The sequence below is a fragment of the Mirounga leonina genome, unplaced genomic scaffold (assembly GCF_011800145.1).
Source record: "Mirounga leonina isolate KUSES-001 unplaced genomic scaffold, KU_Mleo_1.0 Mir_125, whole genome shotgun sequence".
In the NCBI taxonomy this organism is placed as follows: Eukaryota; Metazoa; Chordata; class Mammalia; order Carnivora; family Phocidae; genus Mirounga; species Mirounga leonina.
Genome location: NW_023270305.1, coordinates 22,545,573 through 22,749,248, shown reverse-complemented (window position 1 = coordinate 22,749,248; position 203,676 = coordinate 22,545,573). Strand labels below are relative to the sequence as shown.

Here is a 203,676-nt window from a genome sequence, read left to right as displayed (position 1 = left end):
GCCCGCTTCTCCCTCTCCCACTCCCCCTGCCCGCTTCTCCCTCTCCCACTCCCCCTGCCCGCTTTCTCCCTCTCCCACTCCCCCTGCTTGCGTTCCCTCTCTCGCTGTGTCTCTCTCTGTCAAATAAATAAATAGAATCTTTAAAAACAAACAAAAAAATATTTTCTCTTTATCACAATTCTTAAGCAATTTGATTATGATGTGCCTTGGTGGAATTTTATGTTCTCATGCTTGGGGTTCACAGAGTTTCTTGGATCAGTGGGCTTTAAGTTTTCGTTAAATTTGGAAAATATTTAGCTATTACTTCTTCAAGTACTTTTATCTGCCCTCCTCCATTGGAGCCCCACTTATACACATATTAAGTTGTTTCAGGTTTTCCCACAGTTCACCAGGGCTCTGATATTTTTTTCTGGTTTTTTTCCCTTTGTCTATTTCACTTGTATCTATAGTTTCTATTTCTATGTCTGCAAGTTCACTAATTTTTTTATGGTACCTAATCTGTTATTGATTCCATCCAGTTACTTTTCATCCCAGACATTGTTGTTTTCCTTCTCTAGAGGTTTAATTTAGATTTTCTTTACACCCATCCTTAATATGTTCAACCTTTCCTTTACCTTCTTGAACATATGGAATATATTTATGACAACTGTTTCTAATATCCTTATCTGCTAATTTATCATCTGTGTCATTTCTATTGATCGATTTTTTTCCCCTTCATTATGGCTGTATATTGCCACTTCTTTGCATGCCTGGTAATTTTTTATTAGATATCAGATGTTGTGAATTTTACTTTTTTGGGTGCTGGCCATATTTGTTTTCCTTTAAAGATTTTTAATCTTTGAAACACAGTTGATGTGAAAATAGTTTGATCCTTTGGAGGCTTGCTTTTAATTTTGTTAGGCTGAAGCAGAGCAATTTATATTCCAGGTATAATTTGACCCCTAGCTGAAGCAATACTCTCTGGGCATTTACTTTGCCCCTTGCCTTTTTTTTTTTTTTAAGATTTTTATTTATTTATTTGACACAGAGAGAGAGAGAGAGAGAGAGAGAGCGCACAAGCAGGAGAAGCGGCAGGCAGAGGGAGAGGGAGAAGCAGACTCTCCGCCGAGCAGGGAGCCTGACATGGGGCTTGATCCCAGGACCGTGGGATCATGACCTGAGCCGAAGGCAGACGCTTAACCGACCGCACCACCCAGGCGCCCCTGCCCCTTGCCTCTTGTATGTTGAGATTTTTCCACTTTTTTTTTCCTTTTTCCTTTTTTTTTTTTTTAGATTTTATTTATTTATTTGAGAGAGAGAGACAGAGAGAGTGAGCACAGAGGGAGAATGAGAGGGAGAAGAAGGCCCCGCGCTGAGAATGGAGCCCAATGTGGGACTCTATCCCAGGATCCTGGGATCATGACCTGAGCCGAAGGCTGACACTTAACCGACTGAGCCACTCCGGTGCCCCTCCACTTTGACTAGTAGAAACACAAAAGATACCTGACCCTATCTGTGCCTGGAGCTTGTTATGCCTGCTCCTTTTTGTTAGCTCTTTCCTCCACCTTGGTGAATTTCCTCACCTGCACATGTTGATCCATACTCAGATGAAGACTTATGGAGAAACCTTAAATGATCTCTCTCTCCTCCACTCTGTCCTGCAAATTCTAGCCACCTTCCCATGTTCTCAACTCTGTTCTTTCATCTCACAGAGACCACCTGCCTCTGTTGGGATTCCTCCTATCCACACTGCATCCTGGAAACTCCTCAAGATGGCAAATGGGGAAAGCATCTAGCTCATGTCACTTACTTCCCTTCTGCCATCCATCTTTTGTGATACTTGTTTCCCAATATTTGAACATTGTTGTTTGATTTTTTTTTCAAGATGGGATGATAAATCTAGTCTCTGTTACTCCATCTTGACTAGAAGCAGAAGTTGAGAGTATGAATCTTTTTATATTCTGCATGACAAAATAGGAGTTACATGGGTGCCTGGGTGGCTCAGTGGGTTGGGCAGATGGGCGTCTGCCTTGAGCTCAGGTCACGATCCCAGGGTCCTGGGATAGAGTCCCACATCGGGCTCCCTGCTCAGGGGGGGAGTCTGCTTCTCCCTCTCCCTCTCTCCTCCCCCCTGCTCTGCTCGTGTGCTCTCTCTCTCACTCTTGCTCTCTCTCAAATAAATAAATAAAGTCTTTTTAAAAAATGGGAAGTACAAATAAAGTACTCATCCTGCATACTGAAGGACAACTGTCTCACGGAGAAGTACTCGTACTACTGTTTGAGATGTGTAGTGAACTATCTTCTTTTTTCCTAAGATTCTACTTTTACTGATAGAATAATAAGTGACTGATCACATATGATTATTCAGAGTTGGCTATTTGGCAGACATTTGTTAAAAAATAAAGTGTGCCTATGCCTTCAAGGAAACTAACTGGCAGTATTTATCACCAATGATAAAACTAGATCTTTCAGGTAAAAACTGGAATTTTGAAAAACTGGTATAAGCTACTACAAGCCTGACAGTTTCCTTACATGTAACAACTTTTCTGACAAAGTCAGTTATTTTAACAAATGTAATTTTTTAATAACATATAATAAAATGTTCAACATTTAGAGTATCTGTGTAACTCAAAGAACCAATATTTTCCACATGCTCAGTGCCCAAATCACAGAGAAAAGATCCATTCAAAGTGTGAGAGAGACCAATGGATTTTAATATAATGAAGTAAAAAATTTTATTCATATGGTCTTAGATTCTGCATTGTAGCTAACTTTTATGACATTACCATCTATCATGCTTTGATTGAATAACAAAGAAGATTTTCCACAATTATCTGAAGAGGCTATTAAAATACTTCTTTCTTTTCCTACTACATGTCAGCGTGAGTCCAAATTTTCTTCATATACTTCAACCAAATTAACATATCTCAGCAGACTGATTGTATAAACAAATCCAGTTATTTTCTAATAAGTCAGACCTTAAAGAAAATTTTCAAATATTCAAAAATGTCAGTCTTTTCACAAAATTATTTTTGTTTTTAGAAACACAGAAATTTTCCATAAAAATGTGTCATTTAACATGCAATGCTTCTGTTATTTTTAAATTAGTCATGATTAAACATTTATAAAATGCCCATTTTAATTTTCAATACAGGCGACATTGATAGACATAATTCACACGAACAAAAACTATTTGTGTTCCTCAATAATTGTTAGTGAAATAAAGGAGTTCTGAGACCAAAGCATTTGAGAACCGCTGTGTTAACATTATTTTACCTGGGAAAGATAATACATTAAGCCAATGGTTTTAACTTTACATAGTGAAATCATGTAGAAAGCCCTTTTTTTTTTTTTAAATAATGATGCCTGAGTGCCACCCCTGCAGGTTTTGATATGATTAGTCCGGTGTGTGGCCTGGACATCCAATGTCTTTAAAACTTGCCAGGTGATTCTAGCAGGGCTAAGAACCATTGCATTAATCCCACACTCTGAGAAACACATGAGTAAAAACCATATAATCAGATTAATGATAACATTAATAATCATTTTGTGAAAGCCCTGAGGACAATGGTAAAAAAAAAAAAAAAAAAAAAAAAGATTGGTAAAGTGGGCCTGTCCCAGACAAATTATGAAGTAGACAAGATTAGATCCAAAACTCTCTGCTTTCCCCCTCACTTTTTTTTTTAAAGGAAATTTGCATTTTATTTATTTATTTATTTATTTTTAGGATTTTATTTACTTATTTGACAGAGAGACAGCAAGAGAGGGAACACAAGCAGGCGGAGCGGGAAAGGGAGAAGCAGGCTTCCCGCCAAGCAGGGAGCCCGATCCAGGGCTCGATCCCAGGACCGTGGGATCATGACCTGAGCCGAAGGCAGACGCCCAACTGACTGAGCCACCCAGGCGCCCCTCCCCTCACTTTTTTGTCAGTGTACAAGCCTCATGCCAAAACACCTTGCCCTTTGTACCTTGAGTAGCCACAGAGACTATAAAGACGCCCACTTTATATCCCAGCCCAAATCTGTCCACTGCAGCTTTCAATAATGGAATGAAAAACTAAAATGTTTGCTTCCGCTGTACAGAGTCAGACCTTTGCTGTTCCTCAGAAATCTCAGGAATCCAGATTTCCTGTAAATCTTCCCAGCTCCTTTCACCTTATCAGAGGTCAAGTAAAGGTGGCAATAAAAGTTAGGGGAAAAAAAATCTCCTTTCCTCTGGTTTTGTGGCCCTCTCCCTTCCCAGCCCTTTAGAATAACAGTTCACTCTCCTCTCAAAGAAAAGGAGGGCAACATTCCCCAAAAACCCTGATTCCTTTCACTGACACTCATCTTGCCTCCAAACAAAATTCCTCTTACTCCTTCACTAATTTTATCCTGCTTTTGAATCAATTTTTCTCTGCAGGCTCTAAAAACCAAAAGCTTTCAAGATCCAAAAAAATACACATATACACTTAAAAAGGAATTTTAATCTACTCAAGGAGATGAGGGTAGAGAGAATCAAAAGATGAAGAACCCCCTCCCAAAAAGTTCATCTCTTTACTGCTCACAGAATAGATAGCTCTGATCTGTATGATACCAAAATTGACTATATAGTTTCAATAAACCAATTGTTATGAAGAATATGTATCCATAATAGTGTATGTTTGTGTATTTGTAGATTCATTTTGATTTTTTACTTAAAAGATTCTGTCTCCTTTTTTTTTTTTTTTTTTTTTTTGCATTTTAAGGATTAAGTAGGTGACAAGGCACCAATTTCTGGAAAATGTCAATGATAATATGTGAAAGACAAAAAGCTATTAGCGTAAGAACTTGTTTCCATTCAAAGTTACTAACTAAATATTTTGATCAAGGTAAAAATATGATCAAAGATAGTAGGTATGTCAATGATATGTTTCTTAAGATCCTCTGATTCTATATATTAGTATGATGAAAGATATTACTATTATCCTCATTGTTTGTTAGTGATAAGAAAATAAAAGCACAGGGAGGTCGAGTAACCTGCCTGGACACACACAAAGCCGACTCAACAGCAGGCAGTGTATGTTCACTGTAACCTACAGGCTTTGCCAGTTTCCAAGGAGAAAATTTAAGTAGTTATAAAATTTTTAATATATTAAGGTAGGCTTTTCCTGAAGGTAAAACCAGACACCTTTGAAATTATTTTATTTACAAGTGTTAAGCAGAATACTCATTTTGTGTTGCTGTCTCTCTTCATCAGATGTCTAACACCATACCTATTAGAAGGGGAAACGTGACTCTTTTTTCAAAAAAAATGAAATACCACAACATAAACTAATACAATCCGAAGTCAAGGCTAAGGCACTTGGTTGTCTTTTGCTTTGGGGTCGCTTACAGATTTTCTAAGGTATTCTATTCTATTTATCTTTGTTCTAATGGTATGAAATTGTGAGGATTTTCTACTGATCACGCTACACAGTCTGTAATCAGAGTTAACTGTAAAAGCACCCTTTCTCTCAGTTTTGTGATCCTAAAGCAGTATTAACTGTGGTTGTTAATTAGGCCCTTTCTGACTTTTCATGAAAGGACAATAATTCCAAGAGTCATTTTCAAGTCATAAACAAAGAAACAAACAAACAAAAACTTGTTTTAAGATTCAGGTTAGGCCCAGGAGTCTCAAATGAAAGAAGAAGGAAGGCTCTAAAATCTCTTGCCGCAGGATTCCAAAATAAAATGTTAAGAAAGCAAATAAATATGACACAAATATACAGAAAATAGCAACACTCATTTAAAAAAAAAACAACACATTGACTATGCCACCATAGCTATTAATAATAATGATAGAAAGCTGCAACATGATACCATAACCTAAATTCTGCCTTAAACCACATATGCTCCTATATATATCTTTAGTTTTGCTTAAATTTAGGTTTAAAGTTAGGATGAATTTATGATGTTTGTTTTATTTATATATCTGAAAACATTAGCAAAGTATTTCAAGTGTTTCAGTAATTCTAAAACAGCCCAGATTGAGGTCACAAAAAATCCTTTCCAACCCTACGGTTTATATATACAACGTTGTTCAGACCGTAATAAATTAGATGAGCTAATCCACCTTCAATTTTAATGTTTGAAAAAGCATTTCAACAGAGTTGTCATTAACACCAGGCCGAGAATATACCTGAATTTCCCTTTAAAAGAAGCTTAAATTACCCAGCATACAATTTTAGTAAGACTAATCCCCTTCTGTCCCTGGCCAAACCTTGATTTTTTTCTGATTCTCACTGCGTTAGGTCACATGCCTATTATGGGCAACACTAAAGTTTGAATTTAGAGATCCATAAGAAAGTGAAAGAGATCGAATAATTGTCTTTCATGATGTTTATCTAGTCTTCCAAGAAAATCTTTCCAACAGTCTAGGGTTAAACCTGTATTACAAATTAGGAAGAAACAAAGTTGCAATTTTAGGAAGCAGACGGGGAGGAAATTTTGCAAGCAAAGGAAGTGACCAAAGAAGAATTGTGCATCTTCATTGCAGTCTGAGGCAAGTGGTCCCCTTTCTTTCAACTCTACTCTTAGATTAGAGAAAATAAACACCGATCAGAAAACAAGCTAATGGCTCAGACAGGAAATACGTGACATTCAGGACCATGCCCTATACATAGGATACAGGAAAAATTATTATTCAGGGTTTTTAGAGACTGAAAATATGAAGGAAACTTGGTATGCTGGCTACCTAATACCCTTCTTACACACATCTCTGTGTGCTAGTATTTCACATGTTTATTATATTCTGCAGCTAGTTACATAGTACTATTATTTTATAGTACACACGCATCTTTAGCATATACTTTACATGTGCAAAACGTTTGGATAATATAATCCTTACAAGAGCAGGGACCTGGAAGCATACGAAATTCTCAATAAAATATTGAATGTCTGAAAACAAATATCTTATGATTATTCAGAGTAGGACCTGCCAAAAATACGAGGAAATACTTGACTTGTCATAGTGCATATAATAGCACAGCCTCCCAATAACAACAGGCAGACAATGATCTTGCTTTGGCACGCTACCTTCTTTAATTATTGCCCTTCTTCCCTCAGCTTCTATTTTTTTTTTTTAAAGATCTTATTTATTTATTTGACACAGAGAGAGAGACAGTGAGAGCAGGAACACAAGCAGGGGGAGTGGGAGGGGGTGAAGCAGCCTTCCCGCTGAGCAGGGAGCCCCACGCGGGGCTCGATCCCAGGACCCTGAGATCATGACCTGAGCCGAAGGCAGATGCCCAACGACTGAGCCACCCAGGCGCCCCTCAGCTTCTATTTTTAACGTAATTAACACCATTAGTTCCCAAATGCTAGTTCCCTATTAACACTTGTCCATGACTATCCTTATTTAGTCTGTGACAAAATGAGAAAATTAAGAAAAATCTGTTTTGTCAACAAGGCAATTGCATTTAATATTTATTTTTATATTCCTCCTTCATGTTTGATGTTACATATTTTTTAATTAATGTACTAGCTGGTGTAAGTTTCTGAGTTAGTGTTGCCCTATTGTTGTTGTGTTTTTTAGTTGTGGGAAAATCTACGGAACATAAAATTCGCCATCTTAGCCAATTTTAAGCGTACAGTTCAGTGACATTAACTACATTCACGCTGTTGTGCAACCATCCCCACCATCTCTCTCCAGCACTCTTGTCATCTGGCAGAACTGAAACTCTGAATCTGTTAAATAATAACTCTCCATTCCCTCCTCCTTCCAACCCTTGACAACCACCATTCTACTTTCTGTCTCTATGAAATTTGACTACTCTGAAGACCTCACATAAGTGGAATCACTAGTATTTGTATTTTTGTGACTGGCTTATTTCACTGAGCATGATGTCCTCAAGGTTCATCCATGTGGTAGCCTGTGTTAGACTTCCCTTTTTTTCAAGAGTAAGACCTCAATAAATGTAATTTCCACTCCTGGTCTTCCTGCAGGTAATTTCATCCCTTCACATAGTTTCATTCTCCGCCCTAGGCAATGACTCCCAAATCTCAGTGGAGCACTAAGACTGGGTAAAGCACTCTGCAAAGAAGATAGGGATGAGTTATATATGGCCCCTGCTTTTCAGGAGCTTTCAGTTTAGGAAGAGAGAGAGTTGTGTGATAAAGCGTCACAGGTGCTAAGAAAGCAACCTGTCTCGAGCACAAGCAAAGGTGTGGTTATTCCCAGTCTGCCTGAAGGAGACAGGAAAGGCCTCCTAGAGAGAGCCTGGACTGATGGAGTCTTGGTCACCAGGTGGAAAAGGGGGAGAAAGGTGTCATATCAGCAAAAATACAGTGGGAAACTGTCAGCAGTTCCCCACTGCTTGAGGTGTTAGGTATGTGAGGAATTGGAGATAACAATAGAAGAAGGCAGGAGGGGGCACATTGTGCACCACGCTAAAAAGTTTGCACAGTGAGGGCATCGGTTAGCTACTGAAGGATTTCAGCCACAAGGAATCATATTCTGCATTTTAGAACTATCACTCTGGTGGCAGGGTAGAGAATGAACCAAAGAGAAGATTCAATCAAGCAGGGAAATGTCTTAGAAATCTCTTAGATGGTCATTTCAGTAGATCAGGTAAGAGCTAACAGAGGCCTGACCTAAGACAGTCATAGGGAAAAAGAAGAAGAGGCATACAACGCAAGAACTAGGATGGTATGAAATTGATGGGACTTGGTCACTAATTGGATTTGAGAATGAGGGAAAAGGAGTGTAGGCTGACCAAGAGTTTCTGTCTTAGATGACTAGACTGATGGTAACACTACACACTAAGATTGGAAATATAGGAAGAAGAAAAGGTTTCAAGGCAAAGATGAGTTCAGTTAGGGACACTTTGAATTTGTGATCTTTCTGTGGAACATTCAAGTGGTTATAGAAAGGTATCAAAGCTGGGGCGCGTGTGGGTGGCTCAGTCGTTAAGCGTCTGCCTTAGGCTCAGGTCATGATCCCAGGGTCCTCAGGATCGAGCCCCGCATCGGGCTCCATGCTCGGCGGGAAGCCTGCTTCTCCCTCTCCCACTCCCTTTGCTTGTGTTCCCTCTCTCACTGTGTCTCTCTCTGTCAAATAAATAAATAAAATCTTTAAAAAAAAAAAAAAAAGAAAGGGATCAAAGCTAGAGGTAGAGATTTGTTAAGTCGGTGGTTAAAGCCACGTGTAGCAAATACAGCATGTGTCCTGCCAGTAGCCCCTCCACACTCACCATTCCCCCCACGTGCCCACCCAAGGCCTTCCAACTGCAAGTAACTGGAACTCCATTGGGAGCCCTCTTGGTGGGCTGGCCACCTCTGGGGGTCACAGGGAGTGACTGCTTATGGATACGGAGTTTCTTCTGGGGGCAATGAAAATATTCTGAAATTAGACAGTGGTAATGTTGCATAATTTGTGAATATACTCAAAACCAGTAAACTGTGCACTTTAAAAAGGTGAATTTTATGGTTTGTGAATTACATCTCAATTGTTAAAAATTGTGTGAGGGAAAAAAACCTATGGCTCAGCCTAACTGAACTATTTGGTCCCCATGTTTTTATACATATGTGCTTCTTCTCACTGTTGTTTCCACCTGGACTTTTCCTTTATTCCCCATTCCCCTCTCCCATATTTCCAACTCCTACTCGTTCTTAAAAGCCTAACTAAAATCCTCTTTGTCCATGTATTCAGCGTTCTCCAGGTTAAGGGTATGTCTTGTACTTCTTTGCCATCTTCTATCCTTTTATTTTGCTTCCTACTTACTTTTTTACTCTTTTCTCCATGTGACAGATCTTAACATACCTTATTTAATAAACAGTAGTCCCCAAGAACAGCAATTGTCTCACCTATAGATCCTATCAAATAAATGCCTTGACATAGTAGCCTCTCAAAAATGTTTATGGAATCAGTACACCAAGGACTGTAAAGTCTTAAGGGGAATCTAGGAAAAAAGGCAAGCCAGCCAAATTCACCTCAGCTTCCAGCTGCACACTCCATCATCATTTAAAGACAGTTTAAAGTCTAGGGTTAGTCAGAATTCTTTCTGGAGATACTTGAGATTTGGACATTTGAGATGTATGATCAGAGTACCAATTACAGTAAAATGTTCAGCTCAGTATAGTCTGGTTAACTTTACTAAAAACAACACCAACAAACATAAAACCACTTAGTGATTTCATCCTGCGTGGGAACACCTGAAGCTATCAGCATAGAAAGTGGCACAGTGATGGCTTCTGGTCATCCAGGTACCTGTGCAGTAGGATCTTCCTTTGACGAAGTAAAAAAGAATTCACTCTATGGCCATAGGGATTTCTGTGTCATTTAAACTCTTCGCTATTATCTTAAATTTCCCTTCACAGACTCAAGCTTATTAACTTTTCTTTCTCTGTGCTGTCAGGAGATGTGGCACCCTGCCGGGAGATGTGGCACCCTAAAAAGCTCTAACCCTTTAGCGTGAATAATAGCTAACATTTACTGAGCATTCACTTGTGCATTTTTCAAAGTGTCTTCCACGCGTTATGTCATTTAGTTCTTGCACAGCTCTCGGGATCAGGAGTGCTATCATCCAAGGATGATGCCGGTTACCTTGGATGTAACTGATGCTGAGGTGGAAGCTGACTGAGGTTGCTGTGCGCGTGGCCACACGGCTGTTCAGTGGCAGAACCACGATGTGTACCTGGGTGGACTATCTTCAATGCCCACTGCATGTGTGGTGCACTCGAGGCATCTCTTCCTTCTCACGACAACCCTGTGGGGTACGTAATCATCTTTCCTCGTTTCACAGGTAAGAACATCAATTCTTAGTTGAGATTGAGCAGCGTGCCCCTGCGACATGGCAGAGACTAGGTTGGATTCTGTCTTCCGAGTCCCATTCCAACCCTTTCCTTCTAACTGGCTCCTCCAGGCTGCTGCAGTTTCCGGACTGCGAGGGAGAGAGCCCGCTTGCCTAACTCCTTTGCTCTGGCCAGTGTTGGCATGAGAACTAATTTTAATACTGGCTCCCTATCCAGGTCCATAGCACCTTTGTTCTCCTTCTCAGTTGGCTTTTAAAATACATTATAACCAGTCTACAGTATTTCAAAAGAGAGGTTTTTGGGGTGCCTAAGTGTCTCAGTTGGTTAAGCATCTGACTCTTAATTTCGGCTCAGGTCATGATCTCAGGGTCGTGAGATCGAGCCTCCAAGTTGAGCCCCAGGACAGGCTCAGTGCCGCTGAGCATGTAGCCTCCTGAAGATTCTCTTTCTCCCTCTTCCTCTGCCCCTCCCCCATGCACACGAGTGCTCACTCTCTCTCAAAAAAAATAAGTTTTTAATTAATATTAAATTAAAATGAAATCCAAAAGCACATTTATGCATTATTTTGTCCTTCCTGGAGAAACATATTTTGCAACCATAAAGGTAAACAGGAATTACTGGGGATGAGCAAAGCAATCGTTTTTTTATTACAGATTACCCGAATATTAAATTTTAAGGAAACTGTATGAAACCTGAGGTATAGTTTATACAGTAGCCTCTCCCTTTAATTACCAGATTTTTAAACTCCTTTTAGTTGAGCCCTCCTTACCACAATTGATTATATACTATGTTATATTGGTAGCTATAAACGTGAATATCTACAAATATATTTTTAACATCAAATGGTAAGTTACATAAAGCTAAATATAAGTGCATATAAAGAAAAGGGAGAGGTTATGTGTAATAAACAGAGAAAGCTATATAAAAATAGATGAATGTGTCTGGTTCAGAGCTGATGTTCAATAAATGATAAATACTACTAGCTTTTATATCCAAGCAGAAGACCATGCTCTTCTACAAGTTCAGTAGGGGGAACTTGTAGAGAGAATCCAGGTGGATCTGATGTACACTCAGTCCATAATAAAACCTGATAAATGACATGAGAATGATCTACCAAGGGCTGTAAGAACACATAACAATTACCGAGAGCCTGCAAATCGGAGAAGACAGTTCCAAGGATGTAACAGTTTGAGCTAGTCTAGGAGACTGAAGTCTCTTGCAGTAATCCAGATGTGTGAGTTGTTGGGGGGGAGGGGTTCTGGGTTAGGGTAGTGGCAGTGGAAACTGAGGAAGGTCATTTTGAAGGCTATATAAAGTGTGTCTCTGCTGATTAAAAAAATAGATACTAATGCATTTTCTCCCACAACTATTTTACTCTGTAGTGACACCCAAATGCTTTCTGCATTTTTCACCTATGTTTCAACATCATGAAAAAAAAACAAAAAAACAAAATAATTTTTTCAGTAATCACATTCCATAAATTAAACCCAGCTGAAGTTTTAAAATAATGAGCATTTCCTCTAGTAGGGGCCTTAGCAAATCATCTTTTTCTCCTTTTAGGATTCTGAATTAGGTAACTCTGCTCTCTTAAGTCACAAGTGTTGACCCTCTTCGCTTGTATCAGGTACACATCTGAATGATTGTGTCACATGGCATTGAGTACAAGGGAGGCCAGTGAATGTGGGACCAGACTTGCAACTGTAGTCCCAGAAGAGGAAGATTGTAAGCTTCCAATTTTCATAGGCCACCACCAAGAAATAAAATCTTTTCCATCATGGTCACTCTCTCAAGGCTAAAAAAATCTCACATGGGAATACATTTACTTATTAAACCAAATCTTAATCACTGCAATGCTTTTGGAATAGGAATAAAACACCTTGACAAAATTATAGTTCATGTCAAGCAAAAAAGTACAGGTACAAAGATAATCTTATGCTAAAATATATTGTTGAAAGATTCATCTGAAGTGGAGGAGAGAATTTTATTTTTAAAATGAGAAGCAGAACAGTGGATATATACATATTTTTTTCTCTCACACAAATCCTTAAATCTCTATATAATGAGCTTGATTCGCTTAGAAAAGTTACTTCTAGGAAGAGTAACTTCTGTCTCTTTAAGGACCACGAGAGAAAATGGAAGTCACTAGTGAGATGGGACTGGCTGTAAACTGCTCCAATGAGGTCCTGGGAATCTTGCTGAGAAGAGAATATTTGGGGCTGGACTAAAACGTCTGTTGGGAAGTGGAAGGAAGAAAAAGGCAAAGTTAAGTAAGAGCGTTCCTTAAAAAGAATGTAAACTTGAGTGGATTTACTTTCAATTTTAAAATAAAACAATAGCAGAATAAGACTAAATATAAAATATTAGATCAAATTAGATGCATACTACGGGATATGGGACATTTTGCAGCTTCCAATTCCTGAGAATATTCCAGAAATGTCTTTTCTAAACAATAGCTTCAGAGTAGATCAGTTATACACAATTTTACTTGCCCCATCTTTAATATAAATTATTTAAAAATTCCCATTTAAGTTTAAATATAAGAACATCCGTCAAATTGATGACTTAGTATAAAACAGAGGGACCCACTTAACTTTCTTTTCTTTCTGTTCTCAAAAGCTGCCTTAGACCACTGCGTGGGGATGGATGGATTGTTGACAGCAGCTCATCCAGCTTGTTTCAATATATTTCACTTAAGTATTTTTGAGATAAAATATTGACAGAAGGAGAACGAGGTCCTTTCTGGGACAATAACTGTCAGCTGGTCAGGTTTTCCTCTTACATAAACGTTATAATTTACCACATAGTGTATTTTCCCTCCAGATCCTCCATCCTGACACCCACCCCTTCCCCTTCCCCGGGCATTGTTACGCTCGTTTCCCTGGACGTGGAAGCGTAGGTTCGTGATTCTTGACTGCACTTCACTTTGATGGTAGGCGACACCCGCGAGTTGAATGATAGACAAATAGGAAACACAAAACACACTGAAAGTAACCACTTCAGTTTACTCTGCTTAGATGAAGGGCTCTGGATGTCTCTGCCTCGGGTGCAGAATGCCCGGGGCTGCGGCGCCAGGCGGCCACCTGGCGGGCAGGCCCGAGGGAGGAAAACGTGGCGAGCAGGGAGAAGGGCGCTCAGGGTGGAAACTGCTCTCTGCTGTGGACCCCTTCCAAGTCCCCCGTTCAAGTTGTCACCTCTTGGTTCCTTGCCACCGTGGCGTCTGTGAGAGCGGACGATAAAAGAGAAAAAGGCAATGATGGGGCTCAAGTACCATGTGTAACTGGTTTAAATGCACGGCCGCTCCCCGCTCCCCCGCGCCCACGGAGACACAGGGACGTCCGAGGGCGCAGAGCTCCCGCTGCCCCTGCACGGTGCAAAGGCACAGTGACATCCCCGCGCGGCTACCACCCGCTCGGGCCCGCCCGGAAACTACAGCTCCCGGCAGGCCCCGCGCCGGCCGCGCGCCCCCGCCCCGCACGCCCCGGCCTCCCCTCCCCCGGGCCTCAGGACGGGACGGGGAGGAGGGAGGGAGGAAGGGGCGCCGGCGGCGGGCGGGATCCTGCGAGGCGCGTGAAGCCTCGCTGGCGCCTCGTCTGGGACCCAGACGCTGGCGGCTGCGGAGTTTCTCACGACCGGCGGAGCTCGCCTCTGTAAGTAGTCGCCTCAGGGAGCGCGGATCAGACACCGAAAAAGTTAGCGCCGCCGCGGCCGCTGCTTTGTTCTCGCGGCCCGTCGGGTGAGGCGGCGGCGGCCCTTCCCCCACCCTCCCGCACGCGGCGGCGGCGGCGGCGGCGGGACTCGGGACTCGGGCCCCGCGCGGGGCTGGGCGGCGACCGCCGGGGCTGGGCGGGAAGTTGGCGGAGCGCGCGGCTGGAGGAGCTGGCGGGGGGCGCCGCGGCGAGCGGGGGCGCCCGCGCGGCCGCCTGACGGGGCCAAGTTCCGGCGTGGGCGCGGAGGCCAACTTGGGTCCGCGCTCCGCGGGCGACCACCGCCCGCGACCGCCTCGGGAGCCGGCTCTTTCGGGGTGCCTCCCGCTGGCTCCCGACGCCAGACCGGCCACAGTGAAGCTGCCGGATCCGGGATGAGCCTTTTTTTCTTTTCATTTCACCACTTCGCCTTGTAGCCGTCTCAAAGGAGTGAGTAAATGGTGCTTAGAAAACGTGGGAGCCCCCACCCCAGTTTCCTGACTGTGCTTAGAGTTTTGCAAGTTGCAGCCTTGCTCTGAGTTGTTCTTACCCCCGGGAGGTTTTTCTTGAGATGAAACGCTGAGGAGTGCGACTGTTCCTTTGAGCGGTAACAATAACCGCATACTACTCGATTGCCAGTTGGGTATTTTATTTGAAGTCATCGCAGCATAGGCCTTGCCGACTGCAGGCACGAGTATAAATCAAGCGACAAGCGTGTGTGAGACCTGCAGACTTTTCCATACACAGATTGATGGCTTGGGCATAACTGTCTCTTCAACCACACCCATCCCCACAGGAAGTAAGATATCGGTGTCATCTTTGATAAGGAAGGATAAATTACACCCTGAACTACTAGTTTGTACTACACAGCTTTAATGAGCTGTAGCCGCAAATGAAACAAAAACTTTTTAGATGCCTTAATCTGTACCCTAGAAAATGCTGTCTTGTATTACTCTGACACAGCTTCTGCTTTGTACTTAATGTTGCAGTTCTTTCCTACATTTTTAGCGACGGTGATTTCGCTTAGATCAAGTTTACTTACCAACTTATAATGCGTCGAGGTCGGGGAATACCTCTGGATCTGCTGCTGAGGACATCCATCAAGTTCCCTGACCTAGCTCTGGACTTCTGAGTTTTATTTTATCAAAGAACTTTTTCTTCCTCCCCTGTTAGGATCTGAATTGAGAGTAAGCATGAAAATTCAGCCAGAAAGAAGTTCCAAGTTTTAGGAAAAGTATTTTAAACATGTCACAGAAGCCTTCATGTTAGGTTTTGCTTCAGCGGGTAATATAGATGTGGTAGACCTGATCAGATACGCTTGGAGTATTTGACAAGCCAGTTTCCATACTAAGTTCTATAATTTGGTGGATAGCATTTCACTTTTTAGGATGACTCACATTCAAGATGTTGACTGTTTCATAGCTTGAGACTAATGTTTTTAAGCATCTCAGATAGTAGTGAGTCTTTTAGATACCCAAATTTTATAAGTTTTCAGTTTCAACAGATGACCTCTTTAAAATCGAAATTTCTCTCAGTGGGTTGATTTTAACACTGGCATATGCAAAAAAGGCTTTAATAAATCAAGCTTTTGGACATTAAAAATTTAAAATTACATTAGAATTGAAAAAAACCTCATTTAAATGCACTTTTAAGGGACATTTTCTCGTCTTTTAAAAAGACTTTCTAAAACTGATGAAAATATTACCATATTGAAATTAATTGCTCGTTTTTAAAAGAAACTGCTTTTACAGAACTGGCTGTATGGGGAAATTATTTGCTAGTACAGATTTTTATTTGGTTTAGTAATAATCTTATGGTTCACAGCCTTCTGTGCTGGTACTACTTTTGAGTCTCCGATTATGTAATTTAAATTGAACTTGTATGTGTGCCTCTTTGGAGCAGTGGAAAAATTTGAGATGATATACTTAGGAGATGTTTTAATTTTAATTTTAGTGCAGAAAAAAGGTTTTCTCCACTTGTGTGGTTAGTTTACAGTGACATTGTGTGAGAAATTGCTCATTGGCTGTTAGCCAGTCAGATTTCTCAGATACCACTGGGGCAAAGAGAGGCGATGAAGGTCCATCAAGCCCAGCATAGATTGATACAGCATTGGCCAGGTTGGCAGACTGTAATCTTATTATGGGATAAACTTTTCAGTGCCTGAGCAGAGAGCAGACATGGTGTGCTCTCTGTACTCTCTCTGAGAGTGGAAGGACCGAGGTTCAAATATCACTGGTCCAGATGAGCAGAATTTTAGCAACAAACAATTTAGTTGAATGCTGAGCTCTTAGGAAAAGTATTATATTAACCTAAGGTATTTTTGAAAATATATAAATAGATGTCGGGATTGCTACAGACTACGATTTAAAAAAACCAACAAAGTTATTTGAATTGTTAATACAGTATACAATATAAAAACAACACTAGGATTATTAAGCCAGGTCAAGCCTGTATCAAGGCAAAACATAGACATTGACTACAGGACAGTAATCAGGATTGCACTGAAAAAGGCCACATGTTTTTTTATGTGCTAAAGGAATACGTGTACATATCAACAGGAGGGAAAAAAAAAAAAAAGACCCTCCATTCATTAGCATTCCTAGCACACAAAACTCAGTTGAACCAGGACAACCCATTACTGGTAGGAAGTCATGGTAAATATTATGCTATTCGGGATAGGAAAAGCATTTTACCTCTTTAGGCTTTACTGATTACGGAAAGGACACTGGCTATACTAAATAATGAGCTTCCTTTTGAAGTATTTAAGAACTGGATTTGTTTTGTCTTCCTGGAATCCTCTTCCCTCCTCTCTCTCCTTCCCTGACTCCTACTTATCCTTTAGGTCTTAGCTTAAGCACCACTTCCTTAAGGTCACCTTGCGTGAGACCCCAGTTTAAATTAGGTCCTTTAAGTATACTTTGTCATATCGCTTTTTTTATTTTGTAGTTAACTTGCTATTTATGTGAATGGTATTTGTTTAATATGTGTGTCCCACATCACACTGCATATCTAGAGAGAGCAGTAGCCATGTCTGTTTTGGTTACTGCCATATAACCACAGTGTCTCTAGTAACAGTCTGGCAGATAATAGGCACTCAGTAAATGTTGAATGAAATGCTGCTATTTGAGCTTCTAATTCGAGGCTTTGCTAAATTATGAGATATGTACATGCAGGGGGGAGGTAAGGGAGTGAGAGAGAAAGGTAGATCAACTTGTGTTGTTACCATAAATTAATGGACCTGTTTTACCTTGTCTGTAGTAATAGAGCAGGGTGGGCTCAAGATTCCTTTAATATTTCATCTTTTGATTCCATTCAACAGTGGTGATGGATATATAAGCTCATTTGAGTTGGATATGTGACACATAACTCCCCAAAAGAATATTTTAAATGTTCCAAATAAACATACTAGAAATGCTTGCCGACTCATGGCTGCTAGAAACAAACATATCTAATTGATATACAGTTTATAAATTAGTAATTGTCTTGTCTCAGTTTTCCTAATTGAAACATAAAGGCAAATTAAATTATAGTTATTAGATTTTTTGATATTAATCTTAATATTTTTCATCCTACATCTTGTTGCATCTTACAGAGCAAATCAGGGTTCCATAAAATAAAAGGAGAGAGAAGACAGATGGGATGAGTGGGCAGAAGGTAATATGACAGCTCATTTAGTTTCTTCTATTTGTTTTCATGCTGAAACTTTAAAAAATACTTTTTATACAAAGTGTAACATAGTTTATTAATAGTTATCAATAGTTCTGACAGATTGGCTGATTGTATTATTAGTTACTGTTATTTGGCTAACATTAACAGGTATAATAAAATGAAAATTTAGTGGGAAGACATCCATTGAAAATAAATTATTACTGAACACAGCAGCATCTTGTATTTTGAAGTATTTAACCTGAATACAGTATTATTCATAGATATTTTATTACCTTTTTTATGATAGTTGTTCAGCTTTTGAAACTACGCGAGTTGTATATGTTAAGTAGCTCATCTCAGGAGGAAACCTGTTCTGTTGTTAGGCTGTTGGAGGTGGAATGAAATAGTAGAAAGAACGTGGGCTTTGGAGTCAGGGAAACTTTTGTTTGAATCCGAGTTCCATCTCATATTAGATGTGAACAAGCAACTTCTCTGAAACTCTGGTTCCTTTTCTGTAAAACAGAGTCAAACAAATCCCCTCGGGTTGTTGTAAGGGTGTAATGATGTATCATATCTCAGTTGCAGCGTTTAGCATAAATTATTTTAATTATTAATTCTTTCATGTAATTACTATGAAAATTGTTGGAAGTTACTGAGCTCTATTGCAATAGCTCTATCCTCATAACGTCCTGTGAGGTAAACAAGTACTGCTGTTATCTTCATTTTACTTCTCTGTGGTGATACTGAGTAAAGCTGATTATTCTCTTAACACCTTTTCAAATATTTGAAGACCATTATTCTATTTAGCTTTGTTAAGCATATATTTGTCACACGACATTGTCTTAACCCTTATCTGGATACATGCTTTTATTATTTTTAATCAGTATAGCTCTTAAAAATGTGGAGTGTAGAAATGAATGCAATGGTAATGTAGGCTGACTAGCAACAGAGTTTACAGATTGACGTTGATATGTTCTCAGGGTCCGAGGGAGTTAGATTTGCACTGGTTCTTTTAGTCACTGATTAGCAGCCCTTGTTAAACTCTTAGGTGGCTAACTCCACTTACGAAGAGCTTCTAAGTGAGCACTTCATTTCTTCTCCATTGCACATTTTACTTTTGAAACTAAATGTAAAGCTTTACACTCACCCTTGTTACATCTCACTTTAATTTTAGTTTGTTTCTCCTGGATTGTACACTCTGGGGATTTTATAAGCATGTCTTCTGTGTCTTTATCTTATAAATAATCAAAATCAATGTAGGGCCAAGGACAGAGGTCCAGGGCACATCCCCTAAAGACTTTTTCATCTAGGTTGATATAGACCAGTAAACTTACCCAGCTACACTAATACCCAACTCACACTCAACTTATTTGCAAAAACAGCGTAAAAAACCATCTTGAATACTGTTTTGGCCAGAATACACTTTTTTCCCCTGGCTTTGCTAATTGTGTGATCTTGGGCAAGTACTTTAATTTCTAAGACTGTTTTTTCAACTATAAAATAGGTTGTTGCAGAGGATTAGATGAAGTAACACATATGAGGCGTTTCGAACAGTGTCTGACACATAGTTGGAGCTCAGTGACCACAAGTTATTATTCTTCTTTCCTGCATCTAAGAAGTGTAGTAATCAGTCTCTTTCAAGATGTAAATGTATTGGATTTGGCATTATTTGTTTGAATTCATGCTGTCATCTAGTGATTATTATATTCTTTTTTAAGTATTCAGGAACCACTTGTTTTCACAATCTATTCTCAGATTTGACTAAAGGTTAATATTAAGTTTATATGTCTGTGCTTTCTGGAATCCACTTCCCCACTCCTCCAGCTCATAAAATTTGAAGCACCTCTGACCCATCTCCAGGCCCTGATTGGTTCTTTCTGAGCTCTTTCTCCAAGGTTATAGGAGTCAGCTTTGTGATTATACTTGCTAATTGCTTTAGCAGCATAGAATGAAGTGCATCTGGAACCAAAGACTTGCACTCATATAAAGTTGTTTTAGTCTCTCATTCACCAGGCTTGGGTTTCGGTTCTCATTGCTCTTCTACAACTAGTTTAAAAACTGAGAGAAGATAAGCAAAATAAAAGTTGAGCAATTCTGCCTTCTCTGCGTGCTCTCTCAACCTTAACAACATCCTCTCTGAGCAGTGATTCTCTCAGTTCCTTGTTCTCTTTGACAATGTGTTATTGTGGAGACAGCACTTGGTAAGAAGGTATAGAGACTTAGGTACTAATTCCCACTCTGCCTCTTTTTTTTTTTTTTTTTTTTAAGATTTTATTTATTTTTGCTAGAGAGAGAGAGACCAGTGGAGGGAAGGGGCAGAGTGAGAAGCAGGCTCCCCGCTGAGCAGGGAGCCTGATATGGGACTCAATCCCAGGACCTGGGATCATGCCCTGAGCTGAAGGCAGACGCTTAACCAACTGAGCCACCCAGGTGCCCCTCCCCCCCTACCACTCCTCTTAATACCCATGTGATGCTGGGCACATTGCTTTATCTGCTTGTGCTTCTGTTTTTTCATCTGCAGAAATCATATTTGTCTCCAAAGAGATATGCATGAGGTAAAGTATGTAAAACATTTATAAGATGTTAAGTGCTGTACCATATAAGGTGGAATAATATTTTTTTGAATATAGTTATAAAAGTTTTTGTTATCTTTAAGCAATTTTTTCTAAGCCTTAGTTTTTCCTGAGCTTTCAAATTCCTGTTACCATATCTGTATGTTTTTGCTCTTCTGTTATGTTCACCTAATTTATCTAGCCCCATTAACTACTGTCCAGAGAGTCATTCTGCAGCCACATTGGATGCTTCACTCTTTTTCATCATTGGAATTATTTACAGGTATATATGTAAAATTTAGAAAGATCCCTTGTGAGCCATTTCACTTAGGCCATCAGGGTCATACCTTTTGTTTTTGAACTGTCTATTATAAACTGTGATACATTTGTAACTGAGCCTAGTACTCTATCTTTTTTTACTTTTAGAAACCCTTTATAATAAGATCACTTTCTCCTGTGATCCTGTCATCAATACATCGTTCACAATATAACTGTGCATAGTATGTTCCCTTCTGCTTCCTTAGCTTTCTGAAAGAAGTCTGTCAACAAAGCAAGTCAACAATCATATTTTGGCAGAATTAGATTTTTTGATATAAAAAAAGAATACTTTTGACGTGTCTTTATTAGGACAGTATTATACATCTTTTGTATGGCTGAGTGGTTTGTACTTTAGTTCTATGACAGTGTCCATTTTAACCTTCTTTTAGTCCCTTCTATATTTCGTTGTTTCTCTCCTAACTCAGTTGTATATTTGTGGAATAAAAGTGTTTGATCTTCAGGTTTCAGGTATTAGTGAGGAGTGCCAGGGACTTGGTGGTGGTGGTGGTGGTGAGCAGGAGGCTCTCCCTAAAATTATACCTCTAAGAAAATAATGTCTCTGTTAACTAGACCCCCCCCGCAAAATGGCTACCCATTAGGATTCTTGGTGAATTACAAACATACAACCAAAACTTATCATTTAAAAAAAATACAGGGATTATTGGTTTTTTAAAATAATGTCAAATGAGTATAAAATATTAAGAGTGTTTTTAAAATTCCTTCCAGGCTGACTGCATTTCAGAAAGCATCAACTTTTCTCAGTGGACCCATTCATCAAGTGAAATATGCCTGTACTGTTTTAAAAAGTTTTGTGCTTCATCATGGAAAAATTTGCCCCCCCAAAAATGAAAGTAAAGACATTTGAAAAGGTGATTTAAGGTATGGACATTTGAAAAAGTGTCCCATCAAATCAGTAAACCTCAAGATAAGGGTTAAATAGATTAATCCTAAACACTTATTTTTTAAACCAGGAGGATTTCATCTTAATAGAAAAACAACTTTTATTCACTATGTATTCTCTGAAATTAAAAGAGAGAGACAAGAGTAGACTTAAAAGAAAATAAATGAAGATGGTTAGTAAAGAAGCAATGTCAACTCTTTTCTGATGAGGAAAATACAGTGATGTTAAATCCTTTCCAAATCTCTGGTTGTGGTCCTAAAGACAAGACTCCTTTTTGATGGGACTGATACTAAGGGAAGTAGGACCTTTTGTGTATTCAACTCACAGTTGTAGAAGTTGCAATCATTGGCATGAGTGGCTTAAAAGAGGAAATAAAGAAGTTTTCAATTAAATCCAAAAGTACAGTCATTTTTTTACTGCTGTGATTTTAAAAGCCTCTTCATAACCACTGAAAAAAAATTGACAACTATTTTAAAATATTAAAGAAAGGCAGATGTCTGCAAACAATTCCCCTCCATCAGCCCAGAAGTCTGTATTACCTGCAACTCTTCCTGCTGTGCTTCCAGCTCCTTCTCCGTGTTCAAGTCCTAAAACAGGACTCTCTGCCCGACTCTCTAATGGAAGTTTCAGTGCGCCATCACTCACCAACTCCAGAGGCTCAGAGCATACAATTTCATTTCTGCTGCAAATTGGCCTTACACGGGAGAGCGTTACCATCGAAGCCCAGGAACTATCTTTATCTGCTGTCAAGGATCTTGTGTGCTCCATTGTTTATCAAAAGGTACCGTGCATGCTATTTATGTCAATAGTTTTTCTAATTAATATTGTATCTAACGCCTTCCTATAAGTTATACATGCAACAGTGAGTTAACATATATGGATCAATTGTTTATATCCTAATTTGGATCATTTTGGTAGAGTGCTAATAGATTAGAAGCCTAAAGTCTGAAATTTCAGATTTCAACAACTGGAGCCTTTATCCTAACTTTAAAATACTGCCTATTTATTTTTTCTTTTAAGAGCAGGAAAATCCATATAAAATCAAGAGGACTTGAGAAATCTCATTTGTTTTTAGAGAAAACAGGAGGCAGAGAATACAAGGCATCCAGGTGGCTTACCAAAAGGATGGGACACAGCTGTGGCTGAGTCCCAGGTCCACACCTGTTTTTCCTAGGTGCCTCATATTCTGCACTCTTTTTTGTACCTTCTTCCCTTTAGGTCTTGATTTCGCCTATACTGCCATTTAATATGAGAATACCATTCTCTCTTGCTTAACAATATTGGTAAATGAGTTTTGCATATATGACAATATAGAAAAAATTTGAAATTGAGGGTGGTTTTATTTTGTTTCCCTTTGCCTACCTCATGCCCTATACTATACCATTTTTTAAGGAACCTTAACTAAATGTCTTTAATAATCTTGATTTGATGGGTAAGTAGGTATGTTCTCTATTTTGTCATAGACCTATATGTTTAAGTAGTAAGAATTGGTTACATTTTATTTTTAATGGACTGAGCATATGTTTCAGATATGTTTCAAACAAATTAGTGTATTTTTTATTGGAAAAATCGTATCAGGTGAGAATAATATATTTGTATTTAGGCTCCTCATTTTACTGTTTTTGTTTTAATTTCTTATGCTTTATATGATTTGTTACTATCTTCTGATGTAGAAGTAATTAACAGTCTTAAAAAAATGTTATGCGGTTTGTAGAAATAGCCTATGCCTCCTGTGTAGTAACAGTAACTTGTCTATTGAAATGTAGCCTAAAGATTCACTTTCCTTTTGTAGATCTGTAGAATCATCTGCGTGTCTTTTAAGTATTTTTGCTTTTATTTTCCCTTTCATTAAATGTTATAGGAGTTTTTCACAAATATCTTGGCAACTAGGTTTTTAATTTAAAGATAAGAATTTATCTAAATAACTACAATTTGTAACTTGAATGTTTCCTTTTTATTTGAGCCTATAGAAATTTATAACTAATATTTTGGTAGAATCTGTATTATTGTTTTCAATCTTAACAAATTTCATTTCATTCTTATATTCATACAGAGGCATACTGATTTTCTACAGGATTATTTTAGAATTCATGTTACTTCATCTTTAATACAGATGTGAGATGTGGGTCAGATGGGTTAACTCTTAGGAAACTAGATTAAACATCATAATCCATGAAAAAATACAGTGATGCCAAGGAAATAGGATAGAGCTGGAAAAATAACTCAGGGTAAACTTTATATAGATATAAAATAGAATTATTGATTATAGAGATAGCATAAAATGAATATCATAGTAAACTGAATTTGAATCAATATTATAGTGAAATGGGGATGTATTTGGCAAAAATATATAGTATATATAGGCATAAGCATATTACACATTCCTTTTGACATTTGCTGGGATCCTAACTGTTGTTTAAGTGTAGTGTAAGAGTTTTGAGCTTGAAACTAGGTCAGCTGTATTTATTTACTGTATAACTTTGCACAAGTGATTTGACTTCTCTGGATTATAGTTTCCAAATCTATCAAATGATTGAGTTGGGATGATTTCTGGTGTGTAATTCCAGCAGTGAGATTCTGAATCATTTAATCTAAATTTGGGTCTTCACTGCTAGAGACAGATAAGAGAGAAAGGAGTTTCAAGGGATGACCTGTTTCAGGCTAAATCAGAGAAAAATCTTAAGGGAACCAGCTCAGATCCTAAGATTTTCTAGAGATGTTTCATGGATCCCTAACTCATCTGGAGGATGGAAAAACCTGTCAGAAGTTCTTTCTCGTTTTTACCTTTCCTCTTGTCTTGGGCACTTGCTCATCAGTCATCCATTTTACACATGTACAGCTCCAGGTTTACTGCCAGGACTGTCATGGACACACCTGCTTTTCTTTTATCTATTCTTAGTAACTGCATCTACCTGAACCTTCTAAAAGATAGGGTACTGGTTAAATTTTAGGAAATAGATTAATCAGATGTCCCTTCCCTCAAAAAGCTTAAAGTCTACTGAAGGAAACCTATTCACCAGAGTAAAACATAAAAAGTAGAAAGTGAAGTTACAGAGTGCCCTTCTCACTTTGATAAAGGATGTAGAAGACTTGGAACAGAAAGTAACATTTCATTTGATACTTAATGAGCAAGATTTCAATAATATAGGAGGTGAGGAATACATTCCAGGCAAAAGAATCAGGAGGAGCAAAGATACAGAAAAGGAAAAGAGGAAGATTATAATAGGCAACATTTATTGAGTGCCTACTCTATGTCAGGAGCTTTACATGCACTTTCTAACTAATCTCACAAGTTTGTGGTGCATCTCAAACTGTAATGTGTATGCCAATCATCTAGTGATTGTATTAAGATACAGATTTTGAATGAGTAGGTTTGGGGTGGCTCTGCATTTGTAATATACTCTTAGGTGGTATTGATGTTCCTTCTCCAAGGACCTCACTGAGTGGAATGGGTATAGGTGATATAATTGCTGCTGAATAAAGGAAGAAACTAAATTTCAGAGACATTTAATTACTTGCTGAAAGTCAGACTTCAAACACAGATCTTTTTTTTTTTTTTTTTGAGATTTTATTTATTAGACAGCAAGAGAGAGTGAACAGAGGTCGCACGTGAGTGGAGGGGAGGAGCAGAGGAGGAGGGAGAAGCAGGCTCCCTGCAGGGAACCACACGTGGGGCTGGATCCTAGGACCCCAGGACCATGACCTGGGCCAAAGGCAGACGCTTAATTGACTGAGCCACCCAGGTGCCCCCAAACACAAGTCTTTTTTAACTTATAAATCTGTATCCTCTTTTCACTGCCCCACACTACCTGCCTCATGCCAAAAAAAGTTTCACACTTGATTCCTGTAAGAGTGTAGATTTAACAAAGGTCTATGTGCAGCAACCCAACATGATCAGATTTGTGTTTTGGAAAGCTTAAATGTGTAACCAAGTATGACATAAAGTAAGGAGATCAGCTAAGAAGCCATTGTAATGAAGATCTGAACTGAGATGGTTGGAAAGTGATGATGATATATTTGAAAGGTATTGGGAAAGTAGTGTTGGTAAAATTTAATAGCCTGTTGGACATAGAGGAAGAGCAAAGGATGGAAGGGCAGCGTGGGTGACTAGATGGGTGGTGATGCTGGTAACCAAGATAGAAAATTCAGGAAGAAAAGTAGCGTTTTTCTGGGGGAGATAATGGGACTGATTTTTATCAAACTTTAATAAGACAGAGTTCCTGTGTTCCAGAAATTTTTGAAGATTATGGCCCTAGTGTTCTGCTATGACTCTTGAAATGGAATCATTATCCTCCAGAAGAACCTTCCCATCTCTCTTTTTTTTTTTTAAGATTTTATTTATTTATTTGACGGAGAGAGAGAGACAGCGAGAGAAGGAACACAAGCAGGGGAAGTGGGAGAGGGAGAAGCAGGCTCCCCGCTGAGCAGGGAGCCCGATGCGGGGCTTGATCCCACGACCCTGGGATCATGACCTGAGCCGAAGGCAGACGCTTAACGACTGAGCCATCCAGGCGCCTCCCCATCTCTCTTTTTATAGAGAAACTAACAAGGCTGAAAAGTGATGAAAAGAGCTTAGTTTAGGGGACCAGAAGAAAGGTCTCTAAAAGTTAGTGAAATAAACCCAGAGGGCAACCCAAGTTTTAAATTAAGCGAGGAGGGTTACCTGACTTACAATTTCATTTTAATAATATTTTAGATATTTTAAAATCTATTTTTAATCTAGTCATAATACCAAAGGTATATTCCGTCTGTTTTACATTTTTTGCCATCCAAAGCTAACAGTGTATTAGTAATAATTGACCACAGACATAAGGAATGGGAATTTGACCCCAGATTCAAGAATAGAGTTTACAAATTTACAGATTTGTAAGGCTTTTTAAAGTACCACTGTAGTGATCCAAGGTGTAGTTTGTGGGATTCTTTAAAAGTTTTTGCAGCTATTAAAAAAGGAAACATTTTGTGTGTACATGGATGGGGGAGAGGGAGATCTGCAAGATATATAGGATATATAGATAACGTACGTGCAGAACAGGGCATACTATGCTATCATTTTGTATTACACACACTTAAACATACATATATACGCAGACATTTAATTTCTTGATTGCTTTTATTTTTTTATTTTATTTATTTATTTTAAAGATTTTATTTATCTATTTGACAGAAACACAGTGCGGGGCTCGATCCTAGGACCCTAGGATCATAACCTGAGCCGAAGGCAGATGCTTAACGACTGAGCCACACAGGCGCCCCTCTTGATTGTTTCTAGATGACTTTGGAAGGAGAGATAGGTTTCTTCCAGGAAGGGAACTAGTGACTGGGGAATAAGAGTGAAAGGGAGATTTACATTTCATTGTATACCCTTGTGTGCCTTTTGAATTTTGTGCCTTATGCATGTATTCCATATTCAGAAATAATATTTAAATATTTTTTAGAAAATGCAATGATCTAAAAAGAATATTACATTTTTAAATTATTTTACTGGGTAAGATTGGATTTTATAGTTTTTCTAGCACCTTTCAGACATTAAATAGAAATGTGCCATATAATATATGCAGTTATTTTTTTTCCTTAAGAGCTATTTTTATTAGGCGTTTGTTTTTAAAAAATCGGATAAGATATAATTTATCTATAATAAAATCCATCCCTGTTGAGATCATAAGTTTGATGAGTTTTAGCAATTTTATGTGGTTGTGCAACTATCACCCATTCAAGATCTAGAGCATTTCCATCAGCCCATAAGTTCCCTCTTGTACTTTTGCAGTCCTCTTTCCTCATCCTGGTCCTGCGCCACCACTGCTCTGCATTCTGTTACTATGGTTACACTTTTTTTAGATTTTCATATTAACGAAGTCATAGTATGTAGTCTTTTGTCCTGCCATCTTTCACATACCTCAGTGTTTTGTGTTTTTGTTTTTAATTCATCCATGCTGTTAGGTATGTCAGTAGTTCCTTTTTGTTGCTGAGTACTGTTCCATTGTATGGATACACTATACTTTGTTTATTCAGTAATCAGTTGATTGATATTAGAGTTTTTTCTAATTTGGGGGCATTATGAATAGAGTTGCTATGAACATTCTCATTCACATCTTGATTGTAGATACATGTTTTCATTCCCTTGGGATAAATATTTAGGAGGAAGATGGCCATATCCTTGCCAACACTTGGTATTTCTAATCTTTTTAATTTAACTGTTCTGGTTGGTGTGTAGTAATATCTCCTTGTGGTTTTAATTTGCATTTTCCTAATGACTAATGAGATTGGTTATCTGTCCATGGGCTTAATTGCTATTCACATATTTTCTTTAAGTTCTGTACAGATTGAGGTATAAAAGTTCTTAAACATCTTAGATACAAGTTCTTATCAAATATAAAATGCAGATATTTTCTTCCAGTCTGTGGTTTCTTTTCATCCTCTCTCTTTTTAATCTAAATAATAGTCTAAATAATCGTCATTTTAAAGGCTACTGCATTCAGTCATCTTGAAGCATAAAGTTTACAACCAGTTTATTTTGGTCTTTTATGTTGCTTCTAATTTTTTTCCAGTTTTATGGAGATATAATTGATATATAAATTTGTATTAGTTTAAGGTATACAAAATAATGATTTGATATGTGTATATTTAGCAGAATAATTACAATAAATGTAGTTAACATAATATCACCTCCCACAGTTAATTTTTTTCTTGTGATGAGAACTTCCAAGGTCTACTCTCTTAGCAGCTTTCAAATATACAGTAAAGAATTGTTAACTATACACACCATGCTGTACATTACATTGCCAGAACTTATTTATCTTATAACTGGAAGTTTGTACCCTTTGACTACCTTCACTCATTTTCCCCATTCCTGCCCTCTGCCTCTGGTAACCATCAATCTGTTCTCTGTCTCTGTGAGTTAAAGTTATATGAGATTCCACATGCAAGTGAGATCATACAGTAGTTGTATTGCTGTGCTTGACTTACTTCACTTAATAGTGCTTTCAAGGTCCATCCATGCTGTCGCAAATGGTAGGATTTCCTTCTCTTTGTGGCTGAATAATATTCTATATGTGGTATATATACCACAATATCTTTATTCATTCATCCTTGGATGGACATTTGGTTGTTTCCGTGTCTTGGCTATTGTAAATAATGATGCATTGACATGGAGTACAGGTATCTATTAGAGGTAGTGATTTCATTTTCTTCAGATATATACCCAGAAATGGCATTGCTTGATCATATGGTAGTTCTCTTTTTAATTTTTTGAGGAACGTCCATACTCTTTTCTTTCTTTCTTTTTTTTTCTTCATCCGTACTGTTTTCTATAGTGGCTGCACAAATTTAGATTCCCACCAGTGCACAAGGGTTCCCTTTCTTCCACATTCTCACCAACACTTCTTATCTCTTGTCCTATTGATGTTAGCCATTCTGACAGCCAGGAGGTGATACCTCCTTGTGGTTTTAATTTGCATTTTCCTGATGATTAGTGATATTGAGGACCTTTTCATGTGCCTGTTGGCTACTTGTATGTCTTCTTTGGGGGAATGTCTATTCAGTTCTTCTGCCCATTTTTAAATTGGATTGTTGGGGCACCTGGGTGGCTCAGTCGTTGGGCGACTGCCTTCGGCTCAGGTCATGATCCCAGGGTCCTGGGATTGAGCCCTGCGTTGGGCTCCCTCCTCAGCAGGAGGCCTGCTTCTCCCTCTCCCACTTCCCCTGCTTGTGTTCCTACTCTCGCTGTGTCTCTGTCAAATAAATAAAATCTTTAAAAATAAATAAATAGGATTGTTTGTTGTTATTTTTGTTGTTTTTGCCACTGAGTTATAGTTCTTTATATATTTTGGGTATTAAACCCTTATCAGATACATGATTGGCAAATACGTTTTCCACCTTCTGTGGTTGTGTTTTGATTTTTGTCAGTGGTTTCCTTGGCTGAGAAGAAGCTTTATAGTTTGATGTAGTCCCCCTTGCTTATTTTTGCTTTTGTTGCCTTTCCTTTTAGTGTCAAATCCAAAGAATCATTGCCAAGAATGATATCAAGGAATTTATCCCTTATGTTTTCTTCTAAGAATTTTGTGGTTGCAGGTCCTACATTCAAGTCTTAAGTGCATTTTGAGTTGATTTTTGTGTATGGTGTAAAAGAGGGGTCCACTTTCATTCTTTTGCATTTGGCTGTCCCAGTTCTCCCAGCACCATTTATAGAAAAGACTATCCTTTCCATTGTATATTCTTGATTTCTTTGTCATAAGTTCATTGGCCATATATGCATAGGTTTATTTCTAGGCTCTCTGTTCTGTTCCATTGATTTATATGTCCATTCTTGTGCCAATACCATACTGTTTTGATTACTATAGCTTTGAAGTATAGTTTGAAATCAAGAAATGTAAATGCCTCCAGCTTTGTTCTTCTTTCTCAAGATTGCTTTGGCTATTCAGGTTCTTTTGTGGTTTTGTATAAATTTTAAGATTGTTTTTTCTATTTCTGTGAAAAATGCCATTGGAAAATAGGGATTGCATTGAATCTGTAGATTATTTTGGGTAGTAGGGACATTTTAATAATATTCTTCCAGTCCATGAACATAATATTTTTCCATTTATTTGGGTCTTCAGTTTCTTTCATTAATGTCTTATAGATATAATTTTTAGTGTGTAGATCTTTCACCTTATTTTATAGGTTTTTTTATCTGATGATGATTAGTGATGTTGAGGACATCACTAATTTATTTATAGGTATTTTATTTTTGATGCAATTATACATGAGATTGTTTTCTTAATTTCTCTTTCTGATAGTAACTTATTAGTGTATAGAAAGGCAACTGATTATTGTATATGATTTTTGTATCTGGCAACTTCACTGAATTTGTTGATTAATTCTAACAAAATTTTTTGTTGGAGTGTTTCATGTCACCTACAAACATAGACAGTTTTACTTTTTCCTTTCTGATTTAGATGTCTTTTATTTCTTTTTCTTGCCTAATTGTTCTGGCTAGGACTTCCAGTACTATGTTGAATAAAAGTGGCAAGAATGGACATCCTTGTCTTATTCCTGATCTTAGGTTTTCCACTGAGTATGATGTTAGCTGTGGGCTTGTCATATACAGCCCCTGTTATGTTGAGGTATGTTTTCTCTATACCTCACTTGGTTTAGAGTTTTTGTCATGAATTGATGTTGAATTTTATCAAATGCTTTTTCTGCATCTATTGAGATGACTTATTATCCTTTATTATGTTAATATGGTATATCACACTTATTGATTCCCAGATGTTGAATTATTCTTGCATCCCTGGAATAAATCCCACTTGATCATGGTGTATGATCCTTTTAATGTGGTGTTGAATTCAGTTTGCTTATATTTGTTGAGAATATTTGCATCTGTGTTGATCAAGAAAGTTGAGCTATAATTTTTTTTTTCCTTGTAGTGTCATTGTCTGTCTTTAGTATCAGGGTAATGCTGGCCTCATGAGCTTGGAAAAATGTTCCTTCCTCTTATATGGTTTGGAAGAGTTTGAGAACAACTGGTATTAATTCTTTAAATGTTTGGTAGAATTTATCAGTAAAGTAATCTAGCTTTTTTTTGTTTGTTTTGTGAGGATTTTGATTACCAGTTCAATCTTTTTACTATAGAATTGGTCTGTTAATATTTTCTACTCGTTCATGATTCAGGCTTGGTAGGTTGTTCTAGGAATTTATCCATTTTTTCCAAGTGTCCAATTTGTTGGTGTATAATTATTTACAGTAGTCTTTTATGTTCCTTTGTATTTAAGTGGTATCAGTGTCACCTCTTTCATTTGTAATTTTATTTGAGTCCTCTCTTTTCTTTAAGCTAAAGGTTTGTTTTGCTTATCTTTTCAAAAAAACTAGCTCTTAGTTTCATTGATCTTTTCTGTTGTCTTTTTAGTCTCTATTTGATTTAATTTCACTATGATCTTTGTTACTTCTTTCCTTCTGCTAACTTTGGGCTTAGTTTGTTACTTTTCTAGTTCCTTGAGGTGTAAAGTTAGGTTGTTTATTTGAGATCTTTTTCTTCATGTACGTGTTTACTGCTATGAACTTTGCTCTCGGAACTTATGCATCCCGTAAGTTTTGGTATATGTATTTTTCATTTGTCTCAAGGTATTTTTTTATTCTCTTTTGATCTCACCTTGACTAGTTGTACAATTCATGTTATTTAATGTCCACATAGTTGTGAATTTTCCAGGGTTTTTTTTTTTTTTTGTAATTGATTTCTAGTTTCATACCATTGTCATAGGAAAAGATGTTTTATATGATTTCAGTCTTCTTAAATTTATTAAGATTTGTTTTGTGGCCTAACGTGATCTGTCCTGGAGGATGTTCCATGTTTGCTTGAGAAGAATATGTATTCTGCTGCTTTTGGATGGAATGTTACCGTAAATGTTAAGTGTCTGGTCTAATGTATAGTTTAACTCCAGTGTTCCTTTTTTGATTTTCTGTCTGGGTGATCTATCCATTGTTGAAAGTGCAGTACTAAAATCCCTTTATTATTGTGTAGTTGTCTATTTCTTCTTTCAAGTCCGTTAATATTGGCTTTATATACTTTATATATTTAGGTGCCCCTATGTTGGGTGCATAAATATTTGCAAAGATTATATCCTCTTGTTGGATTGACTCCTTTATCACTATATAATGACCTTCTTTGTCTCTTATTACAGTCTTTGGCTTAAAGTCTATTTTGTCTGGGGGTGCCTGGGTGGCTCAGTCGGTTAAGCGGCTGCCTTCAGCTCAGGTCATGATCCCGGGGTCCTGGGATTGAGCCCCGCATCGGGCTCCCTGCTCAGTGGAGAGTCTGCTTCTCCCTCTCCCTCTGCCTGCCTCTCTGCCTACTTGTGCTCTCTGTTTGTCAAATAAATAAATAAAATCTTTAAAAAAAAAAAGTCTGTTTTGTCTGATCTAAGTTAGTTTATGTACTTTTCATTATAATATGCTATATTCTTTGTTCTCTTAACAGTATCATTTGGAGAGCCAAAATTTCTAATTTTAATGAAATACAATTAATTTTTTTCTTTATGGATAGTGCTTTTGTTTCATATCTAAAAAATATTTGCCTGAATGAAGATAAGAAAGATTTTGTCCCCTGTTTTCTCCTGGAAGTTTCATAATTTCAGCTTTTATCTTTATAATCCATATGCTAGTTCTGTGGGACTACCACAGCTGCATGGCTTAAGCAATAGAAATTTTTCTGACAGTTTTTGAGGCTAGCTGTCTGTAACTGAGATATCAGTAGAGTTTGTTCCTTCTGTGAGGGCTGTGAGTGAGAATCTGTTTCATGCCTCTCTCCCAGCTTCTAATGGCCTCAGGCATTCCTTAGCTTATAGATGGTATTCTTCCTATGTTTTCATATTGACTTCTCTCTATAAATGTCTGTCTGTGTTGACAAATTTCCTCTTTTTATAAGGTCACAGCCCTATTGGGTTAGGGCCCTCCTTAATGACTTCATTCTAACTGGATCATCTATCTACAGAAACCCTATTTCCAAAGGTCACATTCACAGGTTCTGGGGGTTAGGATTTTAACATCTTTTGGAGGAACACAACTCAACTCGTAACAATCCATTTCAAAAATATTTTGGGGGGTGCCGGGGTGGCTCAGTGGTTAAGCGTCTGCCTTCGGCTCAGGTCATGATGGGATCAAGCCCCACATTGGGCTCCCTGCTCCATGGGAAGCCTGCTTCTCCCTCTCCCACTCCCCCTGCTTGTGTTCCCTCTCTCGCTGTCTCTCTCTCTCTGTCAAATAAATAAATAAAATCTTAAAAAAAAAAACAAAACTGTAAACCGCTTCCAACCCATTCATCTGAATTTATTTAAAAAAATAATAATTTTTGTATATGGTGTGAGATAAAGGTTGAACTTCATTTCTTTGCATTGGACATCAAATTTTTTCAGGATCATTTGTTGAAAAGACTATTCTTCCCTCACTGAATTACTTTAGGACCTTTATTGTAAATCAGTTAACCATACATTTTGATCTATTTCTGAACATTGTTTTGCTTTATTGGCCTATATCTGTGTACCCCTAAACTGATTTCACATTGTCTTGAATTCTTTAATTTTATAAAGACATGAGGTCAGGTGCATTAAGTCCTCCAACTTTGTTCTTTTTTCCAAAATTGTTTTGACCAGTCTGTGTCCTTTGCATTTCCATTAAAATCAACTTGACAATTTCTACAAAAAGAAAACCCTATAGAAATTGTGTACATCATTTTGCTGATGGTTTTGGTGCTATTATAAATGGGGTTTTGGTGCTATTATAAATGGGACTTTAAAAAAAATCTCAGTCTGATTTTTCATTTTATTATATAGAAATATTGTGATTTTTGTACATTGACATTGTGTCCTGCAACCTTGCTAAACTCATTTATTACTTCTAGTAACTTTAAAAAATTCTTTAAGATTCTCTATATAGATGATCTTGTCTTTTGTAAATAAAGATAGTTTTATGTTTTGCCTTCCAAAATTTCATTTCATTTTCTTGTTTTGTACTGGAGGCTAAACCTCCAGGACTATATTGCATAGAAGTGGTAAGAGTGGACATCTGTGCCTTGTTACCACTCTTAAAAGGAACAGCATTTGGTCTTCCACCATTAAGTTGCTTGTAAATTTTTTTAGATGTTCTTCATCAAGTTAAGGCAATTCCTGTCTATTCCTAGTTGGCTTAGACTTTTTATCTTGAATGACTGTAAATTTGTTAAATACTTTTTCTGTATCTGTGTATTTTTATCCTTTAGTCTGTTAATATTGATGAGGTATGTTGGCTTACCTTTGAATGTTAAGCCAACCTTGCATTCCTGCAACAAACCCTCCTGGTCATCATATATTATCATTTTTATACTTTCCTATATTTTCTTAATATTTTTCTGTCTAAGATAATGTATTGGCCTGTAACTTTTTTTTCTTCTATTATCTCTGTGTGGTTTTGGTATCAGGGTAAAGTTGGCTTCACAAAATGAGTTTGGATGTATTTCCCTCCTGTTTCCTGAATAAATGTGTACAAAACTGTAATTATTTCTTCCTGACATATTTGGTAGAATTCACCAATGAAGCCATCTGTGCCTAGAATTTTTTTTTATGAGAAGGTTTTTAACTCAATTTCTATTTCTTTAATGGGCATAGAACTATTCAGATTATCTATTTCTTTTGTGAGTGCACTTTGATAATTTGTGTCTTTAAAGGAAGATTTTCATTTCATCTGAGTTGGCAAATCCATTGGTGAAAGTTGTGTTTTATGTTCATTACCCTTTAAAGTGATTTCTCTATTATTGTCTGTTTTCAATTTTTTAATTTTCTTTTTTCTACCTTCTTTGAGTTTAACTTTATTTTTTCAGTTTCTTAAGGTGGAAGCTTGGGTCATTGATTTGAGTCTTGTCTTTTTTATATGTGTCTAGTGCTATAAGTTTCCCTCTAATCACTACTTTAATTGCATGCCACAAACTTTGATATGTTGTATTTTCATTTACATTTTGTTTAAATTAATTCCTAATTTCTCTTGTGATTTCATCTGCAATCCATGGATTGTTTAATTTGGAAGCATTTGAAAAATTTTCAGATGTTTTTATGTTATAATGATTTCTAGTTTTAATTTTGGCCCAAGAATATACTTTAATTTCAATGTGTATAATTTGAGGGGTTTTATTTTTAATAGTGTAGGATTCTATCTTACACTACATTCTGAATGTTACATATGCAATTCTTTTAAATGTATATTCTCCTCTTGTTGAGTGAAGTTTTCTATGAAGGTCAGGAAGAGTTGGTTGATAGTGTTTTCTTTCTGGATTTCTTTTTACTCGTTTACCATTTATTGAGAAAGGAGTATTGAAATCTGAATATAATTTTAGATTTGTCTATTAGTTCTCTCAGTTTTAATTAATAGAGCTTAAAAACATGAAGCAAAAATTATTTGCAGGCACATTTAGGATTTTTACAACCTTTGATATATTGATTTCTTTTTCAGTGTAAGTTTTTTTCCTTATCTCTGGTAATGTACCTTGTTCTGAAGTCACATTTGTGTGGTATTGATATAACCAGTCTTATTTTTTTCCCCAAAAGATTAGTGTTTGCATTGTGGTATATTTTTATATGTTTTTGCTTATATACTTTCTGTCTTCATATGTGAAGTGGGGTTTTTTGTAGATTACATATGCTTGGGTTATGCTTTTTAAATTCAGTCTGACAACTTCTGTTTTTTAAGTGCTTAAACCATTTATATTTAATACAGTGTTTAATATAGATGCATTTAAATGTATTGTTTTTTGTTTGTCTCTTCTGGTCTTGGGTCATTTTCTCTTCTTTTGAATTGAGTATATTCTGTAAGTCCATTTTATCTCCATTGTTGATTTATTCTCTTTTAAAAAATTTTTTCAGCAATTTCTCTAGTGCCAGGGTCAGTAGACTACATCTATGGGCCAAATCTCACCCACCATCTCTTTTTGTGAATAGAGTTTTATTGGGACATAGCATGCTCATTCAGTAATATCTTGCCTGTGACTGCTTTTATGCTACAACAGCAGAGTTAAGTAGCTGTGACAGGGACCATATGGTACACCAAGCCTAAAATACTAGTATCTGGTCTTTTATAAAAAATTTTTCATCCTTTAGTTTATATAATATACATCTTTATTTCATCAGAGATGTCTTCAAACAGTATCATACTATTCTAAGTATGATGTAATGTATACCTTAGAATAGTATATTTCTATTTTCTTTTGTCACTTGTACTATTGTACATTTTATTTCTGTAAACAGTTGATTCTCATAATTTGTGATAGTTATATTCTGTAAAGTGACCTCAAACATTAGTGAATTAGTGAATATTGAAGAGTTGCTCCTAGGGGAAATACAGGGTTGGGTTCCTGTGAGCATCTGGTCACAACATTTTTGTCAACCAGTAAATACATAACGTTTTTTTTTTTCTTTTTTTAAAGATTTTATTTATTTATTTGAGAGAGCATGAGTGGGGAGGGTCAGAGGGAGAAGCAGACTCCCCGCTGAGCAGGGAGCCCGATGCGGGACTCGATCCCGGGACTCCAGGATCATGACCTGAGCCGAAGGCAGTCGCTCAACCAACTGAGCCACCCAAGCGCCCTACATAATGTTGTTTTATATGTGTTTCTGTTTAAAGATGCCTTATTTAGTATATACAGGTGATTCATTAACATTGATCTCACAGCCAACAGCACTGTAACTTATGCCTGAATGAAGCTTCTCTAACACACATATTCTCTCCATAAGGCATATTATAGACTACTTGATCTTAGGAACACTTGACAGCACTTCAGTATGATGCTTGGGGGGTCATTTTAAACAGAAAAATCACCATCAAAAAAGCCCCCAAATTCAGAACACATGACAATAAATAGACCGTGAAAAGGACATGTGTTTTTACACTGTGAGAATTTAAACAAGAGCATCACCTTGTTTGACTTCAGATGGGAACATGCACAAGAGTGACTCAAATTTTTTGTCTTCTTTGCATGTCTGTGAATGACTGTAAAAGCACAGAAAGTATTGATTTTTGGTTACAAATAAATTTTGGGGAGTAGGCATGTTCACAGATCTAGAATCTGTGAATGATGAGGATCAGCTGTTGCTACAAATCCCACAACACATTGTTTTTCTTCTTGCTTTTAACAGTAAATTATGTTTTAAAGAAATTAAAAGTGAGAAAAATTACCTTTTATATTTACTTCCATATTTAACATTTTCATTACTTTTCATTACTTTGTGTTGGATCCAAACTGTATGCAATATGTTCTTTTCTCTGGCTTCATTTACAATTTTTGTCTTCTTGGTTTTCAGCAGTTTAAATATGATTGCTTTATTGTGGTTTTTTTTTTTCTGTTTTTGTTGCTGGGGTTTGTTGAACTTGGTCTTGAGGTTATAGTTTCCTCGACTTGGGAGACTTTTTGTATTCATTAAAGCTTCCTTTAGTCTTTTCCTGTGTGCCATTTTTACTGCCCTTACAAAATTTTCCTGCACATGTTTGTTTGCTTTCCTCCTCGTCTTTCTATCTAATATTTAGGCTTTCACTTGAAATATATAATGTAATGGAAAGCTGTATTTGAATTGCCCCCAGGTTGTGCCATGACCACATCTGAGTGAATGCATTATTGTAAAATATTTTTCAGTCCCAGCCTACTGTTGGAAATAGGTTGAAGGAGTGTGGACCAAGCTCCTTATTAAAGTTTTCCATGATTCAGTAATTTTTGATAAGATAGTAAATTGATTACAATCAAATGAACAATCTCTAATATATATACTTTGACAAATACACTTCAGTGTTTGTGTCTATTTGTTTTCCTTATAAAATCTTATCCAACTACTTTTAAACACCCCACAAAATTTTTTGGTAACTATGTCAGTGGCATTTCCTAAAGACCAGCTTTTTTTTTTTTAATTAGGAGCAGAATCTTCAAATTTTGGTTTGTCATATTTATGCAAAAGTAGCTCAATTTTCAAAAATCTTTATCATAGGCCACAGGTTGTGAAGGATCAAGATTTTTAAACGTTTACAGATTCCACGTATGTGGTTTCATGGTTACATGCAACTTAGTTTGTAACAATGATTTTCAACCCTGGCTGTCCCTTAGAACAATCAGGAAGCTTAACAGACCTTTCCCCAGACCAGTTAAGTCAGGCTTTCTGGGAGTAGAGAGTCTGTTTAAGAGCTCTACCTATGGTTCTAAGGAGTAGCCAGAATTGAGAACCTAAATGTAATGGAAATCAATAAGCTTAAGAGACCACATAAGTAATAAACTGAAGATATTTTTTCCAAATATTTAAATTGCATATTTTGTTGTATGAGCTTGCCATCATATAAAATATAATTATATGTATATTTTAAATCTTGTATACAAATACATAAATTCAGTGAGGTCTGCATCTGATTATAGGTTACTATGATAGTTGAAAATTTTAGAAAAATAAGAGCTAGTGATTTCATTTCTTTTACTTGGCAGTTTGCAGAGAGCTAAATAGTGTGGTACAATGAGCCTTTACCAGGGGCCATTATCTGTATGGCTTCATGCAATTGAACAAATATTTGTGGTGCACTTATTCTGTTCAGTCACCAGGCTAGATACTGTAGAGTTACCAAGATGAAAGATAAATTTTCTGCCCCAATGATTTATGCTCTGGCAAAAGAAGATGAGTGAATGTAAAATTACCGTGATATAAGGTAGATCATGGTAAGACCAGAAATAAAGGTACAAAATGGTAAATGACTAAAGGAATAACTACCATCTCATTCAGGAGGTAATGAAAGCTTGCTTTAAACCCAACTTTTTGCTTTTATTGTCACCAACTATGGCCCTTCACCTGGGGAAATAAACCTTAGTGGCTAGTAAAGTGCCCTGCTACTACTTTGATAGCTTGTAGCATGGATAAAGCAAGATGCCTTTAACATCCTCAATAATCAGAAACCTGTGTATTTATGCACATATGGACATTTCCCCCCATGGGTAAGTGAATAAAGCTGTATGATTCTGCTTCCTAGTAGTGTTCTAAATTTTATGTGAGCTAGAAATTTGTGGGGATTTCTGTTCTGTTCATGGTAATTTCATTTACCATCTCCACCATCATTTTTCTTCCAGTACATTAAACCATAGTTGCCTTTTATGGAGATTGTGAGAATAGTAAAACATAACATTTTATATATATCCATTTAATTACCATGTGCTATGCTCTTCATTCCTGGACAACTTGTGTTTAAACTTTCATTATATTGATTGTTCTTTTACTTGAGTATAGCCACCATAAAACTGTAAGCTCTGTGAGGTCAGACATGTCCACAGTAGGTGTTCAACAAATATTTTTTGGTTGAATAAATTCTAAAAATTCATATGAAACAGTATAGTATGGTTATTAAAAACATTTGGGGTCAAATCTGGGCTTATCTCTACCACTTACTAGTTGTGTAACCTTGGTTTCTTATCTAAAAAATGAGGTTAAAATAGTGCTCATTTCATGGTTGTGTGTGTATATGTATATTATTTGTGTGTGTGTGTGTGTGTGTGTGTGTATAGGAAATTTGTTTTGCTTAGCCCAGTACCTAGCATATAGCAGTCTCACAGTATTAGTTTCTTAATAATAATATTAATCTGACCTTAGTGGTTTCTAAACTGAAAAAACAAAACTTAAGTCGCACATACTTTGGGAACCTTTTTCTGTTGGGAGTTTATTGGAAATTAGTGGTGATCCAGAAGTGAGTGAAAGCTACTACCAGTTAAGCTTATGTTTCGCTTTTGTGCTTTATAGAATATACACGTGTCATAATCTATTTTCTGCTGTGTAGAAGACAACCCAGTTGTTCCTTAATCTGTATAGGTAAATTATTCACGTTTTCTATTAGCTTCTACAAATGTTCTCTTTATTGGTGCAGAAAATTGGAGGTTAATGGTATATCAGTTCTGTGGCTTATCTAATTGTTCTTGGGCCGTATGTGTCTATTTCATGTGCATTCTTTAGCTCCTGAAAACCTGTGATTTTTGTCTTGGTATATTATTTTATAATATAATAGTATATTATATTCCTCAGGGGATGAGGTAGTTATATGAGTCTTTAGATTAATGGTGATTACAGATGTAACTTCAGAATCACAATTTTGAGCTCAGCTGATTTAATTAGTTACTATTATTGAGCAGTGAGTAAGCATGCTTTTCTGTATTCCTGCACTGTATGCACATTCCCAAGGACTAAATGGCCAGAAGGAGCCTATAGAGCAACTACAAAGGCCTAGGGATAGTTAACTGAAACTATATAAGATCTTTTGATAGCAAAAGAAGGACATGAAAACTAATCAAGAGTACATTAATATTTCCATTAGGAAAAGAATGAGTAAAGTATTTTTTGATAACTGTCTTAAGAAATGGATGAATCAGATATAAATAAAATTTTAAATTTTTATGAAGTATTTAAAAGACTTTGTGAAATGTATTATATTCTGAAAAAAAAAGACTAACAGTGTATAATTTTTACTTCCCAAATTAAATTATGTTTTCCATTCAAGGTTTTATTGGGATTCTTTTTACCCTAACAATATTTTTCTAAAGTTTAAAAAAGTAGCCAAAAGCATTAAGTTAAAAGTCTGAAAAATAAGAAAAAGGGGGGGAGAAAAACAGCTACAATAATGGAAACTGTATATGACTTGAACAGTAATAGATCATTCGTACATTTTAGGTATATGGCTAAGGAGGCATGAGAAATAAAAGAGAATCATTTTTCGGAAATGGAGTTTAGAAAACAAGTTAGGCAATGAGAGGAGCATTAACAAAGACCTCCACTTAATATCTGACACCAGGATAAATTTCAGAGGAATTAAAGTAAAGGTTAAATATTGAGAATTTGGATCAAAGGAAAAAGAGAATAAATGGAATTGAATATTTATCAAACTTACAGAGAGGGGGATATCTCACTTTGATATCAGGAAAAGGAAGCACAAGGGTAAAGAACAGTTTACAGATTTGAGTATTGAAAATTAAAATATTTACATATATAAAAATAAAAACAAAGATAAGATTGGGGAAATACTACACAGGTATTAAATATCTAACATCTTTATTCTGTAAAGAGCTCATGTATTGGTAAGAAAAACATTGATCTCTAAATATTTAGTCAAATGATATAAAAATACATTTCACGAAAAAATTAGTAAACAGGCATGTGGGGAAATGTTGAAAATAGTAGTAATAAATACAGATTAGGCATGGTGTTCAATTAGGGGGAAAATGAAATTGGTATTTCCAGTATAGATGAGGATATATAAAACTTCATAGAAATAGAAAGATTTCAGGCTTATATTTAGTTAAAATTGGGATTGAATTCTAATACAGATAATACAAAACATATACATTGAGATTTTTGTTTGTTTGTTTCCAGGAAAATATCTAACAGATCATTTGTAGTTGAGCTTTGCTTAAAACTTGGATATGACCAAAAGTGGTCACTCTTTGAATTCAGTCCAATTTCATGACACGTCCCGAGGGCGGATTGGGTGGAGTTTCTTTTGTTGTTGTTGTCTTTAACTTAAGCCAAAAATTTAGCTTCCTTTTCTTGAAGATTTGAAATGCTTCAACATTTATGTTACACTGAAATTGGTTCTGTCTTACTCATCTTTCTGTCCCCCCAAATGCCTTAGTTTCAGTAGACATTTGTTAAAGGATATGTTCTACCTGCTTTTACTGCTGAAAATAATACTGCAAATAATCTGTGGTGATAGTTAACCTCTGTTGATTAAATGATTTATAGAAAGAAATAAGCAGATAAGCACCAGTATTCTTTTCCATTCTGTTTCATGTATTGGTACCTTAGTTGTACCAAACCTGCTCCGACTAGTTTATATTTTTCAGATATTTAATTCAAAGAACTCTTTCTTCCTAGGATTGTGCAAAAGGCCAGCTTCTTGAAATACTTGAAATTCTCAAAGTTATTCACTCTGAGAACACCAGTAAACTTTTTCCTTATTCCTTGTAAGAATGTAGATTAGCACTACTTAATTGGCAAATATTATAGCTCCAATATCTCATTTTAATGTATAAGATTAAATTAAACCAGTGGTTCTCAACCAGAGTGATTTTGATCCCTGGCAACATTTAGCAGTATCTGGAGTTTTTTTGTTTGGTTGTCACTACTGGGGAGAGAGGGCGTGCTATTGGCATCTAGTGGGTAGAGAGCAGGGATGTTACTGCAATGCTCGGGGGAGCTCCCCACAACAAAGAATTATCTGGCCCAAAATGCCAGTTGTGAATCTTCTAGATGTAAAAGGGTATGTATTTTGTATGGGTATGTATTAACTCAAAATTGTAGTTTGAGAGCTTTCAAATAGGATTGCTAGTTTGGCTTGGATGTGTTTGTTTTAAGTATATAGTACACTGTTTCTGTTGTGAGTATGGATATAGTTAATGTAAATTTTAATTTTTATTTAAGTATAGTTGACATACAGTGTATATTAGTTTCAGGAATGAATATATTTTTAGATGTCTACAGTAGATTCCTTTATCAACATATTGGCTTATAAAGCAGACTTAGCAACAAACGGTATCTCTGCCTTCTAGGAGTTTATATGCTGAAGAGAACGCTTAAACTGATGAAACTCAAAGAACTAGTGAGACTGGCTATCAGGAGAACTGAGAAGGCAGACAGATCTGAGCAGCAGGTAGAATTGAGATTGAGCCAAACGGAAACAAGATCTCTGCTGGGAGGCCACCGCCAAAGAATCAAATTACAGTGAGCAAATCAAAACCCAGGGAACAGGCCAAAAGCTTTGCCCAATCTTAGAGTGAGTGATTGTGCATGGATTCCCAATGTCAAAATTACATTAGTGTTTAAACCTGTACTATTATTTTTTGTTATTGGCGTATGTTTAAAAAAAAAGAGTCCAAGAAAGAGATAGCAGTGTTCTAAAGCCAAAGAGACAGACTCAGGGTGGAGATTTTGATTCTTAAACTTTGTTTTGAAATTAGAGACCCTTTTCAGGTCACTTACTTCAGATCTTCATCTGGAAAGCTGGGATCATGATTCCTACCTTCATTAAAAAATTATGGTGATAAAATGTAAAGCTCTTAATGCAGTGTCTGCCACATAATTAGTGCCCTCAAAATAGTAATATTCATAGTTTTAAAATCTCTCTTATCTGGAAAGATCATTGATCCTGTAGTGTTCTTAAAATTTTAGTAAATACCAAAACATGTATAGAATTTTTTCTGTACAGTGACATTGCTTTACTCGTGTCTTGATTTTAGTATTTAGCATATGAGAAACTATAAAAAATTGAGATCAAGTGTTTATTAGAGGACTGGGATTATTTGTTTTAGGAGTTTTGAGAAAATTAAATGAGATAGCAATGCCAAGTGCTTTACATGGTGCCTGGTGCATAGTAACTATTCTCAGGGAATGTTAGTTCCTCGTGTTCTTGATTTCAAATTGCCAAGAAGCTTAGAAAATAGCACTATGATGCTACTGCTGTATTGTGTTAATTTGTTGAATGAACATAGTAAATGTAATTGGAGTAATAAGAAAGGAAATTGGCCAACAGCAATTCATTTTAAGCTGTAATGGTATTTACTGAAATTGAACCTAACTAAAGCAAAACTCTCTGCTTTCAGCTGATTTAAAACATTTGTTTTTCGTTTTGACCATTTACATGACACTAGACATGAAAAATCTTTGTCTGTGTATCCTAGTTAGGAGTGATTTTGATGTACTCGTCAAGTGAATACATTGTTTCTGCAGACATGGATTGGGTATAATTTTCAGGTCCTGCTGAAGTAGAGCAAAAACCCCAGCTGTGTCTTTTGTTTTCTGGAAACCAGTTGTCATTCTGTGTTCGTTTTTTTTTTTTTCTCCCCTATTTCTACTACAGCTGTGTTGCAGTGGCTAGGTGACATCTTACTCTTTACCTACATTTTTTGTCTTGGCAAAATAATGCCAGGCAACCATTACTAATCTGGAGGCTCAAACCGGAAGAAAGTTGTTTTTTGTTTTTTGTTTTTTGTTTTTTGTTTTTTTTTCCCAATTCTGCTAGATATTCAGGTAAATGTGTTGGCTAGGATAGAAAGTTCCAGAAAGTTTGAATTAAAGATAAACAGAACTAATAGCAAAACAAGTAAAAAGGAAATGAAAAAAGATTACTCTGGTTTGTGTCAAAGAGAAATGGTGTTAAATGAGGCAGCTCCTCTAATGTATCATATCCAGAAAATCCTAGGTTGAAGATTAATGATGAAAGTTCAGAATAAATTCAGAGTCCCCACTGAATAATTTTCTCATTGACTCATCTAGACTGTAGTGCCATCTATCTGTATATAGAAATGGTCATTGAAATTCTTCTCTTCAACTACATACTTTCCTGAAAAATTATGTTAAATAGGATATTTGTTTCTGGGAATTTTATTAGTGTTAAATTAGTTACCTTTGCTCTCTAGTCAACAGCTTTTTTCAGTAAATTAAATACTAAGTTCTAGGTACTGTACATTCAGTAGGGAGTAGGAAAAGAGAATGCCCTTCCCCTTGTGGAGCTTATTTACTATGATCTGGTTTATTATTAGACTTACTATGATTTACTTGACATCAAATTTAAAATTACTTTAGTATTCAGCTTCTCAAATTAAGTGAATGTAAAGAAACCTGTGGTGCTGAGAATGTTCTGTATCTTGATCTGGGAGGTAGTTACATGGGTGTGTATGCATGTGCATGTATGTGGTGATCTATTCTAATTCAGATTATTGCATTTTACTCATATTTCAGTGTAAACTTTAAAAAAAGATGTGCATTGAAACTCTGCAGTGGTTCCCATTGCACCTAGAAAAAACCATACTCCTTTAAAAAAGTGTACAGTAATAAATTTTTGTTCAAATAGTGTTAAATTCTGAAGTTGTGTTAATGTATAAAAATTGTATTTGACCAAGGAGAATTAAAAACTTGAAAACTTCTGGGCGCCTGGGTGGCTCAGTTGGTTAAGCGACTGCCTTCGGCCCAGGTCATGATCCTGGAGTCCCAGGATCGAGTCCCGCATCGGGCTCCCTGCTCGGCAGGGAGTCTGCTTCTCCCTCTGACCCTCCTGCCTCTCATGTTCTCTGTCTCTCATTCTCTCTCTCAAATAAATAAATAAAATCTTTAAAAAAAAAAAAAACTTGAAAACTTCTACCTCATCTAGCATTTTACTGATAGGAATTTTATGATATGAATTTAAAGTGTTCACATCAAATAGCTCTCAAAATATAGTATTGCTTGAAGGAATTTTATTTGCAAGTATTGGAACCTTTTAATTACAAACAAGTGTCAACACCATCAAAAGTTATTTCCGTAAGATGGTTCTAGAAAGATAAGATGCTCTGTTTTTTATTATTGAAGCCATCTTTACTGCAAAAGTAAAGACATATGGAATGTTAAGTGGGCAAAGAGAGCAGTGCATAAGGGGTGAGCATTTGATAACTTAGAATGAAATTCCATTCCTCTCCCATATGGACTGGGAAAAGACTTCATTTTGCACAGTCAAGAGGAGTCATTTGCACAGTCTATAGAAAGCAAGTGCAGAAAAGCCTGGGGGGAATTTGGAATGAGGCCAAATTAAAGGCCTATTTTACTTCTACCCTGCTAGTTCTTTTGCTGTCTCTTTCATTTCCTATTTTCTTCTTTTAATCAAGGCTTAGGTAGGCTAGGGAAGGAAATATGGGCATGTGTAATTTTCAGAACTTGGTCAACTTCCTTCCACATTTTCCAGTCTCTCTATATTCTTGACCCCTTTATTCCCCAGAGCAGTGTTTCTCAGCTTCAGCACTGTCAACATTTTGGGCTGGATAATTGTTTTGTGCAGTGTCCTATGCATCATAGGATGTTTAGCAGCATCCCTGGCCTCTATCCACTAGACACCAGTACCTCACATTGTAACAACCCCAAAGTGTCTCAAGACATTACCTTCTATGGGACAAAATTGCCCTGATTGAGAATTCTAGTTTAGGAATATACTAAATAAATGGCCAGTGACAATTACTGACAGTTACTAAACATGTTACCACCTCTGCTGCTCTTCTAATCTTGTTCCCAATCACAAATTGCTTTTTTCCCCATGGAAGTAGAATGCTTAGAAAGCATTATACCATTTTATTAGCTAAGACTTGCATTCTGAATGGTAAAGAGAAAGGAGTCCAATGAAAATAGTGGATTTATAAATGTAATCAAGAATTGATTATCATTAGTTTGCTAGAATATTTCTTTCTCTTAAAATTATACAATTTTGAAAGGGAAAAAGGTTCTCTTTTGTTCTTTTCTACTGGAGTCTGGTGTAGGTAAACAGCTATTATTTTGGTAAAGCTCTCTTTTCCTGTATAGGATGTTTTATTGGCATCAGATCATTTTGAGAAATTCAACATATATGCTATTAAATATACAGGTTTTTTTTTTTAATATTTTATTTATTTATTTGACAGAGATACAGCGAGAGAGGGAACACAAGCAGGGGGAGTGGGAGAGGGAGAAGCAAGCTTCCCACCGAGCAGGGAGCCCAATGTGGGGCTCGATCCCAGGACCCTGGGATCATGACCTGAGCCGAAGGCAGCCGCTTAACTGACTGAGCCACCCAGGCGCCCCAATATACAGGGTTTTTGTTTGTGTTTTTTGATAGGTTGTCCAGGACTTATTAAGCGTTTCCTGTATAATGAGAAACATTTTGAGGAATGTTTGGATTTGGAGTTTTAAAGATCTGTTAATCCATTAAAAATGGTCAAAGAATATGAATAACTAGTGTATACAGAGGAAATACAGTTGTCCCTTAAGCATGTAAAAGATGTTCAACTTCTTATGATTAAAACTATACTGAAATAACCATTTTTTACCTAACATTAACAAATTTGCTAGGACTAAATTGTGTCTCTCCTCCCCACCCCTCACATTCATATGTTGAAGCCTTAATCCTCACTCAGTGTGACTTTGGAGATAGGGCTTTTAGGAAGTAATTAAGGTTAAATGAAGTCATAGGGTTCTAATCCGATAGGATTGGTAGCTTTATATAAGAAGAGGAAGAAAGAGATCTGTCTCTCTCCTGCCATGTGCATTTTTGGAGGAGAGGTCATTTGAGCACTCAGTGAGAAGGTTGCTGTCTGCAAGTGAGGAAGAGGCCTCTCAAGAACTCGACCATGCTAGTACCCTGATATCAGGAGTCTAGCCTCCAGAAATCTGAGAAACTAAATTTGTGTTGTTTAAGCTACTCCATCTGTGATATTTTGTTAATGCAGCCTAAGCTGACTAATAAAACACTGTAAAATAGAATGTGGAAAAAATAAGCACTCAATATATTACTTATGGAAACATGAATTGGCATGGTCTCTATAAAGAACATTTTGGCAATATCTAAAAGTGTCAAGAGATGCCTGGGTGGCTCAGTCAGTTAAGTGTCTGACTCGTGATTTTGGCTCAGGTCATGATCTCAGAGTCATGAGATCAAGCCTCTAGTTGGACTCCATGCTGGGTGTGGAGCCTGCTTAAAATTCTTCTTCTCCCTCTCCCTCTTTTCTGCCCCCCTCACTCTCCACCCCCATGCAATTGCTCCCTCTAAAAAAAAAATAAAATAAATTAAAATGTCAAAATATTCTTTGACCTAGCAAATCTACTTCTAGGAAGTAATCCTATTCATATACTCAAAAAGTGGAAAAAGATGTGTGTATAAGATGATACATCAGGTGTTTGTAATGACAAAAGATTTGAAACAGTAGCTAAGATTTATATAGTGCCCAAAATGGATCAGTTCTAAGCTTTTTATGTGTACTCATTTATTTAATTCTCATGATCACCTTATGAAGTAGGAGATAGAGAAACTGAGGTTAAGTAAGTTAGCCACAGTTACACAGTAAGTGAAATGGATCAGGATTTGAACTCAAAGCAGTTTGGCATTACTTTTATTCCTCGACTCCTATCCCATCAGTAGGGAACTAGTAAACTAAAACTATACAATTGTGTAAAACAACAACAACAACAACAACAACAACATTTTAGGTACAAAATATCTTCAGAAGGATACTAAGAAAAACTGGCAACAGTGTTGACTGTGGCAGGGATAACTGGGCAACTCCAGCATAGATTTTGCACTATGCTCTTTTGTACTTTAAAAATTTTGAGCCATGGGAATAAATTACCTATTCAAAAATAAATTATATTCTTAAAGAGTATATATTATATCCCAAAGTATTAATAAATATCTGTGAGTATACATGTGTATATAAATGATTGGATGAATAAATAAATGGGGAAAGTAGATAAATCTCACATGCAGAAAAATTCCAAGTAATTTATATACATACTCTGCCTTCAAGGAGAAGGAACACAACTCACCATTCCTTAAGAGTGGGCTGCATGGGGGTGCCTGGGTGGCTCAGTTGGTTGAGCATACGACTCTTGGTTTTGGCTAGGGTCATGATCTTGGGATTATGGGGTCAGGCTCTGTGCTCAGCATGGAGTCTGCTTGAGATTCTCTCCCTCCCTCTGCCCTGCTCTCTTCTCCCCAACCCCCTGCTCATGTGCACACATGTGTTCTCTCTCTCTCTCAAATAAATAAAATCTTAAAAAAAAAAAAAAAGAGTGGGCTGTACATAGTGACTGACTTCCAAAGGGTACGGGTATTAGGGGTTCAGAGGGAATAGCTTTGCAGTGAAGAAACCTGACAAATTCTACCTTAGCCAGATAATCAAGGTCTACATCAATAGCAGTAAATCATGTTGGTAGTAGGTACGCTTGATATGATGTGATGACAATGACACTTGACCTCTATGATCTTCCCCAAAACCTGTAACTCCAGTCTAATCATGAGAAAAACATCAGATTAATTTTAATGGTGGGACCTCCTATACAATACCTGATGTTTAGTCAAGGTCCTCAGAACCCAGCAATGTCTTGAGAAAACACTGTCATGCCAAAAGAGGCCTAAGGAGACATGATAGCTGAAGGTAATGTGGTATCCTCTATGGGATCCTGGGATGGAAAAAGGAAATTGAATAAAAGCTAAGGAAATCTGAATGAAGGAAGTATGGACTTCAGTTAATGTATCAGTATTAGTTCATTAATTGTAATGTACCATATTAATGTAAGATGTTCATGATAGGGGAAACTAGGTGTGGGTAACATGGGATCTCTGTGTACTATTGTCTCAATTTTTCTGTAACTTTAAAATTGTTCTTAAAAATACGGTTTTTTAAAGTCTGTTTTTTTAAGAGTATATATATAAGTATATTAAATAATATAAAAGTAAACTTGAAATTCAGGTGTCCATATCTTATTCCACAGACCTTAACCATAAACCTGGGAGGAGAGCCTTAGCATCTTTTAAGGTCCACAGGTGATTCTAGTGTATGGTCAAAGTTGAGACATGGCTTAACAATTTACTCCTGCTTGAAAATCTTATTCCTGAATTTTTTTTTTTTTAAAGATTTTATTCATTTGAGAGCGAGAACACGAGAGGTGGGGGGAGTGGGGAAGGGGCAGAGGAAGAAGACTCCCCAATGAGCAGGGAGCCTGACACAGGACTCGATCCCAGGACCCTGAGATCATGACCTGAGTTGAAGGTAGATGCTTAACTGAGCCACCCAGGTGCCTCTCTGAATTTTTAAAAATTATGAAGTGTCAATACCTGTATATTCAAATCATTATCAACAAGGTTTTGCTTTTTTCTTGTTTTTTGTGGGGGGAGGGTTTCCTAGTATAATTGTTCAGATCTTTCAAAGTGTGTACTCATGGTTTATTTCCTTGTTTCTTCTTTTTAGATGTTTATCTTTAATATGCCCATGTCTCAAGACTTCATAATGTTTTTATTTTTTTTATTTTATTTTTTTAAAGATTTTATTTATTTATTTGAGAAGAGAGAATGAGAGACAGCATGAGAGGGAGGAGGGTCAGAGGGAGAAGCAGACTCCCTGCTGAGCAGGTAGCCCGATGCGGGACTCGATCCCGGGACTCCAGGATCATGACCTGAGCCGAAGGCAGTCGCTTAACCAACTGAGCCACCCAGGCGCCCAAGACTTCATAATGTTTTTAAAACTTGGCTACAGTTTGGGGCGCCTGGGTGGCTCTGTTTCTCCCTCTGACCCTCCCCCATCTCATGCTCTCTATCTCATTCTCTCTCTCAAATAAATAAAATCTTTAAAAAAAAAAAAAAAAACTTGGCTACAGTTTTTCTCTGATGTTCAGTGGCAATGTTTAATATTCTCTTGCTTTTTTTTCAGGCCCTATTTTCTGTAACTTCATTTTGTGCGGACTTTTCAGATGATTCCTAAATATCCTACCAAGTCACAATTACAAATCATAATTGTGAATAGCAGAGATCTATTTTTTACAAGCTATTTAATACATTTTTCCCCTTTTGGAACTCTGTAATTTCTCAACCATATAGATGAATATAGTTTATGTAAACATTTGCTAGACTGGAAAATTACTTCATTCTTTATCATCACTGAAGGCTTTCCATCCTGGTACACAAATACTTATTTTAAGTAAATATTCTTAATACATTCCCTGTCATTCTTTTTATTTGCTCTTCAGTTTCTTAATAATGCCAATGTGAATTCTGGGTCATGTGTTTATCAAGATTATTTTATACGTATTTTTTTCTAAGCTACACATTTTTGGATGTTTTTCTTCTTTCATTAATGTGTTTATTTAGCTCTTTAGTTTTTGGGACTTCTGATTTGGTCAAAACAATACTAATGATCCATGTAATTTACCAAAGATAGATTTGAGAGAGAAGTGTTCCTTCTTGTTTTGCTTTCCATCTTCTCACTGAATAATCCAGACCCTGCTACCTCTTTCCTGACCAGTAGCTTCAGCCTTCTTCAGGAGCTTGCTCTGGTCTCTTCCTGTTCCAGTCCCTACTACATGTCAGCATTATCTTTTTAAGATAATAGATTTGATCATGTCACAGCCTTGCTCTGGGATTCTTTCTCTCTCCCCCCTTAGATATAAGATAATAAGAACCATTAGTATTTACTGATCATGGTACTACTTTATAGCATCAACTAAATAAATTTTGACCAGAACCCTATAAAGCCAGTATTCCTGTTATTCCAAATTTATAGACAAGAAACAGCATAGAGAGGTTAAACAGCTTATCTAAGGTGCTATAGTTAGTAGTTGGCAAAGCCTGAACCCCAATCTGTTGACTCCCAAGTTTCTTTCTTAAGTATAGTCCCCATGGGGCTCCTGTGTGCATTTTTGCCCTCTTTCTACCCAGCTCTCCCTTCATTCTTCAGTCATAGGGGTCCACTCAACTTTCTCCCATTTATGTGTTTTCTCAGCTACGACCTTTATACTTTCACTTTCACTTTCTGCCCATGGAAACCTTGCTTCTCTTTTTTATCATTGTTAAGGTGACATTCCACATTCCTGGTTAAAGTTTTTTCCCCCTCTTCTAGAATTTTGTTTATTTTTCATTTTTGGCATTTCCCTTACTATGTTATACATTTGTTTTATTTCCATCTTCCTACTAGATTGTAAACTCCTGGGAGGGGATGTCTGCCTTACCTTTACAAACCATGGGACCAATGCCTTGAACTTAGAAGATATGCAAAAAATGTGGAACTTTTAAAATGAGTTTTATTCATATAAAATTTTGTTGTTGTTTTTTTAAAGATTTTATTTATTTGAGAGAGAGTGCAAACAGGAGCAGGGAGAGGGACAGAGGCAGAGGGTTGATCCCAGGACTCTGGGATCATGACCTGAGCTGAAGGCAGATGCTAAACAGACTGTGCCACCCAGGTGCCCCTTGTTAGTCATTTTTATAAAAGGATGGAGTGTGGAATTTTTTTTTTTTTTTAAAGATTTTAATTCATTCGACAGGGGGGTTGAGGGGAAGAACAAGCAAGGGGAGAGGCAAGCAGAGAGAGAGGGAGAAGCAGGCTCCCGCCAAGCCTTATGTGGGGCTCCATCCCAGGGCCCATGGGCTCCAACCCATGACCTGGGCTGAAGGCAGCCACTTGACCGACTGAGCCACCCAGGCGCCCTGGAATTTTTTTTTATTAATAGTTAAGAACTGTTGCAACTAATTTATGGAGATGTTTTACTCCTATTAGATGTTTTCTAATTTGAAATACTTAATAAAATTTTACAACATTTTAATTTCAAGCTTTAAAATGTAATAAAAATGTTTGATTCTGTATTTTTACTCCCTATCTTTTCAGTTGAAAATTGTTATACTGTTAGATGTATGTTTAAAGCATATTATAAAGTTTTGTCGGTAACTCAGTTGAAAGTAGACTATTATAAAAAATCTAAATATTTCTGTACTTTTTCATTATTTACTCAGGTATAAAAAAATCAAATCAACTCAAATTTCTAATTAAGTCATTGTTTTCAATTTTTTTAATTTAATATTTTTCCAATAAATTTTAGACCTTTTTAGACATATATATATATATATATATATATATATATGGATTTTTAATGGGAAAATTAAGTTCAGAAGATAAGAAGACGTCTCCACCTAAAACACACGCTGTAATATCCTAGATTCATGTTGGAAGTGGGCCACAAATTTAGCTTTACTTTTTCCAGTGAGTGAAGTAAACAGAGAACATGATTAGTTGGATGATCAAATTGTTCATATTACAAAACCATCCAGAGAAATTTCTTTTATGAGCCTCAAAAAGAAGGGCTACCATATGAAGTAGGTGAACCATATCATCAGCAGCATCCCTGCAATAAATGCGGTTACAGTTTATTGTGACATATGTATCAAGCCATTCAGTGCAGGCCAGTGACATACTGTATAGTACATTAAAGGGTATTCTCTGAGGAGCCAAAATAAGCCCAAAATATCTCAATTCTGAGATAAACTAAAGAAAATTGAAATACCTAGAGCAGCATTTCCCAAGCCACTGGTATTTTAGATGATCTTGGTTTTGATTTAGAAATTAAAGTTATTTTGTAAGGCAAGTACTTAAAATTTTCTCTTAAATAACATTATTAACTACAAAAACTTCTAGAGCTCATACCTTCATATTTTAGTCCTTGGTATGCCAATCCCCAAAGTGTCAGCTCTGTAGTCACAAAGTGTAGAAGCCTTGGAATAATATACATAGGGCATGTGAACAGATCTGTAAGTCTCCTGCTCTGGTCAAAGGTTTTTTAAAAAGCAAGTTACCAGGGTGCCTGGGTGGCGCAGTCAGTTAAGTGTCCAACTCTTGATTTCGGCTCAGGTCATGATTTCAGGGTACTGGGATCAAGCTCTGGGTAGGGCTCCATGCTCAGTGATTTTCTCTCCCTCTCCGTCTGCCCCTCCCGCTTGTGCGCATTCTCTCTCTCTCCCTTCTCCCTCCCTCCCTCTCTCTCAAATAAATATTAAAAAAAAAAACAAAAAAACAGTAAAAAGAAAGTTACCATAAAGAATCATGTGTTTGTAATAACAGTGAGTAAAGAAAGTATTAGATGCTAGAGACCATAGGTGCATTTGTCAAAAATGTTGGAATTGATACTCTTGTGTTGGTAGTTTGGGAATTATTAATCTTATACTAGCACCATTCAGTAGAGTTTACCATGGTGATAAAAGTGTTCTATATCTGCACAGTCCAAAATGATAGGCAAGCCAGTAGCTAGGGTGGTGATTAAATGCATGAAATGTGGCTAGAGTGACTGAGGAGCTGAACTTTTTATTTTATTTTATTTTAATTTAAATTTAACTGCATTTAACATGGCTAGTAGCTATAGAGGAAGCTCAGTTCTAGAGGACAGGAAAGACTGCTTATCTCAGGCAATGTAAGATAGAGTAGCAGTTAAATTCAAGATTATATTCTCCATCAATAACTGAATAAGGAGAATCCTATGTTTCTAAGAGACATGTGCTTTAAGATAATCAATAATTATATTTAAGCTTACTGTTCTATTTTTGAACTTGAACCAAGGATGCTTGAGTACATGGTTGATCTTTTAGATATTAATAGAATTGTTAGCAAACAGTGTTAAGCTAAAAACTACATGTAAAGTTCTTTCAGAAGATTGAGACATTTACTCATAAAAATAGAAACCTGTGGGTATACTGATATAGGACTGTTTTCATGTAGTTTCCAGAGTGTGGATTCTTTGGCATGTATGACAAAATTCTTCTCTTTCGCCATGACATGAACTCAGAAAATATTTTGCAGCTGATTACCTCAGCAGATGAAATACATGATGGAGACCTAGTAGAAGTTGTTCTTTCAGGTAAGTAAATAGCTCCTTTTATTTTGTTGTCTTTTTCCTCAACGAGCCTTATTTTTTGTACTAAATGCTATGTTCAGTTATACTTAGTCTTCGTGGTACAGTTGCTTAACTTCTTTCATCTATAATAATGGTGACCATGTGAATTTTACTTTCAGGAAGGTTGTATCACAGATGAGAAAGTAGGAAAATAAGCCCTGAATTGTTTATGTGAATGTTACTAAGCTAAGGGAATTATCATTGGAACTGGAAGAGGAATATACTCTTTGAGTCAACGAAAGAAAACAATTATACTGAAGTTCAATTTCTTTTTCCCCATTTCTGTGAAGAGCATAGAAGAGGAGAATTGGGGTTCAAAAAGAAAGGAGAAAAGGAGGAATAATGAAGATGTGGAAGAGGAAAGTGCAATACTGAATGTCCCCCATGATTTCAGTATTGCTCCTTCCCTGTGTGTTCTCAGTGGGCATTTTCTTACCTCCCTCGTTTCCCCCTCACCCACTCTTGCTATTTGTTGTTCCTTAGCTCCTTTTATTTCTGATCTCATCCAGCAGCAGATGGGCAGGATTGCTAGCGAGGAATGTAAAGGAACAAAGAGTGCACTTAGGCCTACAGAACTTCTTGTTTGACGGGAAAGGAGGGAGGGAGAGAGGAAGAGAGAAAAGAGAGAGAAAGGGAAGGAAAGCCAGCCAAGAGTCTAGACTCCTGCCACCATTTTTTCCACTCTCAAACTCATCTCTGCAGCCTGTTCTTGAGATCCTCTCTATCAACACCTTTCCTTATTAGTCCTTGATCTTTCCATTCATCTAGCCCCTACATTAGTCATGCATCTGCACCACCACCCCATCATGTGTACATTTCCCAGTCCTTCTCTTCCTCTCCACTCCAAAAGGGCTTCACTTCTTGTCCTCCCTGGAGGTTGTACTCCTATCCATTCCTTCTTTGCGCTAGACCCTTCATCAGGCCACAGGGATATCCACTAATGATATCAACCAACTTAAACACTTCAGCAAACTGTGGACTGTTTGGGATATCCACTAATGACTTGAAGGTGGAGGTGAGAGGCTAGCTACTGGTGGATGTGTCTACTAGTGTTCAGTTGCGCACAGAGGAGAGGAGTCTCTTTTTCTTAACTACTAGGACTACCAAGAAGACAGCTTATGCTGAGATCATAAGTTAGAACTCAAAGTGTTTACAATTGAGGTTAAGTTCCACAGTTTCTGCAAGTTTCACATTTTGTGGGGTTTTTTGCCTTTTTTTTACTTTACTGTTCTATTTCCCAGTGCGTTATAAGTTAAACAGTTTTTCATTATAAAAATAGACGTACCAACTATTTGTGATCTTATCACTATGTAAATATGTTTTTGGAGGTTGAAATACCTACCTACAAACCTACTTTTGGAGCTCAAATTATTTGGAGTTGATGAACTTCCTAAAATAGTTTGAAAACCACAATATTAAATGCTGAAAATAATTTATTTTTTATGATAAATGAAACTTTCAGAGAAAAAAGATTCCATGTACTTTGACATAAGTGAATATGGTCAATGTTCTTAATCTCATTGCCATTACAGATATAGGGTTTATTTTGCTACTTTTCTTTTTAAAAAGCTTTGGCCACAGTAGAAGACTTCCAGATTCGTCCACATACTCTCTACGTACATTCTTATAAAGCTCCCACTTTTTGTGATTATTGTGGTGAGATGCTCTGGGGATTGGTACGTCAAGGACTGAAATGTGAAGGTATGTGTTCTAAGTTTTTGTAACATTTGAAATAGGATTTTGTATTTGCATTTTCTAATAATTAATGAAAGAATAAGATCCAGGGGCGCCTGGGTGGCTCAGTTAGTTAAGCGTCTGCTTTTGGCTCAGGTCATGATCTCAGGGTCCTGGGATCGAGCCCTGCATCGAGCTCCCTGTTTGACAGGGAGTCTGCTTCTCCCTCTCCCTCTGCCCCTCTCCCCGCTTGTGTGTGCACTCTCTCTCTCTCTCTCTCAGATAAATAAAATCTTAAAAAAAAAAAAAAAAGAATAAGATCATTGGTTGGTGACTAGGTGGTAACCAGGGTTTAGAATTGGACAGATCTGTTTTTCTGAACTAGAATTGCCAGGGGGCAGGAGTCAGGTGCACATTTCTGAGTCCTCTAAGTCCTTAAGGTGGAGAAGGTGGAGAATCAATAAAGTTTTTCTGTAAAGGGCCAGAAACGAAATATTTTAAGTTTTGTTGGCTAATAGTCTCTGCCACAACTACTTAACTCTGCTCCTGTACCATGAAAGCTGTAAACAAGATGTAAAGAAATTAAGAGCATGCTGTGTTTCAATAAAATGAATTATGAACACTGAAATTTGGATTTCATGTAACTTTCACATGTCATGGGAGGGGTTTAGTATACAGTCCACAGTTTGCTGAAGTGTTTAAGTTGATTGTTCTCAAACTTCGCCATGTATCAGAATCACCTCAAGGACTTGTTAAAACATACTTTGCTGGAACCCATCCCCAGAATTCCTGAATCAGTCAGTCTGGGGTGGAGGCCAGTAATTTTACACTGAATTTTTTGGCTTCCACTTAGCTTGTTATCCAGGTTCTTAATTAGGATAACTATTGCTGCCAGAGAAAATAAATAAAGAAGCATGTATTTTTTATGTAACATACTTTATATATTAGTTTCTTTATTTTTTTAATTTATTTGTCAGAGAGAGAGAGGGAACACAAGCAGGGGGAGTGGGAGAAGGAGAAGCATGTTCCCCACTGAGCAAGGAGCCTGATGGTGGACTCAATCCCATGACCCTGGGATCATAACCTGAGCTGAAAGCAGATGCTTAATGGACTGAGCCATCCAGGTGCCCCTAAAGTTTCTTTAATCTACTATTTTTTTTACCTTTTAAAATATATTTAGGCTGTGGATTAAATTATCATAAACGATGTGCCTTCAAGATTCCAAATAATTGTAGTGGAGTAAGAAAGAGACGTCTATCAAATGTATCTCTGCCAGGACCTGGCCTCTCAGTTCCAAGACTCCTACAGACTGAATATGTGGCCCTTCCCACAGAAGAGGTGTGTATTTTAAGGCAATAAAAGGGCATTTTACTACTTATTCCTTATGTTTCTAGAGGATATATGACATCATCCTAGAACATAAATATGTACTAAAGACTACTCACATTCCTACGCTTCAAAAACTTAAAATGTATTACTGGAGACAGAGTTTACTAGTAGTAATGAATTGCATTTTATCTACTTTGGGACCACATTATCACTTGGACCACTGCATTAACCTAACCAGTATCCAGCTTCTGGTTACCATACTTCACTTCATCTTACATACTAGAGCCAGATCATTACATTTCACTACAGCTTAATACACAACTCTGATTATATCACTCCCTACTAGGAATTCTTTATATATTCTATGTTTCCAATAATCTGGTTTTTTTCCCCCCAACAATCTGTTCTATTCAACATTCCCTGAACACACCATCATTCCCTCTACCTTTGCTCTTATTGGTGTCCCTCCTACATGCTTTTTCCAGATCTAGCTCAACAGCTACTTTTCCTGGATTCTTCCGTTACCTAGAAGTTACTTTATTTGCTGAATGCCAGACCACTTTTCAAACCTCTCTAATGGTGTGTATAGCATTCTAACTTAATATCATAGTGTCCTCAAGGAATTTATGATCTGTTTAGAGAAGACAGTGCTCGTGTCTTTGTGTGCCCTACCATGTCCAGCACAATACCTTGTAATTAGTAGGTATTCAGTGATGAATGAATGAACCCATTGATCCTCACAGTATTCCAGTGAGATGTCTTAGTAGATCTGTACATAATGAGACAGTTCAGACTCATAATGGTCAAGTAGTAACTTGACTCAAGTCACAGAGCAAATTGGTAAGCAACATTAGAATTAAACCCAGATCTGATTATTTTTAGGCTAGTGATTTTTTCCTAATATATTGTACCTCTGAAGAATGAAACAGTAGATCAAGGAAGAAAGAAAAGAACTTGCTTGTTCATTTGCTAGTATTTAAAATGACCTCCATCTGTAGATTGCAATCTTATCATTTAGTTGTTTCTGGAAAGCAGCTGTGCTCACCACTATAGCACCAACGCTATTTAGTTGTTTCTGTAACCCCCTTGGTCTTCCATAAATTAATGGCAAAATCAAGCCTTTGGGCTATTGTCCTGATATCCTAGTCACAAGATTTTGCTGTACTGAGGCATCAGAATAAAAGCTTCTGAAGTTCTTTCACAAAAATCCCATGTTTCCATGTTGTTTAGCCCTAATGAGAAATGTTTAACTTAGAAAAAAAGAGTGCTATGGTATAAGGAACTGAGAGCAAAGAATTATTATAAAAACATATGCAAGAACTCGGGAAAAGACTGGTAATTGAAAAGTTAGTGCATTTTATAGATGAATTGCACAGGAAACTTAGTTAGGAATGGGGTCTGTAGGATAGAGAGATATTTTTTTAAGAGTCCCACAAATGATGCTGAGATGCCATCTACCCCAGATAAGTAATACTAGATTAGGAAATGGCAGGACAGAGCAGATGAATAAGGTGTTAAGTTTTAATTCATTATTTTATATTTTATCCTGAAGATGAAAATTCCTTAGGGAAGGGGAAGAAAATAAGAGTGATATGTTTGTATTGGTTAGATTGTGGAGAGTATTTCAGAACAAGTAGAAATCATAGAGTGGAATGTGTCTCAAAAAGGTTGTTTTTATCAGTCCAAGCATTCAGTCTCAAAAAGGAAAAAGGTACAGTAAGAGAAGAGCTCACAGAGGAAAATTAGAGAAGGGAGAGTGGGAAACGAGGACACTCTAAGGAATAGAGGAGATAGCAATGAGGAAATGAGTGCAACCCTGAATCTGAACCAATGTTGGAGAAGAACTAACTCCAAATAGCTGCAAGGTGAGAGCCTCCTGAGTTCTGTGTGGCAGGCTTCATGCTGGATGCTTTACTTGTCTTTTGTCATGTAATTTTCACCACAGTCCTGGAAGGTAGGCAGCTCTTATCCTTATTTAGTAGATAAGGAATGAGGAAGGAAAGTTTCTGAGTGGTCAAGATAGTAACCTTCAGTGACTACTGAGATAAGCTTGAAAAAGGCCAGTTGGGAATAGAAACTTCTGAATCTGACTCTGAGGTGTCATTGTTTACATGTAAGAAGGCAGTTTCTGTTACAGCGTCTGAAGTCAGTCTAAAGGGAAGCAAGTAAGGAGAGGGAGGAGCACAAGAAGATAGGCTTTTCACTGAATTTGGTTACAACAGGACCACTAAGGTTGGAGAGACCAGAATTGAATGATGGCTCTTTGGAGATGAGAGAAAGAGGAATATTCCTAGCAGTACATTGGGGCAAATGCCCAAGGGGCCAGGACAGGACAGAATCAAGGTAGAAGGAAAATGATGGGGCTTAGTGTGTGCATAAAAGTGGAGGTTTTTTTTTTCACTGAATAATATTCCAAAGTGAAATATATATAATTAGGGAATTGCCCCCTTTAAATGCTTTTATTGCCTTTATTATTGCATCTAATTGAGAGTTGGCAACATTGTTATAAAGTTTTTGTGAGCATATGTTCACTTAAGCAAATATTAGTTGAAACTCACACTGTGGAAATAATTGGATTGCTTTTAGAGAATTTCTGGCTACACATTAATAAGAAATAAGAATTTAAGTAGTAGTTTGTAAAGAGGGGCCATTAGAGCAAGGCAAGAGAAGAACTTTCACTCAACTCTATTTAGTCTCAGTGGTCCTATTTTCACCAAATGCTCCAGGTAATTTTACCAGTGTCCTCCTTCCTCCAAATTCTGGTTCCATCTTCCATACCTTTCCTGCCTTCCTCACTCCACAGAGTGGTAAACCACAGTCATTAGTGAGACTGTAGCATATGCCCAGGTATGTTGAGATGGGGAAAAGAATAAGAATCACTGGACTTCTGTGTAGAAGACCTAGGGCTAGGTCTTGATTTTGATACTGGCAATTAGTAATATTAATCCATTTGAGCCTGTTTTTTCATATTTAAAATAAATTACTGCTTGTACTAGGCATGAAAAATCAGGTGGCTGCTACCAGCACAGTCCCCTGTGTAGTTCTTTGCTCACATGCTGTGTACCATGTCCCCAGTACCCAATCCCAGGAGGATCTGACAAAAGGCAGGCAGTCACCAGCTGGCTGTTGGCATATGAAGGGGTCTGTTAGGAAGTTCTTCCTTACCGGGGTATCCTATATATTTGATGATGACTGGCCAAAATCAGTCTTATTCCATCTTGCATGTTTGAAACTTGAGACAAACCAAAAGTGGTAGAAGCAGGAGCAAGAGAAGCAGAGTGTTGAGAATAGGGAGCCAGGGATGAACAAATGAACAAAAGCCTACAACATCTGTTTCTGGTTCTTGCTGGCTTCTTTATTAGCTTTGCAATATCACTGTGGCACTGCTTTTGCTGAGGGTGCTCTGTACCTGGCTGCCTGGCGGAAGGGTAAGCCAGACCAGAGCAGGAGACCTTGGGGAGCTGAAGCAAGCAAGCAAGTTTGGCTTGGGTTTTAACCTTCTTTTTGTACTTTTCTTAAATTAAACTGCTTCATAATTTGCTTTAGAACATTTGTGGCAAGACATTAGTGAAACCATCAGAGATTATATTTGTGTTTTTTAATGTTCTCCTCCATTTGTATGTCCTTTTCTTTTTCTTCTTTTCTGTTGTCCTGCTTTCTTCCAAAAAGCCCTTTTTTTTTTTTTTTTTTAAACTCCTCCCTTCACTTCTTTCATACACTTCTGTCTCTTGGTTCCTTCTGGTTTCTTCTGCTTTTATTGGTTGAACATTTCAATGCAGAATGATTCGACTTCTCTGGGCTACCAACATTACTAGTTACGGAAGGCATATGAAAGATCTCAGGACCTCAGTTCTAGCAGTGAAGGTGCAAGCAGAAAAAAAAAAAAAGGTGCAAGCAGCTACAGCAAAATGTATAATACATCTAAATGGTCATTAGGTATTTTGTGCTTGAGAGAATGGACTGTACTTCATTCATTTTTGCTTCTGTGATACAAAGTGTAGGGGCCTGGCCTATAATATAATAATCAATGAAGGTTGAATGAATGGGATAGGCCGTATTGAACTGGCCTGTAATTTCATTTTATTATTTCCTTTGTATATATAGAAAGGACCATAGCTACAAATATCTAGTTATCCCTCAGGTTACACAAAAATTTTTAATCAACACCTTTAATTTTCCTTTTTGCTCATCTAGGGGAAAAGGCCCAAATACTTAAATATCAAGGAACCTCCTAAAGCATAAGTACTGGGGCTAAAGGTGTTTAATTTGTATCTGCCAGTTTTTGTATCATCATCATTAATTAGACTTAAGTTTTTAACAAACATATTTTAGTATTTATTAAATAATTTGAAAAACCAAGACTTGTTTCAAAATATTTTCAGACATCATGTTCAGTAATTCAACATGAGTAATAATAACACTTTCTGAATTTAATTTTCCTATGATTAATTTCTTGGTAACATTTTTCAAGGGATTTAAATATGTCATAAATTCATTTTAAGGCTTTTGTTTTTGTAAAATGTATGTGCCTGGCAAATAATAGTTCACAGGGAATATACATATGTGAAGATGAAAAAAAAAAATTTTTTTTAGCATAAATAATAACAAAAACATTTGCACTGTTCACATTCAAGTATTGATAAGTTAAGCTTCCAGAGGAAACTGCTGAGATGTACATTTTTAGATTCTTGGCTTTAATGTTCAAAATAAATGACTTTTGTGGTCAACTCCTGTTCTTAATACTTTGTTTTTAATATTGACTTATACTTATGAAAATTACTTATGTTTTAGTCACATGTTCACCAAGAACCAAGTAAGAGAATTCCTTCTTGGAGTGGTCGCCCAATCTGGATGGAAAAGATGGTAATGTGCAGAGTAAAAGTTCCACACACATTTGCTGTTCACTCTTACACCCGTCCCACAATATGTCAGTACTGCAAGCGGTTACTGAAAGGCCTCTTTCGCCAAGGAATGCAGTGTAAAGGTAGGATTGGTTGTTATTCTTAAGTACAATTCAAATGTTTTCATTAGCAGATTTGATTCACAATATTTATTTCAGAAGCGTTAGGCAAAGAAATTGGTTTCCTAGTTGTTAATTTAAAAATTAAGGCAATACATGCATACACACACGTACATTATTTATTTATTAACAACTGCTCTCTGCCGTATATGTACTATGTACCAGGAATTATGCTGCAGAAAAGTTAGAATCTAAACAAAAAAAGTAGAATTTGGTTCTATAAGGTATGGTTGCTTAACACGAGCCAATATGGGACAGTTAGTAAGCAGGTAAGCAGATATTTGAGTTTAAAAAAAGTCTTTCTGATTTCAGAGTCAGACACTACCCAAAATAAAAAATAATGCTTTCCTCTTTCCTTTAAATATTCATACTCACAAACAAACATATTACAAGAGTTTTATTGTTTTTGTTTTTAATTATGTAGCTAGGAGAGCTGTATCAAAACTGTTATTCCAGATTATAATCACACTGAAATAGGAAGAATATAGCAGAAGCCCCTGGAATTGTGATAGGGATTATCCATATTTGGATACAAAGCCAGAACACTATCAAAATATTCTAGAAACATCTCTTAATGAACCAGGTTTTTAATAGAATACTGGAATATTTTTTCCTATAGTTGTGGAATGTTTTTATGCTTTTTAAAGATGATTTTATCTTTTTGTCTCATAACTTCTTCACAACAATGCTGTACAATATAGTGAAAACCAAAATAGAGTTTAAAATGTCTTATTAATTATTGAGCCAATTTGCAGTATAAGTAGCCTGTCTATAATCCTATGTACTTATTTTTTATGTGATTATTTTAACAGTTCTTGGTATCATACCTTTTATATAATAGATGTAGTTGTGGAATTGAATTATCTAGTTTTATCTAAATAAAACATTAGAGTTGAGGTCTTTGCAGTAATAAACCTATTTATAATACAGAATCAAGTTAGTTATACATAAATTTAACTTAAGTATATAAGAAAACTTGTCTTGGCAACATAGGAGAACATCAAATAGAGAACAGGTTGTGCCTTTGTTGCCAGGTATTTAATTACTAGCAGACAAGCATAATTAAATGTTGAAATTCTATTTCAACAACTTACTTTTGAATATGAGTTAATATATAAATTAATACTTTAAAATATCAACACTAAAGTGTATTGGCAAGCAGCCACTAAGGAATGTTTTGGGAAAGAACATTAATAACAGATGTGCAAATTCTAGCCAACAAATAATCTTAGTAAAGGTTGTAAATAGTGCTGCTCTGTTGAACAGAACAGAAACATCCTAAAACCATATGCAGAGCAGTACGATATTTTATAGAGGACCTAAAATAAATATGTAGATTAATGAATTTTGAAATAAAACCAGTTAACTCTGCCACTGGGTTATTGGTTTAATTTCTTAAAACTCTAAAAGAATAATGTTTTGTGTTTATATTGGTTCAGAAATATATATATTTTTATACAGCTATTTTAATTATCAGTCAAAAACAATCACTTATTTCAGTGATTTCTATATTTTTGTGATATGAATTAAGATACTTAAAAAGTAGGGGCACCTCAGTGGCTCAGTTGGCTAAGTGTCTGCCTTTGTCTCAGGTCAGGGTCCCTGCTCAGCTGGGAGTCTCCCTCTCCCTCTGCCCCTCCCTACCTCTCGTGTGCTCTCTCTCAAATAAATAAATAAAATCTTAAAAAAAAAAAAAGTAAAAGAGTCATTTTCATTCACCTTGTCAAGCTAAGAAAGAAAAAAATAATTAAAACAGTTACTCTGAATAATTTGAGAAAACATACAGTTCCAAGAGCAGTATTCATTCATTCATTCATTCACCTGTTTATTTTCTACTTTGTTATATTAAAACTTCAAGGCAGCTTGAAAGCATATATAAAATATAAGAAAACATAAGTTAATAAAAACATGAGTAGGCAGGAGGGCACTTGATGTAAGGAGCACTGGGTGTTACATGCAACTGATGAATCACTAAATTCTACCCCTGAAATTGATAATACACTATATGTTAACTAACTTGAATTTAAATAAAATCTAAAAAAAAATCCAAAACCATGAGTAGGAGTACAGAGAAATAAAAATGCCTGCCATTCGAAGGTACATACTTGCTCAGGCAGGCCACAAATTTGGCTCTACATTTTCAAAGTGAAAATGGAAATCTTGTTATTGTCACAATTTGTAAAACCTCATGAGATAAAATGCACATCAATTATTTAAGATAAATGGAATATATTAATATCATATATCAATTTTTCTAGGGCATTTCATTTAAAAAGACCGTGTTATTTAATACAAATTTTGTCACCCACCAAATTATTAATCATGGGACTTTTTCTTATAATGACCTTTACCTAATGCCATTGGTATGATACCCAGAATTTTCTTGAATCACAAGGATTACAAAATCATTCTGAGTCAGGACTTGAAGTTATTTTTATCCAGAATTTGCTGGTAGGTGTATTTCCAAGGTAGAAGGTGGTAGTAGACAGTAGTTATAGCAGTGGGTCTCAATTTTGGTGTCACCTTAAAAATACTTATTAAAACACATTTCTCAGCCCCACTCCCAGAGCTCCTAATGTAATGGGTTTGGGGTGGGGTACAAGAATTTGCATTTCTAACAAGTTCTTACTCATGTGGATGCTGCTGGTCTGGGAACCAGTTTGAGAACTTACTGAGTTACACGGTAGTATTGAACAGCTTATACCTGACACTCATCTGCAGTACTATCAACTCTGATGTCCTTGCAGGCTAAAGAGAACCATACATAAAGGTGGGAGATCTTGTACATGAGAAGCTCAGTCCTTCCATGTAAGGCTGTATGGGAAAGCCCTTACTAATTCCTAACAAAAGCTTGTAGAATCTCAGTCTCTCTTTTGCATATGCACCAGGCCCCAATAATTAGGAACTCAAAGTAAGTGCTTGACATATATTGGAAAAGTAGTCAGCCTGAGAAACTTTCCTTTCTCAGGAAAGACGAATGTTAGGTAACGGAAGGAGACATGGAGCTGCCAGTAACATTTTGGCAATGTGTCATACGAATAGTATTAGCTTCATTAAAGAGATAAACTGAGCCCTGGTAGAAGTGGGGAAGATGACGGCAGAGTAGGAAGAACCTAGGTTCACCTGTCCCATGAATATAACTAGATGATAACTATCAAAGCATCCTAAATACACCAGAAATCTACCTGAAGACTGTAGAACAAACTCCACAACTAAATGTAGAGAAGAGGCCACAATGAAGAAGGTAGGAAGTGCAGGACACAGTTTAGAGGAGAAATGGATCCTGGTTGCTGCAGAAGAGAGGGGAGCCACAGAGAAGGGCAAGAGAAGAGCACTCAGGGGAATGCACAATGAGAATGCTTCCCCATCCATTGGCTTGGAAAGCAAGAGGGGTTAAATTTCGTGGGTTCTTGCAGCCAGAGGGGCTTCAAGCCTGAAGTTGTGTCAGTGGACTGGACTCCGAGAGAATCCAGAGGCATCAGGGAATCTAGAGGCATCGGGGCTGCTCTTGGCGAAGCAGGCACACAACCCCAGGGACACACAGTGTGGAAACAGCGATCTGAAGAGTGCCTGGAGCACACAGTGAGGGGATTATTGGCTCTTCTCAGAGCCTGCCCCTGAGAAGCAGCATTTATGAGAGACCTCTCTGGGAACATGGGAGCTGGCTGGCGCCATTTCTCTCCCCTGCCAATCAATGGTGATAGATCAGTGGAACAGAATAGAAAATGCTGAAATGAACCCACAACTCTATGGTCAGTTAATCTTCAACAATACAGGAAAGAATATCCAATGGGAAAAAGACAGTCTCTTTAACAAATGGTGTTGGAAAATTGGACCATTCTCTTTCACCATATACAAAAATAAACTCAAAATGGATTAAAGACCTAAATGTGAGACCTGAAACCATAAAAATCCTTGAAGAAAGCACAGGCAGTAATGTCTCTGACATCAGCCATAGGAGCTTTTTTTTAGATGTGTCTCCTGAGGCAAAGGAAACAAAAGCAAAAATAAACTATAGGATTATACCAAAATAAAAAGCTCTGCACAGCAAAGAAAACAATAAAACTAAAAATCAGCAACCTGTGGAATGGGAGAAGATATTTACAAATGACATATCCCATAAGGGGTTAGTACCCAAAGTATATAAAGAATTTATACAGTTCAACACCTCAAAAATGAATAATCCAATTAAAAATGGGCAGAAGACATGAATAGACATTTCTCCAAAGAAGACATACAGATGGCTAACAGACACATGAGAAGATGCTCAACGTCACTTATCAGAGACACGTAAATCAAAAGAGATACCACCTCACACCTGTCAGAATAGCTAAAATCAACAACACAAGAAACAAAAGGTATTGAGAATGTAGTGAAAGGGGAACCCTCTTGTACCGTGGGGGGTGGGAATGCAAACTGATACAGCCACTCTGGAAAACTGTATGGAGGTTCCTCAAAAAGTTTAAGAGTTAAAAGTTAACAATATGATCCAGCAATCCCACTACTAGGTATTTATCCAAAGAATATAAAACTACTAATTCAAAGGGATACATGCACCTTATAGCAGCATTATTTACAATAGCCAAATTATGGAAACAGCCCGTGTCCATCAGTTGGTGAATGGATAAAGAAGATGTAGTGTATGTATGCATGTTACACACACACACAGTGGAATATTAATCAGCCATAAAAAAGTGAAATCTTGCCGCTTGCTAGATGGAGCTAGAGAGAATTATGCTAAGTGAAATACAGTCAGAAAAAGACAAATACCGTATGATTTCACTCATGTGGAATTTAAGAAATAAAAACGAGCAGAGGGAAAAAAAAGACAAACCAAGAAACAGACTCTTAACTATAGAGAACTAACTGATGGTTACCAGGGAGGAGGTGAGCGGTCGGGGGCGCGGGGTGGGGGCTGGTGAACTAGGTGATGGGGATTAAGGAGGGCACTTGTGATGAGCACCAGACATTGTATGGAAGTGTTGAATCACTATATTGCACACTTGAAACTCATATTACACAATGTTAACTAGCTGGAATTTAAATTAAAACAACAACAAAAAAAACAGTCCTGAGGAGTTAAATACCTATTAAGAGGTGTCATAAGAATTTGAAACCAGACCTTTATTCCCAGACTTGAGTTCTTAGTAAAGGAAAACTTTAAAAGTCTCTAACCATATCTGATACTGCCTGACTTATTACATAAATTAATAAACCAAATACTTGATTTCAGATTGTAAATTCAATTGCCATAAACGCTGTGCATCAAAAGTACCAAGAGACTGCCTTGGAGAGGTTACTTTCAATGGAGGTAAAATTCTTTTTCTTAATTTCCATAAAAGATCAGAGAAGGTCACAATTCTTTTGTGTATTATCTTTGCATAAGATTATATTTGCATATTTTATTTTACTTTGTTTCTTAACTTTGACTTTTTTTATTTAATAAACAAAAAGCAGACATCAGCTATGGTACACTTTTATTAGTCATTATGCCTTCCCATTTTTCCTTTAACCCACCTACCACTTTGTAGTCTCATATTGCCAGTGGTGCTGCATATTCTCTTCCATCTTAGACAAAAAAGACTTTTAACACCCTGCTGTTATCGCAGAGGTTTTCATAGTTCTAGTACTTACTGACTGCCAGGCACTGTTCCACACTCTTTACGTATATTGACATTTAACCTAAGAACAGTCCTTTGAAAAGGTTAAGTACTTACAGATGAGTAAACTTGGGCACAAAGACATTAAGTAACTTGCCCAAGAAATGTAGCCAGAAACTTACAGCATTGGGATTTGAGCCCACGTGTTCTGGTCCCTGAATCTACAGTCATTAGAACTCCCTGTCTCTTTCTCCATCAGTCATTCCCTAGACATTTTCCCTTGCGTGCTGTTGTGTTGTTGTTTTTTTTTTCTCATTTCAAGATTGTATTAATTGAAGTGATTACCTTTTTGGAAGGAAGAAGTAATGATTCTAAGCATAATTTTTCTTTAACATTTACATGACTGGTAAAAATTGAATGTAAGTAGTTCTATAGGAGGAAAAGCATAAGGAACGGAAATTAAATTTCTTAAGACTTTAATGTTTTCTTTAATGGCATGTTTTTTATAGTTGCTGTTTAACACCGTTGATAGCGTGATTGGTTTTCTCATTTGGGTTACTCTGAATAAATGTAGTTTTTCTATAGACCAAAGTCTTCTCTAGATTTATGGTTCATGTCTTTTTGCACTTTTCTACTGTTGGATAAATGGGTATCAAATACTATTTATATTGATTTTACGGTACATTTGTATACTAATGAATTTGAACATCTTTCATATGTTGACTGGTTACTTACAGTTTTTTCCCCTGTAAATTACCTGTTCACATGTTTTGTCCATTTTTCTGTTTGTTACTGATTTGCAGGGAGTTGTTGATAATTCTACCTAATAATTCTTTATCAGTTATACTGGACACAAATACCTTCTGTGTTGTGGCTTATCATTTTTTAAAGTAGCTTTATTCAGATAGTTTTTGTACTTTACACATTTAGTTTATTCACAAAGTTAGGCAGCCATCATTACAGTCCAATGGTGGGACATTTTCATCACCCTGGTCACTCCCCACTCTTCCTCACCAGCCCCTGGCAGCTGCCGTCAACTTTCTATCTCTGTGGGTCTGTCTATTCTAGACATTTCATATAAATGAAATCGTATAATGTGTAGTCTTTTGGGACTAGTGTCTCACATAGCTTAATGTTTTCAGGGTTCATCCATGTTGTAACATGTATCAATACTACCTTCTGCTTTGTCGAGAATAACATTCCTCTGCATGAATATACCACATTTTATTTATCAGTTGATGGACATTTGAGTTGTATCCACTTTGGGGCTATGATGAATACTGCTATGAACATTTGAGTACAGTTTCTGTGGACATACGTTTTCATTTCGCTTGGGCAGATATCTAGTTGTGGAATTGTTGAGTTATATGATAACTCCCATGTTTAACATTTGGAGGAGGACTGCCAGGCTGTTTTCCGGAGCATCTATACATTTTACATTCTCACCAGCAGTGTGTGAGGATTCTGATTGCTCCACATGCTCGCCACCACTTGTTATTGTCCGTCATTTTGGCTCTTGCCATCCTAGTGAGTGTGAAGTGATAGCTCATTGTGGGTTTTGTTTTGTTTTGTTTTATTTTTTATCAAAAAAGGAAACATCAAATTTAATTTAAAGGAAAAAAAATCAGAAATTGAGGAAACAACAGAACAAATCAATTCCTGAAAAAAAGAGTTCTGCATCTTGATGATCACATTTATTGAAAGGATTGGAAAAAAATTAAAATGCCCTTTAGCTCAAGACTTTTTTAGTTATCCACAAATCACCTCATTTCAGGAGTGGAAGAATCCTTGGTCATTTCTTAATATCAAAATTTACGCAGGTTTCTCTTTTGAATGTCTTCTACATTTAAAGAGGCAATCATACGAAAGCTCCTATATTCCATACATGATAAATTCTTTGTTTCAGCCAACTCTTAATGGAGGGGCAACTAGTACAACACCATCTCCCCGGACAAAAAGCATTGGAATATCCCGTTTTGTTGATTTATATATCTCTTTGTATTTTTCCTCATCAATTTCTATAGTAGTCACAGTTTCTTCCATATCTCCCAATATCATATTTAAATCCTGATCGTAAGCATGTAATCTGCCTTGAAGCTCTCTGTCATTTCTCATTTTCACATAAATTCGCTCATCCAGGCTGAGCCTGATAAGATCCAGGGTCTCTTCTACAGTGTTGGTAGTTTGTTGCTGATCCACTTCGTCCGCCATGTTTCAAACCCTGCTCATTGTGGTTTTGATTTGCATTTTGCTGATGGCTAATTGATACGCACATCTTTTCACCTATCTGTTGGCCATTTTTACATCTGCTTTGGGGAATATCTGTTATTCCTGTCCTTTCCCTATTTAACTGGTTATTTATTTATTGAGTTGTAAGAGTTCTTTAAATATTTGGGATACAGGTCTCTTATTTGATATATGTAAATATTTTTCCCCTTCTTTGGGCTGTCTTTTTACTTTCTTGAGTTATCATTTGCAGCACAAAATCAAGTCTAATTTTTTCTTTTGTCACTTAGGTTTTTGGTGTTCTATCTAGAAGGCTTTGCATAACCCACGGTCACAAAGATTCACTACTATGTTTTCTTTTAAGAATTTTATAGAGTTAGCTCTTACCTTTAGACCTGTGATCCACTTTAAGCTTTCTATTTGGTTTAAAAAAGAGGTCCAGTTTCATCTTTGTGCATGTAGATATCCAGTTGTACTAGCACCAGTTTTTGAACAGACTATTTATTCTTTCCCCAACAAATTGCCTTGGACCCTTGTGGAAAACCACTTAACTCAACAAACAATAGTGGTGGCTAATCTTTTACTTTGTTTTAATATCTTCTGTCATATAGAGATTTAAATTCTAATTAATCAAATTAATTTTCTGCCTTGTGGTGTGTGAATTTTATATCTTCCTGAAATACTACTTTATCTTGAATCATAAAGATACTTTCCTAGATTTTCATTAAGAGTTTTAAAGCTTTTTTCCCCACATTTCATATACTCTTTCTATTTAGATGGATTGATCTCCCATTAATATAAAACTCTGAATTCATTTTAAACTTTGCCAGAACCTTCCAGTCTGGGAGCGGATACAGATATACCAATGGATATTGATAACAGTGACATGAACAGTGATGGTAGCCGGGGCTTGGATGACATAGAAGAACCATCTCCTCCAGAAGATAAAATGTTCTTCTTGGATCCATCCGATCTTGATGTGGAAAGAGATGAGGAGGCTGTGAAAACAATCAGGTAGCACATGTCCACGGATACAGGGTCAGTCCAGGCACTCCCTTGAGAAAGAATCTCTTTAAATGGAACCTAAAATATAATTTAAAATCTAATTAAATTGTTGCTAATTCTTTTACATGCACCACAGGATTTCTGAAATAAATTATTATCACTTACGCCATCCACTCAACATGGGAAGGTGTGAGAATCCTTGTTTTCTTGAAGAGAAAAACACTTTATTTAAATATAGTCAGGATGTGTTATCTCCCTGTGGAGCAGCCACCACAAGGTGTCAGAATTGAACTATCAGTTAAAGCAGCCAGTTGCTTCATACCAGCAGATTATTGGACGTTAGAAACACCAGTACGAATGTATACCTACAAATGTTGCACAAAGATGATGGTGATGAATTTGTGAGCGGTTAATTAGACTATTAGCACTTTGTAAAAATGCTATTGGATTATAAAACTTCTAAATATCCCCTTATGTTTATAGAAATTCAGTTTTTCTATATATACAGCTTTATAGGATGTACTACTTTGTAATAAAATGTTAATATTTTGGCAGGTTTTGTTTTTCATTGGCAACCAGGAGGAATTTAGAGAAAATGGATCATTTATCAATCTCACATGGCTGAGTGGTCATTCATTCATTTTGGCTTATCATTAAATTACAGCTATTACTATCATTCTCATTCTGAACTAAAATTTAATGTTTACCCAGTTTGGAGACTATCAAGAGAACTTAGCTGGCTTCCTAATCATTAATACATCATAATTTAAGAGAATATATTTAACTGAGACTGAAATTGAAAAACCATGTGTTTTTCACACATACCCCCAAATTGTTCTTTTCCTCTAGCTACGCTGTTCCTGACCCATATTTCCGTATTACCTGATTTGACTCGGTGCATTATTTATTATTTTTATTTTCTTAATTGTTATCTGTAAATCATTTTCCTTTCAGTGTCTTCTACTAGGAAGACTTTTTGCTAACAACGTGAATAATAGAATCTGACATTTGAACCATTTAAAATTGGGTATAGGTATACTTACTTTTTACCTTGTTATGAATTTATTAATTAACCATGCTGCCTAGGGCAAGCATGTAGATATCCCAGCAGTCCCAAATGAGACCCTCCCCCAGGCTTCATATCTTCCAGTTAGGGAGGATTCTTTCTGCTCTGTGCATTGTTTTGTGTTATGACCCGTCAAAAAATATTGATGACAAATAATGAGGACTTGCAGTATTATCTTAGTCTTTTATAAATCAACTGTGTATCATCATAATGGGATTTTTTCTTAAGCTATTTCTCTAAGATATTTTGAAAAATTTTAGCTCAATTATCTTAAGGGCTAATGAGTTTACAGTATTTATATGATTTTTTAAAAATTGAAATTATCAATATTTTATCATAAATTCTAAATGTTTTTTAGTCCATCAACAAGCAGTAATATTCCGCTAATGAGGGTTGTACAGTCCATCAAGCACACAAAGAGGAAGAGCAGCACGATGGTCAAGGAAGGGTGGATGGTCCATTACAGCAGCAGGGACACCCTGGTCAGTAACCACAGACATTGTAATATGGTAGTGAAACTTTGTTATATGCTTTACTTTATGCATTTTTAAAATCAAAATAATGAGATATATATTAAGACATTTTAGTAAACTGGAACTGTAGTTACGCTTGTAAAGAGTTTTCAAAAGGCAAAACTGAAATATTTTTACAAATTAGTAGAGCAGTAGAGATTCAGACAGTATTTGGGGATACAACACCAAATACAGAATCCGTTAAAGAAATAATTGGTAAGATGGACTTCATTACAGTTAAATCTTCTGCTCTGCAAAAGACAGTGTCAAGAGAATAAGACAAACACAGACTAGGAGAAAATATTTGTAAAAGAGCCATCTGATGAAAGACTGTTCTCCAAAATATACAAAGAACTCTTAAAACTCAACAGTAAGAAAACAAACAACCCAATTAAAAAATGAGTCAAAGACCTTAACACATACCTCACCAAAGAAGATACACAGATGGCAGATAAGCATATGAAAAGATGTTCCATATCATATGTCATCAGGGAAATGCAAATTAAAATAGCAGTGGAATACCACTACACACTGATTGGAATGGCCAAAACCTGGAACACGGACACCACCAAAGGCTGGCAAGGATGTAGAGCAACACATACTTTCATTGCTGGCGGGAATGCAAAATGGTATAGACACTTTGGAAGACAGTTTGACGGCTTCTTACAAAACCAAACATACTCTCACCATATGATCCAGCAGTTGCACTCCTTGGTTTTTACCCAAAGGATATGAAAACTTATGTCCACACAAAAACCTGAATATGTATGATTTCAATAGCTTTATTCATAATTGCCAAAACTTGGAAGCGACAGGATGTCCTTCAGTAAGTGAATTGACAAATAAACCATAGTACATCCATCCAGACAATGGAATATTATTCAGTACTAAACAGCAATGAGCTATGAAAAGACAGGAAGGGATCTTAAATGCATATTACTAAGTAAAAGAAGCCAGTGTAAAAACTACATACATACTGTATGATTCCAACTATATGATATCTGGAAAAAGCAAAACTATGGAGACAGTAAAAAAGATCAGGGGTCGAGGGTAGGGGACAGGTAGGCATGAATACACAGAAAGAACACAGAATTTTTAAGGCAAGGGAAACACTCTATAAAATACTCTGTAAAATATAATGATGGAAACCTGTCATCACACATTTGTCCAAACCCATAGAACGTACAACACCAGAGTGAACCATAACGTAAACTCTGGACTTTGTGATTATGATGTGTCAGTGTAGGTAACAAGTGTAACAGTTGTAACAAGTGTACCACTCTGAATGAGGATGTAGATAATGGGCAGGCTATGTATGTGCGGGGGGCAGGGAGTATATGAGAAATCTCTGTACCTTCCCTTTAATTACGCTGCGACCGAAAATGGCTAAAGTCTTCATTTTAAAAAATAAAGAGATATGTAAAAAAAAACAAAACATCAGAAAACAAAAGCAAAGACACATGACACACTGGAAAAAGTATTCTGAAGTCATAATTTAGACAAGGATTAATTTCATTATATGTAAAGGATGACAACAAATTCATCAGAAAAAGACCACAACACAAAGAATGGGCAAAGAATATCAGCAGAGTTCACAGTCAGGGAAATACAAATACTCTTAAACACAAGAGCTTGATCTCGTTTTTAAAAAAAAAAGTACAATTTAAAATTTCACTGAATTACCAGGTTTTATTTATCAGTGTAGCCAAGATCAAAAAGTTTAGTAACATAACTACCTTAGTGAGAGTAAATAGGTACTCGTGTTGCTGATGAAACTATAAATTGGGTCAAGTCTTATGAAGGGTGATTGACACTGGCAAGCAAAATTACATGTGTATATATCTTTTGAGCCAGAGAGCCAGATTAGAAATGTAGCCTATAGGTAAATTACGTATCTGCACATGTGTACCATGTATGTATTTGAGTGTGCATGCATAAAATTCTCTAAAAGGATTCCCCGAAACCTACTACCATTGCTTACCTGGAGCAGGGTGGGAGTAGGATGTGAGTGGTGGTGGGAGTATACTTGTCACTCTATATATCCTTCTTATATTTGCAGAATTTTGACCCTCATGAATTTTAAGCCTACTCAGAAATACAAACTTATGAATAGAAATGAAAGGGAAAGGAAAGGTACAGGTACTTTGGAGGAATCATTATTTTTATACCTCAGAGTTTTATGCCCTTTATTTTATAGAGAAAGAGGCATTACTGGAGACTGGACAGCAAGTGTCTAACATTGTTTCAAAACGAATCTGGATCAAAGTATTATAAGGTAAAGATTCCACATTTTGAAAAATATGTACATTGAAATATTGTATATTTTCCAAATATTCAAATAATATTAATTATGTTGGCATATATCTATTATGACTCTGCCTAATATCATGTATAGAAATCATGGTTAAGTTCCTTGTTGAAATAATTGTCCCACACCCCTCCATTTCACCCCTCACAATAGCCCTGCTACCCAAGGTTGTTTTTTGTTGTGAGTTCCTTTGGTTTCGGCCTACTTGTCAGGTTGGTACTGATTGCCTTTTGGACACTATGATTTAGATTGGGCAGTTCAGTAAGTCCCATGATCATTGCCTGTCCAGAAGATGCCAGTATGGTATTTGGTGTTCCCCACTGATCCATTTTATCTTAGGCCCTGATTCCAAAAGCTTCTTCTTCACCTTCGTATAGTCTTCTTTGCTTGGCTTGCTCCACACTTTGCTGTGTCCCAGACGGACACCAAACAAAATTGTAGACTGTAGCAATTATATCCTTAAGAAAGAGAATAGAAACTAATGACTTGCTTTGATCTGGTTGGGTTAAGTACTTTTTTGTGTGTGTGTTAGGAAGTGAAGTACAAGTAAATACTTGTTACATTTATGGGCAGAACCAGACGGAATGCTTGAACAACCTATACTAACATTCTACTTTGGCTCTTATGTTTTCCTTTGTTCTCCTCTGAGGGCTGTATCTTGCAGACAGCTGCTGGTAGAGAAGTAATTGCTGAGTTGATTTAATGACAATTAGAAAGTGACAAGTGTTGGATATAGTGGCAGTTACCCTCCACGATCCTCTCTTTCCTTGCAGTCTAATGACCTGCTGAAGGCCTGAAGCACTGGCTTAGTTATTATATTCATGCTCAGCCTTCAGCATTGTTGGGCATGCAAATCATTCAAGGCAGATATTATCCTAAGACTTGACTATGTGTTCCATGTACCACATACTTGTGTTCATCTTAATGCATTCATTAGAAATGCATATCTCTGTTTAGTGTATTTGAAAATAAAAACAAAGATGTATTCATATCTTTTAATGCTTAATTTTTTACTTCAGGAAATTCCACTTTCAGAAATTCTCCGCATATCTTCGCCACAAGATTTCACAAACATTTCACAAGGCAGCAACCCACACTGTTTTGAAATCATCACTGATACTATGGTATACTTTGTTGGGGAGAACAATGGGGACAGCTCCCACAATCCTGTTCTTGCTGCCACTGGAGTTGGAGTTGATGTAGCACAGAGCTGGGAAAAAGCAATTCGCCAAGCTCTCATGCCTGTTACCCCTCAAGCAAGTGTTTGCACTTCTCCAGGGCAAGGGAAAGATCACAGTAAGCAATAAGCTTGTTGATGGCTTTTTTCCCCCTCTGGTTCTTAAGCATTTTGTGGGTGTGGTTGTGTTTCTGCATGTATTTCTTTTTTTCTTTTTTTTAAGTTTTTATTTATTTGAGAGAGAGAGAGAGAGAGAGCATGAGCAGGGTGGAGGGGCAGAGGGAGGAGCAGACTCCCTGCTCGATCTCAATCCCAATCCCGATCCCAGAACTCCGGGATCATAACCTCAGCCAAACGCAGACGCTTAACCGACTGAGCCACCAAGGCGCCCCTCTGTATGTATTTCTAATGCTCACTTTAAGCTTCATCTGTACTAACCAATATTGTTAGTTAATTCCTTTATATAGTTATGTTAGTTATAATGTATCCATACAATCCCCAGAGCTAGGTTCCAGAGTCAGTCTCCCTACATTCAAATCCTGGTTCTGCCAACCTGTTATATGATCTTAGGCAAAACCTTACCTCTCTGTAATAGTACCTACTTTATAGGCTTGTCAGCATTAAAGAAAGAGAACCAGTAAGGGATAGAACAGTGTTTGGTATCCATGAACTCTCATTGGATTAAGCAAACTTCTAGTATTTTGCTTCATGGTGGGATATAAACAGGTGATAAAGTATTATGGTTCACATCATACTTGTGAAATCTATGAAGTCAGAAATGCTGTTTTTCTTTTAACTGAATTAAAACATTCAGAAATACTAAAAAATTACTGAAACATGTTCTTTGCACCAACAAAATTTATAAAATAAAACCTAAATTTGATAAAGGATCAATTGAAAGCCATGATGTGACTTTTATGCCATTGGTGTTGTTATTTATAGGGAAACATCATTCATTAGACAAATATATTTAAATCAAAATAAGTATCAACCAGTTCCTAAATGTACTTTATATCAGTTCAGCTGTATTATTTCATGCACCTATTCTTGGCATAACGCTAGGCTCTGAGCTAAAAACACAGAAATTAAGGGAGATAGGACATACAAACGTTAAGTGTTAAGTGGTAGCATAAGGCAGTAGAATGCAGAAATGAGTAATGCATTACTTGGGGGATGCAGATACGGATAGGAGGAGTAAGCAGAGACTTCATGATAGAAAAAATCTGACTTGAACCTTGACCTTGGATCTCAAGTAGGTTAGGATAGGAAAAATTAAAAGGGAAGGGTGGAGGGGGGGGTAGTGTTACTCTAGTTAAGGAGACGGCTGTGATCAAAGGGATGAAGGTAATGACTGTGAACATGTTTGGTGTTTAATATTGATTCTTAGAGGATGAATTAGATGGATATTTACAGTGCTTCTTAAGTTTTGGGGGATTTTAGACAGAACTCTGATATCCTAATTAAAGCCATAGACCTTTTCCCCCAGAAAATAATACAGGGACATAAAGACAAATTTTATGTATTACTGGACATAGGAACCTTCTCCATTCTCCAGCCCATCCATGGACCTCCTCCCTCTAAATATTAAGAGTCTCTAAAAGCAGAATTGCGGAAGGGTTAAGAGTGAGGATGCTAGACAATGAAAGCATAGTCGCCGCTTACTGGCTGTGTGATCTTGGTCTCTGCGGTCACTAATCTAAAGTGGGAATAATAATAAACGCATATAATGCACTTAGCCCAGTTCCTGACACGTGAGTAATACTATGACTGGGTTGTTGGCTGCTTGCTGCTGCTTCTGGAGTAGAGTTCTGGGAAGCAATAGAGAATAAAACTAGGTGGAGCTAGACAGTGGAGGCCTTTGAAACACAATCAGTATTGACTTACACAGGAAAATGGAACGACTGAAAAACAAAACTTTAGACACCTTAATGTCATCGATGCTGGGCCTTTTTTGTTCATTAATATTTAATATTTGAGTTATTTAAAATATTTTAAGATTGATTTAATATTTTTAAATGCAGTCTTTGACGGTCATGTTACTTATTTTTGACGTATAGTATGCTTATATTTTCTTGTTCTAAATTTTTATATTTGGGATCATAAAGGAAATATCACATCTTGTTTCTTTGAGTTCTCTCCGAGATTCTAGATGTTTGAGACCTAGTCTCTTATTTTCCATGTGGCCCTTTTCTCTTTTTTGTCAGTTACTTCCTTTGCTTACCAAAGTAATATAGACATTTTACAGTAATACGGAATATAAAATGAGAACGTCCTTCCTGTACACTTGTAACACACCCCCTTATTCCTGCTCCTATATCACCCCCCTCAGAAAACCATTATTAACAGTTTGCTGTATATTTCTTGGTTTGGAGAGAAGGGAAGCTGATATTATCTATACTGTATTGTTATATTTTTATTTTTACAAAAAATGTGGTCATACTCTGTTCTTTTTGCAACTTGCTTTTAGCCACTATTTAATTAATGTGTATCAGATGTATTTCAATCTCAGTATATAGATTATCTAATTTATCTGATTTTTTACTATTAAAGTAATGCATGCTTTTTATGTTTTAGAAAATGCAGGCAGTATAGAAGTATATAAAAACTAAAGTCTTTGTTCCCCAACCCTTACTCTCATTCACGAGAAGTATCATATTTTCTTTGTTTTTAATTCAAATGCTGCTGCCTTACAACTTGCCTTTCTAACTTAATATGCCATGGATAGCTTTCTAACACAGTATGGATAGCTCTACACCATTAAATGTTTAGATAGTATTTCTTTGTATGGATGTATCATATTTTATTTGACCAGTTTGTTGTTGATGGGTTGGTATTATGTGTGTGGATAAATTTTTTTAAAGAACATAATTATATTAACTGTATGTTAGCCAGTTTTTTAAATTTAATATACTGTGGGCATTCACATGTCAGCAAATGTTAATATGAAGTCATATAACAATTTTGTTCTTTTCTCATACATCATCCTTCTGTTTTACAGAAGATTTGTCTACTAGTATCTCTGTATCTAATTGTCAGATCCAGGAAAATGTGGTAAGTAAAAATTACAGCTAAAATATGCAAATTGGGTAATTAAAATAGGTAAAATAAGATGTGAAAATCTTATTAGAGAAATAAGTTCAAGAGACAAAAAACAAACTTTTAGAATTAGAGAACAAACTGGTGGTTGACAGAGGGGAGTTGGGTGGGGGGATGGGTGAAATAGATAAAGGGAATTAAGAATACATTTATCTTGATAAGCACTAAGAAACATTTAGAATTGTAAATGACTATATTGTACACCTGAAATTAATATCACACTGTATGTTAATTAATATTTGAATTAAAAAAAAAGTTCATAGGCCAAAATATTGAGTACTTGGCCTAAAGAAGCTAGATTTTGTGGCTGATAACTACTCTAAGGGGTTCTGCTTTATGAAGGAAACTAAGGCAGATTTTTTAAATTGTGAAAATAAAGATAACTTTTTCACAAGTGATAGTAGAATATTACATAGTGATAGACTAGTTCAAAGAGAAGGGAGAGATTACTTCTTGCTGGGTCAGCAGGGAAAACTTCCTCAAGGAAGTGAATGAAACCCAGAGCTGTGCCGCTAAGGTTGGGAAGGAATTTCAGTTGAAGTGCAGAGGATGAGGGCAGGGAACAATAGTTCATGCAAGTACAGGGACTGGGATGGGCAAATAGAGGGAAGCAAGACATACAAGACTTTTAAGGCATAGTGAATAGAAGAAGTTTGGCTGCTATATGTACGCACGTATTGGGGATTATGACAGGGATTAGCATACTTTATAAAGGAATAGATAATAGATATTTTAGGCTTTGGGGACCATACCCAGTAATTTCACTCTGCCATGGTAGTGAGAAAGCATCTATAGGCAGTACATAAAGGAATGAGCATGACTGTGTCCCAGTATAACTGTATTTATGGACACTTGAATTGAATTTTATATCATTTTCACATGTCAAAAAATACTACTATTATTTCCCCTTTTTTAACCATTTAAATGTAAAGTCTATTCTTAGATCAGGAGCCTGTACAAAAAGAGCCAACAGGCTAGATTTGCCAACCCTGGATTAGAAAGAAAAAAGGCTAGAAAAAGAAGTCTTAAAATAGTTCATTGGCTATATATAAATTTCTCTGATAAAAATCTCACCGTCGGGTGCCTGGGTGGCTCAGTTGGTTAAGCGACTGCCTTCGGCTCAGGTCATGATCCTGGAGTCCCGGGATCGAGTCCCGCATCGGCCTCCCTGCTCGGCAGGGAGTCTGCTTCTCCCTCTGGCCCTCTCTCTGTGCTCTCTCTCATTCTCTCTCTCAAATAAATAAATAAAATCTTTATAAAAAAAAAAAAATCTCACCGTCTTCCACTTGGGGCATCCGGCTGTAATAGCTGTAGTATATAGATGTTGGCTTTTCTAAGACTGCAGTGAAGACTGGATATCCAGTAATGTTCCAGGGAATAGAGGGTTTTGAGGAGATGTAATCTGTGTATCTCTTGTCGTAGTGGTAGGTAGATTCTTGGGGAGGGAAAGAGGGATTACACAAACATGAGATCACTAACTTTGAAGGATCCCCTGAGCACTTGAGGGACATGCCTATTCATAGCTGAGAAGGGAAAAGGTTCAGAACTGGTCTTTGTGAAGACCTTTTCTAGCAGTTACTATTTGACTAATGGATGTTCCCTCATCTAATTTGATTAGAACAAAAATTTCATTGGTTAAACAAAAAGTTGATTAAAGTTGGGAAGCATATAAAAATGACTCTTATAAACCTTAAAATTTTCATTATACCTTAAAACATGCATATATGCACATTGATTGATTTGCTTTTGTCACAGGGCTGAGACGACTTACTTTAAGTATGGGTCTGCTAAGTAGAGTTGCACTATGTCTTTCTTGCATCAACCACATCTGTAATGTAGTAATGCAATTCTGATGCTAATCACCCTGATTTCGTGCAGACTCCACAGGTTAAGGGCACAGTTCCTAACAAGGCTGCCCTCACTTGAGACACCAGCCACAAATGCAGGAGTCCCCAGTTCACCCATACTTCTGACCAACTGGCTACAGAGTCAGAGGATTCCCACAAATCCACACTGAGGTTCAGTAATTCACTAGAATGTCTCAGAACCCAGGAAAATGCTGGACTTATGATTACAGCTTTATTGTAACAGATAAAAATCAGGACCAGCCAACCAAAGACACATAGGGTGCAGTCCGGGAGAGTTCTGAATGTAGAGCTTCTGCATTCTCTCCCTGAAATCAGGACATGCAAGCCTACAGCACATTGATCTGTAACCAGCCTGAAAGTTACCTGGGCTTTAGTGTCCAAAGTTTTTGTTGGAGTTTCATTAAGTAGGCATGATTGACTGAATCATTGGCCACATGATTGAACTCAATCTCCTACCCCCCTTGTCCCCCCTGAGTTTGGACTGGTTCAAAGCCTCAACACTCTAATCATGTGGTTGGTCTTTCTGGTGACCCTCCCCCATCCTGAATCATCTTGTTAGCATAATTCAGGTGTGATCCAAGGGGCTCATGAATAACATAACCTAAGATACTCCTATGACTTGGGAAATTCCAAGGATTTAGAGTCTCTCTCTTAGGAACCAGGGACAAAGGCCACTCAAATTCTTATTATACAACAACACCCATAATGCATTCTCTATAATTTCCACTTTTTGTTTCTTTAAAGTAGAACCAGGGATACTTGTGAAATATTCTGGGAACAGATCCTCACTCCCACAGTCTGGTATTTGTTTTGCTCACAAATAAATTGACAGCAGTTGTTTTGGTGTCTCATCTTTATGGAGTTTTCTTTTCTTTTCTTTTCTTTTTTTGAGATTTACTTTAGAGAGCACAAGCAGGAGAGGGAGAGGGAGAGAGAATCTCAAGCAGACCCCACACTGAGCACAGAGCCCAGTGCGGGGCTCGATCTTGATCTCACCACCCTGAGATCACAACCTGAGCTGAAACCAAGAGTCAGACGCTTAACTGACTGCACCACCCAGGCACCCCCTTAATGGAGTTTTGTTGTTTGTTTGGTTTTTTTTTAAGATTTTATTTATTTATATGTCAGAGAGAGAGAGCACAAGCAGGGTGAGCGGCAGGCAGAGGGAGAAGGAGACTCCCGGCTGAGCAGGGAGCCCGATGCAGGACTCGATCCTGGGACCCTAGGATCATGACCTGAGCCGAAGGCAGATGTTTAACCGATTGAGCCACCCAGGCGTCCCTTTTATGGAGTTTCTAAAACTACTTCGTTTTCATAGAAATCTCTCATGTTTCATTGACTTATATAGTATACATATTTAATTTTTTGTAATTAAATTATATGATCTATAACAAGCACATTTGGCATAATGGGTTTGGGAACAAATTCAGTTTTAAGAGTTACTCATTGGGATACCACATCCATTTTATGAGGTTACTGCAGACATCAGTCAATATATTCTTTTCAGAGGGAATGGAAAGTACAGGTTATTCTGGTGAGTTAGTAAAGAAAAGGTGTTAGGAGAGCCTCTTTAAATAGGTAGTACTTACATGACCCTGATATGTCCTGAATTATTTATCTTCTTAAAAGATTTTTATGTTTCCCTAATACATCATAAACCTCTTAACTAGGTCTGTTTTACAAATTAGCTACCTTGTACAGAGTCCTCTATACAGTTAGGGCTCAATAAATGTTGATGACAGTCATAAAGTCATGGGCATTTTTTAAATTAGGAGGGACCTAGAGATGTAGACCGATACTTTTTTCCAGATGAGAAAGCCAAGTCCCAGGGAAGTCAGCAATTTAAGATTACCTAATTTAAATGATTTTTATATGCCAGGCCCTGGACTTGACACTTGGTATATATCTTCATTTAATTTACTTAAAAATCCAGTGAAATAGATGTTATTATATCCCCTTTACCAGTGAGAAATTGAGGTGTGTGCAATTCCATTTACTTAATTGAGTTACCACCATGAGACAGGCGCTGGCGGGGAGTGTGACACCGACGGAGATGGAGTTGACTCCTGTAGACTCCTGCAGACTGTGGCACATACCCAGACAAGGGGGCCCCTGACTGAAGCGCTAGGGGGGCCTGGAGAGTGCCCCCAGAATATTCCCACAGCAACAGCCAGCACCAAGAATGAGGGGAGGGAGGGAAGAAAAATGGGGAGGGATCCGAGTTACAGACTTTCTCACACATACACTTTTTATCAGGCTTTCAAAATGAGCCTAATCTCAATAATATGAACCTTCTGAGTTTTTCTCTCAAATCAAGATAGCAAATCTCTTTAATAGTGAAATAGGTAAAATTATGTTAATTTTTTATGTTATTTACTTTATATAGATCATTACTTACTAAATACAAGATTTTCTTTTATTCAGAGCGTTTTTCCCCCCAAAGGCCTTGTTACAGAATACATTATACTTGTATATTAAGAGTCATAGTATTAAAATTGGGCTTTTCTAGGAAATGAAAAGTCTGTGTTCAGAAAATATTTGTTAGGAAACTTAGCTGCCTCTCTCATAAAAACAAAAATGTGTTCAGTATTAGAATGAAAAGAGTCAGAGGTGTTGACAGTGTTGAATAGAGGGAAATAATGCTGCTTCCTCTTTCCTAAATAGGACATTAGCACAGTTTACCAGATCTTTGCCGATGAGGTGCTTGGTTCAGGCCAGTTTGGTATCGTCTATGGAGGTAAGCAACTGCAGCCTGGTGCATATTGTACATACTCCAGAAATTTGTGAAATTTAAAGATCTCTGCTAGCTCTTGTGTCTTGTCACAATTTTGTCGAGTGGCTTTTTTCTGAAGGGTTGATTTGCATTCTTTTAGCTCCACCCTTTTCACTCTGAGTATTCATTCCTTAATTCCAACTGCACACTTTACAAAGTAACAGAATCAGGAAATCAGTTTCACAGTAGTCTTACTTTATCTCTTCTTGTAGCTCACTTATAAAGATGTTTGTGAGGGAAACATAAATGGCTTGAAGCTTTTGTTGGGCTGTGTGGGCTCGTTTATCCAAGGATATGCCCTCCTGGATTTCCAACACAAATGGCCCCATTCGTCTACTGTTGGCATGAATGTTGTGTCAGGTGTGAAGACCTGAAATCTCACTGTGACTCATGGTATTGGCAGAGTCATTTAAGCTCACTGTGCATTAGTATCTTCCTCTGTTTAATGGAGCTAACAAAATTTGACCTGCATAGCTCACAGGGTTGTTAATTAAGCCTAATATACATAAAAGTACTTTTTTTATAAGCTATGATCCAAAGTATAAAAGAAATGTTAAATCCTATTCCTCCCTCACTGACGCTCTTTAAGTAGCCTCCTAGTTGGCCTTTCTGCTTCAAGGCTTGCTCTGATATGTGGTTAAATAACTGTGCTGACTCAGTGAACCTAGAATAAAACTAATTCATTGATAAAATGTTTCTATCTTGACAGTGTTTGAAGACTAAGAGTAGTTAACTATCATTTATTTAATAAGGTGGATTATTTTTCAGCAAACAAGTTCATTCAAATTTCCTTCCATTTCAAGTAATGAAACCACCTTTAATAGGGGCAACCATTATTAAGGGAAAATATAATTTACTTCTTAAAAATAAAGATGAGTGAAGGAGAAAGAAAAAATCAGCCAAAGAAAAGAAATCTAAGAGGAAATACATATCTGTTTCAGTCTTTGTTCAACTTCCTGATAAAGCTTTTATATTTTATATGAGCTGTCAATTTGCTTTTCCTTTCTTTTCTATACTTTTTTTTTTGAATAGGAAAACATAGAAAGACTGGAAGGGATGTGGCTATTAAAGTAATTGATAAGATGAGATTCCCCACAAAACAGGAAAGTCAACTCCGTAATGAAGTGGCTATTTTACAGGTAAGAAACCCAAGTTGCTTTTTATTGGTTTTAATTTTTGATTTGTGAGTTTTTAAATGCAAGTCTGTTTAGCGTGCTGGTAAGAATAAGGCTTATTTTTTCTTCTGTTTTCATCTTATGGCCTTTGGGCTCAGTGAGAGACTGGTGGGCATCTATGTTAAATTCTTAAGTCTTTTTTTTAAAAAAGGAAAAATTAAGTTATAGTAATCTAGGAGTTACAAGAACTGCCATTATGATAGTAGTTTAAAACATATTTTCATAAGTGAAATCTTAACAACAACAACAAAAGTAAAAATTTATTCTTAAGTCAGCACTCCAGAAGCTCAGAATACTTGGATACTTGTGTCCCCACATTTGACTAGGAGGTCAGCACTGTACCCATGCAGTGCTCACAGATGATGTGTTTGGTTATTATAGCAATTGCTATAAAAATAAGGTCTGCTTAAAAATTGTGTACCTTTTCATTTGTTATTTTATTCATTTAAAACTCTGAAGATTTAATTTTATAATGTTTTAGTCCATTAAGGTATATTTTTAAAGATATGTTGGCAATGACTTAACTCCCATTAAATAAATTACTGTTCTTATTTTCATCTAACATTTTTTACCTCTTTTGGGGGTCATCTGGAAGACTAAAATTTAGCTTTATCTTTATTTTTATGAATATCATATAAATTATAATATGCAAATGTCTATTCACTGTGTAGCTTTTGCATAGTATTTAAGAAATCATGGTGATATAATAGTTAATGCTGTCAGAACCCCATTTGCTTGTGAGTGAAGTTCAAGAAGACACAGCCTACTGAACTTAGGCTTCCTTGAAGAAGCAGGTAAGAAACTTTTATAAACACGGGATTCATTTTACATGTATTACGTTATTGGTTACCAGCAGTGACATTTGCCTCCCGTGTTTTTCAGAGGAGTGATAATTGAAAGATTGTGGTCTGCAAGCTACCTGTGGTCCCTTCAGGGTCACTTCCTCCTATACAACTACCTTCATATAGAAAATTAATAGCATTCAGACTGTATTAGGATATGAAAATTGTTAGCGATCTTTTTTCATATCTAATTCTGGAATCTTGCTCATTGTCCAACTAATACACAAAAAATAATTTTTTTTTTTTAAATTTTATTTATTTATTTGACAGAGAGAGACACAGCGAGAGAGGGAACACAAGCAGGGGGAGTGGGAGAGGGAGTGGGAGAAGCAGGCTTCCCGCGGAGCAGGGAGCCCGATGCGGGGCTCGATCCCAGGACCCTGGGATCATGACCTGAGCCGAAGGCAGACGCGTAACGACTGAGCCACCCAGGCGCCCCACAAAAAATAAATATTAAGGATATGTTCTTAAGGCTTGATTCATCCTTGTCACTCTGATGACAGACACATCTCTAAACTAAACACTGAATAAATTTAGGGATTTCTGGGTAATGCACAATGCAACAATGGTAGTACAGCCTTCTGGTTATTTTCATTGATACTGCTCTACAGGGAATACAGATGAGTGATTGTAGTATCTCTCCAAATATACTATTTTCATCTTAAATTTAATACCATACTTTTTGTTGTAGATTCTTTTCAAATTTTTATATCCAAATCTATATTTAGTGAATGGCTTACTTTGTGCCAGAAACTACACTTAATAAGTACTTTTTCTTAACATCACCCAACAGGAAGAGGACAGGTTTAGAGTTTGAATCTAAGAGCAAACCACATGCTCTTTCTGCTCTACCACATTGGACCTGTTCTGTGTGTCTCTGTGTGCGTGTGTGTGCACACTTGTAAAATTCTGACTTCATTTCCTTTGCAATGTAGAAATTCAACAAATTCTTCTATATATAAATGTCAACTTTAGCCTACTTTGTATTTGAATTACAATTCTCTTGGAACAATCTGAATGTGGTAAAAACCTTTTTTAAAGGAAACTTTTTTCAAATACTACCTCATTTGCTGAAATTCATTACACAAGATTTAATCATATGAGCATTTGACATGGGTTGAAAGGAACGTCCTGCACTCCTCTACTCACTCACTCCACCCTTTGGTTCTGCACGTCCCTTCCCTGCTGTGTCATTCTTACTTTCCAGTCTTTGGCCCTGGTTCTTGTACATAGTCCTCATTAAACAACCTAAAAGGCTGGCTGAACCCCGCCTGGTAGTTGATTCTGGTACTGTCGGTTTCCTGCAGCTCCACTGACATCCCTGGTTTTTCTTCCCCAGGTCCTCACCTTTATAAAGAAAGGTTAGGGGGTAAAGACTAAGCATCTGACTGAGACTATAGTTTTGGCCTTTCCAATGGCAGGGAGGAGGAATTCTAGAATCATTGATTAAGGAGTGACCTTATAGTTTACCCAGAACATCCAGCCTCTCTCTTGTGTGCTTGGTGATAATCTCTGTATTTCTATCAGTTTAATAGAAAGGAAGACATGACATTTTCAGACATTTGCAAATATTCTGTTAGGCTGAGCCAAAATCTGTTGAAAAAGGTTCCACTATAGACACTACACTCAACAAATTGAGTCTCTTTTCCGAAGGATGGCCACACTGACTGTCTTGCTGTTCCTAAAATATGCCAAATATGGTCCTGTCTCAAGGACTGTGCTCTAGCTATTCCCTCTGCCTTGAATGCTGTCACCCCCAATATCTGCATGGCATATTCCCTTATCTCCTTCAAGACTTTGCCCAAATGTCATTTCCTCATGAGGCCCTTGCATTCTGTTCAACATTATGTACCCATCCACCCTCACCCTCTTCTCTCCATGGCATTTACCACCTTCATACTGGGTAATTTACTAATTTGTTACCTCTTGTTTATACCCCCCACCTTGCTAGAATTAATAAGCTCCATGAGGTGAGAGATATTTGTCAGTTTTGTTTGCTCATGAATCCAGGCTACCTACATAGGACCAGGTGCACAGCAAATACTCACTTAATATTTATTGAATAAATACGTTTATATGGGGGATTACCTGTAACATATTAAATTTTTCAAATGGAAACGTGAAATGATTCCATTTGTATAGTTTCTTAAGTATACTTTGCACATGTGTACATACAGTTATGTAAAGAAAAGGATCCATTCCTACATAAACTGCTAATAACATGACTACATCTGCTGGGGACTGTGTTGTGGGGCAGGAAAGAAATGGAGGCTTTTTACTTTTGTTTCATAGGGATGTGGTAATATAAAATGTCTTTGCTCTTACCTGAAGTGGGTAGGTTAGAGAGTAGTAATGGGAGAAAATATGTGGCGCTCTCATGGCTACCCTATGTAAATGGGAAAATGTCATCAGAAACTTAAGAGAAATTTCTGGTTCTAGTATTAATTCACCATTTTCCCCTTCTCTTTTTGGAAGTCACCTAAAAGCTACAAGAAAAATGATAAACAGAAATTTAAAAAAAAACTAATAAAAACAGAAGAAAGTTCAGACCTATAAAATAGATAGAGGAGTTTTTAACACTGGAGATGGAGCCAGGGTGCATGTAAGAAGAGGCACCACAATAAGGGCTGTTTTTGCTGGCTCTTTCTGAGATCTACAATTGTGATATCCTCTCTAGGTGCTTCCTCAAATAGAAGAAAGCCAGCGGGGTCATGATCTGATATTTAAGTGAGAATACAGTAAGTGAAGGGAAGAAGGGCACTTTAATAGTGGAAGAGTGCAGATCACACCAAATAACAGTAGCGGCCTTTATAAAGGAAAATTAGAGAGGAGACGGGGAGAAACTGACAGGCACGTCAGTAGTCCTTGCAGATGAAGTAGCCCAAACTAACAACATGGTAGGTCTAAACAGTGTAAGGTAATGTAATCACTTTATACTGAAGTCTGTACCCTAAAAACAAAGAACAAAGAATACCTCATTCATTCAAAACACAGTAATTAGTACTTTGATCCTAATGCAATAAAACTAGAAATAAATTATAAAATCAAAAAACAAAAAGCTCCCACAATCCTGAAAATTTTTTTAAATATCGTAATTCTTAAAGAGCAAAATCAAGATTTCAAAGTATTTAGAAAATAATCGCGAGGGGCACCTGGGTGGCTCAGATGGTTAATCGTCTGCCTTCAGCTCAGGTCATGATCCCGCAGTCCTGGGATCGAGCCCCACATCAGGCTCCTGGCTCAGGAGGGAGCCTGCTTCTCCCTCTCCCTCTGCCTTTCCCCCTGCTCATGTTCTCTCTCTCTCTCCGTATCTCTGTGCCTCAAATGAATAAATAAAATCTTAAAAAAAATAATAATCATGAAAATACTGTATCAGCTATTAGACTATTGCTCAGAAAATTATAACTCAGATATTTACACAAGAATGAAAATAAGTGAATTAAGAATGCAGCTCAAGAGGTTAAAGAATAACAATAAAGGAAAGCAAAAATAAGAGAAATAAGAACATCTTGGGGAGATGACCACAAATACTGAAAAAAATTTAAAGGCATTTTAAGATGCTGCTTTGTCCAATTCTATCAAATAAATTTGAAAACCTAGAGAAAACGATTCTCTATGAAAGTATAATTTATCAAAAGACTCCAGAGGAAATAGGACATTTAAACAAACAGGAAGTTAAGAGACAATAATGTTATAGCATACTTCTATTTTTGTGTGTGTGTACCCTTTACAGGGCGCGGGGGCGGGGGGCGGCATGGAGAAACTTACAAAACAACTACAGCATGGGGACAGCCAACCACACTTCGAGCTCTAAGCTGATCAGAGTTGTGATATTCTGAATCTTCCCCTGCTCACTACTATTATCACACCCATGTCACTTGTGTTTACTATATAAAATTGTCATTTTTTTATTTTGCTGCTTGGAATACCATCTCATTGTTTTAAATTGATTAATAAACAATATTTTGCACTTGCTGATCATTTTTTAAAACACCATGATTCAGACATTGAGCTAAAATGACTAAGACAGTCTCTGCTGTCTGGGAACTTACTAGGTCCCAGAGCAAGATGCATAAACATACACAGTACCGTGGGATAGGTATTGCTGCATGTATATACAGTGTTAGGTGAAAACTACTGCAGTTGTCCCCAAAAGAGGTAATGGGAGCTGAAAGTAAAGCCACTACAGTGGGAGTTGAGAGATGGGGGCAGATTCAAAACACATTTTAGAGATGGTGCTCAACCTCACATAAGCCAAAAAGAAGTTTGTCCTCTTAGCATCATTAGGTACCTATAATAAGGATAAAAGCATATAAGAAACATATATTTCTAATAAAAAGTTTAATCACCTGGGCCAATAGAGCATATTTAAAATTGAAGAGGGAGAATGAAGCCATATTAGTGAAGGTATGAAAGTCCAAGCAGAGGAATAGATTTATGTCCAGGAATAAAAAGCCATTGAATATTTCTGAGCGTGGCTGACTTAGGATAATTTGCTTTTGAGGAAGGTTTTTTTGTTTTTTTTAACCAGTAAGATAGATTTTTTTTTTATTAGCATAAACGGTATCACATTCAACTTTGTATTTCTCCAACCCTGGTAATGTAGTGGTGCTCAAGAAACATGAGATGAAGGAGGTAGAGATCTTGAGCCGGAAAGAGGGAAAACCAAATGGAGGTATGATTGAGAATCCAGACTTAAAGAAACAGAACCATCTCTTGAGCACAGACCTCCACTGATACGCCCCAAAGAGTCAAAGTTCTGTGTAATTGGCTAAAGTGTGATCGGCAAGTGGTGCCTGTTTGTGGACAGCATAAAAGTAGCATAGTGTCCGAAGACTAAAAAATGAGAAAGAAAAATGTAGTAGAAATGGACAAGGGCGCTTATATAATCAGTTGGGAAGACATCCTTTCCCCTAGGTGCATCCACTGTACTACAGATCTTGGAAAATCCGAATCCATGACCCCATGTGTTTGCTTTTACTGCTTATTGTTCTGTTTTTCTTTCTATGCCATGTAGTCCAGACAATCGCAGTACATTGTTAGATATTTGCATAGTAAAAATATTTCTCAAATTGGTCATATAAATATCCTGCAACTCTTCAGAATTTGCACCATCCTGGGATTGTAAACCTGGAATGTATGTTTGAAACGCCAGAACGCGTTTTTGTAGTAATGGAAAAGCTGCATGGAGATATGTTGGAAATGATTCTATCCAGTGAGAAAAGTCGACTTCCAGAACGAATTACTAAATTCATGGTCACACAGGTATTTTAACTTTTATTTTTTGAAATGAGAATACTTGAAAACAAAAAATTAAATAGCAGTGCTTTTACATATTGGATATTGCGGGAATTTTTAACCTTGAAGAATAGAGTAACGCTTCAGTTAAAACTTGATGAACTGTAGTGGACTTTTCAAATTATCATACCATTCAAGAGCTCAGGTGGGGGGTTTAGCTGTGATTTTTTTCCAGGCACTGAAAAAATTCTGTTTTCTTCAATAACAGATCCTTGTTGCCTTGAGAAATCTACATTTTAAGAATATTGTGCACTGTGATTTAAAGCCAGAAAATGTGCTGCTCGCATCCGCAGAGCCATTTCCTCAGGTGAAATACTCTCTAGAACCATCTGACAATATTACAGAGCACCCATGTAATGAAAGGGAGTGCTTTAGGTTTAGATATATAACCACCTTAACAGAAGTAATTAGCCTGTACCTGCCAGTGAGGATTAATACTTGAAATAATTTGAACTCAGATCTTATTATATTGTTTATTTTCATTAAGACTTTTTAGACTTAACCAGACCTCAAGGAATAACTTTTTGCACGTAGACTGCAGTTCACTTTCCCTGTGGTTTGGGAATGATGCAAGGAGAATCAATCTTGGCTGGTGCCTGGTGCTCAGGACAAATTCCCCATAAAATAAAATGGGTAAACCTTGAGTGGGGGACACTAGATTTTTTTTGTGGGGGGACACACTAGACTTTGAGCCTGGCAGCCAACTCCTCTTCCTCTTTAGAGTACTTTATTTCAAACATTTTCACCAAAACCTATGTAAGAATTACATTTCCCATTACTGCCATCACTCACACATGTATATCCCCTGTGTGTGTGTGTATGTGTCCATGTCCTGTGTGGACTGCACTGATTTTTTTACTTGGTTAAATTCATTTCATAAAGGGTATTGATCTTGATCCAAAATTATTTCATAACCTAAAAAAACGCCTCATAAACCCAAAGTTTGAAACAGTCTTCCTGAGGAATATATGTTGGCAGTACCCATAAATATCTTTCATGCTTGTCATTGGTGAATTCTCCAATCAGCTAGAATATCTGTGGACGAACTATTATTTATATACATTTGAAAACTGCACAATTAGATGGCTAGACTAAGGACAGTTATTTCACTTGAGTTAAATACAACTCAAATTGTCTTTCAAAGAAAAAGATTATTTTTAAAAGTTATTCAACTCTTATAAGGAAGTAATCCTGTTCTTTTATAATGTCTGTGTAGTTAAAAGGGATTCTCTAACAATGTGAGGTCAAAAGGGTTCCCTAACAGTTGGTTTAAATAAAGTGTTTCCATATATTATCATCTCATTTGATCTTCAGAATAGTCTGGGCAATGGATGCACACCCCACAGTGAGGCTGAAACTCCCATCCTTCTGACTTCTGTTATGAACAAGGGGAAAATAACATCATTTACTTGACATTCCTTGTTGCTCAGGTGCTAGCCATGGCCATACGTCCTTATTCAGTTGCCAAACTGCCACGGCATCTTTTCTTTATCAAGATGTTACCGGAAATGTGGCATTAAACAACAAAAAAAAAGACAGTTCACAGGTCTTCATGGTCAATAATCCTGTTGTTCCAGGACTCAATCAGAGGGAGCCACATTCAATAATGACACAGAATAATTATCATAAAAACATGCACCAGGGTCCATGTCCTAGTAATGGCAAGCAGCATTTGAATACACCTTCATCTCTGCTTTCCAGGCACTGTTTACACCATTGGTTGTAGAGGCCAAATCCCTTTTTTCTCAGTTTATCATAATGCTTTTTGTGAAGACATTTTGTGGGTCAGGGCATTTCCTCTGGAAAGTACTTGGCATTTGCTTGTTCAGCATGGATGTGTCATTACTTCCCAAAAGGATATTGTAGTGACTGTGGTTACCTTCAGATAGAACTTTTTTCAGATCCAAAATCTGACTAGCCATCATGTTTCAGTCCTAGAAAACACTTTTGCTCTTGTTCTTTCAAGCAATCTCTAGCATTGCTCTTTTATGAGCTACATTAATAATTCTCTTTACTACACCTCAGGTTATTTGCCAACTGATAGTAATACTTGGGAATACAGATTCTAGGATTAAGCAAAATAAAGGGTCAGTTTTTAAATACCAACTTACTTTTCATTCAGCATTTATTGAGTACCTTTATGTGTCCAGGCACTACAAGGTCACTGAGGATTCAAAAATGAGACACATAATTTCTGCTCACAGATGATAGAAAAGTAGCTCCTTAAAAGCCAAATGCTAAAAAATCAGCACCCTCCCATTTCATCAAAAAAAACTTTGACCACTTACACACCAGTCTGGTTTTTGGCATTCTGGAAGCTAGAACTTAAAAAGTGGTTTTTGAAATAAGCACTAGGAAAAACCTCTTCATACTATGTCAGTAATACATCACAGTAAAATGTCTCTCTCTTTTGGGAAAAGGGTATTTTACAATTTCCCTCTCTGCATTCATTTGACATTCATAATCAGTACAGTTGGCAGGTGTGTTGAAATGATTCAGTATCGTACTTAGGGACAGGTGTGTATAGATTGATTGATGGATGAAAATGCAAAATTAACATCACCTTTTTATTTCCAGGTGAAGCTGTGTGACTTTGGTTTTGCACGCATCATTGGTGAAAAGTCATTCAGGAGATCTGTGGTAGGAACTCCAGCATACTTAGCCCCTGAAGTTCTCAGGAGCAAAGGTTACAACCGTTCTCTAGATATGTGGTCAGTGGGAGTTATCGTCTATGTGAGCCTCAGTGGTACATTTCCTTTCAATGAAGATGAAGATATAAATGACCAAATCCAAAATGCTGCATTTATGTATCCACCAAATCCCTGGAGAGAAATTTCTGGTGAAGGTAAAAAAAAAAAAAGTTTCAGCTCTATGCCTTTTAGTCTAAAAATCTTTGTGATTCCCAAATCTCTTCTGGCTCATCTTTTTAATTTCTTATATTCATCTTTCAAATTCAACCAGTTTTTGAGCACTCTTCCTTCTGCATTGTCTCTTCTTTAATTTCCTCATAGTGCCCAGGCATAGCACTAATCCAGGCCCCAGTTTCCTCCTTTTGAAACTACTAAAATATCTCACCAGTCCTATCCATTAGACTCTTTCCCAGTCACCACTGTGGCCATATCGGTCTTTAGGAAACACTACTTTCGTCTGAATCTTCCCCAAACACCTTGGCCTCCCTTTAACCACGTTGCAGCTGTAGGTTGCAGCTGTGGGTCTCCCTGAGACAGCCCTTGTCTACCCTCCCATGCTCCCCTCCATAAAATCTAGTTGTTTATTCTTCCCAGCTACTTTCTGCATTTTGCTTAGGCCTTTCCCCTGCCTACAGTCCCTCTTCCTTGCTACTGAAATCCTTCCAGTCCTTCAAGACTTGTGGCTCGTCTGTGAAGTCTTCCCTGAGCCCCTCCTCTGAACTTGGTAAGATCAACTTAGGCTACTAGGAGGAGATATTTTTCCTTAAGTATTCTTTCTTTTCATAATTACTTATTTTCAGACTAGATTATAAGCTGCTTGAATGGAGACCTGTCTTTCAAGTTCTTTATACCTAGAGTGAACTTTATAGACATTCTCCAGTTTATTTGCAGCCATCCGGTGGACCAAGCCTAGGAAGCAGGATCCATCTGTTTTCCCCGCCCAGTAGAAGTTTTTGAGCCTGAGTTCTGTACCCATCAAGAGTGCCTTGGCTGTCCCTCTTTAGTTTAATTTTGATACTGCCGGGAAGGGCACACAACTTACTTAATAGTCGCATATTGAATAGAAGCCTACGAGGGAAATACCCCCATCTGGATTTAGCCAACCTTTAGAACAGAGCTCTTTTCTGTTTTCCAAAAGTACCAGACCTAATCATAGGGATTAACAGCCCATTAAACTGGGAGAGCTTGAGGAGCAACATGTAAAGACAGTGGCAGGCTTACTTGGTAATGAACCGCTAACCGAAGTATGTATGAGGGTTTCTCTTAGAGTTCCTGGGCCAGTGTGGTCTGCAGACCTCTTATATTGGAATAATCAGTCGGTGAGTGACTGATAAAACGAAAACCCCTGGCTCTTCACCAGTTGGCACGACACCAGGAATGCATTTTAATAAATACCCCAAATGATTCTGATGCACTGGTGGACAACCACTTAAGGAACAGCGGGTAAAAGTTTGAAGTATTTGGAACCAGAGATGTTCATAATTAAAATACCTGTGGTATGAAGAAGAGAAACAGAACAGGTACAATGTAAACCTTTCGTTTGGCTCATCCCTGGGTCCAGGCCTTTGTATCAATATTTCAAATGTACTGTCACATCGCTTGTAGTCAGTATGCACTGTGGGGGTTTTGGTTTTGCAACTGCTCCATTCCTTCAAATAACTGGATGAAATAAGTATGCCAGCATCTCACCATATACACCAAACACCATGAACGTATTTGTGTAAAACCTGTTGAGTATGAACTTGTGGTAATAAGTTATCACGTCAGTCTAGCCCCATGTGTAGAGGCAAGGCGGTGGCTTTGGCTCCTTCGCAGACCAAGCCAGGGACTAGGGAATCGTGTCATTGGAGGGACACAGCAAGTCTGTCTGTAGTCAATTTTTTTTAACTCATTTTGAAATAATAATAGCTAATACGAAGCACTTACATGCTAAGCATGATTCTAAGCCCTTTACATGTATTATTTCATCTTTGCAACCACCTCATTTACAGATGAGGAGAAACGGCTGCGGGTACTAACTGACCCTCTCCCACACTGAACGTGTACTCTGCACTGCCTCCTTAACCAAACAGGCACACCCCCTAAGATAGGTACTCTAAGTTCAGTAAACATTTATGGATCACTAACAGGTTAGCTGGCCTCAGGTGGCCTTGAGAAGCGAAAACCCTCAACCCTGTATTTCTGTGGACTGAACTGCCTTCTTAGCAGACTCACAGGTTTGGTTTGCCCCATATGCCCAAATCCACGTGTCTGATTTCGTCTTTTCTCTTAGCAATTGATTTGATAAACAACCTACTTCAAGTGAAGATGAGAAAACGTTACAGTGTGGACAAATCGCTCAGTCATCCCTGGCTGCAGGTAAAAAAAAACAAAAAAACAAAAAAAACCTTTCTCTCTGGTGCTACTCATTTGAGCAGTTCGTTGTAATTTGTCTTACCTAATGAAACCACTCTAAGATCAACAGATTCTCCCTGTCTTAGACTACTGTGTCTACAGTGATTAGTTTGTCCTGTGGCTGCATCTCTGGAGGTTTTGCAGTAAACCACTGAAGTGCAGAACTGATAGGCAGTTAAACTCCCGTGAACTGAAAGCAGTGATTTAGCCTTTTTATAGGACCTTATGTTTCATTTCACCTTTTTGTAAGATAAGCATCTTATTTTGTCAAATATATTTTACTTTAAAAACATCCACTAAAAGATTCATATTTGTATTGATGAGATCAGAAATGCCATTTAAAATGTTTGGCCGAATTCCCCCAAAAGCTATTGCGTAGATTTGTCAAAAGATACCCCCAAACTTCAGAGTAAAGAGAAGCTTTAGAACTATTTTAAAGGGAGTTAGGGGGTAGCATTAACTTCAAAACAAATGCAATCATAGTTAGTCTCCATGATTATTAAACTATCCTGGTAGTAGATTCTAAGTACTTTCCCCTATTTTGAGGAGTAAGGTGTGGGTATAAGGTCAGAGTATAGAACACAATGTTTTAGTGATTATTATTAGCTATCTCAGAAGCCTCAGGTAATTTTTTCTTTTTAGTTGTAGAAACTAGTTACTTCACTAGAGATTCTAAATTTGAAAAAGTATTTAACATCACGAATTTAAATGTTACAAATGGAACTGACTGTGTAGCAAGTACTTAGAGGAGTTTGGGTTGTCAATTTTGTGACTGGGATGCTAAGAAAAAAAAAGTTCACAGTATTTTGTTTCTTTTATACTTTATAATCACTTCATGTTTTTCCTAGGACTATCAGACTTGGCTTGACCTTAGAGAATTTGAAACTCGCATCGGTGAACGTTACATTACACATGAAAGTGATGACGCCCGCTGGGAAATACATGCATACACCCACAATCTTGTGTACCCAAAGCACTTCATTATGGCTCCCAATCCAGATGATATGGAAGAAGATCCTTAATTATCAATGAGCTAACTTCAATAAGGAAGGATTTCATTTTATGGACTGCTATTTTGCTGCACAACTGTTGTTTGTAGGTTGTCATCTGCAAGGGTGCAAAGATATGGGGAATATGATAAGGAATCCGTGACATCAGTACTGTAGTTCATAATGAGTAGGTACAAGAGGGGAAACTGAGTAATAAAAATAGACAGTGGAACCAAGATGAAGCTTTTCATAGCATAGCAATGACTGGTTTTTGTATTTTTTCCTAATCCTTCACTTTAGTACTATAGTGGCATTTAATTTATCTTCCCTTTCCTGTTCCATTATTTTTTAAAAAGGAGAAAAAGGAAAGCTTAGAGTGCAGCCATTGCAAAGCTTGATTAAATCCTATAAGAGCTCTAACCAGGTGTGCATTTAAGAGATTACTGAGGAGGGGCCACCAGCATGAGGCTTCCTGTGAGGACTCTAAACATTTGTTTAACCACAGACGCACGAGGGGTTTTTCCAAGGAGCCTAGAAATGTTTCCTAGGTGCTAGGCTGGTTTACCTTTTTTTTTTTTTAGGTCAGTCAAGAGTCCAAAGCCATGATCCCTAACCTTTGGAGCTACATTCTTAATACGCTCTCTACAACATAAAAATTAAGTTAGTCCCCCTTTGTGAGTATGTTGGAACGGCCTCTAAGATAATTTGGGACAACTGGTGCCACAGAACCGGGAGGAGGGCCTGCTGGTCTGTCCGCCCCTCGCTCAGCTCCCCTGCGGTGTACACACGGTGCCACCGTGATGCCCCAGCCGGTTTCCAGCACTCAGTGAGTACAGATCTGAACTTGCATCACACAACTTCTCATTACACAGAGTTAATTTGAGGAAGAAAATTATTAAAAGTAAGGCCAGTACAGATCAATTAATGCTACAAAGAAGAACAGCAAAGACTGTATCCTTTTTTTCTTCCCTTAGGTTAGTGGAAGGCTTTACAGATATCTGGAATGTTTTTAAATCAATTATTTTAAGCAGTTTGGGGATGGGTGGGGTGGAGCATGAAACATTTATTTTATTCTTTCATTTGCTCTGCTGATACCATAGCCCTACCCTTATAATTTTTTTTTTTTTTTAACATTTCAGCACCAGCAGCCCGCTAAAGAAGTGTTTCTCTACTCAGATATAATGTTTAAGAGGTTAGACTTTTTCATAGCTTTTAAAAAGTTACTAATGGTTTTCTCCCCCCAAAAAGTTTAAGCTCTGGGACCACCCACTTATTTAAAAAAACTAGTGGCTTTTTGGTTTCTTCATTCCACAGTAATCACTGTAAGCTTTTTTTTTCCCCAAAAAAAGAGCAAAAGATTTGGAGTCAGAAAATCCAGTCTTAAGTCTTGGCTCCAATCTGTCTGAGCCTCAAGATCCTCAGTCTATGAAATGAAGACCATAATTTTTGCCTCTACCTTCCTCACAACGCTGTTGTGAAGATGGGCTATGTATGAAGATACTCATACTCCCTAAAGTGTGAACTATCATTGCCCCACTGAGTCTGAGGTAGCAAAAGAAAAGAATGTCCCTGGATACAAACAGTCGGAGCCAGAGAGGGCTTGAGAGAGCCCTGAAGCTACTCCATTATTCAGGACTAAAAGTACTGTTGAGAAAGGAGCCATCATGCAGTCTCCTCTGTTCTGAGCTCTTTTACTTACTTACTTACCCTCACAACAGCCACAGAGTGAGTTCATTATGGACTCCATCTCACAGATCAGGAAGATTAAGTAGCCAGCTGCAGAAGGTCACAGTATGTGGAGGTGAACCCCGGTGACACCCTGCCCCCCCCAACCACTGTGCTGCATTCCTACCCGTACACATCGCCAGGAAACACTCACAGTGTCTCTCAGTAGGTCATTCTCCTGTGGGAATTTTTAAAATTTCATCAAATTTTGCAGAACCTTTTAGGGATGACTTCCCCACATTTGTCCAAAGTAAGTCTGTTTATACCAGTGTGCTAAAATGGAGTAATTCTGAGTCCTGAGGCACCCTATTGTGGTTTTACTGCATAAGGTGAAAATTAACTGGAATGATGTTTGCTATACTTACATAATCAAACTTTACAAGCCATGAAATTAATTGCACTCTTTTTGTTTGTGTTGTTGAATGCCTAAGAAGTTTTCTAAAAAAATTTGTAAAGGCACTGTCAGATAATTTGGAGTTGACTCATTTACTCCAGATACTGTATAACCTGCATAACCTTTTTTTTGGTCTTGAAGTCATTTTTGTATAAGAAATAATTGTTAGAAACATTTGATAATGTACAAAGTAGTCTATAATGACACTGTTCCGTACATTTTTATATTTTTTGTTAATCCCACTTTTTGTAAATATCCTCAAAAAAGCTTGATAATAAAATGTATTTCCATATCACCATACTTTTCCATGTGAAAACCTGAGCCTATCTCTAATAGAGGTATCCAAAGAAAATTTTATTTGGTTGTGTTATTTTTCCAGGCGTAAAAGAATTATTTTGGAAACAGTATTTGTAAATGGAACTAATGCTATATTTAAAACACTGATTTTTTTTTTTAACTACCTAAAATAAAAAACAACTCATTATTTCAATTTTATATGAAATCTGAGGTAATTATCTGGAGGTCATTTCTTGGCATGAAAGTTTAGAATAATTGTAACTATAAATTATTCAACTATTTTAACTGCTATAAGACTTAAATAAGCCAAATGCCATTCAAAGTAAATTTTCTAGGTTTTAAGATACAAGGCATTGCCTGATTCCTCCCGTTAATTATAAAAACTATTAAATAATTGAGAGGGGTCAGTGTTGGGCATTTTCACCTTCCAAAAACTCTCCAAGTCTTTGAAAAAATAAAATATGGAAAAAAATAAGGGTGACTACTAATGGCCCAAGGCAGGGCAGCATATGAAAAATAAGCCCTCTATCTTCCTACTTACTTACAGAATGCTAGTCCTGTTCTGAGTTAAGCCAAACAAGCAATAGAAAACGGAGAGTTGATCACTCTGCCAGTGAACTTCCAATATCGTTAAGCTATAAGTTCAAAACATACGTCTAATACTCTTTTCCTTTAATCTCACTGTAAATTTTTGTTGCCAATGTAACAGTTCCTCAGAAAGTATGTATCTGGTATTAATATAAATGTTCTGTGAACCAAAAAATGAGAACTTACAGAACGAAAACTTGACATTTATCTGAAAATGAGGGAGAATTAGCTCAAATCAGAAAACATTCCTGCTACGTAGTCTACGTTTACTCTCATATTTCAGGTACATGTTAGGTTTTTACTAGTTTTACTGGGACTTAAATTTTTTTTTAAGATTTTATTTATTTTGAGAGAGGGAGAGGGAGAATCCCAAGCAAACTCCACGCTGAGTATGGAGCCTGACGTGGGACTCGAGATCCCACAACCCCCAAGACCATGACCTGAGTTGAAAGCAAGAGTCAGACACTCCTCAGACTGAGCCACTGGGGCACCCCTAATTTTTTTTAATTATAAAATTCACAGAAGCAAAGGGTAAAATATTTACCACAAAGGAGAACGATTTCCACCCTTTAAGCCCACTTCCACATTGGGATATTTAATAGTGATTACTGGGCATCCTTTCCTTAACTTTTTGTAAACAAGTAACTATCACAGAAAACAACCAGTCTGCACTAATATATTAATTTCTATGAAATTAGTTACAAGCATTTCTTTAAATGCAGCTTTTCCCCCAAGAAAAATGGAATCATAACTATAAAACATTCTCTCCACTATACTTTTTTCACTTACCACATTCTTAGAGATGGGTCAGAAATATTGCTCTACCTCATTTTTTTAAAATAATATGTGGATAGTTCTATTTAATCCATTCCCTGTGAAAGGCCAGTTACGTTTCTGGTTTTTGCTAAACCAATCAGTGTTCATGTTTACTTTTTAAAATAAAAATACAGCAACTAGCCTTATTAAAGGACACTCAGTTTCTCAGTAACTTGTTTCATTAAGCTGAAAGCACACAATTGTGCCAAAAGCCAGACACAACCTTAAAAGATCAATATTTAGTTGTACTGTATGTAAGATGGGCTATTTTTATTGGCTATAAAGACAAAATATTGTAATACTTATTTTACCTGTGATATATGAAATGTGTTCCCTTTATTTTGCTTGCTTAGGCAGACGTAGGGGTAAAACGTCCACACTGAGATCACCGCCAGGCAAGTTCACCAAACCCAGCTACAGGTGACACAGAGGGTTTTGACTGACATGCATTCATCGGATGGCTTCTACCATGAAGTCTCTGATGAGGTAGCAAGGCAAAAAAGTTAAATCTTTCTCCCATCTTCTTAGGATTCATCAACATATCATATCCCTGAAGTAACTGCTGCCTGGCTGGCTCATCTGATTTGTCTAAAAGAACCTGAAAAGGAAAGTAAAAATAACCAGAAGGATTCCTAGTTACATGCAGCAATGCTAATGACCATTGGCTACTGAGCAAAGCAGGGCTTCAGATGGGATTTCTCATCACCTGCCTCAGAATCATGGGGCGCTTATTAAAAACATAGGTTGTTAAGACCCAAACCTGTGGATCTGTATGTTTAACAAACATTCCCAGGTGGTTTGATGTACACTGAAGGGTTAAGAGGTTTTCAGGACACTTCTAAAACTCATCCCCATAAACATGGTCAAGTTTTCTTACTGGACATGAACACTATTCGAAAGTCTTCATTCTGGCTTGTGTGGAGATGCAGGGGCGTGCACGGCGGCCCCACCTCGGGCAGCACGGCTGCACCAGGCCCTATGCTACCAGAAAGACTACAATACCCAGGGCCTGCTGACCGAGAAGAGCACGGGGCGGGGGATGTATTATTTGAAACATTTTTGTGAAATACTACAAAATTAAAATATTTAATGATCATGAAATAAATCATTACCTTCAGCCGGACATCAATGCCCATATTTTTTAAAAATGTCTGTTGTTTTATTGGCCCCAGAGAAGCTACTTCTCCCTCTGCCATTCTGCGCAGATAACTGAAGTCCACATCGGCTGTGAGGTCCGCTGTTCCTGGGGCAGTCAGGACGTCATGGAGCTTGTGGCCACAAAACCCCTTGAACATAATTTGTAATTTTAAAAATGGTGAGTTTTTGTCCCTTTGTGGTTATCATTATCAAGATTAAAGAAATGCTATCATTTTAGTACATTTTACATAACTCCTAGAAAGAAAAACATAGCCTAAGTCAGTGGTTTACAAACTCTCTATATAGTAGCACCCTTTCCTCAAATGAGATGCTACGTGGAAAATCCAATATAAAGGGCGACACTGGAGTGCCTGCAAATGGCTGCCTTTCACATTTCATTACTGCTCGTGGTGATGGAGATCTCATCGGAGATCCCATCAGTTCTCCACGTAAGTTAACTTGTTTCTTCACTAGAATCAAGCTAAACTTTCACCAGATTCTAGGTGGTGTTTGACAAGGTGTATCCATCAACTACATGCATCAGAATCACCTGAGACCATGTTACTGCGCTCTGCCCAGACCTACTGAATCAGAATGCTGGAGGTAAGGCTAGGGAATCAGATTTTAAAAAAAACTCCAGGGTTTTTTTCTTTAGTTACAATAAAATCAGAAATTGAGAACCACAGATCTAGAAAATGACTAATAGTAGTATCCAGTTAAATGTATTTCAATTAAAGTACATTGAACACAATTGATAAAGAACATAAAGGATGTGGGGTGCCTGGGTGGCTCAGTCGTTAAGTGTCTGCCTTCGGCTCAGGTCATGATCCCAGGGTCCTGGGATCGAGCCTCGCATCGGGCTCCCTGCTCCGCGGGAAGCCTGCTTCTCCCTCTCCCACTCCCCCTACTTGTGTTCCTGCTCTCGCTATCTCTCTCTGTCAAATAAATAAAATCTTTTAAAAAATTTTTAAAAAAACATAAAGGATGCTTAGGAAGAATTAAAGAATACTTCTAGAAAGGAAAAAAGATTGAAAATATGATAGGAAAAGTCTGATCATAGTAGCTAGATCAAATCTACAAATCTTCCCGTATGTATTACTCGGATGCTAAGTAGGATCTATGCAGACCCAGGTTCTGCAGCTGAAGAATGTAGATGATTCAGACCCTGCTCCAAGGCCAGTCTGGACAGTGAGATCCTATGGTTAAGGGCAATTATAATAATATGAATTAATACTCTTTACGAATAATGTAAAATTACAAGGCCAGGCATTGTAGAAACCAAAGGTAAAGATCTTCAATGAGCTTCAAACTTAACAACTTAGTAGATGATACCGGTGAACTTATGGTAAGTCATGTTACTGAGTCATACATACTCTGAAGGTATCGGTCTTCGTTCCGTCATGACCATAATCGGCAATCAGTGCAGCCCCTCCGGTTAGCGCAATGCGCTGAGAAAGCTCCTGAATGATAATGCCAGCCTCAGGACACACTTCCACGTGGTCCCTCATTTCATCACGCTAATAAGGGAACAGATGAATCAAAATGCAGCACTGGAAAGAACAGTTTCCTTAGGGTTTTTCTACAATGAGCATTTCTTAGTTACAATAAAAGTAAGTTCCTTCTCAATGTGTATTATGTTGTCTACATTCAACCTTTCACAGGATATCCTTTTTATTATACAGAACTCCCTAGTGCTTTGATGCCGTTTACTAAGTTTACAGACATTTTAATTTTAATCCTTTTTATAAAAAGGCATATGCTCTCCCAAACTCCTAGATAACCAACATTATCATTTTATTTATAGTGATATTACTCTCATAATTCATATAAATATATTTCCCTGGGTTAAATGCGTGGGAAAGGAATTTTTGTCTGCCTAGAACAGTGCCTGGCAAATAACACTCAAAAATTTGTGCTGGAAGAGCAAATGATAGAAAACCCGATATAACAGACCCTAGCAAGCAAGTATATTATGATGCCTTCTGCTAGGGCAAAAGGTATTCCAGTGATACACCCTCTATTTAGAAACCTCAGCTTATAAACTTGCAATGTACCTGAGGCCCTAATTTCCCAAGATGTTCAACTATTTACTAAAGGGTCCTCAATAAGTGCCTATTAATCTAAAAAGTGAAATGACAGTATTGTAACTTGTCAATTGACCAGTACATAGGAAATTTCCTAATCCCTGAGAAAATGGGAAAAAACTTTTTTCTTCATTATGAAAATATACAGTAAAACTTTTCTTCATTATGAAAATATACAGTACCTTTTGCTCCTTCCTAGCACCCTATTAAAAATGACGTACTGGGTGCCTGGGTGGCTCAGTCAGTTAAGTGTCTGCCTTCGGCTCAGGTCATGATCTCAGGGTCCTGGGATGGAGCCCTCCGTTGGGCTCCCCGCTCAGCAGGGAGTCGGCTTGAGGATTCCCTCTCTCCCTCTCCCCCTCTCCCCCACTTGTACAGGCTCATGCACTCTCTAAAATAAATAAATCTTTAATAATTAAAAAAAAAAAATAGAAGAAGTAACCTGCCCTGATCCTGCCTATAAATGGCACAGAGCTAAGAGGTATGGAGTCACACACACTTAGCTCTTGAGCCTCTGCTCTTCCTACTACTTAAAACTAGAAACAAGTTAAATTCTCAGAATGTTTCCTCATTCTGTATCTACTAGGCTTATTGGGAGGATTAAATCAAACAATAAACTACTTAGCCCCCAGTTCTATTAAATAAATCACTGTGGTTGAACTGTAAAAACATGAGGTGAGCCACTTCAGGCATAAGCTGACATACCCCAGCATACAGTGCTGACATTCTAGACCACTCTTCAACACGGCAGATTCTGTTACCATTCGCCCCATCCAAATGAGAGGGAAAAATCACCGCTCCCTCTTTCATAAGTGAGTACTACCAAAGTCAAGAACTAAAAACAATCACATCTCCCAGGGCCAAGGAGTCAGCTCTTGGTAGCTATGAATTTGCTCGTCATTCAGGTAAAGTTGGGTAGCCAGAATATGAAAAAATAGAAATGTTCGCAAGTACTCAGACTGATATTTTAACTTACTTATGCTCTGCAAAAAAAGCTTAATTGATAGGTTCATGTTTAAAAGCTCCTGTGCCGGGACGCCTCGGTGGCTCAGTCTGTTAAGCGGCTACCTGAGCATGATCCCCAGGGTCCTGGGATCGAGTTCCAAAACAGGCTTCTTGCTCAGTGGGGAGCCTGCATCTTGCTCTCCGACAAATAAATAAAATCTTTAAAAAGAAAAGCTCCAGTGCTTTTGAAGCGAGTAACTTCTGAGGAAGAAGTTGTTAGTTATGGTCCAGAAAGCAGACCTTTTTAAAACAGGCAATCTATTCTGTTCAGATGGCCTTCACTGAATTATGTTCCTGTAGGTCATACAGAGGTTATTCAGGTCCAGTAAGATTCTTGCAGGTAGAATGTTAAAACTTAAGGAGCATGGGGATTTTGTATGAGAAATAATGGGAAAAATGTGATTGATTTAGACTTTTAACTGCTGTAATTAAAGCTTAGTAAAACAAATACTCTAAAGTAACTTGATAAGAAAATGAATGGTTTTTTTTTTCTTTCTTTTTTTTAAAGAGAGAGCAGGGTGGGAGGGGTGGGGGGGGTGGGGAGACAGAATCTTAAGCAGACTCCACGCCAGTGCATGAGCCTGATGCTGGGCTCAATCTCACAACCCTGAGATCATGACCTGAGCCAAAATTAAAAGTCAGATGCTTAACCAACTGAGCTGCCCAGTCACCCCATCTAAAGAAGTTTCTAAAATCTGTAAAATGCCCTTTCTCATACTAGTCAGTGTATATCTTATAAGAAGTGATCTTTTAAGAGTAAATTAAGCATGTTTTACATAGTTGGGATATACTTTTTTAAAAAAAGAGAATGGATTGCTCATCCAGAATGAAAACCCCATATACTTATATGTAATTTGCATTAGAATAATATGTAGATTCTTAGAAAGGTTTCATGAATTTCACTTTTTTATTGTTAAAAGGCCAGGCTACCAACAAAGTCCCCAAATACATACATAATGTCATGACTGATTTTCAGCAAGCATAATCTTATTTATTTTACCTCTCTATAATTAAAATATTTTTGTTAGTTTTGAAAATGTATATTAAAGTTATATTTTTAGGTTATGAGACAAGGCTTTCATAACTATTTGAACGCTTACAGTAAGAATGTTTTAATATAGGCTATTGTCACTTTTTTTTTTAAGATTTTATTTATTTGAGGGAGAGAAGAGAACATGAGCAGGGGGAGGGGAGAGGGAGAAACAGACTTCCCGCTGTGGGGCTCAATCCCAAGTCCCTGGATCATGACCTGAGCCAAAGGCAAGATGCTTAACCGACTGAGCCACCCAAGAGCCCCTAATATAGGCCATAGTCACTTTAGATGAAAAATTACCACAGCTTCTGTTTTTCTTCATGATTACTTGAAGCTGTTAGTTAATTTAGTTGCAAAGATATTTTTTGTCTGTCTAGAGGTAGATATTTTGCCAATTGGATATTGTCTGTAACTATATTTACACATATAAGACTTGATACTATAGCTGTAAACTATTAAAAATTATCACCATTCTTTAAAAGATTTTAAAAAATAAAAATAAATAAAACAAGCAATCTAAAGCCCAAACATTCCTGACAAGTAAAAGGTTTTTTGAACCCCTAAACATGACCCCAAGATAGAAAGGCTCTTATGATTATTCCTTGAGGTCAACAGAAAGCAGCAGTAAATGTACCATTCTGACAGTAGTTGTTTTGAGAATTAAATGAGAAAATTCAGAGTAATACATACAAAGTACTCAATAAATAATTGTTTTCACAGACCTCAAGCTCTTCCGGTCAGGTAGACGATACTCTGACCGTGCCACAGGGAACTGAGGGAAAGGGAGAAGGTAAGGGACTTGCTTGAGCAAGCGCTTACTAACTTCCTTCTCACATTACATTCAGGTCACGCAGTCCAGAGATAATCTGAACCAGGCTCCTGATTCGAGATCCTCTGCACTTTTTACTACTAATAAAAAGCACCTCACATGTTATGAGCAACTCTCCCCTTGCCCCTGTCAAGGAACGCTAAAACAGGAACTCAGAAAATAAGACTATGAAGATTTGGTTGGCAATAAACTAAGAAGAAAAACTTCCTACTTGTATGAAGACTTCTGCTGGTGTGACACAAGGCGCCAAAACAAACCGCAGCTTATCAGAAACCTGTGGATCGATATCAATGAATACTTCTCGCCATCCTTGTGGGGTTTTCTAAACACAAAATAATGCATAAAAACAAATTTTTACCAGTTTTTTTCTCAGAATTGCCTCTAACTAAAAATAACTATTTTTCTCCCCCTACCATATATGACAGATGACTAACATTTACAGAGTACTTTACCACTGAAAATTATTTCAAGGCAATACTGGAAGGCGCAAACTACTGGTGTTGGCTGGATAAGAGGCAGAGCCATAGGGATAAAATGAGCGCATGGCAAGTGCTCCCAATAATGGAGAACAGACTGTGAAGGATGAATCGGAAGCTTTTGCTAACAAATCAATACATGCTCTTAGCCTCAGACACTACGGTGCGCATACATTACCACCAAATCTTAAATGTGCTCACTTCAACTTCAGTGAGGAAACATTTTAATCTTTGGATATTAAAGCTATTTGCTAAAATGTAACCCTTCCTTGTACTTTAGCCATTTACCATCTTCTATCTGCGCACATCTTTATCCCTGGAGAGTTAAGCATTCTTACTAGTTATCCTAAGAGAATGAAGGTTCTACTTAATACTTCACTTTTGCTTTTCAATTATTTCTATTCATCAGAATTCCAAATGTAGTTAACTTCAACAATAACTTCAACAACCATAAATGTTTTTTCTTACAACATAAGGCCCTTTGTTATTCAATTAATGACTTTAGCCCATCAATACCTGAAACTTATGCACAGGAAGGACATCAAAAAATTCATGTGCTAGATAAAAGCTGTGTCCTATTTAAAAACAGAAGAAAAAAACTGTTTCAGCATTTTTAAGGCAATACTTGATTCATTCATTTGAACACGAACAAAAAGAAAACGCCTGGTTCTCCGTGTAGGAATCCATGGTGTTTGCACAGCCATCTCTACAGAGAATCATCCACCTCATTCACATCTTCACCTACTCTGCAGAACAGACAAAAGAACATTACTGTTCTCATTTCCCACACAGCAGGACCAGACAGCTAGGCTATCGCAATTATCAGTTTAAACTTTTATCCCTCACCAGGCATGAAAGAAATCAGAACTCAAATTGGTTAGCTCAAAGAGGCCTTGAACTTGCTAAAATCTCTGAGACAGCTGAGCCCGGGGCTGGCTGAAGTGGCTTCCCCGAGAGCTGAGCACCCCTGCAGGTATGAGCAGGGACTCATCAACACAGGACGCTTGTCCGGTGCAGGGATTTTCCATCCCCCCAAAAGGCCAGCAAGAATGTTCAAAAGATGAGACAGTTAAACTAAACCCGCCTAACCCTGCTTCCGTCAGGCCCCACTGCCTGGGGCTGCTTCAGCATCAGTACTTTCTTAGGGGTCAGGAAAAACTAAAAGGTACAACAGAGATCGACACTGTCATTTCTGCAAAACCACAGGAAATTCATTGCTCCTATTGTTAGCCATGTTATTTTCTAATACAATGCTCTTTTCGAGAAAAGGATTAGCTCTTCCCTATGAGGAAGGGACCTGGCAGCACTAACTCTATTAGCGTGTCCTCTGTGGCTCTGGTCACCTATCATTGCTGGGATGGGATGCGATCAAAATGATTTCATTACGTCGTGTAAAAGAATTACCTTTTGGAACATCATGCAGATCTCGGTACCATGAGATTGGAATCCCAGATTTTGTAACACCTTTCATATACACAGGGGATCCAGCATTTCGCTCTAGTGGTATCTTCTCTTCAGTCAGTGTTAATGCCTGAATCTCACTCAGTTTTCTGCTCACCTCTACCAGATGTATTGAAATGTCACAGTTTTTCAGCACAGATCCAAGCTGACTGAACACCTAAAAACAAAAAAAGGATGTGCCTGGCTAGCTCAGTCGGTAGAGCATGAGACTCTTAAAGACAAAAAAAGGGAAAAATGCAAGTGTTGAGCAGATTTGGGGTTTTTCTAACCATTTACCTTAACAATTTGCTCATGTTACAGGAATAACATTTGGTTTTGGAGGAATTTGTTCTTCACACAAGCCACTCTCCAGCAGTCTATGAGAATCATAACCTATCCATTATTATACATTGTCCACATAAAAGATGAACAGTACACAATTTGGTTTCCTAATGATAAAAATTAGATTGATTAATAAAATTAAATATTTAACATCCAATAAATAAGCAGATTAAGGGATCTAAAAAGAAAACAAGAAAATAAATTGTATACATACCCTTGATTTTATAAAGCTGCTATGTCTATGAAATAATCTCATCTTTGAGATGTTTAAACTGTATCTTCAGGAAATAAAATTTGAGTGGCTCTAAAAACTTGACAGTTTAACTTGGTAATTCTTCCACATTTTTAATTTTTTCTTAGCTACACACATTTTTATAACTGTTGTAAACATGAGGAAAAAAGGAATATACTAATACTTTATCAATATTTTAATGCTAAAAATTCAATGCCAAAGCATAAAGTACATCAATAGTATTTTTCATCTGAATTTAATTTTCATTGGTGATTTGCCTCCTGCTTTGGAGATCTGAATATGCATGTATAGGCTGATAATAAGGACAAGATGATTTTTCCAAATTTTGTTTTGAAATGAAACTACAAATAGAAAAACTTCCCAAGAGAAAAATCCTTCAGAAATTATGATCAAGAGATGAAAACAAGTCTGCAAATATGTCTTTGTCTATTTTCTTAACATTCCTTTAAATTCTTTGGCTTTTTAAGGTTCTAAGGACTGGATCTAGGGAAGCATCCTTTATACATTTTAAGAGCTGTGGGCTTGATTTTTAAAGTACTTGAAACAAGATGGTATTATTTGAGAACCTTATCAAATATTTTATATTCAAATGACTTTGCCAATTTAAAGAGATATAAAATAGAGCCCCGGAAACCTAAATCAGTGGTTGGTTTCTTTCACCTTCCAAATATGATATAATCAAGGTTGTCAGATTTATAAATTAAAAGCCTTCGATTCCTAATTTCAAGCAAAAATCATACAGCATCAAGGCATTTAAATGTATACTGAATATGTGTTTTATTTTATACACTTAAGATAAACTAAAAAAGACCACTGGATTCCAAAACAGTATAACAACAAAAGTTTAATACAAGTACTTATTATGTACTTTAAACATTCCTTTTTAATGTTTTTAGAAAATCTTAGGTAGAATGGAAGAAAGAACAATACATGGAAAAATATCAGCTGATTAAAGGAGAGTGACCTGACCCTTCCCATTGGAGCCCCCATGTCCTCCCTCACTGTCAAAGGTCACCATTGTTCTCAATCTGGAGTTTATAATTTCCTTTTTCTTTATAAATGTTACTGAACACGTTTGTATCACCAAACGCATATTGTTTAATGCTATTTGGGGATTTCATATAATACAATCATATGATGCGAATTCTTGTACAAATTGCTGTTTTCACTCAACATTTGCTGAGTTTCATCTGAATATCGCGCATTCTGCTGTGACTTCATGCATTTGCACAACACTTGGCATTCCATTGTATGACTGTACCACAATTTATTGATTTATTTTCCCACTGATAGTCGTCTGGGTTGTTTCCAGTTTTTTGGCTATTCTAAACAATGCTGTCTTCTTGTACATGTATCCTGGTACGTATATGCACTCATTCCCATAGGGCATACACCTAGCAGTAAAACCACTGGGTCAAACAGTATAAGAACTTTGACGTTGGCAGATGATGCCCAATAAGCACTTCGAAGTGCTTACGCCAAATTACACTCTTACAAACAGCGTATGAGAGTCCCCAGTGTGCCACATCTCCCCATCCTCACCAACCCTTGGTGCTGCCAAATCTTCTCATTTTGAGGGTATAGTAGTATCTCACTGTGATTTTAACTTTCATTTCCCTGACTCCCAACCAGTCTGAGCATTTTTTTGGTTTTTCCTGGCCATGTAGATTTCCTCTTTCATGGTGGACCTGTTCACATCTTTAGCCTGACTTTTCTATCGAGTTATATGTCACCATCCTAACAACTGAAAGGAATCCTTTATGTATTCTAACTACCAGTTCTTTGTTGGTTATATGTATTGCAAATAACTCCTCCCACTCTGTGGCGGCTTGTCTTGTTCCTCTCTTTACAGTGTCTTTGAAGAACAGAAGTTCCTAATTTTTTTAAAGAACAAAAAATTTGGGACAGCTGGGTGACTCAGTCAGTTAAGCGTCTGCCTTCAGCTCAGGTCATGATCCCAGGGTTCTGGGATCGAGCCCCACATCGAGCTCCTCGCTCAGCAGAGAGCCTGCTTCTCCCTCTGCCTGCCGCGCCCCCTGCTTGTGCTCTCTCTCTCTCTCTGACAAATAAATAAAATCTTAAAAAAAAAAATTCTTTAATGTAGTTGAAATTATCCTTCTATTCATCTTTTCCTTTATGGCTTCTGCTTTTCATATAATTCAAAAACTTTTCCTACTTAGAAGACAAATATACTCTCCCATAATGTCTTCTAAATGTTCTAAACTTTTTCATTCTCTCCCACCCTCATTTTTTAGATTACAAACAGACAACAAGTTACAATTCATTGTATTATTCTGACATTGTACTTCAGCTGAGAAAGAGATTGTTAAGGAGGTAGGACCAAAAGCCAAGGAAATCAATGGAGTTTGCAAACAAGTCAAAAGAACAAAGATTCAAGTGAGTACGTGAGGATCTAAAGCCATTCTTTTATTACCTACCCTCAAAATATCTCCTGCGAGGGTACCCCTGCCTGGGCCCAGTTCCACCAGTTGGAAAGCTGCATTTTTTCCAGTAGCCATCCATTCGCTAATGAACCATATACCTAGCAGCTGTGACAAAGAAAAAAACTACACTGAAGTATTATAAAATATAAAAGTATACCACAATATAAAACTCAACATAAATACATACTTTATGCCAGAAAGCAAAATGTTTGCAATGTATGTACGTATGTATGTTACTTAATATGTACATGTATGTATGCACACCCAGGAGCTTCACAGAGACTACATTACAAAAGACACCACTTAGAAAGCTTAATAACAGGAGAAAACAGTTAAAAGGCAGTCCCCCTATAAGAGGTCTCATAACACAGGTAAGAGGATATCACTTACAGGAAGGTGTTAGTCTTTGAAAGCAAATAAACACGTGGAATAGGATTATGCCACTTCTTCATATTCATATGATTTCAATAATTACGTGGCTTTTTAGGCATAATTAACATTTTTTAATACCTAGATTCTATTTCCTTTTTTGTACTATTTCCTATATCTAAATTTATCAAGGGGTTTTTATGCAGAAATCAACGAACTAGAATTCCTAAGAAGAATTCAGAATTTCTCACAGGGGACTTCTGTCTAACTATGGTGCAATCTTGGGCAGGGGCTGTAGAGTGTGTCTCTCCCCACTAATGCCTTAGTGTTTTGCATCTTTTCTCTCTTTCTTCACTTATCTCTCTCTTTAGACCTCCATTGTTCTCTATTCCTTCAGCATGATTAAAAATGAAAACTAAAAAAAAGAAAAAAGAAAGAAAACTTGAATCACAAAAACCAAGCTGTAAAACGCTATATTATAGAAGAACAACTTGATCTGCTTTCATTTACAGTTTACATTGAATATTACCTCCCCAAAGATCTGACTTATTTCCGGTGAAGTAATGAAATCTCCTTTTTCTCCTAGCATGTCACGGTACACATAATATCCCTGAGTAAAAAGAGAAAGTAGAGAAAACAAATTAACTTTCAAATAAGCCTTTTAAACCACCCCTCCAAAATCTTATATGATGTATACAATAACATAATCCTTTGGTAAGAAAGTTCTCTCTTTTCTAAATAAACAAGATAAACACAGCAACTTAACCCAAACTTTACAAAGTGCCAGTCATGTTGCGGAACAGGTAGAAACATGACCACTCCTTGACCATAAAGGCAAAAGCCATGCCATGTCCATCTTCACATCCCACATCTTCCCATCCCACCCTGCTCCCCAACCCAACACAGTAAGACCTTGCCTGCCCCTCCCTCCAGCCTCCTCCCCCAAATGCTCACTGTTTCAAATTAGCCCCGCCTGGTGATGATGTTGCTTGACCTATGTGCTCGTTATGTGGGAGTATTCACTTTGTGAAAATTCATGAAGCTATGTGCCTGTGATTTATGCATTTTTATAAATGAATATTTATATCTCCATAATTTTTTTTTTTAATTAGCCCTGCTTGTCCATACATCCATGCCATTGCAAATGCTCTCCTTTCTCCCTTCTCATTTCTCCCTGGCAATCTTATACTCAATAAAATTGAATCTGCTCAAATGCCAGCTTCCCTAACCTCCTCCTCCAGCCCTCCAACCTCATACTAATTGCACTGCTTCCTTTTATGTGTTAATTTATTTATATGTCTGTGCTCCTCACCAAGAGGCATAGTACTTGGTGTAGAGGACCATCTTATTTACCCTCCTATCCCAAGTTTTAGCATACTGTCTAAACGTCAAGACATACTCAAAAATTCTTTCTTAAAAAATTCCCTATGCTCCTCAAGCCCCTTCCTCCACCACTTTACTCAGTAGGTGACCTAGACTCCTGCCCATAAAGGAAGTAAAGAATGTTATAAAATAGGATTTACTCAGCACCCTGACCCCACCTGGCCTCCACCTGGTCTCCACCTGCTCCCATTCATTCCTCAGAACTGAAGATAAAATGCCTTTACCTTCTGCTCTTATCCAAACCTAATCCCGCCACCTGTGCTCTGAATCATCGCCTCTCCTCACACAGCTCTCATGGGCCAGGATCTCGTTACCACCCCCTTCTCTAAACACTTTAACTTCCCTCTCTCAGCAGCAGAAATATACTTGAGTCACTCCCATTAAAAAAAAAAAAAAAAAAAAACTGTTTTCATTTCATACAGCATCTCCTCTCTAGCTTTTCTCTTTCCCTTCATATGTGAACATTTCAGTGGTGTTTTTGTGGCACATTATGAATCACTCTGGTAGATGAAGACTATGTATTCCTTCATAGAATGTTTTTAAATGCAGGACTTAAAACACACAGGATTACCCCTCCCTCCAAAAAACTGAAAAACATTCATCCAATATTTAAAAAACAAACTTGTGATATAGTAACATATATGCATCCTTATAAATACATTAATAAAGCTAAGCCTGAGGTCTAATAAGTAACAAAGTTTTAAAGTATGGAAGAACACAATGTATTTTCAGATACCTATGATCACTACTGGTATATGACAATATCAGTGATTTCCATGGATGCTAAAATCATTGGTATTACTGATGCCAGTGATTATTTCCTATGTTCATAATAAGAGAAATGCTAAATTTCAGTTAGAGGCTAATGAGGAAATGCAAATTAAAACCATGAGATATCCCTCATGCCTATTAGAAAGACCACCATTAAAAACACAAGAAACAACAAATGTTGGTGTAGACCCTCTTATACACGAGGCCACTACTTTCAAGACCAGAAGATGTAGCTGATTTACCTAATACATAGATAAAAACACAGAGAGTTAAACAAAATGAGGGGACAGAGGACTATGTCCCAAATGAAAGAATAAGACAAAAATCACAGAAAAAGAGCTAAATGAAACTGAGATAAGCAATATGCCTGATAAAGAGTTCAAAGTAATGGTGATAAAGCTACTCATCAGACTTGAGAAAAGAGCAAATGAATGCAGGAAGAACTTCACAAAGAGCTAGTAAATATTCAAAAGAACCAGTCAGAGTTGAAGAATAACTAAAATGAAAAAACACTAGAGGGAATCAACAGATTAGAGGATGCAGGACAGATTAGCAATCTGAAAGGGTAAAGAAAAGCAAACAAGCTAAACAGCAAAAAGAAAAAAGAATTTAAAAAATGAGAATAAGTTGAAGGAACTCAGCAACATCTTCAAGCATTAAGAGCATTCACATTATTAGGGGTACCAGAAGGCTGAGAGAGAGATGAAAGCAAAAAAACTTATTTAAAAAAATAATAGCTGAAAACTTCCCTAATATGGGGAAGAAAGCAGACATCCAGATCTAGGAAGCACAGAGAACCCCTAACAAGATGAACCCAAGGAGGTCCACGAGACACAAAATAATTAAAATGGCAAAAAAATAACGATAAAGAGACAATCTTAAAAGGAGCAAGAGAAAACAGTTATAAACAAGGGAAATCCCATAAGGCTATGAGCTGATTTTTCAGCAGAAACTTTGAAGGCCAGAAAGGAATGATTTTAAGGCACTGATATTAAAAGCATTGAAAGAAAAAAACCTCAAGAAAGAATACTCTACCCAAGCAAGATTATCATTCAGAATAGAAGGGGAGACAAAGAGTTTACCAAACAAGTTAAAGGAGTTCATCAACACCAAACTAGCCTGACAAGAAATGTTAAAGGGAATACTCTGAATGGGGGGAAAAAAAAAAGGGGGGGGGGCCATAACTAAAAGGAAATTACAAAAGCAAAAAATTTCATAGGCAAAGCAAACATATACCAAAGATAATAGATTCATTTATTACAAAGATACAATCAAGGTTAAAACACAAAAGGAGTAAAATCAATTATATGTACAAAAATTAGTTGACAGATACACAAAATTAAAAGATGTAAAATATGAGAGAGGAGCAAGATGGCGGATGAGTAGGAGAACTAAATTTTGTTTGGTCCCAGGAATTCAGCTACATAGGTATCAAACCATTGTGAACAACTACAAACTCAACAGGAGATTGAACAAAAGAATAGCAGCAACTCTCTGAACAGAAAAGCAACCACTTTCTGGAAGGTAGGACGTGTGGAGAAGTGAATCTGCAACGATATTTGGGAAGATAGACCACGGGGAAAGGGAGCCTCTGTCCGCTGGCTACTGGCAAGTAATAGAGCAGCAGAGCACAAAACTGCAACTTTTAGAAGTCTGCTCTGCTGAGGGACATCGCTCCAGTGGCTAAGGGGGAGGTGGAACGCTCACTGGGACAGTGTGGTCTCAGGACCCTCGGGGTCACAGAAACACTGGGGGTGCCTGAATGAGGCAGAGCTCCCACATAGCAGAGCAGAGAAGCCGGCTGCAGAGATGGAGCCGAGGAGTGGGCTCTCAGCTTGGGGTTGCCATAAACTGTGATCCATGGCACAGTCGGGCCATTGCTCCTCCAGCAGGGACCCAACAAGTGGCAGATCCAGGGAAACTCCCCTTCCTCCCCCGGGAGGAGTGGTGCGGAAGCGCACCACCGGGATCTGCTGGGTTTGGAGACTCCACACGGGGCCGGGTGCCAGAGATAGAAACACTCGGTCACAGGCCAGGTGGGCACAGAGTGCGGCTGGAGACGGGAATGATTGACTGCTTTTCTCTGGGGGCTCACTAAGGAGTGGGGCCCCAAGTTCTTGGCTCCTCCAGAGCCAAGATTAGGAGGCCGCCATTTTCATTCTCGTCCTCCAAAGCTGTACAGAAATCTTTCAGGGCACAAAAGCTACCAAGAGCAAACCCGAGATTACTTAGCCTGGCCCCCGGCAAGGGTGGGGCAATTCCGCCACTGGCAAAGAACATTGGAGAATTACGACAACAGCCCCAACCCCGGCCAGAAGATCAGCAAGAACATCCAGCCAAGACCCAGTTTACCAATCAATGAGAACTGCAGAACTCTAGCACTAGGGGAATACAGCACATAGAATTCATGGCTTTTTTCCCCATGATTCTTTAGTCCTTCAAAGTTAATTTTTCAAATTTTCTTTATTTTTTTTTTAATTTTTCTTTTTCCTTTTTTTAACCAACATCTTACCAATTCGTTTTTCTAAAATCTATTTTGAAGTTTCATTCTTAGAGTCATATTCTATCCCTTCATTGTAGTTAACCTTATTTTTTGTATATATATATAAGTTGTTCTCTCTTTAAAATTTTGGGATACAGTTTCTTCTAACAGACCAAAATATACCCTAAATCTCTAGTGTATGGCTTTGTTCTAGTCTCCTGCCTGATCACATTCTCTCCCCCACTTTTTAAAAAAATTTTTCTTTCTTTTTTCAACCAACTTATCAATTACTTTTATAAAATCTTTTATAATTTTCATCTTTACAGTCAGATTTCATCCCTTCATTGTATTTACCCTTATTTTTATACATATATAAGTTTTTCTTTCTTTAAAATTTTGGGAAGCTGTTTCTTCTAACAGACCAAAATATGCCCAAAATCTAGTGTTTGGCACTGACCTATTCACCAACCTGATCATATTCTTTTTTTTTCTTTCCCTTTCTTTTCCCCCTGGTTTCAGGTCTCTTCTGATTTGTTTGGTGTATGTTTTTCTGGGGTCGTTGTTACCCTTTTAGCATTTTGTTCTCTCATTCATCTATTCTCCTCTAGACAAAATGACAAGATGGAAAAACTCATCTCAAAAAAAAGAACAAGAGGCAGTACCGACTGCCAGGGACCTAATCAATACGGACATTAGTAAGATGTCAGAACTAGAGTTCAGAATGATGATTATAAAGATACTAGCTGGGCTTGAAAAAAGCATGGAAGATACTAGAGAATCCCTTTCTGGTGAAATAAAAGAACTAAAATCTAACCAAGTAGAAATCAAAAAGGCTATTAATGAGGTGCAATCATAAATGGAGGCTCTAACTGCTAGGATAAATGAGGCAGAAGAGAGAATCAGTTATATAGAAGACCAAATGATGGAAAATAAAGAAGCTGAGAAAAAGAGAGATAAACAACTACTGGATCACGAGGGCAGAATTTGAGAGAAAAGTGATACCATAAGACGAAACAACATTAGAATAATTGGGATCCCAGAAGAAGAAGAAAGAGAGAGAGGGGCAGAAGGCATACTGGAGCAAATTACAGCAGAGAACTTCCCTAATTTGGGAAAGGAAACAGGCATCAAACTCCAAGAGGCACAGAGAACCCCCTCAAAATCAATAAAAATAGGTCAACACCCTAACATCTAATTGTAAAACTTACAAGTCTGAGAGAAAAAGAGAAGATCCTGAAAGCAGCTCGGGACAAGAGGTCTGTAATCTACAACGGTAGAAACATTAGATTGGCAACAGACCTATCCACAGAGACCTGGCAGGCCAGAAAGGACTGGCATGATATATTCAGAGCACTAACCGAGAAAATATGCAGCCAAGAATACTATACCCAGCTAGGCTGTCACTGAAAATAGAAGGAGAGATAAAAAGTTCCAGGACAAACAAATACTAAAAGAATTTACAAACACCAAACTAGCCCTACAAGCAATATTGAAAGGGGTCCTATAAGCAAAGAAAGAGCCTAAAAGCAACATAGACCAGAAAGGAACAGAGACAATATACAGTAACAGTCACCTTACAGGCAATAAAATGGCACTAAATTCATATCTTTCAATAGTTACCCTGAATGTAAATAGGCTATATGCCCCAATCAAAAGACACAGGGTATCAGACTGGATAAAAAAAACAAAACCCATCGATATGCTGCCTGCAAGAGACTCATTTTAGACCCAAAGACACCTTCAGATTGAAAGTGAGGAGGTGGAAAACCATTTACCATGCTCATGGACATCAAAAGAAAGCTGGGGTGGCAATCCTTATATCAGACAAATTAGATTTTAAACCAAAGACTAAAATAAGAGATGAGGAAGGACACTATATCCTACTTAAAGGGTCTATCCAACAAGAAGATCTAACAATTGTAAATATCTATGCCCCTAACATGGGAGCAGCCAATTATGTAAGCCAATTAATAACAAAATCAAAGAAACACATTGACAACACAATAACAGTAGGGGACTTTAACACCCCCGTCACTGAAATGGACAGATTATCTAAGCAAAGGATCAACAAGGAAATAAAGGCTTTAAATGACACACTGGACCAAATGGACTTCACAGATATATTCAGAACATTCCATCCCAAAGCAACGGAATACACATTCTTCTCTAGTGCCCATGGAACATTATCCAGAATAGATCATATCCTAGGTCACAAATCAGGTCTCACTGGTATCAAAAGACTGGGATCATTCCCTGCATATTTTTAGACCACAATGCTTTGAAACTAGAACAATCACAAGAGGAAAGTCAGAAAGAACTCAAATACATGGAGGCTAAAGAGCATCCTACTAAAGAATGAACGGGTCAACCAGGAAATTACAAGAATTTAAAAAATTCATGGAAACAAATGAAAATAAAAACACAACTGTTGAAAATCTTTGGGATACAACAAAGGCAGTCCTAAGAGGAAAGTAGATAGCAATACAAGCCATTCTCAAGAAACAAGAACAGTCTCAAATACACAACCTAACCATACACCTAAACGAGGTGGAGAAAGAACAGCAAATAAAGCCTAAACCCAGCAGAAGAGAAATAATAAAGATCAGAGCAGAAATCCATGAAATAGAAACCAAAAGAAGAGTAGAACAGATCAATGAAACTAGGAGCTGGTTCTTTGAAAGAATAAGATTGATAAACCCCTGGCCAGACTTATCAAAAAGAAAAGAGAAATGACCCAAATAAATAAAATCACGAATGAAAAAGGAGAGATCACAACCAACACCAAAGAAATACAAACAATTATAAGAACATATTATGGGCAACTACATGCCAGCAAATTAGACAATCTGGAAGAAATGGATGCATTCCTAGAGACCTATAAACTACAAAAACTGAACCAGGAAGAAATAGAAAACCTGAACAGACTCATAACCAGTACGGAAATTGAGGCAGTAATCAAAACTCTCCCAACAAACAGGAGCCCAGGGCCAGATGGTTTCCCAGGGGAATTCTACCAAACATTTAAAGAGGAATTAATACCTATTCTTCTGAAACTGTTCCAAAAAATAGAAATGGAAGGAAAACTTTCAAACTCATTTTATGAGGCCACCATTACCTTGATCCCAAAACTAAGGACCCCATCAAAAAGAAGAATTACAGACCGATATCCCTGATGAACATGGATGCAAAAATTCTCACCAAAATACTAGCCAGTAGGATCCAACAGTACATTAAAAGGATTATTCACCATGAGCAAGTGGGATTTATTCCTGGGCTGCAAAGTTGGTTCAACATCTGCAAATCAATGTCATACATTAATAAAAGAAAGAACAAGAACCATAAGACCCTCTCAATAGATGCAAAGAAAGCATTTGACAAAATGCAGCATCCTTTCTTGATTAAAATTCTTCAGAGTGTAGGGATAGAGGGTACATACCTCAATATCATAAAAGCCATCTATGAAAAACCCACAGCAAATATCATTCTCAATGGGGAGAAACAGAGCTTTCCCCCTAAGGTCAGCAACATGGCAGGGAGGTCCACTATCACCACTGCTATTCAACATAGTATTAGAAGTCCTAGCCACAGCAACCAGACAACAAAAAGAAACAAAAGGCATCCAAATCTGCAAAGAAGTCAAATTCTCACTCTTTGCAGATGATATGATACTTTATGTGGAAAACCCAAAAGACTCCACCCCAAAACTGCTAGAACTCATACAGGAATTCAGTCAAGTGGCAGGATATAAAATCAATGCACAGAAATCAGTGGCATTTCTATACACCAACAAGACAGAAGAAAGAGAAATTAAGGAGTCGATCCCATTTACAATTTCACCCGAAACCATAAGATACCTAGGAATAAATCTAACCAAAGAGGCAAAGAATCTGTACTCAGAAAACTATAGAATACTCATGAAAGAAATTGAGGAAGACACAAAGAAATGGAAAAACGTCCCATGCTCACGGATTAGAAGAACAAATATTGTGAAAATGTCTATGCTACCTAGAGCAATCTATACATTTAATGCAATCCCTATCAAAATACCATCAACTTTTTTCAAAGAATGGAACAAATTATCCTAAAATTTGTATGAAACCAGAAAAGACCCCAAAGAGCCAGAGGAATGTTGAAAAAGAAAAGAAAAGCTGGTGGCATCACAATTCCAGACTTCAAGCTCTATGACAAAGCTGTAATCATCAAGACAGTATGGGACTAGCACAAAAACAGACACATAGATCAATGGAACAGAATAGAGAGCCCAGAAATGGACCCTCAACTCTATGGTCAACTGATCTTCGACAAAGCAGGAAAGAATGTCCAACGGAAAAAAGACAGTCTCTTCAACAAATGGTGTTGGGAAAATTGGACAGCCACATGCAGAAGAATGAAACTGGACCATTTCCTTACAACACACACAAAAATAGACTCAAAATGGATGATAGACCTAAATGTGAGACAGGAATCCATCAACATCCTAAAGAACACAGGCAGCAACCTCTTCGACCTCAGCCGCAGCAACTTCTTCCTAGACACATCACCAAAGGCAAGGGAAGCAAGGGCAAAAATGAACTATTGGGACTTCATCAAGATAAAAAGCTTTTTGCAAACAGTCAACAAAACCAAAAGACAACTGACAGAATGGGAGAAGATATTTACAAACGACATATCAGATAAAGGGCTAGTATCCAAAATCTATAAAGAACTTATCAAATTCAACACCCACAGAACAAATAATCCAATCAATAAATGGGCAGAAGACATGAACAGACATTTTTCCAAAGAAGACATCCAAATGGCCAACAGACACATGAAAAAGTGCTCAACATTGCTCGGCATCAGAGAAATCCAAATTAAAACCTCAATGAGATACCACCTCACACCAGTCAGAATGGCTAAAATTAACAACTCAGGAAAAGACAGATGTTGGTGAGGATGCAGAGAAGGGGGAACCCTCCTACACTGTTGGTGGGAATGCAAGCTGGTGCAGCCACTCTGGAAAACAGTATGGAGGTTCCTCAAAAAGTTGAAAATAGAGCTGCCCTACGACCCAGCAATTGCACTACTGGGTATTTACCCCAAAGATACAAATGTAGTGATCCAAAGGGGTACGTGCACCCCAAGGTTTACAGCAGCAATGTCCACAATAGCCAAACTATGGAAAGAGCCAAGATGTCCATCAACAGATGAATGGATAAAGAAGATGTGAGGGGTGTGTGTGTGTGTGTGTGTGTGTGTGTGTGTATACACACACAATGGAATATAATGCAGCCATCAAAAAAATGAAATCTTGGGCATCTGGGTGGCTCAGTTGGTTAAGCGACTGCCTTCGGCTCAGGTCATGATCCTGGAGTCCCGGGATCGAGTCCCGCATCAGGCTCCCTGCTCGGCAGGGAGTCTGCTTCTCCCTCTGACCCTCCCCCCTCTCCTGTGCTCTCTCTCATTCTCTCTCAAATAAATAAATAAAATCTTTAAAAAAAAAACAAAACAAAACGAAATCTTGCCATTTGCAACGACGTGAATGGAACTAGAGGGTATTATGCTAAGCGAAATAAGTCAATTAGAAAGACAAGTATCATATGATCTCACTGATATCAGGAATTTGAGAAACAAGACAGAGGATCATAGGGGAAGGGAGGAAAAAATGAAACAAGATGAAACCAGAGAGGGACTCTTAATCTCAGGAAACAAACTGAGGGTTGCTGGAGTGGTGGGGTGTGGGAGGGATGGGGTGGCTGGGTGATGGACAATGGGGAGGGTATGTGCTATGATGAGCGCTGTGAATTGTGTAAGACTGATGAATCACAGACCTGTACCTCTGAAACAAATAATACACTATATGTTAAAAAACAGTAAAAAAGAAGAAGATAGTAGGAAGGGAAAAATGAAGGGGGGGAAATCAGAGGGGGAGACCAACCATGAGAGACTATGGACTCTGAAAAACAAACTGAGGGTTTTAGAGGGGAAGGGGGGTGGGGGGATGGGTTAACCTGGTGATGGGTATTAAAGAGGGCACATTCTGCATGGAGCACTGGGTGTTAGATGCAAACAATGAACCATGGAACACTACATCAAAAACTAATGATATAATGTATGGTGACTAACATAATAAAATAAAATTTTTTTAAAAAGTGGACATTGTGCTCAGCTAAAAAAAAATAAAAGATGTAAAATATGACCTCATGTACATAAAATGTGGAGGGAGGAGTAAAAATTTAGTGCTTTTAGAATATGCTCAAATTTTAGCCACATCAACTTAATACAGACTATTATACACATAGGATGTTATATATGAACACAATAGTGACCACAAATCAAAACCCGTAATAGATATACAAAAAATGAAAAGAATCCAAGCATAACACTTAAAGTCAAAAACCCACAAGGAAAGATAGCAAAAGAGAGGAACAGAGAATAACTACAAAAACAAACAGAAAATGATGAATAAAATGGCAATAAATATATGTATCTATCAGTAACTACTTTAAGTGGACTGAGAGTTCCAATCAAAAGACACAGGGTGACTAAATGGATAAAAAAACAAGACTTTTCTATATGCTACCTACAAAAGATTCACTTCAGACCTAAAGACACAGACTGAAAGTGAAGAAATCAAAGATATTCCATGCAAACAGAAGCAAAAAAAAAAAAAGCCAGAAGAGCAATCCTTTTATCAGACAAGGCAGACTTTAAAACAAAGACCATAGGAGGCACCTGGGTGGCTCAGATGGTTAAGCATCTGCCTTAGTCCCAGGTCATGATCTCCAGGTCCTGGAATTGAGCCCCATATCGGGCTCCCTGCTTAGCAGGGAGTCTGCTTCTCCCTCTTCCTCTGCCTCTCCCCACTGCTCCTGCTCTGTCTCTCATTCTGTATCTGTTTCAAATGAATTAAAAAAAAAAAAAGACCATAGGAAGAAACAAAGGGCATTACATAATGAAAAAGGGATCAATCCAACAAGAGGATATAACTGTAAATATATATGCACCCAACATAGGAGCACCTAAATACATAAAGCAAATAAAAGGAGAAACAGTAATATAATAACAGTAAGAGATGTTAACACCCCACTTACATCAATGGATAGAGGAACCAGATGGAAAATTAACAAGGAAACAATGGCTTCAAAAGACACATTAGACCAGATAGACCTAACAGATATACACAGAACATACCATCCCAAACCAGCAGAATACACATTCAAGTGCACACGGAACATTCTCCAGGACAGATCACATATTAAACCAAAAAACAAGTCTCAATAAATTTAAGAATACTGGAATCAAATCAAACATCTTTTCCAACCGTAACAGTATGAAACTAGAAATCAATTACAAGAAATACCTGAAAAAAAACAAACACATGGAGGCTAGAAATATGCAACCAAAAAACCAATAGGTCAATGAAGAAATCAAAGTAAAATAAAAAAATACATGGAGAGAAATGAAAATGAAAACACAACAGTCCAAAATCTTTGGGATGCAGCAAAAGTAGTTCTAAGAGGAAAGTTTATAGTGATAGGCTTACCTCAAGAAACAAGAGAAATCTCAAAACAATCTAACCTTACACCTAAAGGAACTAGAAAACAAAGCACAAAGTTAATAGAAAGAGAAAGAAATAATAAGTATTTGAGGAAAAATAAATGGAACAGAGACTAAAGAAGCAATATAAAAGGTCAATGAAATCAAGAGCTGGTTCTTTAAAAAGATCAACAAAAATGATAGACATTAAGCCAGACTCATCAAGAAAAATAAATAAATAAATAAAATCAGAAATGAACAGGAAAAATAACACCACAGAAATAAAGAATTATAAGAGAATACAATATATTGGGGAGCCTGGGTGACTCAGCTGGTTAAGTGTCCAACTCTGGATTTCAGCTCAGGTCATGATCTCAGGGTCATGAGATCGAGCCCTGCATTGGGCTCTGCTCTGGGTATGAGGCCTGCTTAACTGCTTTAGATTCTCTCCCTTATCCAGTTTCCCGCCCACCCCCCGCTTATGCTCTCTAAATAGAGAATACTATAAAAATTGCCCAACAAACTGGGCAACCTAGAAGAAATGGATAATTCCTAGAAATACAAAATCTTCCAAATATCAATCAGGAAGAAATAGAAAATTTGAACAGACTGATTACTAGTAACAAAACTGAACTGACAATCAAAAAACTCCCAACAAACAAAAGTCCAGGACCAGAAGGCTTCACAGTTGAATTCTACCAAACATTTAAAGACAAGTTAACACCTATTCTTCTCAAACCGTTCCAAAAAACAGAAGAGGAAAAAAAAAAACAAAAAAAACCCTTCAAATTCATTATACAAGCAGAACATTATCCTGATACCAAAACTGGACAAAGACATTGTGAACATACATGCAAAGATCTTCAACAACGTATTAGCAAACTGAATTCAACTGTACATCAAAAGGTCATTCACCATGATCAAGTGGGATTTATTCCAGGAACATGGGTGATTCAATATTCACCAATTAATCAATGTGATACATTAACAATAGGAAGAATAAAAAACATATGATTATCTCAATAGATGCAGAAAAAGCATTTGGCAAATACACCTGCTCATGATAAAAACTCTCAACAAAGTGGGTTTATCTTTTTTTTTTTTTTTTTTTTGAGAGAGAGCATGCAAGCAGGGTGAGGGACAGAGGGAAAGGGAGAGAGAAACTCTGAAGCAGGCTCCACACCCTCCATGGAGCCCAATGTGGGGCTCGATCTCACGACCCCGAGATCATGACTTGAGTCAAAATCAAGAGTCAGACACTTAATTGACTGAGCCAACCAAGCGCCCTCAAGAAAGTGGGTTTAGAGGGTACAGACCTCAACATTTTAAAGGCCATATATAACAAACCCACAGCTAACATTATACTTAAGAGTGGCAAACTGAAAGCGTTTCCTCTAAGTTCCCAGAAACAAGACAAGGATGTCCACTTGCACTACTTATATTCAACATAGTACTGGAAGTCCTAGCTGCAGCAATCAGACAAGAAATAAAAGCCATTCAAATTGGTAAGAATGAAGTAAAACTGTCACTATTTGCAGATGACATGACACTCTATGTAGAAAATCCTAAAGACTCTACCAAAAAGCCATTAGAACTAAAAATGAATTTAGTAAAGTTGCAGAATATAAAATTAGTATACAGATATCTGTTGTGTTTTAATATGCTAATAAGAAAGTAGCAGAAAGAGAAATTAAAAAAACAATCCCATTTACAAATGCACCAAAGAGAATAAAATGCCTAGGAATAAATTTAACCAAGGAGGTGAGAGACCTATAATCTGAAAACTGTAAGACATTGATGAAAGAATTGAAGACAACATAAGTGGACAGATAAACCATGCTGATGGATTGAAAGAATATTGTTAAAATGTCCATACTACCCAAAGCAATCTATAGATTCAACGCAATCCTATCAAAATACCAATAGCATTTTTCACACAACTAGAACAAATAATCCTAAAATTTGTATGGAACCACAAAAGACCTCGAATAGCAAAAGGAATCTTGAGAAAGAACAATGCTGGAGATATCACAATCCCAGATTTCAAGATATACCACAAAGCTGTATTAACCAAAACAGAAATGGTAATGCACAAAAACAGACACATAGATCAATGGAACAGGAGAGCCCAGAAAATAAACTCAAGCTTACATGGTTCATTAATCTATGTCAAGTGAGGCCAGAATATATAATGGGGAAAAACAGTCTTTCCAATAAATGGTGTTGGGAAAACAAATGGACAGCTACATGCAAAAGAATGAAACTGAACCCTTTTCTTACACCATACACAAAAATAAACTCAAAATGGATTAAAGACCTAATGTGAGACCTGAAACCATAAAAATCCTCAAAGAAAAACATAGGCAGAAATCTTCTGGACATCAGCCTGAGCAACATATTTACAAATATGTCTCCTTAGGCAAGGAAAACAAAAGCAAAAATTCTACTGGGACTACAACAAAAGAAAAAGCTTTTGCACAGCAAAGGAAACCATCAACAAAAAAAAGGCAGCTTACTGAGTGGAAGAAGATATCTGCAAATGTTATATCTGATAAGGCATTAATATCTAAAATATATAAAGAATTTATACAACTTATCACCAAAAAAATCCCCCCAAAATCTAATAAAAAATGGGCAGAGGGGGGCGCCTGGGTGGTTCAGTTGGTTAAGTGTCCAGCTCTTGATTTCAGCTCAGGTCATGATCTCAGGGTCATGTGTTGAGCCCCATGTTGGGCTCTACACTGGAGCCTGCTTAAGATACTCCCTCTTCCTCTGCCTTACTTCCCCCCACTGCAAGCACATGCCCATGCTCTCTCTTAAAAAAAAAAAAAAGAGGAACTGAATAGAGACTTTTCCAAAGAAGACATTCAGATGCCCAACAGACACATGAAAAGATTCTGAACATCACTAATCATCAGGGAAATGCACATCAAAACCACAGTGTCACCTCCTACCAGTCAGAATGATTAATATAAAAACAGATAATAAATAACCAGCATTGACAAGGATGTGGAAAAAAAGGAACCCTTATGTACTGTTCATGGGACTATAAATGATGCAGCCACTATGAAAAACAGTATGGAAGTTCCTCAAAAATTTAAAAATAGAACTACCATATGGTCTAGTAATTCCACTACTGGATATTAACCCAAAGAAAATGAAAAAACTGATTCAAAAAGATAAATGCAACCCTATGTTTACTGCAGCATTATTTACAATAGCCAAGATATGGAAGCAACCCAAGTGTCTATCAATATATGAATGGATAAAGATGTAGTATTAAAAAAAAAATGTGGTATATATATATATATACACACACACACACACCCCAATGGAATATTACTCATAAATCTTACCATTTATGACAACGTGGATGGACCTAAAGGGTATTATGCTAAGTGAAATAAGTCAGATGGAAAAAAACAAATACCATATGATCTCACTTACATGTGGAATCTGAAAAAAACAAAACAAACAAACAAAACCCCAGACTCTTAAATACAGAGAACAACTTGTAGTTGCCAAAGGGGAAGTGAATGGATGGGTGGATGGCAATACAGGTGAAGGGGATTTTAAGAACTTCCAGTTACAAAATAAATAAGTCACAGAGATGAAAAGAACAGCATACAAAACATATTCAATAATATTGTAACATTGTATGGTGTCAGATGGTGACTACCACTTATTGTGGTAAGCAGTGAGTATACAGAATTGTCAAATCACTATGTTGCACACGTGAAACTAATATAACATTGTATGTATATGTATATATGTATATACTTAAATAATCTATTTTTAATGAGAAAAAATTTGTGGTATATATACACACACAATGGAATGTTATTCAGGCATAAAAAAATGAAATCTGCCTTTTGTGACAACATGGATGAACCTTTAAGGCATTATGCTAAGTGAAATCAGAGAAAGACAAGTACTGTAGGATTCACGCATGTGGAATCTTAAAAAAAAAAACAAAACTCGGGGCACCTGGTAGGGGCTCCCTGCTCAGGGAAGAGTCTGCTTCTCTCTCTGCCCCTCCGCCTGCTCATTCTCACTCTCTCTCTGATGGATAAATAAAATCTTTAAAATAAAATAAAATAACCAAAACTCATAGAAAAAGATATTGGACTTTTGATTACCAGATGCGGAGGGTAGGGGGAGGGAGAATTGGAGTAAGTTGGGCAAAAGGTACAAACTTCCAGTTATATAATAACTAGTATGGATGGGATATACAACACGATGACTACTGCTAACATGGATGTATGATACGCAGAAAAGTTAGTTAATCCTGAGTTCTTACCACAAGAAAAACTTTTTCCCTCTTTTTTTCTTCTTATTGTATCTATATGAAAAGATGGATGTTAACTGAACCCACTGAGGTAATCATTTCACAATATATGCAAATCAAGGGGCGCCTGGGTGGCTTAGTGGTTTAAGTGTCTGCCTTCAGCTCAGGTAAGGCTCTCCCTGCTCAGTGGGGAGCCCACTTCTCCCTCTCCCGCTGCAGCTCCCCCTGCTTGTGCGTGCTCTGTCAAATAAATAAAATCTTAAAAAAAACAAACAAAAAAACGGGGGGAGGGCACCTGGGTGGCTCAGATGGTTAAGCATCTGACTTCGGCTCAGGTCATGATCTCCAGGTCCTGGGATCGAGCCCCTCATTGGGCTTCTGGGTCTGCAGGGAGTCTGTTTTTCCCTCTCCCTCTGCCTCCCCCTGCTTGTGCTCTGTCTCTCTCTCTCTCAAATGAATAAATAAAAACTTTTTTAAAAAAAAATGTTAAAAAACCCTCAGACTTCATTATATGCAAATCAAGCCATCATGCTATATGCCTTAAACTTACATAATGATGTATGCCAATTCTTTCTCAATAAAAATGGTGGGAAAAAAGTTAATGCAAATAGAGGTGTAATTTTTATTCCCATCTAACTTCAGAACCCCCCGGTTTCTATTCAAAGATTCCTAGGTTAAGAAGCTCTACTCTCAAATGGTAGCTACTCGTGGTGAGTTTAGCATAAGATATAGTTGTCAAAAATCACTATGTTGTACACCTGAAACTAAGCTGACAACCTATCAACTGCACTTCAATTTAAAAAAAGTTTAAAAAGGGACAGCTGGGTGGCTCAGTCAGTTAAGTGTCTGCCTGCGGCTCAGGTCATGATCCCAGGGTCCTAAGATCAAACCCCGGGTCGGGCTCCCTGCTCAGTGGGAGCCTGCTTCTCCCTCTCCCTCTGCCACTCCCCCTGCTTGTGCGCTCGCTCTCTCTCTCTCTCTCTCTGTCAAATAAATAAATGGAATCTTTAAGGAAAAAAAAGGTTAAACCAATTTTTAAATAAAATAGAAAATAAGGCTGATTTAAAAAAGAAAAGAAGAAAAAATTTAAAAAAAAAGGAAAAAAGCCTCTACTCTAAATTCAAGGCTTAATCCTGGGTAACCTCCTGTTCTCTAAATATACTCTCCCCGATTCCTTGGATTTAAACACCATCTATACACAGATGATGAACAAATTTATATATGTATATCCAATGTTTCTCAAGAACTCCAGACTTTAAGATTTTATTTATTTGTCAGAGAGAGAGAGAGAGAGAGAGAGAGCACAAGCAGGGGGAGGGGCAGAGGGAGAAGCAGGCTCCCCACGGAGCAGGGAGCCCAATGTGTAACTTGATCCCAGGACCCTGGGATCATGACCTGAGCTGAAGGCAGACGCTTGACCGACTGAGCCACCCAGGTGTCCCAAGAACTCCAGACTCTTACAGCCAAATGCTCACTTACTGTCTCCACCTGGATGTCATCACCAAGATGCATAAAATGCACCTGCTGATGGTTTCCCCTTGCACTAACACAAAAATCTAAATTCCATGAAAGCCTTGAATGAACTGGCTCCTCTCCAAACTTCTCATACTACTTTCCTCACCATTAACCTGCCACCCCAGTCACCACCCTCCAGCCATACAAGTGCCCTTCTCTTCTCTGTATGTGCCAAGGCATTTCCCAGCTCAAAAACTTTTGAGCTTTATTTCCCCTTCCTCTACTGGAAACTCACTCCCAGTTCTTTACCAGCCTGGCCCAACCCCAACCTTCAAGCCTTGGCTCAACCATCTGGCCTTTCCTGGCCACCTACCTACCTAGAGAACTTTTCCAACCCCTACTCCCACTGTACTACTTATTTTCAATCCCATCAACCTTTTTTTTTTCTTTCCTTTCCTTCAGAAGCACTTACAGATAATCTACAATTATCTTGTTTGTTTTCTTTTTTTTTCCTAAAGATTTTATTTATTTGCGAGAGAGAGAGAGAGAGCACAAGCAGGGGGAGTGGGAGAGGGAGACGCAGGCTTCCCGCTAAGCAGGGAGCCAGATGTGGGGTTTGATTCCAGGACTCTGGGATCCTGACCTGAGCCGCAGGCAGACGCTTAAGGACTGAGCCACCTAGGTGCCCCTGTTTCCTTGTTTATAGTTCATTTCCTCCCTAGTACATAAGTGCCATGTTTCACTGTCCACTGCAGTATTCCCACTGCCTGAGATAGTGTCTGGCACTTCTGAAGCCTCAATAAATGAATAAATGATAAGTGGACCTTCACTCTATCAGAGATGTTTGTCATAAAGTAGGTATGAAAGGATCCCTATCTTTATTAAACCTCTGGACACCATCAACAGCAACAAGCCAAACCCCAGAAATCCACAGATACCATATTTCGACCCAACAAAAGGTAAAACATTCTAAAATAAAAGGACCACAGGCTTTTACCAAGTGGCTCTGCTGAGCAGACAAGGAAATCCAGGATACAGAACAAGGGCAGTGTTTGATCCTCAAACAGTAGCGACCCGGACCTGCCATTCCCAAGAAGAAAACCCAGAACATGCTTCCATTGCTTGCTGATGCGATCCCAACACAGTCAACTCTCCAGGCACTAAATTCATATTTCCAGATGCCTACTGGAGATTTCCGTCTGAGTCCCATCTGCACTTCAGATTCCTATTTCGGACTGAACTCTGTCCTCCCCGTCCCTCTCAAAGCAGCTGCTGCTCCTCGTCCTTCTGCATTTCCCTTTCCCGGAGAAATGATACTATCATCTACCATCAGCCTAGATAGGAAAGACATCCTGACCCTCATTTCCTAAATTCAGTCGGTTACACTGCCTCCTGAACAGCTTTGGATTTATTCTCCGTTCTTCATGGCACTGCCATGACCTGATCCGTCCCTAACCAACCACCTGACATTAATTTAGCTATCTCCAGGTCTTCGGGGGGATGGCTCTTCCCCTGGAGAAGGCAGCACCACTGCCTGAGCTGAGGACCCTCGGGCTTCTGCGCGCACCCCCCTCCCGGCTCACACCTCGCAAAGCCGTTGGAGCGGGCCCGGTCCTCGGGCTCCCCACCCGTACCTTGGCAGGGTTGGTCAAGACCTCCTTCATGTACTCAGCCACAGTGAGGGGGCCAGTTGCCTTGATTTTGTATATAAGATGCCGCAGCATTGGTGTCACCTGGGTTTCTGCCGGCTCTCTCCCGGAGCTGAAGTATTTCCCTCTCCAAAGACAGGGAGTGACTACGAAAAACAAGTAAACGGGACCATGAAAACATCTTAGTATTTGCAAGCGCAAGCAGCCTGAGTGCTTTCGAAGCTGCTGCGTTGACTCCTAAGCGCGCCCGAAGCACGGACAGCGGACTCCTGGCCTGACCGCAGTCACGGCCACAAGGCGCCGGCAGGCACGCACAGCGCCCACGGCCACAGCCACTCCGGCTCTGAGGCCGGACTCGTCTGCAGCTCGGAGCGCCTCAGGGGCCCGCAACTGAGGAAGGCGCCCCAGGCGGCTTCCCGCACAACCCGAGCTCCGGCGTGGCGAACACCTACCCGCGCGGGCCGCCGCACACAGCGGCCCCACGCCGCCCCTCGCAAGGACGCTCATGCCGAACCTGCGGCGGGCAGTGAAGCCATTTCCGGGAGAGGACACGCCCCTGCCAGAAGTACGTCACTCAGCCAAACGGAAGGAGGCTGTGGGCCGTTTGCGCGTGCTTTGCTGGTCATGGCGGCCGCTAAGAAGCCTTTGGAGTTCCATGCCAAGCGGCCCTGGCGCGGAGAGGAGGCGGTAGAAGATCCGGACGAGGACAACGAGGAGGATAACGATGACGGCGAGAATGGGTTCTCTCTGGAGGAAGTGTTACGGCTCGGAGGCACCAAGGTAATGGCCTCGGACTCGCGGACAAGGGAACAGAGGCGCGAGGGGCGGTCTCCCGAGTGGCCCGGCCACCCCCGGGCGGCAGCGTGGGAGGGCGTTCTGCTTCCAGATCCCAGCTTCGAAATGTGCGCTGTGCGCTTCCCGCCCTTCTTTTCCACAGCTTTTTACAAGAGAAGAGTCCTTTGGAATTGAACGTTTTTGCCCTGTGGCCTTTCTTAGGATGTAGGGGACCCTCTCATTTCACTGATCTATAACTGGCACTCCACCAGGTCGGTGAAGACTGACCTTTTGGGGTCCTGACGTCGTGGCATCAGTGTTCTGAACTTCAGTGCTGTTGGAATGTTAACCTCTGTTCTCACGGAGTATACGCACATGTTTACGCTCTAGAAGCCCTCTGCTCTCGGAATTTACGTCCTAATTAAGGGAAAGAATCAGTAACCAAACTTTTGAATATTGTATATCAGATGCTGAGTAGTGCCACGGAGAAGAAGAAGAAAAGATAATCAGTGGGAAGGGCGTAGCAGTTTTAAATGAGGTGATCGGGGAACTCATCATTGAGATGTTTGAGAAGAAAACTAGGAAAGAAAGGAGCCACGCTGTTCTGTGAGCAGCAAAAACGTCAGTGTAGCTGAGGCAGAGTGAGGTAAGGTGAGAGTAATAAGAAATGAGCTCAGAGAGGTAAGAATACAGGCCTTTCTCTGAGTCTGATGCAAAACCTTAGAAGATTTGGAGCAAATACGTGATGGAATTTAGCTTACTTTTTTAGCACATGTTTTGTGACTATCGGTGGGGAGAGAGGTAGGGGCAGGAGAAATTCAATTTACGGGGCAGATTCACAGTTTGCTCTGTACTTGTGTTGTATTTAATTTTTGAATAGGTAGTATTTCACGTGCTACAAAAAGTTATTTTAAAAAGGAGGAGTACTTGGTGAAAAGTCTTCTTTCCCACTTTTATCTCTAACCATGCGATTACTAGCCAAAGCAAGTATTTTTATGTGTCTTTTATATCTTCAAACACACACGTTATTTTTTACACAAAAGGTAATATACTGTATAATATTGTGTATATATTTTTTCTTGCTGTCCTATAGATTCTTCCATATCATTATATAAAGTTGGGTCATTGGTTTAATGCCTGCATAAATCATTGTTTTAATCTAACCAGCCATTTATTGTGGATGTTTAGGTTGTCAGTCTTTGCTATTTTAAATAATGCTTCAGTAAATAACCTTTAAAATAGATCTTTTCCCACATTTGTGAACATATATGTAATCTAAATTGATAGAAATGGAACTGCTGGATCAAAGGATGTGTGTCTTGTATTTTGATTTGAAGGTAGCAAGTTGCCCTCCATAGAGGTTGTGCTAGTTTACATTTCCATCAGTCATGTAGGAAAGTGCCTTTTCCTCCTACCATCTCCCCAACACCACCTGTCACAATTTTATCTTTCTCATCTGACAGATTAGAAAATGGATGCATCATGGTGGTTTTAATTTGGATTTTTCTTAATGTCAGTGAAGTTGAGCATCTTTTCACATTTTTAAAAGCCACTTTCCCCTTATGAACCATTTGTTTATATCCTTTGCAGATCTTTCACTTATCACTTCCTTAACTGATGTGTAGGAACTTTTACATTAAATATTAAGCCCAATTACTCTGATATCAGTTGCCAGTATTTTTTTTTCCAATTTATTTGTCTTTTGACTTTTGTATGTTTTTTGTCTGAGAGAATGACAGTTTTACCCATCTTTGCCTTTAGGGGCCTGCGTTTAATGTCATTTGGAAAGGTTTTCTCTACTCTGAAATTATTTTAATTATGGTGTGCATTCTTCCTTTACAACTTTTTTTTTCACATGTAAATCTTTGATTCATCAAGTATTTACTTGGTTGTAGGGTGGAAGCCCAGACAATACCATGATAATTGAATTTAATTGATTTTTAAACATACTAAATTTCAAATTAACTTTGGAAGTTTTTCTAAACTTTGTATTTGTAATTTATTTTTTAACTTTCTTATGTTTTAATGCAGCAAGATTACCTTATGCTGGCTACTTTGGATGAAAATGAGGAAGTGGTGGATGGAGGCAAAAAAGGAGCAATCGATGACCTTCAACAAGGTGAATTGGAAGCATTTATTCAAAATCTTAGTTTGGCCAAGTATGCAAAAGCTTTCTTAGTTGAAGAAGATGAACCAGCTGAAAAAGAAAATGCCAGCAAAAAAGAAGCAAGAGTATCTAAAGTAGATAATAAAAAGCAAAATGCAGCAGAAAGTGAAAGGACATCACTCGGTAAGGTGAAAAATAAGAAGCCAGAACAACATTCTGATGAGAACAACAGTGTCACACCAAAAGTTAAGAAAGATAAACAACAGGACATCTTTGAATTTTTTGAGAGACAGACATTGTTACTCAAGCCTGGAGGCAAATGGTATGATCTGGAGTACAGCAATGAATATTCTTTGGAACCCCAGCCTCAGGATGTTGTGTCTAAGTACAAAACCTTGGCTCAGAAATTGTATGAGCATGAAATCAACTTATTCAAAAATAAGACAAGTAACCAAAAGGGAGCTTCTTCCACCTGGATGAAGACAATTGTGTCATCAGGGACGCTAGGTGACAGGATGGCAGCCATGATTCTTCTTATTCAGGATGATGCTGTTCACACACTGCAGTTTGTAGAAACTCTTGTGAACCTTGTTAAAAAGAAGGGTAGCAAACAGCAGTGCCTCATGGCTTTGGATACTTTCAAAGAATTACTCATTACAGACCTTTTGCCAGACAGTCGGAAGCTATGGATTTTCAGCCAGCATCCCTTCAACAAACTAGAACAGTTGTCCAGTGGCAACAAGGACTCGAGAGATAGAAGGCTGATACTATGGTATTTTGAACACCAGCTGAAACACCTTGTGGCTGAATTTGTGCAGGTCTTAGACACTTTAAGTCATGATTCATTAGTAGCCACTAAAACTCGAGCTCTTGTTGTAGCTCATGAGCTTCTTTGTAACAAACCTGAGGAAGAAAAGGCTCTTCTTGTGCAGGTGGTAAATAAACTGGGAGATCCTCAGAACAGAATAGCCACCAAGGCCTCCCATCTGTTAGAGACATTGCTTTGTAAACATCCCAATATGAAAGGAGTTGTATGTGGCGAAGTAGAAAGGCTGCTCTTTCGCTCAAATATCAGCTCCAAAGCGCAATATTATGCAGTTTGCTTTTTAAATCAAATGGTCCTTTCCCATGAAGAAAGTGAATTAGCTAATAAGTTAATTACTCTTTATTTTTGTTTTTTCCGGACTTGTATCAAGAAAAAAGATATTGAATCAAAAATGCTTAGTGCCCTTTTAACAGGAGTAAATAGGGCATACCCTTACGCCCAGACTGGTGATGACAAAGTGAGGGAGCAGGTCGACACGCTCTTTAAAGTGTTGCATGCTGTGAATTTTAATACCAGCGTACAGGCTTTAATGTTGCTTTTCCAAGTAATGAATTCTCAGCAGACGATATCAGATCGATACTATGCAGCATTATATAGGTAAGTACATTCCATTTCAATAGGTGAATGAGGAATAACATGATTTAATAATGTGATTTAATACACAGCACTTACTGTGCCCCTCTATGGGGCAAGAAACTTAGAAAACTGGATTTTAGGCCCCCCTCAGCAACTTGCTAGTCACCAACTTTGAGTAAGTCACTAATCTTTGTTTTCCTCTTGGAAAACTATGTTAAATATTTTGCATACATTATTTTATTTTTTGTTCTGAGAACTTGCTAAAATACAGAAAAATACCCTCCCCCAAAACATCCATATCCTACCACCTAATATTTCAACCTTAACATTCTGCTTTATGTTTTAAATCTTTCGAATATTAAAAAATTAGAACTGCAGATATAATTGAAGTTTCCTTCAGTCCCTTCCCCCTCACTCACCTCCTCAGTCCTATATTTCCTCCCCCTGTCCTTCACACAGCCATTTAGTAATTCATTCAACAGCAATTTTTTGAGTGCCATCTATATGCTGGACATTTCCAGGTGCTTTGGCTATAGCACTGAACAAAATTCCCACCCCTAGAGTTGCTTACACTCATATTGAGGAAAACAGATGGTAAACGAAAGTCTGTTAGGGAGGGTTAGGGTTGCATTTTTGGAATTTTTTTAATTGGGATTAAGATTTTGTTCATTGAATTTTGCTGTTGTCCTGACATACTTATTGAGGGATGATATTTTGAACAGTGTGTAAACACTTTGGAACTGTTTAAGTATACCAACAAGCTATATATTCCTTTAATTCATTTTAATAATTTTACATAACATGTATCTTGTGAGAAATATAATGTACTGATTAATATCTTGAACTTAAGCCACAGTGCCTGGATTTGAGTCCCAGCCATTAGTTTGCTGTGTAACTTTGGACAAATTACTGAATCCTCTTTAAAGCCCTATTGGTAAACACGATTAATCCCATTTTACTGTGGCCCAGTTTGTCTATAAAATGAAGAGGAGTGCACCTATCCTGTAGGTTATTACAATTATAAAATTTCCCAAGGTTACATAGCTAAAAAATGAGAAAACTGGCACTTTACTGAGTTCATGTGTATGTTAACCCATAAATAAAATCTTTAAAAAAAAAAAAAAATTGTATAATATAGGATATCTCAATATCACCAGAATTATGGAAGTAACAAATGAGGGAAAGAGCAATATGAAAATGCTTCACAGGGTCAGATATTTCCATTTCTAATATTAATGGAAAAAAGTTAATAGAAATGCTTAGAATAAGAAGTAATATTGCACATGAGCATACACAGAGGATTGTGTTAATTCTGGATATTCTAATGTCTGGAGGGCAAGAGCAGTTGGAGCATCTCTAGGATTTAGCAGCTAGGATAAAGAGAAAATTTTAAAATTATCATGTTCAATTTTCTACTCTACGTGTGTTCATTAGAATCATGTGGAGGCCTCTGGTCCCCCAGCTAGGGGGTAGTGATACAAGGATAAGAACACCGGTCTAGTCCACTGCTTTCATAGGTCAGCTTTCATTATCTGGTTTTGGATTAGCCTTTTGTGTGAGGTTCTGTATCTGTATAAAAATTATGCTGTTATCCTAGAGAATGAAAAACCCCTTAGAAAAGAGAAAACACACAAAAAATGTCTTTCTCCTGTTGATATTCCTACCCTCCCCCAAGATCATCATTCTTTCTGTTTGGGTCATTGACTTCCATTTTACGTCTTAGGTCTCTTGATCTAAAATAAACAGGAAGGTTATCCCTAAGATGAGGTTAGCAGTTGCCTCTACTACTGGTTGTAGAGATATTTTATGAATAAACATTTGATCTTGGTTTTGTTTTATAGGAAGATGTTGGATCCAGGATTGATGATGTGTTCTAAGCAAGCTATGTTTCTTAATCTTATCTACAAATCTTTGAAAGCTGACATCGTGTTGCGCAGGGTGAAGGCTTTTGTGAAGAGGTTACTCCAAGTTACTTGTGAACAGATGCCACCATTCATATGTGGAGCTTTATACCTTGTGTCTGAGATCCTTAAAGCAAAACCAGGTTTAAGAAGTCAACTAGACGATCATCCGGTATATCTTATAACTGCTTTTTAAATCGAGTGGGTTCTGAAATATATTGGTATTTTTCTTCTTAGCTTCAATGACAGTAACTTACTTAGTTCTCTGGAGCATGAACATGTGTGAGTCCTGGAGTTGGACAGACCTGAATTTTAGTCCCAGGTGTACAGTTTTCCTGGGTGGGCATGTTGCTTGATCCCTTTACTCGTTGTAAACTGTACTATACTAAACCGTAATTGTATGAGGTAGTTACAGTTACAGAGCTAGTGGATCTCTTAAACCTGTTTCCTCAGTTGTGAAATGGACATAGTAGCACCTACTTCAGAGGGTTATTTATAACACATCAGAAATTTGAGGGCTGAATGTTTTCATGTAAAAAAGTCCCAAAGTCTCAGGGAGTTGTGGCTCAACTTAATTCTTACATTTAGAAAAAAGAATATGGTGTCTCATAAATTTGATTGATGGAATTTTCATGTTTTACCGTTATAGCAATAAGAGGATCATCTTCAAAACTCCCTCACATAACTGAATACAGACTTCCAGTTGATTAATGCAGATTTATTAAACCATTGTTTTAGGAGTCTGATGAAGAGAATTTTATCGACATAGGAGATGATGAAGACATAGAAAAATTCACTGATGCAGATAAAGAAACAGATATAGTAAAAAAAGCTGAGACAGAAGAAACTGTGTCTGACAGTCCTAAGGAAACAAAAAAATCAGAGTCTGCTTCTTGGGTGCACTTTGATAACTTGAAAGGTGAGTTTCTTAAATCTTTACATTGTTCTCTTGAACTTTTAAACAGGAATTGGATTCTCCTTTGATCTTTTTTTTTTTTTAAAGATTTAATTTTTTTTTTTTTTTAAGTAATATGCACCCAATGTGGGGCTTGTACTCACAACCCCAAGATCAAAAGTTACATGCTCTACCGACTGAGCCAGCCAGGGCCCCCTGCTTTGATCTTAATAGAAATTAACACTATACCATTTTAGAAATCCTCTGTATTCTTTTTTTGTTAAGTAGAGCTTTTATAACCAGATATATTCAGGAACTTAGAAGTAAATTTTTTTTTTTAGAAGTAAATTTTTAATAGTGTGAAGCACTTGTCTACTTATTAATAATACTACAGATAGTAACACATTTTAAAGTAATTTTGATCTTAGAAATTAAAGCAGATACCTTTTGGAAATGCAACCTCTTCATTTGAGCTGTAAAGAAAAACACACTAAACCTTGGGGATCAAGAAATGTGCCAGACCCATTTCTTCAAACTTGTCGTGGAACTCTTGGTCAACTTATTTCATCTCCCCAAACTTCAGTTTGCCTGTGAAGTATAAAAGAGAAGTGTGGAAGCAACCAGGAAAGTGTTTAAAAGAATCCATCAATTTCCCTGAAGGCTAAACTGAGAATAATCCTTTAGAAGGACGATGAACATATGCATTGTGAAGTAGACAGTTTGTTGTAATGTGTTCTGAAAGTTCTTTGAAGATAACATAAAACTTGTTCCAAGTGAGAATTATTCCTGGACATAATTTAATAACAAATATTCAGTGCACTTAAAGTTCCAATAGAATTTAGACCTATTTAATCTTCAGGCTAGTTGCCATTTTAACCCTTCTAACCCAGTCGACCCAGATTTGGGCACCTTTTGCTGCCTGGTTTATTCAGTAGCAAATGCTATCCTGGGTACCATATCTAATTCTTGTTGGGGCTTGGGATGTTTAATCTAGGTAGGATGGATACCTGGCTAACTAAGAATGTTGAAAATTACAATTCTATTACGTATGCATACATATTACAGTTATTGGTGACAACATTAATGGTGGTGGTTTTAGTGAACTCTTGGGCTAGGAATAAAGCATTTGAGAATTAGTTTTTTTGTTGTTGTTCTCAGGTGGCAAACAGTTAAACACATACGATCCATTCAGTAGAAACCCTTTGTACTGTGGAGCTGAAAATACAAGTCTTTGGGAACTCAAAAAGGTAAAGTAATTTTATTAGTGCTTCATATTTGCCCTCATGGATTTAACAGCTTGAAGTTTCCATTTGGCTCGTAAATGATCAATATAGTTTAGTTTAGACATTAGTTAATTGGCATAAGGGAGCAATTTGAAGCATGTCACCCAGCCAGCTATAATGCTTTATAACCTGTATTTCTGTAGCCTCTGATAAACATTAAATTTACACATTTATACATTTCTACATTCACATGTAGCAAATCTTAAATGTGGATGCAAAATCAGGATGTTATACATGGCTATAAATAAATTTTGCTTTTTGTAGGTAAATTACTGCATATAATGGCTCTGTAAAATGGGTAAATTTTGCTTTATGCATTAGATCTCCCTGAGAAGTTTTGTGATGATAGAACTATTTGCAAATAAAATAACTTTTTAAATGCATTAGAGGAACCCATATTCCCAGTAAACTTTCTATGGTATCTTTGGAAAAGCAAGTAAGTGTCTTACCTCACAGACTCCTGTGGGCCCCTCGACACCTTTTCAGTGAGTCTGCAAGGTCACAGCTCCTTTCGTAGTGCTACCAAGGCACGTTATTTGCCTTTGTCACTCTGTTAACAGTGGCACTGATGATACTAAAGAAATGCTGGCTAAAACTGCTAGCGCCTCAGCGCAGATAAGGGTAGGAGCCATTATATTCTTCACCGCCATGGACCTTCAGGGAAAAAAGCCAGTATCACATAAAAATGATGAAACAGGAAAAATCAGTGATTATCTTGATCCTAAAGTACATGTCTTTTTCATAGTCTGTGTACATATACAGAAGGAATTCATAACATACTTCTGCTGCATAGCTAAGTATGAGGTTGTCTCGTGTCTTGGGAAAAGTACCTGTGTAGTTTGTTGTAAACTCGGCTGCCTTTTTCATAAAAGACTGGTTGATAGACTGGTTATTCAGATTTGGTATTTGGGAGACATTTTCTTGAGTGAATGAAGTGAATCTGTTATTTCAAGCAAAACCGCTGACAATATTTGCTGTCAGTGATAAAATTCAAGTTTTTAACCAAATTAAAAGCTTGGAAATCTTGTAAACACTACCTTGAACTGGACACTTTCTCAATATGTAAAAACTTTTCTGATAAAATCAGTGGTGATACTAACAATGATTTTTGTGATAATGTAACCAACATATGGAAGAACTACATAACTTACTGAATCAGTATTTTCCAAATGACTAAATGCACAGTGTTACAAAGTCATGGTTAAAAGATCTATTCAAAGTAGACTGATTAATTTTAAGTAGCAAGTACCAAAAGCTGATTGATACGGTTTCAAATTCCATATTGCAACTAATCTTCAGTTTGGGTGTAGTATCAAAGATAATCCACAATTATGTGAAAGGTTATCAGTTAACCCTCCTATTTCCAACTATATATCTGTGTGAGGCAAGATTGTCTTCATATACTTCCACTAAAAAATGACATGGAATACAGAAGCACATATGAGAATCCACTGTCTTCTATTAAGCCAGACATTAAATAGATTTACAAAACTGAAATAATCCTACTCTTCACTAATGCTTATTTGTTCTGAAAAAGTTACTTTTCATAAAACATTTATATTAATATATAATAGGCTCATTGTTATTTTAAATTGACTATAAATGTTTCAGAATTTCCTATTGTGGGCGCCTGGCTGGCTCAGTCGGAAGAGCATGCAACTCTTGCCCATGCGGTCATGAGTTTAAGCCCCATGGTAGGTGTAGAGATTACTTAAATAAAAACTTAAAATTTCTGTTGTAATTTCTAATAAGGTAAATATCAATAGATATATCCCACTTAAACTAAGGAAGCTCTTGAAGTCCTTGACTTTTAAATGTATAAAACAGTCCTGAGACCAAAATTTTGAGAATCACTCTTCTCTGATGTATTGGCTTAAGTTTCAATTCTTTGGATCTACAACTGTAGTAAGAGATGACTTTCCTCACCTTTTTTTTTTTTAAGCTTTCTGAGCATTTTCATCCCTCTGTGGCCCTTTTTGCAAAGACTATCCTTGAGGTAAGTCTAATATTCTAAAGTCAAGAAATAAGAAAAAGTAATCTAGTTTTAGATAATCAATAATTGGTCATAACAGTGTTTTCTGTCCACAACATAGAATCATAAACATGTTCTGCTGTTGGAAAGGACCAATGACTTGTTTAATACAGTACAGCAAGTAATTCTTCCCACTGTGTGGTGAATAGAAATACAGGATATTAGAAAACTGCAACAGTTATTTATTACATTCTGGTTTTTCTCCTGAAGAAAGACTGCCCTCCCCTTTCCCATTTGCTGTGTTGGCCACATCAGTGTTTGGTTCCTGGTTAATAGATGACCTACAGTATTAGTATTGTTTACCTATTCATAAAATCAACAGTGTATCATAAAATATGTATTTATGTGTATGACTCTGTTTAAATCTTCAAGTAAAGAGGGATGAGATGGATATTTGAAGGGTCATTTATGGCATATATGTGCCTTTGATGCATTGTAGTAGATGATGTTTTGTTTGTTTTCTTATCTGGATGCATATATATAATTTGCGTTAAGTTCTTAATCCTCCCACCCCCTCCACCTTTCAGGGAAACTGTATTCAGTATTCAGGGGACCCACTCCAAGATTTCACATTAATGAGATTCTTAGATCGATTTGTATACAGAAATCCAAAGCCACATAAAGGCAAAGGTATGCTTCTATTTAAGTATTTGGTTTTCACTGTTGACATTTAATAAGCATACAACTAGGTTTTATATTACACTATCTTGATTTTTACATTTCAGAAAACACAGATAGCATTGTGATGCAGCCAAAAAGAAAACATTTTATGAAGGATATTCGTAGTCTTCCTGGTAAGTATAAAGCCTAGACGGTTGAAACTGACAAGAATAGTACAAGTCAATAACATAAATTATATTATTCTTTGCTCCATTTTACCAGAATAAACCTAAGCACCAGAGACATTATCCATCTTTTGTTCCCAAAAATGTGTATGCATTCTTAAGTTTACTATGTCTTACTGGGTCTTTTATTTTTTTAACTGTATTACAGAAAATTTCAAACATATCCAAAATAAATATACAGATAGTATAACAACTCCCCTGTAAGTATAACCCAGCTTCAACAATTAGCAACATTTTGCCATTTTTGTATCATCTATAGCTCTATTAGTGACCCCCCCATATATATTACTATCTTTTACAGTTAAAGACCATCTTTTTTTTTTTTTTGAGAGGGAGTGTGAGCAGGGGGAGGGGCAGAGGGAGAGAATCTCACGCAGATTCCCTGCTGAGCAGGGAGCCTGATGAAGGGCTTGATCCCACGATCCTGAGATCACAACCTGAGCCGAAACCCAACAGTCAGATGCTCAACCAACTGAGCCACCCAGACACCCCTATAGTTAAAGACCATCTTAAGCTCTCTAATATGGGTTCAGCAGAAAACCCACAACTAGTTTTTGTCACAGAGCATCATTTTAAATTAGTTGATAACTTTTTATGGGTACTGTGTACCCATCTTGTATATCTGACTCTTGTTTCTATATTCAGAGCAAACATTTCTTTATATAATAAATCACAGCTCCTTTTCATTCAGAGACTAGGCTTAATTTGTACTTTATTAATCATTTAATTTCCAACTGATTTATTTCACAGAGGTCCAGAGATGTAAATGGACTCCCCCAAAGTTAATAAGAGTTAGAACTTAGAAGCCAAATCCAGTTTTAATCAAGATGAGTTAGAAATTTTTATTGTGAAGAGAGAAAACTAATATTCTTGTAGTTCGTTGGTCTTGTTCCTTAATTTTCATCAGTATTAAGTAAAATTGTGGATAATTCTGTTTAACTTTACTTCCTGTTCCAGAATGGCAGGAGTTACTGCTTTTTTCCCAAGATGGTGAAAAGTTTAAAGTGATTATTAAGAGAACTCTTTCTCTTAAAATTGGGGTCCTGGATACAGTTGGAGGACAATGAAAACCATGTTCTTTCACTGTGATGCATGCACTCATGGCTACGTATGTCATTGTAGCCAATGAACAGTTTCAAATGTTTAGTCTTCTGCACTCAGACTTTCCCAGAGATTGTCCTTTGCACTAGAAGATCCCTTCTGTCCACATTCCTTACATTTTAAGACTTTAGAATTATAGGTATGCTGTATGTAGTCTTACGAGCTTGAATAACATAAAAAGGATTACTTTAATAAAAGTATTTTCTTAATCTATTTTCTTAGTGAACAGTAAGGAGTTCCTTGCAAAAGAAGAAAGCCAAATACCGGTGGATGAACTATTTTTCTACAGGTAATACACTTAATGCAGTTTCTTTTGGAGAACTATTAAAATTCAAATTTTTAGAAAAAAAGATTATAAATTTTTTAGATTCCATAAAATGCTTCATTAACATAGGTCTGTCTTGAAAAGATCTAAAGATATGTCAGTTGGGGTGCCTGGGTGGCTCAGTTGGTTAAGGGGCTGCCTTCAGCTCAGGTCATAATCTCAGGGTCCTGGGATTGAGCCCCACATTGGGCTCCCTACTCACTGGAGAGTCTGCTTCTCCTCCTCCCTTTGCCCATTGCCCCCTCTCCCTGCCACCACCCCGCTTGTGCTCACTTGCTCTCTCTCAAATAAATAAATAAAAGCTTTAAAAAAAATGTGTCCTCTCATTTTTTTGCAAAAGGAATTTATAAATCATTCCGTTTGCTAATCTTAATATATCTAAGTGAAACTTAAAACAAGTAAATTTGTGGGTATTTTTAATAATGTAGCTTAAATTTTATGACTCTTGACTTTGTAAAACCTAATCTTTAATTTCTTACTTTTTGTAATAAAGTAATTGTCTTACAGCCTTTAAATCTGTTATCAGTCTAACATAATGATAAGCAACTCATGAGTAATTTGTCCAAAATACGACTCTAGGCAGAATTAGCAAAATTCACTGGGCTGTTACATAGAGAAGTCCTAAACTTACTAGTATTCTTATTGTTATCTGATTGGTTGATTGTTTGATTTGGGTTGTTTTTTTTTTAAATATTTTGTGTGAAGAATTTTGAGGGTATGATCCCATCTGCAGAATGCTAAGTTTCACTCTACCCTAGTATTAGAATGGATCTAACTGATAAAATACTGTGATTAGATGTTATCTAGAGCCACATTTTGTCTTATTTCTAACACATCATTAGTGTTGACACTAAACCTTTTACTATGTCATTTAATTAAGATGAGTTGAGGTGTTTTTATGAAAAACTAAATCCTGAATCTTTGAAATTTATTTTACTTCATGTTCAGAAGTTGCTATTTTAATTCAAAACTCTTGTTTATAATAAATACAAATTTTAGTCATTTATATCCAACTTTTTACACTTGTGTCACTGGTCATAGGTGCTTTGATTATAGCAAAGTGGGCCCTTTAATACAATTATCAAGTAGGGGCACCTGGGTGGCTCAGTCAGTTGAGTGTCTTACTCTTGGTTTCTGCTCAAGTCATGATCTTCGGGTTGTAAGATTGAGCCCTGCGTCAGGTTCCATGCTCAGCAAGGAGTCTGCTGGAGATTCTCTCTTTCCCTCTACCCCCCCACCTCATGCCCGCACATGCACGCATGCTGTCTCTCTTAAGAAATAAAATCTTAAAAAATAGGGCGCCTGGGTGGCTCAGTTGTTAAGAAGCGTCTGCCTTCGGCTCAGGTCATGATCCCAGGGTCCTGGGATCGAGTCCCACATCCCGCTTCTCCCTCTCCCACTCCCCCTGCTTGTGTTCCTGCTCTCGCTATGTCTCTGTCAGATAAATAAATAAAATCTTAAAATAATCAAATACATAACATGCATTTTTTTCAGGTATTATAAAAAAGTTGCAATTGTTAAAGAGAAACAAAAACGGAATGCAGATGAAGAAAGTATAGAAGATGTGGATGATGAGGAGTTTGAAAAGATGATTGGTAATTTGTTTTTGTTGACTGTTTAATTTGTAAAATAATCTTTCTATTTACTTATAGAACCATGGAATATTAGTGATAGGGGTGATCTTAGTTTTAGAAAATCATTTAGCTAAGAATACCATGCACATGACAATGGAGGATTAAAAAATATTTTGGTGGCACGTGGTAGGTCACCCTCACTTGCTCCAGAGATTTAGGATTATGCGTGGGCAGTTTGTGGGAAAAATAAATTTGTATTTACGTGGCGTATATTCATTCTGAAGGAATATACTCATCCAATCTCTTACAGAAACCATTTTTATTGTTCCTAATTTCCTTGCACTGTTGGTAGCAGTAGTCTGCTGTTTCATCTGTTTCCTCTGTGATGCACAGAGCTACAAAAATTTTAATCTATATTTAGGCTGAAACAAAAAAGGGGAAATTAGAAAAGTGGGTTTTTTTGCTTGTTTTGCACATTGTAGTATTTCCAACACTGGTAAGTTTTGGAGGTGGGAAGAGTGTTCACCCTACATTTGCAAATGTTGGATAACCTTATGGATAAACCTTAAGGCAACTTTAAGAAGGCAGATTAAAGGATGCTAAAAATAAGCACTTAAAAGGATTGCAATTGCTAAATACCATTTTGATATTTACCCTCTTTCCATCAAAGAATTGTAGAAAGAAACAAATTAACTGGAATCCATTTTAGTTTGGGGGTTTAATTAAGGTCAGTATATTCACAGGCTTATGTAGATTAATAAAACATACCAGTAGTCCGATTATGTCATTTTGGTGTTTACTTATCATAAACAGCAGAATGACTGTTAATTCGTTCAGATAGAAGACTTGTCAACTTTGTTATTCCTTGCTACATCTGACAGTTTGTATATTATTCTCTGACAGACACATTTGAAGATGATAATTGTTTCACCTCTGGAAAGGATGACCTTGATTTTGCTGGGTAAAGAAACAGTCTTGTTTTTTAAAAAACTATTTTCTCAGCATTTCCCAAAATGTTTTCCTCAGAACAGAATACAGGACTCTGATGTGTAGTAGAAATTTATTGAAATAAGCTTGGGAAATGGATATAGTACTTTCATTTTAGACCTTTATAACACATGTTAGTATATTAAATTGAGGTTCTAGGCTGTCTGTAACTTTGTTAATAGCCTAGTATTAGGCTAATCACCAAAAAACACTTTAGAAAACAATGTTCTCTACTACACGTTGTTTTTCTTCAGCAACATGAAAAAGAAAAAAAAAGGTGCTAAGGGAGACCCAGAAGATGAAGATTCAGAAGGCAGTGATGATGACCTTGATAACTTGGATGATGATGAAGTTTCTTTAGGAAGTATGAATGAAGAATTTACTGAAACTGATGAAGATGGAGGAACATTCATGGACGTGTTGGATGATGAAAGGGAAGGCATTCCAAGTAAGCATTTTTAAAATACAAGGCAAAAAGTGTATTTTCCTTTTTTCCTCAGTGTAGGCTAGTTTTCCTGTTGAAGCATTTCTTAAGTATTACTTTGTATTCAAATTAATAATCAGGTTGGCTAGAAATTTAAATAGGACCTTTTCCCCCCACTTATTTGGAACTGAAAGAGGTTGATTTTTGAGCTTCTATTTTAATCAACAGTTGGGCTCTTTGCACAATACCTGTTGAGCTGTTAAGTTACCCTTTTTTTGTTGTTGTTAGAATAGTAATTATTTCTCAAAGTTAATCAAAATATTCATCATTTATCTTAGCCCTATAGCAGTTCTGTTGTTTTTAAATTGCTTAATAGCATGTTTTTGTTTTTGTTTGGCAGGGGAAATAGAACTTGATGATGAAGTCAGCTCTAAAATCGGGACAAAGAGAAGCAAGAGAAAAGGCGCAAATGATTTTGACTTTGCTGGATCATTTCAAGGTAAGAAAATGTCTTTTAAACCTAAGCAGTGGCTGTGTAAAAGTTACTAATTATCATTTTGGGAAATTTTCTAAATTGGTTAGAATAATTTCATTTTTACTTTTATAATGAATAACAACAGTTTCTTCTATTTTTAATATGTGAAAGTTGTTTCCCACATTATTTTTTCCTCATAACTTCCTTTCTCTCATTTAACTATCTCTAGATCATCTTTAAAGTATTGTAAGAGATTATCCTTTTAATGTTAACACTTGTAAGATGCTAATAAAAGAAAAAGGTACTATATCAGGTGATATTTTTAACTTTTTTGATAAAAATATAGAAAGCATTATAGTATTTTATTCCTGAAACCTGTGATAAATTCACAGGCTTGCTTTTTTTTCATGCTTTGAAAGTCTCTCGTTTATACCTGCAAAACTTACAAGCTCTTTCAAATACGATAGTCCTCTTAGATGATTTACCTGATACATAACTTATAACACGTTATCTTTCAGATTCTGTCTTCCACTGAGTGATGTACGGTCACACTTTAATAATAGCATATTCTCAAATATAAGATAGTTTTCCCAAAAAGAAATGTCGCTTTATTCTTAAGTCCTCCTGAGCCTGTCATATTAAAAGATGCTGTTTCGGTTTCAGAAGACAGTAGCCTGAAAGGTGTCAGGTCTCAGCTGACAGTAGTTTGGGATGCAGATTAAAGGATACCTGACAGAACTGATTAAAACAAAAGGAGGCCACGGAATTTCGAACACTGATAAGTTTTGGAGGTGGGAAGAGTGTTCACCCTACATTTGCAAATGTTGGATAGCCTTATGGATAAACCTTAAGGCAACTTTAAGAAGGCAGTAACCGTGCTTACTAGTTAATGTTACAGTTATATACCTATAAGATGAATGAAAACTGAAAAAAAACTTTTCCAGGTGCTATACAAATGGGAATTTTAGCTTAAGAGAAAATATTCCATAATAGCATCATATGCAGTTCCTGAATAATATACACAAAATTTAAAATGAAAGGCTCTAGAAACTATTTATCAAAAGTGGCTCTGGTATCCATGCAAAGGCTTTACATGATTGTTCGTAGCAGCAGTTATTAATAGCCAAAAAGTGGGAACAGCCCAAAAATCAGACGTTCACTGATGGATAATGGAATATTATTTAGCAATAAAATGGAATGAGATTCTGATACATGCTGTAAGATGGATGAGCTTCAGAAATGTTATGCTAAGTGAAAGAAGCCAGATACAGAAGACCACATATCATATGATCCTGCTTACATGAACTAGCCAGAAAAGGCAAAGCCCTCTTGGGGCGAGGGCACATGACTACAGATGGGCACCAGGGGTCTTTTGGAGTTGATGGAAATGTTCTAAAATTGCAATGTGATGATAGTTGAACAACTAAGTTTACTAAAACATACTGAATTATACCCTTAAAAACACCTGAATTTTATGATGAATTTTACTCCCTACTAAAGATGTTTTTAAAAAATGGCCCTAGGAGATGCAAAGAATTTGAATAACACTGTTCCAGGAAAAGTGAAAATGGATAAAAGTAGTATTTTTAGTTAATATATTTTTAGATAATGTGATTTTAAATGTGTGAATTAAAATATAATAAATACTAAAAATAGATGTTTTAGTTTCTTTTGAAATGTTTATATGTTCAGAATTACAGGTTCTGGAGAACCACTTTGAGAAGTATAAAACAAAATTTCATTTATAACATAATAAACATACTTTCCATCAATTTCTTCACAGTTAGACCAAAGAATAAAACCTCTAACTTAAATAGAATATAGATTGCCTTAAGGATTCCAAAATTCAACCATGGTCGACTTTGTAGTCAGTCTTGCCTGATACTGTGGAAAACGGTTAAACCTTGATCAGTGGCCAAATCTGAAAGTTAGGAAGACACTGGTGTCATCTCGACAATTTTATTAGGGTACTAACTCTTAAATAAATTCTATTTGTCTTTAAATGCCAGCTACTTAATGGTGCTAGAAGATAATTATAATTCTGTATTTTAACCCAAATGCAACCTTTTTGTAACAAAACCATGTTGAAAGATTGTTGAATTACTGTTGTACACCTGAAACTAACATTGTGTGTCAACTATACTCTGATTAAAAAAAAAGTGTATTTTTCCAAAATCATTGGAAATGATTACAATTTAATAATCTAGGCTTATACTTTTTAGGACCGAGAAAAAAAAAGAAAGGAAATTTCAGTGACTCCAACCTATTTGTATCTGCTGAGGAGGTAAGACTAAAAAACTGCTTTAAGAAGTTACTTATTCCACATTATTTTGAGTTTTCTAATAAATGTATCTCTGTTTAAGTTTGGCCACCTATTAGATGAAAATATGGGATCCAAGTTTGATAACATTGGCACGAACGCCATGGCTAACAAAGATAATGCAAGTAAGTAACTTGAATTTTTTTTTAAGATTTATTTATTTATTGGGGGGGGTGGCACAGAGGGAGAGAGAATCTCCAACAGATTCCCTGCTGAGCACAGAGCCAGGGGCAGGGCTCCATCCCACAATCTTGGGGTCATGACCTGAACTTAAATCAAGAGTCGGAAAGAACCGACTGAGCCACCCAGGCACCCCAAGTAACTTGAATTTTTCAGAGGTTTTTAAATGGCCTTAACTTAGAACTTCTGAAGATGTAAATATTTTTTGGAGGACCATTTTAGTAAGGATGAATAAAATGGTTCCTTATAACCTGGAAGGAATGGCTTTTTCATCTGTTTTGGGAGCATGTAGAGGATTAAAAAGCATTTAGACTACAGCAATAAAGACTGCAGTCTTTATATTAAACAGTTACTTTAGTTTTTTTAGGGAGGCAGGCTGTTTTTATATAATGTGAGTTTGTAAGTACTTTATAGACATTTTAATTCTGATATTGATAGTTACTGGCTTCTGTTCTTTTGCCAGTGAAAGTGTTCAGGGGAAATAAAATCTTCAGAGCATTTGTTCCTTTCTTCTCCTAGTCTTTTATTTGTTAAACAGTAGTCTTTAATAATAAATGCCAAAGGAAAGCAACAAACAAAAGCAGGGGATTTGCACAGGGGATGGGAAATGACTGTGAGCCATGGCAGACCAGAAGTTCCTGTTTTGTTCTGTGGGGCCAGGAGTCTGCAATGTGATGTGCTCATCTTTCTTCTCCCCCACAAAGGTCTCAAACAGCTTAGATGGGAGGCTGAACGTGATGACTGGCTACACAACAGAGATGTGAAAAGTATCATCAAGAAAAAGAAAAATTTCAAAAAGAGGCCAAAAACCACTCAAAAAATTAAAAAGCAAAGAAAAGGAGTTTTCTAAATAAATTATAAATTAAATTGTACTTACTCCTAATTTTTGCTATTCAACCATTTTTCTTGATCTTGCTGTCTGACTCCATACATTCCAGACTGTTCAATGGATTTGTAATAAACTATAAATAAATATAGCTGTCATTTATAAAATCATGTAAAAGTGTTAAAATTAAACTATATTGAGAGAAATCAAACCTCTTTTCCTTATTTCTACATGGTAAAATGAAAAAGATAATAGATACATATTTCATGTATAAGCTCTCTGGCATCTGTACTAATCATTGTAATGAGCACTATTAAGCATTACTTTATACCAGATTATTGTACTAAGTGATTAATAATGTCATCTTTTTTAATCATTACAACTCATAAGGGGAGCATTATTACCGCTACTGGACAGAGAAAGAAACCGCTCCAAGAGATTAGCAAACCAGAGGTCACAAAGTTTTAAGCTGTGGTTTGTCACCACCACCTCAGATGTTTCATTCCGAAGTTTTTAACCACTGGTAACTACTCATCTCCAAAATAGAATTTTCGCCACCCTGTGTTCTCAGAAAGAGCTAAAATAGGGATAAACAGTAATTTTTCTCGGAAATTGACATCACAAAGTAAAAAGTCCTTTAACCCTTAATTGGTCATAAATTACTTATTTTAAACTTACTTTATACTTTTAAGGAAAAAAACCTACCTTCCAAGATGAAGGGAAATTTCTTGCTCATTATTTGCCTGAAATCTGATGAAAAAAAGAAGTCTTAAAATTAGACATGACTAGACATTCATTGTATTAAAACATGGAGCCATAATTTAGTGCTAGCTTTAGGGTCTATGAGCTAGGAATCCTACAGATGAGAAATGTGTGTTAAGGTCCTTCTGGTAATCAGGAGCTCTCTCCTGCACAGTGTGTAAGTTGCACTTGCCTTGCCTGTTGCCCCCCATAGTTACTTTGGAGTTCTTAAAATTTGGCCTGTATATATGATGTAATTTATTGAGAAAAGTAAGTTTTCAGTGTTAATATGTAACTCCCTTATGTAACTATGAAGTTTGAGATCAACTTCAAAAACCAGGTAGAGTCTTACTTCTAATTCCGTAGCAAGGTAAAATGGAATCCGTAAAAACAAGTTTTACAGATCCCATTTTACCTTGTTACGGAATTAGAAACTTGAATTTGCTTTTATATACTGTTTGGATGTTTTCTTTTATACCCTTACACTTCAGAAGTGACTTTGTGAGCATCCAGTAGCATCCTGGGGCACAGTGTTCCAGTGAAAAACCTTAAGAGGATAAATGACAAGTCTCAGAGATGGCCACCACCCCCAGGACTACTATTACCAGCTCCAGGGAAAGAGAAAACAGCCCTTCCTCATTTTAAAAGTTGAGGGCTCTAATATAAGATTTCCCTCCAGAATGTGTCACAGCACTCTCAGTGACAGGGGCATGGGAAAGGTTTTAAGTGCTCAGTTACTGATAACAGAGGAGGAACTCTGATAGCCTTTGAAACTGGTTACTTGACAACTCACTCTGCCACCACTACTTAGTCTACCAAACAATGAGGTATAAGCAGCAGGCTGAATTTCTTTACCTGTGTTCCCAAATTAAGCCAGACCAGATACTTGCTCTATGCCCCAGATGAGTAAAATCCACTGAAGTGTGAAACATTTTCCCTAGTCTACAAATAACATTATTTAGGGAGAAGAGTCATTAAGTCCACAATAATTAACACCAAGTTTCTTGTGTCCATAAAAATGCCTGATATATATTATTAACATATAATGTATTATTTGTTTCAGGTGTACAGGTCTGTGATTCATCAGTCTTACACAATACACAGCGCTCACCACAACACATACCCTCCCCAATGTCCATCACACAGCCACCCCATCCCCGACTCCCCTCCCCTCCAGCAACCCAAAATGCCTAATATATTGAAGAAGCAATTTCTCTAAAAATGCTGTTTAGTAACTCAATGCATTAGCAAACGGCACACCCCTCTAGAAAACATTAACTTCTGAATTAGGATTACCTTGGCTTGTGTTCATCTTATTAAACAAAAAATAAGCTCCAAAAACGCCCAAGAGTTCAACTACTAAAACTCCTTTAAAGATCTTCTTTGCCACTGGTTCCATAGTGCGGGCCATCCTAAGTTCAACAATAACAAACACATGTAAACCTGAATGAGCAGACACAAACTTAATACCACTTCCACAAAAAAAAACTCCCAATTCATTCTCACAGTCGGAATGATATAGGGATAAAACCCTGAAGTTACTGTATGCTTATTTGCATTTGATATGTCCCACATTCCTAGTTTTCAATCTCTACCCCACACAATGAACTAAAGACACCACTGGATAAAGCACAAAATGGAGATGAAACTGAAAAAAAGCCCTGTAAAAAAGAACAATTTATGGAATTGAGATTTTTTAATTGCCTAAGAATATAGAATATTGATAGGGTAAATCATTTTTTTTTTAGCCAAACTAGGAATTAAGATATGATCTAACAGTCACCATATGTGAAAGCTCTTTGCAAGTACCTACAAAGGTAAGGTTATTTTATAAGTGGTTGTATATGTTCCATAGCTGGAGGTTTTCATTTATTTATACAACATACATTGAACTATGTTCCACAGCCCAAGCATTTTATACAAAGTTGAGCAACAAACCAACTTGTTCCTGAGGAGCTGCTATTCTAACAGTAGTTTCAAACTACTTACATCACCCAAAAGACTTGTTAAAAATGCACATTCCTGGACCTCAACCTGCAGTTCCCTAGTCCTGTAGTTCCCCTAGATTCTGATTCAGCATATCTAGGGTTAGCATCCCAGTAATCTGCACATTTGCAAGCAACTCCAAATGGCTTCTATACGAGAGGCCCTGGACCACATTAGGAGAAAAACTGACCACCATCACCCAGTAAGTGGAAAACTAGACTTTAGATCTTAATTCTCTTCCTTTAACTAAAACAAAAGCTAATCAAAAAAAAAAAGGGTTTGGGTCTTCATTCTCTTTCTCCCAACGTAAAAGCTAAACAAGGGAAAGGGCTATATAATAAGCTAAAAAAAAAAAAAATAGTATATATGACTCTTACTGAATATATGAAATGTAAATGCAAGTTTTTCTCTGCCTCCCTATAACCCCAACAGGAGAAACCAGTCCTTCTTAATCTCAGGATTTTGATACTGTCCAATGTATGCTCTTTGTCGTACTGTTCTCTGCCTCTTTGCAGAGAGGGTAAGATCTATAATACTCTACAATCCCAGCTCTCTGCTCACCGCCATTCCCTCTTGACTCCTTTTCACAATGCCTGAGAGTGGGGTAATTAAATACTTTTGTAGGATTATCCTATTAATCTCTTTACCAGGCGTCCCTTCCCTCCAAAATTCCCTTCCCTCGTTTTGATAATGCGATCACCCTGGGGACTAAAAGATTAAAACTTTATTATTATCTAAAAAAAAAAAAATGAAGCAGAGGAAGTTAAGAACCTAAGTATAACCAACAGGCAGTTGAGTGGGTGGGAATGGAGAACTGTTTTGCCGTTTACAATGCTGTAAGTAAGTCACGATCAGTACTGGGACCTCTCGGGGTAATTTTTAATGTGCAATGGGTGAAAAAATGTTTTTAATTAAAAATAAAGCCTGCCTGCAGCAATATCCGCAGTAAAAGGAATCCAAGTAAAATTTGGTTTTGTTTTGTTGGGAGAAGGTGAGGTTAAGAGTTCAAAAAATAAAGTACAAATAACACTGCTACAGCATTTACCTTTTAAAAATATATATATATACACATTTTACATTACAAGTCGCTCAGCTTCAGGCAAGGTGTTTATAACGACTACTAAAGCCTAGTTGATAAAGACCACCAAACGCATACCCGTCCACGACAAAGCTGGCTTACTAGCTGGCAGAGAAAGAACAAGATTAGACGAGATTTTGGAGAAGGACGGAATTTAGGTGAAATTTAAAATAAAGCAGTGCTCGAAGCACCTGGGTGGCTCAGTCGGTGGAACCACGGAATCTTGATCTCAGGGTCCTAAGGTCAAGCCCCGCATTGGACATGAATCCTAATTAAAATGAGTAAAATAAAATAAAGCAGTCCTCGAATGGGCTCGAAGAAAAGCAGCGCTGTGTGTCATGGGGTTCACATCACACTGGGCTGAGAAGCTGGTTCAGGGTGCACAAGCTTAAAACAAAGGTGCAATGTTGCGTCCGAAAACGCCTCATCTGTGCACTACAGCTGGAAATCGACACGGCTCAGCATCGCAGGCAAAATGATTGAACAAACAGCAAGGGCTCTAGCACTTTAGATGGAGAGCAAGGTTTCTCGGCATCCCTGGGTTTAATTAGCTAAAGCGCTTTTTCCAGGTTCCCGGGGTCCAGAACCAAGGCCCCAGCGAGGCTGCCGAGAGCTGCCTCAGGCTGGCTACCCACGATCCTCAGGCCGTCGCGGCTCCCCACCCCCCGGGTCTCCGGTGCACCCCGGCGGCCGCCCGCGCCCTCCCGCCTGCCCGGGCTCCCCGGACGCTCCCGCCCGGCCCGCGGCCAACTCGCGCGGGCAACGCAGGCCGCACCGCCCGGCCGCGGCGACAAGGTCGCCGAGCGACGCGGAAGCACTCGGGCCTGTCCCGCGCCCTCCCGCCGAATGGATATAGTGACACCCAACTGCCCTCCGTATGATCCCAGAACTTTAGCGAGGCCCCCACAAAACGGCCCCACTCCGCTCTGTGGAGAGCCCAAGTCTGGACGCCCAACTACAGGCCCTGCTCTCTTACCTGAGGAGCTAACACGCACGACTGCGCGTGCGCAGGGTTTGCACAGCCCCGCCCCTCCTGGCGTTGGCCCCGCCCCACACCGAATTACCTTTTATCGTGCTCTTCTTACTGAGAGCAGGTCCAGACTGCGGGCTATGTCCGTTAATTTATTTAATCCTCACAAAAACCCTATGTCCTAATAGGTGCTATGAGTGTCTCATTTTACAGAGAAGGAAAGAGTTTTACCCTGCCTACAATCACAGAGCTAACCAGAGACAAAATTGGATTTGAACTTAAGACACTGACTCGAAAAACCTGTGCTCAATTATTTTCTACACTCTGCAACCCAAAGTGTGAAAGTCTCCAAGAATCAGCAATATGGTCATTACCTGGGAGCTTGTTAGAAATGCAGACCTGTTTCAGTAGGCAGGCGTAACTAACGTGCCCCAACGGTGACCCTGGAATGCAAATGCCCAAATCCCCAGTTCATTAAAGTCCTGTTCATCCTCCTCTAAGTCTCCAGCACCCCTCCCAAAGGCTCCTTTGGGAGTCTGTACATTCCCCAGTGTGACCCTGATTTGCTAACTCCAGCAGAGGGATGCAAGTGACCAGAAAGAAGTTCCCTTGCTTCATCATGCCCAAAGCACGGAAGTTGGCCAAAGTCTCAGTCCTCTGAAGTGGTCCTAAGAGGAGGGGCAGCAGGGATCTCTTCATTAGTAAGTACCTGGGAAGTTTGCTGTCCATTTTCCCATGGAAAGAGACAGCACAACCTGTGTGGGATCCTCAAAATGAAGCTCTCTCAATCAGCTGACAAGAGGTTGCAGAGATCAGATGACCCATTGTTACTAGTGACAAAAGGCACCTACTGGAGAAGAGAAGCCCAGGATCTTGGTGATGACCCAGCCTTCCCTTCAGATGGCCACAGGACACAGAGCAGTGGCACCTGCAGCCTCTGGCAGCGCTGTCCCTGGGGCGGGGGAAGTGGGGGCAGAACTCCTGCTTGCCAGCATCCCCGTGCTGGAGTGGGGTGCTTCTCCATCACCCCCAGTCTAGGATGCCAAAGTGTCACCAGTTAAACTGCCCTGGACCCCAAATGTTTCCAGCATCCACTAACTAGACTTCATCTCTGACTTCCTGGTGTTCAACTTCTGAAGAGGGGAGCCAGTTTTTAATAAACTCCCAAAACACCAAGAGGTTACACCCTCTCCCTATATGTGGGATTCCAAAGTAAATTTCAATCCTATACTACACTAGGAAGTAGCACTTCTCTTGGTAAAGAAGAGGGGAAAAGCCCAACTTAATCCTGAAGGGGCACTCTACTACATAAAGAGGAGGATGGCACAGGAGGCGCCGATTTACCTGCCCCTAAAAATCAGCCTTGGGCCAATTGGCACACAAGGGCCATATGCTGCTGCTTCTTTTTTTTTTTCCATGATTCATTGGTCGCATATAACACCAGTGCTCATTCCATCAAGTGCCCTCCTTGATGCCCATCACCCAGTTGCCCCGTCTTCCCACCCACCTTCCCGCCAAGAACCCTCAGTTTGTTCCCAAGAGCCATATGCTTCTTGATTCTTGCTTCCCTGCTTTACTAATCAGACTAGAGTTCAATCACCCTAGACATTTTTGGTCACCAAGTTTTTTTTTTCCTCTCTCTCTCTTTCTCCCTCTTTCTCTCTCAACCTCTCAATCTCTCTCTCTTTCCAGAATTCTCTCTTCTCCCCCCCACCCAGTATAAGTCCATAGCCTAGAAAAAAAAATGAAAAGAAAAAAAATTAAGAAAGAACAATGTCTTTAATCTCAAGGAAAGGAGCTTTAAACACACCTTCTGTGATGAAGCCACCAGGAGTGAGAGTCAAGCCAGGGCGGTGCCGTCTAAGCGGTCCCCCACCACTTATCTCAGGCCTGGGTGCATCGAGGAGCTAAACAGAAGCTGGGACTGCACAGAACCGGAGGCCCACCTGCACTCAAAAGCACACCTGTGCAAATGTATCATATAATCTAGGTTATTACACAATCATTCATGCTGTTTACCCCCACCATGCATGTAGACAATTAAGAGTCAAGTGGGGGGGCACCTGACTGGCTCAGTTGGTGGAGTACGAGACTCTTGATCTCAGGGTTGTGAGTTGGAGCCCCACACTGGGTGTAGAGAATACTTTAAAAAATAAAATCTTAAGAAAAAAATAAGAGTCAAGTAGGTAGAACTGTAAGACTGACAGCCTACCCTCAGCCTAGGGAGACTAAGAAGAATCAGAGCTCACATTACCAATTCCAAACAGCCCCCCAAATCCTCCTATAATTACAGACATGAGTGTCAAAACAGGATCCAGGCATATTGTCTTATCATTTTATTCATTAAGAAGCACACAAAAGACAAGAGCAACATTTGAATTAATACCTTAAATTCTACCTTCCCCAGGAAAACAAAGACAATAATGCTAAGGGACAATCCCACTAAGCAGCTTGGCAAGGAGTCCAGTCTTACTCCTTTTCTTTTTTGGGAGGGAGATTCTGAAATACACCACCTTCCCACCTACAGTGAATAGCATCCCATTGTTATGTAAGTAATAAGATCTCCAACAGGGAAGTGGTTTATGGAAATATAAAAATAGTAAGACAGTCAGATATTCCAATTTTACCCTTTGACAAACATTTTAAAAATACATTATTACAAATATAATGAAACCCAGAAACCTATCCAACTAGGAACCCTCTCTGGTCTCTTCTTTCCCCGCTGTAAAATGGAGATTAAAAGTTGCTCTCCTACACCTACCACCTGCCTCAGTAAGATATGTTCTGTTGACATACAAAATTTCCTCAATTCTGTGATGGAAAATTGTATGTCTGATTCAGACATACAATTTGTTTGTTAGAAAGTTAATATCTGTTATCTTCTGGTAATGGACTCTATTCTTACTTTCCTTGGGAAGATTGTCTATAATGGTAGTATAATCAACCCCTGGGGTTATATTCCCTAATCCTCACACTGCTCTGCACCTGTGGTTTGCCTTTTGTCAGAGATGGGTGTGCAAACAGGCAGGTGGGGGCGGGGAGAATTCAATGATTTATTTCTCATGTGAACTGGGGGAGCCCTTTATTCCACCTCCTGAGAAACTCCATTAAAAGCCGTCGCTACCCCTGGACGACCACAGAACAGGTTCATCAGCAGGGAGCCAGCATGGCCAGTAAGTCCAAATTTATTGACTATATTGACGAAGCTTTGGAAAAAGCAAAAGAAACTGTGCTTTCTCGCTTGTTTTTCACTCATCAGGGGATTCCGTACCCAATCACCATGTGCACCTCAGAAACTTTCCAGGCCTTGGACACCTGTGAAGCCAGAAGTGATGACATAGTGCTCGCATCTTATCCAAAGTGTGGTAAATGACAAATCATTTTCTACAGGGGCACTTTTTCATCGTGAGTAGTTGGGCAGGGTGCAAAGCCAAGGTCGGGGAGGAGGGCAGTTCATTGCTGCATGAAGCCAGCCAGAAAGCAGTGGGAGGGGTGCCTGGGTGGCTCAGTCGTTAAGCGTCTGCTTTCAGCTCAGGTCATGATCCCAGGGTCCTGGGATCGAGCCCCACATCAGGCTCCCTGCTCGGCAGGAAGCCTGCTTCTCCCTCTCCCACTCCCCCTGCTTGTGTTCCCTATCTAGCTGTGGGTCTCTGTCTGTCAAATAAATAAATAAAATCTTTTAAAATTTTTTTAAAATTTTAAAAAAAGAAAGCAGTGGGAGGATGATCAAGACGGTTAAGAGCAGGGGTGCCTGGGTGGCTCAGTCGTTAAGCGTCTGCCTTTGGCTCAGGTCATGATCCCAGGGTCCTGGGATTGAGCCCCGAATCGGCGGGCTCCTTGCTCAGTGGGGAGCCTGCTTCTCCCTCTCCTACTGCTTGTGTTCCCTCTCTCGCTGTGTCTCTCTCTGTCAAATAAATAAATAAAATCTTAAAAAAAGAAAAAGATGGTTAAGAGCATAACTTGTGAAATCAATAACTAGAACTGCTAGATTTAGAAACCTCGGTGTCTGAGGGAGGAGGTCTGCTGGATGATGGATGCAGAAAAGATTCATGGTGGGGCAGGCTACCAGAAAGATGAATGCAGGAGAGTCCATTTGCTATCAAGCACTGAGAGCAGTAAAGATTTTCATCTTGATTCTTGACTAAAGACAAAAGCATGCCCATGTCTATAATGCATATGATGATTTCCACATAATAGATTATTTTTCAGGATCAAACATCATCAATCCTTTAGTTTTGCAAACCAGTTTTACATGGTTTACATTCATCAATGGAGGATGAGACATTGAGAATCTAAATTTTCCTATTTCATAAAATCTCACAATCTACTTTTGATTTTTTTAACTGGTATTTCATCTCTAAGTGTTTATTAAAGCCATCTTCATTTGATATTTTTCTGTTAATTGATGCTGGGTTTTAATAAAATCAAAATTATAATACTCCTATAGAAAATATTCATTAACGTAAGGGAAAATAACACATGATATATAATAAAAAATCATTTCTATAACATAACATTGTTCTGTAAGGGACATATGATAGATTCAAGAAATATTGCCACTTGTTAAAGGAAAAATCTGAAAAATAAGGTAACTTGAATTTTGTACTAACGTAAGAAGTGCTGTTTCCACAAAACTGTTTCTTTTATAGCCCAGTTTATTTCAAATGTACATTGTACATACCACAGGATGGCTGTAGGTTTTAATTTTTATGATATATATGTGAAAGTAACATGCCTTTGCTATATCAAGACTCCTTAATGAGCTTTGATTCTTTGATTTTTCTTATAGGTTCAAATTGGATTCTCCACATCATTAGTGAATTGATATTTGCTGAATCTAAAAAAAAGTATGAATATCCAGAATTCCCAATTCTTGAATGTGGGGACCCAGAAAAATACCAGGTTAGTACCAAACAGCCTTTAAACTTACAGTAAATTATCATAGAAAGAATTCTTCCGTTTAGGAGATATTTTTAGTTTTGCGTTCAGAAAGTACAGTACTTAAATCATGGCAACTTATTTTGTGCTTACCATATTATCCCAGCACTTTTCAAGGATTATCTCATTTCATGGCGAAATAACCTCATCACAATTTTACAAAAGATAAACCATTAGAAACTTACCCAACGTCAAGGGGCTAATAAATGGCAGGGCCAAGATTTGAACCCAAGTTTTCCAATTGGAGCTTCTTAACCTCTGCACAATATAGACAGCCTACTTACAAAAGAAAAATAGGAGGGAAAGCAAGCCGAGAAACCTGAAGAAAAATTAAAACCAGGGGTGCCTGCCTGGCTCGTTCAGTAGAGCATGTGACTCTTGATCTCAGGGTTGTAAGTTTGAGCCCCATTTGGATGTAGAGATCACTTAAAAAATAAAATCTTAGGGGCGTCTGGGTGGCTCAGTAGTTAAGCATCTGCCTTCGGCTCAGGTCATGATCCCAGGGTCCTGGGATCGAGCCCCGCATCGGGCTCCCTGCTCAGCAGGGAGCCTGCTTCTCCCGCTCCCTCTGCCGCTCCCCCTGCTTGTGTTTCCTCTCTCGCTGTGTCTCTCTTTGTCAAATAAATAAATAAAATCTTTAAAAAACAATCTTAGGGGCCCCTGGGTGGCTCAGTCAGTTAAACAGCCAACTCTTGGTTTTGGTTCAGGTCATGATCTCAGGGTCTTGAGGTTGAGGCCCAGTCTGGCTTGGCACTCAGTGTGAAGTCTGCTTGTCTCTCTCTCTACCCCAACACCTGCTCCCCCCACCCCCCACCGCCTGGCACATGCTCTTGAACTTTCGCAAATAAGTAAAATCTTTATTTTAAAAAAATCTTAAATAAATAAATAAAAATAAAAAGCAAAATCTTAAAAAAAATTAAAACAAAAAAGCTTTGTCTCTGAAGACAGAGACTTGGGTGGGATGCCAACAGGAGGGTTCCTCTAAGGCCCAGATAATCCTGCCCTCAGTTTATGTCAGCAGTCCCCAGACTTTTCCTAGGAAGACATTACCTTTGATGTCTCTGCCTTGGGGATGACTCAAGTAGTAGCTGAGAGAGTAAGTCACTGGTGTGTGTAAAGGTTCTAACAGGTCATCCCACCTGTTCTAATTCACCTTACCACATATTATTACTCGCTTTATCAGTATAACTAAGTGGGGCTTGGGTGTGAGACAGGACGCTCTGGTCCCTGCCAGGGAAGGCAAGAAAAGGGTGGGAGGAAGGATCTGCCTCAGGACTTCAGTGCTTGGGTAGGACAAGTGAGAGGAGGACCATCCCTGGCCCTACCTAGATACACCAGAAATGCATTTGGGAAGGGAAAGCTGTATTCAAGGGGGAACCACAGTCTCAGCAAAACTTTGAGAAGTGTTTACTACCAAGACTCCCAACAAGCAGACAGAAGAGCTCAGTTACTAAGAAATAAGTCATTGGATTGAGACTTAGGAAGTGGTTTCTGGAAAATGACAGAGACACCTGGCGTGATGACAAATATAAACTGAAAAGTTGGATCTTAGGTGGAAGGAAGCCCATTTCCGTGGATCGGACTAAAGTCACAAAAAATTACATGCAAATGAGATGTACAGGGACTTGGGGGTGGGCTGGAGTGGGAGGTAAGTGTGCATCCTGCATGTGGTTGGCTGCAACCTCAGGAGGCATCCGCGGCGCCAGCAGCCACATCGGGGCCCAGACGTGGGCGGTCAGGACTGGCTCGGGATGCATGGACAGGAGTCTTCAGCAGCTTTTTCCTAGGGAAGAAACGATAGGCCAATGAAAAGCCCCACTGGTTTCTCCTGTCCAGGCCATTGCGTAACATTTTTTCTAAAGAGGGTGTTTCGCATCAACTTTACAATTTATGCTAACATTTCCCCAGTTTTCCACTTTTTTGAAAAATAAACTCTACACCCAAAGTGGGGCTCGAACTCACAACCTGGAGATCAAGAGTTGCATGCTCTGACTGAGCCAGCCAGGCGCCCCTATTTTAAAATGGAAATCAGTAAGAAGATGAGCTTTATTCAACAGTTACTCACTTTACAGAAGACTTTCCTAAAATACATATATTTTCCTGGGGTGCCTGGCTGTCTCAGTTGGTGGAGCATGCAACTTGATATCAGGGTTGTGGGTTAGAGCCCCACATTGGGCATAGAGATTACTTAAGAAATAAAAGAAAATAAACATACAGTCTTCACGTTGCGTGTACTTTGGCCATATCACATTTTCATCAACATTTTATTATATGCATATCAGTTTTGTTACAGTTATTTCTCATTTTCTCCCTGGATATTTTTCTAATCCTTTTAGGAACTTTACCATTTATCATGTCTTTTTGTGATTTTTGGCTGTTCGGTGTAGTGGAAACAGCATACTATAACTTAATCTGAAAATCACCACCTGTGCGATTTTGTACAAAGCATTTAAAACCCCAAAGCCTATTGTTAATCTGTAAAATGGGGGTTATAATACCCACCTGAGAGGATTGCTGTGAATGAATATAAAAGTGACATTCAAAACTAAAAATTAGGACAGTTTGATATAAATCAAGTATTATGACTATTAATCACCAGTTGGGCCCATATCATTGACTTAATTTTTTTTTTTAAAGATTGTATTTATTTATTTGACAGAGAGAGAGAGACACAGCAAGAGAGGGAACACAAGCAGGGGGAGTGGGAGAGGGAGAAGCAGGCTTCCCGCTGAGCAGGGAGCCTGATGCGGGGCTCGATCCCAGGACCCTGGGATCATGACCTGAGCCAAAGGCAGACGCTTAACAACTGAGCCACCCAGGCACCCCTTACATTTTTTTTTTATTTTTAAAACCTCATTTTATTTTTTGCCCTTGCTTGAGTTGGGATCTCCACTAAGTTTTTACAGAACAATTGGCTATAAATATCTAAATATCATTTATCATGGAAATAATGTGACCAAGCAGTGAGTGACCTCCACAAGTGTGGAAATAAACTTGAAGCTTTAGCCCGTATAACATACTAAAGGCCTAATATTAAGATGAAACCCTTACCCCTGGCAGATTAAACAGCTAACTTCATTTTTTAAATTATCAGTAGAAGTGGATACACACACACAAAGAATCAATGACTGAGTCCTCACACTGACAAGAATTTCTCTAGTAAAATATTTCTCAGATATTCAAGTGACTGTGCCCTTTCAGGTTCTGTTGGGATATTTGAATGGAAATTTAAAATTTTATTTATTTATTTGTTTATTTATTTATTCGAGAGAGAGAGAGGGCATGAGTGGAGTGGAGCGGGGCGGGGGGGGGGGGGGGGGAGAGGCAGGCTCCCTGCTGAGGAGGGAGCCCAAGGTGGGTCTTGATCCCAGGACCCGGGGATCATCACCTGAGCTGAAGGCAAATGCTTAACTGACTGAGCCACCCGTATGCCCCTGGAATTTTTTTGGTAAAAAAAAAAAGCTAGATATTAAAAATAGGTTTGGAGGAGCTATGAAAAACTTGAATATTTCTGTTAAAGACCTTGACTATAGACGAGAGCCAAATTAAGTCAAAGAGTAGACCGCAGATTATGAGCTGTCTTGAACACAAGAATTTGATGTGATTTCGAGAAAAGGTAAATTTTTCAAAAAATGACCAAAAAAAAAAAAAAAGATAAGCCAGTTCCTACAAGGAGTCCAAAATGACGATTTAAATTATTTGTTTATGATTTTCTCCATTCCTCACCCCCACAAAACAAGAAAACAGAAAAAAATTAAAAATTGGAGGAGGGGCACCTGGGTGGCTCAGTCAGTTAAGCATCTGACTCCTGATTCTGGCTCAGGTCATGATCTTAGGGTTGTGAGATAGAGCCCAGCAACCCCGTCCAGGGCTCCCTGTTGGGGGTGGAGCCTGCTTAAGATCCTCTCTCTCCCTCTGCCCTGCCCCCACCCCTGTGCGCAAGCGCACTCTTCTTTTCTCGCTCTCTAAAACAAAAAACAAAACAAAACAAAAATTGGAGGAGGAAATGGAAAAAACACAACAATAGTGATGCTTGAAACTACCATTCAGATACTATACTTAAGAGTGATTGGCCATAAGACACACACACACACACTTTCACTCTATTGTGTATATTTTTAAGAGAATGAAACAGTTTCCATCACCAAGGATTTTGGCAACTCACCTCCATTATGACAAATTACCTGGGTCCATCTTCAAGAATAAAGCCAAGGTGAGTGTCCCTTCTTACTCGTATTTCAGTTTGAAGTTTTTAACGTCTAGATATTGCCTTTCTGACCTATGTGATGAAGTTTGCATCTTATAGAATTTTAATACATGAAGTGTGAGATTTAGTATTTCTTCTGTTGTTTCTTTCTTCAGATTATATTTGCTATAGTTTCATGCAAAGCAAATGCATTTTCAACTAAGATATAAAACATATACCTAGAATTGAACATATTTTAAAATCTGTTTTGTAGTGAATAGATTTCAGAATCCCACTAAGATATTTAGAGTGTTTAACAAAAGAGTACAGGGGCGCCTGGGTGGCTCAGATGGTTAAGCGTCTGCCTTCGGCTCAGGTCATGATCCCAGAGTCCTGGGATCAAGTCCCACATCAGGCTTCCGGCTCAGCGGGGAGCCTGCTTCTCCCTCTGACCCTCTCCCCTCTCATGCTGTTTCTCTCTCGCTCGCTCTCTAAAAAATAAATAAATAAAATCTTTAAAAAAAAAAAACAAAAGAGTACAATCTAGGAAAACAAGCAGAAGGGTTTTGTTGTTGTTGTTGTTGTTCTTTCTGGTGAGCATTATTTACCTGAGGTCTGAAACAATTTTATTTCTGAATTTCACATGTAATAGCAAACTTCATGTCATGCGTACGTAACTATAGGTGCGTTGGTTACTCTTATCACTGTTTGATCTTCTCCCACCAAACTCTGAACATTATTTTCATTTTCCTTAATATTATTTTGCAATTTTTACTTTGCATTTTAACTTTCCAGATCATGCCCTTAGGACTATTCTAATGAGCTTGCTCTTTTTTCCTTTTCGATATCTTCTACATACAACTTTTTACTAAGTTCATTAGCAGAAGTTCTCTGCTACATCAATCTGCTTTTTCTTCTTTTTTCTCCCTTCTCCCCAAATTTCCCCATCTGCTACCCCCCTCTTCTTCAATTTCTTACTGTCCTTCTTTCTCTATATGTTAACAAAATTAAGTCATATACAGGATTACACAATGATATTGCTCACCCCTTCACTTTTCCAAAGTTCAAAACATAGACCTGAATAAATTAACTTAATTTTCTCTCTCTAGATATTGGTAATATTTCGAAACTCTAAAGATACGGCAGTGTCTTTTTTCCATTTCCACAATGATGTCCCCGATATTCCAAGCTATGGCTCTTGGGATGAATTCTTCAGACAGTTCATGAAAGGACAAGGTACAGCTGTTGGCTAAATAATTCTTTCTTCAACAGATGACCACATTAAGTACAAAAAAATCAAATGTGTCTTACAGTAAAGAAAGAAAGAAGATTAAGGAGGATCCAGGAACCAAAAAGTTGCTTTTAAATGAAGTTTTATAGCACCACTAGTTCTGTTCATCAAATAATAATACATTAGTGTTTTTAAAAATGATTTGGGTAATTCATATGTTGACTATGAGTAGGGGGTAGGCATCGAACAGACATGGGACAGAGGCATCTGGCTGTCTCAGTAGGCAGAGCATGTGACTCTCGAGCTCAGGGTTGTGAGTTCGAGCCCCATGTTGAAGGATAGAAATTACTAAAAAAATAATAATAATAATAAAAACTTAAAAAATAATAATAAAATAAAATTTAAAAATCTTAAAAACCTACACCTAAGATATTCATTTGCCAGAAAGGAAATCAGCTTTGCCAGACCATGTTGTTGTTTCACCTCTGGTTATTGCTAACTGCAATTTTATAAGTGCCTACTGATGCTCCAGGTACTAAAGTAGGTGTTGTATGTGCATGATTTCGCTTAGGACCATAACAAATTATGAATAAGGCAGTAGTCACCCCTTGCACAGATGAGGAAACTAATCAAAAAAGTTAAATCCCTTGCCAGGGGTCCCACTGCTTGTAGGTACCAGTGACTCTATCCCATGGGTATAGTGGCCAGAGGTTAAAGATGCCTTCTCTAATTCATGGCTCTCTTGAGTCTTATGTGGAGTAGAAGGCAGAATTAATGCCAGATGACCCTAGAAAGGAAGCTATTGACAGGTCACTCCAAGAGGACCACTTTTGAAGGTGACCAGCCCAGCAACCACATGCATGGACACGGGGGCAGTCAGTACTGGCCCCAAAGCAAAGATGAAGTCTGGGGATTGGGGTGTAGGAGAGGAAAAAATAGTGCTCAGAAGGTGCTTATGAAGGGCCTTGAAGAAAGTTTAGTTTGTCTGGAAACCACTCACTGAGACTGGATGGAGGAGGCAGTTAAGGCAAGTCTGAAACGGCCCCCCGTTGATAACATGAGAGGGCATTTAGTGATGAGAAGCTGTCATCACTGGAACAATCTATCGCAGGGAATCTTTGTGGCTCTAGCCACCCTTTCAGCCTAATTATTTGATTGACAATGATAAAATGTGCTGGGCTTAACCTGAATAAAGTTTCTGCCTTACAAACTTGTTAAATTCAACCTAGGGAGGAAACTCAATGTACTGGGAAACATACAGGATTTGGAATGAGAGGTCTGGATTGGGCTTCATCACTTACTACTATATATTATAATTAATATTAGAGAGAATAAAATAGTTACCACTTACTGAACAATTACTACATGCCAGGTACTATATGCTATCCCTCACGTACGTTTTTAAATTTCATTTCTCATAAGAACCCTATGAGGATAAATACTATTATTGTCCCCGTTTTATAAAGATGGAAATAGAGGCATAAGAAAGTCACGCGGGGGCGCCTGGGTGGCTCAGTTGGTTAAGCGACTGCCTTCGGCTCAGGTCATGATCCTGGAGTCCCTGGATCGAGTCCCGCATCGGGCTCCCTGCTCGGCAGGGAGCCTGCTTCTGCCTCTGACCCTCCCCCCTCTCATGTGCTCTCTCTCTCTCATTCTCTCTGTCTCAAATAAATAAATAAAATCTTTAAAAAAAAAAAAAAAGAAAGTCACGTGGCCATTAAGTAGCAGAGCTGGAACATTTTTAGATTAATTAATTTTTAAATTTAAATTCAATTAATTAACATACAGTGTATTATTAGTTTCAGAGGCAGAGTTCAGTGATTCATCAGTCCTATATAACCCAGTGAGCAGAGCTAGAACTTAAACCCATGTTCAAATCACTCATGCCTGGGTGATTTTGAGCAAGACATTTGATCGCTGTGAACTGTGGTTTCTTTACTTCTAAGGTAAGGAGAAGAGTATCTGACCTACCGGAAGTGGGACAGTATAGCATTTTGTTTGGCAGCCTTAGCTTTTGTGTCAGACAGATGTCGAAAGATGACCACACCCATAACTTACTAACCCTGTGACCTTGAAGTGGTGACTTAGCTTCTCTGGGTTTCTATTTCCCCATCAACAAAACGGTTTAAAAATTGTACCTATCACATTGGATTGCTTTAAAGACTGAAGGATAAAATGTATCAATTAATAGTGCATTTGGAAGCTTAGAAAACCTGACCACAGTGGCCTAAACAGATTGGGTTTTATTTTTCTTACTAAACAAGAAGGCTGAAGGTAGGCAGCTGCTTCCGCTGCCCAGTGATATCGGGCCAACACCTCTGACATTCCCTTGGCCTCTCCCTTTTGCGCCTTTTGCAACATACTCTCAAGTTGGCTACTGTCCTTCCAAGCATCCCCTTCAGTTCACGAAGAAGGCTTAACAAAACAGCAACAGGTTTGCTAGAAACCTTCCAGCAGACTCCTGCTTGTCTTGCTGGCCAACCACAGCTCTGAGGGAGGCTGAAAAACAGGAACCCAAATTCTCACAATTGGCTTAGACCCAATCAATCAGTTTAGGTAACAACAAAAATGGAAGTGTATCGGATACTGGGTGTGAAACTTACAGTGTTTGCCACAACAAATAAAATATGTAGAAACAGCCTGGCTCGGAGCAAGGACTTCATGATAATGATAATAATCATGAGAATATTACTATTATTAATGATATAGCAACAATGGCTAAAATTTGTTGAGTGGGTACTATAAATCAGGGGCCGTTTTAAGCATTTGATATGTGTTAATTCACTTAAACCTCCTAACAATCCCATTGTACAGATGAGGAACCTAAGGTACAAAGGGGTTCAGCGAATTGCTCAAAGTCACACAGTCCGCAAGCACCACAGCCCATCAGTGTCTCGATCTGCACTGTCCAGGATGGGGGCCACTAGCTACATGTGGCAACTGAGCACTTGAAATGTGACAAGTGCAATCGAGGAGCTAAATTTTAAATTTTATTTAATTTGAATTAGCTTAAATTTAAACTTAAAAACAGATAGTTCAGTTACTGGAGACTTTTAAATAAGTTTGGTACAAGTTGAGTGTATGAATCTACTTTTTCAACCAAAGTTTTAAAAGTCGAAAAATACATCAAGTATTTTTTTAAACGATTTTATTTATTTATTTGACGTACAGAGAGAGAAAGTGCACAAGTAGGCAGAGTGGTAGAGGGAGAGGGAGAAGCAGGCTCCCCACTGAGCAGAGAGCCCAATGTGGGGCTTGATTGTAATAGAATTTAAATAAAATAAAAATTACAGTTGTGGCTTGCATTAAATTTCTATTGGGCAATGCTGATCTAGATAATATCTGTCTCATCATTTCTTTCTTTCTGGCACTATCTGTCAGTTTTCATGTATCATTCACTATTTCTGAATTATTTTATTCACCTAAATATTCATGAATGTCTGATAGTTTTTATCAAACCACTTTTGCAACTAGCTTAGTTGTGTTATTTTTTTTTTTTTAAAGATTTTATTTATTTGAGAGAGAGAGTGAGAGAGAGAAAGAGCACAAGAGGGGGGAGCGGGAGAGGGAGAAGCAGACTCCACGCTGAGCAGGGAGCCCGATACGGGACTCGATCCCGGGACTCCAGGATCATGACCTGAGCCGAAGGCAGTCGCTCAACCAACTGAGCCACCCAGGCGCCCCTAGTTGTGTTATTATTTATGAAAATAATAAAATGAATAGAAATCTGACAATAGGAATGGTTTATGCCAATTCTTTTGGAGCAGGGATTTGTAATAACAAATAAACATCTTGTTTGAGGGGTGCCTAGGTGGCTCAGTCGGTTAAACGTCAGACTCTTGCTTTTGGCTCAGGTCATGATCTCAGGGTCATGAAATCAAGCCTCTCGTGGAGCCCTTTGGTGGGCTCCTCGGCGAGGAGTTTGCTTCTCTCTCTCTCTCTCTCCCTCTGCCCCTCCCCCCACTGGCATGTGTGGTCTCTAAAATAAATAAATAAATCTTTAAAAAAAAATCTTGTTTGAGCATATACACATATGTATAGTTTATATTTTAGAGCATAAATTAACCATCTATCATTTTAACCTCAGTTATTTAAAATTCCTTAAGAATTTTTCCCCCTGTGTTTTTAGTTTCTTGGGGAAGTTATTTTGATTTTGCCATTAATTGGAACAAACATCTTGATGATGAAAATGTTAAGTTCCTATTATATGAAGACCTGCAAAAGGTGAGATTATGATTACTGACATTCTATAGCAAAATTTCTTATAAAATATAACATAGAGCACTTACTTTTAATGTCTGGTTGTGTGAATATTGTATTCAATTAAAAAAAGAATATTCCAAATATGTGGGAGAGGTTAGGAAAAAAAATACAATGCATAGGGGCTTAGGATTAAACAGAAATAAAATAATGCTTAGCAACTTATGATTAAGAGTGGCTGCTTTATTTTCCTGCTATGATAGATGGTCCAATTTAAGAATGGCAAAAATAATAGGTAGGTTTCAGTTGAGATTTAAATGAATATGCATTTGGCTGTGAATTGATTTTTCCATATGATTTTTTTTTTAAGATTTATTTATTTATTTATTTATTTGAGAGAGAGAGAATGAGAGACAGAGAGCATGAGAGGGAGGAGGGTCAGAGGGAGAAGCAGACTCCCTGCCAAGCAGGGAGCCCGATGCGGGACTCGATCCCAGGACTCCAGGATCATGACCTGAGCCGAAGGCAGTTGCTTAACCAACTGAGCCACCCAGGCGCCCTGATGTTATTTAAATTGTTTATCCATGAACATTTAGTGAGTGAGTGCTCAGCATTGTTCTAGGCCCTTGTGATACATCAATGAACAGACCAGACAAAGTTCACTGGCCTGGAGAAGCTTACCTTCTAGCTAAAGAAGGCGGGGAGAGAGAATGATAAATAATAAACACAGTATTTTTTTAATGTTTATAATATTTAAGACAAAAATGGCATAGCTGATTAAGGAAAATTGGAAATGTTAGGTAGGGGTGGGGAACTGGGATGCTGGACATATCCCAGTATAGAATAGGGTAGTTGGCAGAAATCTCATGGAAAGTAAGTGATTTGAGCAAAGATCTAAAGAAGAGAGGGAGTGAGCCCAGTAGGTAATTGGAATAAGAGCTTTCCAGGCATACACAATCAACTGGAGCAAAGGATCTAAGGTTGGAGTGTTCCTGGCATCATTAAGTGACATGAAGGAGGTGAATGTGGCAGGGTCAGTGTGGTTGAGCCTGGGGAGATTAACCAATGAGAACAGAGGCAAAGGAATGAGGTAGAGTGAAGTATGGGAATCATGTGACAGGCCATTGAAATTCCTTTGGCTTTCACTCTGAGTGAAATGGAAAGCCATTGTAGGAGAAGAAGAGTGATAGGAATTGGTGTGTTTTTAATAGGTTCATTCTGGTTGGTGTATGAGAACGAAATAGGGAGAAGCAAAGACAGTGTAGAGAAACCCATGAAGAGAGTACTGCAATAGTCCAGGCAAAGGAAGATGATGGCTCAGGCCAGAAGGGGCAGTGGCAGTGATAAGTGGTTGAATTCTGAATATATGTTGAAGAAGAGCTAATAGGATTTGCTGCTGGACTGAACAGGAGAAAGAGTGGTGAGAGAAAAAGAGAAATCAGATAAGACTCCAATGTTATTGGCCTGACCAACTGAGAGGATTGAGTTGTCATCATTTGAGTAGGAGATGCCAGTAGGTGAAAGCGGGATTGTGGGAAAGATCAGGGGTTTGGTTTTGGATATGCTTAGTGTGAGATGTTTATCAGTCATCTAAATGGAGAGGTCAAGTAGGCAGTTGGGTATAAAAGTCTCGAATGAAGAGAGAGTTCTGGGCTGTATATATAAATTTGGCACATGAGATTACATACCCATGTATGTAAGTATACAGATGGAGAAGAGAAGAAGACCAAGGACTGAGCCCTGGAGTCCCCCATAGAGAGAGTTTGGGAAACAGGGGGAATCAGCAAAGGAGACAGAGGAGTGGCTATTGAGGTAGACAGGAAGCCAGGGTCCTGGAACTCCAGTGAAGAAAGTATGTTAAAAAGAAGGGAGAATGGCAGATGCTTTCTAGTGGAAGTGCATTCTTAACACCAGTCTCCCCTGAAATTCTTATCAAAGGAAAGTATAACTGAACCCGTCCCTTCCCTTGATAGAGTGCATCTATGGAACATGAAAGAACATATCAATTTAATCTGTTCTCCTTCTAGCCTAGAGTAATGTCTCTAAAACTTGTGTTCTATGGAATGTCAGTGTTGCTTGGATGTTAATAATTCTTGCTTAGAGGTTGCCTATTCAAACTGATTTGGGGACTGCTACTCCTTTGGGACGTTCACACTGTAGCTGGCATAGTAAAGATTCAGAGATCCTGTAGGAAAAACTAACAAAAAGGTTATCTTTATTTAACCGAAAGGATTCCAGCCTTATTTGACCTCAACCCTTCACCCTCCTTTTTTTTTTTCATAAAACATCTATAACCACCTTAAAGTAAATTAGTGTTCTGTAGAATACAGTTTAAGAAACTGTTCTAGGAGATTTATGAATCTTCATGGTCAGGGATACTGTTGAGGAGGTTCATGATTTACAAGGGTATTTAGACAAGATAAATTTCAAGACTCCCTCTAGTTTTTATGATTCCAAAAATTAGACTTTCGTGATGGAATTAAACATAGAATTCAGAAGAAAAGAGAATTGGAACGAGCACGTACAATTACATTAATTTCCTCATCTCATCTAGACTGGTGCTTTTTAATAAAGTATCACCTTAGATGAGATTCTTACCTACTACTTAACGCTTACTATCATTATTTGTATCCTGAAAAGTTCAGGAAGAGTCATATTGAAACTACAAAGTAAAATCAATACAGAATATCATGTAGGGCCATCTTGAATATTGATACAGAAGTATCAAAGGAAGTCTAAAGATAGTGAGATAAATAGTTAGAGAGCTAAGCTTAATAAATCCATTCTGGCTAAGAAGCCTGTCTTTGCTATGGCATGATTCCCATACAAAGAAGTTTATCCTTGAAAATTTTGTTTTCAGAACCTAGCTGCTGGAATAAAACAAATTGCTGGGTTCTTTGGATTCTCTTTAACTGGGGAGCAGATTCAAACCATCTCAGCCCAGAGTACATTCCACGCAATGCAAGCAAAGTCCCAGGAAACACATGGTGCTGTCGGCCGGTTTCTGTTCCGCAAAGGTAAAGTCACCCTGGTTTCTGGGACACCCACAATTTGCATGTAATAGGCAATCCAAATAACTAGACCTTAAGTTAAGACAGGATTTCTTTTTTCTCTCCCTCAACAAGAAGTTTGACACAGTCAGTTCAGAACTAGACTGGCAGGTCTGCAATATCTAAGTTCCTACTACCTTTCTGCTTGGCACTTTGTGATGGCAAGATAGCAGCCAGAACACCACCATTACATTAAAATTAAAGGATTGTTTTATTAAAATAAGGGACTAGCAAGAGACAGAATCGCGTGTGTTAGCTGAGGGGGGTCCCTTTAAAGAACTTTGTGGGAAGCCTCATCAGTAACTTTGTACACTTCATTGGCCACCTCTCTCTGCCCTGTTGGCTGGGAACTGTGATTTTTTTTTTAAGGTGGGAACATTATTACTAAATTAAAATCAGGGTTTTGTTAATAAGGAAGGAAGAGATAATGGGTATCGAATAGGCAACTAGCTATGTCTGTCACTTGATGATTTTACCTAAATTTCATTAAAGCATTCTAATTTCTTACAGAAATTTATGATAATATAGCTTAGGGATTACCAGGCTTTTTAACTGCATATATAATGAAAGTATAATGTGATTCAGAGCCAGCACACATCACAACGACAACTATCATTTACCAGGCATCTATCGTGTGTTAGACCTCTTGCTGGGCATAAATTTTATAGCAAAAAAAAAAGATATTAATTCCTTAATTTTACTAATGTGGGCACCAAAGCTCAGGGATATTAATTTGTCCATTGCCACAAAGCTAATAATCGATGGAGTCAGGATTTGAACGTCGGTTTACTTGACTCTACTACACTTTATCAAATGAAAACCCATTTAAAATCCCCACCATGGGGCGCCTGGGTGGCTCAGTTGGTTAAGCGACTGCCTTCGGCTCAGGTCATGATCCTGGAGTCCCGGGATCGAGTCCCGCATCGGGCTCCCTGCTTGGCGGGGAGTCTGCTTCTCCCTCTGACCCTCCTCCCTCTCATGCTCTCTGTCTCTCATTCTCTGTCTCAAATAAACAAATAAAATCTTTAAAAAAAAATTAAATAAATAAAATAAAATCCCCACCATGAATGGAACATTGAATATAAATCTGGCTTTGGTTTGATTCCTGAGTTTATCCCTGATTTTTATGCCTTGTTTGATGAACTTTAAAGGAGGGGAAAAAAGAGAACTTTTCTATTCATTGTTAATCAAGCACTACTCAGAACAGAAAAATTCAAAAATAAAGTAATAATTTAAAATTTTTACAATATTCCTCATAGAAAATTCAGAAAGCATGGGAAAATGTGCAAAAGCATTAAAAATTATCCACATTTCTCCCACCAGAGGCATGTTTAACTTTTTTGGCATATTTCTTCCAGCCTTACTCTGTGATGTCAGCAGATGACATCTGTAAGCAGTTTTGTGTTTTACGTTATTCCCTTCATATATCTAAGCATTTCCTCCTGTCATCAAACCCTCTTGATAAACAGACATTTCAAATGGCTATTCAACAAGGAACTTGCACCTTCAACCCAAATCACCAAAAGATTCTAAAGAAAGAAGTAATTTCCTTTGCTTTTAAAAGTAATAAGAAAAACATATACTAATCTCAGGAAAATAATAACTTCCTGCAAAATTTTCAGTATCTGAGGTCTTCACAAAAACCTGCTGTAAAACGACAACTTCTCAAGGGGAAAAGTATTTAAAAGACTTCACAGAGAAAAAAAATGACTCTCAAAAAGTGGAATTTTAGGTCTCAAGGCTTGAGACAGGGGTGGGGATAGATCACTGAAGCCTGTTGTCCCCTCAGTGATGTAAAGAGCACATCACTTCCCATGCCACGGATGGGGAAGCCCCAGTGATACTGTTAATTTTACAAGACTTACATTCGTTCTTAAGACTCATTTTCTTCATGTGTCTATTTTCACATTTCAAAGTGAAATGCTGCACTGAAAAATGGTAAAATCGAGAAGAAATAGGGGTGGGGGTATGGGCAAAAGGGGTGAAGGGGAGTGGAGAGGTACACATCTCTGGTTATGGAATGAATATGTCACAGGAATAAAAGGCACAGCGTTAGGAATATAGCTCAGTGGAGTTGTAAGGTGTTGTATACAGGTGACAGAAGGGAGCTACACTTGTGGTGAGCCCGGCATCACTTAAAGAGTTGTTGAACCTGAAACCAATGTAACACTGTGTGTCAACTACACCTAAATAAAAATAAAAAATAAAATAAAATAAAGTAGCTAAAAAATCAGGAAGGAATATTCTTTTTTTTTATTTCATTTTATTATGTTCTGTTAATCACCATACATTACATCATTAGTTTTTGATGTAGTGTTCCATGATTCATTGTTTGCCTATAACACCCAGTGCTCTGTGCAGAACGTGCCCTCTTTAATACCCATCACCAGGCTAACCCATCCCCCCACCCCCCTCCCCTCTAGAACCCTCAGTTTGTTTTTCAGAGTGCATCGTCTCTCATGGTTCGTCTCCCCCTCTGATTTCCCCAAAAAAAAGAAGATAGGAAGAAATATTCTAACAGAGTCCGGGTCTGTTGTTTTTTGTGTGTTGCAGGTGAAGTTGGCGATTGGAAAAATTTGTTCAGTGAAACTCAGAACCAGGAAATGGATGCAAAATTCAAAGAGTGCTTAGAAGGCACTTCCCTAGGAGCAAAGCTGAAGTATGAATCCTATTGCCAAGCTTGATTTCTGGTTAATGCTGTAGGCGTGGATATTTTATTTTGATGAATAATAATTAAATTTAAATAATGAAATAAGTTAATCAAATAACCAAATAATGATAACTCAATAACATTTAGATATAAATAACGTGAATTTAATAATACTGACAACATTTGAAGTTTCTGAACTCAGACTTGTTTGCTCGCTTTTGGGGAAAAGGCCATTTAGCTGTCCAAAGGGGATAGTCTTGCTAATGGGGGATGCTGGGCTTTTCACTTCTTTCATGCTCTGGGTTCACATAAGAGCATAAGCAGATACTATCAGAAACATGCGTAAATCGGTGTTTGAGTGTAGATGAGACAGCTCTCCCAATAATGCACAAATTTTTGTCCTCCCAGAATAATTCCTCTCTCACTGAGGATCAAAGCACTTGTGGTGGCTATCTCAAACTTAGAATTGGGAGGAAATGTAATTCCAACTCAGCACTGAAGTCAGACGACTAAATCCCGTCCTCATATAATTCAAGGAAAATGCATTGCTCATCTACTCTGTACATGTCTCTTTAGGAGGCCCTATGGAGGCCCCTCTCTTAAGGGGCTTTATATTTCTAGTTAACACAACGTTTAGTTCAAAGCTAAATATTAGAGATTGTGTTATTGTGGCATAAAGGCTTTTCTACCACAGAGGCCCAGGTAGTCATGTGGAATTTACAAGAGAAGGTAAAGCATGTTCTGGAAAAAACCTCTTAACAATCCTTAATCTTTACATCTTTACTTCTTTACAGATAAGAATAGAATGGTTCATAGAAGTTAGATAAAATTGCTTTGGCAAAGACTGCAGGGCTACTATTTCTGGTAATATTGTGGATTACATAAACTAAAAACCCTTCCTTCACAACACCAAGAAACTGGATAAAAATTCTTTAAAATTCTTTTAGTTGATGAGGGCAGCTGGGTGGCTCAGTCGGTTAAGGGTCTGCCTTCGGCTCAGGTCATGATCCCAGAGTCCTGGGATCGAGCTCCCTCCTCAGCGGGGAGCCTGCTTCTCCCTCTCCCTCAGCCTGCCGCTCCCCCTGCTTGTGCTCTCTCTGTCAAATAAATAAATAAAATCTTAAAAAAAAAAAAAAGAATCCTCTCTTCCTCTGCTTTCTACTGTAAACCAATTTGTGTTTGATTTTATGTTTATTACATCAAAAGCATCCTAACTGATCTAATATTCTAAAAACCACTTCTTAGTAAAAAAGTCACTTCATTCACTAATTTATTCAATAAATCTTTATTGAGTACCTACTATGTGCAGCGCTGTACTGGAAATGTGATGTTGGGCAAAAACCATACCGTGTCCTTAAGTGTTTAAATAGAAATTAGTTTCTTTAAAAAAAAAATTTATTTATTTTGGAGGCGGGGAGGGGCGAAGGGAGAGGGGAAAGAGAATATCAAGCAGACTTCCCGCTGAGCTGAGCTCTGTGGCCCCTCACCACTGGATTGCATGACCCATGAGATCATGACCTGAGCTGAGACCAAGAGTCAGACGCCCAACTGACTGAGCCACCCAGGCACCCCCTCATTTTTTTAAAAAGATTTTATTTATTTATTAAAGAGAGCGAGCACGGGGGTGGGGGCAGGGGCAGAAGGAGAGGGAGAGAGAATCCTAAATAGACTCCCTGCTGAGCTCAAAGCCTGACACAGAGCTCAATCCCATGACCCTGAGAGTATGACCCAAGCCAAAACCAAGAGTCAGCCACTTAACTGACCACACTGCCCTTCTTTTAACAGACTGGTCTAGGATGTGTCTGGTTCAGGTGAGGCTTGATCAGACAAGGACCTGATTCTTAATCTTCACTTCTCAACTCTACTCTCTCAGTGTAGGCTCCATGTCCAGGGAGGTTTCTCCTGGTGCAGTACCGGAAACAGAAACCACTAAGAATGTTGAGCGTAATGATTTAGTAGGAAATGAACGTGTATGTGTTGGAAGGGATGGCAGAATGGAGACTTCCACTGTATCTGCCATCCAGAGTTCTGCCACCACAGATGTCCCATGCCCTTGGAGCACTGACAAGGACACCTGGAGTCCAGCTCCACTGAGCAGAGGTGCTTGCTTGTCAGCTCGTTCTGTCACAGAAGGATGGCTTTTTCCTCCCCTCCATCTTCCAGATCTTGCACCACTGTTCATCAGTCATCAGCAGAACTCAAATTATGTCCAGAATTTTAACTCCATAGAAATCTGGAAAATGTGATTTTAACCTTCCATACATTATAACCCAGGGCATAGGGAGACATAGAAGGGAGTGAGAATGGAAGCTAAATAAAAATTAACAATATCTAGTGCAGTCCACAGCTTCCGCTAATAATCTTTCAAGCCAACAACAGAACTCTGTTCCCACCTAATGCTGCTGTTCCCTCCTTCAAACGAAAACATGCTTATCCTATCCCTGAATCTTTACACCCATTGCTATGTGATGTTCCTTCCTCTTCTCTTTTAGGCACAAATTCCACCTTAAGACATTCTAACCTAAAGACCATCTTATAAAATTCACCACCAGCAGCAAATCTCATATAAAAGGAAAAGGTAAAGCAATTAAAAGAAGTTCATTAATACCTACAAAAAACAAAGCCAGGAAGAAAAATATGTAGCTTCTACAGTCCTTTATTCTGCAACAGGAAATGAGACCGGAGATGGTGTTTATTACTTCCTTATTCATTGTTCTCTTTGCCCTCAGAAATCTTCCCAGCCAGTAGGGTGACACAAACCTTCAATCTTGAAGGATTTGAGCCCCAAACAGTCCTTCCTTGTTGAACAGCTATAGATTTCCATTAACATGTAACACTGAACAGGGAATTACTAGAAGCAACTTTGGAGGAACTCCTGGGTCGAAGACATGCTTGTCCCTGACCCTGTTGTGTGGCTGCATCACTGTTTTCCCTTATCGATCCCCCCAGCCAGTTCAGTAACCCCCTTATTTCCTTGCTGGCTGATGGCAATATCCAGATAGAGTTTCAAATTCCTATTCAAAGAATTATGTGTCCCCTAGTGGAAACACAGCCCAATGTCATAGGAACAGGAAGCACTATTTTGCAAGTGCATAACTAGGTTTATTTTTTTATTTTATTTTTTTAAAGATTTTATTTATTTATTTGAAAGAAAGAGAGCATGCGGGCAGGTGCACAAGCTGGGGGAAGAGGGAGAGAGAGAAGCAGACTCCCTGCTGAGCAGGGAGCCCGACGCTGGCTTATCCCAGGACCCTGAGATCATGACCTGAGCCGAAGGCAGATGCCCAACGACTGAGCCACCCAGGTGCCCCTAACTAGGTTTAAGTGTGGGACACAACCCTCTCACTTTTACTGTTCCTGAGTTCATGTGTCCTGGCCATGGAAAAAAAACAGCAATTTGGTTTAGAACATAACTGCCCATGAAGGGCAACACACCCAGCTTGCTAAGTGCTGTCTCCTACTTGGGGCTGTACCTGGGTCTTCCTTACTCCACCCTACTGTCCAATATGGCCAGCTGCTTGGGGTAATGAGGTTCAGAATAACGTCATTGAATCCTATGGCAGTCACTTCTTTTTCTGTAAAATGGGTTTCTTAGTGAGGGATATGATGATGGTGAGCAAGGTATTCAGAATGTCCAACAATGATGATGCTGGCAAACGCACTGCAGGAAGGAAAAGCAAATCCATATCTGCAATAAAGGTTTACCCCCCAGAGGGCAAATCCCTGCCCACATGGTGATGAAAGGTCCTGGCATTAACCTGTCTGCCACAAAGTGGCTGGCTGGTCTCCCTTGGGGTATGGTCCTCTCCACTGGGGCGCAGAGTTGGTCCCTGATGTGAGATATTGGGTGCTCAGCAGCCAGATCAGCCTTGATGAGAATTTCATGTTGATGAACTCACACATATCATATGTTCCTACCGCCATAGTCTCCTCATTCCTTGAACAAGCGCCCGGGGTGGCTGGGGAAAAGACTGACTGACATCTACAGAAGTCTTCCTGCCCACCTGCTTCTCAAAAGCCTCCTCAGGAAGAGGATGCCTTTGATGAACATTCACAATATGCTCATACTCTGTGTCTAACTGGTTCACCCACATCGTTTTCCTCAGGCCACCTTATCACCAATCCTCTGATCTTGTTCCTTCCAAATCTCTGACTATCCAGCTAACCTGCTAGACACTGGTTCTATCCAAGCCACTAGCTTTCTCTCTTTCCACGTGACAACTAAAGGTACTGCTCAAAGTTGTGTCCACGGGAAGGATTTCCTTTCTCCCACTATCCTTCAGGGCCAACTCCCAGAGGGGCTGTTGTAGAACATCAGTCCACTTCTTTTTTTTTTTTTTTTTTAGATTTTATTTATTTATTTGACAGAGAGAGAGACAGCGAGAGAGGGAACACAAGCAGGGGGAGTGGGAGAGGGAGAAGCAGGCTTCCCGCAGAGCAGGGAGCCCGATGCGGGACTCGATCCCAGGACCCTGGGATCATGACCTGAGCCGAAGGCAGCCGCTCAACCAACTGAGCCACCCAGGCGCCCAGACCTCAGTTTTCTCATCTGTTAAATAGGTATAGTAATGGCACCTACTTGTCAGTATTCGTTTTAAGTCCTCAGCACTCCTCAATCACCGTGTCTGTTTCTTATAAATAGAGGACTACTTAGTGGGGCTTTGGTAGGAAAACTCCACGAGGTCCCACAGGGAGCAGGTAGGTGGCTCTCCTCATTGCTGGACTGGCGGGTGCTTACAGCGGCGCTGACAAGGACCTGTTGAATGAACGGATGGGGTAGAAACTGACCGAAGGAAGGCTAGGTCCCCAGGGCTCTACCTCCCCCGGCCTCGCAAAGGTGAGGAAGCAGCAGACTGAAAAGGGCACGGAGTACTTTGGTGTTTACGGGCCTGACCTTGAGTTGAATCCTGGCTCTGCCACTTAGCAGCAGGACTCTGGGCGGGTTAATTTACCGTTTTTTTGATCATGAAATGGAGCGGATAATATCCACCTTGGTCGACCGCCGGTGCTGGGGGACCTCGGTGGGCTCCCTTCCCCCCTGCTGACCCTTCCCGCGCACCGGGGCAGGGCAGAAGCGGGGAGGGCGCAGAGGAAGCGGGTGCCCCCGCAGGGTCCTCGCGCGCCTGGCGGCTAAGGGGCGGCACGTAGGTGGCAGCGCGCCCGGCGCGGACTCGGAGGGAGGCTCCAGCTTCCTGCGCTCCCCGAGCAGGAGAGGGCCGGGCGGCCGCCGGGGAAGGCGGAGCCCGCGGGGAAAACGAAAGCGAGAGTGAGCGGCCGGGACCCTGCGGGCGGTCGGCGGCGGCGGCGGCGGCGCGGGGTGAGCGGGGCTCCGGGCGTCCGGGGAGCGCGGGGGGCTCTGGCGTGCAGGTGGGGGGCGGCGCGGGCGCGGCGAAGGGCGAGTCCCGGCTCGGGACGTGCAGGCTGGGGAGAGGCCCCCGACCTCTACCCGGCCGCGCGGGAGGGCTGTCCGAGGCCCGGAGCCCGGGAAGCGATCGCGCAGCGCGCTGGGGACTGACAGCCGTTCCCCCCCGCCCCCGCCAAGAGTTTCTCTAAGAGCAAGTAACGAATTTCCCGGGCCGGAGTGGCGGGGTGGCGGGGGATCTAGCGGAAAACAGTTAAGTTGGGAAAGATGACAGATGGGAAATATGGAGGCCTGGATTTGCCATAGATTGGCTAAATAGGCCCTGGCTGAACATCTCCTGCCTACCCAGTTGCAATTGTTTCTCAATGGCCGGGCCTTTTAGCCCACCCCACCCCACCCCTCCCCCGCCCCACATCCGTACCACCCCGTCCCCCATATCTTTTCTCAACACTGCAGCTGCCGAGGGGGTCCTTTAAGTCAGAACAGGACACTCCTCTGCTCGGATCACCCCAATAGCTCACCATCTCCTGAGGATTCCGTCAGTGGTGGCCCCTGGGTGGCTCGGTTAAGCCGCGGACTCTTGATTTCTGCTCAGGTCTTGATCTGGGGGTCGTGAGGTGGAGCACAGCCTCCAGCCATCTGGAGCCTCCCCGCCTCCCGCCACGCAGGGCTCGGTGTTCAGCAGGGAACCTGCTCGAGATTCTGTCTCTCCCTCTGCCCCTCCCCCCCCAGCTCTCTCGCGCGCTCTCTCTCTCTCTCAAATATATAAATAAATCTTAAAAAAAAAAAAATTCAGTAAATGGCGCAGACAAGGCCCCTTGCTCTCTCCACTGCGACCAGACAGGCCTCATTGCTGTTTTGGGAGGCAGGCAAGCACATGCCTGCCTCTGAGCCTTTGCACACCTGTTTCCCCTTCCTGGAAAGCTCTTCCCCCAGATGCCTGCATGGGTCATTCTTTTGCTTTACCCTGTACTTCTTGCAATGTCATCTCATCAGAGCAGCCTTCTCTGAACAACCAGCTATGTAAAAGAAACCCCGCCCTTCCCTGACTGTCCCCCCCCCCCTTACTCTGCTTCAGTTTTCAACATAGTAGTTATCAGCCTGTGACATTATTTTATGGATTTGTCTGTGTTCCTCCGCTAGTAAGTTCACAAGAGCAGGGTTTTGTGCTCTGGTGCCACCCCAGCACCTAGTAGTAATAGGGCCTCTTTAAATATATGTTTAATGAATAGTAATAGTAATAGTAATAGCTAAGCATTGTGCAGGACCTGGAAGGGGCTGGGTCCACAGGGAGCTCAGAGTCTGCCAGAAGGAACAAGATGAGGAAGATGGACACATAACCCCCGATAGTGATTTTTGCTGGAGATTTCCTTTAGGAAAATGATAACGTAGAATCAAAACAAGATTTATTTATTTATTTATTTATTTTAAAGATTTTATTTATTTATTTGAGACAGAGAGAATGAGAGAGAGAGCACATGAGAGGGGGGAGGGTCAGAGGGAGAAGCAGACTCCCCGTCGAGCAGGGAGCCCGATGTGGGACTCGATCCAGGGACTCCAGGATCATGACCTGAGCCAAAAGCAGTCGCTTAACCAACTGAGCCACCCAGGCGCCCCAAAACAAGATTTATGGACAGTAGTTGAAAAGAAGCCTGCCGTTTCTTTTTTCCAGACTTGGAAGTACTTTTTCAAACATGTTAATTCAGCACTTTCTTAGTTTGCACATATAGTTCACTTAAATTCGAACTGGCTTGTCATTCTGATGAGCGGCAGTTACTTAACATTAAAAGCGCCAAGGGTTTAGAGTAGTTGATAGAACTTCAGGTTCTAATTGCTAAGGGCTCTTCCATAACTGCTCTTCTGATATCTGTGATCCCCTCCCAATCTGATGTATGGTCTCATGGTTGTAACTGAAGTAAATGACACTGGTTCCTAAAAATAATGGTACAGCTACAGATCCTTATCAAACACCCTTGGGCATGTTCTGGTATTCCAAGAGTTTGGGATTTTAGAAAAGTAAGGCAGCATAAATCCTGTCTATTATAGAATGCTCTCAGCAGGATTTGGGGGCAGCCCTCTATAATAAAACAATTTCTGTAGTGAAATGTATACGTGGACAACAAAGTATCATAAAGACTATAAATAGCTCATGTCAGCCCAGGTCTAGACAGGGGGCTACAAACCTATCAAAAACAAAACAAATGAAAACAAAATGAACCTCAGTTTTTAGTGCGTTTGGGGTTTCAGAATTGCAGACCAGGAGCACCATCTATTGAGGGTTAATGGTGTGGGGGACTCTGCCGGGTGCTCTTCATCTGATTTATTCCCCACAGCCACCTCTGAATCACGTGTTTTTATTCCTGTCTTCAGGTCACAAATGAAAGGTTCAGAGAGGGTGTAGCCCAGAGCAGTGTGGCCTCTAAAGCTTGACTGTCTCCACGACACTAAGCAGTAACGTGACGGCTTTGCCTTTGCTCACACTCTCGATACTCCCACCACGCGCTTCCAGCCGCCATCATTGCTCACCCAAACCACGGCAGCAGCCTTGCTTGGTCTCCTTGCTTCTGCTCGTGCTCTGCTCCGCTGCCCACACCTGTCCCTGCCCCCAGACCCTGTTCTTTACATAGTATCAGAGTCATCACTTAAAACATAAATCCAGTCACATACCCCCTCTACTTAGAGAATGTCTGGTAACTTCTTGTTGTGATTGGAACACCATCCGCTGGTTCTGACCATGACCTACAAAGTCTATGTGCATGGCGCTGACATCTCTGACTCATTTCCTACTCTTTTCCCCTCACTCACTGTGCAGCAGTCCCCTTGATCTTTTTGTTATCCCTTCAAAGGCCATGCTGGTTCCTGAGATATTCTTCCGCCATATCTTGATATGATGGACTTTCTCATCATTCAATCTTCATTTAAAATTGCCTCCTAAGAAAGGTCTTTTGTGACCACTATGTCTAAAACCGCCTCCCCCTTATCTCTGCCCCTATCTACCAACTCACCTTCTATGCTGCACCCTATTTAATTTCATTATAGCACTTCCAGCCATCTGGTCATCATATTGTCCGTTCCTGTTATTTGTTTCTGTGCATGGTCATTTTCTGTCTTCCCTCAGTGGAATGCAGGTCAGGTGTGAATTTATCCTGTCCACATCTGTATACTCATTGTCAGAATAGTGCCTGGTACTTGCGAAGCATTTATTGAATAAATGAAGAAAGGACGCACGGAAAACAGCAGATGAAGAAAAGGGAGAAGACGAGGGGGTTTCAAGTAGAGTATTTCATTTTAATGAGTCATTCTTTCATTTTCCTATACACCATCCAAGTGTTTGGCATTTACTACTTGCCACTGGCTATTGGTGATACAAAATGAGTAAGACATAGAACCTGCTTCCCAGATTGCTCAATGACTGGGCTGTTATGGGAGCTGGGCAAGGTGGAGTGGTGGGCCCTTGGAGGAGGACTGGCTGCCCCTCCAACATCAAAGAAAACATGCGAGCCTCACAGATGAGTGGGAGTTGCCTGGTGGACAGAGGGTGCAGATACGGCATTCAAAGCAAAGAGAAAAGCATGTGACAAGTCATGCAGATGGGGGAGGTCTGCAGATATTTTGGCATTCATTCATTGATTATGGAGCCCCTATTATAACAGCCTGGCCCCGTCCCTCTTGTAGCTCATGGTCTCTTTTGGAAGACAGTCAGTTATACAAGCAATTGCAGGAAAGGGGACAAGAGCTGTTGTGGAGCACCAAACCAGGACCTCTTCAAGGATGTCTGGAAAGTGACATCTGAGCTGAAATCTATGGGAAATAAGAGTTGATCAGGTGAAGACAGTGGATGGGGTAGAGTCAAGAGCATTTCAGGGAGGCAGCCTATTGGACAGAAGCAGTTAGAGTCAGGAAATAGTCAGGGGTAGAGGTGTTCTTTTGATAACCATCATTGTGTAGGTGGAATTTAAAGCCATAAGTCTAGAGGTGATCTAGAGGGGAGTGAGTGTTAGTAGAGCAGAGAGGAGATCTAAGGTCAGGGCCCTGGGGCACTAGAATATTTAGAAGAAATGTCTGTTCAGGTCCTTTGCCAATTTTTTAATTGGGTTGTCTTTTTGTTGTGGGGTTGTAAAAGTTCTTTATATATTCTGGATATTGGACTCTTATCATATATGAATTATAGATATCCCATTCTGTAGATTTTCATTTTCTTCATAGCGTCCTGTGTGACATAAATGTTTTTACTTTTTTAAAAAAAGATTTTATTTATTTATTTATTTGAGAGAGAGAGAGAGCAGAGAACCCAGAATGCTGGGATCATGACCTGAGCTGAAGGCAGATGCTTAACCACCTGAGCCACACAGGTGCCCCTGTTTTTACTTTTGATAAAGCCCAATCTATCTTTTTTCTTTTGCTGTCATCACAAAGATTCCATTGCCAAATCCAAGATTCTGAAGATTTACCCTTATGTTTTCTTCTAAGAGTTTTATAGTTTTGGCTCCTATATTTAGATTCTATATTTTTTAGATTTTCATTATGGCTTAAATCATTGCTACTCTCTTGGTCTAATGAGACCCATAAACTGGGGTCATAATTTACCCAGGTAAATTTATCTATAATTGACTAATGCAAATTTTAAAGGGAAGATTTTTGGGATTTCACAGGGGAATCTGTTTCTGTATAGTGAAATCTTTAATGATTTCATAAACTTCACTTTACGTATGTACTCTCAACCTTATTCTTCTCAACATGAAGAGTTCTGATTCTACTTGTGTAGTTCAAGCAGGTGGATAAACCTGTCCCTGACCCTCACTGGAAGCAGAGAGCAGAGTGGAAGAGAAAGACCCTTTTCCTTTTTTGGCCAGCTGAGTTTTGAACATAGAAAGTTTTGGAGAAATTAGCTTGGTGTGCAGATCATGAGAGAAAAAGATTTTGTAAGAAAGTTTTCTCTGGATTTATGTGGGGCTGAGATGAGTCTTATAAAGAAGATTCTTCTTATCCTGTTTTGTCTCCTACACTGGATTGGGATAATCAGGTTAAATATGTTATGTCTCACTTTTTTCAAACATCTCTTCTGTTCTAGGTTACTAGAAGAAATGGCCAATGAGCGTCCACCAAGTTTTTCTATAGAGGAACTTAATACATACTGTCAGAAGCACAGCTTGGTACTTAGGTATTATGAACTGTCTAAGGAAGGACCTGCGCATAACTTAAAGTAAATTGCTATTTTTTTAAAAGATTTTTTTAAAGTAATCTCTCCACCTAATGTGGGGCTCGAACTTACAACCCTGAGATCAAGAATTGCATGCTGTACTAACTGAGCCAGCCAGGCACCCCAAATTGCTGGGTTTTTTTTAAAGGTATATCTCTATAAAATATGAACTAGAAGAATGGCAACTCTGGCACAATTTAGAAGTCAATAATTTAGCTCTGGAGTGAAGATGATGTGCTGTTTTGCTGTTTGAGGGTAACTGCTTAAATTCTATACTGAGCCGGTTAAAACCTAGTCAGGTTTTAACACAGGAGGCAGTGTGACTGGAACACTTGGCCTTAGACAATGCATGGGTTTTATAACATTTTGTGAATATTGTCTTTGTAATCAGGTTTACATTTCAAGTTACCATAAATGAGAGAAAATATTCAGAAGCGGAAGGTAAATCAAAGAAGGAAGCCAAAAATGCTGCAGCCAAATTAGCTATTGAAAAACTTAATGAAGAAAACAAGGTGAGTTAATGCCCTTTTTAACTTTACTCTGTGAGAAAACACCCACAGAGTAAAGCCATTCACAGGTTCTTTCCATTCAGAAGTACAGTCTTTTTCCTCCATCTCCATTTCTGTAGAGCCCTGAGTCAGAGGTTCATCTAAGAAATAGTGGGCAAAGCCTGCCAATACCCATTTAGAGTGCCAGCAGTAGAGACCACCTCTGAAGTTGAGTGAACGGGAAAGGAAACAGCGAGAAATGAGCTGACGAGTTCTGGCAGGAGTCCCTGCACCCAACTGAGGGATGGAAGGACAGTGGGGAGGAAGGACAAAGGACAAAGAGATGGAAGGACCATGGGGAGGATGATGGATGAGCAGGACAGGTGATGGAAAACCAGCATTCATGGAATTGGTATCCTGGAGGCTGAGAACAGAGTAAAGAGTACAGAGAAAGCTATCTGAAGAGATTCCAGTTGAAAGTGTTTCTGGGGCGCCTGGGTGGCTCAGTTGGTTGAGCGACTGCCTTCGGCTCAGGTCATGATCCTGGAGTCCCGGGATCGAGTCCCGCATCGGGCTCCTTGCTCAGCGAGGAGTCTGCTTCTCCCTCTGACCCTCCCCACCTCATGCTTTCTCTCTCTCTCAAATAAATAAATAAAATCTTTAAAAAAAAAAAAAAGAAAGAAAGTGTTTCTGAAATAAAGGAAGACCTCAATGCAGATGAAAGCAACTTAACAGATAGAGAAAAACACAGAGCCTCCAAGAACATTGATCATTGGGAAAGTCCTGGGCTCTAGGGATGATGAAAAAATCCTATAAGCATCGAGGCAGAAAAAGGAAATTATTCAAAATGTAAAAACGAAAAAAAAAATCATGCTGTCCACAGCATCATTTTAAACCATGGGATAGCAGAGAACTGGCCGTAAAATGAGACAAGCAGTCGTTTACATGTGGGACCAAAGAGGATTGTTTCTCAGATATTGAAAATTTTGAAAACATTGACTTTCAAGATAACTTTCCTGAAAAATCTTCCTCGATGATGTCACCCTTGTAACCCAAATTGGAGAAAGTAAATCAGGCAAAATTGCAAACTCACGAATTGTTAATGAGCCAGAAAATCAAGTCAAGAAGTTAGGAGAACAATAGACTACCTTTTCCCAAAAAAGCAGAAGACAGAAAATAATAACAAGGCCCAACATTGATGTAAAAGAAAACTAAGAAACAATAAAGAAGGTCGATAAAACCAAAAGTTAGTTCTTTGACAAGATTAATAAAGTAGAAAAACTTTGGACAAGCTTTTGCCAGATTAGGAAAAAGGTACAGATAAGAATGGAAGGAATGGTGCTGTTATATTCCTCTTTCCCCATAAGATGTGATCCAGGATATAGCTTTACTTCAATATTGGTTATCTTGTTTTTTGAGATTTACAAAGGGTGGAGTGAGCTAGACAGTGTTAGAGTATTTTGCATGGATAAACAAGAAAGTTCACTATTTTGTTTTTCCATAGAAAACTATAAAAGGATGGTTCCTTTCCTATTGTTAACCTTTTTTCTTGTGGATTTTTTATGGTAGAAAAAGATATATACTTAGACTTTTACTCAAGGTAGTAGACTAGGGCAATACATAAAATCTAAGTTGTCTTTCAAATTATTCATTTAGTAATTTTATTAGAGGAAATAAAATGGTTAAATCTTTGTTTTCATCTGTATTAAACAAGATTTTTTTTTCTTTGTAGGCAGTTAGTTCTTTATCACTGACAACAGATACTTCAGAAGGATTAGGAGTGGGATCCTTTGAGAATTTCATAGGCCGTATGAATAGGCTTGCCCAGAAGGAAAAACTATCTGTAAATTATGAACAATGTGAATTGAAAGAATATGGGCCAGAAAGGTGAGATGTAGTTCAGCTTTTCCTTCTATTTCATTGTATCTAAGCAATAGAACGGGCTTGTTTTCATGTCTAATTTTCTAGAAATATTTGTCTTCCTTTTGGGGACCTTTTGCATGGAAGGTTTTATATGACTTATACACAACTGGTCACCTTTATAATTAAAATATGAAAATGCTTAATTGCTGAAGACTTGGGACCCATATACCATAATGGATCAAATCTGGGGAATCCTTTATTTCTGAGGTATATCTGGATGGTTTAGTCTGCAGGAGACCGAAGAGAGAATGGGGTGCCCCTGCTGGGGGTGTGTGTGTGTGTGGAGATGTTTCCCTCCCACAGATCACAGTGGGAGTTGCTGTATGACAATGACTGGACCACATGTGTAGATAAAATGACTCTCTCTTCACCATCATCAGATTAGAGAGCCGTTTGTCTAGGTGTTTGTCCTTCACATTCAGTTAAATGGTGTCACTCTCTAGACAAATACCAGGTCTTAAAAGAAATGGGTTTTAGCCACAGGCTGTGAGGAGACCCAGATTTAAGGATTATAAAGGGTGGGATGGAGTAGAGCTTCAGAGTTGCCAAGATTTTGGAAGTGGAGATAAGAATGGATAGGAACTAGGAAAAGCAGAAAGTAAATGAGCCTGAAGGAGATTGTTTCTTGGCTACAACCTACCCAGTGAATGAGAGAGAGAGAGAAAAATCTAAATGGCAAATAGTCCAAATGACCCCTTCAGAATACTGTCCTCTGAATTGACTCAGTTATGGACTTTTTAGCTCTGATGGCTTTTAGGCCAGAACCAGGAAGAGGAAAACGGAAGAGTATTCATTGGCATGAAATAGTCCAAAGTGAATTGTGTGAGTCAATCTCAATAAAATAGGAGGCTATTTTTTCGTAGCTCACCTGTTTGGTTCCTTGGGATTAAACACTCTAACATAAGTTACCTAAAAGAGAGAAGTCTACTTAGGGGTGCCCGGGAGAATAGGAGCTGTAGAAACCACCCAGCCACTCAATCTAATTCTGCCTTCAGGGCCCAGCAGGGAAGACTCAACCCTGGTTGGGTGTATTTGCCTCCATGGCAAATAACACTGGAATAATTTTGAATTAATGCATAGTAACTCCCTGATACACATTGCTTTTCCATATTCAGTAGAGTTCTCATATAATTGTCCGAGGTTCCTTGCCTAACACAAATGCAAGCTGATGACATCAAGCTATCCTGGTTATTTTGGCAAATTGGTCAGTCATCTTATCAGAGATTTATATTCTACAAGATACAAACTACATGTACCCATTAAATTAGGGTTATATTAAGGTCTTTGTTCATCTGTGTTTGTTTCCAAATCCTAAGTTAGATTTACTGGGTTTTTTTGGTATTTGGGTAAATACTCTCTATCATTTCTCCTAGATTTTACTATAGATGCAAAATTGGGCAGAAAGAATATGCTGTTGGTGGAGGTGCTACCAAACAGGAGGCAAAACAGATGGCTGCTAAATTTGCATATGAGCAGATACAATCAGAGAAAACCTTAATGGTATGAAATGCCTTTGGATTTCACTTTTAAATTTTAAGATGCTTTCTGAAGTTGATTTGAGGTAAGACTGTGTTTAGATGATGCCAAGACAACCAATCACATAGCAAAAGGATTCCTCCATTCTGTGTTTCACCAATGAGCCACGAGCCATGGGGCCATGAGGCCCCAGAGAGTAAAATTCTGTTCACAACTCAGGATTGGTTTTTTTTTAAGATTTTATTTATTTGAGAGAGAGAGAGAGAGAGTATGAGCTGGGGGAAGGGGCAGAAAGAGAGGGGGAGGAAGAAGCAGACTCCCCGCTGAGGAGGGAGCCCGATGGTGGGGCTCGATCCCAGGACCTTGAAATCATGACCTGAGCTGAAAGCAGACACTTAACCAACTGAGCCACCCAGGTGCCCCCAGGGTTGTTTTTTAAATCCAGATCAAGCATCCAGAAATAAATGTGGTAGTTAGCACACAGAGACTGAGCCAGTACGGAGAAGTAATATAATTGCTCTTAAAACTCCTAAGGGGTACTCTTTCTTTCAGAAAGATGACTCACTATCAAGTGATTCTTGGACTACTTCACCTAGTAATTCGGGAAACAACACTTCGGTGAATAGCATATCGTAAGTGTGGACAAACAACTGTGATAATTTAACAAATTCAGATTGCTGCCTGAGAGCACATTTTTATGAAAATGTTTAATGTTTAAGGAGAATTTAGAGAAAGAAATTCTGATCAACAAAAAATAGGCAGAATTCACAAACTAATAATTATCCCCTTATCTTCTAGTGCTTCTAAATCACCACTTGAAAATGATTTCTCACCAAATGCACCAGAAGGAAATTGTAACAGCAACAGTATAAACAATTCTTCAACTCCTCTGGTATAGTATTAGCCTCTAGCTTCCTGATGATCTTTTTCTCTATTGTGTTTCTTCATTTAAAAATTGCCTCAGTACTCAACCATAATTTTTCTACTTTTATCTCATGCATTCTTATTTCATATTAATATGTGGCAGCATTTTGGCTTTCTCCTTTCTTTATTAACCCCTGTTCCTCACTTGCAAAATTCTTCCACTCTTCACTCCCATCTTCCTCTCCCTACTCACCGTCATGTTTTCATATATTCCTGTGATCTTGCTTATCTTCTACCAGCTGGACACTACTTAAAATGTCCATTAATATAGTCTGCTCCTGTTTTAAAAAATCAGAACTAAACTTAAAAATCAGATAATTTTTGTGGTGACAATTAGTGTTACGTAAGTGCCCTATTTATAATGAACTGTAAACAAATCGATAAGAAAAAGAAAAGCAACTCAGAAAAATGTGCAGAAGATCTGAACAGACAATTCAGAGAAGAGATACCCAAATGGGCAACAAAAATACGAAAAGATGCTTTACTGCATAGTAGTAGGGAAAATGCAAATCAAAACAACAGTTAGGTACCTTTTTTAAACCCATCACCGTGGCAAAATTTGAGTCTGGCAATACTAAGCATCGGCACAGCTGTATTCCAATTATTACTACTACATGCTGCGGGTGGAAGTATAAGTTGGTACAACCATTGTGGAGACAGTCTGGCAATATGTAGCAAAGCGGAGGGTGTGCACGCAATGCCTTCAAGCAGTTCCATTCCTGGGGATGTCTACTAGAGAAGCACTCCTATGTATGTACAGAGAAACATATGTAAGTGTGTTCTTGCAACCTCATTTGTAACAGGAGGAGACTTAAGAAACATTGTCATTTGACAGAATGGCTAAATTAATATACTATAGTCATTATACAGTGGGAAGTGGTATGAGCTCAAAAACTCTTAGTTTGATGCTCCCTGCTCAGTGTCAACGTATTCAAATTGGTAATACTACAAAACCTACCAGAATAAAAGTGAATATGAATAAAGAATAGCATTTTTGAGATATATTGAAGATTCCTCTTTTTTTGCTAAATATTAAAATTTAATTTGTGCTAAAAATGAAATTATTAGTATTGCCATTTTTTCTCTTTCTTTTTTTTTTTAGCATTGCCATTTTTAGCCGGTTACCAGATAAGAAACACTTGGGGAATTATTTTAGACTGGATCCCTGAGCTCCATCTGTGTCTTTAGCACTGTGGAGAACTGTGATGCACGCCTTCTTGTTGAGACCCAGTGCTTCTGCTGAACTTGCCCCGATTGCTTTTTTGTCCTCCCTGCCTTATCTGTCTGGTTGCTAGAATAGATGAGAACATTGATCTAGCCAAGTAAACTGAGAAGCAGGGCTTGATGGGAGTACACAACTTAATGAGGCTGTTCATCTAACGGACCAAAAAAAAAAATGTCACAGAACCATCCAGAAGTACAGGAGGAAAAAGAACAAGATAAAGCAAGATAATTGATTTAATCATCTACAATTGTTTTTCATTTTCTTTTGTTACAGAGCAATGTCAAAAGTAGTGAAAAGAAGGTGAAAAGGTGGGTATCATTATGCAGTGCACATATTTGGAAATGAAGTTTTGTTTCAGACTTAGGTTATTAACCTTATTTACTAAGTCTTCAGTACTTGTAGAGTACTATATACCCTTCTTTGAGTGGAATTTCAGAGGTAGAAAGCATGGTTAAGGATCCCAAAAAGTTTGAAATCTATAAACAAATGATTTTACATATGTAGAGAAATCTTTAAATGTAGGTACACACTGCACCGTAGATGAAAGGGCCTGTGGGGATCACTAGGGTCATTGGTTAAGGGCATTATTTTGGAAGAGGTTGACAGAAGTGAACTTGGAGGGGCACTTTCCAGAGAACTGCATTATTTTGCAGACAGGCAGGTAGGGTAGAGATGGCATAATGACTTGGGTAAGAAGAGAAAAAGATCCAATGTTATATAAATGATGGTGGATTGGTTTCTCAAACGGAAGAGAAAAACAAGGACATAACCATAAGTCATCAATGAGGGCAAGATGGCAGTGGGAGCCATTATGAGCCACCAATATATTCTGAACAGTAGGAGATGTGTCAGGGAAGGATGATTCCTGATGTGGGTGTTTGAGTGGAGAGAAGAGAGGTGTGTGTGTGTAAGATGATCCAGCTGTCAGCCATGGTTATCATGGCAGTGACAAGGGATGAGGATAATTTGCAAGACAAACTGTATGGGAAGAGTGGACAGGATTTGAGGGAATAGAGTTCCAATAACTGGGTGAAGAAGAGGCAAAGGAGAAGGAGATACAGACAGGAATCATGGACACTGATGGGGTTAAGGAAGTTCAAGACTTGAGGGCTTAGGGGGAAGATAGCAATTGGAATATGTTTAGTTATTAGTGGGGTTTGAACTTCCAATAGCACATGGTTCACCACCAGCCAGGAGTAAAGTACAAAGACCAGAATGATGGTGCAAGGAGATCTATTTCCTTTGGTTTTGAGTCTGTAAGGAACAAAGGAGAGGCTGGTGGCACACCAACAGTGAATGTGTTAAGGCAAAAAAAAAGGAATCAGGAAAGGAGTGAAAAATTATCAGTGGATAGAGGAGAACTGTCAGTATATTGTTTCATAAAGAAAGGTTATCACTTTTTACCTTGTAATTCTAATAGTTGACTCAAAATATAAAAAAAACTAGCGCATTACAAAGTTCTATTTTATTTGAGTTTTATATTCTTCTCTTAAATTTTAGAAGTTTGGCACCTACCTTTAACTCTCCTGTGACCAAAGAAAACAAGTACACTGTGGAAGTCAGGTAAGAGGGAAACCTGTAAAAAAGAATCTGTTTAAAGATATGTTTGCGCATTCGACAAAAGCTTCTGAAGGGACTGTTGTACATCAGCCAGGTTAAATTCTATTTCTCCCTGAACAGTTAATTTTTTTTTAGTACAGTCAGACCCCCAAAGAATCATCGTCTCTTGGAGAGGTAATGTTTAGATGAATCCAGATGGAATGTGGTAAATGTAGATCTGTGTGATACTGATGTGAGTTTTTCTGACACCCATGGAAGTTTTTAATATTGAAGGTAAATATTTCTATAAACCAGTGATTTTTTTTTAAAGACCCCTGAAGGAATCCAAATAGATCCACTCGAACCTGTTTTCCATTTTCCAGCTCCATTCCAGATTTCACATCGAAAAAAAGGTTCCTCTTGTGGTAGACTATGTGTTTGGGTTTGAACAAAATATCTAAAACAAATGTGAAGCTTCTTTGCAACAGGAGGAGATTGAATACAAGTGTGAAAAAAAAATGATAAAGAATCAACAAACATTTAATAAGAACCTCATATATGCCTGGCACTGTGCTGGGCATTGGATTTATAGTGGGAACAAACAGAAACAGCTTCCGCCCTCACAGAGCTTTGTGGGGATGATAATTACGTGAAAAATCTGTAATTATAATCTATGGTCAGAGGTCTCAAGGGAAAGCAATGACCTGGTAAGAAATGGAAATAGGACTGTTGGGTTTAGTGTGAGGAGGAGGCAAAGGCTTTCTCTGGGGTCAGCCATGTCGGGGCACCTGGAGGGTGAGTTAGCACAGGAAGGTGGGGTCTGTGGTTTCGTAAAAGCAGAGCATGTGGGAAAGTGAAGGTAGGAATGGTATGTGAGCGTTCAGGGGGCAGACGCTGTGTGCTTGGAGTGCGTGAGCAAGGGCGTGGTGCCATGGGACAAGCTGGGGAGGGAAGCACGAGACCCCTTTTAGGCTATCTAAGGACTTTCTGGGGTTTGCTAAAAGCAAAAGGAGGCTATTGGAGAGTTGAGGCAACAGAGAGACGGGCTCAGAGTTTTTCCCCCTGCTTGCTGCGTGGTTCATGGATTGGAGCAAAGGAAGGAGACTCGGAAGTGGAGTGTCTGAGCTAGCACGGTTCTGTGGTGGCTGACGGGAGCTTGGACTGGTGTGAAGATGTTGGAGATGGGGAAAAGTGGGCACACACCAGTGATATGTTTGGGGAGTAGAACTGGCAGGACTTAATGATGGAATGTGGGGCAGGAGAGAGAGGGGAAAACCAGGTAGTTACACATGTAGGTGGGCTCAGAGACCATGCTCATTTCTCTTATGACAGCTTGGTGGTAGCTGGGGAACCGAATATGGTGCTTCCTTCTGAAGTTTTACACCTTAAGTAAGCATCTTTATTATGACTTTTGTGCAGCCAGAAGTTGAATGTCATTACTAGGGTGATTTGTTACAACGGGAGCAGGAGCGAGAGAAACTATTGTGATTCAAGAGTTTCTGTGGAGTGGACTCTTCTTTTTTTTTTTTTTTTTTTTAAAGATTTCATTTATTTATTTGACAGAGGGAGACACAGCGAGAGAGGGAACACAAGCAGGGGGAGTGGGAGAGGGAGAAGCAGGCTCCCCGCAGAGCAGGGAGCCTGATGCAGGACTCGATCCCAGGACCCTGGGATCATGACCTGAGCCGAAGGCAGTCGCTTAACCGACTGAGCCACCCAGGCGCCCTGGACTCTTCTTATATAGAAGGGTAGAGCCGTGTTTGTTATTCAGTCCGTTGTGCCAGTGATGTTAAGGGGAAGTGAAAGTGTTGGGTGGGGGGCAGGGGTGGGCTATGACCACTGAACTCAGAATAACAGTGGCATTTCTCTTTTCAGGTTTGCTTGTGATTTTACAGAAATAACACCGATTGCCTCAGGCGGATATGGTCAGGTTTTCAAAGCAAAGCACAAAATTGATGGGAAGACTTATGTTATTAAACGTGTTAAATATGATAAAGAGTAAGTAGTACATGTTGTTTCTTTGAATGAGAAGGTGTGTGAACGTGCATGATTCTTTTTTTATGTCTCTCTCTTCTTCATTAGCAGATTATTTACTTTTTTCTAGTCTTCCTTAAAAATGTCAATCTCTCATCAGGAGCTTGGCTTCCTCTGACATGACTTCACTTTATTGTGGTTATTTCAATAAAAAAATTGGATAGACCATTGATCATTCTTTTGATCCTGTCTTGATGACAACTGAAGTTATAGAATCATCTAGCTTACAGTGACCTTTGAGATTTTCTGGTCTCCTCTCTTTATTTTACGGATTAGGAGACTGAGACCCAAAGAGGCGAACTGATTTGTCAAAGGTAATACCTAGTTGGTAACCATCCCATTTGTCTGTTATTGCATAATACACCACTCCAAAATGTAGTGGCTGAAAAAGAACAAGGTATTATTATCTGTCACTGTCCTGTGATTGGTTGTGCTCATTGGGCCATCCTCATCTGGGATCTGTTATGCTTTTGTAGTCAGAAGTCATCAGAAAGCTTGGGGGTTAAGCATCTGCCTTTGGCTCAGGTCATGATCCCCGAGTCCTGAGATTGAGCCCTGTATCAGGCTCCCTCTCACCGGGGAGCCTGCTTCTCCCTGTTCTTCTGACCCCCCCCCCCCCCCACTTGTGCTCTCTCTCTCTCTCCCCCACCACCGCCTTTCTTTCACAAATAAATAAATAAAATCTTTTTTAAAAAAAGAAGTCATCAGAAAGCTTGGCCAGAGATGGCTGTCACCCATGGCTAGCAGTCAAGCTGGCTCTGGGCTGGAAATTCAGCGGGGATTGTTAATCAGAGCGCCTCCACCTGGCTTCTTCATGTCACCTGGGCGTCTCACAACTTAGTGCCTGGGTTCCAAGAGCTATTGTCCCCAGAGCAACTCATCCCAAAAGGAAACAGCAAAAGCTATTTTTGACCTAGTCTTGGAAGTTCCACATTATATTGGTTAAACAAAATCACTAAGGCCAGCTCAGACTCAAGGGGAGAGCAAATAGACTCTACCTCTTAATCTGAGGAGTGGTTGCATATATGAGGAGGAAAAGAATTGATGACCATCTTTGGACACTACCTACTATGATAACAAGGTGGAAATTTATTTATGTGTAAATTTTATTTTATTTAAATTCAGTTACTTAACATATTATATTATTAGTTTCAGAGGTAGAGTTCACAAGGTGGGGATTTAGAACTTGTTCTCTGGAATGCCAATCCACTGTGTTCCCACTATAACCCATCGCTCCCCATGTTGTTTTATATATTATCTGCACCTACTGACTCCCACCCCCCACTTACTGGATAGCAGAACTCCTTCAGAAAAGAGAGCACATGGTAAGGTGGTATTAAATCACATGCTCACCAATTCACCAGTCTTGCTTGTTGTTTTCTGACAGTTGTACTATGTGTAACTTACAGACCTATCCCTCAAGGTCTAGGGAAGGAGATGGGGAAGGCACACGGGCTAAGGAAAACGCTGTGAGCAAAGGAGAAGCAGGCATGGAGTCCTAGCCACTCCTCATCTCAGCCAAACAAACCTACCTCCTGTCCCATGGAAGATGCCTTGCAGTTGAAATCCTTCCATAACCACCTGGCATCAAAACAAGGCTTTCTCTTTCCACATTGTTGTGTGTGTGTGTGTGTGTTTTTAAGGTTTTCTTTATTCGTTTTGAGAGAGAGGGAGACAGAGAGAGCACAATCAGAAGGAGAGGCAGAGGGAGAGGCAGAGGGAGAGGGAGAGGGAGAGGGAGAGGGAGAAACTGACTCCCTGCTGAGCCAGGAGCCCGATGTGGGGCTCCATCCCAGGACTGGGAGATCATGACCTGAGCTGAAGGCTTAACGACTGAGCCACCCAGGTGCCCCATTATGTGTTTTTTTTTTTTTTTAAGAATTATTTATTTATTTTAGAGAGAGAGAGAGAGAGAAAGAGCACACAGGGGGAGGGGCAGAGGGAGAAGGACGGAGAATCTCAAGCAGACTCCATGCTGAGCACGGAGCCTGACACAGGGCTGGATCCCAGGACCTGAGCTGAAACCAAGAGTCAGACGCTTAACTGACTGAGCCACCCAGGTGCCCCTCTTTCCACATTGTTTTGCTTGACAGGAATGAAGTATTACTCCTTCTGTTCAATTCCATTGTTTTTTTAATGGTAATACTTAATGATAAGGGTACAGTATCTTGGACATTTTTAGTGGCTTCATAAATTGGTATAACACAGTTAAGAATATACTTGGAATATTTATACACCATGACCCATGGGTTTCCTGTCTGGGAACCTATTCTAAGAATATTATCCAAATGATGGAAAAAGTTATATAAGAATATGTCAATCACAGTGTCATTTATAACAGTGAGAAATTAGAACAAACCAAATGTCCAGCAATGAAGAAATGATTAAATATGTTTTATTCTCTCCCCTGCTCAATGGCTATTTTGCAGTCATTAAAAAAATGAGGCTTGTATCCTGAAAATACTTACACATGAAATGGTATGATGCTGGAATTTGCTTCAGAATAATCCAGGGGAGATGAGGAAGTGGATAAGAGCATAGATGAAACAAGATTGGCCAGGAGTTAATAACGGTTTCATCTGGATGATGGCTAGGTAGCGGTCATGACACTATTTGTTCTAATTTTCTGTACTTTTGAAATCTTACATGAGAAAGTTTATACATGATGGTTATATAGGTTGTGTAACAAGGAAAATGGTAAAGATAACCTGTTATGTGGAAAAATAGGATAAAAATTATATACTATAATTACAAGTATATAAAAATGTGTGTGAAGAAAGACAATAAGAAACAATCCAAAGTAACTGATTATATTAGGACTGTTGATGTATGAGTACTTTTTCTTCCTTTATTCTTATAAGTTTTAGGTCATGTAGATATAGAACTTTTCAAATTAAAAAATGGAATTATAAAATGTTTGCTTACCCCTTCTCACCATTGAAATCTCAAATTTATTTATTCCACGTAGCATAGAATTATCTTTGCTCTTGACTCCACATCCCTGTAAAGCTCCTACATGTGCTGTGTAGTCTCACTTTCTCTGCATAGATGATCTCCTTTGTGTATTTTTGCTATGCATTGAAAATTCTGATTTATGTTCTTCAAGTTGCCTGGATTACCCTTGCTGCCCAAACAGGGTTTGCTTGTGAAACCCAAAGTGATTTTAACACAAGTCTAAACAAAATACAATGTGTGAATTAGCTACCAAAATTTGCATGACTGGCATTTCGGAGACCACCACAAATGACTTTTAAATTTTCTGATATTTGGAATTAATGAAGTCACCGCTTTTTTTCAGTCTGTGTTCTCTTTTCAGACTGTGTTCAGTCTTTCCTTTCGAGTGCTCCTGGCTTCCTTTTAAACACTCAGAGTGTGGGAACCGTGGCGACCGTTGACTAAGGGAGCATACATAGCTGTCTTCTGTTACTCAACCTGTAGTTTTTACAGGGATGTATAATGACACTTTTATGTTCCCTGTTTCTTTAAAGCAAGAAGGTAGAGCGTGAAGTAAAAGCTTTGGCAGCACTTGATCACCCAAATATTGTTCACTACTATTGTTGCTGGGCTGGGGAAGATTACCATCCTGAGGACAGCGTAAATCCTTCAAGGTAACTAAAAAGAATTCTCATAGCCCTAATAGGATGGAGGAAACTGTCATTTACTATGTGTGGGCCACCGGATAAGGCCGTTAATTAGTAATATCACAACCACACTGTTTGAGACACTGTTATGTCTCTATTCACCAGGTAAGGAAATAATGAATAATCTTTTTGTGGCTCCTATTCCTTGCTCCAAACTTGCTTAAAAAAAATTTTTTTTTTTTGTCCTCAGCTATTTTCAGAATCTCAATCAATGTGTAGGCTTACTCACATGCCCCAACCTCAGACCAGGCTGTAAATGCAGCTTTGTGGAGAAAGTTTGAACATGTTACAGAGGCTACAGCTGGAAGCCCCTCCTCAGCTGCCAGCACTTTTCTGGCCTTCTCAGAGGCCCTTGGTTGGTGGGGTGCAGTCAAGAGGGTCTCTCTCTCTCTCTTTTTTTAAATTTTATTTATTTATTTTACAGACAGAGACACAGTGAGAGAGTGAACACAAGCAGGGGGAGTGGGAGAGAGAGAAGCAGGCTTCCCGCTGAGCAGGGAGCCCAACACGGGGCTCGATCCCAGGACCCCGGGATCATGACCTGAGCCGAAGGCAGACGCTTAACCGACTGAGCCACCCAGGCGCCCCTCTTTTTAAAATTTAAAAAAAAATTTTTTTTAAAGTAGACTCCATGCCCAGCATGGGGCTTGAACTCACGACCCTCAGATCAGGAGTCACCTGCTCTACCGACTGAGCCAGCCAGGCGCCCCAAGGAGTCTCTCTTGAATACAGCCACACCAGTTACAGTGGCGTGGTGGGCAGTGAACATAATTTTAAGACTATGAGCTGAGATGTGGATACCCCACCTGGTATCACTTATGTTTTGTCTCAAGCCCCTGACAAAGGACTGGAGGGCTCTCAAGACCTGACATCTCCCTCTGAAAGTCAGCCAGTGTTCTTGGGGGGACCGTCCTCACGGAAATCCCGAGGACACTGAGGCCTGTTCATTCATCGACTCCTGACTCCAGCCCCGGCTCTGCCCCATGTAATTGAGAGCTTTATCATTGGTTTCAGGGGTTGCTGACCATCAGCATACAGGCAGGACTTTAGCTTTCCACAGATTCTTGGCTTTCTCTTCCTATTTTCTAGCCAACATAAGTTCAAAGAATATAAATTAATATTGAGGCCAACCTAGTTGAGAAAGCAACATAAAAGCATGGTTAGCAAAATCAGTCCTCACAGGTATCTCTTAGCAATTTATTGGCACTTCTCTTTGAGAACCTATCCTTACGCTGTTGTTTTTGATTTGTTTTGCCCGTATTTCTTTCTTATTAAACCATAACTCCCATGACAGCAAGGACGGTATCTAACTCATTTTTTCATCTCTAGGTGCCTGTTCTGTGCTTTCCACAAAACAGATGTTCAGTAGGTCGATAGTAAATTAAAACGTTCCAGAATTATTTTATGTAGTAATGAACTTTGGTTCTCTTTAATGCCATTGTATGAATGTTCCTATTCCTATTAGCAAAGGGGATCAAGGATCCTTTACCATTAAAGAATGGGCAGGCTCAAACTTTATAAAATAGTTAACAAATAGCGCTCTGGACATTTGGGAACTTATGATTTAAATAAAAAATGATGTATTTTGATTCAAGTTTATTAGATTTCTGTTTTGAGACATGTTTGGGGGTTCTTAAGGAGATAAAGTGTAATTTTAAAAAGAAAGGTTATTTTTTATAAATTTATTTTTATTGCTACGTGTAACGTACTGCACATTTTGTATCCAGACCAAAGATTAAGTGCCTTCTCATCCAAATGGAATTCTGTGATAAAGGGACATTGGAGGCATGGATTGACAACAGAAGAGGCAAGAAGACAGACAAACCTTTGTCTCTGGAATTATATGAACAAATAGCAGAAGGTGTGGAGTATATACATGGTAAACAGCTAATTCACAGAGACCTTAAGGTAAATGGAAAATGTACTCTTCAGATTTGATGTGATTTAGTAATTTTAAATCTATCTTCTCTAGTTTTAGAATTGATTGACAGTCCTGAGGAAATAATATCTCTGATCCTTTAAAGTTAGAATGGATCTAGAACTTGCCCCAAATACCATTCCATAGCACCACTCAGAAGATCTCCAGGATAAATGAATGTATCTAGACAATCGGAAGGAGCCCTGTAGGCAGGAGCTCATTCCCTTCTGGTGTTATCTGGCTGCTTGTCATACTCCAGTTGCAAACACCAACAACTTTCGTAAGCTGAACATTTCTGTGCAGATCATTACCGTGGTTAGCACAGCCAACGGGCCGCTCTGTCCCTGCTTCTGCTGCTACTCAGGCTTGTTTGAGAAGCAGAAGGGACTCTCGTGACTGGCTTTGGGAACATGGTTCTCCTTATTTCTTAAGTCATTACTCTTGAGGGCAGTCACAGCTACTGGATCCAGAGTCTAGAATTTTCTTGGCATCTGGTTAGACATTTCTACCCCATGATTGGAAAATTGTACTGATCCAAAACTTGGAACACATAGCTTTGTATTTTTATTTTCTGCTGGCTTCCTAGCTTCTTTCAGGGTCCAGATGAGCTGTTGTCCCATTTTACCTTCTCATCAAAATGAAAGAAGGGACAGAAGAGTTTTTCACGGTGTCCCCCAGTCTCTCTTCCCTATAATCTGTCTACTCCCATCACAAACTAGCCATGCGGAATCCTAACACTGTTCATGTTCTTCTTGCACGGAACACTCTTCTGCTTGTCTTCTTTGGTCTCAATTTCTTTACGTAGCCTTTCCTGATCACTCTGGATCTGGCAGAAGCAACTAATCTATATGGATCTTGGCTGTCTGCTTATCCCGCCCATCTACAATAGCCAGGAATGAGGAATGAAGCGAAAGAGTTTCTTGAGAAAAAGAAGCACTCGTGTATAGATTTGTTGGGCCTAATAGGAATAATTGGCCTATAAAAGACAGTGTGTCTTTGGTCTGCCCCCAGGAGCTGGAGGCTTGAGGCCTTTGTGTTGGAATCCACCTGGTTCTTTCTTTCTTTCTTTCTTTCTTTCTTTCTTTCTTTCTTTCTTTCTTTCTTTCTTTCTTTCTTT

General features: G+C 38.4%; 7 protein-coding genes across 14 annotated transcripts in view; 4 read left to right on the top strand and 3 right to left on the bottom strand.

Annotated features, from left to right (window-relative positions):
- The first annotated feature begins 14,206 nt into the window (after positions 1 to 14,206).
- On the top strand, positions 14,207 to 99,989 carry PRKD3 (protein kinase D3). Of its 2 annotated transcripts, XM_035000913.1 has the most exons (20): positions 14,270 to 14,377; positions 18,006 to 18,067; positions 21,658 to 22,613; positions 54,354 to 54,492; positions 56,098 to 56,229; positions 57,383 to 57,540; positions 62,323 to 62,515; positions 67,785 to 67,862; positions 71,208 to 71,391; positions 72,807 to 72,930; positions 75,158 to 75,235; positions 76,288 to 76,564; positions 79,444 to 79,496; positions 84,074 to 84,146; positions 85,215 to 85,321; positions 91,303 to 91,464; positions 91,706 to 91,804; positions 94,075 to 94,342; positions 96,460 to 96,545; positions 97,430 to 99,989. In XM_035000913.1, exons 3-20 carry the CDS (start codon positions 22,326 to 22,328, stop codon positions 97,601 to 97,603), a joined length of 2,673 nt encoding a protein of 890 aa, XP_034856804.1. In that variant the 5' UTR covers positions 14,270 to 14,377; positions 18,006 to 18,067; positions 21,658 to 22,325; the 3' UTR covers positions 97,604 to 99,989. The 2 variants fall into 2 exon arrangements, with proteins under 2 accessions (XP_034856803.1, XP_034856804.1); XM_035000912.1 differs by lacking the exon at positions 18,006 to 18,067 and having other exon boundaries at positions 14,207 to 14,377.
- Positions 70,000 to 70,531, bottom strand: LOC118007776 (U6 snRNA-associated Sm-like protein LSm3). The gene has a single exon (XM_035000925.1). The coding sequence runs from the start codon at positions 70,360 to 70,362 to the stop codon at positions 70,054 to 70,056; it is 309 nt and encodes a 102-aa protein (XP_034856816.1). The 5' UTR covers positions 70,363 to 70,531; the 3' UTR covers positions 70,000 to 70,053.
- NDUFAF7 (NADH:ubiquinone oxidoreductase complex assembly factor 7) lies at positions 71,337 to 132,908 on the bottom strand. 2 transcript variants are annotated; one of them, XR_004678481.1, is made up of 11 exons: positions 132,801 to 132,908; positions 132,334 to 132,494; positions 113,332 to 113,412; positions 112,428 to 112,538; positions 109,359 to 109,572; positions 108,471 to 108,529; positions 107,690 to 107,800; positions 103,901 to 104,044; positions 102,503 to 102,676; positions 101,702 to 101,988; positions 71,337 to 71,460 (listed from the first exon to the last, which is right to left on the bottom strand). XR_004678481.1 is itself a non-coding variant. In XM_035000918.1 (10 exons), exons 1-10 carry the CDS (start codon positions 132,853 to 132,855, stop codon positions 101,776 to 101,778), a joined length of 1,323 nt encoding a protein of 440 aa, XP_034856809.1. In that variant the 5' UTR covers positions 132,856 to 132,908; the 3' UTR covers positions 101,418 to 101,775. The 2 variants fall into 2 exon arrangements, 1 of the variants encoding a protein (XP_034856809.1); XM_035000918.1 differs by lacking the exon at positions 71,337 to 71,460 and having other exon boundaries at positions 101,418 to 101,988.
- A 16-nt stretch (positions 132,909 to 132,924) lies between these two features.
- Positions 132,925 to 152,010, top strand: CEBPZ (CCAAT enhancer binding protein zeta). The gene is made up of 16 exons (XM_035000910.1): positions 132,925 to 133,128; positions 135,154 to 136,652; positions 138,473 to 138,704; positions 139,271 to 139,451; positions 140,586 to 140,674; positions 142,653 to 142,706; positions 143,270 to 143,372; positions 143,468 to 143,536; positions 144,911 to 144,977; positions 146,508 to 146,608; positions 147,491 to 147,548; positions 147,829 to 148,022; positions 148,399 to 148,497; positions 150,696 to 150,757; positions 150,837 to 150,918; positions 151,678 to 152,010. Exons 1-16 carry the CDS (start codon positions 132,973 to 132,975, stop codon positions 151,821 to 151,823), a joined length of 3,192 nt encoding a protein of 1,063 aa, XP_034856801.1. The 5' UTR covers positions 132,925 to 132,972; the 3' UTR covers positions 151,824 to 152,010.
- On the bottom strand, positions 139,236 to 156,637 carry CEBPZOS (CEBPZ opposite strand). Of its 3 annotated transcripts, none has more exons than XR_004678482.1 (5): positions 153,837 to 153,952; positions 152,505 to 152,549; positions 151,851 to 151,935; positions 141,160 to 141,364; positions 139,236 to 140,015 (listed from the first exon to the last, which is right to left on the bottom strand). XR_004678482.1 is itself a non-coding variant. In XM_035000923.1 (5 exons), the coding sequence occupies exons 2-4, from the start codon at positions 153,949 to 153,951 to the stop codon at positions 151,853 to 151,855; spliced, it is 243 nt and encodes an 80-aa protein (XP_034856814.1). In that variant the 5' UTR covers position 153,952; positions 156,581 to 156,637; the 3' UTR covers positions 151,248 to 151,718; positions 151,851 to 151,852. The 3 variants fall into 3 exon arrangements, 2 of the variants coding, with proteins under 2 accessions (XP_034856814.1, XP_034856815.1); XM_035000923.1 differs by lacking the exons at positions 139,236 to 140,015; positions 141,160 to 141,364 and adding exons at positions 151,248 to 151,718; positions 156,581 to 156,637; XM_035000924.1 differs by lacking the exons at positions 139,236 to 140,015; positions 141,160 to 141,364 and adding exons at positions 151,248 to 151,718; positions 156,476 to 156,544.
- Positions 156,638 to 158,926: 2,289 nt separating this feature from the next.
- On the top strand, positions 158,927 to 176,863 carry SULT6B1 (sulfotransferase family 6B member 1). Its single transcript, XM_035000922.1, has 7 exons — positions 158,927 to 159,939; positions 161,364 to 161,476; positions 165,636 to 165,725; positions 166,808 to 166,934; positions 171,059 to 171,153; positions 173,990 to 174,146; positions 176,733 to 176,863. Exons 1-7 carry the CDS (start codon positions 159,741 to 159,743, stop codon positions 176,861 to 176,863), a joined length of 912 nt encoding a protein of 303 aa, XP_034856813.1. The 5' UTR covers positions 158,927 to 159,740.
- Positions 176,864 to 182,044: 5,181 nt separating this feature from the next.
- EIF2AK2 (eukaryotic translation initiation factor 2 alpha kinase 2) overlaps positions 182,045 to 203,676 on the top strand; it is a 30,452-nt gene continuing 8,820 nt past the window's right edge. Inside the window, exons 1-13 of one of the 4 annotated variants that reach the window (XM_035000916.1) lie at positions 182,045 to 182,146; positions 187,263 to 187,394; positions 187,783 to 187,903; positions 189,612 to 189,766; positions 191,176 to 191,302; positions 191,831 to 191,910; positions 192,077 to 192,170; positions 193,701 to 193,735; positions 194,928 to 194,990; positions 196,299 to 196,355; positions 196,842 to 196,964; positions 200,489 to 200,608; positions 202,369 to 202,549. In XM_035000916.1, coding sequence (XP_034856807.1) covers positions 187,276 to 187,394; positions 187,783 to 187,903; positions 189,612 to 189,766; positions 191,176 to 191,302; positions 191,831 to 191,910; positions 192,077 to 192,170; positions 193,701 to 193,735; positions 194,928 to 194,990; positions 196,299 to 196,355; positions 196,842 to 196,964; positions 200,489 to 200,608; positions 202,369 to 202,549 — 1,275 coding nt within the window. In that variant the 5' untranslated portion in view covers positions 182,045 to 182,146; positions 187,263 to 187,275. Of the gene's footprint in view, positions 182,147 to 182,429; positions 182,444 to 187,262; positions 187,395 to 187,782; positions 187,904 to 189,611; positions 189,767 to 191,175; positions 191,303 to 191,830; positions 191,911 to 192,076; positions 192,171 to 193,700; positions 193,736 to 194,927; positions 194,991 to 196,298; positions 196,356 to 196,841; positions 196,965 to 200,488; positions 200,609 to 202,368; positions 202,550 to 203,676 lie in introns of those variants that run through there. The other 3 variants (XM_035000914.1, XM_035000915.1, XM_035000917.1) reach the window with 3 other exon arrangements.

Coding starts and splice junctions, on each gene's coding strand:
- LOC118007776 (XM_035000925.1), bottom strand. CDS start 70,362: ATGGCGGACGAAGTGGATCAGCAACAAACTACCAACACTGTAGAAGAG.
- CEBPZOS (XM_035000923.1), bottom strand. CDS start 153,951: ATGGCCCGCACTATGGAACCAGTGGCAAAGAAGATCTTTAAAGGAGTT. Junction 152,550..153,836: donor TAAGATGAACACAAGCCAAG/GTAATCCTAATT, acceptor TTTTTTCATCAG/ATTTCAGGCAAATAATGAGC. Junction 151,936..152,504: donor ATTTCCCTTCATCTTGGAAG/GTAGGTTTTTTT, acceptor ATTTATTTATAG/TTTATTACAAATCCATTGAA.
- SULT6B1 (XM_035000922.1), top strand. CDS start 159,741: ATGGCCAGTAAGTCCAAATTTATTGACTATATTGACGAAGCTTTGGAA. Junction 166,935..171,058: donor ACAGTTCATGAAAGGACAAG/GTACAGCTGTTG, acceptor CTGTGTTTTTAG/TTTCTTGGGGAAGTTATTTT. Junction 174,147..176,732: donor CCGGTTTCTGTTCCGCAAAG/GTAAAGTCACCC, acceptor TGTGTGTTGCAG/GTGAAGTTGGCGATTGGAAA.
- PRKD3 (XM_035000912.1), top strand. CDS start 22,326: ATGTCTGCAAACAATTCCCCTCCATCAGCCCAGAAGTCTGTATTACCT. Junction 76,565..79,443: donor AGGGCAAGGGAAAGATCACA/GTAAGCAATAAG, acceptor TCTGTTTTACAG/AAGATTTGTCTACTAGTATC. Junction 85,322..91,302: donor ATGAAGTGGCTATTTTACAG/GTAAGAAACCCA, acceptor GCAACTCTTCAG/AATTTGCACCATCCTGGGAT.
- NDUFAF7 (XM_035000918.1), bottom strand. CDS start 132,855: ATGAGCGTCCTTGCGAGGGGCGGCGTGGGGCCGCTGTGTGCGGCGGCC. Junction 109,573..112,427: donor TCGCAGGAGATATTTTGAGG/GTAGGTAATAAA, acceptor TTTTGTTTTTAG/GTGTTCAGTCAGCTTGGATC. Junction 107,801..108,470: donor TTCCTGTGCATAAGTTTCAG/GTATTGATGGGC, acceptor TTTTGTGTTTAG/AAAACCCCACAAGGATGGCG.
- CEBPZ (XM_035000910.1), top strand. CDS start 132,973: ATGGCGGCCGCTAAGAAGCCTTTGGAGTTCCATGCCAAGCGGCCCTGG. Junction 140,675..142,652: donor GTCTTTGGGAACTCAAAAAG/GTAAAGTAATTT, acceptor TTTTTTTTTAAG/CTTTCTGAGCATTTTCATCC. Junction 147,549..147,828: donor GATGACCTTGATTTTGCTGG/GTAAAGAAACAG, acceptor GTTTTTCTTCAG/CAACATGAAAAAGAAAAAAA.